Source organism: Pseudophryne corroboree, chromosome 5, assembly GCF_028390025.1.
Source record: "Pseudophryne corroboree isolate aPseCor3 chromosome 5, aPseCor3.hap2, whole genome shotgun sequence".
Lineage (NCBI taxonomy): Eukaryota > Metazoa > Chordata > Amphibia > Anura > Myobatrachidae > Pseudophryne > Pseudophryne corroboree.
The window spans coordinates 669,253,048-669,520,293 of record NC_086448.1 but is presented as its reverse complement, the minus strand read 5'-3'; the positions used below and the strand labels follow the sequence as shown (position 1 = coordinate 669,520,293).

The 267,246-nt window shown below is 47.1% G+C and overlaps 1 protein-coding gene and 1 pseudogene across 2 annotated transcripts; both read left to right on the top strand.

Annotated features, from left to right (window-relative positions):
- The first annotated feature begins 53,670 nt into the window (after positions 1 to 53,670).
- On the top strand, positions 53,671 to 201,372 carry TCEA1 (transcription elongation factor A1). 2 transcript variants are annotated; one of them, XM_063923726.1, is made up of 10 exons: positions 53,671 to 53,964; positions 56,543 to 56,605; positions 116,536 to 116,641; positions 117,001 to 117,088; positions 123,982 to 124,127; positions 178,757 to 178,813; positions 186,150 to 186,304; positions 187,536 to 187,682; positions 188,523 to 188,594; positions 200,693 to 201,372. In XM_063923726.1, exons 1-10 carry the CDS (start codon positions 53,731 to 53,733, stop codon positions 200,699 to 200,701), a joined length of 1,077 nt encoding a protein of 358 aa, XP_063779796.1. In that variant the 5' UTR covers positions 53,671 to 53,730; the 3' UTR covers positions 200,702 to 201,372. The 2 variants fall into 2 exon arrangements, with proteins under 2 accessions (XP_063779796.1, XP_063779795.1); XM_063923725.1 differs by having other exon boundaries at positions 53,674 to 53,964; positions 123,979 to 124,127.
- Positions 201,373 to 259,659: 58,287 nt separating this feature from the next.
- LOC134930426 (5S ribosomal RNA) lies at positions 259,660 to 259,777 on the top strand (annotated as a pseudogene).
- The last annotated feature ends 7,469 nt before the right edge of the window (positions 259,778 to 267,246 follow it).

Genomic DNA, 267,246 nt, shown 5'->3' with positions numbered 1-267,246 from the left:
GGAAACGTCTCTTCACATAAACATTCTGGAACTAAGAGCAATATACAATGCTCTAAACCAGGCAGAACCTCTGCTTCAGGGAAAACCGGTATTGATCCAGTCGGACAACATCACGGCAGTCGCCCATGTGAACAGACAGGGCGGCACAAGAAGCAGGAGGGCAATGGCAGAAGCTGCAAGGATTCTTCGCTGGGCAGAGAATCATGTGATAGCACTGTCAGCAGTGTTCATCCCGGGAGTGGACAACTGGGAAGCAGACTTCCTCAGCAGACACGATCTTCACCCGGGAGAGTGGGGACTTCATCCAGAAGTCTTCCACATGCTGGTAACCCGTTGGGAAAGACCAATGGTGGACATGATGGCGTCTCGCCTCAACAAAAAACTGGACAGGTATTGCGCCAGGTCAAGAGATCCGCAGGCAATAGCTGTGGACGCGCTGGTAACGCCTTGGGTGTACCAGTCGGTGTATGTGTTTCCTCCTCTGCCTCTCATACCAAAAGTATTGAGAATTATACGGCAAAGAGGAGTAAGAACGATACTAGTGGTTCCGGATTGGCCAAGGAGGACTTGGTACCCGGAACTTCAAGAGATGATCACGGAAGATCCGTGGCCTCTACCTCTAAGGAGGGACTTGCTTCAGCAGGGTCCCTGTCTGTTTCAAGACTTACCGCGGCTGCGTTTGACGGCATGGCGGTTGAACGCCGGATCCTAAAGGAAAGAGGCATGCCGGAAGAAGTCATTCCTACTTTGATTAAAGCAAGGAAGGAAGTAACCGTGCAACATTATCACCGAATTTGGCGAAAATATGTTGCGTGGTGCGAAGATCGGAGTGCTCCGACGGAGGAATTTCAACTGGGTCGATTCCTACATTTCCTGCAATCAGGATTGTCAATGGGTCTCAAATTGGGATCTATTAAGGTTCAAATTTCGGCCCTGTCGATTTTCTTTCAAAAAGAATTGGCTTCAGTCCCTGAAGTCCAGACCTTTGTTAAGGGAGTGCTGCATATACAGCCTCCTGTGGTGCCTCCAGTGGCACCGTGGGATCTAAATGTGGTTTTGGACTTCCTAAAATCTCATTGGTTTGAACCACTAAAAAAGGTGGATTTGAAATATCTCACATGGAAAGTGACCATGCTTCTAGCCCTGGCTTCTGCCAGGAGAGTGTCAGAATTGGCAGCTTTATCTTACAAAAGCCCATATCTGATTTTCCATTCGGACAGGGCAGAACTGCGGACTCGTCCGCATTTTCTCCCTAAGGTGGTGTCAGCATTTCATCTGAACCAGCCTATTGTAGTGCCTGCGGCTACAAGTGACTTGGAGGACTCCAAGTTACTGGACGTTGTCAGAGCATTAAAAATATATATTGCAAGGACAGCTGGAGTCAGAAAATCTGACTCGTTGTTTATATTGTATGCACCCAACAAGATGGGTGCTCCTGCGTCTAAACAGACGATTGCTCGTTGGATCTGTAGCACAATCCAACTTGCACATTCTGTGGCAGGCTTGCCACAGCCTAAATCTGTAAAGGCCCACTCCACAAGGAAGGTGGGCTCATCTTGGGCGGCTGCCCGAGGGGTCTCGGCATTACAACTTTGCCGAGCAGCTACGTGGTCAGGGGAGAACACGTTTGTAAAATTTTACAAATTTGATACTCTGGCTAAGGAGGACCTGGAGTTCTCTCATTCGGTGCTGCAGAGTCATCCGCACTCTCCCGCCCGTTTGGGAGCTTTGGTATAATCCCCATGGTCCTTTCAGGAACCCCAGCATCCACTAGGACGATAGAGAAAATAAGATTTTACTTACCGATAAATCTATTTCTCGGAGTCCGTAGTGGATGCTGGGCGCCCATCCCAAGTGCGGATTATCTGCATAAGTTGTACATAGTTATTGTTAACTAATTCGGGTTATTGTTGAAGGAAGCCATCTTTCAGAGGCTCCGCTGTTATCATACTGTTAACTGGGTTTAGATCACAAGTTGTACGGTGTGATTGGTGTGGCTGGTATGAGTCTTACCCGGGATTCAAAATCCTCCCTTATTGTGTACGCTCGTCCGGGCACAGTACCTAACTGGAGTCTGGAGGAGGGTCATAGGGGGAGGAGCCAGTGCACACCACCTGATCGGAAAAGCTTTACTTTTTGTGCCCTGTCTCCTGCGGAGCCGCTATTCCCCATGGTCCTTTCAGGAACCCCAGCATCCACTACGGACTCCGAGAAATAGATTTATCGGTAAGTAAAATCTTATTATAATGTTACATCAATGCTGATTGGTTGTCATGAGCAACTTCTCCACTGGCTCACCTCTCCATCTTTTCACTGCTTTATAGTGATGTTGGACTTGACGTAAAACATGTTTTTAGAGATAGCAGTAAAAGTTCTGTATGCCTCTATTTTTATGTTTCGTCCTTGTTAATGAAAGTAGTTTAGCATTTATTTACCATAATTTATTAGTGCTATCCTTCTCTTAACTAAAACACCATTTTGGATATTGATTTAGGGCTAATGAACCTTTACCCAATAGTCTCATTTTTGTTTATTACTGTTTTCTCTCTCTTTCTGAATGTAAACCACCCTCCTTATGATTTACATATTTAAGGTGCAGGCCAGTCTATATGCAAGCTTTTTTTTTTTTTTCAGAGGAACTGCAACCGCATGTATTTCATTTCTTGGAAACTGCATTAGATATCAATATGTAAAGACTAGAATTTTTCTGATTAAGCCATAAGTTTTTAATGCTAATATTACATATTTCAAGTGTAGTATCCAAATGATTTCCAATTCTATGTGTTTTATTCTTTTAATGTGAGAGAAGACTGTTCATATTCTCTATCAGAATGCCGTTGAGTTATTTATGGTAGAAAAAGGACTTTATTTGTATGAGCATTTTTTTCCTAAGGGAAGATGGGATACTTTTTTATGGTAAAATACATTTGATACAGTGAGGAGGAACCGGACATGTATTAGAATGGATGCTACTTTAATACTAGCCAATTAAAGATCATGTTAATAAAATATGCCTAAAATAGCAATCCTGTTTTCTAAGAAAAATAATGTGAACTAGCTTTTATCCTAAGGCTTTTTTATGATCGGCTTAATTGTCAGAGAATAAAAACAACCCTTTAAAGCTCCCTTTTCTTGTCTTAATTTCTAATGTATTTACAATGTAATGCTAATTAATCTTCGGTCATTGAAACATAGTGAGGCTAAGTGAAATTACTTCAGGAAAAAGTTATGTACTGGAACAATTTGCAATATTATTTAACTGAGACATCCCTGGCAAAGGAACCAGAGCATCCAACCAACACACCTCTGTGCACCCCACCACACCAAGAAAATACAGATGTGTACATTTACACCTAGCCTCCTGGCTCTTTCTTTATAACAGCCTGTCTAGTCATGCCGTGGCGTGATTCAGTAGCGCAGAGCGTCTTTTCGTGCACATTTCTCTAACGTCCTAGTGGATGCTGGGGACTCCGAAAGGACCATGGGGAATAGCGGCTCCGCAGGAGACTGGGCACAAAAGTAAAAAGCTTTAGGACTACCTGGTGTGCACTGGCTCCTCCCCCTATGACCCTCCTCCAAGCCTCAGTTAGATTTTTGTGCCCGAACGAGATGGGTGCAGGCTAAGGGGCTCTCCTGAGCTGCTTAGTGTAAAAGTTTAAAGTAGGTTTTTTATTTTCAGTGAGACCTGCTGGCAACAGGCTCACTGCACCGAGGGACTAAGGGGAGAAGAAGCGAACTCACCTGCGTGCAGAGTGGATTGGGCTTCTTAGGCTACTGGACATTAGCTCCAGAGGGACGATCACAGGCCCAGCCATGGATGGGTCCCAGAGCCGCGCCGCCGGCCCCCTTACAGAGCCAGAAGAATGAATGAAGGTCCGGAAAATCGGCGGCAGAAGACGTCCTGTCTTCAATAAGGTAGCGCACAGCACTGCAGCTGTGCGCCATTGCTCTCAGCACACTTCACACTCCGGTCACTGAGGGTGCAGGGCGCTGGGGGGGGGCGCCCTGAGACGCAATAAAAACACCTTTTTTGGCAAAAAATACATCACATATAGCTCCTGGGCTATATGGATGCATTTAACCCCTGCCAATTTTTACATAAAAAAGCGTGAGAAAGGCCGCCGATAAGGGGGCGGAGCCTATCTCCTCAGCACACTGGCGCCATTTTTTCCTCACAGCTCCGTTGGAGGAAGGCTCCCTGACTCTCCCCTGCAGTCCTGCACTACAGAAACAGGGTAAAACAAGAGAGTGGGGGCACTAAATTGGCATATAAATATATACTGCAGCTATATTAGGGAAAAACACTTATATAAGGTTATCCCTGTATATATATATATATATATATATATATAGCGCTCTGGTGTGTGCTGGCAAACTCTCCCTCTGTCTCCCCAAAGGGCTAGTGGGGTCCTGTCCTCTATCAGAGCATTCCCTGTGTGTGTGCTGTGTGTCGGTACGTTGTGTCGACATGTATGAGGAGGAAAATGGTGTGGAGGCGGAGCAATTGCCTGTGTTAGTGATGTCACCCCCTAGGGAGTCGACACCTGACTGGATGGTCTTATGGAAAGAATTACGTGATAGTGTCAGCACTTTACAAAAGACTGTTGACGACATGAGACAGCCGGCAAATCAGTTAATACCTGTACAGGCGTCTCAAACACCGTCAGGGGCTCTAAAGCGCCCGTTACCTCAGGTCGATACAGACACGGACACTGACTCCAGTGTCGACGGTGAGGAAACAAACGTATTTTCCAGTAGGGCCACACGTTACATGATCACGGCAATGAAGGAGGTTTTGAACATTTCTGATACTACAAGTACCACAAAAAAGGGTATTATGTGGGGTGTGAAAAAACTACCCGTAGTTTTTCCCGAATCAGATGAATTAAATGAGGTGTGTGATGAAGCGTGGGTTTCCCCCGATAAAAAACTGCTAATTTCTAAAAAGTTATTGGCATTATACCCTTTCCCGCCAGAGGTTAGGGCGCGTTGGGAAACACCCCCTAGGTTAGATAAGGCGCTCACACGCTTATCAAAACAAGTGGCGTTACCGTCTCCTGATACGGCCGCCCTCAAGGAACCAGCTGATAGGAAGCTGGAAAATATCCTTAAAAGTATATACACACATACTGGTATTATACTGCGACCAGCAATCGCCTCAGCCTGGATGTGCAGTGCTGGGGTGGCTTGGTCGGATTCCCTGACTGAAAATATTGATACCCTGGACAGGGACAATATATTATTGACTATAGAGCATTTAAAGGATGCATTTCTATATATGCGAGATGCACAGAGGGATATTTGCACTCTGGCATCAAGAGTAAGTGCGATGTCCATTTCTGCCAGAAGAGGATTATGGACACGACAGTGGTCAGGGGATGCGGATTCCAAACGGCATATGGAAGTATTGCCGTATAAAGGGGAGGAGTTATTTGGGGTCGGTCTATCGGACCTGGTGGCCACGGCAACGGCTGGGAAATCCACCTTTTTACCCCAAGTCACCTCGCAGCAGAAAAAGATACCGTCTTTTCAGGCTCAGTCCTTTCGTCCCCATAAGGGCAAGCGGGCAAAAGGCCACTCATATCTGCCCCGGGGCAGAGGAAGGGGAAAAAGACTGCAGCAGACAAACTCTTCCCACGAACAGAAGCCCTCCCCCGCTTCTGCCAAGTCCTCAGCATGACGCTGGGGCCTTACAAGCGGACTCAGGCACGGTGGGGGCCCGTCTCAAGATTTTCAGCGCGCAGTGGGCTCACTCGCAAGTGGACCCCTGGATCCTGCAGGTAGTATCTCGGGTACAAATTGGAATTTGAGACGTCTCCCCCTCGCCGGTTCCTGAAGTCTGCTTTACCAACGTCTCCCCCCGACAGGGAGGCGGTATTGGAAGCCATTCACAAGCTGTATTCCCAGCAGGTGATAATCAAGGTACCCCTCCTACAACAGGGAAAGGGGTATTATTCCACGCTGTTTGTGGTACCGAAGCCGGACGGCTCGGTGAGACCCATTTTAAATCTGAAATCCTTGAACACTTACATAAAAAGGTTCAAGTTCAAGATGGAGTCACTCAGAGCAGTGATAGCGAACCTGGAAGAAGGGGACTATATGGTGTCGCTGGACATCAAAGATGCTTACCTCCATGTCCCAATTTGCCCTTCTCACCAAGGGTACCTCAGGTTTGTGGTACAGAACTGTCACTATCAGTTTCAGACGCTGCCGTTTGGATTGTCCACGGCACCCCGGGTCTTTACCAAGGTAATGGCCGAAATGATGATTCTTCTTCGAAGAAAAGGCGTCTTAATTATCCCTTACTTGGACGATCTCCTGATAAGGGCAAGGTCCAGAGAACAGTTAGAGGTCGGAGTAGCACTATCTCAAGTAGTACTACGACAGCACGGATGGATTCTAAATATTCCAAAATCGCAGCTGATTCTGACGACACGTCTGCTGTTCCTAGGGATGATTCTGGACACAGTACAGAAAAAGGTGTTTCTCCCGGAAGAGAAAGCCAGGGAGTTATCCGACCTAGTCAGGAACCTCCTAAGACCAGGCCAAGTGTCAGTACATCAATGCACAAGGGTCCTGGGAAAGATGGTGGCTTCTTACGAAGCAATTCCATTCGGCAGATTCCACGCAAGAACTTTTCAGTGGGATCTGCTGGACAAATGGTCCGGATCGCATCTTCAAATGCATCAGCGGATAACCCTGTCTCCAAGGACAAGGGTGTCTCTCCTGTGGTGGTTACAGAGTGCTCATCTCCTAGAGGGCCGCAGATTCGGCATTCAGGATTGGGTCCTGGTGACCACGGATGCCAGCCTGAGAGGCTGGGGAGCAGTCACACAGGGAAGAAATTTCCAGGGCTTGTGGTCAAGCATGGAAACGTCACTTCACATAAATATCCTGGAACTAAGGGCCATTTACAATGCCCTAAGTCAGGCAAGACCTCTGCTTCAGGGTCAGCCGGTGTTGATCCAGTCGGACAACATCACGGCAGTCGCCCACGTAAACAGACAGGGCGGCACAAGAAGCAGGAGGGCAATGATGGAAGTGGCAAGGATTCTTCGCTGGGCGGAAAATCATGTGATAGCACTGTCAGCAGTGTTCATTCCGGGAGTGGACAACTGGGAAGCAGACTTCCTCAGCAGACACGATCTTCACCCGGGGGAGTGGGGACTTCACCCAGAAGTCTTCCACATGATTGTGAACCGTTGGGAAAAACCAAAGGTGGACATGATGGCGTCCCGCCTCAACAAAAAACTGGTCAGATATTGCGCCAGGTCAAGGGACCTTCAGGCAATAGCTGTGGACGCTCTGGTAACACCGTGGGTGTACCAGTCAGTGTATGTGTTCCCTCCTCTTCCTCTCATACCAAAAGTACTGAGAATCATAAGAAGGAGAGGAGTAAAGACTATACTCGTGGCTCCGGATTGGCCAAGAAGGACTTGGTACCCGGAAATTCAAGAGATGCTCACGGAAGACCCGTGGCCTCTACCTCTAAGAAAGGACCTGCTCCAGCAGGGACCATGTCTGTTCCAAGACTTACCGCGGCTGCGTTTGACGGCATGGCGGTTGAACGCCGGATCCTGAAGGAAAAAGGCATTCCGGATGAAGTCATCCCTACCCTGATCAAAGCCAGGAAGGATGTAACCGTACAACATTATCACCGTATTTGGCGTAAATATGTTGCGTGGTGCGAGGCCAGGAAGGCCCCTACAGAGGAATTTCAACTGGGTCGATTCCTACATTTCCTGCAAACAGGACTGTCTATGGGCCTCAAATTAGGGTCCATTAAGGTTCAAATTTCGGCCCTGTCAATATTCTTCCAAAAAGAACTAGCTTCTGTTCCTGAAGTTCAGACGTTTGTCAAGGGAGTACTGCATATACAGCCTCCTTTTGTGCCTCCAGTGGCACCTTGGGATCTCAATGTAGTTTTGGGATTCCTAAAATCACATTGGTTTGAACCACTCACCACTGTGGACTTAAAAGATCTCACATGGAAAGTGGTAATGCTGTTAGCCCTGGCTTCAGCCAGGCGTGTCTCAGAATTGGCGGCTTTATCCTATAAAAGCCCTTACCTAATTTTTCATACGGACAGGGCAGAATTGAGGACTCGTCCTCAATTTCTCCCTAAGGTGGTTTCAGCATTTCACTTAAACCAGCCTATTGTGGTGCCTGCGGCTACTAGGGACTTGGAGGTGATAAAGCTAAATATTTATCTTATATAATACCCTTTATGAAGTCTAAGAACACTGTACGCTATCTACGTATGAAGTACCGTAAGGGTACGCTCGTTGCATAACAATCGCTTAGCCGTAGTCGAGACGCTCAAGCGTCACGTTCGCTCACGGCCAAGAGATCACAGGCAGGCACGCTATTGGCTGCTGACTAACGTAATGATTCGCTATAGCGTAGCGGACGCTCGGGACCACGAGGAGATCACCAGCGGCGCTGACGCTCACTATGTTAAACCTTTGTATCTAAACCATAAACAGTGTATTGTGCAGTAAAACCTTAGTGTAATGATAGAGTGTAAATGCAACACAGTATAACCTTATTACTTTTCTCTAACGTCCTAGTGGATGCTGGGGACTCCGTCAGGACCATGGGGAATAGCGGCTCCGCAGGAGACAGGGCACAAAAGCAAGCTTTTAGGATCACATGGTGTGTACTGGCTCCTCCCCCTATGACCCTCCTCCAAGCCTCAGTTAGGTTTTTGTGCCCGTCCGAGAGGGTGCAATCTAGGTGGCTCTCTTAAAGAGCTGTTTAGAAAAGTTTTTTTTTAGGTTTCAATCTCAGTGATTCCTGCTGGCAACAGGATCACTGCATCGAGGGACTTAGGGGAGAGATTTCCAACTCACCTGCGTGCAGGATGGATTGGAGTCTTAGGCTACTGGACACTTAGCTCCAGAGGGAGTCGGAACACAGGTCAGCCTGGGGTTCGTCCCGGAGCCGCGCCGCCGATCCCCCTTACAGACGCTGAAGAGACGGCAGAACGGAGGTCCGGAAAACAGGCGGCAGAAGACTCCACAGTCTTCATGAAGGTAGCGCACAGCACTGCAGCTGTGCGCCATTGTTGTCACACGGCTCACTGACTCAGTCACGGAGGGTGCAGGGCGCTGCTGGGGGCGCCCTGGGCAGCAATATAATTACCTTTAGTGGCAAAATAAATACATCACATATAGCCATTAAGGCTATATGTATGTATTTTAACCCAGGCCAGTTTATTAAAAACCGGGAGAAGAAGCCCGCCGGAAAAGGGGCGGAGCTTATTCTCCTCAGCACTCAGCGCCATTTTCCTGCTCAGCTCCGCTGGTGAGGAAGGCTCCCAGGACTCTCCCCTGCACTGCACTACAGAAACAGGGTAACAAAGAGAAGGGGGGCATAAATTGGCGATATTTATATATTAAGAGCGCATATATAGTAAACAACACCTTCTAGGGTTGTTTATATACATTTATAGCGCTTTTGGTGTGTGCTGGCAAACTCTCCCTCTGTCTCCCCAAAGGGCTAGTGGGTCCTGTCCTCTATCAGAGCATCCCCTATGTGTGTGCTGTATGTCGGTACGTGTGTGTCGACATGTATGAGGAAAATATTGGTGAGGAGGCGGAGCAAATTGCCTGTAATGGTGATGTCACTCTCTAGGGAGTCGACACCGGAATGGATGGCTTATTTATGGAAATTACGTGACAATGTCAACACGCTGCAAGCCGGTTGACGACATGAGAGGGCCGGCGAACAAATTAGTATCTGTCCAGGCGTCTCAAACACCGTCAGGGGCTGTAAAATGCCCATTTACCTCAGTCGGTCGACACAGACCCAGACACGGACACTGATTTCAGTGTCGACGGTGAAGAAACAAACGTATTTTCTTTTAGGGCCACACGTTAAGGGCAATGAAGGAGGTGTTACATATTTCTGATACTCCAAGTACCACAAAAAAGGGTATTATGTGTGAGGTGAAAAAAACTACCTGTAGTTTTTCCTGAATCAGATAAATTAAATGAAGTGTGTGATGATGCGTGGGTTTCCCCCGATAGAAAATTATTGGCGGTATACCCTTTCCCGCCAGAAGTTAAGGCGCGGTGGGAAACACCCCTCAGGGTGGATAAGGCGCTCACACGCTTATCAGAACAAGTGGCGGTACCATCTACGGATAGGGCCGTACTTAAGGAGCCAGCTGATAGGAGGCTGAAAAATATCCTAAAAAGTATACACACACATGCTGGTGTTATACTGCGACCAGCGATCGCCTCAGCCTGGATGTGCAGAGCTGAGGTGGCTTGGTCGGATTCCCTGACTAAAAATATTGATACCTTTGACAGGGACAGTATTTTATTGACTATAGAGCATTTAAAGGATGCATTTCTATATATGCGAGATGCGCAGAGGGATATTTGCACTCTGGCATCAAGAGTAAATGCGATGTCCATATCTGCAAGAAGATGTTTATGGACACGACAGTGGTCAGGTGATGCAGATTCCAAACGGCACAAAGATGTATGGCCGTATAAAGGGGAGGAGTTATTTGGGGTCGGTCCATGGGACCTGGTGGCCAGGGCAACTGCTGGAAAATCCACCGTTTTTTACCCTAAGTCACATCTCTGCAGAAAAAGACACCGTCTTTTCAGCCTCAGTCCTTTCGTCCCTATAAGAGTCATATCTGCCCAGGGATAGAGGAAAGGGAAGAAGACTGCAGCAGGCAGCCCATTCCCAGGAACAGAAGCCCTCCACCGCTTCTACCAAGTTCTCAGCATGACGCTGGGACCGTACAGGACCCCTGGATCCTACAAGTAGTATCCAAGGGGTACAGATTGGAATGTCGAGAGGTTTCCCCCCTCGCAGGTTCCTGTAGTCTGCTGTACCAATGTCTCCCTCCGACAGGGAGGCAGTATTGAAAACAATTCACAAGCTGTATTCCCAGCAGGTGATAATAAAATTACCCCTCCGACAACAAGGAAAGGGGTATTACTCCACACTATATGGTGGTACTGAAGGCTAGGTGAGACCTATTCTAAATCTGAAAAATTTGAACACTTACAAGGGTTCAAATCCAGATAGAGTCACTCAGAGCAGTGATAGCAAAGAACAAGGGGACTATATGGTGTCCCGGGACATCAGGGATGCTTACCTCCATGTCCCAAAATTTGCCTTTTCTCACCAAGGGTACCTCAAGTTCGTGGTACAGAACTGTCACTATCAGTTTCAAGATGATGCCGTTGGATTGTCCAAGGCACCCCGGGGTCCTTACCAAGGTAATGACCGAAAGGAGGATTCGTCTTCAAAGAAAATGGACGACCTCCTGATAAGAACAAGGTCCAGAGAACAGTTGGAGGTCGGAGTAGCACTATCTCAAGTAGTTCTACGACAGCACGGGTGGATTCTAAATATTCCAAAACCGCAGTTGTTCCGACGACACGTCTGCTGGTCCTAGGGATGATTTTGGACACAGTCCAGGAAAAGGTGTTTCTCCCAGAGGAGAAAGCCAGGGAGTTATCCGAGCTAATCGGGATCCTCCTAAAACCAGGAAAAGTGTCAGTGCATCATTGCACAAGAGTCCTGGTAAAAAATGGTGGCTTATTACGAAGCGCTTCCATTCGGCAGATTTCACGCAAGAACTCTTCAGTGGGATCTGCTGGACAAATGGTCCGGATCGCATCTTCAGATGCATCAGCGGATAACCCTATATCCAAGGACAAGGGTGTCTCTCCTGTGGTGATTACAGAGTGCTCATCTTCTAGAGGGCCGCAGATTCGGCATTCAGGATTGGATGCTCGTGACCACGGAGGCCAGCCTGAGAGGCTGGGGAGCAGTCACACAAGGAGTGTGATCAAGTCTGGAGAATTCTCTCCACATAAATATACTGGAGCTAAGAGCAAATTTATAATGCTCTAAGCTTAGCAAGACCTCTGCTTCAAGGTCAGCCGGTATTGATCCAGTGGGATAACATCACGGCAGTCGCCCACGTAAACAGAAAGGGCGGCACAAGAAGCAGGAGGGCAGTGGCAAAACTGCAAGGATTTTTCGCTAGGCGGAAAATCATGTGATAGCACTGTCAGCAGTGTTCATTCCGGGAGTGGAGGACTGGGAAGCAGACTTCCTCAGCAGGCACGACCTCCACCCGGGAGAGTGGGAACTTCATCGGGAAGTTTTTCCGCATGATTGGGAACCGTTGGGAAAGACCAAAGGTGGACATGATGGCGTCCCGCCCGAACAAAAAATGGGACAGGTATTGCGCCAGGTCACGAGACCTTCAGGCGATAGCTGTGGACGTCCTGGTAACACCGTGGGTGTAACAGTCGGTGTATGTGTTCCCTCCTCTGCTTCTCATAACCAAGGTATTGAGAATTAAAAGACATAGAGGAGTAAGAACTATACTCGTGGCTCCGGATTGGCCAAGAGGGACTTGGTAACCGGAACTTCAAGAGATGCTCACAGAGGACTAATGGCCTCGGGAGCTAAGAAGGGATTTGCTTTCAGCAAGTACCATGTCTGTTCCAAGAGGAACCGTGGCATCGGCCTTTAAGAAAGGACCTGCTCCAGCAGGGACCTTGTCTGTTCCAAGACTTACCGCGACTGCGTTTGACGGCATGGCGGTTTGAACGCCGGATCCTAAGGGAAAAGGCATTCCGGAAGAGGTCATACCTACCCTGGTCAAAGCCAGGAAGGAGGTGACCGCACAACGTTATCACCACATGTGGTAAAAATATGTTGCGTGGGTGAGGCCAGGAAGGCCCCACGAAAAAAATTTCAACTAGGTCGATTTCTGCACTTCCTGCAAACAGGAGTGTCTATGAGCCTCAAATTGGGGTCCATTAAGGTTCAAGTTTCGGCCCTATAGATTTTCTTCCAAAAAGAATTGGCTTCAGTTCCTGAAGTCCAGACGTTTGTCAAGGGAGTATTGCATATACAGCCCTTGTGTGCCTCCAGTGGCACCGTGGGATCTCAACGTAGTGTTGGGATTCCTCAAATCATATTGGTTTGAACCACTCAAATCTGTGGATTTGAAATATCTCACATGGAAAGTGACCATGCTGTTGGCCCTGGCCTCGGCCAGGCGATTGTCAAAATTGGCGGCTTTGTCTTACAAAAGCCCATATTTGATTTTCCATTCGGACAGGGCAGAACTGCGGACTCGTCCCCAGTTTCATCCTAAGGTGGTGTCAGCGTTTCACCTGAAACAACCTATTATGGTGCCTGCGGCTACTAGGGACTTGGAGGACTCCAAGTTGCTAGACGTTGTCAGGGCCCTAAAAATATATATATATATATAATTCCAGGACGGCTGGAGTCAGAAAGTCTGACTTGCTGTTTATATTGTAGGCACCCAAAAAGCTGGGTGCTCCTGCTTCTAATCAGACTATTGCTCGTTGGATTTGTAGTACAATTCAGCTTGCACATTCTGTGGCAGGCCTGCCACAGCCAAAATATGTAAATGCCCATTCCACAAGGAAGGTGGGCTCATCTTGGGCGGCTGCCCGAGGGGTCTCGGCTTTACAACTTTGCCGAGCAGCTACTTGGTCAGGGGCAAACACGTTTGCTAAATTCTACAAATTTGATACCCTGGCTGAGGAGGACCTGGAGTTCTCTCATTCAGTGCTGCAGAGTCATCCGCACTCTCCCGCCCGTTTGGGAGCTTTGGTATAATCCCCATGGTCCTGACGGAGTCCCCAGCATCCACTAGGACGTTAGAGAAAATAAGATTTTACTTACCGATAAATCTATTTCTCATAGTCCGTAGTGGATGCTGGGCGCCCATCCCAAGTGCGGATTGTCTGCATTACTTGTACATAGTTATTGTTACAAAAAAATCGGGTTATTATTGTTGTGAGCCATCTTTTTTAGAGGCTACTTCATTGTTATCATACTGTTAACTGGGTTCAAATCACAAGTTGTACGGTGTGATTGGTGTGGCTGGTATGAGTCTTACCCGGGATTCAAGATCCTTCCTTATTGTGTACGCTCGTCCGGGCACAGTACCTAACTGAGGCTTGGAGGAGGGTCATAGGGGGAGGAGCCAGTACACACCATGTGATCCTAAAAGCTTGCTTTTGTGCCCTGTCTCCTGCGGAGCCGCTATTCCCCATGGTCCTGACGGAGTCCCCAGCATCCACTACGGACTATGAGAAATAGATTTATCGGTAAGTAAAATCTTATTTTAAAGCTGTTCTAGCGTCACCGACGCTCTGAGAATACTTAACACTATAAGAAATACACAGATACCTGGGCTTAGGGTCCAACGCCTAATATATATATATATTATGAATGATATACTTGCAAAAGAATTAATACAAATACAAATCATACACTACAATATAACATAGACTACCTAACCAGATAACTACACAGGAAATATAATACAATTACTATTTAAGAGAAAATAAGAGAGAAAGAGGAGAAGAGAGAGAGAGAGAGAGAGAGAGAAATTGGCCCACAATAACAAGAAGATCAATATAGTTGCGGAGAAACACTTACGCACAAGGGGAAACGATCGCATGCGCCTCGATATCCAGCTCCCGATTATCAGCAATGAGAACCGTTGAAGAGAGTGAACTGGATATGGTCGGCCTGCCTATTTATGCCCCACACACACAATACAATCCAATGGTCCCTACAATCTCATTGTTCATTGGACACAGGAATTCGGCTTCGCATTATAACAAAAGGTCATAGGTTGATTCATACAGGTGGGCTGTGACTGCTTCCAACTGTTCAGGTGGGTGGGATACTGGGTTTCCCGCCGCATGACTAAATAAGAACAAATAATAGTAAATGGACATAAACTTCTTATGTCCATAACTATTCGCACGAGCGATTAATCCGCTCCAAACCAACACCGGAATATTGCTATTTAAATACTCTTCCGATGGGTACCAAACACCACTGTATGACCCCTGTTAGACCCTTCGTACAATACAAAGAGGGATCTCTCTGTTCAGGAACATGCTATGTTAACTAAACTTTCAGAATCTATCAAAGGGACCATGATCTACAAAATACATTATATAGTGAAAATATGTAATGATTGAGTCGCACGCTACGATCACATAAACTCTACCGTAAATACGCATACCGTGCGCCTGCGGGTGCCCGCGACTGTGAGTATGCGCACGTACGGGAGAGCGTACGCATGCGCAGCACGGACCTGTGAGGTGCAAATATGGTAGTGTGCATAGAGATATTTTTCTGACTTTGACAGTCCACCCTTTGGCAGTCAACAATAACTGCCACCTTCTAAAACATTTCAAAAGGAGAAAAATATATGTCAGGGGTTAATACATTTACATTGTTGGGTAGGGGAGGAGAGGAGAAGGTAGGAAAAGGGTATGACCTAGTGAGATAGCAGAAGCATGTGTGTATGAATCCGTGCTTGGGGGTCATGTATCATCGTGCCGTACGTGTTTTAAATCAAGCTTCGAGGTATTGCGAAGTATACATTTGAATTCCTTCTTATCCCGTGGTACGGGTCTGTGGATGGGCTGTCAAACTTTACCGAGCTCTTTTCGGCTTTGGTTGTAACAAAATGGGGGAGCACATTTTAGTTGATGATACATGAATGGGGGAGATATGTGATTGCTGATATCTGTGCCTGTATTCCCTATCGACTATGTGTGTCATTACCTGAGGGTTGTAGAAATGAAGAAAAGACATAATTACGGTAAATGCGGTGGTATTCTATGTCAGGTAAATGTACATTCGTCGATTGAGGTCTTGTTTGGTGTCTGTTGAATGCAGTCTTCTTTGTGCTTTTGCCCATAAGGTGCGAGCAAAAGCTGTCAATGTCCATAGATTTATAAAAAGTGTTGGGCTAGCGTAATTTTAAAATTTCTAGGGAAACTGGGGATCCATGGCATAGTTCATCAAAAATCTGTGTATCAGGTTGTCAAAACTTCTTCTTTAATCCCTCTGTTGTCTGTATATCGGCTCATCAAATTCCTCGTCCAAGTGGGTCTTTTTACCTTGGAGGAAACGGAAAAACAGGTGAAAGAAACGGACCGTAGAAATCGCATTTTCATCACATCATTGTTTCTACATTTGGGTCATAAATCAAGTCCATTGGAATTACAGTTTCCTCACTCCTTAAACTCATTACCCTAGTACGACGATTGCACCTCATTAAAGCCTTACCGCATCTAAATATCAAACCAATCGTTATGATAACACCTAAGATACATAGGAGAAACTTCCCAACATCCATTATGACTCCTTGAGCCCAGTCTCCTAAACCAGAGAACCAATTTCGCGGGTTCAACCATGACACCCAACCAGTCAGCTCATTACCTACAGCAGCAAGAGTGAGATTGTGTCTCCTGCGAAATTCCCACTTCAGTTGGAGAATATCGTCCATCTTTTGGTCTATGACCTCGACCGGATCCTCGGTGCTATTCGTAATATATGTGCAACATTTCACGCCGTATTGTGTTGCCAGTGTGACACAATATCCGCCTGTCACTGCTGTGAGGTAATTAAGAACCATTCTATGCTGTACTAGTTCTGTTTTATAAGCTTGAAGTTCTCTTCCAGTATACCTAAACGTGTCATCATACATTTCAGTGATATTATCTAACAAATTGGCGAGCGCAGATATGTATTTATAATTCAACACTCCTCTGGCGGTGCGAGTGATGTCTAACGCGATTAGAAACTGAATCCCGGTGGATTCATGGATCATGTCAGAGGCCGGATGCTCTGTTCTTTCTATCAGGTGCCGTTTAACTACGTGCTCGTAATGGGTGTGAGTATAAGGAGTTTGGGCAACACGGTGTATGTCTTTCATTTTGTCATGTGATACAGTCATTACTTCAGGCAGTACTTTTCCAATATAACACAATCCTTCAGAGTTTGGGGCAAGCCACTTATACGCCTTTCTCCCGCATATGAAATATGCATCATCGGGGAGAACATATGGGACGGAGTAGGACATAACCATGTTACACACCTTCCATGTGAAATCTCCTAACCCTAATTCTTCCATCTGCTTAGTACACGTATCAGGTTGTACGATATGTGCACAGTATCCTGGTGATACCTCTCCAACTCTCGTAATCCTATTTCCTAAGGTATACCTATACCGGAAAGATTTTCCTCTACTGGCTATGTGGCGTATAAGCTCTGTATCTGTAGGCATTCTATCTGCTCTATGCGAAAAGGTCATGGTTTGATTACTCCATGACACTTCCCAATTTCCCGGCTTTCGGGGATTGGAGATGTTAAAACATAATAGGGACCTATCCACATGGTATTGGTGGAGCTTCAAACTAGGAGGGCTGGAGATATTAAACCTCCTGTCCACCGGTCTCCCACCACTTAACTCAAGTACCTCCCCTAACGTTAAAGGAAATGGTACTAGCCCTGATTTGCTATGACCTTGAGGTACTTGAGAGCATACCCAACAATCTGTTTTATTTAACACACTACCCACTAAGGAGTGATAGTCACTCAATGGATGCCGGTCCATATGGATATTAAAACTGGATTGGCATTTCTTTATGCACCCATCCTCAATGACATTGTTACAGAGCCGACAGATACAGTTTTCTTCAGCTAACAATCCTTCACAATTCCTTCTATGGTCAATGCTATCGGATCGTTTTCTGATACTCGCCTTTACTTGTTGGTTAAGTTGTTCTTGGAAAACTACGCCTCCATCTTTATCATCAGAACCCATTCCAGAACCTCTCTCGACCTCCATGGTACTCTCGCCGGAACAGACTGCTCTGGTCAACATCATGGTCAACAGGAAAATCCGGATCACAGTCTCTTGGGGCAAGTCCATCTTGTAGGAGGAAACGGAGAAGAATGAGAAGGGGGAAAAAATAATTTGAGGGAGAGGGGATGGGAAGTTGGAGAAAAACAATAAAAGGGAACAGGGGATCGACAACTGCTTTTGGTCTTGTGATTTTCAATGCTCAGGTGCCGCCTCAATCTTCCTGGAACAGACACTCCAGTGATACAACCTCTACCGTCTGTTCCTTATCACGGGACCTCGCTGGATCAGCAACCTTTCTACAGTGGGACGAATGAACCCAAGTCTCTCTCTCAGCAACCTTCAATGCTGTAGTGCTAGTCAATAAGACCTGGTATGGTCCTTCCCATCTGTCAATAAGGCAACCTGAGCGTAGAAAATTCCGTATCATTACATAATCCCCAGGTTCAATGTCATGACAATTACTATCTGGTAAATCAGGAATCACTAACTTCAGATTATCATTTTGATTCCTTAACTGTTTACTCATGTTAATCAAGTATTTTACAGTCACTTCATTGTTACACTTCAAATCATCCTGAGGGTTAATCATAACATGCGGTTGTCGACCAAACAAGATTTCAAAGGGAGACAGATTAAGAGGGGACCTGGGAGTGGTTCTGATGCTGTACAGTACAATGGGTAAAGCTTCTGGCCATGTCAATCCTGTCTCTGCCACCACTTTACTCAGTTTATTTTTAATAGTGCTGTTCACTCTTTCCACTTTCGCACTCGCCTGTGGACGGTATGGAGTGTGCAGCTTGCTATCAATTCCCATCAATTTACACATTCCTTGAAAGACATCACCTGTAAAATGGGTACCCCTATCACTTTCGATAATTCTAGGGATACCATATCTACATACAAATTCCTGCACAATTTTCTTAGCAGTAAACATAGCGGTATTTGTGGCCGCTGGAAATGCTTCGACCCAATTTGAGAAAACATCTATACAAACAAGTACATATTTCAAATTTCGACAAGGGGGTAATTGAATAAAGTCAATCTGTATTACCTGGAAAGGGCCGCCGGCAGGTGGGATATGAGATGGTTCTGTAGGTATTGCCTTTCCGATGTTCTTTCTCAGACAGGTAAGGCATGACATTGCCCTTTTACTCGCATGAGATGAAAATCCTGGGGCACACCAATATGCTCTTACCGACTTGCACATCCCTTCCTTGCCCAGATGAGTCAGCCCGTGAGCTGCCTCAGCTAAACATGGAAGGTATGCTCTGGGGGCCACTGGTTTACCGTGTCCATCCGTCCAGAGTCCTGAGGACTCCTGACCATATCCTTTTGCCTTCCAGACTGCCTTTTCCTGTGTGGAACACAAATTTTGCATCTCGCACAACTTCTGTGTGTTGATGGTATTAAATACCATCAGTTGTGTGGTGTCTGTCTGTCTGGGGGTAGCAGCTGCTAATTTAGCAGCTTCGTCTGCTCGGCTGTTACCAAGTGATACTGGGTCTTGGCTATATGTGTGTGCTTTACATTTGATAACAGCCACTCTGTCGGGTTCCTGTATCGCTGTTAGAAGCCTTTTTATATGAGCTGCATGCGCTACCGGTGTACCAGCTGCCGTCATGAAATTTCTGAGGCGCAATAGGGCTCCGAAATCATGGACTACCCCGAATGCGTATCTAGAATCGGTGTAGATATTGGCTGATTTGCCCTTAGCCAATTCACATGCTCTGGTTAGGGCGACCAGTTCAGCAACCTGGGCTGAGTGAGGTGGGCCTAGCGGTTCCGCTTCTATGGTGCCTTGGTCATCTACGACTGCGTATCCAGTACACAAGTCTCCCGAGTCTGACTGTCTATGACAACTACCGTCCGTGTAGAACGTAAGTTCTACATCTTCCAGTGGGTTGTCACTGATGTCAGGCCTTGCGGTAAAATTTTGGGTCAAATATTCCATACAATCATGTGTGTCTTCCTTTGTGTTAAATTCTCCTTCCCCACCACTCTCATCCTCCACCCTTTGTGCCTGTCCAGGCACACCTGGGAGATATGTTGCAGGATTTAATGCACTGCATCTCCTTATGGTGATGTTTACGGGGGCCATTAGTGCCAATTCCCATCTTGTAAACCGCGCTGATGAGACGTGCCTGGTTTGGGCAGAATTTAACAAGGCTGACACTGCATGTGGTGTATGAATTGTGAGGTTGTGACCTAGCACGACGTCTTCGCTTTTCGTTACTAGCAATGCTATCGCAGCAACGCTTCGCAAGCATGTGGGGAGGGATCGCGCTACCGTATCTAGCTGAGCGCTGTAATATGCTACCGGCCTGCTGGCATCACCGTGCTTTTGGGTTAGTACGCCTGCCGCGCAACCAGCACTTTCTGTTCCGTATAGTTCAAAGGGTTTCCCATAGTCTGGCATACCCAATGCTGGTGCCTGCGTTAGGCACTGTTTAAGTCTCTCAAATGCTGTCTCAGACTCGTCTGTATGCGAAATCCGATCAGGTTTGTTTGAGGAGACCATCTCCTGCAAGGGTAACGCTAGAATGGAAAACCCTGGGATCCAGTTACGGCAATACCCACACATTCCTAAAAATGTTCTGATCTGTTGCTGGGTTTGTGGCAGAGTCATGTCTCTAATTGCTTGAATTCTATCAGCGGTCAGGTGTCTCAGTCCTTGTGTTAGACAGTGTCCCAAATATTTTACCTTAGTTTGGCATAATTGCAACTTGTCTTTGGAAACCTTGTGTCCTGTGTCTGAAAGATGAAACAGGAGCTGTTTCGTATCCTTCAGGGATGCTTCCAATGAATCAGAACACAGTAGTAGATCATCCACGTACTGTATTAATACTGATCCACTCACTGGTTGGAAAGACTGTAAACAATCATGCAAAGCCTGAGAAAATATACTTGGACTATCTATGAATCCTTGTGGTAATCGAGTCCATGTGTATTGGACTCCTCTGTATGTAAATGCAAACAAATATTGACTGTCAGGGTGCAGAGGTACCGAAAAGAAAGCGGAGCAGAGGTCAATAACAGTGAAAAATTTCGCAGTGGGAGGGATTTGCATTAGGATGACAGCTGGATTTGGCACTACGGGGAACTGACTCTCAACTATTTTGTTAATCCCCCTTAGATCCTGCACTAGCCGGTAACCCCTCCCCCCACTCTTTTTAACAGGGAAGATGGGACTATTGGCAGTGCTGGACGTTCTTACCAGAATGCCCTGTTGTAGCAAGCGCTCTATTACGGGATACACTCCTAACTCCACCTCTGGCTTCAGAGGGTACTGTGGGATTTTTGGAGCTATCCTACCATCTTTTACTTGTACAACTACCGGAGCTACGTTTGCCATTAATCCAGTGTCCTGTCCATCTTTAGTCCAAAGTGACTCTGGTATCTGAGATGTCATTTCTTCTACTTGGGAGGGAGTCCTATTTGTCATAATGGTATGTGACATTAATTTTGACGGGGAGTCTAACATGTCTCGCACTTCCTGAGCGTGATTCTCAGGTATGTCCAAGAATACACCTTCAGGAGTACAATAAATGACGCACCCCATTTTACACAGTAAGTCTCTTCCCAGGAGATTAGTCGGTGCCGATGCAGCCAGCAAAAAGGAATGCTTAGTATGTAAAGGCCCTACTGTAATCTCTGCTGGTTTGCTAACAGGGTAGTGCTGGACTACTCCCGTTACCCCTATGGCTGGAATTGTCTTACCAGTGGTTCTCATGCCCACTGTCGAATTTATCACTGATTTGGCCGCCCCTGTGTCTACAAGAAAGTTTAATGATTTACCAGCTACATTGATTGCAATTTCTGGTTCACTTCCAAGGCTTGCAATCAATTTTACTGGCTGCAGATTACAGGTATGGCCACACCCCTATTGGGTATGGTGACCTCCCTGAATCCCGCTGGCAGCAACTACTTGTGATGGAGTTAATTGGGAGCTACCAGAGGCTTGCCAGTCTCTGTTCGGGGGATATCTTTGTTTCCCCTGCATGTGGCTCATAACTCCGTTTCTGCGGACCCTGATCCCAATGTCGTGTGTCGTGTCGTTGTCTAGGGGGTTGGTATGAGTTTCGTGAATTCTTCACTCTACAATCTCGTGCCATGTGTCCCTGTTTATGACAAGAATAACAAGTAACCACATTTGACTTACCCACAGGGTTTGGTGATATAAACAAAGGCTGCCTTGTGGTCAGGGCCTGTATACTTACTGCCATTAACTTATCACCTTGTTGTTCCCTGTGTCTGGTGATGTTCCTATCGTGATCAATAGCAGCCTCTCTCAAAGTAGCCACAGACAGACCTCGCCAACATGGTTGTGTGGTCTGTACCCTAGTCTTCAATGACTCTTTTAAACCATCCATCAGTACCGATACTGCTACTTCTCGATGGTTTATGTTTGTTTTAATGTCCTCTATGCCTGTGTATTTTGCCATTTCTGATAATGCTCTGTGAAAATACTCTGCAGCTGTTTCTGACTCCTTCTGTTTAATGGAGAATATTTTGTTCCATTTAACTACGGCTGGGAAATACTCCTTTAACTGTAAACGTATTCTTTTTACATTGTCTTTGTTGTATACTTCTGTAAGAGGTACATCCTGATCTAATCCACAGTCAGCTAAAAATTGAGCTGCGTCGACATTGGAGGGTAAACATGCTCTCAGCAATATCTGCCAGTCTTTATTGTTGGGCTCTACAGTGTTACCTAGGTCTCTGATGTATTTTTGGCTGGCAACTAAGTCTTTTCTAGGGTCAGGGAATTCAGACACTATGGTCCTTAATTCCATTCGGGAAAATGGGCTGTACATGGCAATGTTCCTAACAGGAGTGACTCCTGAAGTGTCTGTTTTCCCATTTGGAACTACTATTACCTTAACAGGATTAACTCTAACAACCTCATTCTGTGTAGATTCTACAGGCTGTGGTGAAATAGTTTCAGCATAGTGTATGGTGCCGTACTTACCCGTTGATACGACCTCACCTATCCCTCCGCTAGGGGCCTTTGTTACTAATCTCGGGGGTGGAGCTGTGCCTACTGTGGTCTCTGCTATGGTGGCTGCTAGAGAGAGCGCTGAAATTGTTGCCGATTCGTCCTCTTGATCACACTCCTGAGGAAAGTTCAAAACAGGGTACAACTTGCACGGGTTAATACTTGCATTGGTTAATTGGTTAACATTATCTTTCTCTAACGTCCTAAGTGGATGCTGGGGACTCCATCAGGACCATGGGGAATAGCGGCTCCGCAGGAGACAGGGCACAAAAATAAAGCTTTAGGATTAGGTGGTGTGTACTGGCTCCTCCCCCTATGACCCTCCTCCAAGCCTCAGTAAGGTTTTTGTGCCCGTCCGAGCAGGGTGCAATCTAGGTGGCTCTCTTAAAGAGCTGCTTAGAAAAGTTTTTTAGGTTTTTTATTTTCAGTGAGTCCTGCTGGCAACAGGCTCACTGCATCGAGGGACTTAGGGGAGAGAATTTCAACTCACCTGCGTGCAGGATGGATTGGATTCTTAGGCTACTGGACACCATTAGCTCCAGAGGGAGTCGGAACACAGGTCTCACCCTGGGGTTCGTCCTGGAGCCGCGCCGCCGACCCCCCTTACAGATGCTGAAGATTGAAGGTCCGGAAACAGGCGGCAGAAGGCTCTTCAGTCTTCATGAAGGTAGCGCACAGCACTGCAGCTGTGCGCCATTGTTGTCACACACTTCACACCAAGCGGTCACGGAGGGTGCAGGGCGCTGCTGGGGGCGCCCTGGGCAGCAATATTTTAATACCTTATGGCAAAAGAATACATCACATATAGCCATTAAGGCTATATGTATGTATTTAACCCATGCCAGTCATCTAAATCTACGGGAGGAAAGCCCGCCGAAATAGGGGGCGGGGCTTATTCTCCTCAGCACACAGCGCCATTTTCCTGCTCAGCTCCGCTGTGAGGAAGGCTCCCAGGACTCTCCCCTGCACTGCACTACAGAAACAGGGTAAAACAGAGAGGGGGGGCATTTTTTGGCGATATATTGGATATATTTAAGCTGCTATAAGGAACAACACTTATAAAGGTTGTTCCCATATATATTATAGCGCTTGGGTGTGTGCTGGCAAACTCTCCCTCTGTCTCCCCAAAGGGCTAGTGGGGTCCTGTCTTCGATAAGAGCATTCCCTGTGTGTCTGCTGTGTGTCGGTACGTGTGTGTCGACATGTATGAGGACGATGTTGGCGTGGAGGCAGAGCAATTGCCGATAATGGTGATGTCACCCCCCAGGGAGTCGACACCGGAATGGATGGCTTTGTTTATGGAATTACGTGATAATGTCAGCACATTACAAAAATCAGTTGACGACATGAGACGGCCGGCAAACCAGTTAGTACCTGCCCAGGCATCTCAGACACCGTCAGGGGCTGTAAAACGCCCTTTACCTCAGTCGGTCGACACAGACACAGACACTGAATCTAGTGTCGACGGTGATGAAACAAACGTATTTTCAAGTAGGGCCACACGTTATATGATCACGGCAATGAAGGTGGCTTTGCATATCTCTGATACTGCAAGTACCACAAAAAGGGGTATTATGTGGGGGGTGAAAAAACTACCTGTAGTTTTTCCTGAATCAGAGGAATTAAATGATGTATGTGATGAAGCGTGGGTTAACCCAGATAGAAAAATGCTAATTTCAAAAAAGTTATTAGCATTATACCCTTTCCCGCCAGAGGTTAGGGCGCGCTGGGAAACACCCCCTAGGGTGGATAAGGCGCTCACACGCTTATCAAAACAAGTGGCGTTACCGTCTCCTGATACGGCCGCCCTCAAGGATCCAGCGGATAGGAGACTGGAAACTACCCTAAAAAGTATATACACACATACTGGTGTTATACTGCGACCAGCCATCGCCTCAGCCTGGATGTGCAGTGCTGGGGTCGTCTGGTTGGATTCCCTGACTGAAAATATTGATACCCTGGATAGGGACAGTATTTTATTGACTATAGAGCAATTAAAGGATGCTTTCCTTTATATGCGAGATGCGCAGAGAGATATTTGCACTCTGGCATCGAGAGTAAATGCGATGTCCATATCTGCCAGAAGGAGTTTATGGACGCGACAGTGGTCAGGTGATGCGGATTCCAAACGACATATGGAAGTATTGCCGTATAAAGGGGAGGAATTATTTGGCGTCGGTCTATCGGATCTGGTGGCCACGGCAACTGCCGGAAAATCCACTTTTTTACCTCAGACTCCCTCCCAACAGAAAAAGACACCGTCTTTTCAGCCGCAGTCCTTTCGGTCCTATAAGAACAAGCGGACAAAAGGACAGTCATATCTGCCTCGGGGCAGAGGAAGGGGTAAGAGAGGGCAGCAAGCAGCCCCTGCCCAGGAACAGAAGCCCTCCCAGGGTTCTGCAAAGCCCTCAGCATGACGCTGGGGCCTTACAAGCGGACTCAGGAGCGGTGGGGGGTCGACTCAAGAATTTCAGCGCACAGTGGGCTTGCTCACAGGTGGACCCCTGGATTCTGCAGGTAGTATCTCAGGGTTACAGGTTGGAATTCGAGAAGTCTCCCCCTCGCCGGTTCCTAAAGTCTGCTTTGCCAACGTCTCCCTCAGACAGGGCGACGGTATTGGAAGCCATTCACAAGCTGTTTTCTCAGCAGGTGATAGTCAAGGTACCCCTCCTACAACAGGGAAAGGGGTATTACTCCACGCTATTTGTGGTACCGAAGCCGGACGGCTCGGTAAGACCTATTCTAAATCTGAAATCTTTGAACCTGTACATACAAAAATTCAAGTTCAAGATGGAGTCACTCAGAGCAGTGATAGCGAATCTGGAAGAAGGGGACTTTATGGTGTCCCTGGACATAAAGGATGCTTACCTGCATGTCCCAATTTGCCCTTCACATCAAGGGTACCTCAGGTTCGTGGTGCAAAACTGTCATTATCAGTTTCAGACGCTGCCGTTTGGATTGTCCACGGCACCTCGGGTCTTTACCAAGGTAATGGCCGAAATGATGATCCTTCTACGAAGAAGAGGCGTATTAATTATCCCTTACTTGGACGATCTCCTGATAAGGGCAAGGTCCAGAGAACAGCTGGAAGACGGAGTAGCACTAACCCAACTAGTGCTGCAACAACACGGGTGGATTCTGAATTTTCCAAAATCTCAGTTGACCCCGACGACACGTCTGCTGTTCCTGGGAATGATTCTGGACACGGTTCAGAAAAAGGTGTTTCTTCCGGAGGAGAAAGCCAGGGAGTTATCCGAACTTGTCAGGAACCTCCTAAAACCAGGGACAGTGTCTGTGCATCAATGCACAAGAGTCCTGGGAAAGATGGTGGCTTCTTACGAAGCGATTCCATTCGGCAGATTCCACGCACGAACTTTTCAGTGGGATCTGCTGGACAAATGGTCCGGATCGCATCTGCAGATGCATCAGCGGATAACCTTATCGCCACGGACAAGGGTGTCTCTTCTGTGGTGGTTGCAGAGTGCTCATCTGTTAGAGGGCCGCAGATTCGGCATACAGGACTGGGTCCTGGTGACCACGGATGCCAGTCTGAGAGGCTGGGGAGCGGTCACACAAGGAAGAAACTTCCAGGGAGTATGGTCAAGCCTGGAGATGTCTCTTCACATAAATATACTAGAGCAAAGAGCGATTTACAATGCTCTTAGTCTGGCAAAACCCCTGCTTCAGGGTCAGCCGGTGTTGATCCAGTCGGACAACATCACGGCAGTCGCCCACGTAAACAGACAGGGCGGCACAAGAAGCAGGACAGCAATGGCAGAAGCTGCAAGGATTCTTCGCTGGGCGGAAGATCATGTGATAGCACTGTCAGCAGTATTCATTCCGGGAGTGGACAACTGGGAAGCAGACTTCCTCAGCAGACACGATCTACACCCGGGAGAGTGGGGACTTCATCCAGAAGTCTTCCACATGATTGTGAACCGTTGGGAAAAACCAATGGTGGATATGATGGCGTCCCGCCTCAACAAAAAACTGGACAGGTATTGCGCCAGGTCAAGAGATCCTCAGGCAATAGCTGTGGACGCTCTGGTAACACCGTGGGTGTTCCAGTCAGTGTATGTGTTCCCTCCTCTGCCTCTCATACCAAAAGTACTGAGAATTATACGGCAAAAGGGAGTAAGAACGATACTAGTGGCTCCGGATTGGCCAAGAAGAACTTGGTACCCGGAACTTCAAGAGATGCTCACGGAGGATCCGTGGCCTCTACCTCTAAGACGGGACCTGCTTCAGCAGGGACCGTGTCTATTCCAAGACTTACCGCGGCTGCGTTTGACGGCATGGCGGTTGAACGCCGAATTCTAAAGGAAAAAGGCATTCCGGAAGAGGTCATTCCTACACTGGTAAAAGCCAGGAAGGAGGTGACTGCACAACATTATCACCGCATTTGGAGAAAATATGTTGCGTGGTGTGAGGCCAGGAAGGCCCCCACGGAGGAATTTCAACTGGGTCGATTCCTACATTTCCTGCAAACAGGATTGTCTATGGGCCTCAAATTGGGGTCCATTAAGGTTCAAATTTCGGCCCTGTCGATTTTCTTCCAGAAAGAATTGGCTTCAGTTCCTGAAGTCCAGACTTTTGTAAAAGGAGTACTACATATACAGCCCCCGGTTGTGGCACCGTGGGATCTTAATGTAGTCTTGGATTTTCTCAAATCCCATTGGTTTGAGCCGCTCAAATCGGTGGAGCTGAAGTATCTTACATGGAAAGTAACCATGCTACTGGCCCTGGCTTCAGCCAGGAGAGTATCAGAATTGGCGGCTTTATCATATAAGAGCCCATATCTGATTTTCCATACGGACAGGGCAGAACTGCGGACACGTCCTCATTTTCTGCCTAAGGTGGTGTCAGCGTTTCACCTGAACCAGCCTATTGTGGTGCCTGCGGCTACTAACGAGTTGGAGGATTCCAAGTTGTTGGACGTGGTCCGGGCATTGAAAATATATATTTCAAGAACGGCGGGAGTCAGAAAGTCTGACTCACTGCTTATATTGTATGCACCCAACAAGATGGGTGCTCCTGCTTCTAAGCAGACGATTGCTCGTTGGATTTGTAGCACAATTCAACTTGCACATTCTGTGGCAGGCTTGCCACAACCTAAATCTGTCAAGGCCCATTCCACAAGGAAAGTGGGCTCATCCTGGGCGGCTGCCCGGGGAGTCTCGGCATTACAACTCTGCCGAGCTGCTACTTGGTCAGGGGCAAATACGTTTGCAAAATTCTACAAATTTGATACCCTGGCTGAGGAGGACCTTGAGTTCTCTCATTCGGTGCTGCAGAGTCATCCGCACTCTCCCGCCCGTTTGGGAGCTTTGGTATAATCCCCATGGTCCTGACGGAGTCCCCAGCATCCACTTAGGACGTTAGAGAAAATAAGAATTTACTTACCGATAATTCTATTTCTCTTAGTCCGTAGTGGATGCTGGGCGCCCATCCCAAGTGCGGATTGTCTGCAATACTTGTACATAGTTATTGTTACAAAAAAATCGGGTTGTTATTTGTTGTGAGCCGTCTGTTCAGAGGCTCCTACGTTTGTCATACTGTTAACTGGGTTCAGATCACAAGTTATACGGTGTGATTGGTGTGGCTGGTATGAGTCTTACCCGGGGTTCAATATCCTTCCTTATTGTGTACGCTCGTCCGGGCACAGTATCCTAACTGAGGCTTGGAGGAGGGTCATAGGGGGAGGAGCCAGTACACACCACCTAATCCTAAAGCTTTATTTTTGTGCCCTGTCTCCTGCGGAGCCGCTATTCCCCATGGTCCCGACGGAGTCCCCAGCATCCACTACGGACTACGAGAAATAGAATTATCGGTAAGTAAATTCTTATTTTAACATTTACACAGTTGCTAAGTGTTTGTGTGTTACACCTTAGTGCGTCATTCTCCGCAACCAATTTTTCTCCCGGTATATATGGTGGCGGTGGGGCCGTGGCTATCAGTTTTCTGATCGAGCCAGATCCCGCCGCCTGAGCCAATCCTCTCTGTATGTCACCCTCCTGTTGCCACAACTGTAAATAATCATAATGCTTGATTCGTCTCTTGGCTGATTTAATGAGACATATCCTTCTCCTTAAATTCGTTAACACTTCTGTGCTGAAGCTACCTACTCTTGGGAATTTCTCCCCGTCATGTACCGTCATTCTCTCCCATTCATCACATAAAGCTTCTGTGTGACTTCCGTATTTCTCACACATTACGTACCTTGCCGACCCGACTGGTCGGTTCACTGAATCAACCCGAACCGAGGTTGATCGCCCCCTACCTGAACAAGTGGCCCCCATAGTTCGAAGGTGTTGCTTTATTCAGCCAACCCTTACGCAAACCAAAATGTTCAAAATAGGCTGACGGTGGCGGTTTACCGAGTACCCCACTCACTCGCCCACGCCGACCAATACGACCTGATCACACTGATATAGTGCTGGCGTACTCGACCCAGGGCCCCTGCGACCTGAACCTCTATTTACTGGAACCTGCGAGGGTGATCCGAAGAACACTTACTCTTTCCAGTAACTATTGGTTGTTGGATAGTTCCTGAGTGAGCAGCGAACCTCCCTTAAAATAAAAAAAATTACACAAATCACGTTAGAATGTACAAATAGCGTTTATGACCTTCGTACACAAATAGTACCGGTCAGGTTTACTAATGCACACAATTACGTGCGGTACAATCGTTCAGCACATAAGCAACTAATCTTATGTACGGAGCGACCAGTGGAATCGAAAATTACGGCTGCGAATTCCTTCAGCCAGAGCTTGTATGGCCTATATGGGTGTTGCACCAACCCTTTTAGGTGTTGTGCCTGTGGACTGTATAGCGGACTTCCTTGTCTGCTGTACCTGAACCTGCTGGTCTGCTATGACCTCCTGGTCTGTTACAGTATGACCTCCTGGTCTGCTACACTCTAATGCTCAAATTGTATGTTTTAACCAGGGATGCCTCCCTAGCCACCATGTACGTCACTTACACGCATGTACCTCACGAGAACTCGACTTTTCTTGTGCTTCAACCTCAAAAATTGTAAAAACAAACACTCACTCACCACATATACACTTTTGTTTCTATTTCTATTTCTGCGCAGAAATTTCTCTTTAGACCAGATGTGTTACAAATTAGGAGAAGGATCTATTAATTTAAATTTCGAATGTTAAAATAGATTTGCGCGATTTATCGCCTTGCGTTATTTACAGCGTTGCGCTATTTATCGCGTTGAAAAAAAATTAACACTTGTGATTTGAGTTACGTGGGCGTACCCGTACGCTCCGTTGCGTAATATACGCTGCGTGCGTCGGCCCTTGGGTTGCGTACGCAAGTCTCAGTCCTTTGTTAGAGACACGTGTACGCAAAGCAAAGATCCACCGTAACACAATTTATACGTTTATCAATGTAGATGATCCTTTATCATCTACCGCGCACCACACTGACTTCGCCTTGTCTCCCAGGCAAAACTGTGTGTTTGTCTATACTTTAACTATGTTACCTTTACTCTTAAACTATGAAATAGCGGCAAATCTCTCTTAGCACGTTTATCAACTATAAAACTGGCAAACAGGAGAGTGATATACGAAAATACACAAATGAAAAAAAAGAAATGCAGATATATATGTGTGCGTGCGTGTGTACGCAAGACCGAAAAATAAACAGTTTTAAAAGAGACTAGCGTGTTGTTCTTACCTCCGGTTCCCGGATTCCTTCAGCACCCTTTACTAAGAGAAGCAGACGCTTATCCAAACAGCACTACGAGGAATATGATCTCCCGCCCTTTGCTGCTGGATAATGTCTGCTGAAATTACCTAGTGCAGATTTGTGAAGGACAGGACGAGCCCGCAATTGATAAAGCTAAATATTTATCTTATATAATACCCTTTATGAAGTCTAAGAACACTGTACGCTATCTACGTATGAAGTACCGTAAGGGTACGCTCGTTGCGTAACAATCGCTTAGCCGTAGTCGAGACGCTCAAGCGTCACGTTCGCTCACGGCCAAGAGATCACAGGCAGGCACGCTATTGGCTGCTGACTAACGTAATGATTCGCTATAGCGTAGCGGACGCTCGGGACCACGAGGAGATCACCAGCGGCGCTGACGCTCACTATGTTAAACCTTTGTATCTAAACCATAAACAGTGTATTGTGCAGTAAAACCTTAGTGTAATGATAGAGTGTAAATGCAACACAGTATAACCTTATTACTTTTAAAGCTGTTCTAGCGTCACCGACGCTCTGAGAATACTTAACACTATAAGAAATACACAGATACCTGGGCTTAGGGTCCAACGCCTAATATATATATATTATGAATGATATACTTGCAAAAGAATTAATACAAATACAAATCATACACTACAATATAACATAGACTACCTAACCAGATAACTACACAGGAAATATAATACAATTACTATTTAAGAGAAAATAAGAGAGAAAGAGGAGAAGAGAGAGAGAGAGAGAAATTGGCCCACAATAACAAGAAGATCAATATAGTTGCGGAGAAACACTTACGCACAAGGGGAAACGATCGCATGCGCCTCGATATCCAGCTCCCGATTATCAGCAATGAGAACCGTTGAAGAGAGTGAACTGGATATGGTCGGCCTGCCTATTTATGCCCCACACACAATACAATCCAATGGTCCCTACAATCTCATTGTTCATTGGACACAGGAATTCGGCTTCGCATTATAACAAAAGGTCATAGGTTGATTCATACAGGTGGGCTGTGACTGCTTCCAACTGTTCAGGTGGGTGGGATACTGGGTTTCCCGCCGCATGACTAAATAAGAACAAATAATAGTAAATGGACATAAACTTCTTATGTCCATAACTATTCGCACGAGCGATTAATCCGCTCCAAACCAACACCGGAATATTGCTATTTAAATACTCTTCCGATGGGTACCAAACACCACTGTATGACCCCTGTTAGACCCTTCGTACAATACAAAGAGGGATCTCTCTGTTCAGGAACATGCTATGTTAACTAAACTTTCAGAATCTATCAAAGGGACCATGATCTACAAAATACATTATATGGTGAAAATATGTAATGATTGAGTCGCACGCTACGATCACATAAACTCTACCGTAAATACGCATACCGTGCGCCTGCGGGTGCCCGCGACTGTGAGTATGCGCACGTACGGGAGAGCGTACGCATGCGCAGCACGGACCTGTGTGAGGTGCAAATATGGTAGTGTGCATAGAGATATTTTTCTGACTTTGACAGAGGATTCCAAGTTGCTGGACGTAGTCAGGGCCCTGAAAATATATGTTTCCAGGACGGCTGGAGTCAGAAAATCTGATTCGCTGTTTATCCTGTATGCACCCAACAAGCTGGGTGCTTCTGCTTCTAAGCAGACGATTGCTCGTTGGATTTGTAGTACAATTCAGCTTGCACATTCTGTGGCAGGCCTGCCACAGCCAAAATCTGTAAAAGCCCATTCCACACGGAAAGTGGGCTCATCTTGGGCGGCTGCCCGAGGGGTCTCGGCTTTACAACTTTGCCGAGCAGCTACTTGGTCAGGGGCAAACACGTTTGCTAAAGCCACACAAGCAGTTCTTGCTCATAAAAATATGTGGCTTGCCTATATTCTGTGTGCACAACAGCTGTATCTGTATATGAAATGCTACATGGCAGTGGCTGTTTTCCTAGCAAAAACTGTAATCCTCTATATAGAACAGAAGGTTTTATGTACATGTGTGAAACACATGGCATTGGTTAATATATTAGTATCACTGATCTAATGTACTGTATTTCATTTAAATATATTTTTTTTTTTTTTTTGCGGTGTTGGCATGTTTTATTCAAATACCAACAGATTGTGATGGGGCAATGTTTTAGGTCCCAAGGCAAATCCCCTGCCTTGTACACCCTACTAAATAAAAAAATTGCCCTGTGAGTAATGCGCAAGATGCTCTCTAAAAAGAGAGATATGGGTGTAGTGATGTCATGAGCCGATTCACAGAATTGACCCTTGTACAAAGTTAGGTGGTCTTCTGAAAACCTGCTCCAGCTGTCATTACCATGCTTAAAGCAGAAAACAAGTCTGGAAAGGAGAGACCAACCATTCTGCAATCCAGAATGCTCAGCAGGGGGTGGGTACGGCCTGGCAATATCTTTTGCTGATTTGCAGGTGTGTACAAGCAATATATCTGTGAAAGACGTCTTTAGGTGCCCATACACTAGACAACCTGTAAATCATGATTTCTCTGACGTCCTAGTGGATGCTGGGGACTCCGTAAGGACCATGGGAATAGACGGGCTCCGCAGGAGACTGGGCACTCTAAAAGAAAGATTAGGTACTATCTGGTGTGCACTGGCTCCTCCCTCTATGCCCCTCCTCCAGACCTCAGAATCTGTGCCCGGCCAGAGCTGGGTGCTCCTAGTGGGCTCTCCTGAGCCTGCTAGTTAAAGAAAGTATTTGTTAGGTTTCTCTGACGTCCTAAGTGGATGCTGGGACTCCGTCAGGACCATGGGGAATAGCGGCTCCGCAGGAGACTGGGCACAACTAAAGAAAGCTTTAGGACTACCTGGTGTGCACTGGCTCCTCCCTCTATGACCCTCCTCCAGACCTCAGTTAGAATCTTGTGCCCGGCTGAGCTGGATGCACACTAGGGGCTCTCCTGAGCTCCTAGAAAAATAAAGTTTATTTTAGTTTTTTTTTTATTTTCAGTGAGATCTGCTGGCAACAGACTCACTGCTACGAGGGACTAAGGGGAGAAGAAGCGAACCTACCTGCTTGCAGCTAGCTTGGGCTTCTTAGGCTACTGGACACCATTAGCTCCAGAGGGATCGAACACAGGCCCAGCCTCGGTCGTCCGGTCCCGGAGCCGTGCCGCCGTCCCCCTTACAGAGCCAGAAGCAAGAAGTTGGTCCTGGAAATCGGCGGCAGAAGACTTCGATCTTCAACAAGGTAGCGCACAGCACTGCAGCTGTGCGCCATTGCTCCTCATGCACACCTCACACTCCGGTCACTGATGGGTGCAGGGCGCTGGGGGGGGCGCCCTGAGCAGCAATATAAAACACCTTGCTGGCATAAAAATCACATAATATAGTCCTAGAGGCTATATATGTGAAAAATACCCCTGCCAGATATCCATAAAAAAGCGGGAGAAGTCCGCCGAAAAAGGGGCGGGGCTATCTCCCTCAGCACACTGGCGCCATTTTTCCCTCACAGCTCCGCTGGAAGGATCGCTCCCAGGCTCTCCCCTGCAGTTTCAAGACTACAAAGGGTAAAAAAGAGAGGGGGGGGCACTAAATTTAGGCGCAGTAGTATACATATAAGCAGCTATAGGGGAAAATCACTCAGTTATAGTGTTAATCCCTGTGTTATATAGCGCTCTGGTGTGTGCTGGCATACTCTCTCTCTGTCTCCCCAAAGGGCTTTGTGGGGTCCTGTCCTCAGTCAGAGCATTCCCTGTGTGTGTGCGGTGTGTCGGTACGGCTGTGTCGACATGTTTGATGAGGCTTATGTGGAGGCGGAGCAGATGCCGATAAATGTGATGTCAGCCCCTGCGGGGCAGACACCTGAGTGGATGGATTTGTGGAAGGAATTACGTGAAAGTGTCAACTCCTTACATAAAAGGTTTGACGACATAGCAGATGTGGGACAGCCGGCTTCTCAGCTCGTGCCTGCCCAGCTGTCTCAAAAGCCATCAGGGGCTCTAAAACGCCCGCTACCTCAGATGGCAGACACAGATGTCGACACGGATACTGACTCCAGTGTCGACGACGATGAGACTAATGTAACTTCCAATAGGGCCACACGTTACATGATTGAGGCAATGAAAAATGTGTTGCACATTTCTGATGTTACCCAAGGTACCACAAAAAAGGGTATTATGTTTGGGGAGAAAAAACTACCAGTGGTTTTTCCCCCATCTGAGGAATTAAATGAAGTGTGTGAAGAAGCGTGGGCTTCCCCCGATAAGAAACTGGTAATTTCTAAAAAGTTACTAATGGCGTACCCTTTCCCGCCAGAGGATAGGTCACGTTGGGAAACATCCCCTAGGGTGGATAAAGCGCTCACACGCCTGTCAAAAAAGGTGGCACTACCGTCTCCGGATACGGCCGCCCTAAAGGAGCCTGCTGATAGGAAGCAGGAGGCTATCCTGAAGTCTGTATATACACACACAGGCATTATACTAAGACCAGCTATTGCTTCAGCATGGATGTGCAGTGCTGCAGCTGCGTGGTCATATTCCCTGTCGGAAAATGTAGATACCCTTGACAGGGATACTGTATTGCTAACCATAGAGCATATTAAAGACGCAGTCTTATACATGAGAGATGCACAGAGGGATATTTGCCGGCTGGCATCTAAAATAAGTGCAGTGTCCATTTCTGCCAGGAGAGGGTTATGGACTCGGCAGTGGACAGGGGATGCAGATTCTAAAAGGCACATGGAAGTTTTGCCTTATAAAGGTGAGGAGTTGTTTGGGGATGGTCTCTCGGACCTTGTTTCCACAGCGACAGCTGGGAAGTCAGCGTTTTTACCCCATGTTCCCTCACAGCCAAAGAAAGCACCGTATTATCAGGTACAGTCCTTTCGGCCCCAAAAAGGCAAGCGGGTTAAAGGCGCGTCCTTTCTGCCCAGAGGCAGAGGTAGAGGGAATAAGCTGCAGCATACAGCCAGTTCCCAGGAACAAAAGTCCTCCCCCGCTTCCTTAAGTCCACCGCATGACGCCGGGGCTCCACAGGCGGAGCCAGGTACGGTGGGGGCCCGTCTCAAAAACTTCAGCAATCAGTGGGCTCGCTCACAGGTGGATCCCTGGATTCTTCAAGTGGTATCTCAGGGGTACAAGCTGGAATTCGAGACGTCTCCCCCTCGCCGTTTCCTCAAATCTGCCTTGCCAACAACTCCCTCAGACAGGGAGGCTGTGCTAGAGGCAATTCACAAGCTGTATTCCCAGCAGGTGATAGTCAAGGTGCCCCTCTTTCAACAAGGACGGGGTTATTATTCCATAATGTTTGTGGTACCGAAACCGGACGGTTCGGTGAGACCCATTTTAAATTTGAAATCCTTGAACACTTATATAAAAAAATTCAAGTTCAAGATGGAATCGCTCAGGGCGGTTATTTCAAGCCTGGACGAGGGGGATTACATGGTATCACTGGACATCAAGGATGCTTACCTGCATGTCCCCATTTACCATCCTCACCAGGAGTACCTCAGATTTGTGGTACAGGATTGTCATTACCAATTCCAGACGTTGCCGTTTGGTCTGTCCACTGCACCGAGGGTATTTACCAAGGTAATGGCCGAAATGATGATACTCCTTCGAAAAAGGGGAGTTTTAATTATCCCGTACTTGGACGATCTCCTGATAAAGGCGAGGTCCAGGGAGCAGTTGTTGGTCGGGGTAGCACTATCTTGGGAGGTGCTACAACAGCACGGTTGGATTCTAAATATTCCAAAGTCACAGCTGGTCCCTACGACACGCCTACTGTTGCTGGGGATGGTTCTGGACACAGAACAGAAAAAAAGTGTTTCTCCCGGAGGAGAAAGTCAGGGAGCTGTCATCTCTAGTCAGAGGCCTCCTAAAACCAAAACAGGTGTCGGTGCATCACTGCACGCGAGTCCTGGGAAAAATGGTAGCTTCCTACGAAGCAATTACATTCGGCAGGTTCCATGCGAAGGACCTTTCAGTGGGATCTGTTGGACAAGTGGTCCGGATCGCATCTTCAGATGCATCGGCTGATAACCCTGTCTCCAAGGACCAGGGTGTCTCTGCTGTGGTGGCTGCAGAGTGCTCATCTTCAAGAGGGCCGCAGATTCGGTATACAGGACTGGGTCCTGGTAACCACGGATGCCAGCCTTCGAGGCTGGGGGGCAGTCACACAGGGAAGAAATTTCCAAGGACTATGGTCAAGTCAGGAGACTTCCCTGCACATAAATATTCTGGAACTGAGGTCCATTTACAATGCCCTAAGTCAGGCAAGACCCCTGCTTCAAAACCAGCCGGTACTGATCCAGTCAGACAACATCACGGTAGTCACCCATGTAAATCGACAGGGCGGCACAAGAAGCAGGATGGCGATGGCAGAAGCCACAAGGATTCTCCGATGGGCGGAAAATCACGTGTTAGCACTGTCAGCAGTGTTCATTCCGGGAGTGGACAACTGGGAAGCAGACTTCCTCAGCAGACACGACCTCCACCCGGGAGAGTGGGGACTTCATCCAGAAGTCTTCCAACTGATTGTAAACCGTTGGGAAAGGCCACAGGTGGATATGATGGCGTCCCGCCTAAACAAAAAGCTAGAAAGATATTGCGCCAGGTCGAGAGACCCTCAGGCGATAGCTGTGGACGCTCTAGTGACACCGTGGGTGTACCAGTCGGTTTATGTGTTCCCTCCTCTTCCTCTCATACCCAAGGTACTGAGGATAATAAGGAAAAGAGGAGTAAGAACTATACTCATTGTTCCGGATTGGCCAAGAAGAGCTTGGTACCCGGAACTTCAAGAAATGATCTCAGAGGACCCATGGCCTCTGCCGCTCAGACAGGACCTGCTGCAGCAGGGGCCCTGTCTGTTCCAAGACTTACCGCGGCTGCGTTTGACGGCATGGCGGTTGAACGCCGGATCCTGAAGGAAAAGGGCATTCCGGAGGAAGTCATTCCTACGCTGATAAAAGCTAGGAAAGAAGTGACCGCGAACCATTATCAGCGCATATGGCGAAAATATGTTGCGTGGTGTGAGGCCAAGAAGGCCCCAATGGAAGAATTTCAGCTGGGCCGATTTCTGCACTTCCTACAGTCAGGGGTGACTATGGGCCTAAAATTGGGTTCCATTAAGGTCCAAATTTCGGCTCTATCGATTTTCTTCCAGAAAGAACTGGCTTCCCTACCTGAAGTTCAGACTTTTGTTAAGGGAGTGCTGCATATTCAGCCCCCTTTTGTGCCTCCAGTGGCACCTTGGGATCTCAACGTGGTGTTGGATTTCCTGAAATCACATTGGTTTGAGCCACTAAAAACCGTGGAATTAAAATATCTCACGTGGAAAGTGGTCATGCTGTTGGCCTTGGCTTCGGCCAGGCGTGTGTCAGAATTGGCGGCTTTGTCATGTAAAAGCCCTTATCTGATTTTCCATATGGATAGGGCAGAATTGAGGACTCGTCCCCAATTTCTCCCTAAGGTGGTATCAGCTTTTCACTTGAACCAACCTATTGTGGTGCCTGCGGCTACTAAAGACTTGGAGGATTCCAAGTTGTTGGACGTGGTCAGGGCCCTGAAATTTATGTTTCCAGGACAGCTAGTGTCAGGAAAACTGACTCGCTGTTTATCCTGTATGCACCCAACAAGCTGGGTGCTCCTGCTTCAAAGCAGACTATTGCCCGCTGGATCTGTAGTACGATTCAGCTTGCACATTCTGCGGCTGGACTGCCGCATCCTAGATCAGTAAAAGCCCATTCCACAAGGAAGGTGGGCTCTTCTTGGGCGGCTGCCCGAGGGGTCTCGGCTTTACAACTTTGCCGAGCAGCTACTTGGTCGAGGTCAAACACATTTGCTAAATTCTACAAGTTTGACACCCTGGCTGAGGAGGACCTAGAGTTTGCTCATTCGGTGCTGCAGAGTCATCCGCACTCTCCCGCCCGTTTGGGAGCTTTGGTATAATCCCCATGGTCCTGACGGAGTCCCAGCATCCACTTAGGACGTCAGAGAAAATAAGATTTTACTCACCGGTAAATCTATTTCTCGTAGTCCGTAGTGGATGCTGGGCGCCCATCCCAAGTGCGGATTGTCTGCAATACTTGTATATAGTTATTGCAAAGGGTTATTGTTGAGCCATCTGTTGAGAGGCTCAGTTATTGTTCATACTGTTAACTGGGTATAGTATCACGAGTTATACGGTGTGATTGGTGTGGCTGGGCAGCAATTAGAGTACCTTTGGCAAAATCTACACAAAATACAGTCTGGTACTGTATTTGTAAAAAATCCCCCGCCATTTTCCTGTCACAGACAGCGGGAGAAGCCCGCCGCTGAGGGGGCGGGGCCTTCTTCCTCAGCACACCAGCGCCATTTTTCTTCACAGCTCCACTGGAAGGACGCTCCCCAGGCTCTCCCCTGCAGTCTCCTGGAAGCTAAAAGGGTAAAAAGAGAGGGGGGGCACATAAATTTAGGCACAAAAGGTGTTTATTAAGCAGCTATTGGGAAATCACTTCTTGTGGTGTATATCCCTGAGTTATATAGCGCTGTGGTGTGTGCTGGCATACTCTTTCTCTGTCTCCCCAAAGACCTTGTGGGGTCCTGTCCTCAGTCTGAGCATTCCCTGTGTGTGTGTGCTGTGTGTCGGTACGGCTGTGTCGACATGTTTGATGAGGAGGGTTACGTGGAGGCGGAGCAAGGGCAGATAGATGTGGTGTCGGTGCCGAGTCCTGATTGGATGGTTATGTGGAAGGTCTTAAATGACAATGTAAACTCATTACACAAAAGGTTTGATGATGTTGCTGCCGGGGGACAGCCGGGCACTCAACCCGGGCCTGCCCAGGCGCCTCAGAGGCCGGCAGGGTCTCAAACGCCCACTATCTCAGTTGGTTGACACGGATGCCGACACGGAGGCCGACTCCAGTGTCGACGATGATGTGGCACAATTACAGCCTAAAATGACCAAGGCCATCCGATACATGATTATTGCAATGAAAAATGTATTACACATTTCAGAGGTTGTCCCTGACGAGGGTAAATATGTTTGGGGAGAAAAAGCAGCCAGTGACTTTTCCCCCGTCACATGAATTAAATGAGTTATGTGAAGAAGCGTGGTCTTCCCCTGATAAGAAAGTGGTGATTCCCAAAAGAATACTAATGGCGTACCCTTTCCCGCCAACGGATAGGTTACGTTGGGAATCCTCCCCTAGGGTAGACAAGGCCCTGACGCGCTTATCTAAGAGGGTGGCCTTGCCGTCTCAGGATACGGCCGCCTTAAAAGAGCCTGCGGATAGGAAGCAGAAAGGTATCATAAAGTCAGTGTATACACACTCTGGTACTCTACTGAGACCGGCTATTGCTTCAGCCTGGATGTGCAGTGCTGTAGCAGCATGGACAGATACTCTGTCGGAGGGGTTAGATACCCTGGACAGGGATACCGTATTGCTAACCCTTGGCCATATTAAAGACGTTGTCTTGTATATGCGGGATGCCCAGAGGGACATTTGCCTGCTGGGCCCTAGAATAAATGCAATGTCCATTTCTGCCAGGCGGGTCTTATGGACTCGGCAATGGACAGGGGATGCCGACTCTAAAAAAACACATGGAGGTTTTGCCTTATAAGGGTGAGGAGTTGTTTGGGGACGGTCTCTCGGACCTCGTATCCACAGCAACAGCTGGAAAGTCAACTTTCTTGCCACAGGTTTCCTCACAGCCTAAGAAAGCACCGTATTACCAAATGCAGTCCTTTCGTTCTCAAAAAAGCAAGAAAGTCAGAGGGGCGTCCTTTCTTGCTAGAGGCAGGGGTAGAGGAAAGAAACTGCACCATGCAGCCAGTTCCCAGGAACAAAAGTCCTCCCCGGCTTCCACTAAGTCCACCGCATGACGCTGGGGCTCCACAGGCGGAGCCAGGAGCGGTGGGGGCGCGTCTCCGACACTTCAGCATTCAGTGGGTTCGCTCACAGGTGGATCCTTGGGCTATACAGATTGTATCGCAGGGATACAAGCTGGAGTTCGAGGTGACCCCCCTCACCATTACCTAAAATCTGCCTTGCCAGCTTCTCCCACGGAGAGGGAGGTAGTCCTGGCGGCAATTCACAAGCTGTACTTCCAGCAAGTGATAATACTGGTACCCCCCCCCCCCTTCAGCAGGGAAAGGGTTACTATTCCACACTGTTAGTGGTACCGAAACCGGACGGTTCGGTAAGACCCATTCTAAATTTAAAATCCTTTAACATTTACATGAAAAAGTTCAAGTTCAAGATGGAATCGCTCAGAGCGGTCATTGCGAGCCTGGAAGAGGGGGATTTTATGGTATCTCTGGACATCAAGGATGCGTACTTGCATGTCCCCATTTATCCACCTCACCAGGAGTACCTCAGGTTTGTGGTACAGGACTGTCATTTCCAATTCCAGACGTTGCCGTTTGGTCTGTCCACGGCACCGAGAGTTTTTACCAAGGTAATGGCGGAAATGATGGTACTCCTTCGGAAGCAAGGAGTTAGTTATCCCATATTTGGACGATCTCCTCATAAAGGCGAGGTCCAGGGAGCAGTTGTTGATCAGCGTAGCATGCTCTCAGGAAGTGTTGCTACGGCACAGCTGGATTCTGAATATTCCAAAGTCACAGCTGTGTCCTACGACGCGTCTGGCATTCCTGGGTATGATTCTGGACACAGAACAGAAGAAGGTGTTTCTCCCGGAGGAAAAGGCTCAGGAGTTAGTGACTCTGGTCAGAGACCTCCCGAAACCAAAACAGGTATCGGTGCACCACTGCACGCGAGTACTGGGAAAGATGGTAGCTTCTTACGAAGCAATTCCCTTCGGCAGATTCCATGCAAGGATCTTTTAGTGGGATCTGTTAGACAAGTGGTCCGGATCGCATCTCCAGATGCATCGGTTGATCACCCTGTCCCCGAGGGCCAGGGTGTGTCTGCTGTGGTGGCTGCAGAGTGCTCATCTGCTCGAAGGCCGCAGATTCGGCATACAGGACTGGGTCCTGGTGACCACGGATGCAAGCCTCCGAGGTTGGGGGGCAGTCACCCAGGGAAGAAACTTCCAAGGACAATGGTCGAGTCAGGAAACTTCCCTACACATAAATATTCTGGAACTAAGGGCCATTTACAACGCCCTGAGTCAAGCAGAATCCCTGCTTCAAAACCAACCAGTTCTGATTCAGTCAGACAACATCACGGCAGTCGCCCATGTAAATCGACAGGGCGGCACAAGAAGCAGGATGGCAATGGCAGAAGCCACAAGGATTCTTCGATGGGCGGAGAATCACGTGCTAGCACTGTCAGCAGTGTTCATTCCGGGAGTGGACAACTGGGAAGCAGACTTCCTCAGCAGACACGACCCCCACCCGGGAGAGTGGGGACTTCATCCAGAAGTCTTCAAGCTCATTGTAAATCGCTGGGAACGGCCACAGGTGGACATGATGGCGTCCCGCCTCAACAAAAAGCTAAAAAGATATTGTGCCAGGTCAAGGGACCCTCAGGCGATAGCTGTGGACGCTCTAGTGACACTGTGGGTGTACCAGTCGGTGTATGTGTTCCCTCCTCTTCCTCTCATACCCAAGGTACTGAGGATAATAAGAAAAAGGGGAGTAAGAACTATACTCATTGTTCCGGATTGGCCAAGAAGAACTTGGTACCCAGAACTTCAGGAAAACGCCGGATCCTAAAGGAAAAGGGCATTCCGGATGAAGTCATTCCTACGCTGATAAAAGCTAGGAAGGATGTGACAGCAAAACATTATCACCGCATATGGCGAAAATATGTTGCTTGGTGTGAGGCCAAGAAGGCCCCAAAGGAGGAATTTCAGCTGGGTCGATTTCTGCACTTCCTACAGTCAGGAGTGACTATGGGCCTTAAATTGGGTTCCATAAAAGTCCAGATTTCGGCGCTGTCTATTTTCTTTCAAAAAGAACTGGCTTCACTGCCTGAAGTTCAAACGTTTGTTAAGGGAGTGCTCCATATTTAGCCCCCTTTTGTGCCTCCAGTGGCACCTTGGGATCTCAACGTTGTGTTGGATTTCCTAAAATCACATTGGTTTGAGCCACTTAAAACCGTGGAGCTAAAATATCTCACGTGGAAAGTGGTCATGCTATTGGCCTTGGCTTCGGCCAGGCGTGTGTCAGAATTGGCAGCTTTGTCGTGTAAAAGCCCATATCTGATTTTCCATATGGACAGGGCAGAATTGAGGACTCGTCCCCAATTTCTCCCAAAGGTGGTATCGGCTTTTCATTTGAACCAACCTATTGTGGTGCCTGCGGCTACTCGTGACTTGGAGGATTCCAAGTTGCTGGACGTAGTCCGGGCCCTAAAAATATGTTTCCAGGACAGCTGGAGTCAGAAAAACTGACTCGCTATTTATCCTGCATGCACCCAACAAGCTGGGTGCTCCTGCTTCAAAGCAGACTATTGCTCGCTGGATCTGTAACACGATTCAACTTGCACATTCTGCGGCTGGACTGCCGCATCCTAAATCAGTAAAAGCCCATTCCACGAGGAAAGTGGGCTCTTCTTGGGCGGCTGCCCGAGGGGTCTCGGCTTTACAACTTTGCCGAGCTGCTACTTGGTCGGGTTCAAACACATTTGCAAAATTCTACAAGTTTGATACCCTGGCTGAGGAGGACATTGAGTTTGCTCATTCGGTGCTGCAGAGTCATCCGCACTCTCCCGCCCGTTTGGGAGCTTTGATATAATCCCCATGGTCTTTACGGAGTACCCAGCATCCACTAGGACGTCAGAGAAAATAAGATTTTACTTACCGATAAATCTATTTCTCGTAGTCCGTAGTGGATGCTGGGGACTCCGTCAGGACCATGGGGATTAGCGGCTCCGCAGGAGACAGGGCACAAAACTAAAGCTTTAGGATCAGGTGGTGTGTACTGGCTCCTCCCCCTATGACCCTCCTCCAAGCCTCAGTTAGGATACTGTGCCCGGACGAGCGTACACAATAAGGAAGGATATTGAATCCCGGGTAAGACTCATACCAGCCACACCAATCACACCGTATAACTTGTGATCTAAACCCAGTTAACAGTATGACAAACGTAGGAGCCTCTGAACAGACGGCTCACAACAATAACAACCCGATTTTTTTGTAACAATAACTATGTACAAGTATTGCAGACAATCCGCACTTGGGATGGGCGCCCAGCATCCACTACAGACTACGAGAAATAGATTTATCGGTAAGTAAAATCTTATTTTCTCTGACGTCCTAAGTGGATGCTGGGGACTCCGTCAGGACCATGGGGATTATACCAAAGCTCCCAAACGGGCGGGAGAGTGCGGATGACTCTGCAGCACCGAGTGAGAGAACTCCAGGTCCTCCTCAGCCAGGGTGTGCCCCTGACCAAGTAGCAGCTCGGCAAAGTTGTAAAGCCGAGACCCCTCGGGCAGTCGCCCAAGATGAGCCCACCTTCCTTGTGGAATGGGCATTTATATATTTTGGCTGTGGCAGTCCTGCCACAGAATGTGCAAGCTGAATTGTACTACACATTCAACTAGCAATCGTCTGCTTAGAAGCAAGAGCACCCAGTTTTTTGGGTGCATACAGGATAACAGCAAGTCAGTTTTCCTGACTCCAGCCGTCCTGGAATCTATATTTTCAGGGCCCTGACAACATCTAGCAACTTGGAGTCCTCCAAGTCTCTAGTAGCCGCAGGTACCACAATAAGCTGGTTCAGATGAAACGCTGACACCACCTTAGGGAGAAACTGGGGACGAGTCCGCAGCTCTGCCCTGTCCGAATGGACAATCAGATATGGGCTTTTGTGAGACAAAGCCGCCAATTCTGACACTCGCCTGGTCGAGGCCAGGGCCAACATCATGGTCACTTTCCATGTGAGATATTTCAAATCCACAGATTTGAGCGGTTTAAACCAACGTGATTTGAGGAATCCCAGGACTACGTTGAGATCCCACAGTGCCACTGGAGGCACAAAAGGGGGTTGTATATGCAGTACTCCCTTGTCAAATTTCTGGACTTCAGGAACTGAAGCCAATTCTTTCTGGAAGAAAATCGACAGGGCCGAAATTTAAACCTTAATGGACCCCAATTTGAGGCCCATAGACACTCCTGTTTGCAGGAAATGCAGGAATCGACCGAGTTGAAATTTCTTCGTGGGGCCTTCCTGGCCTCACACCACGCAACATATTTTCGCCACATGTGGTGATAATGTTGTGCGGTCACCTCCTTCCTGGCTTTGACCAGGGTAGGAATGACCTCTTCCGGAATGCCTTTTTCCCTTAGGATCCGGCATTCAACCGCCATGCCGTCAAACGCAGCCGCGGTAAGTCTTGGAACAGACATGGTACTTGCTGAAGCAAGTCCCTTCTTATCGGCAGAGGCCCTGAGTCCTCTGTGAGCATCTCTTGAAGTTCCGGGTACCAAGTCCTTTTTGGCCCATCCGGAGCCACGAGTATAGTTCTTACTCCTCTACGTCTTATAATTCTCAGTACCTTTGGTATGAGAAGCAGAGGAGGGAACACATACACCGACTGGTACACCCATGGTGTTACCAGAACGTCCACAGCTATTGCCTGAGGGTCTCTTGACCTGGCGCAATACCTGTCCAGTTTTTTGTTCAGGCGGGACGCCATCATGTCCACCTTTGGTCTTTCCCAACGGTGCACAATCATGTGGAAAAAACTTCTCGATGAAGTCCCCACTCTCCCTGGTGGAGGTCGTGCTGAGGAAGTCTGCTTCCCAGTTGTCCACTCCCGGAATGAAAAACTGCTGACAGTGCTATCACATGATTTTCCGCCCAGCGAAGAATCCTTGCAGTTTCTGCCATTGTCCTCCTGCTTCTTGTGCCGCCCTGTCTGTTTACGTGGGCGACTGCCGTGATGTTGTCCCACTGGATCAATACCGGCTGACCTTGAAGCAGAGGTCTTGCTAAGCTTAGAGCATTGTAAATTGCTCTTAGCTCCAGTATATTTATGCGGAGAGAAGTCCCCAGACTTGATCACACTCCCTGGAAATTTTTTCCCTGTGTGACAGCTCCCCAGCCTTTCAAGCTGGAATCCGTGGTCACCAGGACCCAGTCCTGAATGCATAACTGTGGCCCTTTAGTAGATGAGCACTCTGCAGCCACCACAGAAGAGACACCCTTGTCTTTGGAGACAGGGTTATCCGCTGATGCATCTGAAGATGTGATCCGGACCATTTGTCCAGCAGATCCCACTGAAAAGTTCTTGCGTGAAATCTGCCGAATGGAATCGCTTCGTAAGAAGCCACCATTTTTCCCAGGACCCTTGTGCAATGATGCACTGACACTTTTCCTGGTTTTTGGAGGTTCCTGACTAGCTCGGATAACTCCCTGGCTTTCTCCTCCGGGAGAAACACCTTTTTCTGGACTGTGTCCAGAATCATCCCTAGGGACAGCAGACGTGTCGTCGGAGACAGCTGCGATTTTGGAATATTTAGAATCCACCCGTGCTGTCGTAGAACTACTTGAGATAGTGCTACTCAGACCTCCAACTGTTCTCTGGACCTTGCCCTTATCAGGAGATCGTCCAAGTAAGGGATAATTAAGACGCCTTTTCTTTGAAGAAGAATCATCATTTCGGCCATTACCTTGGTAAAGACCCGGGGTGCCGTGGACAATCCAAACGGCAGCGTCTGAAACTGATAGTGACAGTTTTGTACCACGAACCTGAGGTACCCTTTGTGAGAAGGGCAAATTTGGACATGGAGGTAAGCATCCTTGATGTCCAGGGACACCATATAGTCCCCTTCTTCCTGGTTCGCTATCACTGCTCTGAGTGACTCCATTTAGAATAGGTCTCACCTAGCCGTCTGGCTTCAGTACCACAATATAGTGTGGAATAATACCCCTTTACTTGTTGTAGGAGGGGTACTTTGATTATCACCTGCTGGGAATACAGCTTGTGAATTGTTTCCAATACTGCCTCCCTGTCGGAGGTAGACGTTGGTAAAGCAAACTTCAGGAACCTGCGAGGGGGAGACGTCTCGAATTTCCAATCTGTACCCCTGGGATACTACTTGTAGGATCCAGGGGTCCACTTGCGAGTGAGCCCACTGCGTGCTGAAACTCTTGAGACGACCCCCCACCGCACCTGTTTGTACGTCCCCAGCGTCATGCTGAGGACTTGGCAGAAGCGGTGGAAGGCTTCTGTTCCTGGGAATGGGCTGCCTGCTGCAGTCTTCTTCCCTTACCTCTATCCCTGGGCAGATATTATGGGGACGAAAGGACTGAGGCTGAAAAGACTATGTCTTTTTCTGCTGAGATGTGACTTGGGGTAAAAAAGGTGGATTTTCTAGCTGTTGCCGTGGCCACCAGGTCCGATGGACCGACCCCAAATAACTCCTCCCCTTTATACGGCAATACTTCCATGTGCCGTTTGGAATCTGCATCACCTGACCACTGTCGTGTCCATAAACATCGTCTGGCAGATATGGACATCGCACTTACTCTTGATGCCAGAGTTTCACATATATAGAAATGCATCTTTTAAATGCTCTATAGTCAATAAAATACTGTCCCTGTCAAGGGTATCAATATTTCCAGTCAGGGAATCCGACCAAGCCACCCCAGCGCTGCCCATCCAGGCTGAGGCGATCGCTGGTCGCAGTATAACACCAGTATGTGTGTATATACTTTTTAGGATATTTTCCAACCTCCTATCAGTTGGCTCCTTGAGGGCGTCCGTATCTGGAGACGGTAACGCCACTTGTTTTTATAAGCGTGTGAGCGCCTTATCCACCCTAAGGTGTGTTTCCCAACGCGCCATAACTTCTGGCGGGAAAGGGTATACTGCCAATAATTTTCTATCGGGGGAAACCCACACATCATCACACACTTCATTTAATTTATCTGATTCAGGAAAAACCACATGTAGTTTTTTCACACTCCACATAATACCCTTTTTTGTGGTACTTGTAGTATCAGAAATATGTAACATCTCCTTCATTGCCCTTAACAAGTAACGTGTGGCCCTAAAGGAAAATACTTTGTTTCTTCACCGTCGACACTGGAGTCAGTGTCCGTGTCTGTGTCGACCGACTGAGGTAAAAGGACGTTTTAACGCCCCTGACGGTGTTTTAGACGCCTGGACAGGTACTAATTGGTTTGCCGGCCGTCTCATGTCGTCAACCGACCTTGCAGCGTGTTGACATTATCACGTAATTCCTTAAATAAGCCATCCATTCCGGTGTCGACTCCCTAGAGAGTGACATCACCATTACCGGCAATTGCTCCGCCTCCTCACCAACATCGTCCTCATACATGTCGACACACAAGTACCGACACACAGCACACACACAGGGAATGCTCTGATAGAGGACAGGACCCCACTAGCCCTTTGGGGAGACAGAGGGAGAGTTTGCAGCACACACCAAAAACGCTATATTATACAGGGACAACCTTTATATAAGTGTTTTTCCCTTATAGCATTTTAATATATATATATATATCGCCAAATAAGTGCCCCCCCTCTCTGTTTTAACCCTGTTTCTGTAGTGCAGTGCAGGGGAGAGCCTGGGAGCCTTCCCACCAGCATTTCTGTGAGGGAAAATGGCGCTGTGTGCTGAGGAGAATAGGCCCCGCCCCCTTTTCGGCGGGCTTCTTCTCCCGTTTTTCTGAGACCTGGCAGGGGTTAAATACATCCATATAGCCTCCAGGGGCTATATGTGATGTATTTTTAGCCAGAATAAGGTATTATACATTGCTGCCCAGGGCGCCCCCAGCAACGCCCTGCACCCTCCGTGACCGTTGGTGTGAAGTGTGTGACAACAATGGCGCACAGCTGCAGTGCTGTGCGCTACCTTCATGAAGACTGAAAAGCCTTCTGCCGCCGGTTTCTGGACCTTCAATCTTCAGCATCTGCAAGGGGGGTCGGCGGCGCGGCTCCGGGACGAACCCCAGGGTGAGACCTGTGTTCCGACTCCCTCTGGAGCTAATGGTGTCCAGTAGCCTAAGAAGCCAATCCATCCTGCACGCAGGTGAGTTGAACTTCTCTCCCCTAAGTCCCTCGATGCAGTGAGCCTGTTGCCAGCAGGACTCACTGAAAATAAGAAACCTAAAAACTTTTTCTAAGCAGCTCCTTAAGAGAGCCACCTAGATTGCACCCTGCTCGGACGGCACAAAAACCTAACTGAGGCTTGGAGGAGGGTCATAGGGGGAGGAGCCAGTACACACCACCTGATCCTAAAGCTTTAGTTTTGTGCCCTGTCTCCTGCGGAGCCGCTAATCCCCATGGTCCTGACGGAGTCCCCAGCATCCACTTAGGACGTCAGAGAAAATAAGAATTTACTCACCGGTAATTCTATTTCTCGTAGTCCGTAGTGGATGCTGGGAGCCCGTCCCAAGTGTGGACTCTCTGCAATACGTGTATATAGTTATTGCTTAACTAAAGGGTTTTGTTATGAGCCATCTGTTAATGAGGCTCATTTGTTATTCATACTGTTAACTGGGTATAGTTATCACAAGTTGTACGGTGTGATTGGTGTGGCTGGTATGAGTCTTACCCTGGATTCCAAATCCTTTCCTAGTAATGTCAGCTCTTCCGGGCACAGTTTCCCTAACTGAGGTCTGGAGGAGGGGCATAGAGGGAGGAGCCAGTGCACACCAGATATAGTACCTAATATTTATTTTAAGAGTGCCCAGTCTCCTGCGGAGCCCGTCTATACCCATGGTCCTTACGGAGTACCCAGCATCCACTACGGACTACGAGAAATAGAATTACCGGTGAGTAAATTCTTATTTTTGCTCTGTGCATGTCTCATGTCAATGGGGTCATCTGTGATATGCAAAACATCTTTTATTGCAACAATCATATAATGAATACTTTTGGCCACCCGTGGGTGTAACCTTGCATCATCGTAGTCGACACTAAAGTCAGAATCCGTGTCGGTATCAGTGTCTGCTATTTGGGATAGAGAACGTTTTTGAGACCCTGAAGGGCCTTGTGACATAGTCAAAGCCATGGATTGACTCCCTGGTTTTTCCCTGGACTCTGCTTTGTCCAATCTCTTATGTAATAAGGTCACATTTGCATTCAAAACATTCCACATGTCCAACCAATCAGGTGTCTGCGTTGCCGACGGAGACACCACAATCATCTGCTCCACCTCCTCCTTAGAAGAGCCTTCCGCTTCAGACATGTCGACACACTCGTACCGACACCCCCACACACACAGGGATATATTTATATGGAGACAGTTCCCCAATAAGGCCCTTTGGAGAGACAGAGTATGCCAGCACACCCCCCAGCACCAACTGACACTGGAAACAAATTCCCAGATAATATAGCGCTTTTATATATAATTATCTGTATAATACACTCACTGCGCCTTACAAATGCCCCCCCCCCCCTCTTTTCTGCCCTGTGTCACCGTGTTCAGCAGGGGAGAGTCCGGGGAGCCAGCTTCTCTGCAGTGCTCTGTGGAGAAAATGGCGCTGTTTAGTGCTGTGGAATCAAGCTCTGCCCCCTTCAGCGGCGGGCTTCGGTCCCGCTCAATTTTGTAATACTGGCGGGGGATTTTTATATCTACTGCCTCCGCAGCCTATATATATGTATTTGCCAGTCCTAGAGGTTTATATTGCTGCCCAGGGCGCCCCCCCCCCCCCTGCACCCATCAGTGCCTGCAGTGTGTGTTGTGTGTGGGAGCAATGGCGCGCAGCGGCTTACCTAAGGTCTGGAGGAGGGGCATAGAGGGAGGAGCCAGTGCACACCCATTCTAAAGTTCTTTATAGTGCCCATGTCTCCTGCGGAGCCCGTCTATACCCCATGGCCCTTACGGAGTCCCCAGCATCCTCTAGGACATAAGAGAAATGGGGGTTTACAGCATTTTCCCTTTAGTACAACCCACCTGCATTCCACAGTTTGTAGATCCTACTATAACCGGCGCCCCCCTTTCCCTCCCACTTTCACTAACGGACTTCTCCCCTTCAGCTCAACCTCCCTCACCCTGACCCTTTTGCTCTGTGCATGTCTCATGTCAATGTTACACCCCTTTTTTTTTATCTAGTAGCCCAGTTATGCTTAAAAAAATAAAAATACAGAAATCCTTCACACAAAATTTTTTATTATGGAGTGGATTGTGTGCTGCCAGATTAAAGTTAAAGGCACACCAGGCATTATATATAGCTTATTCTGGCACCACTAAATTGCTGACTCTGCAAACATTACACTGGAGACCTACTTACAAGTGAAAAATAAATGCTTTAACCCAGAACACCTATGAGGGGGGTGAAGCACTGAACTTTTTGAGACCACTGATCACCGCACACTGCTGCAGAGCTGCAGTAAAGATGGCCACCGTAATGATCCTCCCTGGTGTCTCCTTTTATAGATTCATACACACAGGAGGGTTGGGTTTGTCTCGGCAGTAGAGGCAACCCCAGCCCTCCTGTCTCACCAGATCATCAGCTGACCAGCCTATAGTCTGCACGCAGAGGACGGGAAGAGAGCTGTCAGTCAGCGTGTAGCGCGGCTGACAGTAACGGGCGGGGAGTGTCACTGCGGCGGGGTGCAGCAGTCTGTGGTGGAGTGTCGGCGCGGTGGGGTGCGGCGATCAGTAATAAACAGGCAGGGTGCACACAAACGGGCAGGGCGGAATTTGGATCTGTAAAAAGGGGCAGGGCGCAGTGCCCTGTGAAAGACGCCTAGCTTCTGGCTGCACAGAGGCTGCGCCCAGTGGAAATGTGAGCACGGGCCGCAATTGGCCCCTGGGCCAGACTTTGGCCATTCCTGTTGTAGGGTATAGAGGGGTCGGTGATGTAGTGTAGGGTATTGAGGGGTCGTGATGTAGTGTAGGGTATAGAGGGGTCAGGAATGTAGTGTAGAGTATAGAGGGGTCAGTGATATAGCGTAGGGTATAGAGGTGTCAGTGATGTAGCGTAGGGTATAGAAGGGTCAGTGATATAGCGTAGGGTATAGAGGGGTAAGTAATGTAGCGTAGGGTATAGAGGGGTCAGTAACATAGTGTAGGGTATAGAGGTGTCAGTAATGTAGCGTAGGGTATAGAAGGGTCAGTGATATAGTGTAGGGTATAGAGGGGTCAGTAATATAGCATAGGGTATAGAGGGGTCAGTAATATAGCGTAGGGTATAGAGGGGTCAGTGATGTAGGGTAAGTAATGTAGCGTAGGGTATAGAGGAGTCAGTAATGTAGCGTAGGGTATAGAAGGGTCAGTGATATAGTGTAGGGTATAGAGGGGTCAGTAATATAGCATAGGGTATAGAGGGGTCAGTAATATAGCGTAGGGTATAGAGGGGTCAGTGATGTAGGGTAAGTAATGTAGCGTAGGGTATAGAGGGGTCAGTAACATAGTGTAGGGTATAGAGGGGTTAGTGATGTAGTGTAGGATATAGAGGGGTCAGTGATACAGTGTAGATTATTGAGGGCTCCGTGATCTAGCGTAGGGAATAGAGGGGTCCGTGATGGAGCGTAGGGCATAGAGGAGTCAGGGATGTACAGTAGGGTATAGAGGGGTCCGTGATGGAGTGTAGGGTATAGAGGGGTCCGTGATGGAGCGTAGGGCATAGAGGAGTCAGGGATGTACAGTAGGGTATAGAGGGGTCCGTGATGGAGTGTAGGGTATAGAGGGGTCCGTGATGGAGCGTTGGGCTTAGAGGAGTCAGGGATGTACAGTAGGGTATAGAGGGGTCCGTGATGGAGCGTAGGGCATAGAGGAGTCAGGGATGTACAGTAGGGTATAGAGGGGTCCGTGATGGAGCGTAGGGCATAGAGGAGTCAGATGTACAGTAGGGTATAGAGGGGTCCGTGATGGAGCGTAGGGCATAGAGGAATCATGGATGTACAGTAGGGTATAGAGGGGTCAGTGGTGGAGTGTAGGGTATAGAGGAGTCAGTGATGTAGTGTAGGGTATAGAGGGGTCCGTGATGTAGCGTAGGTTACAGAGGGGTCAGTGATCTAGCGTAGGGTATAGCAGGGCCGTAACTAGGGGGGGGGGGGGGGGCTAAGGGGGCATGCGCCCCGGGTGCAGGATTTTGAGGGGGCACCAAGGAGTTACAGAGGAACAGGGTTTTTTTTTATGTTTTTTTTTTTTACCGGCAGTGCTGTGCTGCTCCGGTGGGGCACCAGACAGCAACCTTGGCAGTGTCTCTGACCCACCTGTCTGCCCACAGCTGGCTCCAATGCTGTGCAGGTGAGCTCCAGTACCTGGGATCTCTTCTATGCCGGCTACTGTCTTGAACTCTCTTCTTTGCCACGCAGTGCTGCGACTAGCGTGCAGTGCACTGTACAAGCTATAGAAGCGCACTGTGCTCTCAGTTAGCAGTATCAAGCTCCGCTTTGCCTCCCAGATGGGGGGATTTGGTGTAGCTTATAGGGGATGTAGTGTACCATATAGCGTATGTAGTGTAGTAATGTATTGCAGTAAATAGGGGCATGTAGTACACTGATGTGGTGTAGCATATAAGGGGATGTAGTGTAGTGATGTAGTGTACCATATAGGGTATTTAGTGTAGTAATGTATTGCAGTATTTAGGGGCATGTAGTGCACTGATATGGTGTAGCATATAAAAGGATGTAGTGTAGCATATAGGGTATGTAGTGCAGAGCATAGGGGCATGTAGTGTAGTGATGTAGTTCAGCGTGTAGGGGATGTAGTATAGTGATGTAGTGCAGTGGATAGGAGAATGTAGTGCAGTGACAGAGTGTTATGATATAGTGCAATGTATGGGGACACACAGTGGATCATGTAGTAGAACACGCTGGCAGGGCATGTGACGCATACTGTAGGGCATTTGATGCACATAGGGGAATATTGTCTAATAGTATCTCCTTTTTCAAATTTCCTGATGATCTGATATATTGCCTTGCCCCGGGTGACGAAAATCCTAGTTTCGGCCCAGGGTATAGAGCGGTCCGTAACGTAGCATAGGGTATAAAGGGGTCCGTGATGGAGCGTAGGGTATAGGGGTCAGTGATGTAGGGGTCAGTAAAAATACTAATACCAAGTGCACTATTATTAAATAATTACACGCCTCTTCAATGATGCACCACCCTGTGCACGGCCCATTCTGCTGCTAACTATAGTCTCCCTTAAACTAGTTTTCAGAAGTTGGCATGTATGGACATAAACTATATCGTGCTTATTCCATTTTGTGCTCTCTGTACATGTAGCACATCATACGTGCATTGCATTTCCCATAAACCAGCAGCAGAGCATGTCCTCACACTACCTCGACCTAGATTATCGTATAAACTGGCTGGAGAAGCGTGCGGCTGCCTGTGTGTGGTTAGCGCAGGAGCGAGCAGGGCAGGAGGGAACAACGCGGATAATGATGCAGAGAATCAATGTAGTGCCCACGTTCTGCCGCAGGGTGGCGCACATCAGACACAGGACGCAGCAGGAAGGGGCAGAGCGTCGCGTATGGTGACAGCACAACGGCGTCCTCGCCATCTGCTACTGTCGTGCGGAGCTTCCGGAGTGTGTGCAGCGGAGGACGCCCATAGCGGGAATTCTCACCGGCGCTGTAACCGCGCGTCCTCTCCCTGTGCATGTGAGAGCGGCGAGCGGGCAGCAGCAGAGATGAGCGCCGCCGGCGGGGAGGAGATTATCCGCATCGCTAAGAAGATGGAGCGGATGGTGCAGAAGAAGAACACGGTGAGTGTCGCTGCGTACCGGAGGCTGCTGGTAGCCCGGAGTGCTGCCTCCGTGCAGCCGCCCACTATGTGCATTGTATTACACGTGCTCCAGCTCCCCCCTTGTTATGGAATCATCGTTCCCTCCAGTGGTGCGCGCTCCCGACACGGGTGAAACACTGGGGGCGAGCTCCCTACAGGGACACACACCAGGTGCGCGCTCTCGTGTGGTAAATAAAGGGAGGGGGTATAATTCAGGATCCCTCACTCTCCTGCATTATAGCCACAGCAGCGGTGTGTGCAGAGCATCTATGTACATTGGCTGCCTACAAACTGCTCATTTTGAGATCTCCGTTTATTTAATACACCTGAAGCCCATTAGTAATAACCTACAGTAATATGATTATATATCCTGCAGGCTCCCAACAGCCATGCTACAGGCTGTGTATGAAAAGTGACAGGAACTGGTTGGCTGGTACTTTATCTCCATCCACTGTATCTCTCCCCAACCCCTTTAATACCCCTTTTACACTCTCACAGCCGAGTCACTCCCGGGATGCATTCCCGGAACTGACCCCTTTCACACTGCACTAAGACCTGGGATCGACCCGGGATAGCCCCATTTACACTGATCCCGGGATATCCCTGCAAATGCATATGTATGTCATTAGAAATGGCCTTTTTCTGGCTCACATAGATGTAAATAAAAGATATAACATTATGTAAGAGCGGGGTTGTACAGGCAGGACAAATACCTGTGGAATGCAGATCTGCCATATTCCAGAATGTCTTCCCTAATGCCTGGAAACTCATACATGGTATCATAGACTGGCGTAAGGTGTGTGAGATAGCCGCGCCCCCATACATGCCCCCTAACTCGGGCCACTCAGCTCTTCTAGGAACAGTCTAATGACATGGCAGCGCTGGATTGGGGCATCCGCAGATGTCACAGGCCTGTCCCCGGGTGTACAGGCAGGATCTGGTATGCCAACCCTAGTATAGTCACTGATTATTCATCTCATGCTGGCACGCTTCCAGGATGCTCCCCTGGGCTCTGAAAGATGACATCATCTTTTCTGAGCCCAAGAAAGTTCCAATCCGAGGCCTTTTAACAGTCTCGGGTAGTGAATCCCGGGACGGGCCCTTTCACACTACACAGCTTCCCGGGACGGTCCCGGAATCAACCCTGGTCGAGACCTGGGATGAAATCCCGAGATGCTCGTCCCGGGAAATTGTCCCTGTACCCTTTCACACTGAGAAAAATCCCGGGATGATGCACATTCATGTGCAATATTCCAGGATATGTTTGCGAGTGTAAAAGGGGTATTGACCCCCCTCCACGCAGTACATCTGCTGTGTGCTGGGACGGGACATGGGAGGCTGCCATTTCTCAATGGCAGCAACCTCCCCGGGCCCTTCCAAGCCCAGAACACCGCAGCAGCGGTCTCTCCCTGCCTAATGTGCTGCTGTACGGTGGGCGGGAGAGAAGTGTTATGAGAGAGCGATTGCCCGTCCCGCCTGCACTGACTATGTCACCTGTCAGGGCATTGTTGCAGTCTCCACCCACATTGGTCAATTTAGTGATGTAGATGTGTGGGTGGCCCCTATGCGTTAGGGCCCCCTGGTGACTGACCTGTGCTTAATCCAGTGCTGCATCCATGACTACATGAAGTGCTCCTGAACTGTAGGGTGCAGGTAAAATGGGCAGTTCAGTCTAATGACCTGCATGCACAAACGACGGGGCACAACGATGAACGAGCACGGGTTCGCTCATCGTTGGTGCCTCCACGCTGAACGATATGAACGATCGGCCTGTGTGTTAACTGTGATTCTTATGTACAACCCCAGGCTCTCTCCATTGTAGACAACAAATGCTGTATCTAATGGTCCTTATGGCATTGGATACAGGACAATTGTTGGCCATATCCTTTGTATGAGTGTATTAATCTGCTGGCTGTACTGAGTATTTTTCTACCCTATAGCTGTAATAGACCATCTTACAGGCTCTTGTTTTGCAGTGCTTCATTGTAGAGAAACATCTTTCTAAAGGCAGGTACACACTAGACGATTTTGTCCCAATAAAGATAAAGTTTTCCCTTGAAATTTCCCTATTTACAGAATAAAAGATAAAGTGCATACACACTGAACGATATAGTGAACGATATCGATCAGTGACGTCACTCCTCCTCTTCCTGAACATGCAGTCATAAAAGATACAGCCTAAATTGGATTGCATGTTCAGTTCATCAAGATAAACGATGAAGACCTGCGGGAGTGCGCATCTTTATCTTGCATACACACTTGACAATATGCGCGATAATATCTTTATCGTGCATATCGTCCACTTAAATAGTCTAGTGTGTATGCACCTTAAGCCACAGTTGAAGGAGATAATGAGCAGGCTGCACGCTGGCAGTTATTTATTTCCATTATATGTAGATCACTAATGAATAGGATTTATTTTGTTTTTCGAGAATGCTATCCATTTGTCACAATGCATAAAGTCTGACATGAACACTGATTTGTGGGTCTTTGAAATGTTTATATGTGTTTGACATTTGCCATATTTTCTTTCCCCATGTTTTATTTTTTTTATGCAGGCCGGGGCTTTAGATTTATTAAAAGAGCTTAAAAATCTCCCTATGACCCTGGAGCTTCTTCAGGTACGTCTCTGAACACCACCCTGCGTTACATACCTACATTGAAGATTCCAGCTTTTACCTTCTCTATACTCTTGTATCAGATTCGTTTTTTACACCAATTTTGGAGCATGATGCTGTTGAAAAAAGTGACAGTTGCATTCATAAGGACGACTTGTAATATACTCCAGTGTGCTTCCAACGTCTGGGACTCGGCTGCTGTATATTTAGTGCAATTGTTTAAACATACAAAATAATACAGATAGATCATGGGTGTAGCATGTTTCCTGTGTGCTCTCAGCACTTGTTAAAATGACTAAAGCTAGTTACACACTATACAATTATTGAGCCGATTTGCCAATAATTAGAAGAACGACCAAAATTATTGTATAGTGTGTACGAACGATTGTGTCGGCATTTCGACAATAATTCGGGAAAATCTTGCCCACACACATGAACGATCAATTTTCCAGTTTATCGTCCGAAACCAAAAACATCTGCCACAATATCCCGATATCTAGCAGTGTGTGTGCATTCTCAATAATCTGCCCATATTTCCTGTGTTTTCCTCTCACTATGTCATCCACCTTGTGGGTGGATATATGCAAATGCAGTGTGATGTGGCAGAAAATTGGTAACTGAAGAAAAAAAAAAGTTTCAAGTGTGTAGCTCCGATATTGGTGCATACCATTTCCAGATAAATTGTCTGATTGTCAGGCAGACCAAAAAAAATCTGCCATTGTGTACCTAGCTTAAAAGTAATGAAGTTGAACTTGCCGTATTGGTCAGCTGCAGGGTGTATTGCACACTAATTACCATACAGTGAGTGAAGCACAGAGGGTACATTATTGTTAAAACCTGGACATGTACAGCTTAGCTGTGATGCGTTAGTAAACTCCACTAAATCTTAGGTATAATAACGTTCTTTGAAATAAGTGGTTTTCTGGAAAAAGGGGACACAGCTTGATGAAAGAAGACTGAAGAGGAACATAAGGAAAACCTTTTTTCTTTTTTTTTTTCTCTAACAGACAGGTTCATACATGGACTTGTCTCTACTACAGAAAAAATATATATAAATATATATATATATATATATATATATATATATATATATATATATGTGTATATGTGTGTGTCCTCCCAAAAGCCACACAAAAGGGGAGCCTAGGTCAGTGTTACTTGAACAAGGTCCTCATGGAATCCTAAACAAGGTCCTCGTGGAATCCTAACAGTGCATGTTTTCCAGATCAGTAAGCTGGAGCACAGGTGCTAGTAATTATTCCCTGAGGATACATTGAACACACACATTGTTAGGGTTCCATGATGACTAAAGGGCCCTACACATTGATCGAGCTGCCCGATGGCGGATACTGCCGCCGGGCGACCCGGCGGGGGGGCAGTGACGGGGGGAGTGAAGTTTATTCACTCCCCCCATCACCCGGCTCCATAGCAGTGCAGGCAAATATGGACGAGATATTCCATATTGGCCTGCATGCACAGGCGACGGGTCACCAGCGATGAACGAGCGCGGGGCCGCGCATCGATCATCGCTGGTGCCTCCACACTCAAAGATATGAACGGTATCTTGTTCATTAATGAACGAGATCGTTCATATCTTTGAATATTATCGCCCAGTGTGTAGGGCCTATTAGTTTGAGAAACATTGGCCTAGATCAGAGGTTCCCAGTTATGGTCCTCAAGGCACCCCAATGGTCCAGGTCTTAAGTATATCCATGCTTGGCCACAGCTGACTTAATTAGTACCTCAGTCATTTTAATTTAACCACCAGTGTTGAGCCATGAATATGTGTTTGAGAACCTTTGGCCTAAATGGACCTATCTGTTCCTTGTTTGTCTGGGCAATGAGTCAGTGCTCAACCACTTGCCACACATTTGCTGTTTGAGATGCATTAAAAGACCCATATCATGTTAACTACATGTTAATTACATGTAAATAACAAAGATTACATTTTATACTGTTAGCGCTCTAGGCTCCCAGGTCATATCACCAGGCCCGCCATCAGGGAAGTGCTGCGGGCACAGTAGTCCCGGGCCCGGCCTCTCTTACAGAGAGGAGAGGGCCCGGGTCACTCATGCTGCCTGCCGCTCTGCTCCGCCCCCTTCTCATGCACGAGATCTGACTCTGTCACAGGATGGGGAGAGGACACTGCAAGCATCAGTTGTAAGCGTCCCTCCCAAAATGGCCGCCGCCTAATAGTAGACAGTTATTAAAGATACCAGAGGAGGCTCCTCTAGTATGTTTAATAACGGTCTCCTCTGAGGGGGCGGCCATTTTAGGAGGGATGTTTTCAATTGAAGCTTGCAGTGTCCTCTCCCCCCTCCTGTGACAGTGTCGGCACTCAAGTATGAAAAGGGGACGGAGCTACCAGAATGAAGGGGGCGGGGCTACGCGGGACCAGGGTGGCTGCTACTACAGGAGAATCTGCAACAGCTCCTGTCAGCCTGTGATGGGTAAGATGAGGGAGAGTAAGAGAGAAAATGTGTGTATCTGTGTGTTGTCATTATGTGTAAGCGGCGCTACTATTGGAGGCATGTATAAGCGGCATCGCTATAGGGGTCAATTTGTGTTTAAGCTCCACCGCTACTGGGGGCAGTTTGTGCCCCCAGTAGCGGCACCACTATTGGGGGTCATTATGTGTATAAGCAGCACCACTACTGAGGGCATTGATATGGTGCAGGGGGCATTAATATAGTATTGCTCCGTATGTGCACAGGATTTATTTATTTTTTAAATATATTTTTGTACTTTTTATATTCATTTAAAAAAAAAAGTTTTTACATATTTTTTTATTTTTTTTGGAGGGGGGGCTGCCTATTTTGTCAGCCCAGGCCCCACAATTTCTGATGGCAGCCCTGCATATCACTGTTATCAGTCATATGATGGGGGTGCTGCGGACAAGACCTCCTGAAAGTATGTTACTGGAAGAAGGAGCACTCCAGTAGTTTACAATGTCTTTAATTACCGCATTTATTTTAGCTGTCCCAGCTTACCAGCCTGGTTTAGCACGTATGGTCATTGAAACTTCACGGCTTCTCAACGGGGCAGAATGAGTCTCCGGACACAGTGCACAACTGCGTCTCTGTACACTGTACGCAGGGGGTCATTCCGAGTTGATCGTAGCTATGCTAAATTTAGCACAGCTACGATCATGTTCCCAGACATGCGGGGGGACGCCCAGCACAGGGCTAGTCCGCCCCGCATGTCAGTCCGGCCCAGACAAATGGATCTCCAAAGCTACTGTGGCAAGTCTACGTATCTTCCTTCCGCAGCCCCCCGACCAAAAAGGCTTATTCAGCTTCTAAGTTGCAGTCCTTTCAGACGGCCAAGTTCAAGGGCAAATCCAGAGGTGCTTCTATGTCCTCCAGCGACGCAAGAGGTAAACCGCACAAACCAGCAACTGCAGGCGCTCGGGAACAGAGCTCAGGCTTTACTTCCTCAAAGAATTCCTCATGACGGTGGACAGCAATGCCCGGAAGGCTGTCAGGTGGGAGCCCGACTACGATTCTTCAGTCAGATCTGGTCAAGTTCGTGCCAGGATATCTTATTTTCCAGGGCTACAGGCTGGAGGTCCAAGAGCTCCCACCTCACAGATTCTTAAAATCAAGCATACCAGTTTCACAAGAGTTAAGTATAACTTTACAGCATGCCATCAAAATCTGGTACAGACTCAGGTCATTGTTCCAGTTCCACCTCATCTGAAAAACAAAGGGTATTATTGCGACCTGTTTGTAGTACGGAAGCCGGACAGTTCGGTAAGGCCGATTCTGAACCTCAAGTCGTTGAACCCGTACTTACGAGTGTTCAAATTCAAGATGGAGTCTCTGAGAGCGGTAATCTCAGGTCTGGAGGAGGGGGAATTCCTAGTGTCTCTGGATATCAAGGATGCACATTCCGATCTGGTCGCCTCATCAGGCATATCTACGGTTTGCACTGCAGGACTCTCACTACCAGTTCCAGGCCCTGCCATTTGGTCTCTCCATGGCACCGAGGGTGTTCACCAAGGTGATGGCAAAGATTATGTTTCTACTCCGCAAACAGGGAGTGAACATAATTCCGTACCTGTACGATCTCCTGATAAAAGCACCGTCCAGGGAAAGGTTGCTGGACAGCATTGGTCTCAACCAAACTCCTCCAGGATCACAGGTGGATTCTGAACCTTCCGAAAGCTCACCTGGTGCCAACACGGAGGCTTCCATTCCTGGGAATGATGCTGGACACGGAGTTGCAGAAAGTGTTCCTTCCGTTGGAAAAGGCATTGGTAATCCAGTCGATGGTTCGGGATGTCCTGAAGCCAACCCGGATATCGGTGCATCTAAGCATTCGCCTTCTGGCTTCAATACGGAAGGTTTCTTGCAAGACTCTTCCAGTTCAATCTGTTGGACAAATCGTCCGGATCGCATCTTCACATGCACCAGAGGATCCGTCTGTCACCAAAAGCCAGGATCTCCCTTCTGTGATGGCTACAGACTTCTCACCTCGTCGAGGGTCACAGGTTCGGAATTCAGAACTGGATTCTGTTAACCACAGACGCAAGCCTCAGAGGTTGGGGAGAAGTCGCCCAGGGGGTGCAGTTTCAGGGAAGATGGTCAAGTCAGGAAGTCATCCTTCTAATCAACATTCTGGAACTCAGAGTCATATACAACGCCCTTCTGCAGGCCTCGCATCTTTTTCAAGATCAGGGCCATTCAGGTCCAGTCAGACAATGTGAGGGTGGTGACGTACATAAACTGACAGGGCGGAATGAAAAGCAGAGCAGCAATGTCGGAGGTGTCAAGAATTCTCCTCTGGGCAAAAACAAAGAAGCTGTGGTGTTGTCAGCGGCCTTCATTCCGGGAGTAGACAACTGGTAAGCAGACTTCCTCAGCAGACACGACCTGCACCTGGGGAAGTGGGGCCTTCAGCCGGAAGTGTTCAGGTGCTTGACAAGTCGATGGGGATATCCACAGATCCACATGATGGCCTCTCGTCTCAACAAGAAGCTCAGGCGGTATTGTTCCAGGTTGAGAGACACTCATGGTGTATGTGTTTCCTCCTCTTCCTCTGAAGAATTCAAAAACGAATAAAATAAGATTTTAAACCTACCGTTAAATCTATTTCTCCTAGTCCGTAGAGGATGCTGGGGACTCCGTAAGGACCATGGGGTATAGACGGGCTCTGCAGGAGATAGGGCACCTAAAAAGAACTTTGACTATGGGTGTGCACTGGCTCCTCCCTCTATGCCCCTCCTCCAGACCTCAGAGAACTGTGCCCAGAGGAGATGGACAATACAAGGCAGGATTTAGCAATCCAAGGGCAAGATTCATACCAGCCCACACCAATCATACCATGTAACCTGGAACATACATAACCAGTTAACAGTATGAACAACACCAACAGTAACGGTCCTAGACCGATGTCAACTGTAACATAACCCTTATGTAAGCAACAACTATATACAAGTCTTGCAGAGTTTCCGCACTGGGACGGGCGCCCAGCATCCTCTACGGACTAGGAGAAATAAATTTACCGGTAGGTTTAAAATCTTATTTTCTCTTACGTCCTAGAGGATGCTGGGGACTCCGTAAGGACCATGGGGTTTATACCAAAGCATCCAATCGGGCGGGAGAGTGCGTATGACTCTGCAGCACCGACTGAGCAAACGCTAGGTCCTCATCAGCCAGGGTATCAAACTTGTAGAATTTAGCAAAAGTGTTTGACCCCGACCAAGTCGCCGCTCGGCAAAGTTGTAAAGCCGAGACGCCTCGGGCAGCCTAGTGGAATGGGCCTTAACCGAATTTGGTACCGGCAATCCAGCTGTAGAGTGAGCCTGCTGAATCGTATTACAGATCCAGCGAGCAATAGTCTGCTTCGAAGCACGAGCGCCAATCTTATTGGCCGCATACAGGACAAACAGAGCCTCTGTTTTCCTAATTCTAGCCGTCCTGGCTACATAAATCTTTAAGGCCCTGACTACGTCTAGGGATCTGGAATCCTCCAGGTCACCGGTAGCCACAGGCACCACAATAGGTTGATTCATATGGAACGAAGAAACCACTTTAGACAAAAATTGCGGACGTGTCCTCAATTCAGCTCGATCCACATGAAAAATCAAGTAGGGGCTCTTGTGTGAGAGAGCCGCCAATTCTGACACTCGCCTTGCTGATGCTAAGGCCAACAACATGACCACCTTCCAAGTAAGAAATTTCAACTCAACCTTGTTAAGCGGTTCAAACCAGTGTGATTTTAGGAACTGCAACACCACGTTCAGGTCCCATGGTGCCACTGGAGGCACAAAAGGGGGCTGGATGTGCAGCACTCCCTTTACAAACGTCTGGACTTCTGGAAGAGAAGCCAATTCCTTCTGAAAGAAAATCGAGAGGGCCGAAATCTGTACCTTAACCGAGCCTAATTTCAGGCCTATATCCACTCCTGTCTGTAGGAAGTGGAGAAAACGACCCAGATGAAAATCTTCCGTAGGTGCATTCTTGGTCTCACACCAAGACACATACTTTCGCCAGACACGGTGATAATGTTTTATCGTCACCTCCTTCCTAGCCTTTATTTCTCTGACGTCCTAGTGGATGCTGGGAACTCCGTAAGGACCATGGGGAATAGCGGGCTCCGAAGGAGGCTGGGCACTCTAGAAAGATTTATGACTACCTGGTGTGCACTGGCTCCTCCCACTATGACCCTCCTCCAAGCCTCAGTTAGATTTTGTGCCCGGCCGAGGTTGGATGCACACTAGGGGCTCTCCTGAGCCTTTAGAAAGAAAGTATAGAAATTAGGTTTTTTATTTTCAGTGAGACCTGCTGGCAACAGGCTCACTGCAGCGAGGGACTAAGGGGAGAAGAAGCGAACCTGCCTGCTTGCAGCCAGCTTGGGCTTCTTAGGCTACTGGACACCATTAGCTCCAGAGGGATCGACCGCAGGCCCAGTCCTTGGTGTTCGGTCCCGGAGCCGCGCCGCCGTCCCCCTTACAGAGCCAGAAGCAAGAAGAGGTCCGGAAAATCGGCGGCAGAAGACATCAGTCTTCACCAAGGTAGCGCACAGCACTGCAGCTGTGCGCCATTGCTCCTCACACACACTTCACACTCCGGTCACTGAGGGTGCAGGGCGCTGGGGGGGGCGCCCTGAGAAGCAATAATAACACCTTGGCTGGCAAAAATACCACAATATATAGCCCCAGAGGCTATATATGTGGAAAATACCCCTGCCAGAATATAGAAAAAAGCGGGAGAATAGGCCGCGAAGGGGCGGAGCTATCTCCTTCAGCACACTGGCGCCATTTTTCCCTCACAGCTCCGCTGGAAGGAAGCTCCCTGGCTCTCCCCTGCAGTCTACACTACAGAAAAGGGTAAAAAAGAGAGGGGGGGCACTAAATTTAGGCGCAGTATACATTTATATAAAAAAAGCAGCTATAGGGGACATAACTCAGTTGGTCCCTGCATTATATAGCGCTCTGGTGTGTGCTGGCATACTCTCACTCTGTCCCCCCAAAGGGCTTTTGTGGGTCCTGTCCTCTGTTAGAGCATTCCCTGTGTGGTGCGGTGTGTCGGTACGGCTGTGTCGACATGTTTGATGAGGATAATGATGTGGAGACGGAGCAAATGCCTTTAGGAGGGATGTCACCCCCTGCGGGGCAGACACCTGAGTGGATGTGCTTATGGAAAGAAATGAGTGCACGTATAGACTCTTTACATAAGAAATTTGACGACATGCCAAATGTGGGACAGCCGGCTTCTCAGCTTGTGCCTATCCAGGCGTCTCAAAGGTCATCAGGGGCTCTGAAACGCCTCAGACCGCAGACGCAGATGTCGACACTGATACTGACACCAGTGTCGACGACGATGAGTCTAACCTGATGCCCACTAAGGCCATTCACTGCATGATTGAGGCAATGAAAGAGGTGTTACACATTTCTGATGTGAATACAGGTACCACTAAAAAGGGTATTATGTTTGGGGAGAAAAAACTACCCGTAGTTTTTCCCCCATCAGATGAATTAAATGAAGTGTGTGAAGAAGCGTGGGCTTTCCCTGATAAAAAAAATTGGTAATTCCTAAGAAGGTACTAATGGCGTTCCCTTTCCCGCCAGAGGATAGGTCACGTTGGGAAACACCTCCTAGGGTGGATAAAGCGCTCACACGTTTGTCTAAAAAGGTGGCACTACCGTCTCCGGATACGGCCGCCCTCAAGGAACCTGCTGATAGAAAGCAGGAGGCGATCCTGAAGTCTGTATATACACACTCAGGCATTATGCTTAGGCCAGCTATTGCGTCAGCATGGATGTGCAGTGCTGCCGCTGCCTGGTCAGATAAACTGTCAGAAAATATTGACACACTAGACAGAGACACGATTCTGCTAACCATAGACCATATCAAAGACTCACTAGGGTATTCAATTATCCGCAAATTCGCGGCAATTTTTCGACCGAAAATTTTTCGCGGCAATCGGCCGAAAATTGCCGCGAAAACGCTCCATTTTTCGACCTATTCAATTCCGACCGGGTTTCACGTGAAAATTCTTGCAGTGAAAAGTGCAGGTGAAAATGGGGAAATCAGCCTGTACCCCAAAAAATGCTAAACTAACATAGGAAAACAGAAGAGAAGTGTGTTAGAGATCACATTAGAGAGTTTTTGGGGACTTAAATTGTGTAAAAATGGCGGTTATATGCATTTTTTTTAAATGCAAAAAAATGATAGAAAGCAAGTTTTTTTTTTTAGCAAAATAAATGCTCTCATTAAATTTGGGGTACATGAAAATGGGTATAAGTATATATTTGGGTCATTTTAGGGTAATTTTAAAAAAAGTGGAAACAGACCGATTACTCCCATCTGCAAGCCTAAAAAACACCTGTCCCACTCATAAAGCACCCCAATATACCTGTCCCATACCTTGAACCCCAATTTCCATCACTTTTTACTTTTTCACCCCAAAAATGACGTCATTATTGGCCAATTAAAAATAATTAAAAACTTCAACGTGCCTAATTAGTCATAAAGGGGGGTGTCCCAGGAGTTCTGTACCATATCCAAACATTTTTACCTTAAAATAGTGGCTTTTCCCAACTTTTCACCTGCTTCAGAGAAGGTGAAGTGAAATCAGTGAAAACATGATCACCGATAAATTTTCCAGGTTAATTGAATAGGCTGTAATTGCATTTCACGTGAAAAGTCCGGTTTTTCACCCGAAAACCGGACTTTTCACGTGAAAAGTCAGTTATCACTGCTAATTGAATATGGCCCTCAGTCTTATATATGAGAGATGCACAGAGGGAAATCTGCCGACTGGCATCTAAAGTAAGTGCATTGTCCATTTCTGCTAGGAGAGGCTTATGGACTCGCCAGTGGACAGGAGATGCAGATTCTAAAAGGCACATGAAAGTTTTGCCTTATAAGGGTGAGGAATTATTTGGGGATGGTCTTTCGGACCTAGTTTCCATAGCAACGTCTGGGAAGTCAGCATTTTTACCCCATGTCCCCTCACAGCCTAAGAAGGCGCCGTTTTATCAGGTTCAGTCCTTTCGGACCCAGAAAAACAAGCGTGGAAAAGGCGGGTCTTTTCTGTCCAGAGGCAGAGGTAGGGGAAAAAGGCTGCAACAAACAGCAGGTTCCCAGGAGCAAAAGTCCTCCCCCGCTTCTTCTTCCAAGTCCGCCGCATGACGGTGGGGCTCCACAGGCGGAGCCAGGTACGGTGGGGGGCCGCCTCAAGAATTTCAGCGATCAGTGGGCTCGCTCACAGGTGGATCCCTGGATCCTTCAAATAGTATCTCAGGGGTACAAACTGGAATTCGAGGCGTCTCCACCCCACCGGTTCCTAAAATCTGCCTTGCCGATTGCTCCCTCAGACAGGGAGGCGGTGCTAGCGGCAATTCACAAGCTGTATTCCCAGCAGGTGATAATCAAGGTACCCCTACTTCAACAAGGCCGGGGTTACTATTCCACACTATTTGTGGTGCCGAAACCGGACGGTTCGGTGAGACCCATTTTAAATTTGAAATCCTTGAACACATACATAAAAAAATTCAAGTTCAAGATGGAATCGCTCAGGGCGGTTATTGCAAGCCTGGACGAGGGGGATTACATGGTATCCCTGGACATCAAGGATGCTTACTTGCATGTCCCCATTTACCATCCTCACCAGGAGTACCTCAGATTTGTGGTACAGGATTGCCATTACCAATTCCAGACGCTGCCGTTTGGACTGTCCACGGCACCGAGGGTATTTACCAAGGTTATGGCGGAAATGATGATACTCCTTCGAAAAAAGGGAGTTTTAATTATCCCGTACTTGGACGATCTCCTAATAAAGGCGAGGTCCAAGGAACAGTTGTTGGTGGGAGTAGCACTATCTCAGGAAGTGCTGCACCAGCACGGCTGGATTCTGAATATCCCAAAGTCACAGCTGGTTCCGACGACACGTCTACTGTTCCTGGGTATGATTCTGGATACAGTTCAGAAAAAAGTGTTTCTCCCGGAGGAGAAAGCCAGGGAGTTGTCATCTCTAGTCAGAGACCTCCTGAAACCAAAACAGGTATCGGTGCATCACTGCACGCGGGTCCTGGGAAAGATGGTAGCTTCTTACGAAGCAATTCCTTTCGGCAGGTTCCATGCCAGAATCTTTCAGTGGGACCTGTTGGACAAATGGTGCGGATCGCATCTTCAGATGCATCGCTTAATAACCCTGTCTCCAAGAACCAGGGTGTCTCTACTGTGGTGGCTGCAGAGTGCCCATCTTCTAGAGGGCCGCAGGTTCGGCATACAGGACTGGGTCCTGGTGACCACGGATGCCAGCCTTCGAGGCTGGGGGGCAGTCACACGGGGAAGAAACTTCCAAGGACTATGGTCGAGTCAGGAGACTTCCCTTCACATAAATATTCTGGAACTAAGGGCCATTTACAATACCCTAAGTCAAGCAAAATCCCTGCTCCTACACCAGCCTGTGCTGATCCAGTCAGACAACATCACGGCAGTCGCCCATGTAAATCGACAGGGCGGCACAAGAAGCAGGATGGCGATGGCAGAAGCCACAAGAATTCTCCGATGGGCGGAGAATCATGTACTAGCACTGTCAGCAGTGTTCATTCCGGGAGTGGACAACTGGGAAGCAGACTTCCTCAGCAGACACGACCTCCACCCGGGAGAGTGGGGACTTCATCCAGAAGTCTTCCAGATGCTGGTAACCCGTTGGGAAAAACCACAGGTGGACATGATGGCGTCCCGCCTCAACAAAAAGTTAAAAAAATATTGCGCCAGGTCAAGGGACCCTCAGGCGATAGCTGTGGACGCTCTAGTGACACCGTGGGTGTACCAGTCGGTTTATGTGTTCCCTCCTCTGCCTCTCATACCAAAGGTATTGAGAATAATAAGAAAGCAAGGAGTAAACACAATTCTCGTGGTTCCGGATTGGCCAAGACGAGCGTGGTACCCGGAATTTCAAGAGATGATCTCAGAGGACCCGTGGCCTCTGCCGCTCAGACAAGACCTGCTACAGCAGGGGCCCTGTCTGTTCCAAGACTTACCGCGGCTGCGTTTGACGGCATGGCGGTTGAACGCCGGATCCTGAAGGAAAAGGGCATTCCGGAGGAAGTCATTCCTACACTTATTATAGCCAGGAAAGATGTTACGGCAAATCATTATCACCGCATATGGCGGAAATATGTTGCATGGTGCGAGGCCGAAAAGGCCCCAACAGAGGAATTTCAACTAGGTCGATTTCTGCATTTCCTGCAAGCAGGAGTGAATATGGGCCTAAAACTAGGCTCCATTAAAGTACAGATCTCGGCTCTGTCGATTTTTCTTTCAAAAGGAACTAGCTTCAGTACCTGAAGTTAAGACATTTGTGAAAGGAGTGCTGCATATTCAGCCCCCGTTTGTGCCTCCTGTGGCACCTTGGGATCTCAACATGGTGTTGAGTTTCTTAAAATCACATTGGTTTGAGCCACTAAAAACCGTGGATCTGAAATATCTCGCGTGGAAAGTGGTCATGTTATTGGCCTTGGCTTCAGCCAGGCGAGTGTCAGAATTGGCGGCTTTATATTGTAAAAGCCCTTATCTGATTTTCCATATGGATAGGGCAGAATTGAGGACTCGTCCCCAGTTTCTCCCTAAGGTGGTGTCAGCGTTTCACCTGAACCAGCCTATTGTGGTGCCTGCGGCTACTAGGGACTTGGAGGACTCCAAGTTGCTAGACGTTGTCAGGGCCCTGAAAATATATGTTTCCAGGACGGCTGGAGTCAGAAAATCTGACTCGCTGTTTATCCTGTATGCACCCAACAAGCTGGGTGCTCCTGCTTCTAAGCAAACTATTGCTCGCTGGATTTGTAGTACAATTCAGCTTGCACATTCTGTGGCAGGCCTGCCACAGCCAAAATCTGTAAATGCCCATTCCACAAGGAAGGTGGGCTCATCTTGGGCGGCTGCCCGAGGGGTCTCGGCTTTACAACTTTGCCGAGCAGCTACTTGGTCAGGGGCAAACACGTTTGCAAAATTCTACAAATTTGATACCCTGGCTGAGGAGGACTTGGAGTTCTCTCATTCGGTGCTGCAGAGTCATCCGCACTCTCCCGCCCGTTTGGGAGCTTTGGTATAATCCCCATGGTCCTTACGGAGTTCCCAGCATCCACTAGGACGTCAGAGAAAATAAGAATTTACTCACCGGTAATTCTATTTCTCGTAGTCCGTAGTGGATGCTGGGCGCCCATCCCAAGTGCGGATTGTCTGCAATACTTGTAAATAGTTATTGCTAACTAAAGGGTTATTGTTGAGCCATCTGTTGAGAGGCTCACTTGTTTTCATACTGTCAAACTGGATATAGTATCACGAGTTGTACGGTGTGGCTGGTATGAGTCTTACCCGGGATTCAAAATCCTTCCTTATTATGTCAGCTCGTCCGGGCACAGTGTCCTAACTGAGGCTTGGAGGAGGGTCATAGTGGGAGGAGCCAGTGCACACCAGGTAGTCATAAATCTTTCTAGAGTGCCCAGCCTCCTTCGGAGCCCGCTATTCCCCATGGTCCTTACGGAGTTCCCAGCATCCACTACGGACTACGAGAAATAGAATTACCGGTGAGTAAATTCTTATTTAAAGTAGGGATGACCTCTTCCGGAATCCCCTTTTTCTCTAACGTCCTAGTGGATGCTGGGGACTCCGTAAGGACCATGGGGAATAGACGGGCTCCGCAGGAGACTGGGCACTCTAAGAAAGATTTAGTACTACTGGTGTGCACTGGCTCCTCCCTCTATGCCCCTCCTCCAGACCTCGGTTAGAATCTGTGCCCGGCCAGAGCTGGGTGCTTTTAGTGAGCTCTCCTGAGCTTGCTAATCAGAAGGTATTTTAGTTAGGTTTTTTATTTTCAGAGAGCTTCTGCTGGCAACCGACTCTCTGCTACGTGGGACTGAGGGGAGAGAAGCAAACCTACTAACTGCGGCTAGGTTGCGCTTCTTAGGCTACTGGACACCATTAGCTCCAGAGGGATCGAACACAGGACCTGACCTTGTCGTCCGTTCCCGGAGCCGCGCAGCCGTCCCCCTCGCAGAGCCACAAGACAGAAGCCGGCGGGTTGAAGCAAGAAGACGTCAAAATCGGCGGCAGAAGACTCCTGTCTTCATATGAGGTAGCGCACAGCACTGCAGCTGTGCGCCATTGCGCCCACACTAACCCACACACTCCGGTCACTGTAGGGTGCAGGGCGCAGGGGGGGCGCCCTGGGCAGCAATTGATTACCTCCTGGCAAAAAGCAGCATATATACAGTTGGACACTGTTATATGCATGAGCCCCCGCCATTAATTTTACACAAAATCGCGGGAGAAGCCCACCGCTGAGGGGGCGGGGCATTCTTCCTCAGCACTCACCAGCGCCATTTTCTCTCCACAGCTCCGCTGAGAGGAAGCTCCCCAGGCTCTATCCTGCACGATAGGGAGGGTGAAAAAGAGAGGGGGGGCACATAAATTTGGCGTAAAAACATTATATACAGCAGCTACTGGGTTAACACTAAGTTACTGTGTGATTCCTGGGTCATATAGCGCTGGGGTGTGTGCTGGCATACTCTCTCTCTGTCTCTCCAAAGGGCCTTGTGGGGGAACTGTCTTCAAATAGAGCATCCCCTGTGTGTGTGGTGTGTCGGTACGCGTGTGTCGACATGTCTGAGGTAAAAGGCTCCCCTAAGGAGGAGATAGAGCAACTATGTGTGTGAGAGGGTGTCTCCGTCGACAACGCCGACACCTGTTTGGATATGTGTAAGTGCTGAGGTGAATTTATTGCACAAAAGATTAGAGAACAGACAGCAGATCTACCCATGTCTGTCCCCATGTCACAGAGACCTTCAGAGTCTCACAATGCTCACTATCCAAAATAATAAACACTGATATCGACACGGAGTTTGACTCCAGTGTCGACTACGATAATGCAAAGTTACAGCCAAAATGGCTGAAAGGTATTCAATATACGATTATTGTAATAAAAGATGATTTGCATATCACTGATGACTCATTTGTCCCTGACACAAGGGTACACATGTTAAGGGGAAGAAAGCTGAGGTAAATTTCCCTCCTCTCATGAGGAAAAAGAGCGGGAATCTCCAGACAAGAGACTGCAGCTTCCCACAAAAAATTCTCAGGCAGTATCCTTTCTCCACTAGGGCCAGGATGTGATGGGAATCTTCCCCTATGGTGTCACGTTTGCACAGAAGGTAGCACTAGCTATTCTCAGGGATCCTGCAGATAGCATGCACATTCTAGCACACTACTCAGATCGGCGATTGTGTCGGCATGGGTTTATAGCGCTGTGGCAGCGTGGACAGGTACTTTATCAGCAGAGAGAGAGATATATATATATATATATATAGAGAGAGATATATATATACAGGTTGAGTCTCCCTTATCCAAAATGCTTGGGACCAGAGGTATTTTGGATATGGGATTTTTCCGTATTTTGGAATAATTGCATACCATAATGAGATATCATGGTGATGGGACCCAAGTCTAAGCACAGAATGCATTTATGTTACATATACACCTTATACACACAGCCTGAAGGTCATTTTAGCCAATATTTTTTATACATTTGTGCATTAAACAAAGTGTGTGTACATTCACACAATTCATTTATGTTTCATATACACCTTATACACACAGCCTGCAGGTCATTTAATACAATATTTTTAACAACTTTGTGTATTAAACAAAGTTTGTGTACATTGAGCCATCAAAAAACAAAGGTTTCACTATCTCACTCTCACTCAAAAAATTCCGTATTTCGGAATATTTGGATATGGGATATTCAACCTGTATATAGATATATATATAGATATATATATATATATATATATATATATATATATATATGTGTATATATATATATATATATATATATATATATATATATATATATATATATATATATATATATATATATATATATATATATATATATATATATATATATATATATATATATATATAGATATAGATATATATATATACATACATACATACATACATACATACATACATACGGTGCGGCACTCCAGTCAGAAAGGATTTCATATACAAGCAAGTGGATTGCAACGTTTCAATGCCTTTATTGTGGCATTTTCATCAGGCTTAATACACACAAAAACCATAAACTCTTACCTTATATCCCCACCCATCAGTGAATGGCGCCACTCCGGTAACGGGACCACGCACCCGACCCGGCGGCTCCCAATGATGACGTCATCACGTCATGCGCACACCACGGCTCACCCGTTGACTCACCACTCTGTTGGCATAGCAACTGTAAAACATATACATTCAAACAGTATAATGTGATGGCGTGATAATATACAAAGCTAAAACACCATTTAAGGCTATAAAATCTAACCTATGCAAGCATTAAAGGTCAATTACCAACTCAAAGCCACAAATCCCCACTATATGTATCTCAACATACAAGTAATCCAATACTATAGTGGCTGCTCATCGCATCTATGTTATACATTAAATACTGCACTAGGATGCATCTTATCAATTACTGCAAGGTGAACTAATATACACGCTGGGTAAGTACAGGATAATCATGCCGTCAGGCCTATTACTATTACGTACTCACAACGAAATCTATAGATAGAAGCACTTCTCTTCACCAATATACATACATAAATAAATATAGGCTCCCTAATCTAGAGCCTTGACAGCACACAGCAACATTATACCTGTTATTGCAAGAAATTATTAGGGCCCAAATGCTCGTTAAGGCCTCTAAGTGTGAGTGTACCCATTCGATGGATCCATCGGGATTCCATTTGCAACAATTTTAAACCTCTGTTACCCCCCCCCCCCCGTATACTCGGGGGTACATGGTCTATCATCCTATAACGGATGGATGTTAAGTTATGTCTGGCTGTTATAAAGTGTCTTGCCACAGGTTGTTCGCTGTTGCCAGTAGCGAGTGCCTTCCTAATGGCAGATCTATGCGCAGTCATCCTTTCTTTAAAGCTGCGTTCTGTTTTCCCGATATAGGACTTCCCACACGGGCAGATAATTTGGTAAACCGTAAATTTCGTGTTACACGTAAGTTGGTAACGAATATAATATTTTTTGCCGGATAACGGATGGTTAAATGTCTCACCTACCAACATAAATTGGCAGGTGGTGCAAGTGCAGCGAATGCATCCTAATTTCTGTCGTGCCCCACTATGCCCATCTGGTCCCTGTATCCTTGTGATGTCAGCTTTAACTAATATATCACGAAGGTTTCTACCCCTAGTGTGACCAGGCATAATTCTAGTATTAGCCAGTGGCAATTCAGGGTCAGTTTGTATAATTGGCCATAGTTTTTTTACTTTTTTGGTGATAATAGGGCTGGCTTGATTAAACCTATTTACCCAAGGTAGTATGTTATCTGGCTCCCGGTCTTTTGCTGTTACCTGCTCTGGGCGCTCCAGTACTTTTTGCTTAGCTTCCAATAATATATTAAGTTGGTACCCCCTTGCTAGAAATTTATCAATTAAGGCGTTAATTTGTTGTTCTGCTAACTTAGTATCTGTTGTGATGCATTTAATCCGCAGCATTTGTGAATAGGGTAATCCTCTCACTAGTGCTCTAGGATGAGCGCTATTATAATGCAGTAAGTTATTCCTGTCGGTATCCTTAGTGTATAAACTCGTGTGAACGATACCCTCACAGATCCTAATAGAAACATCCAGGAAGTTCACACACTCATCAGAGATATTAAATGTGAACTTTACTGGACAATCGCACAAATTATGATTCTCCAACAGGTTAATTAACTCTTGCTTCTGCCCTTTCCAGACTATCAACAAATAGTCTATAAACCGCGTATAGAATACAATCTGACTGGCAACCTGTGGGCATGAAAAAAATACATCCTGCTCAACATTAAACATGAACATATTGGCGTACGATGGGGCCACACTCGACCCCATCGCACAACCAATACGCTGCAGATAGAACTTATTATCATAAATGAAGAAATTGGAAATGAGTATAAGTCGGAGTAAATCCATTACAAGACCTAAATCAGGTCCTGTGTAGTTCTCATTATTTCTCAAAAACCTGTATGTGAATTGTAGCCCCATCTCGTGCGGAATTACACTATACAGGCTTTTTACATCAATACTACATAACCAAATTTCTCCTTGTAGTTTAGGCAATTCCTTCAATTTTAACAGAAGAGATGGAGTATCCAATAAATATCGAGGGTGCGCCCTAATCGCCGGCTGAAATAAAAGATATATATATATATATATATATATATATATAGAGAGAGAGAGAGAGCTATAGAGAGAGATATACAGAGAGATATATAGAGATATATATATTAAAGATGCTGTCTTAAGTGATGGGTCTATATATAAAACATGCCCAAAGAGACATGGGTATACTGGGTCCTAGAGTCAAAGCTATGTCGATTTCTGCTTGACGTGTCCTGTAGAATATGCAATGGACAGATGATGCCGACTTAAGAGGCATATGGAAGGCTGAGGATTGTGTGGAGAAGGGTTCTCGGACCTGGTCTCCACAGCTATAGCTGGTAATTCTGATATTTTGCCTTATATTCCTGAACAGCCTAGGAAAGCACGACGTTATTAAATGCAGCCTTTCGAATAAAGAAACAAGAAAGTCCGAGGTGCGTCCTTTCTTGCCAGAGGCGGGGGCAGAGGAAAGAAGCTGCACAACACAGCTAGTTCCCAGGAACAGAAGTCCTCTCCGGCCTCTACACAAATCCACCGCATGTCGCTGGGGCTCCACAGGCGGAGCTAGGCCCGGTGGTGGCACGCCTTCGTAAGTTCAGCCACAAGTGGGTTCACTCCCTGTTAGATCCCTGGGCAATAGATATTGTGTCTCAGGGATACAAGCTGGACTTTGAGAAGATGCCCCCTCACCGACGGCCCTGCCGGCTTCCCCCCACGAGAGGGAAACAGTGTTAACTGCAATTCACAAATTGTATCTTCAACAGGTGGTGGTCAAGTTTCCCCTCCTTCAACAAGGAGGGGGTTATTATTCGACCATGTTGTAGTCCCGAAACCAGACTGTTCGGTCGGACCCATATTGAATTTAAAATCCCTGAACCTGGAAGGGTTCAAGTTCAAGATGGAATCGCTAAGAGCGGTTATTGCAAGCCTGAAAGGGGGAGATTTTATGGTGACTCGGGACATAAAGGATGCATACCTTCATGTCCCCATTTATCCACCTAATCAGGCGTACCTCAGAATTGCGGTACGGGATTGTCATTACCAATTTCAGACGTTGCCGTTTGGTCTCTCCACGGCCTTGAGAATATTCACCAAGGTAATGGCGGAAATGATGGTGCTCCTGCGGAAGCAAGGTGTCACTATTATCACGTACTTGGACGATCTCCTCATAAAAGCGAGATCAAGAGAGCAGTTGCTGAACAGCGTATCACTTTCTCTGGAAGGGTAACTGCAACACGGCTGGATTCTATATATTCCAAAGTCGCAGTTGGTTCTTACAGCTCATCTGCCTCTCCTAGGCATGATCCTAGACACAGACCAGAAAAGGGTTTATCTCCCGATAGAGAGAGCTCAGGAGCTCGTGACACTGGTCAGGAATCTATTAAAACCAAAACAGGTGTCCGTGCATCACTGCACTCGAGTCCTGGGAAGGAGGGTGGCATCATACGAGGCCATTCCCTTCGGCAGGTTCCATACGAGGACCTTCCAATGGGACTTACTGGACAAGTGGTCCGGATCACATCTTCAGATGCATCGGTTAATCACCCTATTCCCCAGAGCCAGGGTGTCTCTCCTGTGGTGACTGCAGAGTGCTCACCGTATCGAAGTCGCAGATGCGGCATTCAGGACTGGGTCCTGGTGACCACGGATGCAAGCCTCCGAGGGTGGGGGGCAGTCACACAGGGAAGAAATTTCCAAGGGCTGTGGTCAAGGCAGGAGACTTGCCTTCACATCAATATCCTGGAACTAAGGGCCATATACAATGCCCTAAGTCAAGCGGAGACCCTGCTTCGCGACCAACCGGTTCTGATTCAGTCAGACAATATCACCGCAGTGGCTCATGTAAACCGCCAAGGCGGCACAAGGAGCAGGGTGGCGATGGTAGAAGCCACCAGAATTCTTCGCTGGGCGGAGAATCACGCAAGCGCACTGTCATTAGTGTTCATTCCGGGAGTGGACAACTGGGAAGCAGGCTTCCTCAGCAGGCACGACCTCCACCCGGGAGAGTGGGGACTTCATCAAGAAGTCTTCGCGCAGATTGTAGGTCGGTGGGAACTGCCACTGGTGGACATGATGGCATCCCGCCTCAACAAAAAGCTACAGAGGTATTGCGCCAGGTCAAGAGACTCTCAGGCGATAGCTGTAGACGCACTGGTGACACCGTGGATGTTCCAGTCGGATTATGTGTTTCCTCCTTTTCCTCTCTTACCCAAGGTGCTGAGAATCATAAGGAAAAGAGGAGTGAGAACAATACTCATTGTTCCGGATTGGCCAAGAAGGACTTGGTATCCAGAGCTGCAAGAAATGCTCACAGAGGACCCATGGCCTCTGCCTCTAGGGCAGGATCTGTTGCAGCAGGGACCTTGTATGTTCCAAGACTTACCGCAGCTGCGTTTGACGGCATGGCGGTTGGAAGCCGGATCCTAGTAGAAAAATAAGAATTTACTTACCGATAATTCTATTTCTCGGAGTCCGTAGTGGATGCTGGGGTTCCTGAAAGGACCATGGGGAATAGCGGCTCCGCAGGAGACAGGGCACAAAAAGTAAAGCTTTTCCAGATCAGGTGGTGTGCACTGGCTCCTCCCCCTATGACCCTCCTCCAGACTCCAGTTAGGTACTGTGCCCGGACGAGCGTACACAATAAGGGAGGATTTTGAATCCCGGGTAAGACTCATACCAGCCACACCAATCACACCGTACAACTTGTGATCTAAACCCAGTTAACAGTATGATAACAGAGGAGCCTCTGAAAGATGGCTCCCTAAACAATAACCCGAATTAGTTAACAATAACTATGTACAAGTATTGCAGATAATCCGCACTTGGGATGGGCGCCCAGCATCCACTACGGACTCCGAGAAATAGAATTATCGGTAAGTAAATTCTTATTTTCTCTATCGTCCTAGTGGATGCTGGGGTTCCTGAAAGGACCATGGGGATTATACCAAAGCTCCCAAACGGGCGGGAGAGTGCGGATGACTCTGCAGCACCGAAAGAGAGAACTCCAGGTCCTCTTTTGCCAGGGTATCAAATTTGTAGAATTTTACAAACGTGTTCTCCCCTGACCACGTAGCTGCTCGGCAGAGTTGAAATGCCGAGACCCCTCGGGCAGCCGCCCAAGATGAGCCCACCTTCCTTGTGGAATGGGCCTTAACAGATTTAGGCTGTGGCAGGCCTGCCACAGAATGTGCAAGTTGAATTGTGTTACAAATCCAACGAGCAATCGACTGCTTAGAAGCAGGCGCACCCAACTTGTTGGGTGCATACAGTATAAACAGCGAGTCAGATTTTCTGACTCCAGCCCTCCTTGAAATGTATATTTTTAAAGCTCTGACAACGTCCAACAACTTGGAGTCCTCCAAGTCGCTTGTAGCCGCAGGCACTACAATAGGCTGGTTCAGGTGAAACGCTGATACCACCTTAGGGAGAAAATGCGGACGCGTCCGCAGCTCTGCCCTATCCGAATGGAAAATTAAATAAGGGCTTTTATAAGATAAAGCCGCCAATTCAGATACTCTCCTGGCGGAAGCCAGGGCCAGTAACATAGTCACTTTCCATGTGAGATATTTCAAATCCACATTTTTTAGTGGTTCAAACCAATGGGATTTGAGGAAATCTAAAACTACATTTAGATCCCACGGTGCCACCGGAGGCACCACAGGAGGCTGTATATGCAGTACTCCTTTGACAAAAGTCTGGACCTCAGGGACTGAGGCCAATTCTTTTTGGAAGAATATTGACAGGGCCGAAATTTGAACCTTAATAGATCCCAACTTGAGACCCATAGACAATCCTGATTGCAGGAAATGTAGGAAACGACCCAGTTGAAATTCCTCCGTCGGAGCACTCCGATCCTCGCACCACGCAACATATTTCCGCCAAATGCGGTGATAATGCTTCGCGGTGACTTCCTTTCTTGCCTTAATCAAGGTAGGAATGACTTCTTCTGGAATGCCTTTTCCTTTTAGGATCTGGCGTTCAACCGCCATGCCGTCAAACGCAGCCGCGGTAAGTCTTGAAAGAGGCAGGGACCCTGTTGAAGCAGGTCCCTTCTCAGAGGTAGAGGCCACGGATCGTCCGTGACCATCTCTTGAAGTTCCGGGTACCAAGACCTTCTTGGCCAATCCGGAGCCACTAGTATCGTTCTTACTCCGCTTTGCCGTATGATTCTCAATACCTTTGGTATGAGAGGCAGAGGAGGAAACACATACACCGACTGGTACACCCAAGGTGTTACCAGCGCGTCCACAGCTATTGCCTGCGGATCTCTTGACCTGGCGCAATACCTGTCCAGTTTTTTGTTGAGGCGAGACGCCATCATGTCCACCATTGGTCTTTCCCAACGGTTTATTAGCATGTGGAAAACTTCCGATTGAAGTCCCCACTCTCCCGGGTGAAGATCGTGTCTGCTGAGGAAGTCTGCTTCCCAGTTGTCCACGCCCGGGATGAATACTGCTGACAGTTCTATCACGTGATTCTCCGCCCAGCGAAGGATCCTGGCAGCTTCTGCCATTGCACTCCTGCTTCTTGTGCCGCCCTGTCTGTTTACATGGGCGACTGCCGTGATGTTGTCCGACTGGATCAACACCGGTCTTCCTTGAAGCAGAGGTTCCGCCTGGCTTAGAGCATTGTAGATTGCTCTTAGTTCCAGAATGTTTATGTGAAGAGACTTTTCCAGGCTCGACCACTCTCCCTGGAAGTTTCTTCCTTGTGTGACTGCTCCCCAGCCTCTCAGGCTGGCGTCTGTGGTCACCAGGATCCAATCCTGTATGCCGAATCTGCGGCCCTCCAATAGATGAGCCCTCTGCAACCACCACAGAAGAGATACCCTTGTCCTTGGAGACAGGGTTATCCGCAGGTGCATCTGAAGATGCGACCCTGACCATTTGTCCAACAGATCCCTTTGGAAAATTCTTGCATGGAATCTGCCGAATGGAATTGCTTCGTAAGAAGCCACCATTTTTCCCAGGACTCTTGTGCATTGATGTACCGACACCTTTCCTGGTATTAGGAGGTTCCTGACCAGGTCGGATAACTCCTTGGCTTTTTCCTCGGGAAGAAAAACCTTTTTCTGAACCGTGTCCAGAATCATCCCTAGGAACAGCAGACGAGTTGTCGGCATTAATTGGGATTTTGGAATATTCAGAATCCATCCGTGCTGCTTTAGCACCTCTTGAGATAGTGCTAATCCCATCTCTAGCTGTTCTCTGGACCTTGCCCTTATTAGGAGATCGTCCAAGTATGGGATAATTAATACGCCTTTTCTTCGAAGAAGAATCATCATCTCGGCCATTACCTTTGTAAAGACCCGAGGTGCCGTGGACAAACCAAACGGCAGCGTCTGAAACTGATAGTGACAGTTTTGTACAACGAACCTGAGGTACCCCTGGTGTGAGGGGTAAATTGGAACGTGGAGATACGCATCCTTGATGTCCAAGGATACCATAAAGTCCCCTTCTTCCAGGTTCGCTATCACTGCTCTGAGTGACTCCATCTTGAACTTGAACTTCTTTATCTACAGGTTCAAGGACTTCAGATTTAGAATAGGCCTTACCGAGCCATCCGGCTTCGGTACCACAAATAGAGTGGAATAATACCCCTTCCCTTGTTGTAGAAGAGGTACCTTGACTATCACCTGCTGAGAGTACAGCTTGTGAATGGCTTCCAAAACCGTCTCCCTTTCGGAGGGGGACGTTGGTAAAGCAGACTTCAGGAAACGGCGAGGTGGATCTGTCTCTAATTCTAACCTGTACCCCTGAGATATTATCTGCAGGATCCAGGGATCTACCTGCGAGTGAGCCCACTGCGCGCTGTAATTTTTGAGACGACCGCCCACCGTCCCCGAGTCCGCTTGAGAAGCCCCAGCGTCATGCTGAGGCTTTTGTAGAAGCCGGGGAGGGCTTCTGTTCCTGGGAAGGAGCTGCCTGTTGCTGTCTCTTCCCTCGACCTCTGCCTCGTGGCAGATATGAATAGCCCTTTGCTCTCTTATTTTTAAAGGAACGAAAGGGCTGCGGTTGAAAAGTCGGTGCCTTTTTCTGTTGGGGAGTGACTTGAGGTAGAAAGGTGGATTTCCCGGCTGTAGCCGTGGCCACCAAATCTGATAGACCGACTCCAAATAACTCCTCCCCTTTATACGGCAAAACTTCCATATGCCGTTTTGAATCCGCATCGCCTGTCCACTGTCGCGTCCATAAAGCTCTTCTGGCCGAAATGGACATAGCACTTACCCGTGATGCCAGTGTGCAGATATCCCTCTGTGCATCACGCATATAAAGAAATGCATCCTTTATTTGTTCTAACGACAGTAAAATATTGTCCCTGTCCAGGGTATCAATATTTTCAATCAGGGACTCTGACCAAACTACCCCAGCACTGCACATCCAGGCAGTCGCTATAGCTGGTCGTAGTATAACACCTGCATGTGTGTATATACTTTTTTGGATATTTTCCATCCTCCTATCTGATGGATCTTTAAGTGCGGCCGTCTCAGGAGAGGGTAACGCCACTTGTTTAGATAAGCGTGTTAGCGCCTTGTCCACCCTAGGAGGTGTTTCCCAGCGCTCCCTAACCTCTGGCGGGAAAGGGTATAATGCCAATAATTTCTTTGAAATTATCAGCTTTTTATCAGGGGCAACCCACGCTTCATCACACACGTCATTTAATTCTTCTGATTCAGGAAAAACTATAGGTAGTTTTTTCACACCCCACATAATACCCTGTTTAGTGGTACCTGTAGTATCAGCTAAATGTAACGCCTCCTTCATTGCCAAAATCATATAACGTGTGGCCCTACTGGAAAATACGGTTGATTCGTCACCGTCACCACTGGAATCAGTGCCTGTGTCTGGGTCTGTGTCGACCGACTGAGGCAAAGGGCGTTTCACAGCCCCTGACGGTGGTTGAGGCGCCTGGACAGGCACTAATTGATTGTCCGGCCGCCTCATGTCGTCAAACGACTGCTTAAGCGAGTTGACGCTATCCCGTAATTCCACAAATAAAGGCATCCATTCTGGTGTCGACCCCCTAGGAGGTGACATCCCCATATTTGGCAATTGCTCCGCCTCCACACCAATATCGTCCTCATACATGTCGACACACACGTACCGACACACAGCAGACACACAGGGAATGCTCTACACGAAGACAGGACCCACTAGCCCTTTGGGGAGACAGAGGGAGAGTCTGCCAGCACACACCAAAAAAGCGCTATATATGACAGGGATAGCCTTATAATAAGTGCTCCCTTATAGCTGCTTTATATATATATCAAAATATTGCCATTAAATTTGCCCCCCCTCTCTGTTTTACCCTGTTTCTGTAGTGCAGTGCAGGGGAGAGACCTGGGAGCCGTCCTGACCAGCGGAGCTGTGAGAGGAAATGGCGCCGTGTGCTGAGGAGATAGGCCCCGCCCCTTTTCCGGCGGGCTCGTCTCCCGCTATTTTGTGAATCCAGGCAGGGGTTAAATATCTCCATATAGCCTCTGGGGGCTATATGTGAGGTATTTTTAGCCTTTTAATAGGTTTTCATTTGCCTCCCAGGGCGCCCCCCCCCAGCGCCCTGCACCCTCAGTGACTGCGTGTGAAGTGTGCTGAGAGGAAAATGGCGCACAGCTGCAGTGCTGTGCGCTACCTTTAGAAGACTGCAGGAGTCTTCAGCCGCCGATTCTGGACCTCTTCTTACTTCAGCATCTGCAAGGGGGCCGGCGGCGCGGCTCCGGTGACCATCCAGGCTGTACCTGTGATCGTCCCTCTGGAGCTGATGTCCAGTAGCCAAGAAGCCAATCCATCCTGCACGCAGGTGAGTTCACTTCTTCTCCCCTCAGTCCCTCGTTGCAGTGATCCTGTTGCCAGCAGGAATCACTGTAAAATAAAAAACCTAAGCTAAACTTTCTCTAGGCAGCTCTTTATGAGAGCCACCTAGAATTGCACCCTTCTCGGCCGGGCACAAAAATCTAACTGGAGTCTGGAGGAGGGTCATAGGGGGAGGAGCCAGTGCACACCACCTGATCTGGAAAAGCTTTACTTTTTGTGCCCTGTCTCCTGCGGAGCCGCTATTCCCCATGGTCCTTTCAGGAACCCCAGCATCCACTAGGACGATAGAGAAAGAGGGATTCCGGATGAGGTTATTCCTACGCTGATAAGGGCTAGGAAGGACGTGACGGCTAAACATTATCACCGTATACGGCGAAAATATGTTGCTGGGTGTGAGGCCAGGAATGCCTCTGCAGAGGAAGTCCAGCGGGGCCGTTTCCTTCACTTCCTACAGTCGGGAGTGACTTTGGGCCTAGAATTGGGGTCCATTAAGGTCCAGATTTCGGCCCGATCCATTTTCTTTCATACAAAACCCAGCTTCTCTACCTGAAGTTCAGACGTTTGTAAAGGGAGTGCTGCATATTCAGCCCCTTTTTTGTGCCACCAGTGGCACCTTGGGATCTTAACGTGGTGTTGAGTTTCCTGAAATCTCTCTGGTTTGAGCCGCTTAAGACCGTGGAATTAAAATATCTCACGTGGAAAGTGGTCAAAAATTGGCGGCTTTGTCATGTAAAAGCCCCTATCTGGTTTTCCATATGGACAAGGCAGAATTACGGACTCGTCCGCAATTTCTGCCAAAGGTGGTGTCATCTTTTCATGTGAACCAACCTATTGTGGTGCCTGCGGCTACTCGTGACTTTGAGGATTCCAAGTTACTAGATGTAGTCAGGGCTTTGAAGATTTATGTAGCCAGATCGGCTGGAGTCAGGAAACCTGACTCGCTGTTTAACCGGTATGCAGCCATCAAGCTGGATGCTCCTGCTTCAAAGCAAACTATTGCTCGCTGGATCTGTAACACGATTCAGCAGGCTCATTCTGCGGCTGGCTTGCCACCTCCAAAATCAGTAAAAGCCCATTCCACAAGGAAGGTGGGCTCTTCTTGGGCGGCTGCCCGAGGGGTCTCGGCATTACAGCTTTGCCGAGCAGCTACTTGGTCGGGTTCAAACACTTTTGCAAAGTTCTACAAGTTTGATACCCTGGCTGAGGAGGACCTTGTGTTTGCTCATTCGGTGCTGCAGAGTCATCTGCACTCTCCCGCCCGTTTGGGAGCTTTGTTATAATAACCATGGTCCTTCCGGAGTCCCCAGCATCCACTAGGACGTTAGAGAAAATAAGATTTTACTCACCGGTAAATCTATTTCTCGTAGTCCGTAGTGGATGCTGGGCGCCCGTCCCAAGTGCGGACTTCTTCTGCAATACTTGTATATAGTTATTGCTTAAATAAGGGTTATGTTATGGTTGCATCAGGTTTGTCTGATGCTCTGTTGTTGTTCATACTGTTGACTGGGTATGTTATCACAAGTTATACGGTGTGATTGGTGTGGCTGGTATGAGTCTTACCCTGGATTCCAAAATCCTTTCCTTGTAATGTCAGCTCTTCCGGGCACAGATTCCTTAACTGAGGTCTGGAGGAGGGGCATAGAGGGAGGAGCCAGTGCACACCAGTAGTACTAAATCTTTCTTAGAGTGCCCAGTCTCCTGCGGAGCCCGTCTATTCCCCATGGTCCTTACGGAGTCCCCAGCATCCACTACGGACTACGAGAAATAGATTTACCGGTGAGTAAAATCTTATTTTTTTCTAGGATTCGGCGTTCAACCGCCATGCCGTCAAACGTAACCGCGGTAAGTCTTGAAATACACATGGCCCCTGCTGCCACAGGTCTTCCCTCAGAGGAAGAGGCCAGGGGTCTCCTGTGAGCATCTCTTGTAGATCCGAGTACCAGGCCCTTCGAGGCCAGTCTGGGACAACGAGTATCGTCTGTACTTTTCTTCGTGTTATGATCCTCAACACTTTTGTGATGAGAGGAAGAGGAGGAAACACGTAGACCGATTTGAACACCCACGCTGTTACCAGTGCGTCTACTGCTACTGCCTGAGGGTCCCGAGACCTTGCGCAATACCTCCGAAGTTTTTTGTTGAGGCGTGACGCCATCATGTCTATTTGAGGGGTTCCCCAAAGACGTGTTACGTCTGCAAAGACTTCTTGATGAAGACCCCACTCTCCTGGATGGAGATCGTGTCTGCTGAGGAAGTCTGCTTCCCAGTTGTCTACTCCCGGAATGAAGATAGCCGACAGAGCGCTTACCAGATTTTCCGCCCAGCGAACAATCCTTGTGGCTTCCGCCATCGCGACTCTGCTTCTTGTCCCGCCTTGGCGGTTCACATGAGCCACTGCTGTGACATTGTCTGATTGAATCAGAACCGGTAGGTTTCGAAGAAAACTTTCCGCTTGTCGAAGGCCGTTGTAAATGGCCCTGAGTTCCAACACATTGATGTGTAGACAGGACTCCTGGTCTGACCAAAGACCCTGAAAAGTCTTTCCCTGTGTGACCGCTCCCCATCCTCGGAGGCTCGTGTCCGTGGTAACCAGGATCCAGTCCTGAATCCCGAACCGGCGACCCTCCAGTAGGTGAGCACTTTGCAACCACCACAGGAGGGACACTCTGGTTCCTGGGGACAGAGTTATTTTCCGATGTAAGTGCAGATGGGACCCTGACCACTTGTCCAGAAGGTCCCATTGAAAAGTCTGTGCATGGAACCTTCCGAAGGGAATGGCCTCGTAGGCCGCCACCATTTTTCCCAGAACTCGAGTGCATTGGTGAACTGACACCCTTTTCGGTTTTAGCAGTTCTCTGACCATGTTCTGGATGTCTTGGGCCTTCTCTATTGGGAGAAAGACCTTTATTTGTTCCGTATCCAGTATCATACCTAGGAACGGTAGTCGAGTTGTCGGAATCAACTGTGACTTTGGTAGATTTAGAATCCAACCGTGTTGCTGGAGCACTCTCAGAGAGAGCGCCACACTGCTCAGCAATTTCACCCTTGATCTCGCTTTTATCAGGAGATCGTCCAAGTATGGGATAATTGTGACTCCATGCTTGCGCAGGACCACCATCATTTCCGCCATTATTTTGGTGAAAATCCTCGGGGCCGTGGAAAGTCCAAACGGCAACGTCTGAAATTGGTAATGACAATCCTGTACAGCAAATCTCAGGTATTCCTGATGGGGAGCATATATGGGGACATGAAGGTACGCATCCTTTATGTCCAGAGACACCATAAACTCCCCCTCCTCCATGTTGGCTATTATCGCTCTGAGTGATTCCATTTTGAATTTGAATCTTTTTATGTACAGGTTTAGGGATTTCAGATTCAAAATCGGTCTTACTGAACCGTCCGGTTTCGGGACCACAAATAGGGTTGAGTAGTAACCTCTTCCCTGCTGGTGCAGGGGAACCTTGATTATCATTTGCTGTATACACAGCGTTTGAATTGCAGCTAACACTATATCCCTTTCTGATGTGGAAGCTGGTAGGGCCGATTTGAAAAATTGGCGCGGGGGCACCTCCTCGAATTCCAGTTTGTAACCCTGGGAAACTATTTCCAACACCCAGGGATTCAGGTCCGAATTGACCCAGGCCTGACTGAAAAGTCGAAGACGTGCCCCCACCGGTGCGGACTCCCTCAGGGGAGTCCCAGCGTCATGCTGTGGGTTTTGGAGCAGCCGGGGAAGACTTTTGTTCCTTGGCACCTGCTGCAGCAGGTGCTCTCTTACCTCTGGCGAGGAAAGAGGATCCCCGACCTCTTTTTGGACTTGTGCGACCGAAAGGACTGCATCTGATAGGGTGTTACTTTCTTTTGCTGTTGGGGAATATATGGTAAAAAATTTGATTTACCTGCTGTAGCTGTGGAAACCAGGTCCGTCAGCCCATCCCCAAACAATACATCCCCCTTATAGGGTAGTACTTCCATATGTTTCTTGGAATCCGCATCACTCGTCCATTGGCGAGTCCATAAGGATCTTCTTGCTGAGATAGCCATGGCATTGGCCCTAGAAGCTAGCAATCCAATGTCCCTTTGAGCATCCCTCATAAATAAGGCTGCGTCTTTTATGTGGGCTAGAGTTAGGAATATAGTATCCTTATCCATAGTATCAAATTGATCTGTCAGCTCATCTGTCCAAGCTGCAATTGTGCTACACACCCATGCCGACGCAATCGTCGGTCTTAGCACAGCACCCGTATGAGAATAAATACCCTTTAAGGTAGCTTCTTGCCAGCGATCTGCTGGGTCTTTAAGGGCCGCTGTGTCAGGAGACGGTAGCGCCACTTTCTTGGATAAGCGCGTCAGAGCCTTGTCCACAGTGGGGGGTAATTCCCAAATCTCCCTGTCCTGCTTAGGGAAAGGGTATGCCATAAAAATTCTTTTGGGGATCTGCGGTCTCTTATCTGGAGTCTCCCAAGCTTTTCCAAAGAACTCATTTAATTCATGAGATGTGGGAAAATTAATAATCTGTTTCTTTTCCTTAAACATGTGTACCCTTGTGTCGGGGACTGAGGGTTCATCCACAATATGCAACACATCCCTTATTGCCACAATTATACACTGAATAGTTTTAGTCACCCTAGGGTACAATTTTACTTCGTCATAGTCGACACTGGAGTCAGAATCTGTGTCGGTAGTAGTGTCTTGTGTTAAGGGACGCTTTTGAGACCCCGACGGGCCCTGTGAGTCGGTCCAATTTGAGGATTGACCGCCTGATGTCCCCCCTAAACCAGCCTTATCAAGCCTTTTATGTAAAGATGCCACATGTCCATCCAATCAGGAGTCGGCACAACCGACGGGGACACACCACTCATTTGCTCCACCTCCTCCTTGGAGAAGCCTTCCGCCTCAGACATGTCGACACACACGTACCGACACCCCACACACACACAGGGATTTACCTATAAGGGGACAAAACTCCAACCAGGCCCTTAGGAGAGATAGAGTATGCCAGCACACACCCAGCGCTTAAAAACACTGGAATATACAACCAGATAGCGCTTTTATATGTTTATAATCGTAATCTCCACTCACTGCGTCGCTAAAGTGCCCCCCCCTCCTTTTTCCAACCTGTGAAGCTCAGCAGGGGAGAGAACTGGGAGCCAGCGTTTTCTCATGCAGCCTCTGTGGAGAAAATGGCGCTGGTTAGTGCTGAGGATCAAGCCCCGCCCACCCGACGGCGGGCTTCGGTCCCTTCATCATATATTAATAAAATGGCGGGGGTCTGCGGATTTACTGTCCCCCAGCCTAATCCACTTTATTTATGGCCAAAACAAGGTTTATTGCTGCCCAGGGAGCCCCCCCCCTGCGCCCTGCACCCTTCAGTGCCTTCTTTGTGTGTGTGACTGGGAGCAATGGTGTGCAGCTTACCGCTGCGCGCTTACCTCATGAAGATCTGATGTCTTCTGCCACCTGAAGTCTTTTCCTCAATACTCACCCGGCTTCTATCTTCGGCATCTGTGAGGAGGACGGTGGCGGCGCGGCTCCGGGACGAACCCCAGGTGAGACCTGTGTTCCGACTCCCTCTGGAGCTAGTGGTGTCCAGTAGCTTAGAAGCAGTGCCCAACTTTACAAGCCAGCTCTGCTTCTCTCTCCTCGGTCCCACGATGCAGGGAGCCTGTTGCCAACAGGACTCCCTGAAAATAAAAAACCTAACAAAATTCTTTTTCCACAGAAAACTCTGGAGAGCTCTCTGCAGTGCACCCATTCTCCTCTGGGCACAAGATCTAACTGAGGTCTGGAGGAGGGGCATAGAGGGAGGAGCCAGTGCACACCCATAGTCAAAGTTCTTTTTAGGTGCCCTATCTCCTGCGGAGCCCGTCTATACCCCATGGTCCTTACGGAGTCCCCAGCATCCTCTAGGACGTAAGAGAAAAAGGGAAAAGGTTCAAGCAATACTCATTGGTCCGGACTGGCCAAGAAGGGCCTGGTATGTGGACCTTCTGGAGATGCTCATCGAAGATCCGTGGCTTCTACCTCTTCGCGAGGATCTTCTGCAACAGGGCCCATTCATCTATCAGGACTTACCATGGCTACGTTTGACGGCATGGAAGTTGAACGGCTGATTTTAGCCAGGAAAGGGATCCCTAACAAGGTTATCCAGATTATGATCCATGCCAGGAAGGGGGTAACGTCTAAGCATTACCATCGCATTTGGAAGAAATACGTCTCTTGGTGTGAAAGCAGAAATTATTCTGCGGTGGAATTTCATCTGGGATATTTTCTGCTTTTTTTGCAGGCGGGTGTAGACGTGGGCCTACGTCTGGGCTCCATAAAAGTCCAGATTTCGGCCTTGTCCATTTTCTTTCAAAGACAATTGGCTTCTCTCCCTGAGGTCCAGACTTTCTTGAAAGGTATTCTGCACATCCAACCTTCCTTAGTGCCTCCCACGGCACTTTGGGATCTCAATGTGGTGCTGCAGTTCCTCCAGTCGGACTGGTTTGAAACGATACAGGAGGTAGACGTAAAAAGTCTTGCGTGGAAGACTGTCACACTGTTGGCCTTGGCTTCAGCAAGACGTGTGTCGGAGCTGGGGGCTTTATCTCACAAAAGTCCCTATTTAATTTTCCATGAGGATAGAGCTGAACTCTGAACTCGTCAGCAATTCTTCCTAAAGTGGTGTCTGCGTTTCACATCAACCAACCTTTTGTGGTTCCGTTAGTTACCAACACCTCTGCTACTTCAAAGTCTTTGGATGTTTTGAGGGCTTTGAAGGTGTTTGTAAAACGAACAGCTCGTCACAGAAAATCGGACTCGTTTGTTCTTTAGGATCCCAATAAAATTGGGTGTCCTGCTTCACAGCAGACAATTGCACGCTGGATCAGGCTTACTATCCAGCATGCTTATTCCACGGCAGGTTTGCCATGTTTAAAATCTGTACAGGCCCACTCTACTAGGTCAGTGGGTTCTTCCAGGGCGGCTGCCCGGGTTGTCTCTGCTTCACAGCTCTGCCGAGCAGCTACTTGGTCTGGTTCGAACATGTTTGCTAAGTTCTACAAGTTCGATACTTTGGCCTCTGAGGACCTTCAGTTTGGTCAATCAGTTCTGCAGGAACCTCAGCACTCTCCCACCCGGTTTGGGAGCTTTGGTACATCCCCATGTTACTAAATGGAACCCCAGTATCCTCTAGGACATAAGAGAAAATAGGATTTTAATTACCTACCGGTAAATCCTTTTCTCGTAGTCTGTAGAGAATACTGGGCGCCCACCCGGTGCTACGGTTTTCCTGCACTGTTACTTAGTTAAGTAATGTTGGTTCAGCTGTCGCTGTTCCAAGTTTGATTAGCTTGGTTTTCCTCTTGTGGTGTGTGTGTGTGTGTGTGTGTGTGTGTGTGTGTGTGTGTGTGTGTGTGCGTGCGTGCTGGTTCGGAACCTCACCACTATCCTTATCTATCCTTCTCTCAAAGTATGTCCGTCTCCTCGGGCACAGTTTCCTAGACTAAGTCTGGTAGAAGGGGCATAGAGGGAGAAGCCAGCCCACACTATCAAATTCTTAAAGTGCTCATGGCTCCTACTGGACCAGTCTATACCCCATGGTACTAAATGGAACCCCAGTATCCTCTACGTACTACGAGAAAAGGATTTACCGGTAGGTAATTAAAATCCTATTTCTCTAACGTCCTAAGTGGATGCTGGGGACTCCGTAAGGACCATGGGGAATAGCGGCTCCGCAGGAGACTGGGCACATCTAAAGAAAGCTTTAGGACTATCTGGTGTGCACTGGCTCCTCCCCCCATGACCCTCCTCGAAGCCTCAGTTAGATCTCTGTGCCCGAACGAGAAGGGTGCACACTAGGGGCTCTCCTGAGCTTCTTAGTGAAAGTTTTAGTTTAGGTTTTTTATTTTCAGTGAGACCTGCTGGCAACAGGCTCACTGCATCGAGGGACTAAGGGGAGAAGAAGCGAACTCACCTGCGTGCAGAGTGGATTGGGCTTCTTAGGCTACTGGACATTAGCTCCAGAGGGACGATCACAGGCCCAGCTTGGATGGGTCCCAGAGCCGCGCCGCCGGCCCCCTTACAGAGCCAGAAGGCAGAAGAGGTCCGGAAAATCGGCGGCAGAAGACGTCCCGTCTTCAACAAGGTAGCGCACAGCACTGCAGCTGTGCGCCATTGCTCTCAGCACACTTCACACTCCGGTCACTGAGGGTGCAGGGCGCTGGGGGGGGGCGCCCTGAGACGCAATAAAAACACCTTGGATGGCAAAAAAATGCATCACATATAGCTCCTGGGCTATATGGATGCATTTAACCCCTGCCAGAATACATAGAAAAACGGGAGATAAGGCCGCCGATAAGGGGGCGGAGCCTATCTCCTCAGCACACTGGCGCCATTTTCCCTCACAGCTCCGTTGGAGGGAAGCTCCCTGGCTCTCCCCTGCAGTCACTACACTACAGAAAGGGTTAAAAAAAGAGAGGGGGGCACTAATTAGGCGCAGTATTAACTATACAGCAGCTATAAGGGGAAAAACACTTATATAAGGTTATCCCTGTGTATATATATATAGCGCTCTGGTGTGTGCTGGCAAACTCTCCCTCTGTCTCCCCAAAGGGCTAGTGGGGTCCTGTCCTCTATCAGAGCATTCCCTGTGTGTGTGCTGTATGTCGGTACTTTTGTGTCGACATGTATGAGGAGAAAAATGATGTGGAGACGGAGCAGATTGCCTGTAATAGTGATGTCACCCCCTAGGGGGTCGACACCTGAGTGGATGAACTGTTGGAAGAAATTACGTGACAGTGTCAGCTCTGTATAAAAGACAGTGGTTGACATGAGACAGCCGGCTACTCAGCTTGTGCCTGTCCAGACGTCTCATAGGCCGTCAGGGGCTCTAAAGCGCCCGTTACCTCAGATGGCAGATATAGACGCCGACACGGATACTGACTCCAGTGTCGACGGTGAAGAGACAAATGTGACTTCCAGTAGGGCCACACGTTACATGATTGAGGCAATGAAAAATGTTTTACACATTTCTGATAATACGAGTACCACCAAAAAGGGGTATTATGTTCGGTGAGGAGAAACTACCTGTAGTTTTCCTGAATCTGAGAAATTAAATGAGGTGTGTGATGATGCGTGGGTTTCCCCCGATAACAACTGATAATTTCTAAAATGTTATTGGCATTATATCCTTTCCCGCCAGAGGTTAGGGTGCGTTGGGAAACACCCACTAGGGTGGATAAAGCGCTCACACGCTTGTAAGGGCTCTACCCTCTCCTGAGATGGCCGCCCTTAAGGATCCTGCTGATAGAAAGCAGGAGGGTATCCTAAAATGTATTTACACACATACTGGTGTTATACTGTGACCAGCAATCGCCTCAGCCTGGATGTGCAGTGCTGGGTTGGCGTGGTCGGATTCCCTGACTGAAAATATTGATACCCTAGATAGGGACAGTATATTTTTGCCTATAGAGCATTTAAAAGATGCATTTCTATATATGCGTGATGCACAGCGGAATATTTGCCGACTGGCATCAAGTCTAAGTGCGTTGTCCATTTCTACCAGTAGAGGGTTATGGACACGTCAGTGGTCAGGTGATGCGTATTCCAAACGGCATTTGGAAGTATTGCCTTATTAAGGGGAGGTGTTATTTGGGGTCGGTCTTTCAGACCTGGTGGCCACGGCAACAGCTGGGAAATCCACGTTTGTACCCCAGGTCGCCTCTCAACATGAGAAGACGCCGTATTATCAGGCGCAGTCTTTTCGTGGACAAGCGGGCAAAAGGTTCCTCATTTCTGCCCCGTGACAGAGGGAGAGGAAAAAGGCTGCAGAAATCAGCCAGTTCCCAGGAACAGAAACCCTCTCCCGCCTCTGCCAAGCCCTCAGTATACGCTGGGGCTTTACAAGCAGAATCGGGCACGGTGGGGGCCCGTCTCAATGAATTTCAGCGCGCAGTGGGCTCACTCGCAAGTGGACCCCTGGATCCTTCAGGTGATATCTCAGGGGTACAAATTAGAATTCGAGACGTCTCCCCCTCGCCGTTTCCTAAAGTCGGCTTTACCGATGTCTCCTTCTGACAGGGAGACAGTTTTGGAAGCCATTCACAAGCTGTATTCCCAGCAGGTGATAATCAAGATACCCCTCCTGCAACAGGGAACGGGGTATTATTCCACACTGTTGTCCGGTCTCACCGGACTGTCGTCGAGACCGGACTGTCGTCCGGTCTCACCGGACGGCTCGGTGAGACCGATTCTAAATCTAAAATCTTTGAACACTTACATACAGAGGTTCAAATTCAAGATTGAGTCACTCAGAGCAGTGATTGCGAACCTGGAAGAAGGGGACTACATGATGTCTCGGGACATCAAGGATGCTTACCTTCATGTCAAAATTTACCCTTCTCACCAAGGGTACCTCAGGTTTATGGTACAGAACTGTCACTATCAGTTCAGACGCTGCCGTATGGATGGTCCACGGCACCCCGGGTCTTTACCAAGGTAATGGCCGAAATGATGATATTCCTTCGAAGGAAGGGAATTTTAGTTATCCCTTACTTGGACAATTCCCTAATAAGGGTAAGATCCAGGGAACAGTTGGAGGTCGGTGTAGCACTATCTCAGGTAGTGTTGCGGCAGCACGATTGGATTCTCAATATTCCAAAATCGCAGCTGGTTCCGACGACTTGTCTTCTGTTCCTAGGGATGATCCTGGACACAGTCCAGAAAAAGGTGTTTCTCCCGGAGGAGAAAGCCAGGGAGTTATCCGAGCTAGTCAGGAACCTCCTAAAACCGAGCCAAGTCTCAGTGCATCAATGCACAAGGGTTCTGGGTAAAATGGTGGCTTCCTACGAAGCAATCCCATTCGGCAGATTCCACGCAAGAACTTTCCAGTGGGACCTGCTGGACAAATGGTCCGGGTCGCATCGTCGGATGCATCAGCGGATAACCCTGTCACCAAGGACAAGGGTGTCCCTCCTGTGGTGGTTGCAGAGTGCTCATCTTCTAGAGGGCCGCAGATTCGGCATTCAGGACTGGGTCCTGGTGACCACGGATGCCAGCCTGCGAGGCTGGGGAGCAGTCACACAGGGAAGGAATATCCAGGGCTTATGGTCAAGCCTGGAGACATCACTTCACATAAATATCCTGAAGCTAAGGGACATTTACAATGCTCTAAGCTTAGCAAGACCTCTGCTTCAAGGTCAGCCGGTGTTGATCCAGTCGGACAACATCACGGCAGTCACCCACGTAAACAGACAGGGTGGCACAAGAAGCAGGAGGGCAATGGCAGAAGCTGCAAGGATTCTTCGCTGGGCGGAAAATCATGTGATAGCACTGTCGGCAGTATTCATTCCGGGAGTGGACAACTGGGAAGCAGACTTCCTCAGCACGACCTCCACCCGGGAGAGTGGGGACTTCACCCAGAAGTCTTCCACATGATTATAAACCGTTGGGAAAAACTCGACAGGTATTGCGCCAGGTCCAGGGACCCTCAGGCAATAGCTGTAGACGCTCTGGTAACACCGTGGGTGTACCAGTCAGGGTATGTGTTCCCTCCTCTGCCTCTCATACCCAAGGTACTGAGATTGATAAGATGGAGAGGAGTAAGCACTATATTCGTGGCTCCGGATTGGCCAAGAAGGACTTGGTAACCGGAACTTCAAGAGATGCTCACGGAGGATCCGTGGCCTCTACCTCTAAGAAGGGACCTGCTCCAACAAGGACCCTGTCTGTTCCAAGACTTACCGCGGCTGCGTTTGACGGCATGGCGGTTGAACGCCGGATCCTGAAGGAAAAAAGGCATTCCGGATGAAGTCATCCCTATCCTGATCAAAGCCAGGAAGGATGTAACCGCAAAAACATTATCACCGCAATTGGCGAAAATATGTTGCGTGGTGCGAGGCCAGTAAGGCCCGATGGAGGAAATTCAACTGGGTCGATTCCTACATTTCCTGTAAACAGGAGTGTCTATGGGCCTGAAATTGGGGTCCATTAGGGTTCAAATTTCGGCCCTGTCAATTTTCTTCCAAAAAGAACTAGCTTCAGTCCCTGAAGTTCAGACGTTTGTAAAAGGGGTACTGCATATACAGCCTCCTTTTGTGCCCCCAGTGGCACTTTGGGATCTCAATGTAGTTTTGGGTTCCAAAAGTCACATTGGTTTGAACCACTTAAATCTGTGGAGTTAGAATATCTCACACGGAAAGTGGTCATGCTGTTGGCCCTGGCCTGGGCCAGGCGCGTGTCAGAATTGGCGGCTTTATCCTGAAAAAGCCCTTATCTGATTTTCCATTCGGACAGGGCGGAATTGAGGACTCGTCCTCAGTTTCTCCCTAAGGTGGTTTCAGCGTTTCACCTGAACCAACCTATTTGTGGTGCCTGCGGCTACTAGGGACTTGGAGGACTCCAAGTTGCTAGACGTTGTCAGGGCCCTGAAAATATATGTTTCAGGACGGCTGGAGTCAGGAAATCTGACTCGCTGTTTATCCTGTATGCACCCAACAAGCTGGGTGCTCCTGCTTCTAAGCAGACTATTGCTCGTTGGATTTGTAGTACAATTCAGCTTGCACATTCTGTGGCAGGCCTGCCACAGCCAAAAATCTGTAAATGCCCACTCCACAAGGAAGGTGGGCTCATCTTGGGCGGCTGCCCGAGGGGTCTCGGCTTTACAACTTTGCCGAGCAGCTACTTGGTCAGGAGCAAATACGTTTGTAAAATTCTACAAAATTGATATCCTGGCTGAGGAGGACCTGGAGTTCTCTCATTGGTGCTGCAGAGTCATCCGCACTCTCCCGCCCGTTTGGGAGCTTTGGTATAATCTCCATGGTCCTTACGGAGTCCCCAGCATCCACTTAGGACGTTAGAGAAAATAAGAATTTACTTACCGATAATTCTATTTCTCATAGTCCGTAGTGGATGCTGGGCGCCCATCCCAAGTGCGGATTGTCTGCAATACTGGTACATAGTTATTGTTACCAAAAAATCGGGTTATTGCTGTAGTGAGCCATCTTTTCTAGAGGCTCCTCTGTTATCATGCTGTTAACTGGGTTCAGATCACAAGTTGTACGGTGTGATTGGTGTGGCTGGTATGAGTCTTACCCGGGATTCAAAATCCTTCCTTATTGTGTACGCTCATCCGGGCACAGTATCCTAACTGAGGCTTGGAGGAGGGTCATGGGGGGAGGAGCCAGTGCACACCAGTTAGTCCTAAAGCTTTCTTTAGATGTGCCCAGTCTCCTGCGGAGCCGCTATTCCCCATGGTCCTTACGGAGTCCCCAGCATCCACTACGGACTATGAGAAATAGAATTATCGGTAAGTAAATTCTTATTTTTTACATCTTTTTGTCAGATTTTTTTTATGATGTACTGAAGTAAAATAACAAGTATTTCAAGTGTCAAAGGCTTTTATTGACAATTACATTAAGTTTATGCAAAGAGTCAGTATTTGCAGTGTTGACCCTTCTTTTTCAAGACCTCTGCAATTCTCCCTGGCATGCTGTCAATCAACTTCTGGACCACATACTGATTGATGGCCACCCATTCTTGGCTAATCAATGCTTGAAGTTTGTCAGAATTTGTGGGATTTTGTTTGTCTACCCGCCTCTTGAGAATTGACCACAAGTTCTCAATGGTATAAGGTTTGGGGAGTTTCCTGGCCATGGACGCAAAATTTCAATGTTTTGTTCCCCAAGCCACTTGGTTATTACTTTTTCCTTATGGCAAGGTGCTCCATCATGCTGGAAAAGGCATTGTTAATCACCAGACTGTTCTTGGATAGTTGGGAGAAGTTGCTCTTGGAGGATGTTTTGGTACCATTCTTTATTCATGGCTGTTGTCTTGTGCAGTCTTGTGCAAAATTGTGAGTGAGCCCACTCCCTTGGCTGTGAAGCAGCCAACACATGAATGGTCTCAGGATGCTTTACTGTTGACATGACACAGGACTGATGGTAACGCTCACCTTTCCTCCTTCGGCCAAGCATTTTTCCAGATGCCCCAAGCAATCTGTAATGGGATTCATCAGAGAAAATGACTTTACCACAGTCCTCAGCAGTCCAGTCCCTGTACCTTTTGCAGAATATCAGTCTGTCCCTGGTGTGTTTTTTTTGGAGAGAAGTGGCTTCTTTGCTGCCCTTCTTGACACCAGGCCATCCTCCAATAGTCTTCGCCTCCGTGTGCGTACAGATGCACTCACACCTGCCTGCTGCCATTCCTGAGCAAGCTCTGCACTGGGGGTGCCCCGATTCTGCAGCTGAATCAACTTTAGGAGACTGTCCCTGCGCTTACTGGACGTTTTTGGGCGCCCTGAAGCCTTCTTCACAACTATTGAACCACTCTCCTTGTAGTTCTTGATGATCCGATAAATGGTTGACTCAGGTGCACTCTTACTAGCAGCAATATCTGTGCTTGTAAAGACCTTTTTGTGCAAAGCAATGATGACTGCACGTGTTTCCTTGCAGGTAACCATGGTTAACGGGAAGAAAAAAGCAAATTATACTTACCGATAATTTCATTTCTCCGAGGTACTTCATGGCAGCCCTTACTCTTGGGATTGTATCCCATTCCTAGACTTAGACAGGGAATCCTCTCAACACTTTAGGACCACCCACCTTGGGTATATAGCCCTGCTCCTCCCCTTCCTCCATTAGTCTTTTGAGTGTCTCCTGTGACCAGACTATATTTAAACTTCACTAAGGGAGGGTATATTGTAGGCTGCCATGAAGTACCTCGGAGAAATGAAATTATCGGTAAGTATAATTTGCTTTTTTCTCCTACACTACTTCATGGCAGCCCTTACTCTTGGGATATACCAACACTCAATATAGGGAGGGCAATAAAAAAAAAAAATACCACAGACATCTTGTCAATGCTGAAAACTATAATTTGTTTAATTCAATGCTGCATCAAAGACACGTTTTCCAAAGTGTGCCTCCATAACATCCACCGCATAATGACTGGAGAATGTATGCATAGAAGACCATGTGGCTGCTGCACATATATCCTTCGCCGAAAGCCTTGCCTTCTTAGCCCAGGAAGCTGCCATGGCCCTGGTAGAGTGTGCCTTTAGCTGCTCCGGAACCTCTTGACCATTCTGTTTGTAAATAAACGCCAGGAGTTCTGTGATCCATCTGGAGATGGTCTGTTTCGTAGGTTTCTCACCCTTCCTTGCACCTGAATATAGCACAAACAGGTGTTTCGTCTTACGGAACTCCTTCACTCTGTCCAGATATACTGAAATTGCTCTGATTAGATCCAAACTATGCATTCTCTTCTCCTCCTCATTCTGCGGCTGTGGGTAGAATGATGGTAACACGATGTCTTGATTCAAATGGAAATCTGACACCACCTTAGGCAAAAATTCTGGATTCGTCCTTAAAACAAGTCTACCCGGAAGGAAATTAAGGTAGGGCTCCTCTGACCACAGGGCCTGTAGCTCTCCAACTCTTCTGGCTGACGTAATGGCTACCAGGAACACTACTTTCCAAGTTAGAAATTTAACTGAGACGTCCTGCAATGGCTCAAACGGAGACAACATTAATGAATTTAAAACTAAATTCAGATCCCACGGAGCGACCACCGACCTGAAGCGAGGTCTTATCCTTTTAATTGCCTGACAGAACTTCCTCACTAAGCTCTCATCAGATAATCTTCTCTCCAATAGGACACTCAGTGCTGCTATCTGGACCTTGATGGTAGATACCGCCAGCCCCTTCTCAAATCCATCAAACAAGAATTGAAGGACCTGCGATGTCTCTGCTTCCTGCGGGTTAAATCTTGAGCCCGACCAGGAAATGAAAGTTTTCCAGACTCTATAGTAGATCTTAGAGGATACCTTCTTTCTCGACTGAATCAACAAATTAACCACTTGCTCAGACAACCCTTTATCTCTCAATAATTGCCGTTCAATTTCCATGCCGTCAAATGCAGTTGTCGCAAATTCGGGTGCAGCAATGGACCCTGATGCAACAGATCCGTTATTAGCGGCAACGTCAAAGGTTCCCCTGCCGCCATCCTCAGTACTGAAGGAAACCACGCTCTCTTTGGCCAATATGGAAGAACTATTATGACCTGCGCCCTCTCTTCTCTGATCTTCCTTAGGATACGTGCAATCATTGGAAACGGAGGGAAAACATATGCTAGTCTGAACCCCCATGGGAGAGAGAAGACATCCACCCCGCTTGATCCTGGGAGATGATATCGGGAGAAGAACAGAGGAACTTTCGTATTGACGTGTGTGGCCATCAGATCCACCTGTGGCTGGCCGAACCTTTGTACAATCTGATTGAACACTGCGTCGTTCAATTCCCACTCTCCCGGTAACACCTCTTGTCTGCTGAGGAAATCTGCCACGTAATTGTCTACTCCGGGAACATGTAGTGCTGATAGGGATTCTAGATGACGTTCCGCCCAATGAAGTATGTTTGACACCTCTTCCATTAATACATGACTTCTGGTGCCTCCTTGCCGATTGAGATAGGCTACCACTGCTACATTGTCTGAAAATATCCTGAGATGTTTCCCCTGTAACTGCTTCTGGAAATATTTCATCGCCTTCCACACAGCTCTCATTTCCCTGTGGTTTGAGGATAATCTTCTCTCCTGGTGGTTCCACCTTCCTTGGCAGTTCTGTTGCAACAAGTGTGCCCCCCAACCGACTGCACTTGCATCTGTTGTTAGAATGAGGAAGTGACGATCCGACAGAGTCGTCTTCCTGTCGACCAGTTCTGTTTCCATCCACCAGTCTAGAGAACGTTTTGCCCCTTGACTTAACCCTATGCGATGATTCAGGGAATAACGTCTCCGACAATAGCCTAGTATCTCTAGCTGAAGGTCCCTCATCCGCCATCTTGCACACGGGACCACGTCTATGGAGGAGGCCATCATACCCAAAAGACTCATCCCCTGACGCAGAGTCACACTGTTGCATTCCCTTAGCAAAGAAGCCAGACTCCGAATCTTCTGACAGACCTATTGTATAATTGGCAGTATCCACCTGTACTCCGAGAAACTGAATTTCTTGTCTTGGTTCTAGTTGACTTTTCTTCCAATTTATTAACCAACCATGTTCTTGTAGGATCTGCAGCGTCACTTCTAACGCCATCTTTACTTCCTGTTTTGACTCTCCGCACACTAGTAGATCGTCTAGATATGCCCAAATTGCAATTCTTTGACCTCTTATTACGGTTACCAGTGCCGACAGTACCTTGGTAAATATCCTTGGAGACGATTTCAGACCGAAAGGGAGGCACGTAAACTGAAAATGCTTGCCCATGACCGAAAACCTCAGGTATCTTCTGTGCCGTGTGTGTACCGGCACATGAAAGTAAGCATCCTCTAGGTCTATGGACGCTAGGAAATCCTCCTTCCTTACCCCTGACAGAATGGATTTCATCGTCTCCATACGAAATTTTATCGTCTTTACATAATCGTTGAGCTGTCTGAGATCTAGTATCGTTCTGAAATCTCCCGACGCCTTTCTTATCAGAAAAATTCTGGAATAAAATCCCCTCTTTCTTTCTGAAGGAGGAACAGGCTCTACCGCATTCACCTGGATCAGTTTTTCCAAACTGTCTTCCAGAGCCTTTAGTTCCAGACTCGCAGCTGGGCTTCTTGAACTCACAAATTTGTCCCTCTTTGGAACTTCGGAAAACTCTATCCGGTATCCCTGAGATATCACATCCAGTACCCAAGTGTCCTGAATTGAATACTGCCAGAGACTGGCAAACTTCTGAAGCCTGGCTCCCACCGGAAAGGATACCAGAACTCCGCGACAGTCATTGTCTCCGTCCACCTCTCCTATAGGCCTGGCGAAAGGACTGCCTATTCGTCCCCGAGGAATACCTTCCCATATAAGCTCGCCCCGGCCTATAACTTCTCGCTTCCTTAAATTGTTGTTTAGAAGAAGGAAACGGAAATTTATTCCTCTTGTCCTGAGGCAGCCTCGCTGACTTACCCCCTGACATCTTTTGTATAATAGCCTCAAGCTTATTTCCAAATAATAGGGAACCCTCATACGGTAATGACACCAACCGGTTCTTGGAATGCATATCCGCCGACCGTGATCTAAGCCACAAAGCTCTTCTAGCCATAACACCTGCCGCCATGGATTTTGCTGCGAAATCTAACACATCCAAAGAAGCTTCGCACAGATACTCTATGCCCTTGAGCATAATACCCAGGCTTCTCTGCAAATATTGCCTTGAGATTTTCTCTTCAATATCTGTGGACAACACTGATCCCCAAACTCTCAAAGCTCTGGAGACAGATGCAACCGCCACACCGGACCTTAAGGATACTGCCGAGGACATATGTAATTTTTTTAGCGCACTCTCCATACGCTTATCCATGCCATCCTTAAGGACAGCTCCGTCCTCTAACAGAATCGTAGTTTTAGACACCATTTCTGCCACTGCCGCATCAATCTTAGGCACTGTGCACCAGCCCAGAAATTGCTCATCTTCTACTGGAAACATCCGATCCACTCGTTTAATACTTCCAAGTCTCTTATCTATGTTTTGCCACTCCTTAGACACTACATCCTTCAGTGCTCTGTGAACCGGAAAGTATCTGCTCCTTTTGGACTTATCTCCAAACAAGACATCCTTATCTTCATCTCCTTTATCCTTTTGCCTATAGTTCATGGTCTTAAATATATTCTTTAAGAGACTGTCAACGAGATCCAAATTGAACTCTCTAACTTCCTCCTTCTCTTCTGACCCAGAACTAGAGGAAACCTGATAATCAGCATACAAAGAGGCTGACTCGTCCTGAGAGTCAATACTAGCCAGGGATCTAGACCTCTTATTTCCCTGCAAATCAGCCAGCTGTTCTCTCGTAACAAAAGACCTCTTCATCCAGTCCTTCAATTGCTGAATCTGACTGGTTTGACTGGCCTGCTGAATGTCACTCTGTATACAGTCCTCACAGAACTTCACATTCTCAGTAGAAGAAAAGATCTTATCGCATGCTGCACACTGTATATCCATATGCCTCTTCTTGCACAGCCTCTTCTTAGGAGGAGACACACTCTTCCGGGCACTCATCGGCTTATGGGGAGAAGGCTCTCTATCCATCCTGCTGGTAAGCATACACCTGCCCAGCTCATAGGAGACTCTCACTCCTAGTGTGCAGCGCCATATTTAAGCTCCAAATCAATCATAGAGAGCGGCGCTGAGCAGACCGTCCCAGCTACAGGACTGCCGCCCCAGCACTTCCGCCCGCCAACCGCCGCACGCTGTCTCTCACAGCGCTTCCGCCCGCCAGCCGCACTTCCCCTTCGCCCCGCTGCCCTTCCGGCCACCCGCACTTCCGGTCTCGCCGGAGTGACAATGCTAAATTCCTTTGTCGTATAAACAACCCTTTATGAAGTCTAAGAACACTGTACGCTGTTTGCTTAAGAAGTACCGTAATGGTACGCTAGTTGCGTAACGATCGCTCAGCCGTAGGCGAGACGCTCAAGCGTCACGTTCGCTCACGGCCCAGTGATCACAGGACACGTTATTGGCTATGACTAGAGTAATGATTCGCTATGGCGTGGCTTACGCTCAAGACCACGAGGTCACCAGCGGCGCAGACGCTCACAATGCTATACCTTTATGTCTAAACCTTATACCAATGAAATACTCAGAATACCTTAATGTGAATACAGGGTGTACGTGCAACCTTGTGTAACCTGACTAACTACAAAGCTGCTTGAGCGTCACCGACGCTCAAGTGAACACTTAACACTATTGAAAATACACAGATACTGGTTTAGGGTCCGAAGCCTATTAACTGTATTATATCTAATATACTTGTAAAAAGGGGATAACAGTACAAATGATACACTACAATATAACAAAGACTTCCTAACCACAGAACTAAACAATAAATACAAAAAGACAATACTACACTGACCTAAATGCAATACAATACAATGCTATAATACTATGAGAGATATAAGAGAAAGGAGGAGAGAGAGAGAGAGACGGAGAGAGATGAGAGAAATTGGCTCACAGAAAGACATTGATTACGGAGAGAAAACTTACGCACAAAGGGTATGATCGCATGCGCCTCGATATCCAGCTCCCGGCTATCAGCAGATAACCGTTGATGAGAGAGTGAAGTTGGATATGGTCGGCCTGCCTATTTATGCCCCACACACAATGCAATCTCATAGTCCCTACAATCCCATTGTCCATTGGCCGAAGGAATTCGGCCCTGCATCATAACAAAAGGTCATAGGGTGATTCATACAGGTGGGCTGTGACGATTTCCAACAGCTCAGGTGGGTGGGAAACTAGGTTTCCCGCCGCATACCTGAGTATGAGTAAATAATAGAAATGGACATAAACTTCTTATGTCCATAACTATTCGCACGAGCGATTAATACGCTCCAAACCAACACCGGAATATTACTAATTAACTACTCTTCCGATGGGTACCAAACACTGCTGTATGATTCCTGTTAGACCCTTCGTACAATACAAAGAGGGATTCCTTTAAACAGGGACCTTCTATATTAACCAAACTTTCAGAAACTATCAAAGGGATCATGATCTATAAACTACATTAATTGTGAAAATAGGTAACGAATGAGTCGCACGCTACGACTACATAAACTCTACCGTAAATACGCATACCGCGCCTGCGAGTGCACGCTATTGCGGGTATGCGCCTTCACGGGAGAGCGTACGCATGCGCAGCGCGGACCAGTGTGCGGTGCAAATATGGCAACGTGCATAGAGACATTTTTCTGACTTTGACAGTCCACCCTTTGGCAGTCAATAATAACTGCCACCTTCTAAAATATTTAAGGAGAAAAATGTAAGTCAGGGGTTAATTGATTTCCATGGTGGGGTAAGGAAGAAGAGAGGAGTAGGTGTGAAAAGGGTATGACCTAGTGAGAAAGTAGAAGCATGTGTGTATGAGTCCATGTTTGGAGGGTCATGTATCATCGTGCCGTACGTGTGGTAAATCAAGCTTCGAGGTATTGCGAAGTATACATTTGAATTCCTTCTTATCCTGTGGTACAGGTCTGTGGATGGGCTGTCAAACTCTACCGAGCTCATTTCGGCTGTGGTTGTAACAAAATGGGGATGCACATTTTAGTTGATGATACATGAATGGGGGAGGTATGTGGTTGCTGCTATCTGTGCCTGTATTCCCTATCGTCTATGTGTGTCGTTACCTGGGGGTTGTAGAGATGAAGATAAAGAACACTTACGAAAAATGCAATGATATTCTATGTCAGGGAAATGTACATCTGTTGTTGAAGTTGTGTTCGGTATCTGTTGAGAGTCGTCTTCTTTGCGCTGTATTGCTCCTTGGGCATGAGCAACAAGCTTTGTCAGTGCCATCAGATTTACAAAAAAAATGTTGGGCTAGCGTGAGTTTAAAAGTACTAGGGAAACTGGGGATCCATGGCAAAGTTCATCAAGTGTCCATATCATAGGTTGTCAAAACTTCATCTTTGGTGCTTGTCTGTTGTCTGTATACATCTCGTCTCGTCAGCTTCCTCGTCCAAGGGGGCCTTTGTATCTTGGAGAAAAACAGAAAAACAGGTGAAAGAAACGGACCGTATAATCGTATTTTCATCACATCCTGGTTTCTATCATTGGGTCATAAATCAAATCCAGGTTAATTACAGTTTCCTCGCTCCTCAAGCTCATCACTTTTGTACTTTGTTTGCACCTCATTAAAGCCTGCCCGCATCTAAATATCAATCCAATCGATATAATGACACCCAAGATACATAGTAGGAACTTTCCAACATCCATTATGACTCCTTGAGCCCAGTCTCCCAAACCGGAGAACCAATTTCGCGGGTTCAACCATGACACCCAACCAGTCAGCTCATTACCTACAGCAGCAAGGGTGAGATTGTGTTTTCGACGAAATTCCCACTTCAATTGGAGAATATCGTCCATCTTTTGGTCTATGACCTCTACCGGATCCTCGGTGCTATTTGTGATATACGTGCAACACTTTATGCCGTACTGTGTTGCCAATGTAACACAATATCCGCCTGTTACTGCTGTAAGATAATTAAGAACCATCCTATGCTGAACTAGTTCTGTTTTGTAGGCTTGAAGTTCTCTTCCAGTGTATCTAAACGTGTCATCATACATTTCAGTGATATTATCTAACAAATTGGCGAGTGCGGAAATGTATCTATAATTCATCACTCATCGAGCGGTACGAGTGAAATCTAACGCTACCAGAACCTGAATCCCGGTGGATTCATGGATAAGATCAGAGGCCGGATGCTCTAACCTTTCTGACAGCTGTCTTTTAACTCGGTGCTCGTAATGAGTGTGAGTATAAGGAGCTTGGGCACCACGGTGTATGTCCTTCATTTTGTCATGTGTAACAGTCATCACTTCAGGCAATACTTTTCCAATATAACACAATCCTTCAGAGTTTGGGGCAAGCCACTTGTACGCCTTTCTCCCGCATATGAAATATGCATCATCGGGGAGAACATAAGGGACGGAGAAGGACATGACCATGTTACAAACCTTCCAGGTGAAATCTCCTGACCCTAATTCTTCCATCTGCTTAATGCACGTATCAGTTTGTACGATATGTGCACAGTATCCTGGTGATACCTCTCCAACTCTAGTAATCCTATTTCCTAAGGTATATCGATACCGAAAAGATTTTCCTCTACTGGCTATATGGCGTACGAGCTCTGTATCTGTAGGCATTCTATCTGCTCTGTGTGAAAAGGTCATGGTAAGGTTGCTCCATGACACTTCCCAATTTCCCGGTTTTCTGGGATTGGAGATGTTGAAACATAAGAGGGACCTATCCACATGGTATTGGTGGAGCTTCAAACTAGGAGGGCTGGAGATGTTAAACCTCCGGTCCACCGGTCTCCCACCACTTAGCTCAAGTACCTCCCCTAACGTTAAAGGAAATGGTACTAGCCCTGATTTGCTGTGACCCTGAGGTACTTGAGAGCATACCCAACAATCTGTTTGGTTTAACACGTTACCCACTAAGGAGTGATAGTCACTCAATGGATGCCGGTCCATATGGATATTAAAACTGGACTGGCATTTCTTTATGCATCCATCTTCAACCAGATTATCACAGAGCCTACAGATACAATTTTCTTCAGCTAACAATCCATCACAATTTCTTCTATCGGATCGTTTTCTGATACTCGCCTTTGCTTGTTGGTTTGGTTGATCTTGGAAAACTACGCCTCCATCATCATAATCGGAACCCATTCCAGAACCTCTCTCGACCTCTATGGTACTCTCGCCGGAACAGACTGCTCTGGTCAACATCATGGTTAACATCAAAATCCGGGTCACAGTCTCTTGGGGCAAGTCCATCTTTGAGGAGGAAATAGAGAAGAATGAGAAGGGGGAAAAAGAAATTTTAAGGGAGAGGGGCTGGGAAGTGGAGAAAAACAATAAAAGGGAGAAGGGAGTCGACAACTGCTTTCGGTCTTCAAGGCTCAGGTGCCGCCTCAGTCCTCCTGGAACAGACACTCCAGTGATACAACCTCTACCGTCTGTTCCTTATCACGGGACTTCTCTGGATCGGCAACCTTTTTGCAGTGGGATGAATGGACCCAAGTCTCTCTCTCAGCAACCTTCAATGCTGTGGTGCTAGTCAATAAGACCTGGTATGGTCCTTCCCATCTATCAATAAGACAACCTGAGCGTAGAAAATTTCGTATCATTACATAATCCCCAGGTTCAATGTCATGACAATTACTACCTGGTAAATCAGGAATCACCAACTTCAGATTATCATTTTGACTCCTCAACTGCTTACTCATGTTAATCAAGTACTTTACAGTTACTTCATTGTTACATTTCAAATCATCCTGAGGGTTAATCATGACATGCGGTTGTCGACCAAACAAGATTTCTAAAGGAGACAGATTAAGGGGGGACCTGGGAGTGGTTCTGATGCTATACAAAACAATGGGTAAAGCTTCTGGCCACGTCAATCCTGTCTCTGTCATTACTTTACTCAATTTATTTTTAATAGTGCTGTTCACTCTTTCGACCTTCGCACTCGCCTGTGGACGGTACGGAGTGTGCAGCTTACTATCAATTCCCATCAACTTACACATTCCTTGAAAGACATCACCTGTAAAATGGGTACCCCTATCACTTTCAATGATTCTAGGGATACCATATCTACATACAAATTCCTGCACAATTTTCTTAGCTGTAAACATAGCGGTATTTGTAGCTGCTGGAAAAGCTTCGACCCAATTCGAGAAAACATCTATACAAACAAGTACATATTTCAAATTTCGACATGGGGGTAATTGAATGAAGTCAATTTGTATTACCTGGAAAGGGCCGCCGGCAGGTGGGATATGGGATGGTTCTGTAGGTATTGCTTTTCCAACATTCTTTCTCAGACAGGTAAGGCATGACATTGCTCTTTTACTCGCATGAGAGGAGAATCCTGGGGCGCACCAGTATGCTCTTACCAATTTGCACATCCCCTCCTTGCCTAGATGAGTCAGCCCGTGAGCTGCTTCAGCCAGACATGGAAGGTATGCCCTGGGGGCCACTGGTTTACCATGTCCATCCGTCCAGAGCCCTGAGGACTCCTGGCCATATCCCTTTGCCTTCCAGACTGCTCTTTCCTGTGTGGAACACAAATTCTGCATCTCACACAACTTCTGTGTGTTGATGGTATTAAATACCATCAGTTGTGTGGTGTCTGTCTGTATGGGGGTAGCAGCTGCAAGCTTTGCGGCTTCGTCTGCTCGGCTGTTACCAAGGGATACTGGGTCTTGGCTATATGTATGTGCTTTACATTTGATAACAGCCACTCTGTCGGGTTCCTGTATCGCTGTTAGAAGCCTTTTTATATGAGCTGCATGCGCTATCGGTGTGCCAGCTGCCGTCATGAAATTTCTGAGCCGCCATAGGGCTCCGAAATCATGGACTACCCCGAACGCGTATCTGGAATCGGTGTAGATATTGGCAGACTTACCCTTAGCCAATTCACATGCTCTGGTTAGGGCGACCAGTTCAGCAACCTGGGCTGAGTGAGGTGGGCCTAGCGGTTCCGCTTCTATGGTGCCTTGGTCATCTACGACTGCGTATCCAGTACACAAGTCTCCCGAGTCTGACTGTCTGTGACAACTACCGTCCGTGTAGAACGTGAGTTCTGCATCTTCCAGTGGATTGTCACTGATGTCAGGCCTTGCGGTAAAATTTTGGGTCAAATATTCCATACAATCATGTGTATCTTCCTTTGCATTAAATCCTCCTTCCCCATCACTCTCACCTTCCACCCTTTGTGCCTGACCAGGCACACCTGGGAGAAATGTTGCAGGATTTAATGCACTGCATCTCCTTATGGTGATGTTTACTGGGGCCATTAATGCCAATTCCCATCTTGTAAACCTTGCTGATGAGACGTGTCTGGTTTGGGCAGAATTCAATAAGGCAGATACCGCATGCGGTGTATGGATTGTGAGGTTGTGGCCTAGCACGACATCTTCGCTTTTCGTCACTAGCAATGCTATCGCCGCAACGCTACGCAAGCATGTGGGGAGGGATCGCGCTACCGTGTCTAGCTGGGCGCTGTAGTATGCAATTGGCCTGCTGGCGTCACCGTGTTTTTGTGTTAGTACACCTGCTGCGCACCCAGCACTTTCTGTTCCGTATAGTTCAAAGGGTTTCCCATAGTCTGGCATACCTAGTGCTGGTGCCTGCGTTAGGCATTGCTTGAGTCTCTCAAATGCTGTTTCAGATTCGTCTGTATGCGAAATCCGATCAGGTTTGTTTGAAGAGACCATTTCCTGCAAAGGTAGCGCCAATATGGAAAACCCTGGGATCCAATTACGGCAATACCCACACATTCCTAGAAACGTCCTGATCTGTTGCTGGGTTTGTGGCAGTGTCATGTCTCTAATGGCTTGGATTCTATCAGCGGTCAGGTGTCTCAGTCCTTGTGTTAGACAGTGTCCCAAATATTTTACCTTAGTTTGGCATAATTGTAACTTGTCTTTGGAAACCTTGTGACCTGTGTCTGAAAGATGAAACAGGAGCTGTTTCGTATCCTTCAGGGATGCCTCCAATGAATCAGAACACAGTAGTAGATCATCCACGTACTGTATCAACACTGATCCACTCTCCGGTTGGAAAGACTGTAAACAATCATGCAAAGCCTGAGAAAATATACTTGGACTATCTATGAAACCTTGGGGTAACCGAGTCCATGTGTATTGGACTCCTCTGTATGTGAATGCAAACAAATATTGGCTGTCAGGGTGCAGAGGTACCGAAAAGAAAGCGGAGCAGAGGTCAACAACAGTGAAAAATTTGGCAGTGGGAGGAATTTGCATTAGGATGACAGCTGGATTAGGCACTACGGGGAACTGACTCTCAACTATTTTGTTAATCCCCCTTAGATCCTGCACTAGCCTGTAACCCCTCCCCCCACTCTTTTTAACAGGGAAGATGGGACTATTTGCTGTGCTGGACGTTCTTACTAGAATGCCCTGTTGTAGCAAGCGCTCTATTACTGGGAAAACTCCTAACTCCACCTCTGGCTTCAGAGGATACTGTGGGATTTTTGGAGCTATCCTACCATCTTTTACTTGTACAACTACTGGAGCTACGTTTGCCATTAATCCAGTGTCCTGTCCATCTTTTGTCCAAAGTGACTCTGGTATCTGAGATGTCATCTCTTCTACTTGGGATGGGTTCCTATTTGTCATAATGGAATGTGACATTAATTTTGATGGGGAGTCTAACATGTCTCGTACTTCCTGAGCGTGATTCTCAGGGATGTCCAAGAATACACCTTCAGGAGTACAATAAATGACGCAACCCATTTTACATAGTAAGTCTCTTCCCAGGAGATTAGTTGGTGCCGATGCAGCCAGCAAAAAGGAATGCTTGGTATGCAAAGGCCCTATTGTAATCTCGGCTGGTTTGCTAACAGGGTAGTGCTGGACTACTCCTGTTACTCCCATGGCTGGAATTGTCCTACCAGTGGTTCTCATGCCCACTGTCGAATTTATCACTGACTTGGCCGCCCCTGTGTCTACAAGAAAGTTTAAAGTTTTACCAGCTACATTGATTGCAATCTCTGGTTCGCTTCCAAGACTAGCAATCAACTTAACTGGGTGCAGATTACAGGTATGGCCACACCCCTATTGGGTATGCTGACCTCCCTGAATCCTGCTGGCAGCGACTACTTGTGCGGGGGTTAGCTGGGAACTACCAGAGGCATGCCAATCTCTGTTCGGGGGATATCTTTTTGTTTCCCCTGTATGTGGCTCAAAACTCCGCCTCTGTGGACCCTGCTCCCAATGTCGTGTGTCGTGTCGTTGTCTAGGGGGTTGAAAAGATCTTTGTACACTCTTTGTTCTACATTCTCGTGCATAGTGTCCCGGTCTGTTACAAGAAAAACATGTTATTACACTTGCCTTACCCACAGGATTCGGTGGTACATACGCAGGCTGCCTTGTGGTCGGCGCCTGTATACTTACTGACATCAACTTATCACTTTGCGACTCCCTGTGCCTAGTGATATTTCTGTCGTGATCAATAGCAGCCTCTCTCAATGTGGACACTGACAGACCTCGCCAGCATGGTTGCGTGGTCTGTACCCTAGCTTTTAATGTTTCTTTCAAACCATCCATCAGTACAGATACTGCTACTTCTCGATGGTTTGGGTTGGTCTTAATGTCTTCTATACCAGTGTACTTTGCCATTTCTAATAGTGCCCGGTGAAAATATTCTGTTGCCGTTTCGGACTCCTTTTGCTTAATGGAAAATATCTTGTTCCATTTAACAACGGCTGGGAAATACTCCTTTAGCTGTAAATTTATCCTTTTTACATTATCCTTGTTGTACACGTCTGTAAGCGGTACATCTTTATCCAATGCACAGTCAGCTAAAAATTGAGTTGCGTCAACATTGGAAGGTAAACAAGCTCTTAGCAGTATCTGCCAATCCTTGTTGTTGGGTTCTACAGTGTTACCTAGATCCCTGATGTATTTTTGGCTAGCAACTAAGTCCTTTCTGGGGTCAGGAAATTCGGACACTATTGTTCTTAATTCCATTCTGGAAAATGGAGTGTACATGGCAATGTTCCTTATGGGAGTGGCTCCAGACACATCTGTTTTTCCATTGGGAACTGCTATTACCCTTACAGGAGCAATTCTAACAGCCTCTTCCTGTGTAGATTCTACTGCTTGTTGTGGTACAATTGTTTCAGTGTAGTGCATGGTGCCGTACTTACCCGTTGACACGACCTCACCTATCCCTCCGCTAGGGGCTTTCACTAATCTCGTGGGTGTCGCTGTGCCTACTGTGGTCTCTGTTATGGTGGCTGCAAGAGAGAGAGCTGAAATTGTTGCTGAATCGTCTTCTTGATCACACTCCTGAGGAAGGTTCAAAACAGGGTACATCTTGCACGGGTTAATACTTGCATGAGTTATTTGGTTAACATCATTAACATTTACAAGGTTACTAAGAGTTTTTGTTTTATAACCCAGTGCGTTTCTCTCCGCAATCAACTTCTCTCCTGCAATGTATGGTGGAGGAGGAGCTGTGGCTATCAGCTTCCTGACTGCCCCAGATCCTGCCGCCAGAGCCAAACCTCTCTGTATCTCACCTTCCTGGTGCCATAACTGTAAATAATCATGATGTTGAATTCGTCTCTTTGCTGATTTTACGAGACATATCCTCCTCCTTAAATTTTGTAACACTTCTGGACTAAAGCTACCTATTCTTGGGAATTTGTCCCTGTCTTGTACAGTCATTCTTTCCCATTCATCACATAAAGATTCGGTGTGACTTCCATATTTTTCACACATTACATATCGTGCCGACCCAACTGGTCGGTTCACAGAATCAACCTGAACCAAGGTTGATCGCCCCCTACCTGAGCAACTGGCCCCCATAGTCTGCAGGTGTTGCTTAGTCCTCCTTGGATTTCTGTATCAAGGTTTTCAGCAAGCCTTTACAGACAACCAAATTACTCCACAGTAGGCCGGCGGTGGCGGTTTACCGAGTACCCCACTCACTCGCCCACCTCGACCAATACGACCTGATCACACCGACGTGGTGCTGGCGTACTCGATACAGGGCCCTACCAAAAACCTTCTGTTTACTGGAACATATGAGGGTTACCCGCAGGACACTTACTCTTTCCAGTAAAGGTGGGGTTGTTAGATAGTTCCTGAGTGACCAGCGAACTTCCCTTTAAAAATAAAAAATTACACAAATCACGTCAGAATGTACAAATAGCGTTTGTGACCCCTTTTTTCTCTAATGGTATTAGGTCAGATTACTAACTACTGCACACAATTACGTGCGGTCCAATCGTTCAGTACATAAGCACTACCTGTTATGTACTGAGAGATTTAATGGAATCGATGTTTCCGGCCGCGATTCCTTCAGCAAGAGCTTGTGGCCTATATGGGTTCTGCACCAACACCCCAGGCGTTGTGCCTCTTGTACCTTTATAGCGGACCTTTTAGTACCTTGTGACCTCCTGGTCTTGTTACCTTATGACCTCCTGGTCTTGTTACCTTATGGTCCGCTATACTCTAATGCTCAAATATTATTTAACCAGGGATGCCTCCCTAGCCACCGTATATGTCACTTACACGTATGTCCCTTGACGAGTACCCGACTTTCCTTTTGGTTCCACCTTAAAGTTGTATAAACTTATGTATAAAAAAACACACTCACTCAACACATGTACACTTTTGTTTCTATATCTATTTCTGCGCAGAAATTGTCTTCAGTCCAACAGTGTTACCAATTAGGAGCAAGATCTGTTAAACTAAATTTCAGATTTTTCCAAAAATAGATTTGCGTTATTTACCGCTTCGCGTTATCTACCGCTGTGCGTTACTTATCGCCTTTGCGCTAATTCTCGCTTTGCGCTAATTCAACTTTTCGTGACTTGAGCTACGTGGGCGTAACCGGACGCTACGTTGCGTAGTGAACGCTGCGTGCGTCTGCCTTTGGATTGCGTACGCTAGTCTTTGTTAGCGACACGTGTACGCAATGCAAAGATCCACCGTAACACAATATATACTTTTATCAATGTAAATGATCCCTGATCATCTACCGCAATCCACACTGACTGCCTTGTATCTCAGACAAATCGTGTGTTGTTCTATACTTTAACTATTACCTCTACTATGAAATAACAGCAAATCTCTTTTAGCACTTTCTATCAACTATAAAAATTGGCAAACAGGAATAGTGATATACGAAATTGAAAAAGAAATGCAGATAAATGTATGCGTGCGTGTATACGCAAGACAGAAGAGAAATAAAACAGTTTTAAAAGACACAAGCGTTTTGTTCTTACTTCCGGTTCCCGGATTCCTTCAGCACTCTTTATCTAAGCGAAGCAGACGCTTATCCCGTCAGCACTGGGAGACAACCTCCCACCCTTTGCTGGGGGGATAATGTCTGCTGATCTACCTAGTGCAGATATGAGAAGGATAGGACGAGTCCCCAATTGACAATGCTAAATTCCTTTGTCGTATAAACAACCCTTTATGAAGTCTAAGAACACTGTACGCTGTTTGCTTAAGAAGTACCGTAATGGTACGCTAGTTGCGTAACGATCGCTCAGCCGTAGGCGAGACGCTCAAGCGTCACGTTCGCTCACGGCCCAGTGATCACAGGACACGTTATTGGCTATGACTAGAGTAATGATTCGCTATGGCGTGGCTTACGCTCAAGACCACGAGGTCACCAGCGGCGCAGACGCTCACAATGCTATACCTTTATGTCTAAACCTTATACCAATGAAATACTCAGAATACCTTAATGTGAATACAGGGTGTACGTGCAACCTTGTGTAACCTGACTAACTACAAAGCTGCTTGAGCGTCACCGACGCTCAAGTGAACACTTAACACTATTGAAAATACACAGATACTGGTTTAGGGTCCGAAGCCTATTAACTGTATTATATCTAATATACTTGTAAAAAGGGGATAACAGTACAAATGATACACTACAATATAACAAAGACTTCCTAACCACAGAACTAAACAATAAATACAAAAAGACAATACTACACTGACCTAAATGCAATACAATACAATGCTATAATACTATGAGAGATATAAGAGAAAGGAGGAGAGAGAGAGAGAGACGGAGAGAGATGAGAGAAATTGGCTCACAGAAAGACATTGATTACGGAGAGAAAACTTACGCACAAAGGGTATGATCGCATGCGCCTCGATATCCAGCTCCCGGCTATCAGCAGATAACCGTTGATGAGAGAGTGAAGTTGGATATGGTCGGCCTGCCTATTTATGCCCCACACACAATGCAATCTCATAGTCCCTACAATCCCATTGTCCATTGGCCGAAGGAATTCGGCCCTGCATCATAACAAAAGGTCATAGGGTGATTCATACAGGTGGGCTGTGACGATTTCCAACAGCTCAGGTGGGTGGGAAACTAGGTTTCCCGCCGCATACCTGAGTATGAGTAAATAATAGAAATGGACATAAACTTCTTATGTCCATAACTATTCGCACGAGCGATTAATACGCTCCAAACCAACACCGGAATATTACTAATTAACTACTCTTCCGATGGGTACCAAACACTGCTGTATGATTCCTGTTAGACCCTTCGTACAATACAAAGAGGGATTCCTTTAAACAGGGACCTTCTATATTAACCAAACTTTCAGAAACTATCAAAGGGATCATGATCTATAAACTACATTAATTGTGAAAATAGGTAACGAATGAGTCGCACGCTACGACTACATAAACTCTACCGTAAATACGCATACCGCGCCTGCGAGTGCACGCTATTGCGGGTATGCGCCTTCACGGGAGAGCGTACGCATGCGCAGCGCGGACCAGTGTGCGGTGCAAATATGGCAACGTGCATAGAGACATTTTTCTGACTTTGACAGGAGATACAGGCGCTGCGGCTAGCGGAGCAAAGCACCCGGGGAAACGGCTTCAGACAGCGGCACTAGGGAGAGGGACCAGCAGCAAAACAGCGGGCGGACACCTTAAGCTGAACAGCGGGGACTTACAATCGCCCCAAGCACACTCTGCCTTCTCCAGGGAGCCACCCTCTTCCAGTACGGCTACACAGAGGCGTATTACTGGGAATAGAGGTAAAAACGTTTCTCAAAAATCAAACACATAATCCCCTGTCAAGCTAGGAGACAGGAAAAAAGACTAATGGAGGAAGGGGAGGAGCAGGGCTATATACCCAAGGTGGGTGGTCCTAAAGTGTTGAGAGGATTCCCTGTCTAAGTCTAGGAATGGGATACAATCCCAAGAGTAAGGGCTGCCATGAAGTAGTGTAGGAGAAAAATGATTTCAAACATCCCCCACCTTTTTTTTAAAGCATCCTGTCTGCTGTTCTAACTCAATCGGCATGACAGAGTGATCTCCAGCCTTGTTCTCATCAACACTCTCGCCTGTGTTAATGAGAGAATCACTGACATGTCATCTGGTCCTTTTGTGACATGGCTGAAATGCAGTGGAAATGTTGTTTTTGGTATTGAGGGGCAGATGTATTAAGCCTGGAGAAGTGGAAGAGGATAACACACTAGCCAATCAGCTCCTAACTTTCATTTTTCAAACCCATATTGATTGGCTGGTGCATTATCACTTTCCACTTATCACTGCTTTATTACTTCTCCAGGCTTGATACGTCTGCCCCTAAGTTCTTTGTCATAGCAAAGAGGGACTTTGTAATTAATTGCAATTCATCTGATTACTCTTCATAACATTCCGGAGTATGTGCAAATTGCCATCATAAAAACTGAGGCAGCAGACTGTGAAAATTAATATGTGTGTCATTTTCAAAACTTTAGGTCATGGCTGTACACATACTGTATCAAATTCTAGGTTGCAATGACTTGTCTGGTGCTTAACCACTTTCATGTTCAGGTGACATATTGTTTTAAAGGGTCATCAAACCTACACATGCCACAACATAGTTCTGTTCCCATACCGTGACCAAGTTGACACTTGTAATTATGTATTAACTTTGGGTGTCTTCATATACAGTAATCATTTGAAAAGCTTTGGGTAAGCTGGAGCAAAGCCATTGCGTTACATAATCCAGTAACACACTTCTTTGTGACTTAATGTTTTTACTAATTGAGCATTCCCCACAACTAACTACAGCAAGCAAAGTAGCTATACCGGTCTAATAGATAAAGCAGTCACTCCTTAGGAAAATCAGCCCAAGGTGCCCTCCAGAATTTCTGGCACACTGATGTATAAGTGAACCACTCAGAGTAAAACTTACATACTGTAGCTGACTGCTGATATTTGGAAGGAGATAATAGATACAATGTAATGTGGTTCAGCAAAGAATGTATAATTCACAAACTGCTAACAAAACTGTGCATGGGACATGAGTGCTGCCAGGCTGCAAAATGGGAAAGGGATGGGTTGTGGGAATGGATACAGGATGAGACTGCTCATGAGTGTTTACTATCTAAAGAATTTATAATCTATTAAGCATTCATGTTTACTTTATGGGGGGATTTCAGTTAGCTGCGGTAAATTACTGTGACTAATTGATCCCCCTACTGGTTATTCAATAGTGCCGGCTTTTGGGGACAATCAGGTATTTTTTTCACCTGCCCGGAGGCAGGTGAAACAAAATCTTTAAGTGCCTCTTTTTCGCGTCCGCAATCGCAAAAATCCCATGGAGTCAGGAATTTATCCTGGATCCTGTGTGTTTTCCAGAAAACTGGATTATTATTATTTTTTAGGCGGAAAAAAAAACCCGACTGAGGTTGAATTGCCAGAGAAAACCATATTGACAGGCAGAGGAGGAAGGGTGCATGGCAATGGCATTAGAATGCCGTTTGGGGGGAGCACGGTTCGGACAACGCAGGTGTGTCCGGACCGTTGCAGCGGTGGCTGCGTGATGTCACACGCAGCTGCTGCGACCCAGAACATGGTGGGTAGCCGCCTGCCAGTGCATCTAGGCTGTGCAGGCAGAGAGCTACTTGGCAGGTGCGAAAGCATCGCCACCGAGCAATGCTTTTGCAGCTGTGCGGGTGGTAGGGCCTGATATGCGGGGCGCACTAGCCCTGTGCTGGGTGTCCCCCCACATGTCAGAGAATATGATCGTAGGTGTGCTAAATTTAGCACATCTACGATCAGGTCTGAATCACCCCCACAGTTCCTACCTAGTAGCACTTGCTGCCTAATCCACCATGAGACCAAGTGACCTTATTGTGACTAACTGACTCTAGCTCTTGAACCGGAATATGCCGTAAATCTTTGTGTGTTTGTTAAGAATTGAAGTTATCCACTTGGTTACTCCTTCTCCGTTCTTAGTCCTTTAGAATTTAAAAAAAAAATAAACCATGCAAAAAAAGAAGTTTGCTTATATTTACATTGGCACATTTGCACATTTGTATTTTCTGAAGCTGAATGTTCTTTCTATCGGCTTTAGAAACTTTGCATGTGACTCTACAGATCATTTGCTTTTATTTTTCAAATGAATTTTCTGTGTTTACAGTCCACCCGAATCGGAATGTCTGTGAACGCCATCCGTAAACAAAGTGCAAACGAAGATGTGACTTCTCTAGCCAAATCGCTCATCAAATCCTGGAAGAAGCTGCTAGGTAACCGGGGAACCCTGCCTTTCAGATCTCTGTAGTAGCAACATGTTTTCTAGCAGAGAAATTTGCCAAAATTAGTTTTCTGTAAAATCCATTAGAAAGTGTGGAGGACTATGGTTTGTTTCCCAACTAAATACCCCCCCCTCTTTTTTTTTTTTTATATTAAAATGAACGTAAATGGGCGGTGTAAATTGATTTAAAATGGATCACACATTGAAGCAATCTGTAGTGCAGCTTCTGTGTGTTATTGTAGGGGGAACAAGAGTTACAATAGTTGTATATTTCACACCTCAAACAGTTTCCCTATAAAAAGTTTTACATACTGTATAATCAATATATGGCATAATTTGACTTCCTTGTAGATGGCCCTTCATTAGACAAAGATCCAGAGGAGAAGAAGAAAGAGCAAGCGTCTCCTGCCCAGAACAGTCCAGAGGCCAGGGAAGAGAGGTATACTGTCATCACCTTGTGTCCTCTGTCATACTGCAATATGAAGAGTAGTATTAGCATTTCTCTAACGTCCTAGTGGATGCTGGGACTCCGTCAGGACCATGGGGAATAGCGGGCTCCGCAGGAGACAGGGCACATCTAAAAAAGCTTTTAGGTCACATGGTGCGTACTGGCTCCTCCCCCTATGACCCTCCTCCAAGCCTCTGTTAGGTTTTTGTGCCCGTCCGAGAGGGTGCAATCTAGGTGGCTCTCCTAAAGAGCTGTTTAGAAAAGTTTTTTTTTAGGTTTCAATCTCAGTGATTCCTGCTGGCAACAGGATCACTGCATCGAGGGACTTAGGGGAGAGATTTCCAACTCACCTGCGTGCAGGATGGATTGGAGTCTTAGGCTACTGGACACTTAGCTCCAGAGGGAGTCGGAACACAGGTCAGCCTGGGGTTCGTCCCGGAGCCGCGCCGCCGATCCCCCTTACAGACGCTGAAGAGACGGCAGAACGGAGGTCCGGAAAGCAGGCGGCAGAAGACTCCTCAGTCTTCTTGAAGGTAGCGCACAGCACGGCAGCTGTGCGCCATTGTTGTCACACGGCTCACTGACTCAGTCACGGAGGGTGCAGGGCGCTGCTGGGGGCGCCCTGGGCAGCAATATAATTACCTTTAGTGGCAAAATAAATACATCACATATAGCCATTAAGGCTATATGTATGTATTTTAACCCAGGCCAGTTTCTTAAAAACCGGGGAAAAGCCCGCCGAAAAAGGGGCGGAGCTTATTCTCCTCAGCACTCAGCGCCATTTTCCTGCTCAGCTCCGCTGGTGAGGAAGGCTCCCAGGTCTCTCCCCTGCACTGCACTACAGAAACAGGGTAACAAAGAGAAGGGGGGCATAAATTGGCGATATTTATATATTAAGAGCGCATATATAGTAAACAACACCTTCTAGAGTTGTTTATATACATTTATAGCGCTTTTGGTGTGTGCTGGCAAACTCTCCCTCTGTCTCCCCAAAGGGCTAGGGGGTCCTGTCTTCGATTAGAGCATTCCCTGTGTGGCTGCTGTGTGTCGGTACGTGTGTGTCGACATGTATGAGGACGATGTTGGTGTGGAGGCAGAGCAATTGCCGATGATGGTAATGTCACCCCCTAGGGAGTCGACACCGGAATGGATGGCTTTAGTTATGGAATTACGTGATAATGTCAGCACATTACAAAAGTCAGTTGACGAAATAAGACGCCCGGCAAACCAGTTAGTACCGGTTCAGGCGTCTCAGACACCGTCAGGGGCTGTAAAACGTCCTTTACCTCAGTCAGTCGACACGGGTACCGACACAGATGAATCTAGTGTCGACGGTGAAGAAACAAACGTATTTTCCAATAGGGCCACACGTTATATGATCACGGCAATGAAGGAGGCTTTGCAGATCTCTGATACTGCTGGTACCTCAAAAAGGGGTATTATGTGGGGGGTGAAAAAACTACCTGTATTTTTTCCAGAATCAGAGGAATTGAATGACGTGTGTGATGAAGCGTGGGTTAACCCCGATAGAAAACTGCTAATTTCCAAGAAGTTATTGGCATTATACCCTTTCCCACCAGAGGTTAGGGCGCGCTGGGAAACACCCCCTAGGGTGGATAAGGCGCTCACACGTTTATCAAAGCAAGTGGCGTTGCAGTCTCCTGATACGGCCGCCCTCAAGGATCCAGCAGATAGGAGGCTGGAAACTACACTGAAGAGTATATACACACATACTGGTGTTATACTGCGACCGGCAATAGCCTCAGCCTGGATGTGCAGTGCTGGGGTAGTGTGGTTGGATTCTCTGACTGAAAATATTGATACCCTGGATAGGGACAGTATTTTATTGACTCTAGAGCAATTAAAGGATGCTTTCCTTTATATGCGAGATGCTCAGAGGGATGTTTGTACTCTAGCATCAAGAGTAAGCGCGATGTCCATATCTGCCAGAAGAAGTTTATGGACGCGACAGTGGTCAGGTGATGCGGATTCCAAGAGGCATATGGAAGTATTGCCATATAAAGGAGAGGAATTGTTTGGGGTCGGTCTTTCGGACCTGGTGGCCACGGCAACTGCCGGCAAATCCACTTTTTTACCTCAGACCCCCTCCCAACAGAAAAAGACACCGTCTTTTCAGCCGCAGTCCTTTCGCTCCTATAAAAAGCGACCAAAAGGACAGTCTTATCTGCCGCGAGGCAGAGGAAAGGGTAAGAAAGGGCAGCAAGCAGCCCCTGCCCAGGAACAGAAGCCCGCCCCGGCTTCTACAAAGCCATCAGCATGACGCTGGGGCTTTACAAGCGGACTCAGGAACGGTGGGGGGTCGACTCAAGATTTTCAGCAATCAATGGGTTCACTCACAAGTGGACCCGTGGGTCCTGCAGATAGTATCTCAGGGTTACATGCTGGAGTTCGAAAGGTCTCCCCCTCGCCGGTTCCTAAAGTCTGCTTTACCAACGTCTCCCTCAGAAAGGACGTCGGTTTTGGAAGCCATTCACAAGCTGTATTCTCAGCAGGTGATAGTCAAGGTACCCCTCCTACAACAGGGAAAGGGGTATTATTCCACACTATTTGTGGTACCGAAACCGGACGGTTCGGTAAGGCCTATTCTAAATCTGAAATCCTTGAACCTGTACATAAAGAAATTCAAGTTCAAGATGGAGTCACTCAGAGCAGTGATAGCGAATCTGGAAGAAGGAGACTTCATGGTGTCCTTGGACATAAAAGATGGTTATCTACATGTCCCGATTTACCCCTCACACCAAGGGTATCTCAGGTTCGTGATACAAGACTGTCATTATCAGTTTCAAACGCTGCCGTTTGGGTTGTCCACGGCCCCTCGGGTCTTTACCAAGGTAATGACCGAAATGATGGTTCTTCTACGAAGAAAAGGCGTATTAATTATCCCTTACTTGGACGATCTCCTGATAAGGGCAAAGTCCAGAGAACAGCTGGAAGTCGGTGTAGCGCTAACACAAGTAGTGCTTCAGCAACACGGGTGGATTCTAAATCTTCCAAAATCTCAATTGACCCCGACAACACATCTGCTGTTCCTGGGCATGATTCTGGACACGGTTCAGAAAAAGGTATTTCTCCCGGAAGAGAAAGCAAGGGAGTTATCCGAACTTGTCAAGAACCTCCTAAAACCAGGAACTGTGTCAGTACATCAGTGCACAAGAGTCCTGGGAAAGATGGTGGCTTCGTACGAAGCGATTCCATTCGGCAGATTCCATGCACGAACATTTCAGTGGGATCTGCTGGACAAATGGTCCGGATCGCATCTGCACATGCATCAGCGGATAACACTGTCACCGAGAACAAGGTTGTCTCTCCTGTGGTGGTTGCAGACTGCCCATCTGTTAGTGGGCCGCAGATTCGGCATACAGGACTGGGTCCTGGTGACTACGGATGCCAGCCTACGAGGTTGGGGAGCAGTCACAAAGGGAAGAAACTTCCAGGGCGTGTGGTCAAACCTGGAGACGTCTCTTCACATAAATATACTGGAGCTAAGAGCGATCTACAATGCTCTAAGCCTGGCAAAATCGCTGCTTCAGGGTCAGCCGGTGTTGATCCAGTCCGACAACATCACGGCAGTCGCCCACGTAAACCGACAAGGCGGCACGAGAAGCAGGAGTGCAATGGCAGAAGCTGCAAGGATTCTGCGCTGGGCGGAGAATCATGTCGTAGCACTGTCAGCAGTGTTCATCCCGGGAGTGGACAACTGGGAAGCAGATTTCCTCAGCAGACACGACCTTCACCCGGGAGAGTGGGGACTTCATCCAGAAGTTTTCCACATGATTGTGAACCGTTGGGAAAAACCAAAGGTGGACATGATGGCGTCTCGCCTCAACAAAAAATTGGACAGGTATTGTGCCAGGTCAAGAGACCCTCAGGCAATAGCTGTGGACGCTCTGGTAACACCGTGGGTGTACCAGTCAGTGTATGTGTTCCCTCCTCTGCCTCTCATACCAAAGGTACTGAGAATTATACGGAAAAGAGGAGTAAGAACAATACTGGTAGCTCCGGACTGGCCAAGAAGAACTTGGTATCCGGAACTTCAAGAGATGCTCACGGAGGATCCGTGGCCTCTACCTCTAAGAAGGGATCTGCTTCAGCAGGGACCTTGTATGTTCCAAGACTTACCGCGGCTGCGTTTGACGGCATGGCGGTTGAACGCCGGATTCTAAAAGAGAAGGGCATTCCTGAGGAAGTTATTCCTACTTTAATTAAAGCCAGGAAAGAAGTGACCGCACAACATTATCACCGCATTTGGAGAAAATATGTTGCGTGGTGTGAGGCCAAGAAGGCTCCAACGGAAGAATTTCAATTGGGTCGATTCTTACATTTCCTGCAAGCAGGATTGTCTATGGGCCTCAAATTGGGGTCCATTAAAGTTCAAATTTCGGCCTTATCAATTTTCTTCCAGAAGGAATTGGCGTCAGTGCCTGAAGTACAAACTTTTGTCAAAGGTGTACTACATATACAACCCCCAATAGTGCCTCCAGTGGCACCGTGGGATTTGAACGTGGTTCTAAATTTTCTCAAATCTCATTGGTTTGAGCCTTTAAAATCGGTAGATTTAAAATACCTTACATGGAAGGTAACCATGCTGTTGGCCCTGGCTTCAGCCAGGAGAGTTTCGGAGTTGGCAGTTTTGTCATACAAAAGCCCATATCTGATATTCCATTCGGACAGGGCAGAATTGTGGACACGTCCTCAATTTCTCCCTAAGGTGGTTTCGGCATTTCACTTGAACCAGCCTATTGTGGTGCCTGCGGCTACTAGCGACTTGGAGGACTCCAAGTTACTGGACGTTGTCAGAGCATTAAAAATATATATTTCAAGGACAGCTGGAGTCAGAAAATCTGACTCGTTGTTTACATTGTATGCACCCAACAAGTTGGGTGCTCCTGCGTCTAAACAGACGATTGCACGTTGGATATGTAGTACAATCCAACTTGCACATTCTGTGGCAGGCCTGCCACAGCCTAAATCTGTAAAGGCCCATTCCACAAGGAAAGTGGGCTCATCCTGGGCGGCTGCCCGAGGAGTCTCGGCATTACAACTTTGCCGAGCAGCTACGTGGTCAGGGGAGAACACGTTTGTAAAATTTTACAAATTTGATACTCTGGCTAAAGAGGACCTGGAGTTCTCTCATTCGGTGCTGCAGAGTCATCCGCACTCTCCCGCCCGTTTGGGAGCTTTGGTATAATCCCCATGGTCCTGACGGAGTCCCAGCATCCACTAGGACGTTAGAGAAAATAAGAATTTACTTACCGATAATTCTATTTCTCATAGTCCGTAGTGGATGCTGGGCGCCCATCCCAAGTGCGGATTGTCTGCAATGCTTGTACATAGTTATTGTTACAAAAATCGGGTTATTACTGTTGTTGTGAGCCATCTTTTCAGAGGCTACTTCGTTTGTGTTATCATACTGTTAACTGGGTTCAGATCACAAGTTGTACGGTGTGATTGGTGTGGCTGGTATGAGTCTTACCCGGGATTCAAGATCCTTCCTTATTGTGTACGCTCGTCCGGGCACAGTACCTAACTGAGGCTTGGAGGAGGGTCATAGGGGGAGGAGCCAGTACGCACCATGTGACCTAAAAGCTTTTTTAGATGTGCCCTGTCTCCTGCGGAGCCCGCTATTCCCCATGGTCCTGACGGAGTCCCAGCATCCACTACGGACTATGAGAAATAGAATTATCGGTAAGTAAATTCTTATTTTTTCTTTTATGGCTAAATCCATCCAATCTGAAAGTCCTGCTTCGAGTGGAAGTAACCATGAATGTAAAATATTACCTGCCATTTGGTGACCCGGCGAGTGCTTGTACGTCTGATGTTTTAAGGAGGCTGTTCATAATTGTGCTGGCATCATGGGACTGCATGTTTCCTCAGTGTGGGCTAGGCACTCTTGTTGCTACTTTTTTTCCTTCCAAATAGTGTTTTGTCCGTGGACAACATAACCTGCTGCTGGCATGAGCAATGGTGGTCTCTTCTGAATCTGGTATATTTTTGGAAACCGTTGGGTTTGATAATATTATTTTACAGGTACTTGTAAATTATATGGCCCCAGTTGAGACTGTCCGCCTGCCATACCAGGGACCAGATAGGCTGAATTCCCTGTACACTCATGAGAGCTCGGTCACGACAAGTGTCTGTACTGAACAAACAGACAGATTATGAAGGGAATAGAAATCTGGGAGGAGGCGGGGGCAGGCTGTGTCTCTGGGATCAGCAAGTGTGGCAGAGCGATCTGACAGTGTGGGTCAGAGGGACAAAGCCTGGACCAGGTGGTATGTAGATGGTAATGATAACTGCAGTGATTGGTAGTAGAAGTCATGTGCCACTTGTATAATAATGAGTAAATACCAATTTACCTCTGTGTTCAGCTTTACTCAAGCCACAGCTATCTTTTCAGTTTTAGGCTGCTTTCCCTACATGCCAGCAATAGATAGAAGCAGACATTTTTTTTTTATGAAATAAAATATTGATGATTATATTGTTTCCTCACCTCATATCACTACAAATGGGTATAAAGGGCATTTTGTGGCCTTAGTTCTTAGTGAAGCAATGAACTGCATTTTTTCAGGAATGCTGGTTCAACACACAGCTGCATTTGTATGTGACAGGTACACTGCATGAGTTTCCACATCATGTTCTCCGTTCTCCTAGTGCTGGAGGCTGTAGTGCTGCTTTGTTTGCTCCATTGAAGTGCCAGCACTGTGACTGTGTATGGTTAATGATGGATTATGAACATGCGTGTTCTGAAGGATTTCCCATCCAACATTTCATTGAATGTCCCATCCCCACAAATAATAGAACGGTGAAGGTCACATGCTTGGTAAACTGGATAAATAAATATTACACTTTTCTTCTTCCAGCAGTTCTAGTAGTAATTTTGGCATTCGGAATGAAGAGTGTGCAGCCCCATCTGACAGCTTCATTACTTCCTTTCCTCGAGCTCCCAGCACATCAGACCATGTCAGGATTAAATGCAGAGAGCTCCTTGCTACAGCCCTTAAAACAGGAGGTGAGTGTTGGCACCATCACTACAAAGTCCTACAGAAAACGAAAGTATTTCAGATGTACATTTCTTGTGTTCTGCAGACTGCTTTAGCGTGTTACCAGGACATAGGCTTGTCACTCCTTTTCCTATGTTAGTAGCTGTCCAGCCCTTCTCTCTACATCCCAGTTCATGTTCAATACACCGCTCACGCTATTTTCATATTATCTTAAAGCAATGAAGCTGTACACATCTACCCCAATGTGTCTGAGTAACTAAAGCCTATGGCATTATCAACGCATTGAGGAAAGTGAAGGTATACAGTAATGTGAGCTTGCCTCCCCCTTTTTTGAACTTTTATCATTAAGCACATTGGCCTCATCCACAAAGCACATAATTGGAGCACTGCTCATTGTATTGGGCTTCTGTGAATCAGTGATCATGTTTGCTTTCTTATGGGGAAAAATGTCCATATTGGTTTTGTAAGACAAGAAACTAGTTGGGCTTATCAGAGATGGTGGATGGATTACAGATCAATTGATGTAGAAACTGCTCCATAATCCTGGTAAATCCATTTTTTATCAAGTCACTTTCTGTAGCTCATATTTCTCTATCGTCCTAGTGGATGCTGGGGTTCCTGAAAGGACCATGGGGAATAGCGGCTCCGCAGGAGACAGGGCACAAAAAGTAAAGCTTTCCGATCAGGTGGTGTGCACTGGCTCCTCCCCCTATGACCCTCCTCCAAGCCTCAGTTAGATTTTTGTGCCCGGCCGAGAAGGGTGCAATCTAGGTGGCTCTCCTAAAGAGCTGCTTAGAAAAGTTTAGCTTAGGTTTTTTATTTTACAGTGAGTCCTGCTGGCAACAGGATCACTGCAACGAGGGACTTAGGGGAGAAGAAGTGAACTCGCCTGCGTGCAGGATGGATTGGCTTCTTGGCTACTGGACATCAGCTCCAGAGGGACGATCACAGGTACAGCCTGGATGGTCACCGGAGCCTCGCCGCCGGCCCCCTTGCAGATGCTGAAACAAGAAGAGGTCCAGAATCGGCGGCAGAAGACTCCTCAGTCTTCTAAAGGTAGCGCACAGCACTGCAGCTGTGCGCCATTTTCCTCTCAGCACACTTCACACGGCAGTCACTGAGGGTGCAGGGCGCTGGGAGGGGAGCGCCCTGGGAGGCAAATGAAAACCTATTTGGCTAAAAAATACCTCACATATAGCCTCCGGGGGCTATATGGAGATATTTAACCCCTGCCAGAATCCACTAAAGAGCGGGAGACGAGCCCGCCGTAAAAGGGGCGGGGCCTATCTCCTCAGCACACAGCGCCATTTTCCTTACACAGCTCCGCTGGTCAGGACGGCTCCCAGGTCTCTCCCCTGCACTGCACTACAGAAACAGGGTAAAACAAGAGAGGGGGGGCAAAATAGTGGCAAAAATTATATTATAAAAGCAGCTATACAGGGAGCACTTATTATAAGGCTATCCCTGTCATATATATATAGCGCTTTGGTGTGTGCTGGCAGACTCTCCCTCTGTCTCCCCAAAGGGCTAGTCGGGTCCTGTCTTCGTTAAGAGCATTCCCTGTGTGTCTGCTGTGTGTCGGTACGTGTGTGTCGACATGTATGAGGACGATATTGGTGTGGAGGCGGAGCAATTGCCAAATATGGGGATGTCACCTCCTAGGGGGTCGACACCAGAATGGATGCCTTTATTTATGGAATTACGGGATAGTGTCAACACGCTAAAGCAGTCGTTTGACGACATGAGACGGCCGGACAATCAATTAGTGCCTGTCCAGGCGCCTCAAACACCGTCAGGGGCTGTAAAACGCCCTTTGCCTCAGTCGGTCGACACAGACACAGGCACTGATTCCAGTGGCGACGGTGACGAATCAACCGTATTTTCCAGTAGGGCCACACGTTATATGATTTTGGCAATGAAGGAGGCGTTACATTTAGCTGATACTACAGGTACCACTAAACAGGGTATTATGTGGGGTGTGAAAAAACTATCTATAATTTTTCCTGAATCAGAAGAACTAAATGAGGTGTGTGATGAAGCGTGGGTTGCCCCCGATAAAAAGATGCTAATTTCAAAGAAGTTATTGGCTTTATACCCTTTCCCGCCAGAGGTTAGGGCGCGCTGGGAAACACCTCCTAGGGTGGACAAGGCGCTCACACGCTTATCTAAACAAGTGGCGTTACCCTCTCCTGAGACGGCCGCACTTAAAGATCCAGTAGATAGGAGGATGGAAAATATCCAAAAAAGTATATACACACATACAGGTGTTATACTACGACCAGCTATAGCGACAGCCTGGATGTGCAGTGCTGGAGTAGCTTGGTCAGAGTCCCTGATTAAAAATATTGATACCCTGGATAGGGACAATGTTTTACTGTCTTTAGAGCAAATAAAGGATGCATTTCTTTATATGCGTGATGCACAGAGGGATATCTGCACACTGGCATCACGGGTAAGTGCTATGTCCATTTCGGCCAGAAGAAGTTTATGGACGCGACAGTGGTCAGGCGATGCGGACTCAAAACGGCATATGGAAGTTTTGCCGTATAAAGGGGAGGAGTTATTTGGAGTTGGTCTATCAGATTTGGTGGCCACGGCTACAGCCGGGAAATCCACCTTTTTACCTCAAGTTACTCCCCAACAGAAAAAGACACCGACTTTTCAACCGCAGCCCTTTCGTTCCTTTAAAAACAAGAGAGCAAAGGGATATTCATATCTGCCACGAGGCAGAGGAAGGGGGAAGAGACAGCAACAGGCAGCTCCTTCCCAGGAACAGAAGCCCTCCCCCGCTTCTACAAAAGCCTCAGCATGACGCTGGGGCTTCTCAAGCGGACTCGGCGGTGGGCGGTCGTCTCAAGAATTTCAGCGCGCAGTGGGCTCACTCGCAGGTAGATCCCTGGATCCTGCAGATAATATCTCAGGGATACAGGTTGGAACTAGAGACAGATCCACCTCGCCGTTTCCTGAAGTCTGCTTTACCAACGTCCCCCTCCGAAAGGGAGACGGTCTTGGAAGCCATTCACAAGCTGTACTCTCAGCAGGTGATAGTCAAGGTACCTCTTCTACAACAAGGAAAGGGGTATTATTCCACTCTATTTGTGGTACCGAAGCCGGATGGCTCGGTAAGACCTATTCTAAATCTGAAGTCATTGAACCTGTACATAAAGAAGTTCAAGTTCAAGATGGAGTCACTCAGAGCAGTGATAGCGAACCTGGAAGAAGGGGACTTTATGGTATCCTTGGACATCAAGGATGCGTACCTCCACGTTCCAATTTACCCCTCACACCAGGGGTACCTCAGGTTCGTCGTACAAAACTGTCACTATCAGTTTCAGACGCTGCCGTTCGGATTGTCCACGGCACCTCGGGTCTTTACAAAGGTAATGGCCGAGATGATGATTCTTCTTCGAAGAAAAGGCGTATTAAGTATCCCATACTTGGACGATCTCCTGATAAGGGCAAGGTCCAGAGAACAGCTAGAGATGGGATTAGCACTGTCTCAAGAAGTGCTAAAACAGCACGGGTGGATTCTGAATATTCCAAAATCCCAGTTAATGCCAACAACTCGTCTGCTGTTCCTAGGGATGATTCTGGACACGGTTCAGAAAAAGGTTTTTCTCCCGGAGGAAAAAGCCAAGGAGTTATCCGAGCTTGTCAGGAACCTCCTAAAACCAGGAAAGGTGTCTGTACATCAATGCACAAGAGTCCTGGGAAAAAATGGTAGCTTCTTACGAAGCAATTCCATTCGGCAGATTCCACGCAAGAATTTTCCAGAGGGATCTGTTGGACAAATGGTCAGGGTCGCATCTTCAGATGCACCAGCGGATAACCCTGTCTCCAAGGACAAGGGTATCTCTTCTGTGGTGGTTGCAGAGTGCTCATCTATTGGAGGGCCGCAGATTCGGCATACAGGATTGGATCCTGGTGACCACGGACGCCAGCCTGAGAGGCTGGGGAGCAGTCACACAAGGAAGAAACTTCCAGGGAGTGTGGACGAGCCTGGAAACGTCTCTTCACATAAACATTCTGGAACGAAGAGCAATCTACAATGCTCTAAGCCAGGCAGAACCTCTGCTTCAGGGAAAACCGGTGTTGATCCAGTCGGACAACATCACGGCAGTCGCCCATGTGAACAAACAGGGCGGCACAAGAAGCAGGAGTGCAATGGCAGAAGCTGCAAGGATTCTTCGCTGGGCAGAGAATCATGTGATAGCACTGTCGGCAGTGTTCATCCCGGGAGTGGACAACTGGGAAGCAGACTTCCTCAGCAGACACGACCTTCACCCGGGAGAGTGGGGACTTCATCCAGAAGTCTTCCACATGCTGGTAACCCGTTGGGAAAGACCAATGGTGGACATGATGGCGTCTCGCCTCAACAAAAAACTGGACAGGTATTGCGCCAGGTCAAGAGATCCGCAGGCAATAGCTGTGGACGCGCTGGTAACGCCTTGGGTGTACCAGTCGGTGTATGTGTTTCCTCCTCTGCCTCTCATACCAAAAGTATTGAGAATTATACGGCAAAGAGGCGTAAGAACGATACTAGTGGTTCCGGATTGGCCAAGAAGGACTTGGTACCCGGAACTTCAAGAGATGATCACGGAAGATCCGTGGCCTCTACCTCTAAGGAGGGACTTGCTTCAGCAGGGTCCCTGTCTGTTTCAAGACTTACCGCGGCTGCGTTTGACGGCATGGCGGTTGAACGCCGGATCCTAAAGGAAAAAGGCATGCCGGAAGAAGTCATTCCTACTTTGATTAAAGCAAGGAAGGAAGTAACCGTGCAACATTATCACCGCATTTGGCGAAAATATGTTGCGTGGTGCGAGGATCGGAGTGCTCCGACGGAGGAATTTCATCTGGGTCGATTCCTACATTTCCTGCAAGCAGGATTGTCTATGGGTCTCAAATTGGGATCTATTAAGGTTCAAATTTCGGCCCTGTCGATTTTCTTCCAGAAAGAATTGGCTTCAGTCCCTGAAGTCCAGACTTTCGTTAAGGGAGTGCTGCATATACAGCCTCCTGTGGTGCCTCCAGTGGCACCGTGGGATCTCAATGTGGTTTTGGACTTTCTAAAATCTCATTGGTTTGAACCACTAAAAAATGTGGATTTGAAATATCTCACATGGAAAGTGACCATGCTACTAGCCCTGGCTTCGGCCAGGAGAGTGTCGAACTGGCAGCTTTATCTTACAAAAGCCCATATCTGATTTTCCATTCGGACAGGGCGGAACTGCGGACTCGTCCGCATTTTCTCCCTAAGGTGGTGTCAGCATTTCATCTGAACCAGCCTATTGTAGTGCCTGCGGCTACAAGTGACTTGGAGGACTCCAAGTTACTGGACGTTGTCAGAGCATTGAAAATATATATTGCAAGGACAGCTGGAGTCAGAAAATCTGACTCGTTGTGTATATTGTATGCACCCAACAAGATGGGTGCTCCTGCGTCTAAGCAGACGATTGCTCGTTGGATCTGTAGCACAATCCAACTTGCACATTCTGTGGCAGGCCTGCCACAGCCTAAATCTGTAAAGGCCCACTCCACAAGGAAGGTGGGCTCATCTTGGGCGGCTGCCCGAGGGGTCTCGGCATTACAACTTTGCCGAGCAGCTACGTGGTCAGGGGAGAACACGTTTGTAAAATTTTACAAATTTGATACTCTGGCTAAGGAGGACCTGGAGTTCCCTCATTCGGTGCTGCAGAGTCATCCGCACTCTCCCGCCCGTTTGGGAGCTTTGGTATAATCCCCATGGTCCTTTCAGGAACCCCAGCATCCACTAGGACGATAGAGAAAATAAGAATTTACTTACCGATAATTCTATTTCTCGGAGTCCGTAGTGGATGCTGGGCGCCCATCCCAAGTGCGGATTATCTGCAATAATTGTACATAGTTATTGTTAACTAATTCGGGTTATTGTTGTAGGGAGCCATCTTTCAGAGGCTCCTCTGTTATCATACTGTTAACTGGGTTTAGATCACAAGTTGTACGGTGTGATTGGTGTGGCTGGTATGAGTCTTACCCGGGATTCAAAATTCCTCCCTTATTGTGTACGCTCGTCCGGGCACAGTACCTAACTGAGGCTTGGAGGAGGGTCATAGGGGGAGGAGCCAGTGCACACCACCTGATCGGAAAGCTTTACTTTTTGTGCCCTGTCTCCTGCGGAGCCGCTATTCCCCATGGTCCTTTCAGGAACCCCAGCATCCACTACGGACTCCGAGAAATAGAATTATCGGTAAGTAAATTCTTATTTTCCTATCTACCAGTATGGAAACTCCCAGAGGTGAATCCTGGAGGAAAAGACTTTAATCATGACAGCTACTTCATCAAAACAGTGTTACATTCCTTCTTTCTGACTGCTAAGTGTAGATCTTTTCTTTATGTATAGTTGGGAGATACTCTTGCCTTATACAGAAATAAACTACATGGTCAAAAATATGTGGACATCACACCCATATGTGCTTTTTGAACATCATTCCAAAACCATAGGCATTTATATGGAGATGGTCTTCCCCTTTGCTGCTGTAACGACCTCCACTCTCATTGGAAGGCTTTCCACTAGATTACACGGCTGTGCAGCTTCACATCTATTCAGCCTCAAGACCATTGGTGAGGTTGAGACTGTTGTTGGAGGAATCAGCCTTTCAGTTCATCCCAATGGTGTTTGATACCAGTTCTCTGTGCAGGCTAGTTAAGTTTTTCCACACCAAATGCTGCAAACCATTTTGTGATGAACATCGTTTTTGTACATGGGGGCATTATTCCTATTCCACCAAACCTTATAGTTGGCAATACGTGTTCCTGCCAGAATTGTTCTGGCAACCGCCAAACTTTATATTCAGCCATCATACTGACAGATGGTGACTTGTGCTTAGTCCCTTCTGAGAACACATTTCCACTGTCCCGAGTCCAGTGATTACACCACTCCAACCAAGGTTTGGCATTGCGCATGGTGAGCTGTCACTTGTGCAGGACTACTCTACTATGGAAACCTAAATCCATGATACACTCAACAAACTATTTTTGCGCTGACGTTGCTTTGGAACTAGGTAGTGCATGTTGCAACTGAGGACAGGCCTTTTTACATGCTATGCACTTCTGAACTCGTTGGCACCTTCTGTGGCCTACTGCTTTGCTGATGAGCTGTTTCTGCTTCACAAGAACAACACTTAAGTTGACTAGGATAATCTCTAGCAGGGGAGAAGTGGAGTGACCTGACTTGTTAGGTGGCATCCTGTAACAGTGTCATGTTGAAGTTCTATAGTACAACCCATTCTACCGCTGAAGGTTGGCTATGGATTGCATGGCTGTGTGTTTGTTTTGTTTTTTTTCTATGCTTGTTAGCAATGAGTGAGGCTGAAATGAGGAAGCACACTATATTTAGAAGTGGTGTCCGCATAGTTTTGGCCATGTAGTGTATGTGACACTCTCATCACACTATATTGTACACAGGAAACAGTGGTCAGTGGTATATTTGGCAAGAAATCTTTTGAATTTCTTTTCAGACGAGTAAACGTCCAGTAACAGCATAGGATGCAGTGCGATCAGTGTGGTCGGAGCAGTTTCTCTATCCAGTACTGGGACCTGGTGATGTCCTCATTTAGTTCAGCTGCTGGAGGGAGAACCCCAAGACCAGCTTTTTCAAATAGGCTACAATGTGAAAGTATGTCTTGTTATGTACCATAAGGGGTTTAACATTATGTGTTAACATACATGGCACTAGCAAAAATTGTGGAAAGGAGTGTGGGTGTTGTACAAAAATATATGGCTAACCCCTTTATCCCACCCTCCACACAGGCGTATACAGTATATAAGCACCGTCTCTGAAAAATATTTTAATATTGATAGACTATCACATTTTTTTAATAGACTATTTGTAGTAAAATTGACTTGTTAAAACAAACAAAAATGCGTGGATAACCTTTTTACTTAGTGTTCCAGTTTTTACTGTTGTAGGGTAATTCACAATGCATTGTTTTCATTTATCTAGTACTCTTTGAACTTGCTGAATATGTATAAGACAATACAGGGTACATTTACTAAGGTGTGAGGGTTTTTTTTTTTTTTAGAGGTGGAGATGTTGCCTAAATCAACCAATCAGATTCCACTTAACATTTCTCTAGCTGCTTCTAGAAGATAATAGCTAGAATCTGGTTGCTATGGGCAACATCTCCACTTCTAAAAAAAAAAAAACCTTGCACCTTAGTAAATATACCCCTACAACTCTTTAGCCTTGTTCTTAGTTACAGTGTTATGTACAGTTGCAGATGCATCTGCTGTCATCTTACCCACAAACAGGTCGCATGGGTGAGTGTGACCCATTTGCGGGAGCGATAAGCAGAGAGCTGACTTCCTCTGCAGGAAGCCAGCTCCCTGCCTCGTCAGCCCTAGCCGGCCTCTGTGGACTGCAGCCCATAGAAGCCATGGTTTTGCGCAAGCATAGTTAAGCTGCCGCTTGTGCTCATGCACCGGTCTTGGCTACTGTCAGCTTCATTATGCAGATGCTGGGACCCGGTCAGCGGCGGCTACAACAGGGGATGTCTTCCTCCTCCGGTGGACCTGGCAGCGGCAGCCCTTCTCCACATAGGTAGGAGCTGCCGCTGGACATGTCTGTCGATATTCAGAACATGCTGACATGATGGTGTGAATATAATGAAAGTTGACATCCTTCATGTCGACTTATCATACCATACCCGAAGACAACCTGAAAAAATTTAATGTAAAGGCTAGTTAATGTGTTTTCTCTATCGTCCTAAGTGGATGCTGGGGTTCCTGAAAGGACCATGGGGAATAGCGGCTCCGCAGGAGACAGGGCACAAAAAAGTAAAGCTTTTACCAGATCAGGTGGTGTGCACTGGCTCCTCCCCCTATGACCCTCCTCCAGACTCCAGTTAGATTTTGTGCCCGAACGAGAAGGGTGCAATCTAGGTGGCTCTCCTAAAGAGCTGCTTAGAGAAAGTTTAGCTTAGGTTTTTTACTTTACAGTGAGTCCTGCTGGCAACAGGATCACTGCAACGAGGGACTTAGGGGAGAAGTAGTGAACTCACCTGCGTGCAGAGTGGATTTGCTGCTTGGCTACTGGACACTAGCTCCAGAGGGACGATCACAGGTACAGCCTGGATGGTCACCGGAGCCGCGCCGCCGGCCCCCTTGCAGACGCTGAAGAGAGAAGAGGTCCAAAATCGGCGGCTGAAGACTCCTGAGTCTTCATAAAGGTAGCGCACAGCACTGCAGCTGTGCGCCATTTTCCTCTCAGCACACTTCACACAACAGTCACTGAGGGTGCAGAGCGCTGGGGGGGGCGCTCTGAGAGGCAAATAAAAACCTTATTAGAGGCAAAAAATACCTCACATATAGCCCACAGAGGCTATATGGAGATATTTAACCCCTGCCTAACTTCAAAAATAGCGGGAGACGAGCCCGCCGTAAAAGGGGCGGGGCCTATCTCCTCAGCACACAGCGCCATTTTCTCTCACAGAAAAGCTGGAGAGAAGGCTCCCAGGCTCTCCCCTGCACTGCACTACAGAAACAGGGTTAAAACAGAGAGGGGGGGCACTGATTTTGGCGATATTGTATATATATAAAAGATGCTATAAGGGAGAAACACTTATATAAGGTTGTCCCTATATAATTATAGCGTTTTTGGTGTGTGCTGGCAGACTCTCCCTCTGTCTCCCCAAAGGGCTAGTGGGTCCTGTCCTCTGTCAGAGCATTCCCGGTGTGTGTGCTGTGTGTCGGTACGTGTGTGTCGACATGTATGAGGACGATGTTGGTGAGGAGGCGGAGAAATTGCCTGTAATGGTGATGTCACTCTCTAGGGAGTCGACACCGGAATGGATGGCTTATTTAGAGAATTACGTGAGAATGTCAACACGCTGCAAGGTCGGTTGACGACATGAGACGGCCGACAATCTATTAGGACCGGTCCAGGCGTCTCAGAAACACCGTCAGGGGTTTTAAAAACGCCCATTTACCTCAGTCGGTCGACACAGACACAGACACGGACACTGAATACAGTGTCGACGGTGAATAAACAAACGTATTTCTCATTAGGGCCACACGTTAAGGGCAATGAAGGAGGTGTTACGTGTTTCTGATACTACAAGTACCACAAGAAAGGGTATTATGTGGGAGTGGAAAAAACTACCTGTAGTTTTTCCTGAATCAGATAAAATAAAATGAAGTGTGTGATGATGCGTAGGGTTACCCCGATAGCAAATATTGGCGTTATACCCTTTCCCGCCAGAAATTAGGGTACGTTGGGAAACACCCCTTAGGGTGATAAGGCGCTCACACGCTTATCAAGTGGCGTTACCGTCTCCAGATACGGCCGCCCTCAAGGAGCCAGCTGATAGGAAGCTGGAAAAATATCCTAAAAAGTATATACACACATACGGTGGTTATACTGCGACCAGCGATCGCCATCAGCCTGGAGATGCAGTGCTGGGTTGGCTTGGTCGGATTCCCTGACTGAAAATATTTTATTCATGTAGAGCATTTAATAGGATGCATTCTATATATATGTATGTGAGATGCACAGAGGGATATTTGCTCTCTGGCATCAAGATAAGTGCGTTGTCCATATCTCCCAGAAGATGTCAGGGACACGACAGTGGTCAGGTGATACAGATCCCATACGGCAGATGGAAGTATTGCTGTATAAAGGGAAGGAGTTATTTGGGGGTCGGTCCATCGGACCTGGGGACCACAGCAACAGCTGGGAAATCCAACCTTTTTTACCCCAAGTTACATCTCAGCTAAAAAAGACACCGTCTTTTCAGCCTCAATCTTTCCTTTCCCATGAGGGCATGCAGGCAAAAGGCCAGTCATATCTGCCCAGACATAGAGGTAAGGGAAGTAGACTGCAGCAGGCAGCCCTTTCCCAGGAAAAGAAGCCCTCCACCGCGTCTGCCAAGTCCTCAGCATGACGCTGGGGCCGTGCAAGCGGACTCAAGGTGGGGGGGTAGTCTCAAGAGTCTCAGGGCGCAGTGGGATCACTCGCAAGTTGACCCCTAGATCGTACGAGTATTATCCCAGGGGTAAAGATTGGAGAGTCGAGACATCTTCTCCTCGCAGGTTCCTGAAGTCTGCTTTACCAACGGCTCCCTCCGACAGGGAGGCAGCATTGGAAACAATTCACAAGCTGTATATCCAGCAGGTGATAATCAAAGTACCCCTCCTACGACAAGGAAAAGGGTATTATTTTTCCACACTATATTGTGGTACTGAAGCCAGACGGCTTGGTGACACATAGTCTAAATCTAAAATGTTTTGAACACTTACATAAAAGGTTCAAATCGAGATAAAGTCACTCAGAGCAGTGATAGCGAACCGGAAAAAAGGGGACTATATGGTGTCCCTGGACATCAAGGATTACCTCCATGTCCAAATTTTGTCCTTCTCATCAAGGGTACCTCTGGTTCGTGGTACAGAACTGTCAATATCAGTTTCAGACGATGCCGTTTGAATTATCCACGGCACCCCGGGCCTTTTTACCAAGGTAATGGCCGAAAAGATGTTTCTTCAAAGAAAAAAGGCATCTAAATTATCCCTTACTTGCACGACCTAAAAAGGGCAAGTTCCAGAGAACAGTTGGAGGTCGGAAGAGCACTATCTAAAGTAGTTCTTCGACGGCACGACTGGATTCTAAATATTCCAAGAATCGCAGCTGTTTTCCGACGATACGTCTGCTGTTCCTAGGGATGATTCTGGACACGGTTCAGAAAAAGGTTTTTCTTCCCGAGGAAAAAGCCAAGGAGTTATCCGACCTGTCAGGAACCTCCTAAAACCAGGAAAGGTGTCTGTACATCAATGCACAAGAGTCCTGGGAAAAATGGTGGCTTTTTACGAAGCAATTCCATTCGGCAGATTCCATGCAAGAATTTTCCAAAGGGATCTGTTGGACAAATGGTCAGGGTCGCATCCTCAGATGCACCTGCGAATAACCCTGTCGCCAAGGACAAGGGTATATCTTCTGTGGTGGTTGCAAAAGGCTCATCTATTGGAGGGCCGCAGATTCGGCATACAGGATTTGATCCTGGTGACCACGGACGCCAGCCTGAGAGGTTGGGGAGCAGTCACACAAGGAAGAAACTTCCAGGGGGTATGGACGAACCTGGAAAAGTCTCTTCACATAAACATTCTGGTACTAAGAGCAATCTAAAATGCTCTAAGCCAGGCGGAACCACTCCTGCAAGGAAAACCGGTGTGGATTCAGTCGGACAACATCACGGCGGTCGCCCATGTAAACAGACAGGGCGGCACAAGAAGCAGGAGTGCAATGGCAGAAGCTGCCAAGATTCTTCGCTGGGCGGAGAATCACGTAATAGCACTGTCAGCAGTGTTCTTCCCGGGCGTGGACAACTGGGAAGCAGACTTCCTCAGCAGACACGATATTCACCCGGGAGAGGGGGGTCTTCATCCAGAAGTCTTCCACATGCTAATAAACTGTTGGGAAAGACCAATGGTAGACATGATGGCGTCTCGCCTCAACAAGAAACTGGACAAGTATTGCGCCAGGTCAAGAGATCCACAGGCAATAGCTGTGGACGCACTGGTAACACCTTGGGTGTACAGATCAGTATATGTGTTTCCTCCTCTGCCTCTCATACCAAAGGTATTGAAGATTATACGGTGAGGAGGAGTAAGAACAATACTAGTGGCTCCGGATTGGCCAAGAAGGACTTGGTACCCGGAACTTCAAGAGTTGGTCACGGACGACCCGTGCCCTCTACTTCTGAGAAGGGACCTGCTACAACAGGGTCCCTGTCTCTTTCAAGACTTACCGCGGCTGCGTTTGACGGCATGGCGGTTGAACGCCAGATCCTAAAAGGGAAAGGCATTCCAGAAGAAGTCATTCCTACCTTGATTAAGGCAAGGAAGGAAGTCACCGCGAAACATTATCACCGCATTTGGCGAAAATATGTCGCGTGGTGCGAGGATCGGAGTGTTCCGACGGAGGAATTTCAACTGGGTCGTTTCCTACATTTCCTACAATCAGGATTGTCTATGGGTCTCAAATTGAGATCTATTAAGGTTCAAATTTCGGCCCTGTCAATATTCTTCCAAAAAGAATTGGCCTCAGTTCCTGAGGTACAGACTTTTGTTAAAGGAGTACTGCATATACAGCCTCCTGTGGTGCCTCCGGTGGCACCGTGGGATCTAAATGTAGTTTTAGATTTCCTCAAATCCCATTGGTTTGAACCATTGAAAAAGGTGGATTTTAAATATCTCACATGGAAAGTGACTATGTTACTGGCCCTGGCTTCCGCCAGGAGAGTATCTGAATTGGCGGCTTTATCTTATAAAAGCCCTTATCTAATCTTCCATTCGGATAGGGCAGAACTGAGGACTCGTCCGCATTTTCTCCCTAAGGTGGTATCAGCGTTTCACCTGAACCAACCTATTGTGGTGCCTGCGGCCACTGGCGACTTGGAGGACTCCAAGTTGTTGGACGTTGTCAGAGCCTTAAAAATATACATTTCAAGGACGGCTGAAGTCAGAAAATCTGACTCGCTGTTGATACTATATGCACCCAACAAGTTGGGTGCCCCTGCTTCTAAGCAGACGATTGCTCGTTGGATTTGTAACACAATTCAACTTGCTCATTCTGTGGCAGGCCTGCCACAGCCTAAATCTGTTAAGGCCCATTCCACAAGGAAGGTGGGCTCATCTTGGGCGGCTGCCCGAGGGGTCTCGGCATTACAATTCTGTCGAGCAGCTACGTGGTCGGGGGAAAACACGTTTGTAAAATTCTACAAATTTGATACCCTGGCAAAAGAGGACTTGGAATTCTCTCATTCGGTGCTGCAGAGTCATCCGCACTCTCCCGCCCGTTTGGGAGCTTTGGTATAATCCCCATGGTCCTTTCAGGAACCCCAGCATCCACTTAGGACGATAGAGAAAATAAGAATTTACTTACCGATAATTCTATTTCTCGGAGTCCGTAGTGGATGCTGGGCGCCCATCCCAAGTGCGGATTATCTGCAATACTGTACATAGTTATTGTTAACAAATTCGGGTTATATTGTTAAGGAGCCATCTTTAAGAGGCTCTTTCTGTTATCATACTGTTAACTGGGTTTAGATCACAAGTTGTACGGTGTGATTGGTGTGGCTGGTATGAGTCTTACCCGGGATTCAAATTGCCTCCCTTATTGTGTACGCTCGTCCGGGCACAGTACCTAACTGGAGTCTGGAGGAGGGTCATAGGGGGAGGAGCCAGTGCACACCACCTGATCTGGTAAAAGCTTTACTTTTTTGTGCCCTGTCTCCTGCGGAGCCGCTATTCCCCATGGTCCTTTCAGGAACCCCAGCATCCACTACGGACTCCGAGAAATAGAATTATCGGTAAGTAAATTCTTATTTTCTTCTGATTGCTATTGTATGCTGACAAATGTTTGTTCGTCATAACACTGGGCGATATTCAATTGTTATATCATGCCCAAAGTGACGGGAGCTAGCGGGGCGATATTAATTGATCCCTGTTATCACGCATACCGTGCCAATAGCAATCTGGTTTATCCACGTAAAGCAGTAGATCCTGACTAAACAAATGGGAGCGAAAAGTGCTGTTTGGGTGCCAGAATGGGAGGGGCGGGGTGCGCACTGAAATGCAGATGCTGGCAGCCTTTGTGCCTGAACGGGGCTACAACTGAATAGCTCTGTTTAAGCGCCATCTAGTGGTGGCCAGCGGATAAACATTTAAATTCCGCCCTCTGACTGTAAAAAATTGATAGAACTTTGTTTGCAACATTTTATCTATTTATGGCTCAGTATCTTTCGGTGGAACTGCTGACTGGATGTCTGCTATGCATATAAAAATGTTAATGCCAAAGATATTTGACACAGTTGTGATTGTGAGGGGACATTCGATCCTGAAATCTTTACATATTTGTCATCTTTATTAAAAAGCACTTTTTATTAACAAAACTATTTTTCTCTTGCGTCCTAGAGGATGCTGGGGACTCCGTAAGGACCATGGGGAATAGACGGGCTCCGCAGGAGACATGGGCACTATAAAACTTTAGAATGGGTGTGCACTGGCTACTCCCTCTATGCCAGAGGTTCTCAAACTCTGTCCTCGGGGGCACACACAGTGCATGTTTTGCAGGTCTCCTCACAGAATCGCAAGTGAAATAATTAGCTCCACCTGTGGACCTTTTTAAAATGTGTCAGTGAGTAATTAATACACCTGTGCACCTGCTGGGTTACCTGCAAAACATGCACTGTGTGTGCCCCCGAGGACCGAGTTTGAGAACCTCTGCTCTATGCCCCTCCTCCAGACCTCAGTTAGATCCTTTGCCCAGAGGAGACTGGGTGCTTTCAGGGGAGCTCTCCTGAGCTTCTCTGTAAAAAAGAATTTTGTTAGGTTTTTTATTTTCAGGGAGTCCTGCTGGCAACAGGCTCCCTGCGTCGTGGGACTGAGGAGAGAGAAGCAGACCTACTTCAGTGTTAAGCTCTGCTTCTTAGGCTACTGGACACCATTAGCTCCAGAGGGATTGGAACGCAGGTCTCACCCTAGCCGTTCGTCCCAGAGCCGCGCCGCCGTCCTCCTTGCAGAGCCGGAAGATAGAAGCCGGGTGAGTATACGAAGAAAGAAGACTTCACAGGCGGCAGAATACTTCGGATCTTCACTGAGGTAATGCGCAGCGGTAACGCTGTGCGCCATTGCTCCCACACAGACACACGATACAGGCACGGCTGGGGGCGCGCCCTGGGCATCAATAATCCTCTTGGCTGGCATAAATAATTGTATATTAAGCTGTGGCATTATTATATACAATCTCCCGCCAGGTTTTTTGTATTTTGAGCGGGACCGAAGCCTGCCGCTGAGGGGGCGGAGCTTGATCCCACAGCACTAACCAGCACCATTTTCTCCACAGCACGCTGCTGAGAAGTTGGCTCCCCGGACTCTCCCCTGCTGAACAAGGTGACAGAGGGCTTTGAAGGAGGGGGGGCACATAATTTTGGCGCTATATATATATCTGGGAATTGTGTTTCCAGGGTCATTGGCGCTGGGTGTGTGCTGGCATACTCTCTCTCTCTGTCTCTCCAAAGGGCCTTGTTGGGGACCTGTCTCCAGATTAGAGATTTCCCTGAGTGTGTGGGGTGTCGGTACGTGTGTGTCGGCATGTCTGAAGCGGAAGGCTCTTCTAGGGAGGAGGTGGAGCAAATGAGTGTGGTGTCTCCGTCGGCAACGCTGACACCTGATTGGGTGGATATGTGGAATGTTTTAAATGCAAATGTGAATTTATTACACAAAAGGTTGGACAAAGCGGAGTCCAGGGAAAGTACAGGGAGTCAATCCCTGCCTTTCACTATGTCACAGGGCCCTTCTGGGTCTCGGAAGTGCCCACTATCCCAGGTAGTAGACACTGATACCGACACGGATTCTGACTCCAGCGTCGACTAAGATGATGCAAGGTTGCAGCCAAAATTGGCGAAAAGTATTCATTATATGATTATTGCAATAAAAGATGTGTTGCATATCACAGACGACCCCTCTGTCCCTGACACGAGGGTCCACATGTTTAAACCTGAGGTTACTTTCCCCCCCTTCACATGAGCTAAATGAGTTGTTTGAAAGGGCTTTGGAAACTCCAGACAAGAAACTGCAGATTCCCAAAAGGATTCATATGGCGTATGCTTTCCCGGCTAAGGACAGGATACGGTGGGAATCCTCCCCCAAAAAGGTGGCGCTGCCATCTCAAGATACCGCAACCCTCAAGGATCCTGCTGATCGCAGGCAGGAGACTACCTTGAAGTCGATTTACACGCATACTGGTATATTACTCAGACCGGCGATAGCGTCGGCTTGGGTTTGTAGCGCTGTAGCAGCGTGGACAGATACCTTGTCTGCTGAAATTTGAGACACTGGATAAGGATACCATTTTATTGACCTTGGGTCATATTAAGGATGCTGTCCTATATATGAGAGATGCTCAGAGAGACGTTGGCCTACTGGGTTCCAGAGCCAACGCCATGGCGATTTCTGCTAGGCGAGCCCTGTGGACCCGCCAATGGACGGGTGATGCCGACTCAAAGAGGCATATGGAGGTTTTGCCTTACAAGGGTGAGGACTTATTTGGGGAAGGTCTCACGGACATGGTTTCTACAGCTACTGCAGGTAAATCCACCTTTTTACCTTGTTTCCTCACAGCCAAAGAAAATGCCACATTATCAGATGCAGTCCTTTCGGTCGCATAAATCCAGAAGAGTACGGGGATCTTCCTTTCTTGCCAGAGGTAAGGGCAGAGGGAAAAAGCTGCAAACTACAGCTAGTTCCCAGGAGCAGAAGTCCTCCCGGCTTCTACAAAATCCACTGCATGACGCTGGGGCTCCGCTGAGGGAGTCCGCCCCAGTGGGGGCACGTCTTCGAATTTTCAGCCACGTCTTCGAATTTTCAGCCACGTCTGGGTTCAATCACAGGTGGATCCCTGGGCAATAGGCATTGTTTCCCAGGGTTACAAGCTGGAATTCGAAGAGGTGCCTCCTCGCCGGTTTTTCAAATCGGCCCTACCAGCTTCTTCCCCAGAGAGGGAGGTAGTTTTAAATGCAATTCAAACACTGTGTCTTCCAACAAGTGGTGGTCAAAGTTCCCCTGCTTCAACAGGGGACGGGGTACTACTCAACCGGACGGTTCGGTCAGACCCATTCTGAATTTAAAATCCTTAAATACTTGAAAAGGTTCAAATTCAAGATGGAATCGCTCAGAGCGGTCATCGCCAGCCTGGAGGGGGGGATTATATGGTGTCCCTGGACATAAAAGATGCATACCTTCATGTCCCCATATAGCCTCCTCATCAGGCGTTCCTGAGATTTGCTGTACAGGACTTTCATTACCAATTTCAGACGTTGCTGTTTGGGCTTTCCACGGCCCCGAGGATTTTCACCAAGGTAATGGCAGAAATGATGGTGCTCCTGCGCAAGCAGGGAGTCACAATTATCCCGTACTTGGACGATCTCCTGATAAAAGCGAGATCGAGAGAACAGTTGCTGAAGAGCATATCACTCTCCCTGAGGGTGTTGCCGCAGCACGGCTGGATTCTCAATCTACCAAAGTCACAGTTGGTTCCAACGACCCGATTGCCTTTCTTAGGCATGATTCTGGACACGGAACAAAAAAGGGTTTTTCTCCCGTTTGAAAAGGCCCAGGAACTCCAGAACTTGGTGAGGGACCTGTTAAAGCCAAAAAGGGTGTCGGTCCATCAATGCACTCGAGTTCTGGGTAAGATGGTGGCGTCTTACGAGGCCATTCCCCACGGCAGGTTCCATGCGAGGACCTTTCAGTGGGACCTTCTGGACAAGTGGTCCGGGTCACATCTACATATTCATCAGATGATCAGCCTGTCCCCCAGGGCCAGGGTATCTCTCTTGTGGTGGCTGCAGAGTGCTCACCTTCTAGAGGGTCACAAGTTCGGCATTCAAGACTGGGTTCTGGTGACCACGGACGCGAGCCTCCGAGGATGGGGAGCTGTCACACAGGGAAGACACTTCCAGGGACTGTGGTCAAGCTAGGAGGCTTGTCTACACATCAACGTACTGGAATTGAGGGCCATATACAACGGCCTGCGTCAAGCGGAGAATGTTCTTCGCAACCTACCGGTTCTGATTCAGTCAGACAACGTCACAGCAGTGGCTCATTTAAACCGCCAAGGCGGAACAAAGAGCAGAGTGGCAATGGCAGAAGCCACCAGAATTCTTTGCTGGGCGGAAAATCATGTAAGCGCTCTGACAGCAGTCTTCATTCCGGGAGTGGACAACTGGGAAGCAGACTTCCTCAGCAGACACTATCTCCATCCAGGAGAGTGGGGACTTCATCAGGAAGTCTTTACAGAGATTGCAAGTCAGTGGGGACTTCCTCAAATAGACATGATGGCGTCATGCCTCAACAAGAAGCTTCCGAGGTATTGTGCAAGGTCAAGGGACCCTCAGGCGGTAGCTGTGGACGCCCTGGTGACACCGTGGGTGTTTCAGTCGGTCTATGTGTTCCCTCCTCTTCCTCTCATCTCAAAAATATTGAGAATCATCAGACGAAAAGGAGTACAGACAATTCTCATTGTTCCAGATTGGCCTCGAAGGGCCTGGTATCCGGATCTGCAGGAAATGCTCACAGAAGATCCGTGGCCTCTTCCTCTCAGAGAAGACCTGTTGCAACAGGGGCCCTGTCTGTTCCAAGACTTACCGCGGCTGCGTTTGACGGCATGGCGGTTGAACGCCGGATCCTAGCTGGAAAGGGCATTCCGGATGAGGTCATTCCTATGATAAAGGCTAGGAAGGAGGTGACAGCGAAACATTATCACCGTATCTGGAGGAAGTATGTGTCTTGGTGTGAGACCAAGAATGCTCCTCCGGAAGAATTCCATCTGGGCCGTTTTCTCCACTTCCTACAGACTGGAGTGAATTTGGGCCTAAAATTAGGCTCCATTAAGGTACAGATTTCAGCCTTGTCCATTTTCTTTCAGATGGAATTGGCTTCTCTCCCAGAAGTCCAGTTTTTTGTGAAGGGAGTGCTACATATCCAGCCTCCTTTTGTGCCCCCAGTGGCACCATGGGACCTTAACGTGGTGTTACAGTTCCTTCAGTCTCACTGGTTTGAGCCTCTTAAAACCGTGGAATTAAAGTATCTCACTTGGAAAGTGGTTATGTTGTTGGCCTTGGCATCTGCAAGGGGAGTGTCATTACAGCTTTGCCGAGCGGCGACTTGGTCGGGTTCAAACACTTTTGCTAAATTCTACAAGTTTGATACCCTGGCTGATGAGGACCTCATGTTTGCTCAATCGGTGCTGCAGAGTCATCCGCACACTCCCGCCTGTTTTGGATCTTTGGTATAATCCCCATGGTCCTTACGGAGTCCCCAGCATCCTCTAGGACGTAAGAGAAAATAAGATTTTAAACCTACCGGTAAATCTTTTTCTCCTAGTCCGTAGAGGATGCTGGGCGCCCGTCCCAGTGCGGACGACATTCTGCAAGACTTGTATATAATTATTGCTTGCATAAGGGTTATGTTACAGGTTTGTTCAGTCTTTGACTGATGCGGTTCTGTTTCATACTGTTGACTGGTTCGTATATTCCAGGTTATACGGTGTGGATTGTGTGGGCTGGTGTGAATCTTGCCCTTGGATTAACAAAATCTTTCCTTGTACTGTCCGTCTCCTCTGGGCACAGTTTCTCTAACTGAGGTCTGGAGGAGGGGCATAGAGGGAGGAGCCAGTGCACACCCATTCTAAAGTTTCTTTATAGTGCCCATGTCTCCTGCGGATCCCGTCTATTCCCCATGGTCCTTACGGAGTCCCCAGCATCCTCTACGGACTAGGAGAAAAAGATCTTATTTCTCTGACGTCCTAGTGGATGCTGGGTACTCCGTAAGGACCATGGGAAATAGACGGGCTCCGCAGGAGACTGGGCACTCTAAAGAAAAGATTAGGTACTACATCTGGTGTGCACTGGCTCCTCCCTCTATGCCCCTCCTCCAGACCTCGGTTAGAATCTGTGCCCGGCCAGAGCTGGATGCACTTTAGGGGCTCACCCGAGCTTCCTAGAAAGAAAAGTATTTCTTAGGTTTTTTATTTTCAGTGAGATCTGCTGGCAATAGACTCACTGCTACGTGGGACTTAGGGGAGAGAAGCAAACCTACCTGCTTGCAGCTAGCATGTGCTTCTAGGCTACTGGACACCATTAGCTCCAGAGGGATCGAACACAGGGCCCGACCTCGATCGTCCATTCCCGGAGCCGCGCCGCCGTCCCCCTTGCAGAGCCAGAAGACGGAAGAAACCGGAGGAAATCGGCGGCTGAAGACTTCGGTCTTCATTAAGGTAGCGCACAGCACTGCAGCTGTGCGCCATTGCTCCCTATGCACACCACACACTCCGGTCACTGATGGGTGCAGGGCGCTGGGGGGGGGGGGGGCTCCCTGGGCAGCAATTAGAGTACCTAACATGGCTAATTGACACATAATACAGTTTTTAAGCTGTATATGTGCATAATCCCCCGCCATTATACATATAAAAAAGCTGGAGAAGCCCGCAGAGAAGGGGGCGGGGCTATCTTCCTCAGCACACCGGCGCCATTTTCTCTTCACAGCTCCGCTGGGAGACAGCTCCCCAGGCTCTCCCCTGCAGTTTCCAGACATCAAGGGTAAAAAAAAGAGGGGGGGCACTAAATTTAGGCGCAAAACTATATATTAAAGCAGCTATAGGGAAAGTCGCTTTTGTTAGTGTAAATCCCTGATTATATAGCGCTGTGGTGTGTGCTGGCATACTCTCTCTCTGTCTCCCCAAAGGACTTTGTGGGGTCCTGTCCTCAGTCAGAGCATTCCCTGTGTGTGTGTGTGTGCGGTGTGTCGGTACGGCTGTGTCGACATGTTTGATGAGGACGCTTACGTGGAGGCGGAGCAGGTGCCGATAAGTGTGATGTCGCCCCCTGCGGGGCCGACACCTGAGTGGATGGATATGTGGAAGGTATTAACCGACAGTGTCAACTCCTTACATAAAAGGTTCGATGACGCAGCTTTGGGACAGCCGGCATCTCAGCCCGCGCCTGCCCAGGCATCTCAGAGGCCGTCAGGGGCTCAAAAACGCCCGCTACCTCAGATGGCAGACACAGATGTCGACACGGAGTCTGACTCCAGTGTTGACGAGGATGAGACAAATATACAATCCACTAGGGCCATCCGATGCATGATTACGGCAATGAAAAATGTGTTGCACATTTCTGACATTAACCCGGTTACCACAAAAAAGGGTATTATGTTTGGGGAGAAAAAGCAGCCAGTGACTTTTCCCCCATCTGATGAGTTAAATGAATTTTGTGTGAAGAAGCGTGGGGTTCCCCAGATAAGAAACTAGTAATTTCTAAGCGGTTACTAATGGCGTACCCTTTCCCGCCAACGGATAGGTTACGCTGGGAGACATCCCCTAAGGTGGACAAGGCGCTCACACGCTTATCAAAAAAGGTGGCACTGCCGTCTCAGGATACGGCCGCCTTAAAGGAGCCTGCAGACAGAAAGCAGGAGGCTATCCTGAAGTCTGTGTATACACACTCAGGTACTATACTGAGACCTGCTATTGCTTCAGCATGGATGTGTAGTGCTGCAGCAGCGTGGTCTGATTCCCTGTCTGATAACATTGATTCCCTTGACAGGGACACTATATTGCTAACCATAGAGCATATTAAAGACGTAGTCTTATATATGAGAGATGCACAGAGGGACATTTGCCGGCTGGCATCTAGAATTAATGCGATGTCCATTTCTGCCAGGAGAGTATTATGGACTCGGCAGTGGACGGGTGATGCAGATTCTAAAAGGCACATGGAAATTTTGCCTTATAAGGGTGAGGAATTGTTTGGGGACGGTCTTTCGGACCTCGTATCCACAGCAACAGCTGGGAAGCCGACTTTTTTACCTCAGGTTCCCTCACAGCCTAAGAAAGCACCGTATTATCTTGTACAGTCCTTTCGGCCTCAGAAAGGCAAGCGGGTTAGAGGCGCGTCCTTTCTGCCCAGAGGCAGGGGTAGAGGGAAAAAGCTGCACCATACAGCCAGTTCCCAAGAACAAAAATTCTCCCCTGCTCCCACTAGGTCCACCGCATGACGCTGGGGCTCCACATGTGGAGCCAGGTGCGGTGGGGGCCCGTCTCCGGAACTTCAGCGACCAGTGGGTTCGCTCACAGGTGGATCTCTGGGTTCTACAAGTGGTATCTCAGGGATACAAGCTGGAATTCGAGACGTCTCCCCCTCGCCGTTACCTCAAATCAGCCTTGCCAGCTACTCCCCAGGACAGGGAGGTAGTACTGGCGGCAATTCACAAGCTGTACCTCCAGCAGGTGATAATAAAAGTTGCTCCTTCAACAGGGACGGGGTTACTATTCCACAATGTTTGTGGTTCCGAAACCAGACGGTTCGGTGAGACCCATTCTAAATTTGAAATCCTTGAACACTTATATAAGGAAGTTCAAGTTCAAAATGGAATCGCTCAGGGCGGTTATTGCAAGCCTGGAAGAGGGGGATTACATGGTATCACTGGACATCAAGGATGCTTACCTACATGTCCCCATTTACCCACCTCACCAGGTTTACCTCCGTTTTGTGGTACAGGACTGCCATTACCAATTCCAGACGTTGCCGTTTGGTCTGTCCACGGCACCGAGGGTATTTACCAAAGTAATGGCCGAAATGATGATACTCCTTCGAAAGAAGGGAGTTATAATTATCCCGTACTTGGACGATCTCCTTATAAAGGCGAGGTCCAGGGAGCAGTTGTTGGTCGGAGTAGCACTATCTCAGGAAGTACTACAACAGCACGGCTGGATTCTGCATATCCCGAAGTCGCAGCTGGTTCCTACGACGCGTCTGCTGTTCCTGGGTATGATTCTGGACACAGAACAGAAGAAGGTGTTTCTCCCGGAGAAGGCCAAGGAGTTGTCATCTCTGGTCAGAGACCTCCTAAAACCAAAACAGGTGTCGGTGCATCACTGCAGGCGAGTTCTGGGAAAGATGGTAGCTTCTTACGAGGCAATTCCATGCACGGATCTTTCAGTGGGATCTGTTAGACAAGTGGTCCGGATCGCATCTTCAGATGCATCGGCTGATCACCCTGTCCCCGTGGGCCAGGGTGTCTCTGCTGTGGTGGCTGCAGAGTGCTCATCTACTCGAGGGCCGCAGATTCGGCATACAGGACTGGGTCCTGGTGACCACGGATGCAAGCCTCCGAGGTTGGGGGGCAGTCACTCAGGGAAGAAACTTCCAAGGACAATGGTCGAGTCAGGAAGCTTCCCTACACATAAACATTCTAGAACTAAGGGCCATTTACAATGCCCTAAGTCAGGCAAAACCCCTGCTTCAAAACCAGCCGGTGCTTATTCAGTCAGACAACATCACGGCGGTCGCCCATGTAAACCGACAGGGCGGCGATGGCAGACGCCACAAGGATTCTCCGATGGGCGGAAAATCACGTGATAGCACTGTCAGCAGTGTTCATTCCGGGAGTGGACAACTGGGAAGCAGACTTCCTCAGCAGGCACGACCTCCACCCGGGAGAGTGGGGACTTCATCCAGAAGTTTTCCAGCTGATTGTAAATCGTTGGGAAAGGCCACAGGTGGACATGATGGCGTCCCGCCTCAACAAAAAGCTAAAAAGATATTGCGCCAGGTCAAGGGACCCTCAGGCGATAGCTGTGGACGCTCTAGTGACACCGTGGGTGTACCAGTCGGTTTATGTGTTCCCTCCTCTTCCTCTCATACCAAAGGTACTGAGGATAATAAGAAAGAGAGGAGTAAGAACTAGACTCATCGTTCCGGATTGGCCAAGAAGGACTTGGTACCCGGAACTACAAGAAATGATCTCAGAGGACCCTTGGCCTCTGCCTCTCAGACAGGACCTGCTACAGCAGGGGCCCTGTCTGTTCCAAGACTTACCGCGGCTGCGTTTGACGGCATGGTGGTTGAACGCCGGATCCTGATGGAAAAGGGCATTCCGGTTGAAGTAATTCCTACGCTGATAAAAGCTAGGAAGGATGTGACCGCAAAACATTATCACCGCATATGGCGAAAATATGTTGCTTGGTGTGAGGCTATGAAGGCCCCAACAGAAGAATTTCAGCTGGGTCGTTTTCTGTACTTCCTACAGTCAGGAGTGACTATGGGCCTAAAATTGGGATCCATAAAAGTCCAGATTTCTGCCCTGTCTATTTTCTTTCAAAAAGAACTGGCTTCACTGCCTGAAGTTCAGACGTTTGTTAAGGGAGTGCTGCATATTCAGCCCCCTTTTGTGCCCCCAGTGGCACCTTGGGATCTCGACGTTGTGTTGGATTTCCTAAAATCACATTGGTTTCAGCGTTCCATTTGAACCAACCTATTGTGGTGCCTGCGGCTACTCGGGACTTGGAGGACTCCAAGTTGCTGGACGTAGTCCGGGCCCTGAAAATCTATGTTTCCAGGATGGCTAGAGTCAGAAAAACTGACTCGCTGTTTATCCTGCATGCACCCAACAAGCTGGGTGCTCCTGCATCAAAGCAGACTATTGCTCGCTGGATCTGTTGCACGATTCAACTTGCACATTCTGCGGCTGGACTGCCGCATCCTAAATCAGTGAAAGCCCATTCCACGAGGAAGGTGGGCTCTTCTTGGGCGGCTGCCCGAGGGGTCTCGGCTTTACAACTTTGCCGAGCTGCTACCTGGTCGGGATCAAACACGTTTGCAAAATTCTACAAGTTTGATACCCTGGCTGAGGAGGACCTTGAGTTTGCTCATTCGGTGCTGCAGAGTCATCCGCACTCTCCCGCCCGTTTGGGAGCTTTGGTATAATCCCCATGGTCCTTACGGAGTACCCAGCATCCACTAGGACGTCAGAGAAAATAAGATTTTACTCACCGGTAATTCTATTTCTCGTAGTCCGTAGTGGATGCTGGGAGCCCCGTCCCAAGTGCGGAATTCTGCAATACTTGTATATAGGTATTGCTTAACTAGGGTTTTTTGTTCTGAGCCATCAGTTTAATGAGGCTCAGTTGTTGTTCATACTGTTAACTGGGTATAATTATCACAAGTTGTCCGGTGTGATTGGTGTGGCTGGTATGAGTCTTACCCTGGATTCCAAATCCTTTCCTAGTAATGTCAGCTCTTCCGGGCACAGTTTCCCTAACTGAGGTCTGGAGGAGGGGCATAGAGGGAGGAGCCAGTGCACACCAGATGTAGTACCTAATCTTTTCTTTAGAGTGCCCAGTCTCCTGTGGAGCCCGTCAATTCCCCATGGTCCTTACGGAGTACCCAGCATCCACTACGGACTACGAGAAATAGATTTACCGGTGAGTAAAATCTTATTTTTTTGTATAGAACAAAAATACAAGAATGCCCAGTCATGTGATAGTCATGAGGCCTTAGCATTTATAATATTACTATACAGTGCCTTGCTAAAGTATTCACCTTTCTCTTACGTCCTAGAGAATGCTGGGGACTCCAAAAGGACCATGGGGTATAGACGGGATCCGCAGGAGACATGGGCACACTATAAGACTTTTAATGGGTGTGAACTGGCTCCTCCCGCTATGCCCCTCCTCCAGACTTCAGTTAGATTCTATGCCCAGAGAGACTGGACACACACTAGGGGAGCTCCCCTGAGTTTCTCTGAAAAGACTTTGTTAGGTTTTTTATTTTCAGGGAGACCTGCTGGCTACATGCTCCCTGCTTCGTGCGACTGAGGGGAGAGAAGTCAGACCTACTTCTTCTGAGTTAAGGGCTCTGCTTCTTAGGCTACTGGACACCATTAGCTCCAGAGGGTTCGATCACTTGGTGCGCCTAGCTGCTTGTTCCCGGAGCCACGCCGTCAACCCCCCTCACAGAAGCCAGAAGAAAGAAACCGGGTGGGTATAGAGAAGATCAGAAGACTTCAGTGACGGCAGAAGACTTCAGTAACGAGGTACCGCGCTACGCTCCATGCTCCCACACACACTTCCAACGCCACTTGCAGGGCGCAGGGGGGGCGCCCTGGGCAGCATGTTACTGGAGGTTAACTGGCATAAGCATATATATTATAAGTGCCTAGGCACTAAATTATAACCCCCGCCAGTATAAATATTAAGATTTTGAGCGGGACTACAGAGTGGAGGTCCAGGCCAGCGGCAGAGAACGCTGGCCTGGACCTCCACTCTCCTGAACAAGTAACAGGGAGCAAAACGGGGGGGGGGGCACAGAAATTTGGTGCTATTAACCCTTTTTCTCTATCGTCCTAGTGGATGCTGGGGTTCCTGAAAGGACCATGGGGAATAGCGGCTCCTGGGCACAAAAAGTAAAGCTTTATGATCAGGTGGTGTGTACTGGCTCCTCCCCCTATGACCCTCCTCCAAGCCTCAGTTAGGTTTTTGTGCCCGGCCGAGAAGGGTGCAATCTAGGTGGCTCTCCTAAAGAGCTGCTTAGAAAAGTTTAGCTTAGGTTTTTTATTTTACAGTGAGTCCTGCTGGCAACAGGATCACTGCATCGAGGGACTTAGGGGAGAAGAAGTGAACTCACCTGCGTGCAGGATGGATTGGCTTCTTTGGCTACTGGACATTAGCTCCAGAGGGACGATCACAGGTACAGCCTGGATGGGTCACCGGAGCCTCGCCGCCGGCCCCCTTGCAGATGCTGAAAAGAGAAGAAGGTCCAGAATCGGCGGCAGAAGACTCCTCAGTCTTCTTAAGGTAGCGCACAGCACTGCAGCTGTGTGCCATTGCTCTCAGCACACTTCACACGGCAGTCACTGAGGGTGCAGGGCGCTGGGGGGGGGCGCCCTGGGCAGCAATGGAAACCTGTTATTTGGCAAAAAATACCTCACATATAGCCTCCGGGGGCTATATGGAGATATTTAACCCCTGCCAGAATCCGTTGAAGAGCGGGAGACGAGCCCGCCGAAAAAGGGGCGGGGCCTATCTCCTCAGCACACAGCGCCATTTTCCCTCACAGAAAGGCTGGAGGGAAGGCTCCCAGTCTCTCCCCTGCACTGCACTACAGAAACAGGGTTAAAACAGAGAGGGGGGGCACTAATTTGGCGTTAGAAATATATATAAAGATGCTATAAGGGAAAACACTTATATAAGGTTGTCCCTATATAATTATAGCGTTTTTGGTGTGTGCTGGCAAACTCTCCCTCTGTCTCTCCAAAGGGCTAGTGGGTCCTGTCCTCTATCAGAGCATTCCCTGTGTGTGTGCTGGTGTGTCGGTACGTGTGTGTCGACATGTATGAGGACGATGTTGGTGAGGAGGCGGAGCAAATTGCCTGTAATGGTGATGTCACTCTCTAGGGAGTCGACACCGGAATGGATGGCTTATTTAGGGAATTACGTGATAATGTCAACACGCTGCAAGGTCGGTTGACGACATGAGACGGCCGACAAACAATTAGTACCGGTCCAGACGTCTCAAGAACACCGTCAGGGGTTTAAAACGCCCGTTTACCTTAGTCGGTCGACACAGACACTGACACGGACACTGAATCCAGTGTCGACGGTGAATAAACAAACGTATTCCTCATTAGGGCCACACGTTAAGGGCAATGAAGGAGGTGTTACATATTTCTGATACTACAAGTACCACAAAGATGGGTATTATGTGGGAGTGAAAAAACTACCGTAGTTTTTCCTAAATCAGATAAAATAAAATGAAGTGTGTGATGAGGCGTGGGTTTACCCCGATAGCAAATATTGGCGTTATACCTTTTCCCGCCAGAAGTTAGGGCGAGTTGGGAAAAACCCCTTAGGGTGGATAAGGCGCTCACACGCTTATCATGTGGCGTTACCGTCTTCAGATACGGCCGCCCTCAAGGAGCCAGCTGATATGAAGCTGGAGTAATATCCTAAAAAGTATATACACACATACGGTGGTTATACTGCGACCAGCGATCGCCTCAGCCTGGAAATGCAGTGCTGGTTTGGCTTGGTCGGATTCCCTGACTGAAAATATTTTAGTGATATAGAGCATTTAATAGGATGCAGTCTATATATATATATATATATATATATATATATATATATATATATATGCGAGATGCACAGAGGGATATTTGCACTCTGGCATCAAAATAAGTGCGTTGTCCATATCTGCCAGAAGATGTTATGGACACGACAGTGGTCAGGTGATGCAGATCCCATACGGCACATGAAAGTATGGTCGTATAAAGGAGAGGAGGTACTTGGGGTCGGTCCATCGGACCTGGGGGCCACGGCAACAGCTGGGAAATCCAACCTTTTTACCCCAAGTCACATCTCAGCAGAAAGAGACACTGTCTTTTCAGCCTCAATCCTTCCGTTCCCATAAGGGCATGCGGGCAAAAGGCCAGTCATATCTGCCCAGACATAGAGGAAAGGGAAGTAGACTGCAGAAGGCAGCCCCTTTCCAGGAACAGAAGCCCTCCACCGAGTCTGCCAAGTCCTCAGCAGGACGCTGGGGCCGTGCAAGCTGACTCAGGTGAGGTGGGGGGTCGTCTCAAGAGTCTCAGCGTGCAGTGGGATCACTCGCAAGTTGACCCCTAGATCGTACAAAGTATTATCCCAGGGGTACAGTTTGGAGATTCGAGACATCTTTTCCTCGCAGGTTCCTGAAGTCTGCTTTACCAAAGGCTCCCTCCGACAGGGAGGCAGTATTGGAAAAAAATCACAAGCTGTATTTCCAGCAGGTGATAATCAAAGTACCCCTTCTACAATCAAGGAAAAGGGTATTAGTCTTCCACACTATATTGTGTTACTGAAGCCAGACGGCTTGGTGAGACATATTCTAAATCTGAAATCTTTGAACACTTACATACAAAGGTTCAAATCAAGATGGAGTCACTCAGAACAGTGATAGCGAACCGGAAAAAAGGGGACTATATGGTGTCCCTGGACATCAAGGATTACCTCCATGTCCAAATTTGCCCTTCTCAACAAGGGTACCTATGGTTCGTGGTACAGAACTGTCAATATCAGTTTCTGACGCTGCCGTTGAATTATCCACGGCACCCCGGGCCTTTACCAAGGTAATGGCCGAAAAGATGATTCTCTTCAAAGAAAAGGGCATCTTAATTATCCCTTACTTGGACGATATCCTGAAAAGGGAAAGGTCCAGAGAACAGTTGGAGGTCGGAATAGCACTATCTAAAGTAGTTCTACGACAGCACGAGTGGATTCTAATATTCCAAAAATCGCAGCGTTTTTCCGACGATACGTCTGCTGTTCCTAGGAATGATTCTGGGCATAGTCCAGAAAAAGGTGTTTCTCCCGGAGGAGAAAGCCGAGGAGCTATCCGAACTAGTCTGAAACCTCCTAAAACCAGGCCAAGTATCAGTGCATCAATGCACAGGAGTCTTGGGAAAAATGGTGGCTTCTTACGAAGCAATTCCATTCGGCAGATCTCACGAAAACGAATGGTCCGGATCGCATCTTCAGATGCATCAGCAGATAATCCTGTCTCCAAGGACAAGGGTGTCTCTTATGTGGGGGCTGCAGAGTGCTCATCTTCTAGAGGACAGCACATTCAGCATTCAGGACTGTGTTCTGGTGACCACGGATGCCAGCCTGAGAGGCTGGGAAGCAGTCACACAGGGAAGAAATTTCCAAGGAGTGTGGTCAAGTCTGGAGATTTTTCTCCACATGAATATACTGGAGCTAAGAGCAATTTACAATGCTCTGAGCCTAGGAAGACCTCTGCTTCAAAGTCAGTCGGTGCTGATCTGGTCGGACATCATCATGGCAGTCGCCCACGTAAACAGACGGGGCGGCACAAGAAGCAGGAGGGCAATGACAGCAAGAACTTTTCGCTGAGCGAAAAATCATGTGATAACACTGTCAGCAGTGTTCATTCCGGGAGTGGAAAACTGAATTTCCTCAGCAGGAATGAATTCCACTCGGAAAAGTGGGAACTTCATCTGGAAGTTTCCACATGATTGTAAACCGTTGGGAAAGACCAAAGGTGGTCATAAGATGGCGTCCCACCTGAAGCGCCAGGTCAAGAGACCCTCAGGCAATAGCTGGGTCGCTCTGGTAACACCGTGGGTGTACCAGTCGGGTATGTGTTCCCTCCTCTGCCTCTCATACCCAGGGTATTGAGAATTATAGGAAGGAGAGGAGTAAGAATTATACTCGTGGCTCCGGTTTGGCCAAGAAAGACTTGGTAACCGGAACTTCAAGAGATAAGAAGGGTCTTGATTCAGCAAGAATCATGTCTGTTCCAAGACTTACCGCAGCTGCGTTGACGCAGGGGCGGGTGAACGCCGGATCCTAAGGGAAAAAGGCATTCCGGAAGAGGTCATCCCTACCCTGGTCAGAGCCAGGAAGGAGGTGACCGCACAAAATTATCACAGTTTAGGTGAAAATATGTTCCATGGTGTGAGGCCAGGAAGGCTCCACGGAAGAATTTCAACTAGGTTAATTCCTATATTTCCTGCAAACAGGAGTGTCTATGGGCCTCAAATTGGGGTCCATTAAGGTTCAAATTTCGGCCTGTCGATTTTCTTCCAGAAAGAATTGGCTTCAGTTCCTGAAGTCCAGAAGTTTGTCAAGGGAGTACTGCATATACAACCCCTTTTGATGTCTCCAGTGGCACTGGGGGATCTCAACGTAGTTTTGGGGATTCCAAAAATCACATTGGTTTAAACCACTCAAATCTGTGGATTTGATATATCTCACATGAAAAGTGAACATGCGGTTGGTCCTGGCCTCGGCCAGGCGAGTGTCAAAATTGGCGGCTTTGTCTCACAAAGCCATATCTGATTGTCCATTCGGACAGAGCAAAGCTGCGGACTCGTCCCCAGTTTATCTCTAAGGTGGTGTCAGCGTTTCACCTGAACCAGCTTATTGTGGTACCTGCGGCTACTAGGGACTTGGAGGACTCCAAGTTGCTGGATGTTGTCAGGGCCCTGAAAATATAGTTTTCCATGTCGGCTGGAGTCAGGAAATCTGACTTGCTGTTTTATCCTGTATGCACCCAACAAGCTGGGTGCCCCTGCTTCTAAGCAGACTATTGCTCGTTGGATTTGTAGTACAATTCAGCTTGCACATTCTGTGGCAGGCTTGCCACAGCCAAAAATATGTAAATGCCCATTCCACAAGGAAGGTGGGCTCATCTTGGGCGGCTGCCCGAGGGGTCTCGGCTTTACAACTTTGCCGAGCGGCTACGTGGTCGGGGGAGAACACGTTTGTAAAATCCTACAAATTTGATACCCTGGCTAAGGAGGACCTGGAGTTCTCTCATTCGGTGCTGCAGAGTCATCCGCACTCTCCCGCCCGTTTGGGAGCTTTGGTATAATCCCCATGGTCCTTTCAGGAACCCCAGCATCCACTAGGACGATAGAGAAAATAAGAATTTACTTACCGATAATTCTATTTCTCGGAGTCCGTAGTGGATGCTGGGCGCCCATCCCAAGTGCGGATTATCTGCAATACTTGTACATAGTTATTGTTAACTAAATCGGGTTATTGTTGTAGTGAGCCATCTTTCAGAGGCTCCTCTGTTCTCATACTGTTAACTGGGTTCAGATCACAGGTTGTACAGTATGATTGGTGTGGCTGGTATGAGTCTTACCCGGGATTCAAAATCCTTCCTTATTGTGTACGCTCGTCCGGGCACAGTATCCTAACTGAGGCTTGGAGGAGGGTCATAGGGGGAGGAGCCAGTACACACCACCTGATCATAAAGCTTTACTTTTTGTGCCCTGTCTCCTGCGGAGCCGCTATTCCCCATGGTCCTTTCAGGAACCCCAGCATCCACTACGGACTCCGAGAAATAGAATTATCGGTAAGTAAATTCTTATTTTATGAACAGTGCAGACATCTGAGATTTGATTTCAGCACTGAAATAGGCGCTGGGGTGTGAGCTGGTAAACTCCCTCTGTGTTTCTCTAACAGGCTTCCCTGTGGGTCTGTCCCCTATAGCCAGTGTGTTTGTGCGTGTCGGAACGTGTGTGTCGACATGTCTGAGGCTGAGTGCTCCTCCCCGGAGGAAGTTGCTGGGGGCGCAGATAAGGAGTTGGGAGTGACTGTCGGCACCGCCGACTGCTGATTGGGTGAATGTGTTGAGTACATTGAATGCAAATGTGGCATTGTTGGCTAAAAGACTGGATAAATCCGATTCTCAGACACAAACGTGGAGAAAATCCATGGAGGACGCTTTGTCTCAGGTACAGGCTCCCTCAGGGTCACAAAAGCGTTAATTTACCCAGATGGCGGATACAGATACAGACACTGACTCTGATTCCAGTGTCGACTATAGTGAGGCCAGTTTACATCCGAAATTGGTGAAGAGTATTCAGTACATGATTGTGGCAATTAAAGATGTTTTACATATTTCTGAAGTGCCTGCTGTTCCGGATACAAGGGTTTGTTTGTATAAGGGAAAGAAACCTGAGGTGACGTTTCCCCCCTCTCATGAACTGAACGCTCTTTGTGAAAAAGCTTGGTAATCTCCTGATAAAAGATGGCAGATTCCCAAGAGAATTCTAATGGCTTACCCTTTCCCCTCTGATGATAGGGAGAAGTGGGAGTCATCTCCCAATGTGGATAAGGCTCTATCACGGCTGTCCAAGAAGGTGGCGCTTCCGTCTCCCGACATAGCTGCCCTTAAGGACCCTGCGGATTGTATGCAGGAAACGACCTTAAAGTCCATTTATGTCACCACGGGTGCACTGCTCAGACCTGCCGTGGCGTCGGCATGGGTGAGTAGTGCTATTGGTAAGTGGGCTGATAATTTGGCATCTGACATGGATTCCCTGGATAGGGATAACATTCTTTTGACTCTTGGTTATATCAGGGACGCTGCAGCATACCTAAAGGATGCAGCGAGGGATATTGGCCTCTTGGGATCAAGGGCTAATGCCATGGCAGTTTCGGCCAGGAGAGCGCTGTGGATTCATCAATGGAATGCTGATGCCTCGCTGACCTGGTGTCTACGGCTACAGCGGGTAAGTCATCCTTTCTTCCTTATGTTCCTGCACAACAGAAAAAGTCACCCCATTATCAGATGCAGTCCTTTCGGCCTAATAAATACAAAAAAGGAGGAGGGTCGTACTTCCTTGCCTCTAAAGGTAGAGGAAGGGGGAAAAAGGGTCGCCTGCAGTGCCAGGCTCCCAGGACCAGAAGTCCTCCCCGGCTCTGCCAAGTCCACCGCATGACGCTGGGGCTCCCCTACGGGAGTCCGTACCGGTAGGGACGCGTCTCCGACTCTTCAGTCAGGTCTGGTTTCAGTCGGGCCTAGATCCTTGGGTATTAGACATAGTGTCCCAAGGATACAAACTGGAGTTTCAGGAGGTGCCCCCCCCCCACCGATTTTTAAAATCAGCCTTGCCAGTTTCTATCCCAGAAAGAGAAGTAGTGAGTGCTGCGATACAAAAGCTGTGTCAACAGCGTGTCGTTGTCTCGGTACCCCCGTCTCAACGGGGAGAAGGGTTTTATTCGAGCCTCTTTTTCGTACCAAAGCCGGACGGCTCAGTCAGACTGATCCTGAACCTAAAATCCCTCAATCTGTATTTGAAAACTTTCAAGTTCAAAATGGAATCTCTTCAAGCAGTGATCTCCAGTCTAGAAGGGGGGGATTTTATGGCGTCAGTCGACGTAAAAGATGCCTACTTACATGTCCCAATATATCCTCCACATCAAGCTTTCCTGAGGTTTGCGGTGCAGGATTGTCATTACCAATTTCAGACGTTGCCGTTTGGTCTTTCCACGGCCCCGAGGGTCTTCACCAAAGTAATGGCGGAAATGATGGTACTACTACGCAAGCAGGGTGTCACAATTATCCTGTACTTGGACGATCTCCTGATAAAGGCGAGATCAAGGGAGTAGTTGCTAAGAAACGTGGCACTCTCCCTGATGATTCTGCAACAACATGGTTGAATTCTAAATTTGCCAAAATCGCTGTTGATTCCGACAACTCTGCTGTCTTTCCTGGGCATGATTCTGGACACGGAACTGCAGAAAGTATTTCTTCCAGCGGAAAAGGCTCTGGAAATCCAGACTATGGTCAAGGAGATTCTGAAACCGGCAAGGGTTTCGATTCATCAATGCACTCGGGTGCTGGGCAAGATGGTGGCAGCTTACGAAGCTATTCCATTTGGCAGGTTTCATGCCCGGGTATTTCAGTGGGACCTGTTGGACAAGTGGTCCGGGTCTCACCTGCACATGCACCGGAAAATAAGTCTATCTTCCAGGACCAGAATATCTCTCCTGTGGTGGCTTCAAAGTTCTCACCTCCTAGAGGGACGCAGGTTCGGGATCCAGGAACCTGCTGACCACGGATGCAAGTCTCCGAGGCTGGGGAGCAGTCACACAAGGAAGAAGTTTCAAGGGTAAATGGTCAAGCCAGGAAGCTTGTGTACACATAAACGTTCTGGAATTAAGAGCCATTTACAAATGCCTTCTGCAAGTGGAACACTTTCTTCAAGGTCTACCGGTCCTGATTGTCGGACAACGTAACGGCGGTGGTATACATAAACCGCCAGGGCGGAACAAAGAGCAGAGCGGCGATGGCGGAGGCCACAAAAGTTATCCGCTGGGCGGAAAAGCACGTGAGCGCTCTGTCAGCGGTCTTCCTTCCGGGCGTGGACAACTGGGAAGCAGACTTCCTCAGCAGACACGATCTCCATCCAGGAGAGTGGAGTCTTCATCAAGAGGTCTTTACAGAAGTGACAAGTCGTTGGGAAATTTCTCAAATAGACATGATAGAAGCTTCTGAGGTATTGTTACAGGTCAAGGGACCCCCAAGACAGTGCAGTGGACACCCTGGATACTCCGTGGGTGTTTCAGTCGGTATATGTGTTCCCTCCACTTCCACTCTTTCCAAAGGTGTTGAGGATCATAAGAAGAACAAGGGTTCAGACGGTACTCATCGTTCCAGATTGGCCGCGGAGGGCCTGGTATCCGGATCTTCAGGAATTGCTCATAGAAGATCTTTGGCCTCTTCCTCTCAGAGAGGATCTGTTACTACAGGGGCCATGTGTCTTCCAGGACTTACCGCGGCTGCGTTTGTCGGCGTGGAGGTTGAACGCCAAATCCTAGCTAGAAAGGGTATTCCCGGGGAAGTCATCCCCACTCTCCTTAAGGCTAGAAAGGAGGTCACGGCGAAGCATTATCACCGTATTTGGAGAAAGTATGTGTCTTGGTGTGAAGCCAAGAAAGCTCCTACAGAGGAGTTTCAGCTGGGTCGTTTCTTCCATTTTTTGCAGGCAGGCGTGGATGCAGGCCTGAAATTAGGTTCCATTAAAGTGCAGATTTCGGCCTTATCTATTTTCTTTCAAAAAGAATTGGCCGCCCTTCCAGAGGTTCAGACGTTTGTGAAGGGAGTGTTGCACATCCAACCTCCGTTTGTGCCACCCGTGGGATCTTGACGTGGTATTACAATTTCTTTTGTCTCACTGGTTTGAACCTTTGCGAAAGGTTGAGTTGAAATTTCTCACTTGGAAAGTGGTCATGCTTTTGGCCTTGGCGTCCGCACATCGGGTGTCGGAATTGGCGGCTTTGTCTTACAGGTGCCCCTATTTGATTTTCCATGTGGATAGAGCGGAATTGAGGACTCGTCAACAATTTCTGACGAAGGTGGTTTCTTCGTTTCACATAAATCAACCTATTGTGGTGCTGTGGCTACGGATGCCGTGGCAATGCCATAATCTCTCGATGTCGTAAGAGCTTTGAAAATTTGTCGCAAGAACGGCTCAAATTAGGAAAGGCTCTGTTTGTCCTATATGCTCCCAACAAAATTGGGGCTCCTGCTTTCAAGCAGACTATTGCACGCTGGATCTGTAATACGATTCAGCATGCCCATTCTACGGCTGGATTGCCGTTGCCGAAGTCAGTGAAGGTGGGGCTCATCTTGGGTGGCTGCCCGAGGTGTCTCGGCGCTTCATCTTTGCCGAGCGGCTACGTGGTTGGGTTCAAACACTTTTGCCAAGTTCTACAAGTTTGATACCCTGGCTGATGAGGACCTCATGTTTGCTCAATCGGTGCTGCAGAGTCATCCGCACTCTCCCGCCCGGTCTGGAGCTTTGGTATAATCCCCATGGTCCTTACGGAGTCCCCAGCATCCTCTAGGACGTAAGAGAAAATAAGATTTTAAACCTACCGGTAAATCTTTTTCTCCTAGTCCGTAGAGGATGCTGGGCGCCCGTCCCAGTGCGGACTGTTACTTGCAGTTGTATTAATAGTTGTTGTTTTCGGTTACACGAAGGTTGTGTATCGATTATATTCAGCTTGGTGCTGTTTTTAATTCATACTGTTAACTGGTATTGCTTGTAATCCATGTTATATGGTGTTTGGTGGTGTGAGCTGGTGGGTTAATAAATATCCTTTTCTTCGAAATGTCCGTCTCCCTGGGCACAGTTCCTATAACTGAGGTCTGGAGGAGGTGCATAGAGGGAGGAGCCAGTTTACACCCATTCAAAGTCTTATAGTGTGTCCATGTCTCCTGCGGATCCCGTCTATACCCCATGGTCCTTTTGGAGTCCCCAGCATCCTCTACGGCAGAGGTTCTCAAACTCGGTCCTCGGGGGCACACACAGTGCATGTTTTGCAGGTCTCCTCACAGAATCGCAAGTGAAATAATTAGCTCCACCTGTGGACCTTTTAAAATGTGTCAGTGAGTAATTAATACACCTGTGCACCTGCTGGGTTACCTGCAAAACATGCACTGTGTGTGCCCCCGAGGACCGATTTTGAGAACCTCTGCTCTACGGACTAGGAGAAAAGGATTTACTGGTAGGTATTAAAATCCTATTCCCCCCCCCCCCCCCCCTCTTGGCTTTTTACCTATTTTTTTACATTACAAAATGTAATTTACTTATTTTTTTAATCTGAAATTTATGTGATGGATATGCACAAAATAGTCTAAGTTGGTGAAGTGAAATGAGAAAAATTTATATAAAATTTTGATAAATGGCAAGTATTCACCCCCTTTGCTATGAAGCTCCTCAAAAGTTCTGGTGCAACCAATTACCTTCAGAAGTCACATAATTAGTGAAATTAAGTCCACCTGTGTGCAGTCTAAGTGTTACATGATTTGTCAGTATAAACACACCTTTTCTGAAAGGCCCCAGAGGCTGCAACACCACTAAGCAAGAGGCATCACACCATGAAGACCAAGGAGCTCTCCAAACAAGTTGGGGTCAAAGTTGTTCAGAAGAACAAGTCAGGGTTGGGTTATAAAAAAAATAAATAAAAAAAATAAAATTTTTGATGATCCTCCAGAGCACCATCAAATCCATCATCTTCAAATGGAAAGAACATGGTACCACAACAAACATGCTAAGAGAGGGCCGGCCACCAAAACTCACAGACCTGGCAAGGAGAGCATTAATCAGAGAGGCAGCACGGAGACCAAAGGTAACCCTGAAGGAGCTGCAGAGTTCCACAGCAGAGACTGGTGTATCTGCGCATGTGACCACAATAAGCCGTACACACCATAGAGCTGGGCTTTACTTAGTGTTAAAAATAAGAAGGCACGTTTTGAGTTTGCCAAAAGGCATGTGGACGACTCCCCAAATGTATGGAGGAAGTTGCTCTGGTCAGATGACACTAAAATTTAACTTTTCGGCCACCAAGGAAAACGATATATCTGGCGCAAAATCCCCACCCCCACAGTGAAACATTGTGGTGGCAGCATCATACTGTGGGGATGTTTTTCAGCAGCAGGGACTGGGAAACTTTCGAGTCGAGGAAAAGATGGATGGTGCTAAATACAGGGATATTCTTGAGCAAAACCAGTTTCAGTCTGCCTGTGATTTGAGACTGGTACGGAGGTTCACCTTCTAGCAGGACAATGACCCGAAGCATACTGCTAAAGCGACACTCGAGTGGTTTAAGGAGAAACATTTAAATGTGTTGGAATAGCGTAGTCAAAGCCCAGATCTCCGTCCAATTGAGAATCTGTGGTCAGACTTGAAGATTGCTGTTCACAAGCGGAAACCATCCAACATGAAGGAGCTGGAGCAGTTTTGCCTTGAGGAGTGGGCAAAAATCCAAGTGGCTAGATGTGGCAAGCTCAGAGACTTATCCAAAGTGACTTGCAGCTGTAATTGCCGCAAAAGGTGGCTCTGCAAAGTACTGACATTAGGGGGGTGAATAGTTATGCACGCTGAAGTTTTCTGTTATTTTGTCCTATTTGTTTGCTTCACAATAATAATTAAAAAAAAATCTTCAAAGTTGTAGCCATGTTCTGTGTGTGAAATGATGCAAACTTTCAAACAATCCATTTTAATTCCAGGTTGTGAGACAACAAAACAATGCAAAATGCAAAGGGGGGTCAATACTTTAGCAAGGCACTGTAATCATATGAATTTGGCTTACTTCCAAAACAATACAGATCATTGCCCTCAGGGCGCCAGGTGAGATGTGTAACCAAGGTTGAACAAATAACAAAGTAGAAAGTATAAAACATAACTTTAATCAAAACCAAAACACAATCAAGTGAGGAAGTGCAGCTTTTCCAACTTAAAATAAATAAGTTATGCAGTCATAAGTTGAAGATGAGCATCCAGAAGCAGACCGCTCTTTCTGGGTGGGAGAGTGGCAGCACAGCCAGACAAGGTAAACGGGTGTCAGCTTCTTAAAGAAGCTTTTTTATATAACTCCACGTGTGATGAAGCTTTACTGGCCCTTCTAACTGGACATTGGTCTTGTATGGGTCACTCATTTCAGCCTGTCTTTGTATACATTCTACAAATGTCTGTATCTCTGTTGTAGGATTTGGCATTATTCACCTTCACTTCTACTACTACTACTACTACTACTAGTAGTACTACTGTTTTATTATCAGTACTTCAAAAAACAGTTTTATTACATGCACGTCCCACACGTTCAATATGTGGTGACCTTGACATACACTAATCAGCTGTAATATTAAGACCACTGACAGGTGAAATGAATATCAGATTATCTCATTACAATGGCACCTGTCAAAGGGTGGGATACACCGTGTGTTGGAAGCAGGAAAAATGGGCAAAAGTAAGTGTCTGAGTGACACTGACAAGAGCCAAATTGTGATGGCTAGATGACTAGGTCAGAGCATCCCCAACATGGCAGGTCTTGGGGGTGTTCCCGTTATGTGGTTGTTAGTACCTACAAAAAGTGGTCCAATGAAGGACAACCGGTCAATCGATAGGACCATGGGTGCCAAAGGCTCATTGATGTGGTGTAAAGCCTAGCCGTCTGATTTGATTCCACAGAAAAGCTACTGTAGCACAAATTGCAGAAAAATTATGGTGGCTATGATTGGTATTGATAAAGCTAAATATTTATCGTATATAAAACCCTTTATGAGGTCTAAGAACAATGTACGCTATTTACGTATGTAGTACCGTAAGGGTACGCTAGTTGCGTATCGATCGCTTAGCCGTGATCTAGACGCTCAAGCGTCACGTTCACTCACGGCCAAGAGATCACAGGCAGACACGTTATTGGCTGTTGACTATCGTAATGATTCGCTATAGCGTAGCGGCGCTCGGGACCACGAGGAGATCACCAGCGATGCAGACGCTCACAACGTTAAACCTTTATATCTATACCCTTAACAATGAAATACACAGTAAACCTTAATGTAGAGACAAAGTGTAAGTGCAACCTTGTGTAACCTGATTAACTACAAAGCTGTTTGAGCGTAACAGACGCTCAGAGAATACTTAATACTATAAAGAATACACAGATACCTGGGCTTAGGGTCCGAAACCTATTATGTGTATTATGACTATTATTCTTGCAAAAGGAATCACAGTACAAATGATACACTACAATATAACATAAACCAACTAACCAGATAAACTACACAGGAAATACAATACAATACAATTAAAGGAAAATACGAGAGAAAGAGTAGAGAGAGAGAGGGAGAGAGAGAGAAATGGCTCACAGTAAGACAATATGATTACGGAGAAAACTTACGCACAAGGGGAACGATCGCATGCGCCTCGATATCCAGCTCCCGATTATCAGCAATGAGAACCGTTGAAGAGAGTGAAGTTGGATATGGTCGGCCCGCTATTTATGCCCCACACACAATACAATTCAATGGTCCCTACAATCTCATTGTTCATTGGACACAGGAATTCGGCTTCGTATTATAACAAAAGGTCATAGGTTGATTCATACAGGTGGGCTGTGACTATTTCCAACTGCTCAGGTGGGAGGGAAACTGGGTTTCCCGCCGCATGGGTAATAAAGTGCAAATAAAGTAAATGTTCATAAACTTCTTATGTCCATAACTATTCGCACGAGCGATTGATCTGTTTCAAACCAACACCGGAATATTTCTAATTAAATATTCTTCCGATGGATACTAAACACCACTGTATTACTCCTATCTGACCCTTCGTATCAAACAAAGAGGGATTCCTCTGTTCATAAACATTCTATATTAACCAAACTTTCAGAATCTATCAAAGGGACCATGATCTACAAAATACATTATTACTGAAAATATGTTACGATTGAGTCGCACGCTACAACCACATAAACTCTACCGTAAATACGCATACCATGCGCCTGCGGGTGCCCGCGACTGTGAGTATGCGCACGTACGGGAGAGCGTACGCATGCGCAGCACGGACCTGTGTGAGGTGCAAATATGGTAGTGTGCATAGAGATATTTTTCTGACTTTGACAGTCCACCCTTTGGCAGTCAATAATAACTGCCACTTCCTGAAAACATTTCAAAAGGAGAAAAATATATGTCAGGGGTTAATTCATTTCCATGGTTGGGTGAGGGAGGAGAGAGGAGTAGGTGTGAAGAGGGTATGACCTAGTGAGATAGCAGAAGCATGTGTGTATGAGTCCATGTTTGGGGGGTCATGTATCATCGTGCCGTACGTGTTGTAAATCAAGCTTCGAGGTATTGCGAAGTATACATTTGAATTCCTTCTTATCCTGTGGTACAGGTCTGTGGATGGGCTGTCAAACTTTACCGAGCTCTTTTCGGATTTTGAACAAAATGGGGAGCACATTTTAGTTGATGATACATGAATGGGGGAATATGTGATTGCTGATATCTGTGCCTGTATTCCCTATACTATGTGTGTCATTACCTGAGGGTTGTAGAAATGAAGAAAAGACATAATTACGGTAAATGCGGTGGTATTCTATGTCAGGTTAATGTACATCTGTCGGTTGAAGTTTTGTTCGGTATCAGTTGATAGTCGTCTTCTTTGCGCTGTTTTGCTCATTAAGCGTGAGCAATAAGCTTTGTCAATGCCATTAGATTTACAAAAAATGTTGGGCTAGCGTAATTTTAAGAATTCTAGGGAAACTGGGGATCCATGGCAAAGTTCATCAAGTGTCCATATCTCAAGTGGTCAAAACTTCTTCTTTGGTCTATCCGTTGTCTGTATAGCGTCTCATCAACTTCCTCGTCCAAGGGGGTCTTGTTATCTTGGAGAAAAACCAGAAAAACAGGTGAAAGAAACGGACCGTAGAAATCGCATTTTCATCACATCATTGTTTCTATCGTTGGGTCGTAAATCAAATCCAGGTTAATTACAGTTTCCTCACTCCTCAAACTCATCACTCTTGTACTTTGTTTGCACCTCATTAAAGCCTGCCCGCATCTAAATATCAATCCAATAGATATAACAACACCTAAAATACATAGGAGAAACTTTCCAACATCCATTATGACTCCTTGAGCCCAGTCTCCCAAACCGGAGAACCAATTTCGCGGGTTCAACCATGACACCCAACCAGTCGGCTCATTACCTACAGCAGCAAGAGTGAGATTGTGTTTTCGGCGAAATTCCCACTTTAATTGGAGAATATCGTCCATCTTTTGGTCTATGACCTCTACCGGATCCTCGGTGCTATTCGTGATATACGTGCAACACTTCACGCCGTACTGTGTTGCCAATGTAACACAATATCCGCCTGTCACTGCTGTGAGGTAATTAAGAACCATTCTATGCTGTACCAGTTCTGTTTTATAAGCTTGAAGTTCTCTTCCAGTGTATCTAAACGTGTCATCATACATTTCAGTGATATTATCTAACAAATTGGCGAGTGCGGAAATGTATCTATAATTCATCACTCCTCGAGCGGTGCGAGTGAAATCTAACGCCACCAGAACCTGAATCCCGGTGGATTCATGGATCAGATCAGAGGCCGGATGCTCTAACCTGTCTGACAGTTGTCTTTTAACGAGGTGCTCGTAATGAGTGTGAGTATAAGGAGCTTGGGCACCACGGTGTATGTCTTTCATTTTATCATGAGTTACAGTCATTACTTCAGGCAATACTCTTCCAATATAACACAATCCTTCAGAGTTTGGGGCAAGCCACTTGTACGCCTTTCTCCCGCATATGAAATATGCATCATCGGGGAGAACATATGGGACGGAGAAAGACATTACCATATTACACACCTTCCAGGTGAAATCTCCTAGCCCTAATTCTTCCATCTGCTTAATGCACGTATCAGGTTGTACGATATGTGCACAGTATCCTGGTGATACTTCTCCAACTCTAGTAATCCTATTTCCTAAGGTGTATCTATACCGGAAAGATTTTCCTCTACTGGCTATGTGGCGTACAAGCTCTGTATCTGTAGGCATTCTATCTGCTCTGTGTGAAAAGGTCATGGTGTGGTCGCTCCATGATACTTCCCAATTTCCCGGCTTTCTGGAATTGGAGATGTTAAAACATAATAGGGACCTATCCACGTGGTATTGGTGGAGCTTCAAACTAGGAGGGCTGGAGATATTAAACCTCCGGTCCACCGGTCTCCCACCATTTAACTCAAGTACCTCCCCTATCGTTAAAGGAAATGGTACTAGCCCTGATTTGCTATGACCCTGAGGTACTTGAGAGCATACCCAACAATCTGTTTTGTTTAATACGTTACCCACTAAGGAGTGATAGTCACTCAATGGATGCCGGTCCATATGGATATTAAAACTGGATTGGCATTTCTTAATGCACCCATCCTCAATGACATTGTTACAGAGCCTACAGATACAGTTTTCTTCAGCTAACAATCCGTCACAATTTCTTCTATGATCAATGCTATCGGATCGTTTTCTGATACTCGCCTTTGCTTGTTGGTTAGGTTGATCTTGGAAAACTACGCCTCCATCTTTATCATCAGAACCCATTCCAGAACCTCTATCGACCTCCATGGTACTCTCGCCGGAACAGACTGCTCTGGTTAACATCATGGTCAACAGGAAAATCCGGATCACAGTCTCTTGGGGCAAGTCCATCTTTGAGGAGGAGACGAAGAAGAATGAGAAGGAGGAAAAAGAAATTTGAGGGAGAGGGGATGGGAAGTGGAGGAAAATAATAAAAGGGAGTGGGGAGTCGACAACAGCTCTCGGTCTTCAAGGCTCAGGTGCCGCCTCAGTCCTCCTGGAACAGACACTCCAGTGATACAACCTCTACCGTCTGTTCCTTATCACGGGACTTCTCTGGATCAGCAACCTTCTTGCAGTGGGATGAATGGACCCAAGTCTCTCTCTCAGCAACCTTCAATGCTGTAGTGCTAGTCAATAAGACCTGGTATGGTCCTTCCCATCTGTCAATAAGGCAACCTAAGCGTAGAAAATTTCGTATCATTACATAATCCCCAGGTTCAATGTCATGACAATTACTATCAGGTAGATCAGGAATCACCAACTTCAGATTATCATTTTGATTCCTTAACTGTTTACTCATGTTAATCAAGTACTTTACAGTCACTTCATTGTTACATTTCAAATCATCCTGAGGGTTAATCATGACATGCGGTTGTCGACCAAACAAGATTTCGAAAGGGGACAGATTAAGAGGGGACCTGGGAGTGGTTCTGATACTGTACAATACAATGGGCAAAGCTTCTGGCCATGTCAATCCTGTCTCTGCCATCACTTTACTCAATTTATTTTTAATAGTGCTGTTCACTCTTTCGACCTTCGCACTCGCCTGTGGACGGTACGGAGTGTGCAGCTTGCTATCAATTCCCATCAACTTACACATTCCTTGAAAGACATCACCTGTAAAATGGGTACCCCTATCACTTTCGATTATTCTAGGGATACCATATCTACATACAAATTCCTGCACAATTTTCTTAGCTGTAAACATAGCGGTATTTGTAGCTGCAGGAAATGCTTCGACCCAATTCGAGAAAACATCTATACAAACAAGTACATATTTCAAATTCCGACAAGGGGGTAATTGTATGAAGTCAATTTGTATTACCTGGAAAGGGCCGCCGGCAGGTGGGATATGGGATGGTTCTGTAGGTATTGCCTTTCCAATATTCTTTCTCAGACAGGTAAGGCATGACATTGCTCTTTTACTCGCATGAGAGGAGAATCCTGGGGTGCACCAATAGGCTCTTACCAATTTGCACATCCCTTCCTTGCCTAGATGAGTCAGCCCGTGAGCTGCTTCAGCCAGACATGGAAGATATGCTCTGGGGGCCACTGGTTTACCATGTCCATCCGTCCAGAGTCCTGAGGACTCTTGGCCACATCCCTTTGCCTTCCAGACTGCCTTTTCCTGTGTGGAACACAAATTTTGCATTTCACACAACTTCTGTGTGTTAATGGTATTAAATACCATCAGTTGTGTGGTGTCTGTCTGTATGGGGGTAGCAGCTGCTAACTTAGCAGCTTCGTCTGCTCGGCTGTTACCAAGTGATACCGGGTCTTGGCTATATGTGTGTGCTTTACATTTGATAACAGCCACTCTGTCGGGTTCCTGTATCGCTGTTAGAAGCCTTTTTATGTGAGCTGCATGCGCTACCGGTGTACCAGCTGCCGTCATGAAATTTCTGAGGCGCCATAGGGCTCCGAAATCATGGACTACCCCGAATGCGTATCTAGAATCGGTGTAGATATTGGCTGACTTACCCTTAGCCAATTCACATGCTCTGGTTAGGGCGACCAGTTCAGCAACCTGGGCTGAGTGAGGTGGGCCTAGCGGTTCCGCTTCTATGGTGTCTTGGTCATCTACGACTGCGTATCCAGTACACAAGTCTCCCGAGTCTGACTGTCTGTGACAACTACCGTCCGTGTAGAACGTGAGTTCTGCATCTTCCAGTGGGTTGTCACTGATGTCAGGCCTTGCGGTAAAATTTTGGGTCAAATATTCCATACAATCATGTGTATCTTCCTTTGTATTAAATCCTCCTTCCTCAGCACTCTCACCTTCCACCCTTTGTGCCTGACCAGGCACACCTGGGAGATATGTTGCAGGATTTAATGCACTGCATCTCCTTATGGTGATGTTTACGGGGGCCATTAGTGCCAATTCCCATCTTGTAAATCTCGCTGATGAGACGTGTCTGGTTTGGGCAGAATTCAATAAGGCTGATACTGCATGTGGCGTATGGATTGTGAGGTTGTGGCCTAGCACGACGTCTTCGCTTTTTGTCACTAGCAATGCTATCGCAGCAACGCTTCGCAAGCATGTGGGGAGGGATCGCGCTACCGTGTCTAGCTGAGCGCTGTAGTATGCAACTGGCCTGCTGGCATCACCGTGTTTTTGGGTTAGTACACCTGCCGCGCAACCAGCACTTTCTGTTCCGTATAGTTCAAAGGGTTTCCCATAGTCTGGCATACCTAGTGCTGGTGCCTGCGTTAGGCACTGTTTGAGTCTCTCAAATGCTGTTTCGGACTCGTCTGTATGCGAAATCCTATCAGGTTTGTTTGAGGAGACCATTTCCTGCAAAGGTAACGCTAAAATGGAAAACCCTGGGATCCAATTACGGCAATACCCACACATTCCTAAAAATGTTCTGATCTGTTGCTGGGTTTGTGGTAGAGTCATGTCTCTAATTGCTTGGATTCTATCAGCGGTCAGGTGTCTCAGTCCTTGTGTTAGACAGTGTCCCAAATATTTTACCTTAGTTTGGCATAATTGCAACTTGTCTTTGGACACCTTGTGTCCGGTGTCTGAAAGATGAAACAGGAGCTGTTTCGTATCCTTCAGAGATGCTTCCAGTGAATCTGAACACAGTAATAAATCGTCCACATACTGTATCAATACTGATCCACTGTCTGGTTGAAAAGACTGTAAACAATCATGCAAAGCCTGAGAAAATATACTTGGACTATCTATGAAACCTTGGGGTAATCGAGTCCACGTGTATTGGACTCCTCTGTATGTGAATGCAAACAAATATTGGCTGTCAGGGTGCAGAGGTACCGAAAAGAAAGCGGAGCAGAGGTCAATAACAGTGAAAAATTTGGCAGTGGGAGGGATTTGCATTAGGATGACAGCTGGATTTGGCACTACGGGGAACTGACTCTCAACTATTTTGTTAATCCCCCTTAGATCCTGCACTAGCCTGTAACCCCTCCCCCCACTCTTCTTAACAGGGAAGATGGGACTATTGGCAGTGCTGGACGTTCTTACCAGAATGCCCTGTTGTAGCAAGCGCTCTATTACTGGGTAAACTCCTAACTCCACCTCTGGCTTCAGAGGATACTGTGGGATTTTTGGAGCTATCCTACCATCTTTTACTTGTACAACTACTGGAGCTACGTTTGCCATTAATCCAGTGTCTTGTCCGTCTTTTGTCCAAAGTGACTCTGGTATCTGAGATGTCATCTCTTCTATTTGGGATGGATTCCTATTTGTCATAATGGTATGTGACATTAATTTTGATGGGGAGTCTAACATGTCTCGCACTTCCTGAGCGTGATTCTCAGGTATGTCCAAGAATACACCTTCAGGAGTACAATAAATGACGCACCCCATTTTACACAGTAAGTCTCTTCCCAGGAGATTGGTTGGTGCCGATGCAGCCAGCAAAAAGGAATGCTTGGTATGCAAAGGCCCTATTGTAATCTCGGCTGGTTTGCTAACAGGGTAGTGCTGGACTACTCCTGTTACTCCCATGGCTGGAATTGTCCTACCAGTGGTTCTCATGCCCACTGTCGAATTTATCACTGACTTGGCCGCCCCTGTGTCTACAAGAAAGTTTAAAGTTTTACCAGCTACATTAATTGCGACCTCGGGTTCACTTCCAAGATTGGCAATTAATTTTACTGGCTGCAGATTACAGGTATGGCCACACCCCTATTGGGTATGGTGACCTCCCTGAATCCCGCTGGCAGCAACTACTTGTGAGGGAGATAATTGGGAACTACCAGAGGCATGCCAGTCTCTGTTTGGGGGATATCTTTTTGTTTCCCCTGTATGTGGCTCATAACTCCGTTTCTGCGGACCTTGCTCCCAATGTCGTGTGTCGTGTCGTTGTCTAGGGGGTTGGTATGATCTTTGCGAATTTTTCGCTCTACAGTCTCGTGCATAGTGCCCCTGTCTTTGACAAGAATAACATGTTATCATAGTTGACTTACCCACAGGGTTGGATGGTACATACGCAGGCTGCTTTGTGGTCAGAGCCTGTATACTTACTGACATTAATTTGTCACCTTGTTGTTCCCTGTGTCTGGTGATGTTTCTGTCGTGATCAATAGCAGCCTCTCTCAAAGTAGCCACAGACAGACCTCGCCAACACGGTTGCGTGGTCTGTACCCTAGTCTTCAATGACTCTTTTAAACCATCCATCAGTACCGATACTGCTACTTCCCGATGGTTTGTGTCTGTTTTAATGTCCTCTATACCTGTGTATTTTGCCATTTCTAATAATGCTCTGTGAAAATACTCTGCAGCTGTCTCTGACTCCTTCTGTTTAATGGAGAATATCTTATTCCATTTAGCTACTGCTGGGAAATACTCTTTTAACTGCAAGTTTATTCTTTTCACATTATCTTGGTTGTACACATCTGTAAGAGGTACATCATGACCTAGTCCGCAATCAGCTAAAAATTGAGTTGCGTCGACATTTGAGGGTAAACATGCTCTCAGCAATATCTGCCAGTCTTTATTGTTGGGCTCTACAGTGTTACCTAAGTCTCTGATGTATTTTTGACTGGCAACTAAGTCTTTTCTAGGGTCAGGAAATTCAGACACTATGGTCCTTAATTCCATTCGGGAAAATGGAGTGTACATGGCAATGTTCCTAATGGGAGTGGCTCCTGATGCGTCTGTTTTCCCATTTGGCACTGCTATTACTCTAACAGGTGTAATTCTAACAACCTCATTTTGTGTAGATTCTACAGGCTGTGGTGAAATAGTTTCAGCATAATGCATGGTGCCGTACTTACCAGTTGATACGACCTCACCTATCCCTCCGCTAGGGGCCTTTACTAATCTCGTGGGTGGAGCTGTGCCTACTGTGGTCTCTGCTATGGTGGCTGCTAGAGAGAGCGCTGAAATCGTTGCCGATTCGTCCTCTTGATCACACTCCTGAGGAAAGTTCAAAACAGGGTACAACTTGCACGGGTTAATACTTGCATGGGTTAATGGGTTAACATTATCATTAACATTTACACAGTTACTAAGTGACTTTGTGTTACACCTTAGTGCGTCTTTCTCCGTAATCAACTTCTCTCCTGATATATATGGTGGCGGCGGGGCCGTGGCAATTAGTTTTCTGTTAGAGCCAGATCCTGCCGCCTGAGCCAAACCTCTCTGTATCTCACCTTCCTGTTGCCATAACTGTAAATAATCATAATGCTGAATTCGTCTCTTTGTTGATTTTATGAGACATATCCTCCTCCTTAAATTTTGTAACACTTCTGAGCTGAAGCTCCCTATTCTTGGGAATTTCTCCCCGTCATGCACAGTCATTCTCTCCCATTCATCACATAAAGTTTCTGTGTGACTTCCATATTTCTCACACATTATATACCTGGCCGACCCAATTGGTCGGACCACTGAATCAACCCGAACCGAGGTTGATCGCCCCCTACCTGAACAAGTGGCCCCCATAGTTCGAAAGTGTTGCTTTATTTAGCCAACCCTTTACGAAAAACCAAATGCCAACAATAGGCTGACGGTGGCGGTTTACCGAGTACCCCACTCACTCGCCCACGCCGACCTATACGACCTGATCACACCGATATGGTGCTGGCGTACTCGACCTAGGGCCCCTGCGACCTGAACCTCTATTTACTGGAACCTGTGAGGGTTATCCGAAGAACACTTACTCTTTCCAGTAACTATTGGTTGCTGGATAGTTCCTGAGTGAGCAGCGAACTTCCCTTAAAATAAAAAAATTACACAAATCACGTTAGAGTGTACAGATAGCGTTTGTGACCCCTTTACTCTAATGGTACTAGGTCAGATTACTAACTACTGTACACAATTACGTGCGGTCCAGTCGTTCAGTACACAAACAACTAAACTTGTGTACAGAAAGACCAATGGAATCGAAACTTACGACTGCGAATTCCTTCAGCCAGAGCTTGTACGGCCTATATGGGTCTTGCACCAACCCTTCTCGGTGTTGTGCCTCTGAACTGTATAGCGGACTTCCCTGTTTACTGTACCTGGACCTCCTGGTCTTGTTCTGTACGACCTCCTGGTCTTGTTCTATACTGGTCCGCTATACTCTAATGCTCAAATATTATGTTTAACCAAGGATGCCTCCCTAGCCACCGTGCACGTCACTTACACGCGTGTACCTCACGAGTACTCGACTTTTCTTGTGGTTCAACCTTTAAAAATTGTAAAAACACTCACTCATCACATGTACACTTTTGTTTCTATTTCTATTTCTGCGCAGAAATTTTTTTTCTTTAGCCCAGTTGTGTTACCAATTAGGAGCAGGATCTGTTAATTTAAATTTTGGATTTCCAAAAATAGACTTGCGTTATTTATCGCCTGTGGCGCTATTTACCGCTTTGCGTTACTTATCGCGTTGCGTTAAAAATCAACTTATCGTGACTTGAGCTACGTGGGCGTAACCGGACGCTCCGTTGCGTAATGTACGCTGCGTGCGTCCGCCTTTGGATTGCGTACACAAGTCTTTTGTTAGGGACACGTGTACGCAAAACAAAGATCCACCGTAACACAATTTATATTTTTATCAATGTAGATGATCCCTGGTCATCTACCACACAACACACTGACTTCGCCTTATCTCCCAGGCAAAACTGTGTGTTTGTCTATCTTTTAACTATATTACCTTTACTCTTAAACTATGAAATAACGGCAAATCTTTTTTTAGCACTTCTATCGACTATAAAACTGGCAGACAGGAGAGTGATATACGAAAATGAAAAGAAAAGAAATGCAGATATATGTGTGCGTGCGTGTGTACGCAAGACAGAAAAATACAGTTTTAAAAGACACTAGCGTTTTGTTCTTACCTCCGGTTCCCGGATTCCTTCAGCACTCTTTTATCTAAGCGAAGCAGACGCTTATCCCGTCAGCACTACGAGACAACCTCCCGCCCTTTGCTGAGGGATAATGTCTGCTGATCTACCTAGTGCAGATATGTGAAGGACAGGACGAGCCGCCAATTGATAAAGCTAAATATTTATCGTATATAAAACCCTTTATGAGGTCTAAGAACAATGTACGCTATTTACGTATGTAGTACCGTAAGGGTACGCTAGTTGCGTATCGATCGCTTAGCCGTGATCTAGACGCTCAAGCGTCACGTTCACTCACGGCCAAGAGATCACAGGCAGACACGTTATTGGCTGTTGACTATCGTAATGATTCGCTATAGCGTAGCGGCGCTCGGGACCACGAGGAGATCACCAGCGATGCAGACGCTCACAACGTTAAACCTTTATATCTATACCCTTAACAATGAAATACACAGTAAACCTTAATGTAGAGACAAAGTGTAAGTGCAACCTTGTGTAACCTGATTAACTACAAAGCTGTTTGAGCGTAACAGACGCTCAGAGAATACTTAATACTATAAAGAATACACAGATACCTGGGCTTAGGGTCCGAAACCTATTATGTGTATTATGACTATTATTCTTGCAAAAGGAATCACAGTACAAATGATACACTACAATATAACATAAACCAACTAACCAGATAAACTACACAGGAAATACAATACAATACAATTAAAGGAAAATACGAGAGAAAGAGTAGAGAGAGAGAGGGAGAGAGAGAGAAATGGCTCACAGTAAGACAATATGATTACGGAGAAAACTTACGCACAAGGGGAACGATCGCATGCGCCTCGATATCCAGCTCCCGATTATCAGCAATGAGAACCGTTGAAGAGAGTGAAGTTGGATATGGTCGGCCCGCTATTTATGCCCCACACACAATACAATTCAATGGTCCCTACAATCTCATTGTTCATTGGACACAGGAATTCGGCTTCGTATTATAACAAAAGGTCATAGGTTGATTCATACAGGTGGGCTGTGACTATTTCCAACTGCTCAGGTGGGAGGGAAACTGGGTTTCCCGCCGCATGGGTAATAAAGTGCAAATAAAGTAAATGTTCATAAACTTCTTATGTCCATAACTATTCGCACGAGCGATTGATCTGCTTCAAACCAACACCGGAATATTTCTAATTAAATATTCTTCCGATGGATACTAAACACCACTGTATTACTCCTATCTGACCCTTCGTATCAAACAAAGAGGGATTTCTCTGTTCATAAACATTCTATATTAACCAAACTTTCAGAATCTATCAAAGGGACCATGATCTACAAAATACATTATTACTGAAAATATGTTACGATTGAGTCGCACGCTACAACCACATAAACTCTACCGTAAATACGCATACCATGCGCCTGCGGGTGCCCGCGACTGTGAGTATGCGCACGTACGGGAGAGCGTACGCATGCGCAGCACGGACCTGTGTGAGGTGCAAATATGGTAGTGTGCATAGAGATATTTTTCTGACTTTGACAGTATCATAACATACTGTGCACTGCAGGTTGCTGCGTAGCTGCAAACTGGTCAGAGTCCCCATACTGACCCCTGTTCACTGCCGAAAGCGCCTGTAGGGGGCACGTGATAGTCAGAACTGGGCCACGGAAGAAATTGACCCTGATCTGATGAATCACGTTTTCATTTACATCTTGTAGATGGCTGAATATGTGCGTCCAATTTTTCTGGAAAAGAGATGCATCCAGGATGCACTATGAGAAGAAGGCAAGTCGACTGAGACTGTGATGATCTGGAAAACCTTGGGTTCTGGCATTTGTGGGAATGTTATTTTGAAATGCCCCACCTACCTAAACATTTTTGTAGACCAAGTAGACCCCTTTATGACAGTGGTTTTCCCTGGTGGCAGTGATCTCTTTCAGCAGGATCATTTGCCCCGCCATACCTTTAAATTTTTTAGGAATACAGGTTGAGTATCCCATATCCAAATATTCCGAAATACGGAATATTCCGAAATACAGACTTTTTTGAGTGAGAGTGAGATAGTGAAACCTTTGTTTTTTGATGGCTCAATGTACACAAACTTTGTTTAATGCACAAAGTTATTAAACATATTGTATTAAATGACCTTCAGGCTGTGTGTATAAGGTGTATATGAAACCTAAATGAATTGTGTGAATGTAGACACACTTTGTTTAATGTACAAAGTTATAAAAAATATTGGCTAAAATTTACTTCAGGCTGTGTGTATAAGGTGTATATGTAACATAAATGCATTCTGTGCTTAGATTTAGGTCCCATCACCATGATATCTCATTATGGTATGCAATTATTCCAAAATACGGAAAAATCCCATATCCAAAATACCTCTGGTCCCAAGCATTTTGGATAAGGGATACTCAACCTGTAGTTTGTGGAACATGACAAAGACTTCAGAGTGATTTGGCCTCCAGATTTCCCAGATCGCAATCTGATCAATCATTTGTGGGATGTGCTGGAAAAACAAGTCTGAGCCATGGAGGCACACATCGCAACTTACAGGACTTAAAGGATCTGCTGCCAACATCTTGCTGCCAAATACCACAGCACATCTTCAGAGGTCTTCTAGAGCCTGGACACATCAGAGCTGTTGTGGCGGAACATGTGGGACCTACACCAGGTTGTTTGAATGTTATGGCTGAAGGGTATTTATGGGTATGTAAAAAAAGAAAAAAAACCATTTTAGACATTTGTCGCTTATGTTTTGTTCATGAGGGCATTGTCTACTTCACCATTGGATGAATAGCCGGAGAGAATAACAGTACTGGCATTTCTTTTCCTTTAATGGGGTGAGTGAAATCTAAAATATACTAAGTAAATGCATCCTACATAATAGAATTGCTATGACCCATTAGCACTGGAAGTAAGCAATTAAGTAGTGTATACTTGCGGGTAAACAGGTGAAATTTAGCTCATTTCATAGACTGTAGAACGCCGTTCTGTGCACCTCTTGACTCTCCTTTCTAGGTGTAATTTAGTATTTATTATGAAGCATTTTTACGTGACTGACTGTCAGGGAATTATCTCAGGAAGGACTTCCATGTATACTTTGTAGCTCTCATTCTGTCATTATGGACTCTAATAACGTTCCACTCACACTGCACTTACATTTTTCTATTTTCCCAATTCACTTACTGCCATATTTATTTGAAATGACCTGCTCGGGCAGCCAAAGCGAAAATGGGCTGTCACAAGTTGCTGGGCCAAAAAGGCGAGGGAGGTTGCTGTCATACAGGGATCCTTGAGTGGTAGCTGGCTGTGTGCCTGGCTGCTGCTGCAGGAAGGGGTGGGCAGACACAGAGCTACCGCTGTAATGTGGGTAAGGGAGGGGGTGGGGTCTGCCGCCGTGATCAAGGGGGAGGTATTCTCCTAACTCAGCTGATGGGAAGAAGCAGGTCTGGAAATGTATGATGGAAAATACATGAGGAAGGGATGAGACCCTGGCCAGCTAACAGCTAGTTACTGAAGGGGGATAGTATACATAACGCCATCTAGAGATGGCGTTATGTCTAAAAAATACGGAGATAAACATCTCTTCACCAGTTCATATGAATATTGTCTGGGGGAAGCTCCCATCAGATTCTATGGGGGAAGCAGTGTGTTCAGGAAACAGTGAAAATCTGTGATTTCGCCAAACTTTTCACTGCACTTAAATATGGAGAAATCATAATTATCACATTTCAAACTACTGTATTATGCTGAAAAAATAAGAACATTATGTTAAGTAAATAGGCCTTCTATGCCATTGAAAGGTAAAATGCATAGCTTGTCTTCAGTTTATTCTTATGGAAAAATACCGTCTAATTTCTTCCTTTTAAAGTGTGCTTATCCAAAGTAAGGTGGAGACCCATCTGTGTAGCAGTCATTATAAAAGGTTAGAGTACCCGCGGCCACTGCACAAAGCACTGCAGCATCTGTGCCTAACGTCTGGTATCTTTTGTTATAAATCTTCTGTTTTGTAACTTGTACTTTTTCTCTCTTTCTGCTGTAGATGACTACATTACCATTGGAGCAGATGATGAGGAGCTGGGGGCCCAAATTGAGGAAGATATCCTTTTGTTTTTGTTGTCAATGAATGTGGAATGTCTTTATTTTTTTTCAAAGGTAGTCTTCTATCCATACTTACAGGCCCCAGTGACACCACAACAGGGCCACCTGGTCAGCCGGAGCAACAAACCGCATTACCTACCACATCTGTGTGGCCAAATTGTACTCTACTCGTAGCATTTGGTTTCTGTGGCTGTAATTTACCAATGGCAATCTTTAGTCAGACATTGAAAAGCTTGTTCACATTCAGTGGTCCCATGCCCATGGTACATTGGTAGTGTTCCAACAGATTCCCACCTTTTATATATAACAGCCTTTTTGCCATAAATAGCCATTGGTGCCATTAGTCTGGGAGGGTTTTGAAACCTGAGAATGTTACATAAAGTGTAACAGGAAAGCTGTGCACTGCTAGTTATGTTGTAGCTGCAGCTCTTATTATCCACTGACAAGCAGCACTTTGCTTCCGTTCCTTTTTATACATTGTACATTGCCTAACCAGACTGGTTAGGTCTACATATTAAATTATTATTTTCTCTATCGTCCTAGTGGATGCTGGGGTTCCTGAAAGGACCATGGGGAATAGCGGCTCCGCAGGAGACAGGGCACAAAAAGTAAAGCTTTTCCAGATCAGGTGGTGTGCACTGGCTCCTCCCCCCATGACCCTCCTCCAGACTCCAGTTAGATTTTTGTGCCCGGCCGAGAAGGGTGCAATCTAGGTGGCTCTCCTAAAGAGCTGCTTAGAAAAAGTTTAGCTAGGTTTTTTATTTTACAGTGATTCCTGCTGGCAACAGGATCACTGCAGCGAGGGACTGAGGGGAGAAGGAGTCAACTCACCTGCGTGCAGGATGGATTGGCTTCTTGGCTACTGGACATCAAGCTCCAGAGGAACGATCACAGGTACAGCCTGGATGGTCACCGGAGCCGCGCCGCCGGCCCCCTTGCAGATGCTGAAGTCAGAAGAGGTCCAGAATCGGCGGCTGAAGACTCCTGCAGTCTTCTAAAGGTAGCGCACAGCACTGCAGCTGTGCGCCATTTTCCTCTCAGCACACTTCACACGGCAGTCACTGAGGGTGCAGGGCGCTGGGAGGGGGGCGCCCTGGGAGGCAAATGTAACCTATATAAAGGCTAAAAATACCTCACATATAGCCCCCAGAGGCTATATGGAGATATTTAACCCCTGCCTGATTTCTCTAAATAGCGGGAGACGAGCCCGCCAGAAAAGGGGCGGGGCCTATCTCCTCAGCACACGGCGCCATTTCCTCTCACAGCTCCGCTGGTCAGGACGGCTCCCAAGTCTCTCCCCTGCACTGCACTACAGAAACAGGGTAAAACAGAGAGGGGGGGCAAATTTATGGCGATATTTTGATATAACAAAGCAGCTATAAGGGAGCACTTATTATAAGGCTATCCCTGATATATATATATATATATAGCGCTTTTGGTGTGTGCTGGCAAACTCTCCCTCTGTCTCCCCAAAGGGCTAGTGGGTCCTGTCTTCGTTAGGAGCATTCCCTGTGTGTCTGCTGTGTGTCGGTACGTGTGTGTCGACATGTATGAGGACGATATTGGCGTGGAGGCGGAGCAATTGCCAAATATGAGGATGTCACCCCCTAGGGAGTCGACACCAGAATGGATGCCTTTATTTATGGAACTACGGGATAGTGTCAACACGCTAAAGCAGTCGTTTGACGACATGAGACGGCCGGACAATCAATTAGTGCCTGTCCAGGCGACTCAAACACCGTCAGGGGCTGTGAAACGCCCTTTGCCTCAGTCGGTCGACACAGACCCAGACACAGGCGATGACTCCAGTGGTGACTGTGACGAATCAACCGTATTTTCCAGTAGGGCCACACGTTATATGATTTTGGCAATGAAGGAGGCGTTACATTTAGCTGATACTACAGGTACCACTAAACAGGGTATTATGTGGGGTGTGAAAAAACTACCTATAGTTTTTCCTGAATCAGAAGAACTAAATGACGTGTGTAATGAAGCGTGGGTTGCCCCTGATAAAAAGCTGATAATTTCAAAGAAATTACTGGCATTATACCCTTTCCCGCCAGAGGTTAGGGAGCGCTGGGAAACACCTCCTAGGGTGGACAAGGCGCTAACACGCTTATCTAAACAAGTGGCGTTACCCTCTCCTGAGACGGCCACACTTAAAGATCCATCAGATAGGAGGATGGAAAATATCCAAAAAAGTATATACACACATGCAGGTGTTATACTACGACCAGCTATAGCGACTGCCTGGATGTGCAGTGCTGGGGTAGTTTGGTCAGAGTCCCTGATTGAAAATATTGATACCCTGGACAGGGACAATATTTTACTGTCGTTAGAACAAATAAAGGATGCATTTCTTTATATGCGTGATGCACAGAGGGATATCTGCACACTGGCATCACGGGTAAGTGCTATGTCCATTTCGGCCAGAAGAGCTTTATGGACGCGACAGTGGACAGGCGATGCGGATTCAAAACGGCATATGGAAGTTTTGCAGTATAAAGGGGAGGAGTTATTTGGAGTCGGTCTATCAGATTTGGTGGCCACGGCTACAGCCGGGAAATCCACCTTTCTACCTCAAGTCACTCCCCAACAGAAAAAGGCACCGACCTTTCAACCGCAGCCCTTTCGTTCCTTTAAAAATAAGAGAGCAAAGGGCTATTCATATCTGCCACGAGGCAGAGGTCGAGGGAAGAGACAGCAACAGGCAGCTCCTTCCCAGGATCAGAAGCCCTCCCCGGCTTCTACAAAAGCCTCAGCATGACGCTGGGGCTTCTCAAGCGGATTTGGGGACGGTGGGGGGTCGTCTCAAAAATTACAGCGCGCAGTGGGCTCACTCGCAAGTAGATCCCTGGATCCTGCAGATAATATCTCAGGGGTACAGGTTGGAATTAGAGACAGATCCACCTCGCCGTTTCCTGAAGTCTGCTTTACCAACGTCCCCCTCCGAAAGGGAGACGGTTTTGGAAGCCATTCACAAGCTGTACTCTCAGCAGGTGATAGTCAAGGTACCTCTTCTGCAACAAGGGAAGGGGTATTATTCCACTCTTTTTGTGGTACCGAAGCCGGATGGCTCGGTAAGGCCTATTCTAAATCTGAAGTCCTTGAACCTGTACATAAAGAAGTTCAAGATGGAGTCACTCAGAGCAGTGATAGCGAACCTGGAAGAGGGGGACTTTATGGTATCCTTGGACATCAAGGATGCGTATCTCCACGTTCCAATTTACCCCTCACACCAGGGGTACCTCAGGTTCGTTGTACAAAACTGTCACTATCAGTTTCAGACGCTGCCGTTCGGATTGTCCACGGCACCTCGGGTCTTTACAAAGGTAATGGCCGAGATGATGATTCTTCTTCGAAGAAAAGGCGTATTAATTATCCCATACTTGGACGATCTCCTAATAAGGGCAAGGTCCAGAGAACAGCTAGAGATGGGATTAGCACTGTCTCAAGAAGTGCTAAAACAGCACGGGTGGATTCTGAATATTCCAAAATCCCAGTTAATGCCGACAACTCGTCTGCTGTTCCTAGGGATGATTCTGGACACGGTTCAGAAAAAGGTTTTTCTCCCGGAGGAAAAAGCCAAGGAGTTATCCGAGCTTGTCAGGAACCTCCTAAAACCAGGAAAGGTGTCTGTACATCAATGCACAAGAGTCCTGGGAAAAATGGTGGCTTCTTACGAAGCAATTCCATTCGGCAGATTCCACGCAAGAATTTTCCAAAGGGATCTGTTGGACAAATGGTCAGGGTCGCATCTTCAGATGCACCTACGGATAACCCTGTCTCCAAGGACAAGGGTGTCTCTTCTGTGGTGGTTGCAGAGTCCTCATCTATTGGAGGGCCGCAGATTCGGCATACAGGATTGGATCCTGGTGACCACGGACGCCAGCCTGAGAGGCTGGGGAGCAGTCACACAAGGAAGAAACTTCCAGGGAGTATGGACGAGCCTGGAAACGTCTCTTCACATAAACATTCTGGAACTAAGAGCAATATACAATGCTCTAAGCCAGGCAGAACCTCTGCTTCAAGGAAAACCGGTGTTGATCCAGTCGGACAACATCACGGCAGTCGCCCATGTGAACAGACAGGGCGGCACAAGAAGCAGGAGTGCAATGGCAGAAGCTGCAAGGATTCTTCGCTGGGCAGAGAATCATGTGATAGCACTGTCAGCAGTGTTCATCCCGGGAGTGGACAACTGGGAAGCAGACTTCCTCAGCAGACACGATCTTCACCCGGGAGAGTGGGGACTTCATCCAGAAGTCTTCCACAGGCTGGTAACCCGTTGGGAAAGACCAATGGTGGACATGATGGCGTCTCGCCTCAACAAAAAACTGGACAGGTATTGCGCCAGGTCAAGAGATCCGCAGGCAATAGCTGTGGACGCGCTGGTAACGCCTTGGGTGTACCAGTCGGTGTATGTGTTTCCTCCTCTGCCTCTCATACCAAAAGTATTGAGAATTATACGGCAAAGAGGCGTGAGAACGATACTAGTGGTTCCGGATTGGCCAAGAAGGACTTGGTACCCGGAACTTCAAGAGATGATCACGGAAGATCCGTGGCCTCTACCTCTAAGGAGGGACTTGCTTCAGCAGGGTCCCTGTCTGTTTCAAGACTTACCGCGGCTGCGTTTGACGGCATGGCGGTTGAACGCCGGATCCTAAAGGAAAAAGGCATGCCGGAAGAAGTCATTCCTACTTTGATTAAAGCAAGGAAGGAAGTAACCGTGCAACATTATCACCGAATTTGGCGAAAATATGTTGCGTGGTGCGAAGATCGGAGTGCTCCGACGGAGGAATTTCAACTGGGTCGATTCCTACATTTCCTGCAATCAGGATTGTCTATGGGTCTCAAATTGGGATCTATTAAGGTTCAAATTTCGGCCCTGTCGATTTTCTTTCAAAAAGAATTGTCTTCAGTCCCTGAAGTCCAGACCTTTGTTAAGGGAGTGCTGCATATACAGCCTCCTGTGGTGCCTCCAGTGGCACCGTGGGATCTCAATGTGGTTTTGGACTTCCTAAAATCTCATTGGTTTGAACCACTAAAAAAGGTGGATTTGAAATATCTCACATGGAAAGTGACCATGCTTCTAGCCCTGGCTTCGGCCAGGAGAGTGTCAGAACTGGCAGCTTTATCTTACAAAAGCCCATATCTGATTTTCCATTCGGACAGGGCAGAACTGCGGACTCGTCCGCATTTTCTCCCTAAGGTGGTGTCAGCATTTCATCTGAACCAGCCTATTGTAGTGCCTGCGGCTACAAGTGACTTGGAGGACTCCAAGTTACTGGACGTTGTCAGAGCATTAAAAATATATATTGCAAGGACAGCTGGAGTCAGAAAATCTGACTCGTTGTTTATATTGTATGCACCCAACAAGATGGGTGCTCCTGCGTCTAAGCAGACGATTGCTCGTTGGATCTGTAGCACAATCCAACTTGCACATTCTGTGGCAGGCCTGCCACAGCCTAAATCTGTAAAGGCCCACTCCACAAGGAAGGTGGGCTCATCTTGGGCGGCTGCCCGAGGGGTCTCGGCATTACAACTCTGCCGAGCAGCTACGTGGTCAGGGGAGAACACGTTTGTAAAATTTTACAAATTTGATACTCTGGCTAAGGAGGACCTGGAGTTCTCTTATTCGGTGCTGCAGAGTCATCCGCACTCTCCCGCCCGTTTGGGAGCTTTGGTATAATCCCCATGGTCCTTTCAGGAACCCCAGCATCCACTAGGACGATAGAGAAAATAAGATTTTACTTACCGATAAATCTATTTCTCGGAGTCCGTAGTGGATGCTGGGCGCTCATCCCAAGTGCGGATTATCTGCAATAATTGTACATAGTTATTGTTAACTAATTCGGGTTATTGTTGAAGGAAGCCATCTTTCAGAGGCTCCGCTGTTATCATACTGTTAACTGGGTTTAGATCACAGGTTGTACGGTGTGATTGGTGTGGCTGGTATGAGTCTTACCCGGGATTCAAAATCCTCCCTTATTGTGTACGCTCGTCCGGGCACAGTACCTAACTGGAGTCTGGAGGAGGGTCATGGGGGGAGGAGCCAGTGCACACCACCTGATCTGGAAAAGCTTTACTTTTTGTGCCCTGTCTCCTGCGGAGCCGCTATTCCCCATGGTCCTTTCAGGAACCCCAGCATCCACTACGGACTCCGAGAAATAGATTTATCGGTAAGTAAAATCTTATTTTTATAGTGTAAAGCTGCTATTTTTATGGAGTATTTCTATCCAAACAGGAGTCTGACATTATATCGGTAATTAAACTATGACGTTATGTCAGTAATTGGCTGTGTTTCAAAGTATGGCAGCATCTTACAACAAATACACATTATGTGTTCTGTAAAATAAAAGGCTAACGCTGCTCTTCATATCTACGTGGTGAATTCAAGTGTGTTGTGTGCATGCGGCCACTAGATGGTGCCTAGTGGAGCAATTCAAGTGTTGCTCCGTTTGGGCACGCACAGCCACCGGTGCTGACATTACTGTTAAGTTCTGTCCTTTTGACGGGCTGGTAACTAGTATATAAATAAAAACTTACCTAATTTACCAGAATTCAGCAGTGTGAACTCTATGCAGTAATGATGCTGTGTTAACACCATACAACTAGTGTTATTTGACCACACTATTCTGCATGCAATGCCGAATCCTTCTATTTTAATTTTTCTATAAATATAAGTAGAACAGAACCTAGAAGAAGACCCAGTGAGTCGACAGATGTACAATTACCCAGTAAAGGTATTACTATGAAGTTACCTTCATTTCCTTAGGCTGGGTACACACTCTGGGGCAGATGTATTAACCTGGAGGAGAAGGTATAAGGAAGTGATAAACCAGTGATAAATGCAAGGTGATATACGCACCAGCCAATCGGCTCCAATATGTAAATTAACACTTAGGAGGTGATTGGCTGGTGCGTGCATCACCTTGCATTTAACACTTCTTTATCACTTCCTTATGCCATCTCCAGGTTAATACATCTGCCCCTTTAACGGCAGACCTGCTGACAAAGGGCGATTTGGTAAACTATACCCACTTACCAATCTGTCGCTCTATGTCTTGCCAGACATCACAGCTGGTGTGCAGTTTTGATATTGTCAGTTGTACGAACAATATATGGCATAGTGTGTACCCAGCCTTAGTCTTGCATGTAGGGCCTTTCTTTTGTGGGGGTTTCTGAAGTGGATTTAGAGTTGAGATTCAGAGGATGCACCAGCTTCAGTGTTTTTTTCCTAGTGTGGCCTATCCCGCCAATTCCAAGTGTGCTCTCCATCTCCTAATGTCTGTCTTTCCATTCTGTGAACCATTATTCCTTAATAATTCCTTCACCTGTGTTCCAAGAATTTAAAAACACTGATGCAAAATACAAGAACAGAGTGCGGAGCAGAATTGCCAACTTAAAGGATGCAAAAAACCCCAACTTGAGGCGAAACGTCCTTTGTGGTAACATTGGTCCAGATCTATTTGCCAGGATGTCAGCAGAGGTGAGTATATTGGCCCTCTGAAAAATCAATTGCAATCAGAGGAAGGTGACAGTATGCTTGTTATCGGTTACTAAGTGACAGTGGAATCGTGTCACTTGGGTCCCTTAGTAGTTGTAGCGCACAGAACATTGTTCTCCCTTGAGTCACCTGCCACCTCCGTTTTCTGTGGGGACTGGATTTAAATGTACAAGTCATGTTAAGCATATTAATTGGTAAACTCCTGTGTGCACACTTCTGTCCCATAATGTTTATTTCTCTCCCTGTTAACGTTTTCTATTAAAGGAGAACGCATCCTGCAATGTGGTATTAGGGATGTTCTCTAACACTGCAGCTTATTTTTCTACTAACAAAAGTTGCACAGTGATTTGGCTCTGGGTAGGATGGCCAATTCCGGGATTGGGATTAGTGGGATCCCGGGATTTAGTCTTAAAATTGTCTGGGAATCAATCCCGGAATTGGAGCTTCCAATACCGGGGATTTCGGGATTAGAAAGCCCCCATGTTTTTTTAATGCCGGGCAGCGTTAAGCGACGCTGCCCAGCTCCCTTCTCCCAGCTCCCCCTGTCCCCGGCTGTGCGCACTGCACGCTGCGCAGTCTGGTGCCAGCCTCCCACGTTGCCCAGACCATACCTTGCCACCCACCGCCTGCAGGAAGTGAACCTGCCCACACTCCCAGAGGGTGTTGAGTAGTCCGCTGGGCTGGGCTGCGCAGGTCCATCCAGGAAGGGGGGGGGGGGGGCACTGAAGATTTTAATTTTAAAATCTTCAACCCAATCCCGGGAATCCTGGGATTGATCATTTTTCAATCCTGATACCCGGGATTGAAAAAAAAGCCTGGGATTGGCCTCACTAGCTGTGGGTACAACCGCTGTACATTTGTAGTTACTGACCTAAAAGTGTAATTCTCTTCCAGTCTGCTCTGAGATAGTCAGCTTGTTCCTAGGTTTGTGTTAATGGATAAGTGCTATCATTTTACATATAAAGTTACGGTCCGCTCTGTGCTTTGGCTACCTTGTTGTACATGTATGTAAGAAGACTGCTCTCTGGAAACACTCTTAACAGTGACCCAATTGAGCATTGATAAGGAATCTGGCTACTTAAACTAGATTCAGGGATGCAGTTTGGAAGCATTATTTTGCACAGATTTCAGTAAATTGGGGGGACAGCAGATATTCCAGCATAGAAGATGGCATTTCTAAACAAAAACATGGTCTTCTCTTGATTGTGTCCAGGACATGGCAAGTGATGAACTTAAAGAGATGCGGAAAAACCTGACAAAGGAGGCTATCCGAGAGCATCAGATGGCCAAGACAGGCGGCACAGAGACTGACCTCTTCTCCTGTGGCAAATGCAAGAAGAAAAGTTGTACTTACACACAGGTAATGTTTACACAGCGCTTTCTGAGACCAGTCTGTATGCTTCTCTGTAGTTGTGATATAATAATAGGAATGTTATTATCCTTTAGTAAACTCAATGTATTTATTACAACAGAAGCTCACTGTTAGACTAGAACAGGCTTGCTGCATTCTTATATTAAGTATCTTTAGTTTGCCATAATTAAACCTACATCCACTGAGCAGTAATACCATTTTTTGTCTTTTTTTCGAGCGTTGGCACTGAAATGTAAATGTATTGATTATTATTCAGCTGTTTGGATGGTGGATCACTGTTTCCTCGCCTTATTGGTGGTAGTGGGATGGGCTGAATTAGTCTTTATCACAAACTGCACCACATGAAAATAATACTTATGTTCTTTAACATAACGTTAAGAAAAAACAAATGTGTTAATATGTAAAATAAATTTGTATATAATAAAAAACTTGTCAAAGAGCAAAATGTAAATGTATTGCTTTACGTTAAGAACAGAAATGTAATATTTTACATAATAACCAGTTAAAGTTTATAAGGACTTATTTAGCACTTTAATTATAACATATATAAAATATAGGTAATACGGTGTTTACTACACTACAATTGTAAGACTGCCATAACACTAAGGACTGCACTAATTTGTAGCCTAGACATAGCTTAGGTCGTAATGGGTGCTCCTCTTTACTGGCTGCTAATGCTGTCTGACTGGTATCGAATTGCTTCATAATTGTGTTTACTGTTGCACTTTTGCATTTGTCTGTCATTTCTGTTTCATTTACTCCACTTTTACTATTACGCCTGTGGAATATTTCTACTTTCTGCAATTGACACTTGTTTCTATTTATTAGGTTCAGACCCGTAGCGCTGATGAACCTATGACAACATTTGTTTTCTGTAATAATTGTGGAAATCGGTGGAAGGTAAGATGTATTTTGTGTACTCATTTGTCACAGTTTTAGGATTATCTGATAATAAATAGTTTTATTAAATAGTCCATAAATAGTTTTCAGCGTATTTTCAAATCCCCGTTAAAAAGTATCTGTTTTTACATGGGTGCAAATGCACATTGACCCGTTACGGTCTTAGTTATTTTGACCAGGCATGTTTGTACAGGTTGAGTATCCCTTATCCAAAATGCTTGGGACCAGAGGTATTTTGGATATCGGATTTTTCCGTATTTTGGAATAATTGCATACCATAATGAGATATCATGGTGATGAGACCCAAGTCTAAGCACAGAATGCATTTATGTTACATATACATCTTATACACACAGCCTGAAGATAATTTTAGCCAATATTTTTAATAACTTTGTGCACTAAAAAAGGTGTGTGTACATTCACACAATTCATTTGTTTCATATACACCGTATACACACAGTCTGAAGTTCATTTAATACAATATTTTTAATAACTTTGTGTATTAAAGTTTGAGTACATTGAGACACAGAAAACAAAGATTTCACTATCTTACTCTCACTCAAAAAAGTCCGTATTTCGGAATATTCCGTATTTCGGAATATTTGGATATGGGATACTCAACCTGTATTGTGCTCTTTAGATAAATGGCTATTTCTCTGTCATCCATCTGGGGGACGCTGCGCCGTTACTTGTGGGTTAGAGGTGTGTGGTAGTGGAGTTTGGCACAGAATCTATCAAACAAACTGCCTCCTAACCCCTCCCATCTCCTTCCTGCCCAGCTTCAGTTTTAGTTTTGTGCCTGTGGAGTACAGACAGTGTTTCTTTCTCCTTAGATTTTTTTTTTTTGGGGGGGGGGGGGGGGGATTTTTGTTCTCAAAAGTACCTAGTCCCTGTTTACAGGTGACAGGTACTACTGGAGTGGGTTTAGTGTTCCCACTTTGAACTGCCACTGGAGGCCACCACACTTTGGTCACTGGGGCCCCATTTCTCTCTGCAGGATGCGGCAGGGATAAGGTACAGGACAGCCACAATCTGTCACTGACAGTATTGGGCTGTCCCCTCTACTGTTAGTTTGTTTTTACCTTATTGTGCTTGTGTGATTATGACCCCCCGCCAGCCAGCCAGCTGCCCGCCCGCATCGAACCCCCCCCCCCCCCCCCCCCCCCACACCACCCATGCAGTGAGGGTTAGCGGTCGTGTTGTGGGGACATACAATTGCTGCAGAATACTGAGCGGGGTCCGGGAGAGTGATGTGCACTCCCTGGGACCAACACACGTTTGTAGTTCTGACCGCGACAGCCACTGTGTGTAGCGGCGCGCGGGAGACCCGAACTTCCGGTTCCAGTAATCTCCCAGGGAGCAGCCGCGGCGGTTACGTCATGCTTGCAGGGACTGTTTCCCGCCCTGCTCTGCCCGTGCGCGCTGTTCTGCAGCTTCCTGAGGGCTCCGGGGCGCCATCTTCTCCGGCTGCATACTGGGGGACGCTGTGCTACTCAAGCACACACGGATACCGCTATTTTCTGGGGTACGTTTTCATTAGAAACACACAACTAACTGCAAGTATATTGTGGACTAGCCCTAGTGGGGGATAGCAGTCAGCGTTCTTGGTGTCACTAAAATCGTGGGATACTTGCTAGGTCACCTTTCTAGGGGATTTATAGTGCATGTTTAGTGCTCTTAAATATCGAAAATAAATAACTAAAAATAGAATAGAATATGGCCAGTAAACCGGACAAAGCTACAAAGGGCAAGACGGCCTCGGTAGTTTCTTTTTCCTGTTCACAGTGTGGCTCAAAGCTGGCTAAGGGTAGTGCTGACGCGGGTGCCCTCTGTACTTTGTGCTCTGGTGCATCAGTGGCGGATCAGCAGGGAGGTTCCACAGATCAGTCTATGCCCCCATGGGGCAAGAACATGGTGGATGCCATTTCGGATTTGCGTCAGTCTAGATCGGAGGCTGAATCTGCTCAAACTCCGTGTCTTACTGATTTAACTCATTCTTTAAATAAGTTTGTAAACTCTGCCAGCAGTTCCACTGCTACTAAACGATCACAACCGTTACCCGCTATAACATTTCCGGGGGAGGAGTTGGATTCTCTGACATCTCCATTGGAGGAGGGGGAGGTAGATCCTGAATGGGACGAAGTTTCGGCTTGGGAAGACGAGGAGCTATCTACTAGCTCAGGTGTTAGATTGCTGATAGAAGCCATTCGTCAGACTCTTAATATTCAGGATGCGGCAGTGGCGGAGACGTCCTCTGCCTTTTTCAAACGACAGAAAAGACCGGTTACTGCCTTCCCTTCTTACTCTCACTTTGCGGATATTTTAAAGGAACCCTGGCTTAAACCGGATTCTCGTTTCCAGGCTCCTAAGAAATTAAAATTTCTCTGACGTCCTAGTGGATGCTGGGAACTCCGTAAGGACCATGGGGAATAGCGGGCTCCGAAGGAGGCTGGGCACTCTAGAAAGATTTATGACTGCCTGGTGTGCACTGGCTCCTCCCACTATGACCCTCCTCCAAGCCTCAGTTAGATCTTGTGCCCGGCCGAGGTTGGATGCACACTAGGGGCTCTCCTGAGCCCTTAGAAAGAAAGTATAGATTTAGGTTTTTTATTTTCAGTGAGACCTGCTGGCAACAGGCTCACTGCAGCGAGGGACTAAGGGGAGAAGAAGCAAACTCGCCTGCTTGCAGCCGGATTGGGCTTCTTAGGCTACTGGACACCATTAGCTCCAGAGGGATCGACCGCAGGCCCAGTCCTTGGTGTTCAGTCCCGGAGCCGCGCCGTCGTCCCCCTTACAGAGCCAGAAGCAAGAAGAGGTCCGGAAAATCGGCGGCAGAAGACATCAGTCTTCACCAAGGTAGCGCACAGCACTGCAGCTGTGCGCCATTGCTCCTCATACACACTTCACACTCCGGTCACTGAGGGTGCAGGGCGCTGGGGGGGGGGCGCCCTGAGAAGCAATAATAACACCTTGGCTGGCAAAAATACCACAATATATAGCCCCAGAGGCTATATATGTGGAAAATACCCCTGCCAGAATCCAGAAAAAAGCGGGAGAATAGTCCGCGGAAAAGGGGCGGAGCTATATCCCACAGCACACTGGCGCCATTTCTCCTTCACAGATCCGCTGGAAGGAAGCTCCCTGGCTCTCCCCTGCAGTCTACACTACAGAACAGGGTTAAAACAGAGAGGGGGGCACTAAATTTAGGCGCAGTATAAATAAAAGCAGCTATAGGGGACATAACTCAGTTAGTCCCTGCATTATATAGCGCTCTGGTGTGTGCTGGCATACTCTCACTCTGTCCCCCCAAAGGGCTTTTGTGGGTCCTGTCCTCATTGGAGCATTCCTTGTGTGTGTGCGGTGTCGGTACGGCTGTGTCGACATGTTTGATGAGGAGACTTATGTGGAGGCGGAGCAGATGCCGATAAATGAGATGTCTCCCCTGTGGGCCGACACCAGAGTGGATGGATAGGTGGAAGGTATTAACCGACAGTGTCAACTCCTTACATAAAAGGCTGGATGACGTAACAGCTATGGGACAGCCGGCTTCTCAGCCTGCGCCTGCCCAGACGTCTCATAGGCCATCAACGCTCCCTCAGATGACAGACACAGATGTCGACACGGAGTCTGACTCCAGTGTCGACGAGGTTGAGACATATACACAATCCACTAGGAACATCCGTTACATGATCCCGGCAATATAAAATGTGTTACACATTTCTGACATTAACCCAAGTACCACTAAAAACAAAGGGTTTTATATGTGGGGAGAAAAAGCAGGCAGTGTTTTGTTCCCCCATCAAATGAGTGAATGAAGTGTGAAAAAGCGTGGGTTTCCCCGATAAGAAACTGGTAATTTCTAACAAGTTACTGATGGCGTACCCTTTCCCGCCAGAGGATAAGTTACGCTGGGAGATATCCCCTAGGGTGGATAAGGCGTTCACACGTTTGTCAAGGTGGCACTGCCGTCTTAGGATACGGCCACTTTGAAGGTACCTGCTGATAAATAGCAGGAGGCTATCCTGAAGTCTGTATTTACACACTCAGGTACTAGACTGAGACCTGCAGTCTGCTGCAGCGTGGTCTGTACCCCTTTCAAACAGGGATACTATTTTGCGAACATAAGACGTCGTCTTATATATGAGGGATGCACAGAGGAATATTTTGCCGGCTGGCATCCTGAATTATTGCAATGTCCATTCTGTCAGGAGGGTATTGGAGACCCGACACTGGACAGGTGATGCTGACCTTAAAAGGCACATAGAGCCTTATAAGGGTGAGGAATTGGTTGGGGATGGTCTCTGGGACCTTGTATCCACAGCAACAGCTGGGATGAAAATATTTTACCTCAGGTTTCCTCACAGCCTAAGAAAAGCACTGTATTATCAGGTACAGTCCTTTCGGCTTCAAAAAAAACGAGGGAAGAAGAAAAAAAGCTGCACCAGCAGCCAGTTCCCAGAATCAAAATTCTTCCCCTGCTTCCTCTGAGTACACCGCATGACGCGGGGGCTCCACAGGCGTAGCCAGGTACGGTGGGGGGCCGCCTCAAAAATTTCAGCGATCAGTGGGCTCGCTCACAGGTGGATCCCTGGATCCTTCAAGTAATATCTCAGGGGTACAAGCTGGAAGTCGAGGAGACTCCCCCCCGCCGTTTACTCAAATCTGCCTTGCCGACAACTCCCTCAGGCAGGGAGGCTGTGCTAGAGGCAATTCACAAGCTGTATTCCCAGCAGGTGATAGTCAAGGTGCCCCTACTTCAACAAGGACGGGGTTACTATTCCACACTGTTTGTGGTACCGAAACCAGCCGGTTCGGTGAGACCCATTTTAAAATGGAAATCCTTGAACACTTACATAACAAAGTTCAAGATGGAATCGCTCAGGGCGGTTATTGCAAGCCTGGACGAGGGGGATTACATGGTATCCCTGGACATCAAGGATGCTTACCTGCATGTCCCTATTTACCTTCCTCACCAGGAGTACCTCAGATTGTGGTACAGGATTGCCATTACCAATTCCAGACACTACCGTTTGGACTGTCCACGGCACCGAGGGTGTTTACCAAGGTAATGGCAGAAATGATGATACTCCTTCAAAAAAAGGGAGTTTTTATTTATCCCATACTTGGACGATCTCCTTATAAAGGCAAGGTCCAGGGAGCAGTTACTGGTCGGAGTAGCACTATCTCAGGAGGTGCTACAACAGCATGGCTGGATTCTGAACATTCCTAAGTCACAGCTGGTTCCTTCCACTCGCTTACTGTTCCTGGGGATGATTTTGGACACAGAACAGAAAAAAGTGTTTCTCCCGCAGGAGAAAGCCAAGGAGCTGTCATCTCTAGTCAGAGACCTCCTAAAACCAAAAAGGGTATCGGTGCATCGTTGCACACGAGTCCTGGGAAAAATGGTGGCTTCATACGAAGCAATTCCATTCGGCAGGTTCCATGCGAGGACCTTCCAGTGGGACCTCTTGGATAAGTGGTCGGGATCGCATCTTCAAATGCATCAAATGATAACCCTGTCTCCAAGGACCAGGGTGTCTCTACTGTGGTGGCTGCAGGGTGCTCATCTTCTAGAGGGCCGCAGTTTAAGCATACAGGACTGGGTCCTGGTGACCACGGATGCCAGCCTTCGAGGCTGGGGAGCAGTCACACAGGGAAGAAACTTACAGGGCCTATGGTCAAGTCAGGAGACTTCCCTACATATAAATTCTGGAACTGAGGGCCATTTACAATGCCCTAAGTCAGGCAAGACCCCTGCTTCAAAATCAGCCGGTACTGATACAGTCAGACAACCTCACGGCAGTCGCCCATGTGAACCGACAGGGCGGCACAAGAAGCAGGATGGCAATGGCAGAAGCCACAAGGATTCTCCGATGGGCGGAAAATCACGTACTAGCACTGTCAGCAGTGTTCATTCCGGGAGTGGACAACTGGGAAGCAGACTTCCTCAGCAGACACGACCTACACCCGGGAGAGTGGGGACTTCATCCAGAAGTCTTCCTGCTGTTGGTAAACCGTTGGGAAAGGCCACAGGTGGACATGATGGCGTCCCGCCTCAACAAAAAGCTAAAGAGATTTTGCGCCAGGTCAAGGGACCCTCAGGCGATAGCTGTGGACGCTCTAGTGACACCGTGGGTGTACTAGTCGGTTTATGTGTTCCCTCCTCTGCCTCTCATACCAAAGGTACTGAGAATAATAAGATGGCGAGGGGTAAGAACGATACTCGTGGTTCCGGATTGGCCAAGAAGGGCTTGGTACCCGGAACTTCAGAAAATGATATCAGAGGACCCATGGCCTCTGCCGCTCAGACAGGACCTGCGTCAGCAGGGGCCCTGTCTGTTCCAAGACTTACCGCGGCTGCGTTTGACGGCATGGCGATTGAACGCCGGATCCTGAAGGAAAAGGGTATTCCGGAAGAAGTCATTCCTACGCTTATTAAAGCCAGGAAAGATGTTACGGCAAAGCATTATCACCGCATATGGCGGAAATATGTTGCATGGTGCGAGGCCAAAAAGGCCCCAACAGAGGAATTTCCTCTAGGTCGATTTTTACATTTCCTGCAAGCAGGAGTGAATATGGGCCTAAATCTAGGCTCCATTAAAGTAAAGATCTCGGCTCTGTCGATTTTCTTTCAAAAAGAACTAGCTTCAGTACCTGAAGTTCAGACATTGTGAAAGGAGTGCTGCATATTCAGCCCCCGTTTGTGCCCCCTGTGGCACATTGGGATCTCAACGTGGTGTTGAGTTTTTCTTAAAATCACATTGGTTTGAGCCACTGAAAACCGTGGATCTAAAATATCTCACGTGGAAAGTGGTCATGTTGTTGGCATTGGCTTCGGCCAGGCGAGTGTCAGAATTGGCGGCTTTATCATGTAAAAGCCCTTATCTGATTTTCCATATGGATAGGGCAGAATTGAGGACTCGTCCCCAATTTCTCCCTAAGGTGGTGTCAGCGTTTCACCTGAACCAGCCTATTGTGGTGCCGGCGGCTACTAGTGAATTGGAGGACTCCAAGTTGCTAGACGTTGTAAGGGCCATGAAAATATATGTTTCCAGGACGGCTGGAGTCAGAAACTCTGACTCGCTGTTTATCCTGTATGCACCCAACAAGCTGGGTGCTCCTGCTTCTAAGCAGTCTATTGCTCGCTGGATTTGTAGTACAATTCAGCTTGCACATTCTGTGGCAGGCATACCACAGCCATAATCTGTAAATGCCCATTCCTCAAGGAAGGTGGGCTCATCTTGGGCGGCTGCCCGAGGGGTCTCGGCTTTACAACTTTGCCGAGCAGATACTTGGTCAGGGGCAAACACGTTTGCAAAATTCTACAAATTTGATACCCTGGCTGAGGAGGACCTGGAGTTCTCTCATTCGGTGCTACAGAGTCATCCGCACTCTCCCGCCCGTTTGGGAGCTTTGGTATAATCCCCATGGTCCTTACGGCGTTCCCAGCATCCACTATGACGTCAGAGAAAATAAGAATTTACTCACCGGTAATTCTATTTCTCGTAGTCCGTAGTGGATGCTGGGCGCCCATCCCAAGTGCGGATTGTCTGCAATACTTGAAAATAGTTATTGTTAACTAAAGGGTTATTGTTGAGCCATCTGTTGAGAGGCTCAGTTGTTTTCATACTGTCAAACTGGATATAGTATCACGAGTTGTACGGTGTGATTGGTGTGGCTGGTAAGAGTCTTACCCGGGATTCTAAATCCTTCCCTATTATGTCAGCTCGTCCGGGCACAGTGTCCTAACTGAGGCTTGGAGGAGGGTCATAGTGGGAGGAGCCAGTGCACACCAGGTAGTCATAAATCTTTCTAGAGTGCCCAGCCTCCTTCGGAGCCCCATGGTCCTTACGGAGTTCCCAGCATCCATTACGGACTACGAGACATAGAATTACCGGTGAGTAAATTCTTATTTTCTATATCCTTTTACGGAGGAAGATACAAAATTTTGGGAAACAGCCCCAAAGGTAGACGCTCCTATTTCACATTTGGCAAAAGCTACGGTTATTCCTTCTGTACAGTCCGTGACTTTAAAAGACCCTACAGATAGGAAGATAGAAGCAATACTAAAATCTATGTTTTCTTTATCAGGTGTCTCTCTACGTCCAGTTCTTGCGGGAGCCTGGGTCCTTAAGGCCGTGGATGAATGGCTAGCACAGGTCGTATCTGGAATGCAATCGGACGATCCGTCGGAAGTCATTCAGTTAGCAGAACAGATTTCGGAGGCTCTTACTTATGTGGGTGAGGCCTTGTTAGATTCTGTTGCGCTACAGTCCCGTGTTTCTGCCTTGACAGTGTCAGCAAGACGGTCTCTTTGGCTTAGGGTTTGGAATGCTGATTCGGACTCAAAGCAGACCTTGTCGGCAGTTCCCTTTTGAAGGGGAGTTTCTTTTTGGGTCGGAGTTAAAGAAGATTATTTCAGATACTACAGGAGGAAAGAGCCCCTTTCTTCCATCTGCGCCTCACAAACCGAAACCTATGAGGTTTCGGTCCTTTCGTACGCAGGGCAGAGGTAGTTTCCATTCCTTTCGTGCTTTCTCTAGATTTCCACGAAGAGGGTCATTCAGAGGTAGAGTATCTCAGGCTACTCGCAGACCTGCCAGTAAGCCTACTGACAAGCCTGATGCATGACGTTTCAGGTATTCCGGAGGGATCGATGAAGGTTGGGGCTCAGTTACTTCAGTTCAGGGAAGTGTGGCTCCTGTCGAAACCAGATCGGTGGGTAATGGGGGTCATATCCAGAGGATATATGTTGGATCTCGAAGAAACCGCTCCATACCGGCTGTTCGTCACCCCTCTCCCAGACGATCCCTCCAGATGTCAAGCTCTTCTTCAGGCAACAGCAACCCTCTTACAAAATGGAGTAATCCTTCCGGTTCCCTCTGAACAGAGGGGTTGGGGTTTTTACTCGGGTCTTTTTCTCGTGGACAAACCGGATGGTTCGTTTCGACCCATTCTGAATCTCAAACCCCTCAACCCGTATCTCTCAACCCAAAAATTCAAAATGGAATCCATTCGCTCAATTATCGCCGCCATGGAGCCAGGGGAATATTTGGCTTCAATAGACATAAAAGACGCCTACCCTACATGTCCCTATTTAGATAGGTCATCAATCTCTTCTGAGATTTGCAGTCGGGCCGTGGCATTTTCAGTTTCAGGCTCTTCCCTTTGGTCTATCCACGGCTCCTCGGGTGTTTACAAAAGTCATGGGTCATGTCGTCGCTGTTCTCCGTTGTCAGGGGGTTAACATCACTCCATACTTGGACGATCTGTTGGTCAAGGCCCCGTCAGAGGCGATTCTCTATCAGATCCTGCGTCTAACGATAGAGACTCTGCAGTCATTCGGATGGATAATAAACTTTCCAAAGTCGTCTTTACTCCCTTCCCAGAAAATGATTTTTCTGGGACTTTTATTCGACACCAGCAGCCAGAAGGTGTTTCTTCCTTCGGACAAGATTCAGGATCTGCAGTCCAGAATCCTCAGATGCATGCAGGTGTTAGGCAAGATGGTGTCTTCCTTCGAGGCAGTCCCATACGCCTGATTTCATGCCCGACCTCTTCAGGCTCAGATTCTCAGCTGTTGGACTCGGATGGAACCGCGTCTTGAATTGCAGTTGATCCGCTTGTCGGTAAAGACTCGTCAATCACTTCACTGGTGGCTTCACAGTCACAATTTGAGAAAAGGAGCGCAGTTCACGATTTGGTCTAGGATGATGGTCCCCACGGACGCAAGCATCAGCAGTTGGGGAGCAGTGTTCCAGACTCATCACTTCCAAGGGCGCTGGAACAGTCAGGAGTCGAAATTACAGATCAACATTCTGGAGTTTAGGGCAATCCGGTATGCACTCCTTCAGATTCAAACCATGGTACAGGGTCATCCAGTTCGTGTGCAGTCCGACAATGCCACAGCAGTGGCTTACATCAACAAACAGGGAGGAACTCGAAGCTGGTCCGCCATGAGAGAAGTCGCTCAGATTCTCACGTGGACGGAACGTTGGTTTCCAGTAATATCCGCAATTCACATTCCAGGAGTCGAGAACTGGGAAGCGGATTTTTTGAGTCGTCACACGATTCATCCGGGAGAATGGGAACTTCACCAGGAAGTGTTTCTCTCTCTCTAGTGGCCCGCTGGGGAATGCCCGACGTAGACCTAATGGCGTCTCGTCTCAACAAGAAGCTTCCTCACTACGGCTCGCGGACTCAGGATCCTCAAACATTTCTGATCGATGCTCTAACAGCCCTGTGGCAGTTTCAACTGGGTTACGTGTTTCCGCCAATTCCACTGATTCCACGTCTACTTCAACGCATTCGGCGAGAAGGTCTCGCAATAATTCTGGTGGCTCCAGATTGGCCGCGCCGACAGTGGTACACACTTCTGCGCAGCATGGTCGTCGGAGACCCCTTTCGTCTCCCCCTGCGACCAGATCTTCTTCTTCAAGGACCTTGTCACCACCCAGATTTAAGTCGGCTGGCTTTGACGGCTTGGTTCTTGAATCCAACATTTTAAGAGCTAAAGGTCTTTCTCGTTCTGTTGTACAGACGATGATTCAGGCTAGGAAACCGGTGACTTCTGGCATTTATCATAAGGTATGGCGTATTTACATTGCTTGGTGCGAAAAGCGGGGCTTGACTCCGCATTTGTTTAAACTTCCTCGCCTACTAGCTTTCCTTCAGGAGGGTCTCGATAAGGGTCTGAGGCTTTCTTCACTAAAGGGTCAGGTTTCAGCCTTGTCTGTTCTTTTTCAAAAGAAACTAGCGATCATTCCAGAGGTTCAGACATTCCTTCAGGGAGTACTTCGGATTCGACCACCTTTTGTTCCTCCGGTTCCTCCCTGGGATTTAAACTTGGTCCTTACGGCCCTTCAAAAATCTCCATTTGAGCCTTTGGAATCCGTAGAACTACGTTATCTAACACTGAAAGTTGTTTTTCTTTTGGCTATTGCATCAGCTAGACGAGTGTCTGAGTTGGCGGCTCTTTCTTGCAGGCCACCCTTGTAAGTTTTTCATGATAACCGGGTGGTTCTGCGGACTAAGCCTTCTTTCCTTCCAAAGGTTGTTTCGGCCTTCCATTTAAATCAGGACATTGTCCTTCCAGCATTTGCTCCGTCGTCTTCTTCCGGGGAGAACTCCCATTTGGCCCTCCTGGATGTTGTTCGGGCCTTACGTATTTATTTGTCTCGCACAGAGTCTTTCCGTCGTACGGATACCTTGTTGGTATTGATTGATGCTCCCAAACGAGGTTGGCCGGCTTCCAAGAACACTGTGGCACGTTGGGTTACTTCGGCCATCAGACAGGCGTACGTATCTTCAAATGTTTCGGTTCCTGACTCAATTAGAGCTCATTCGACTAGAGCTGTTGGAGTCTCTTGGGCTGTTCGCGGTGGTGCATCTATTGAGCAGCTGTGCAGGGCGGCTACCTGGTCGTCAGTCCATACTTTCACAAAGTTTTACAGTTTTCAGACTTTTGGTTTAGAGACTGCCTCTGTTGGGCGTCGTCTTTTACAGACTGCTATGCCGTCAACGTCTCCCTCCTCTCATTAGCTTGCTTTGGGAAATCCCACAAGTAACGGCGCAGCGTCCCCCAGATGGATGACAGAGAAATAGGGATTTTTGTTTACTTACCGTAAAATCTCTTTCTCCGAGTCCATCTGGGGGATGCTGCAATCCTTCCCGTAGGTTTGTCTGGTTTATTTGGTTGTTTTTTTGTTCTGGTCTATCTCCTTTGGCTTGGCTAAACGTTAACTGAATTGATGGCTGGGCAGGAAGGAGATGGGAGGGGTTAGAGGGGGGAGGAGGCAGTTTGTTTGATAGATTCTGTGCCAAACTCCATTACCACATACCTCTAACCCACAAGTAACGGCGCAGCGTCCCCCAGATGGACTCAGAGAGAGATTTTACGGTAAGTAAACAAAAATCCTTATTTTTTTAGGTTATCAGAGTGCAACATATATTTATTTTTTATGGCCTTTTATTTTTTAATGGTATCTATGTGCGTAGATCTATCTATCTCTTCTGTGTTCTTTCTACAAATTCCTTTTTAATAGGGTAAACAGACTAAACCAAATTATTTATCAGCTTTCTTGTCTGTCTTGTTTCAGTTTTGCTAAAAGAAAATGTATTTAGAGAACAAACAGAGGAAGAAACTCTTTTTACAATCAAGCAATTCAAATAGGACCTGTTTTTCTTTAGCTGGATTCAATTCACAAGATCCATGGATTTTTAAGACCAAATTTGTGAAATTTCCTCTTTGATGTGTAAAGGAGGCCCCAATTTTATGGTGCAAGTGTAAAAATATTAACTTTTTTTTTTTTTTTATAACTGAGTCAACATTAAACTTTTATCAATACAACCATGGCATCTTGTTTTCTGTATGAACATTTGCAAATCTGTTTTACTTAAGAAAACATCCATATTGTATTGTGTGCTATAAATCTTGCTTAATCTCAAACTTTAAATCTGTAGATCTGATTGTGAAACAAATCTAATATTCCTCTCATGTATTCAATGTTAGCAATGTCCTCCTAATCATTACGTGAAAAATACTGATAATTGAGGCATCAATACTAGTTATTTTGTTAAATGGTTGAATTGAATTTCATTCCCATCAAACTTTGTGCTTTATCATTTTAGATAGATTTTCATTAAACTGAGAATGTTTTGTAAATTGTGCATTGATATGACATTTCATCAACTTTTGTAAATTGTTTCGACTTCTTTCACCTGATGAATGAGATTGAAATGGTGATAGAACCTATTAAAAAAAAATGCTCATAATTAATTTTGCTTTGGTGTTCTCCACATTTGTGTAGTGTGCCTATTGTGTGGGTTGTCTTTCCCCATCCTCCACATTTGTGCACAGAATAGATTACGTATGGTACATGCCACAAGCACGTACAAGTTATAGCGTGAGCAGCACTACATTAAACATCTGAATTAGCAATGTTAAAATGTGGTTGTGAAATTAAGCCAAATGGCTCAAACATTTTCTAATTTAATTGGGCATCATCTGCTTCCATAGATTTACTCTAGAATGAGTATTTATGAACAAATTTGTTAGCACCCTTTCATAAAACAAGAGCCCACGTTTAATAGAAATCAAACTTTGCATTAGATTTTTGATTCAACAGTATTTTAAACGATGAAAGAAATGAAAGTTATTGCAAAAAATTATGGTACCCTTAACCCAATGTTTGGTTGATTTTTATAGACTTACTATGTTTTTTTCGAGCGACTTCTAACCATCTTAAACGCATACTGGAAAGAGTCGCTCCGACAACTCCCCACCGGGTCGCAACAACGCTTACCTTCGCTGTAATAGTGCTGTCTCGACGGGCGTCTGTGTCGAATGTTCTAGCAGGTCCAGCAGACGTAACCAGAGCCGGAGCATGGGGGGACGGTAAGTCTATGGATTTCCTCTTACTAGGGGGGTCCGGACACAGCTACACTGATTTGGTGGAGACTACAAGCAGTGTGTCAATGCGATGAACATCTCGAGTACGACAGCGCTACGCTCTAGGGATCATAGGCGCCAGGACTAGGTAGAGGCCGCGATCCTTAGGGTTTAAGTCAACAGGGGGATTCAGACGCTCTCCTGGCCGCCCCTCCTCCGAGTTCATGACTAGTTTCCGTGCGTTTCCCGTCCATGAACTAAATGACCTCACTTCCGTCTCAGACGCTACCACGAGGGTACTCGGTCGCAGCTTAGACGCTGCGGTTGTGTACACTAGAGATCCCGCCTAGACCGAGTCGCAGGCCTTAGCGTCTGCATACACGTGGAAGTCGCTGAGCGTCCGTGTCCGCAAGGAGCGACTGTGTCCGTTATCAGTTATACAAGAGCTGTAGTGTACATCAGTAGCGTCTGAATTCACTCAGCGTCTCACGAGCGCATTTGCTTGGATATGGAAGTGTGGTGAGTCTCCCTGTATCCCGCTCTACAGAGGAAGGGTATACAGTACTAAAAATTCTCTCTACTTGTTAGTATGAATTGTTAATTTTTAGTACATATTGCATATGAGATCTGTATATTACTGTGTTTTCTCTTACGTCCTAGAGGATGCTGGCGACTCCCTAAGGACCATGGGGTATAGACGGGCTCCGCAGGAGACATGGGCACTCTAAAGACTTTAGGATAGAATGGGTGTGTACTGGCTTCTCCCTCTATGCCCCTCCTCCAGACCTCAGTTAGATCGTGTGCCCAGAGGCGACTGGATGCACTGCAGGGGAGCTCTCCTGAGTTTCTCTGAAAAAGACTTTTGTTAGGTTTTTTATTTTCAGGGAGCACTGCTGGCAACAGGCTCCCTGCATCGTGGGACTGAGGGGAGAGAAGCAGACCTATTTAAATGATAGGCTCTGCTTCTTAGGCTACTGGACACCATTAGCTCCAGAGGGAGTCGGAACGCAGGTCTCGCCGTTTGTCCCGGAGCCGCGCCACCGTCCTCACAGAGCCGGAAGATGGAAACCGGGTGAGTATGAGAAGAAAGAAGACTTCAAAGGCGGCAGAAGACTTCATGATCTTCACTGAGGTAATGCTCCCACACAGATCACACACAACAGGCACTGTATGGGTGCAGGGCACAGGGGGGGGCGCCCTGGGCAGCATTATTAACCTGAAGGGACACTGGCATACAATAGATACTGCAGAGGCAGTATATTAATAAACCCGCCAGTATAAATAATTTGAGCGGGACCGAAGCCCGCCGGTGAGGGGGCGGGGCTTGATCCTTCCAGCACTAACCAGCGCCATTTTCTCCACAGCACACTGCAGAAGCTGGCTCCCCAGACTCTCAATCTGCCCAATACTTGGAAGAAGCAGCAATTGATATGGGTACAGTTGCTTCTAGAGCTTCAGCCTTGACAATAGCCGCTCGCAGAGCAGTTTGGCTACGTACCTGGAAGGCAGATGCGGAATCCAAGAAGGAATTGGAAGCATTGCCTTTCATGGGTAATAGTTTGGGAAACCATTATCTGATATCCTAGAATCAGAAGCTGAATCAAAGGTGGTCAGATTTCCGGCTACTTATAACCCTAAGTCTAAGGGTTCAAAGTTTCACTCATTTCGTTGGCAAAGCGAAAGCTAAAGAGGAGCCTAAGCAACGCCAGTTCAAAACCAGGGGTAGGAAGCAGTGGGCGAGCAAAAAGCCAGCTTCCAAGCCTGAACAGAAACCATCAGCCTGAAGAGACGGGCCTCCGCCTGGAGGATTCCAGGGTTAGGGGCCGACTCCTTCATTTTGCACACATATGGCAGCAGTCAACAACAGATTCTTGGGTGCAGAAGGTGGTATCTCAGGGGTATGGGTTCCCATTCAGGAGGCAGCCTCCTCAAATATTTTTTTGCACCAGCCCGTCTCGTATAGAGTCGAAGGCCAATGCCCTGCAAGAAGCAGTCCAAAAATTACTGCAGTCAGGTGTGATTGTCCCAGTACCTCCATCACAAAGGGGACAGGGGTTTTACTCCAATCTATTTCTGATCCAGAAGCTAAATGGGTCATTTCGACCAATTCTCAATCTGAAAATGTTAAACAAATACAGTTGGATCCTTAAGTGCCACATGGAGACGTTACGCTCCATAATGTTGGCTATGGAACCAGGAGATTATATGGTATCTCTGGATGTACGGGATGCTTACCTGCATGTGCCTATAGCACTGTCTCATCAGTGTTACCTCAGGTTTGCCATCCTCCAGGAACATTTTCAGTTCCAAGCTCTGCCCTTCGGGCTAGCAACAGCACCCAGAGTGTTTACCAAAATGATGGTGGTTATGGCAGCTTGTCTGCGCAAACAGGGGATAAGAATATTCCCATACCTCGGCGACCTGTTAATCTTAGCACATTCGCAAGATTTACTTTGAGCCATCTTCAACAGACGATAGTTTGTTTACAGAGACATGGGTGGCTCATAAATTGGGAAAAGTCGTCTCTGAATCCGTCACAGCGGATGGTTCATTTGGGGGCCATATTGGATTCAGACCTACAGAAAGTTCTCTTACCAGAGAAAAAGATAGTCAAGGTGCAGGTTATGGCTCAGGAAGCGTTGCACGCCCAGACAATGTCAGTCCATGCAGTAATGCGACTGTTGGGCCTGATGGTTTTAACCTTCGACATGGTGGAACATGCGCAATTCCACTCCAGACCATTGCAGCACCTTATTCTGACCAAATGGAACAGAAATCATCAGACGATAAAAAAGCAGATGATAGTTTCCAGTAAAGGTAAAAAGGTCTCTAGCGTAGTGGCTACAGACAGACCATTTAAACAAGGGGAGACCGTTTTGGATAAAAGATTGGCAAGTCCCGACAACAGATGCCAGCCTGCAAGGCTGGGGTGCGGTACTCGAAAGCCTGTGGTTCCAGGGAAAATGGACCGCAAGGGAAAGTCGCCTGCCAATAAATCTGTTGGAAATAAGGGCCATTTACATGGCTCTAGTTCAGGCAAAGGACAGTCTGCAAGGAAGACCGGTCCAGATCCGCTCAGACAATGCGACAACAGTAGCGTACCTCAATCATCAAGGAGGAACTCGCAGCAAAAGATTGATGGAGGAAGTAACTCCCATTCTAAGATGGGCAGAGCTCCATCTCCCAGCATTGTCAGCAGTGTTTGTCCCAGGTGTTCTGAACTGGGAAGCAGATTTTCTCAGTCGACACACCATTCAGGAAACCGAATGGGCATTACACCCAGAAGTGTTTCAGACACTACTGAACAGATGGGGTCTACCAGAGATAGACCTCATGGCGTCTCGTCTAAACAACAAAGTTCCAAGGTATGGATTGAGAACAAGGGACCCAGGAGCGGTCCTTGTAGACGCACTGTCAGTAGAATGGAAATTTCATCTGGCATGTCTGTTCCCTCCAATATCTCTGTTACCCAGAGTTGTGAGAAAAATAAAGCAAGCAAAGGGAGCGATAATTCTAATAGCTCCAGCTTGGCCAAGAAGGCATTGGTACACAGATCTGCTAAGAATGTCCGTGGCAGCACCGATACTGCTCCCTCAACGTCCAGATCTGCTAATGCAGGGTCCTTGTTGCCACAGTCATCTGGATCGCCTGTCTTTGACGGCGTGGCTGTTGAAACCTCTAGCTTAAAAGCTAGGGGATTTTCGGAACAAGTAATCCAAACTATGCTTAGAGCGAGAAAGCCTTCTTCAGCTCGTGTGTATCATAGAATATGGCAAGCCTATATTCATTGGTGTACTGGAAAAAGTTTGAATCCAAGATCTTTTAAGTATCCAGGATTTTGGATTTCCTTCAAGCAGGATTGGATAAAGGTTTGAAAGTGGCTTCCTTGAGAGTTCAAGTGTCAGCATTGACTGTATGGTTTCAGCGAAAAATTGCTGAATTACAGGATGTTCGTACTTTCTTTCAGGGAGTTGTACATATTCAACCTCCATTTGTTCCTCCTGCAGCTCCTTGGGATTTGAATTTAGTTCTTAAATTCCTCCAGGGTCCTCCGTTTGAACCACTTAAGAGAGCAGATCTTAAATGGTTAACGGCTAAAGTACTTTTTCTACTGGCAATGGCGTCAGCCAGAAGAGTGTCAGATTTAGGAGCGTTATCGTGTAAGTCTTCTTTCCTAAGTTTTTTTCCAGACAGAGCAGTTCTCAGAACGAGATCTGGTTATCTTCCGAAGGTGGTTTCAAAGTTTCACCTGAATGAAGAGATTGTAGTCCCAGCTTTTCAGGTATCGGGACTATCTGCGGGAGAAGCGTCGTTGGACATAGTCCGAGCCTTAAGAATCTACATAGATCGTACTAGTGCCATCAGGAAAACAGATTCTCTCTTCATCCTCTGCAGATTTCATAGAAGAGGATGGCCTGCTAGTAAACAGACGCTGGCGAGATGGCTCCGAATGGTAATATCAGAAGCTTATTTTCATGCAGATCTCCCTACTCCGGCTAATGTCTCTGCACACTCTACACGTAAGGTATGTCCTTCATGGGCGGCACAACAGGGTGCTTCAGCAGAACAGATATGTAAGGCAGCCACATGGTCTTCCATAAACACATACATCAGACATTATGCCTTGGATCCTTTTGCCTCTCATATGACAGACTTCGGGCGAAAGGTCCTCCTGGGTAATCAGGAGCGTCCCCACCACTAAAATTGGCTTTGGGAATCCCAATGTTATCCTGTGGACCCAGCCAGAGAAATAGACGTTATGGTAAGAACTTACCGTTGATAACGTGATTTCTTTTATGTCCACAGGGATCCCACCCTGACGCACCTGATTTGAGGATCTTGACCATCACTAAACCTCTTCCCTCTTGTATGGAAGGGTGTGCATGTGTGTTCTTATCACCTAAATAGGTTTCTACCTGATGCTCCTGCCTAAATCGCTGTGGAAAGAACTGATCTGACTGAGTCAATGGGTGGGATTATATGGGGAAGCCCCGATGCATCCTGGGAGGCCAGAAAGTTCGTGACCGTGTTGGTGCCATTTCCGCTGTCGCTCAACCATATCCCAATGTTATCCTGTGGATACCTGTGGATATAAGAGAAATTACGTTATCAACGGTAAGTTCTTACCATAATGTCTATTTCTTATCCATTCTTTGGTGCTTTTAGCTGTGTGTTTTGGGTCATTATCCTGTTGGAGGACTTGTAACTGAGAGAGAACTCTCGGACACTGGTCAGTAGGTTTTCACTCCAAAATCCCTTAATATATTTAATTTTGTCCTGCACAGATTTAATGCACCCCAAGCCTCCTTCATGTTTCACTGAAGGTATGGTGTTCTTTTCTTTAACAGCTTAATTTTTTCATCTCTACACACAGAGCTAATGTAACTTGTCAACTAACTGCAGTTTTGACTCTCTTATTCAAATTACATTCTCCCAGAAACAGGTTTGGAAACGTTATTTTTCTTACGTCCTAGAGGATACTGGGAATCCGCCATGGGCATTTTAAGAATTTGATAGTGTGTGCTGGCTCTTCCCTCTATGCCCCTCCTACCAGACTCAGTTTAGAAAATGTGCCCGGAGGAGCCAGTCACGCTTATGGAAGCTCCTGAAGAGTTTTCTGCATTAGTTTTATGTGTGTTATTTTCAGGCAAGACTGGAACGAAATTTCAAATCCCTAAGAGGTTACTCTCATCTTTTCCTCCTGAGGATAGGAAAAAATGGGAAAATCCACTGATAGTGGCTGCATCAGTATCCAAGCTGTCACGAAAAATAGTACTGCCTGTCCCGGGTGCAGCCTCCCTGAAAGACACAGCTGATCGTAGAATTGAGACCACACTCAAATCCTTGTATACACTGCAGGGGTGGCCCAGAGGCCCCACTATAGCATGTAGGTGGATTACTAAAGCTATTGCTAAATGGTCGGGTAACCTAATTGAAGGGTTGGATTCCTTATCTCGGGGGAAGATTGTTTTACTCCTGAAACATATACATGACTCTGCAAACTTTATGGTGGAAGCCATAAAAGAAATGGGCTTGCCTAATGCACGCACTGCATGTCCGTTTCAGCACGCAGGGGCTTATGGCTACACCAGTGGACTGCTGACGTGGACTCCAGGAAAGGCGTGGAATGCCTACCATTCACAGGAGAGGCCTTATTTGGGGATGAACTAGACATCTGGTTCTCCAAAGCTACTGCGGGTAAGTCCACATATCTACCTTCTGCAGCTTCCTCAGCCAGGAAGGCTTACTCAGCTTCCAATTTGCAGTCCTTTCGGATGGCCAAGTTTAGGGGCAAAACCAGATGTTCTTATACAGCCACAGCGTTAGAGGTAAACCATGCAAACCAGCAACTGCCGGTCCTCAGGAACAGAGCTCAAGCTCTGCTTTCTCAAAGCCTTCAGCATGATGGTGGACCGCGATGCCTGGAAGACTGGCGGATGGGAGCCCGGCCAAAATTCTTCAGTCACATCTGTACAAATTCGTGCCAGGATCCCTGGGTCGTAGATCTTATTTCTCCTTCGTTGTAGAGGATGCTGGGGACTCCAAAAGGACCATGGGTTATAGACGGATCCGCAGGAGACATGGGCACTTCAAGACTTTAAATGGGTGTGAACTGGCTCCTCCCTCCTCCAGACCTTAGTTAGATTCTGTGCCCAGAGAGACTGGACACACTAGGGGAGCTCTACAGAGTTTCTCTAGAAAAGACTTTGTTAGGTTTACTATTTTCAGGGAGCACTGCTGGCAACAGGCTCCCTGCTTCGTGGGACGGAGGGGAGAGAAGCAGACCTACTTATTTGAGTTAAAGGCTCTGCTTCTTAGGCTACTGGACACCATTAGCTCCAGAGAGTCTGATCACTTGGTATAGCCTAGCTGCTCGTTCCTGGAGCCGCGCTGCTGTCCCACTCACAGAGCCAGAAGAGAGAAGCCGGGTGAGTAACCGAAGCAAAGAAGACTTCAGTGAAGGCGGCAGAAGACATCAGTCTCGGAGGTACCGCGCAGCGCGCCATTGCTCCCACACACCAACGGCACTACTTGGGTGCAGGGCGCAGGGGGGGACGCCCCGGGCAGCAATAAGACCTCAAATCAGCCTGGCAAAAGTACATACAGTGCATAGGCACTGTATACTACCCCCGCCAGTATAAAAAAAATAGCGGGACATAAGCGCGCCGTTATGGAGGCGGGGCTTGGTCCTCCCAGCTCTGATCAGCGCCATTTTATCTCCACAGTGAAGCTGCATGAGACGCTGGCCCTGACCTCCTCCACTTCTGTGACAAGTAACGGTGCTAAACGGGGGGGGGGGGGGGGGGCACAGCAAAATTGGTGTTTATTATCATTAAAAGCGCTGTCAGGTCGGGGGCATTATATATAATGTGCTTTCAGACTGGGATAGGCGCTGGGTGTGAGCTGGCAAACTCCCTCTGTGTTTCTCTAATAGGCCTTATTGTGGATCTGTTCCCTATATCCCAGTGTGATAGTGGTGTCGGTACGAGTGTGGTGACATGTCTGAGGCTGAAGGCTCTTCCCAGGAGGAGGCTGGAGTAGAGACAGACCAGTGTGAGGGAGTGAATCTGTCGGTACCGCCGACTGCTGATTGGGTAAATATGTTGAGTGCCTTGAATGCAAATGTGGCTTCATTAAATAAGAGATTGGATAAATCTGAGGCTCAAAACCAAACATGGAGACAATCCATGGAAGATGCTTTATCCCAAACGCAGGCTCCCTCAGAGTCACAGAAACGGCCGTTTACCCAAATAGCAGACACTGATAACGACTCGGATTCCAGTGTCGACTATGGTGATGCCAGGTTGAATCCTAAACTGGCTAAGAGCATTCAGTACATGATTGTGGCAATAAAAGAAGTGTTGCATATATCGGAACACCCTGCTGTTCCTGAGACAAGGGTCTGTATGTTTAAGGGAAAGAAAGCTCCGGTAACGTTTCCTCCCTCTCATGAACTGAGCACTCTTTTTGAAAAGGCTTGGGAAGTTCCTGACAAAAAGTTGCTGATTCCCAAGAGAATTATTATGGCATACCAGTTTCCCTCTGAGGATAGGTTAAGGTGGGAGTCGACCCCCAATGTGGACAAGGCTTTAGCAATGCTGTCCAAAAAGCTGGCGCTTCCGTCCCCTGACACGGCGGCCCTAAAAGATCCTGCGGATCGTAAGCAGGAAACTACTTTGAAATCTATTTATGTCACTACGGGTACACTGCTCAGACCTGCAGTGGCATCGGCATGGGTGAGTAGTGCAATTGAGAAGTGGGCAGATAACTTATCATCTGACTTGGACACTCTGGATAGGGATAGCGTTCTTTTGACCCTGGGTCATATCAGGGACGCTGCAGTCTATCTAAGGGAGGCTGCGAGAGATATTGGGATCAAGGGCCAATGCCATGGCAATCTCGGCTAGGAGAGCATTATGGACTCATCAATGGAATGGGGATGCTGACTCTAAGAGGGCTATGGAGGCGCTGCCGTATAAAGGTGGTGTTTTGTTTGGTGAGGGCCTTGCGGCCCTGGTATCTACAGCTACCACGGGTAAGTCGTCTTTTCTACTTTTTGTCCCTCCACAGCAAAAGAAAACGCCTCAGTATCAGATGCAGTCCTTTCGATCTAATAAATTCAAAAAAGGACTAGGGTCCTCCTTCCTTGCTGCTAGAGGTAAGGGAAGAGGAAAAAGATCACCGGCTGTGGCAAGCTCGCAGGAGCAGAAGTCCTCATGGGCTTCTGCCAAGTCCACCGCATGACGCTGGGGCTCCGCTGCGGGAGTCCACTCCGGTGGGGGCTCGTCTTCAACTCTTCAGTCGGGTCTGGGCTCACCCAGGCCTGGATCCTTGGGTGCTGGAAATTGTGGCCCAAGGATACAAACTGGAGTTTCAAGACGTGGCCCCCCACCGATTTTTCAAATCGGCCTTGCCAGCTTCTCTTCCGGAAAGGGAAGTGGTGTGCGCTGCAATACAAAAGCTGTGTCAACAACAAGTCATTGTCGCGGTACCCCGTCACATCGGGGAGAGGGGTTTTATTCAAGCCTGTTCGTGGTCCCGAAGCCGGATGGCTCGGTCAGACCGATTCTGAATTTAAAATCCCTCAATCTATATTTGAAAAGATTCAAATTCAAGATGGAATCTCTCCGAGCAGTGATTTCCAGTCTGGAAGGGGGGAAGTTTATGGTGTCAGTCGACATAAAGGATGCTTACCTACATGTCCCCATATATCCTCCACATCAGGCTTACCTGAGGTTTGCGGTTCAGGATTGTCATTACCAATTTCAGACGTTGCCGTTTGGTCTTTCCACGGCCCCGAGGATTTTCACAAAGGTAATGGCGGAAATGATGGTGCTCCTGCGCAAGCAGGGTGTCACAATTATCCCGTACTTGGATGATCTCCTGATAAAGGCGAGATCAAAGGAGCAGTTATTAAAAAACGTTGCGCTCTCCCTGACAGTTCTGCTACATGGTTGGCTCCTAAATTTGCCAAAGTCACAGTTGATTCCGACAACACGGCTGTTGTTCTTGGGCATGGTTGTGGACACGAAACTGCAGAGAATTTTTCTCCCGATGGAAAAAGCTCTGGAAATACAAAACATGGTCAAGGGGATTCTGAAACCGGCAAGAGTGTTGATTCATCAATGCACTCGGGTGCTGGGGAAGATGGTGGCGGCCTACGAGGCCATCCCGTTTGGCAGGTTCCATGCCAGGGTTTTTCAGTGGGACCTGTTGAACAAGTGGTCCGGGTCTCACCTACACATGCACCGGAAGATAAGCCTGTCTCCCAGGGCCAGGATTTCTCTCCTGTGGTGGCTCCAAAGTTCTCACCTTCTAGAGGGATGCAGGTTCGGGATCCAGGATTGGATCCTGGTGACCACGGATGCAAGTCTCCGAGGCTGGGGAGCAGTCACACGGGGAAAATTTCCAGGGAAAATGGTCAAGCCAAGAAACTTGTCTACACATAAACATTCTGGAATTAAGGGCCATTTACAACGGCCTTGTACAAGCTGAACAACTGCTTCGCGGCCTACCCGTCCTGATTCAGTCGGACAACATAACAGCGGTGGCGCACATAAACTGCCAAGGCGGAATAAGGAGCAGAGCGGCGATGGCGGAGGCCACAAGGATTCTTCGCTGGGCGGAAAAACATGCAAGCGCTCTGTCAGCCGTCTTCATTCAAGGCGTGGACAACTGGAAAGCAGACTTCCTCAGCAGACACGATCTCCATCCAGGAGAGTGGGGTCTTCATCAAGAGGTCTTTGCAGAAGTGACGAGTCGTTGGGGACTTCCTCAAATAGACACGATGGCGTCTCGCCTCAACAAGAAGCTTCAGACATATTGTTCCAGGTCGAGGGACCCTCAAGCAGTGGACGCACTAGTGACACCGTGGGTGTTTCAGTCGGTCTATGTATCCCTCCACTTCCACTCATCCCAAAGGTGATAAGGATCATAAGAAGAACAGGAGTTCAGGTGATACTCGTTGTTCCAGATTGGCCACGGAGGGCCTTGTATCTGGATCTTCAGGAATTACTCATAGGAGATCCCTGGCCTCTTCCTCTAAGAGAGGATCTGTTACAGCAGGGGCCGTGCGTGTTTCAAGACTTACCGCGGTTGCGTTTGACGGTGTGGCAGTTGACCGCAAAATCCTAGCGCAAAAGGGTATTCCCGGTGAGGTCATCCCCACTCTACTGAAAGCTAGAAAGGAGGTAACGGCGAAGCATTACCACCGTATTTGGAGAAAATGTGTGTCTTGGTGTGAATCCAAGAAGGCTCCTACAGAAGAATTTCAGCTGGGTCGGTTTCTCCATTTTTTACAAGCAGGTGTGGATGCGGGCCTGAAGTTAGGCTCCATTAAAGTGCAGATTTCGGCCTTATCAATTTTCTTTCAAAGGGAATTGGCCTCGCTTCCAGAAGTACAGACTTTTGTGAAAGGCGTGCTGCACATCCAACCTCCATTTGTGCTCCCGGTGGCACCATGGGACTTTAACGTGGTGTTACAGTTCCTTATGTAACATTGGTTTGAACCTTTACAAATGGTTGAGTTGAAATTTCTCACTTGGAAAGTGGTCATGCTATTGGCCTTGGTGTCCGCAAGGCGGGTGTCTGAATTGGCAGCTTTGTCTCACAAAAGCCCCTATTTGATTTTCCACAAGGATAGATCAGAGTTAAGAACTCGTCAACAATTTCTACCAAAGGTGGTTTCTTCGTTTTCACATGAACCAACCTATTGTGGTACCTGTGGCTACTGGCGCTTTGGCTGATTCAAAGTCTCTCGATGTGGTCAGAGCTTTGAAAATTTATGTAGCCAGAACGGCTCGTATTAGGAAAATGGAGGCTCTGTTTGTCCTGTATGCTTCCAACAAGATTGGGGCTCCTGCTTCTAAGCAGACTATTGCACGCTGGATCTGTAATGCGATTCAGCATGCTCATTCTACGGCTGGATTGCCGTTACCAAAATCAGTGAAGGCCCATTCTACCAGGAAGGTGGGCTCATCTTGGGCGGCTGCCCGGGGAGTCTCGGCGCTACAACTTTGCCGAGCAGCTACTTGGTCGGGTTCAAACACTTTTGCAAAATTCTACAAGTTTGATACCCTGGCTGATGAGGACCTCATGTTTGCTCAATCGGTGCTGCAGAGTCAACCGCACTCTCCCGCCCGGTCTGGAGCTTTGGTATAAACCCTATGGTCCTTTTGGAGTCCCCAGCATCCTCTAGGACGAAGGAGAAAATAGGATTTTAATACCTACCGGTAAATCCTTTTCTCTTAGTCCGTAGATGATGCTGGGCGCCCGTCCCAGTGCGGACTCTATCTGCAGTACTTGTTCATAGTTATTGCTTTTGTTACACAAAGGTTGTGTTTTTGGTTTCGATCAGCCTGTTGCTGATTTTTTGGTTCATGCTGTTAACTGGTTTTAGTTAAATGCCATGTTGTACGGTGTGTTGTGGTGTGAGCTGGTATGTATTTCACCCTTGGTTAACAAAAATCCTTTCTCTTACGTCCTAGAGGATGCTGGGCACTCCGTACGGACCATGTGGTATAGACGGGCTCTGCAGGAGACATGGGCACTCTAAAGACTTTAGATGGGTGTGCACTGGCTCCTCCCTCTATGCCCCTCCTTCTTTGCCCCTCCTCCAGACCTCCGTTAGATCCTGTGCCCAGAGGAGACTGGATGCACTGCAGGGGAGCTCTACTCAGTTTCTCTGAAAAAGAGTTTTGTTAGGTTTTTTATTTTCAGGGAGCACTGCTGGCAACAGGCTCCCTGCATCGTGGGATTGAGGGAAGAGAAGCAGACCTACTTAAATGATAGGGTCTGCTTCTTAGGCTACTGGACACCATTAGCTCCAGAGGGTTGGAACGCAGGTCTCATCCTCGCTGTTCGTCCCGGAGCCGCGCCGCCGTCCTCCTCACAGAGCCGGAAGATAGAAGCCAGGTGAGTATAAGAAGAAAGAAGACTTCAAAGGCGGCAAAAGACTTCAGATCTTCACTGAGGTACCGCGCAGCGGTAACGCTGCGTGCCATTGCTCCCACATTCACACACTGACGGCACTGTATGGGTGCAGGGCGCCCTGGGCAGCAATAATAAACCTCAAGAGACACTGGCTGACATATATATACTGCGGAGGCAGTATATTAAATAAACCCCCGCCAGTATAAAGAATTTGAGCGGGACCGAAGCCCGCCGTTGAGGGGGCGGAGCTTGATCCTCCAGCACTAAACCGCCATTTTCTCCACAGCACGCTGCAGAGAAGCTGCTCCCCGAACTCTATCCCTGCTGAACACAAGTACAGAGGGCAAAAAGGAGGGGGGGGCGGGCACATTTATTTGGCGCAGTGAGTGTATTATTGATATATAAAAGCGCTGTACAGACTAGGATTTTGTCCCAGTGTCCAGTGGCGCTGGGTGTGTGCTGGCATACTCTCTCTCTCTCTCCAAAGGGCCTTATTGGGGGGGACTGTCTCCATATATATATATATATATCCCAGTGTGTGTGGGGTGTCGGTACGTGTGTGTCGGCATGTCTGAAGCAGAAGGCTCGTCTAAGGAGGAGGTAGAGCAGATGATTGTGGTGTCTCCGTCGGCACAGTCGACACCTGATTGGATGGATATGTGGAATGTTTTAAATGCAAATGTGTCTATTACATAAAAGATTGGACAAAGCAGAGTCCAGAGAAAAAGCAGGGAGTCAATCCATGGCTTTGACTGTGTCACAAGGCCCTTCAGGGTCTCAGAAACGTCCCCTGTCCCAGGTAGCAGACACTGATACCGACACGGATTCTGACTCCAGTGTCGACTACGATGATGCGAGGTTACACCCAAGGGTGGCCAAAAGTATTAATTATATGATTATGGCAATAAAAGATGTTTTGCATATCACAGAGGACCCCTCGGTGCCTGACACGAGGGTATGCATGTTTAAGGAGAAGAAACCTGAGGTAACCTTTCCCCATCTCATGAGCTGAACGCTTTATTTGAAAAAACTTGGGAAACTCCAGACAAGAAACTGCAGATTCCCAAGAGAATTCTTATGGCGTATCCTTTCCCCTCACAGGACAGGATACGGTGGGAATCCTCGCCCAGGGTGGACAAGGCTTTGACGCGCTTGTCCAAAATGGTGGCGCTACCGTCTCCAGACACGGCAGCCCTCAAGGATCCTGCTGATCGCAGACAGGAGACTACCTTAAAATCAATTTATACACATACGGGGGCCTTACTCAGACCGGCAGTAGCATCGGCATGGGTATGTAGCGCAATAGCAGCATGGGCAGATAACTTGTCATCTGACATTGACACTCTAGATAAGGATAGCATTTTATTGACCTTGGGTCATATAAAAGACGCAGCGTTATATATGAGAGACGCTGCGAGAGACGTTGGTCGGTTGGGTTCAAGAGCCAATGCCATGGCAATTTCTGCTAGGCGAGCCCTGTGGACCTGCCAATGGACAGGTGATGCCGATTCAAAGAGACATATGGAAACTTTGCCTTACAAGGGTGAGGTTTTATTTGGGGAGGGCCTCGCGGACCTGGTTTCCACAGCTACCGTGGGTAAATCTTTTTTGCCTTATGTTCCCCCACAGCAAAAGAAAAATAAGAATTTACTTACCGATAATTCTATTTATCATAGTCCGCAGTGGATGCTGGGGACTCCGAAAGGACCATGGGGAATAGCGGCTCCGCAGGAGACTGGGCACAAAAGTAAAAAGCTTTAGGACTACCTGGTGTGCACTGGCTCCTCCCCCTATGACCCTCCTCCAAGCCTCAGTTAGGATACTGTGCCCGGACGAGCGTACACAATAAGGAAGGATTTTGAATCCCGGGTAAGACTCATACCAGCCACACCAATCACACCGTACAACTTGTGATCTGAACCCAGTTAACAGCATGATAACAGAAGGAGCTTCTGAAAAGATGGCTCACAACAACAAAAACCCGATTTTTGTAACAATAACTATGTACAAGTAATGCAGACAATCCGCACTTGGGATGGGCGCCCAGCATCCACTACGGACTATGAGAAATAGAATTATCGGTAAGTAAATTCTTATTTTCTCTAACGTCCTAGTGGATGCTGGGGACTCCGAAAGGACCATGGGGATTATACCAAAGCTCCCAAACGGGCGGGAGAGTGCGGATGACTCTGCAGCACCAAATGAGAGAACTCCAGGTCCTCCTCAGCCAGGGTATCAAATTTGTAGAATTTAGCAAACGTGTTTGCCCCTGACCAAGTAGCTGCTCGGCAAAGTTGTACAGCCGAGACCCCTCGGGCAGCCGCCCAAGATGAGCCCACTTTCCGTGTGGAATGGGCTTTTACAGATTTTGGCTGTGGCAGGCCTGCCACAGAATGTGCAAGCTGAATTGTACTACAAATCCAACGAGCAATCATCTGCTTAGAAGCAGGAGCACCCAGCTTGTTGGGTGCATACAGGATAAACAGCGAGTCAGATTTTCTGACTCCAGCCGTCCTGGAAACATATTTTCAGGGCCCTGACTACGTCCAGCAACTTGGAATCCTCCAAGTCCCTAGTAGCCGCAGGCACCACAATAGGCTGGTTTAAGTGAAATGCTGAAACCACCTTAGGGAGAAATTGAGGACGAGTCCTCAATTCTGCCCTGTCCGTATGAAAAATTAGGTAAGGGCTTTTATAGGATAAAGCCGCCAATTCTGAGACACGCCTGGCTGAAGCCAGGGCCAACAGCATTACCACTTTCCATGTGAGATATTTTAAGTCCACAGTGGTGAGTGGTTCAAACCAATGAGATTTTAGGAATCCCAAAACTACATTGAGATCCCAAGGTGCCACTGGAGGCACAAAAGGAGGCTGTATATGCAGTACTCCCTTGACAAACGTCTGAACTTCAGGAACAGAAGCTAGTTCTTTTTGGAAGAATATTGACAGGGCCGAAATTTGAACCTTAATGGACCCTAATTTGAGGCCCATAGACAGTCCTGTTTGCAGGAATCGACCCAGTTGAAATTCCTCTGTAGGGGCCTTCCTGGCCTCGCACCACGCAACATATTTACGCCAAATACGGTGATAATGTTGTACGGTTACATCCTTCCTGGCTTTGATCAGGGTAGGGATGACTTCATCCGGAATGCCTTTTTCCTTCAGGATCCGGCGTTCAACCGCCATGCCGTCAAACGAAGCCGCGGTAAGTCTTGGAACAGACATGGTCCCTGCTGGAGCAGGTCCTTTCTTAGAGGTAGAGGCCACGGGTCTTCCGTGAGCATCTCTTGAATTTCCGGGTACCAAGTCCTTCTTGGCCAATCCGGAGCCACGAGTATAGTCTTTACTCCTCTCCTTCTTATGATTCTCAGTACTTTTGGTATGAGAGGAAGAGGAGGGAACACATACACTGACTGGTACACCCACGGTGTTACCAGAGCGTCCACAGCTATTGCCTGAGGGTCCCTTGACCTGGCGCAATGTCTGTCCAGTTTTTTGTTGAGGCGGGACGCCATCATGTCCACCTTTTGGTTTTTCCCAACGGTTCACAATCATGTGGAAGACTTCTGGGTGAAGTCCCCACTCCCCCGGGTGAAGATCGTGTCTGCTGAGGAAGTCTGCTTCCCAGTTGTCCACTCCCGGAATGAACACTGCTGACAGTGCTATCACATGATTTTCCGCCCAGCGAAGAATCCTTGCCACTTCCGTCATTGCCCTCCTGCTTCTTGTGCCGCCCTGTCTGTTTACGTGGGCGACTGCCGTGATGTTGTCCGACTGGATCAACACCGGCTGACCCTGAAGCAGAGGTCTTGCCTGACTTAGGGCATTGTAAATGGCCCTTAGTTCCAGGATATTTATGTGAAGTGACGTTTCCATGCTTGACCACAAGCCCTGGAAATTTCTTCCCTGTGTGACTGCTCCCCAGCCTCTCAGGCTGGCATCCGTGGTCACCAGGACCCAATCCTGAATGCCGAATCTGCGGCCCTCTAGGAGATGAGCACTCTGTAACCACCACAGGAGAGACACCCTTGTCCTTGGAGACAGGGTTATCCGCTGATGCATTTGAAGATGCGATCCGGACCATTTGTCCAGCAGATCCCACTGAAAAGTTCTTGCGTGGAATCTGCCGAATGGAATCGCTTCGTAAGAAGCCACCATCTTTCCCAGGACCCTTGTGCATTGATGTACTGACACTTGGCCTGGTCTTAGGAGGTTCCTGACTAGGTCGGATAACTCCCTGGCTTTCTCTTCCGGGAGAAACACCTTTTTCTGTACTGTGTCCAGAATCATTCCTAGGAACAGCAGACGTGTCGTCGGAATCAGCTGCGATTTTGGAATATTTAGAATCCATCCGTGCTGTCGTAGTACTACTTGAGATAGTGCTACTCCGACCTCTAACTGTTCTCTGGACCTTGCCCTTATCAGGAGATCGTCCCAGTAAGGGATAATTAAGACGCCTTTTCTTCGAAGAAGAATCATCATTTCGGCCATTACCTTGGTAAAGACCCGGGGTGCCGTGGACAATCCAAACGGCAGCGTCTGAAACTGATAGTGACAGTTCTGTACCACAAACCTGAGGTACCCTTGGTGAGAAGGGCAAATTGGGACATGGAGGTAAGCATCCTTGATGTCCAGAGACACCATATAGTCCCCTTCTTCCAGGTTCGCTATCACTGCTCTGAGTGACTCCATCTTGAACTTGAACCTTTTTATGTAAGTGTTCAAGGATTTCAGATTTAAAATGGGTCTCACCGAGCCGTCCGGCTTCGGTACCACAAACAGCGTGGAATAATACCCCTTTCCCTGTTGTAGGAGGGGTACCTTGATTATCACTTGCTGGGAATACAGCTTGTGAATGGCTTCCAATACCGCCTCCCTGTCGGGGGGAGACGTTGGTAAAGCAGACTTCAGGAACCGGCGAGGGGGAGACGTCTCGAATTCCAATTTGTACCCCTGAGATACTACCTGCAGGATCCAGGGGTCCACTTGCGAGTGAGCCCACTGCGCGCTGAAATTCTTGAGCCGGGCCCCCACCGTGCCTGAGTCCGCTTGTAAGGCCCCAGCGTCATGCTGAGGACTTGGCAGAAGCGGGGGAGGGCTTCTGTTCGTGGGAAGAGGCTGTCTGCTGCAGTCTTTTTCCCCTTCCTCTGCCCCGGGGCAGATATGAGTGGCCTTTTGCCCGCTTGCCCTTATGGGGACGAAAGGACTGAGCCTGAAAAGACGGTATCTTTTTCTGCTGTGAGGTGACTTGGGGTAAAAAGGTGGATTTCCCAGCCGTTGCCGTGGCCACCAGGTCCGATAGACCGACCCCAAATAACTCCTCCCCTTTATACGGCAATACTTCCATATGCCGTTTGGAATCCGCATCACCTGACCACTGTCGCGTCCATAACCCTCTTCTGGCAGAAATGGACATCGCACTTACTCTTGATGCCAGGGTGCAAATATCCCTCTGTGCATCACGCATATATAGAAATGCATCCTTTAAATGCTCTATAGTCAATAATATATTGTCCCTGTCCAGGGTATCAATATTTTCAGTCAGGGAATCCGACCAAGCCACCCCAGCACTGCATATCCAGGCTGAGGCGATTGCTGGTCGCAGTATAATACCAGTATGTGTGTATATACTTTTTAGGATATTTTCCAGCTTCCCATCAGCTGGTTCCTTGAGGGCGGCCGTATCAAGAGACGGTAACGCCACTTGTTTTGATAAGCGTGTGAGCGCCTTATCCACTCTAGGGGGTGTTTCCCAACGCGCCCTAACCTCTGGCGGGAAAGGGTATAATGCCAATAATTTTTTAGAAATTAGCAGTTTTTTATCGGGGGAAACCCACGCTTCATCACACACCTCATTTAATTCATCTGATTCAGGAAAAACTACGGGTAGTTTTTTCACACCCCACATAATACCCTTTTTTGTGGTACTTGTAGTATCAGAAATGTTCAAAACCTCCTTCATTGCCGTGATCATGTAACGTGTGGCCCTACTGGAAAATACGTTTGTTTCCTCACCGTCGACACTGGAGTCAGTGTCCGTGTCAGTGTCTGTATCGACCTGAGGTAACGGGCGTTTTATAGCCCCTGACGGTGTTTGAGACGCCTGTACAGGTATTAACTGATTTGCCAGCTGTCTCATGTCGTCAACAGTCTTCTGTAAAGTGCCGACACTATCACGTAATTCTTTCCATAAGACCATCCAGTCAGGTGTCGACTCCCTAGGGGGTGACATCACTAACACAGGCAATTGCTCCGCCTCCACATCATTTTCCTCCTCATACATGTCGACACAGCGTACCGACACACAGCACACACACAGGGAATGCTCTGATAGAGGACAGGACCCCACTAGCCCTTTGGGGAGACAGAGGGAGAGTTTGCCAGCACACACCAGAGCGCCATATATATACAGGGATAACCTTATATAAGTGTTTTTTCCCTAATATAGCTGCTGTATATATTAATATGCCAATTTAGTGCCCCCCCTCTCTTGTTTTACCCTGTTTCTGTAGTGCAGGACTGCAGGGGAGAGTCAGGGAGCCTTCCTCCAACGGAGCTGTGAGGAAAGAATGGCGCCAGTGTGCTGAGGAGATAGGCTCCGCCCCTTTCTCGGCGGCCTTTCTCCCGCTTTTTAATGGAAAAATTTGCAGGGGTTAAATGCATCCATATAGCCCAGGAGCTATATGTGATGTATTTTTTGCCAAAAAAAGGTTTTTTATTGCGTCTCAGGGCGCCCCCCCCAGCGCCCTGCACCCTCAGTGACCGGAGTGTGAAGTGTGCTGAGAGCAATGGCGCACAGCTGCGGTGCTGTGCGCTACCTTATTGAAGACAGGACGTCTTCTGCCGCCGATTTTCCGGACCTCTTCACTCTTCTGGCTCTGTAAGGGGGCCGGCGGCGCGGCTCCGGGACCCATCCATGGCTGGGCCTGTGATCGTCCCTCTGGAGCTAATGTCCAGTAGCCTAAGAAGCCCAATCCACTCTGCACGCAGGTGAGTTCGCTTCTTCTCCCCTTAGTCCCTCGGTGCAGTGAGCCTGTTGCCAGCAGGTCTCACTGAAAATAAAAAACCTACTTTAAACTTTTACACTAAGCAGCTCAGGAGAGCCCCTTAGCCTGCACCCGTCTCGTTCGGGCACAAAAATCTAACTGAGGCTTGGAGGAGGGTCATAGGGGGAGGAGCCAGTGCACACCAGGTAGTCCTAAAGCTTTTTACTTTTGTGCCCAGTCTCCTGCGGAGCCGCTATTCCCCATGGTCCTTTCGGAGTCCCCAGCATCCACTAGGACGTTAGAGAAACACCTCAATACCAGATGCAGTCCTTTCGGTCGCATAAGTCCAGAAGCGGCCGGGGCTCTTCCTTCCTCGCCAGAGGTAAGGGTAGAGGGAAAAGAATGCCTGCTATGGCTATTTCCCAGGAACAGAAGTCCTCCCCGGCTTCTACAAAATCCACCGCATGACGCTGGGGCTCCACTGCGGGAGTCCGCGCTGGTGGGGGCACTTCTTCGACTCTTCAGCCAGATCTGGGTTCTGTCAGATTTGGATCCTTGGGCGATAGAAATTGTATCCCAAGGCTACAAACTGGAGTTCGAAGAAGTGCCTCCTCGCCGATTTTTCAAGCCGGCTTTGCCAGCCTCTCCCCCAGAGAGGGAAATAGTTTTAGCTGCGATACAAAAGCTGTGTCAACAGCAAGTGATTATCAAGGTTCCCCTAGTGCAACAGGGGAAGGGGTACTATTCAACTCTATTTGTGGTCCCGAAACCGGATGGCTCGGTCAGACCCATTCTGAATCTAAAATCCTTAAACCTGTATCTAAAAAAGTTCAAATTCAAGATGGAATCTCTCCGGGCAGTGATCTCCAGCCTGGAAGGGGGGGATTTTATGGTGTCACTAGACATAAAGGATGCATACCTTCATGTCCCCATTTATCCTCATCAGGCGTACCTGAGATTCGCTGTACAGGACTGTCATTACCAGTTTCAGACGTTGCCGTTTGGGCTGTCCACGGCCCCGAGGATTTTCACCAGGTAATGGCGGAAATGATGGTGCTCCTACGCAGGCAAGGAGTCACAATTATCCCATACTTGGACGATCTCCTGATAAAAGCGAGATCGAGAGATCAGTTGCTGAAAAGCGTGTCACTCTCCCTGAGAGTGCTGCAGCAACACGGCTGGATCCTAAATCTGCCAAAATCGCAGTTGATTCCAACGACTCGGCTATCATTTTTAGGCATGATTCTGGACATGGAAAAGAAGAGGGTTTTTCTCCCAACGGAAAAAGCCCAGGAACTCCAGAGCATGATCAGAGACCTGTTAAAGCCAAAAAGAGTGTCAGTTCATCAATGCACTCGAGTACTGGGAAAAATGGTGGCGGCCTATGAGGCCATACCCTTCAGGAGGTTCCATGCGAGGACATTTCAGTGGGACCTTCTGGACAAATGGTCGGGGTCCCATCTACAAATACATCAGAAAATAAGCCTGTCCCCCAGGGCCACGGTGTCTCTCCTGTGGTGGCTGCAGATTGCTCACCTTCTAGAGGGTCGCAGGTTCGGCATTCAAGACTGGGTTCTGGTGACCACGGACGCGAGCCTCCGAGGATGGGGAGCAGTCGCACAAGGAAGAAATTTTCAGGTACTGTGGTCGAGCCAGGAGGCTTGTCTACACATCAACGTGCTGGAATTTAGGGCCATATACAATGGCCTACGACAAGCGGAGACTCTTCTTCGCGACCTACCTGTTCTGATTCAATCAGACAACGTCACAGCAGTGGCTCATGTAAACCGCCAAGGCGGGACAAGGAGAGAGTGGCAATGGCGGAAGCCACCAGTATTCTTCGCTGGGCGGAAAATCACGTAAGCGCGCTGTCAGCAGTCTTCATTCCGGGAGTGGACAACTGGGAAGCAGACTTCCTCAGCAGACACGACCTCCATCCAGGAGAGTGGGGTCTTCATCAAGAAGTTTTTGCAGAGATAACAAGTCGTTGGGGGCTTCCTCAAATAGACATGATGGCGTCACGCCTCAACAAGAAACTTCGGAGGTATTGTTCAAGGTCAAGGGACCCTCAGGCGGTAGCGGTAGACGCCCTGGTGATACCATGGATGTTTCAGTCGGTCTATGTCTTCCCTCCTCTTCCACTCATCTCAAAAATACTGAGAATCATAAGACGAAAAGGAGTCCAGACAATACTCATTGTTCCGGATTGGCCTCGGAGGGCCTGGTATTCAGATCTTCAGGAAATGCTCACAGAAGATCCGTGGCCTCTTCCTTCCAGGGAGGACCTGTTGCAGCAGGGGCCCTGCGTGTTCCAAGACTTACCGCGGTTACGTTTGATGGCATGGCGGTTGAACGCCAAATCCTAGCTAGGAAGGGTATTCCAGGGGAGGTGATCCCTACTCTGATAAAAGCTAGGAGGAGGTGACGGCGAAACATCACCGTATCTGGAGGAAATATGTATCTTGGTGTGAAGCCAAGAATGCTCCTACTGAAGATTTTCACCTAGGCCTTTTTCTCCACTTTCTGCAGACAGGAATGGATATGGGCCTAAAGTTAGGCTCTATTAAGGTACAAATTTCGGCCCTGTCAATATTCTTTCAGAAGGAATTGGCTTCTCTCCCTGAAGTCCAGACTTTTGTAAATAGAGTGCTGCACATCCAGCCTCCTTTTGTGCCCCCAGTGGTACCATGGGACCTTAAGTCACACTGGTTTGAACCTCTTCAAACAGTTGAGTTGAAATTTCTCACTTGGAAAGTGGTCATGTTGTTAGCCTTGGCATCTGCGAGGAGGGTGTCTGAATTGGCGGCTTTGTCTCACAAAAGCCCCTTTCTGATTTTCCATGTGGATAGAGCGGAGTTGAGGACTCGTCCTCAATTTCTGCCTAAGGTGGTTTCATCGTTTCATATGAACCAGCCTATTGTGGTGCCTGTGGCTACGGGGGACTTGGAGGATTCCAGGTCTCTTGATGTAGTCATGGCCTTGAAGGTTTATGTAGCCAGGACGGCTCGGGTTAGGAAAACAGAGGCACTGTTTGTCCTGTATGCAGCCAACAAGGTTGGCGCCCCTGTTTCTAAGCAGACTATTGCCCGCTGTATCTCTAACACGATTCAGCAGGCTCATTCTATGGCTGGATTGCCGGTACCAAATTCGGTAAAGTCCCATTCCACTAGGAAGGTGGGCTCTTCTTGGGCGGCTGCCCGAGGTGTCTCGGCATTGCAACTTTGCCGAGCGGCTACTTGGTCGGGTTCAATCACTTTTGCTAAATTCTACAAGTTTGATACCTTGACTGAGGAGGACCTCATGTTTGCTCAATTGGTGCTGCAGAGTCTCCCACTCGGTCTGGAGCTTTGGTATAATCCCCATGGTCCTTACGGAGTCCCCAGCATCCTCTAGGACGTAAGAGAAAATAAGATTTTAAACCTACCGGTAAATCTTTTTCTCCTAGTCCGTAGAGGATGCTGGGTGCCCTTCCCAGTGCGGACTAAATTCTGCAAGACTTGTATATAGTTATTGCTTACATAAGGGTTATGTTACAGTTTTGATCAGTCTCTGGCTGATGCTGTTTTGTTTCATACTGTTAACTGGTTCGTATGTTCCAAGTTGTACGGTGTGGATGGTGTGGGCTGGTATGTATCTTGCCCTTAGATTAACAAAAATCCTTTCCTTGTACTGTCCGTCTCCTCTGGGCACAGTTCTTTAGCTGAGGTCTGGAGGAGGGGCATAGAGGGAGGAGCCAGTGCACACCCATCTAAAGTCTTTAGAGTGCCCATGTCTCCTGCGGAGCCCGTCTATACCTCATGGTCCTTACGGAGTCCCCATCATCCTCTACAGACTAGGAGAAAAAGATTTACCGGTAGGTTTAAAATCTTATTTTTCCTCGAAATGTCCGTCTCCCTGTGCACAGTTCCTATAACTGTGGTCTGGAGGAGGGTCATAGAGGGAGGAGCCAGTTCACACCCATTTAAAGTCTTGAAGTGCCCATGTCTCCTGCGGATCCCGTCTATACCCCATGGTCCTTTTGGAGTCCCTAGCATCCTCTACGGAGTAAGAGAAAAGGATTTACCGGTAGGTATTAAAATCCTATTTTCCCAGGGCTGCAGACAGGAGCTTCCACCTCACAAATTCTTTAAATAAGGCTTACCAGTTTCACAAGATGCAAGTATAACTTTACAAGACGCCATTTAAAAACTGGTACAGACTCAGGTCATTGTTCCAGTTCCACTTTATCTGCAAAACAAGGGGTATTATTCCAACCGAACGGTTCGGTAAGACCGATTTTGAACCTCAAGTCGTTGAACCCATTCTTACGAGTCTTCAAATTCAAGATGGAGTCTCTGAGAGCAGTGATCTCAGGTCTGGAGGAGGGGGAATTCCTAGTGTGTCTGGATATCAAGGATGCGTACCTTCACATTCCGATCTGGTCGCCTCATCAGGCATATATACAGTTTGCACTGCAGGACTGTCACTACCAGTTCCAGACCCTGCCATTTGGTCTCTCCACGGCACCAAGAGTGTTCACCAAAGTGATGGCAGAGATGATGTTTCTACTCCGCAAACAGGGAGTGAACATAATTTCGTACCTGGACGATCTTCTGATCAAGGCACTGTCCAGGGAGTGGTTGTTGGACAGCATTCGCCTCTTAACAGGATTGCTTCTGGATCACGGGTGGATTCTGAACTTACCAAAATCTCACCTGGAACCGACGCAGAGGCTTCCTTTCCTGGGAATGATACTCTACACAGAGTCTCAGAGAGTGTTTCTTCCCTTGGAAAAGGCAATGGTAATCCAATCAATGGTTCGGGCTGTCCTGAAGCCAACCCGGATATCGGTGCATCTGTGCATTCGTCTTCTGGGGAAAATGGTGGCCTCTTACGAGGCAATTCAGTACAGAAGGTTTCATGCAAAGCCCTTCCAGCTGGATCTGTTAGACAAATGGTCCGGATCGCATCTTCACATGCATCAGAGGATCCGTCTGTCGTCAAAGGCCAGGATCTCCCTTCTGTGGTGGCTACAGATCTCTCACCTAGTCGTGGGTCGAAGGTTCGGGTTTCAGAATTGGATTCTGCTAACCACGGATGCAAGCCTCAGAGGTTGGGGAGCAGTCACCCAGGGGGTGCAGCTTCAGGGAAGATGGTCAAGTCAGGAGGTCATCTTTCCAATCAACATCCTGGAACTCAGGGCTATATACAACGCCCTTCTGCAGGCCTTTACATCTTCAGAATCTGGCCATTCAGGTCCAGTCAGACAATGTGAGGGTGGTGACGTACATAAACTGACAGGGTGGAATGAAAATCAGAGCCACGATGTCAAAGGTGTCAAGAATTCTCCTCTGGGCGGAAAAACATGCTGTGGCATTGTCGACGGTCTTCATTCCGGGAGTAGACAACTGGGAAGCAGACTTCCTCAGCAGACACGACCTGTATCCCGGGGAGTGGAGCCTTCACCCAGAAGTGTTCAGGTGCTTGACACGTCGGTGGGGATATCCACGAATCGACATGATGGCCTCTCGTCTCAACAAGAAGCTCAAGCGGTATTGTTCCAGGTCGAGAGACCCACAGGCAGTGGCGGTAGACGCTCTCATAACTCCATGGGTCTATCAGATGGTGTACGTGTTTCCTCCACTTCCTCTGATCCCAAGAATTCTAAAAAGAATAAGAAGGGAAAAGGTTCAAGCAATACTCATTGCTCCAGACTGGCCAAGAAGGGCCTGGTGCACGGACCATCTGAAGATGCTCCTCGAAGATCCCGTGGCCTCTGCCTCTTTGCGAGGATCTTCTGCAGCAGGGCCCATTTGTCTATCAAGACTTACTGCAGCTACGTTTAACGGCATGGAGTTTGAACGGCTGATTTTAGCCAGGTGAGGGATTCCTAACAAGGTCATCCCGACTATGATCCAAGCCAGGAAAGGTGTAACGTCTAAACATTACCACCGTATATGGAAGAAGTTTGTCTCTTGGTGTGAGAGCAGACAATATTCTGCGGTGGAATTTCATCTGGGACGTCTCCTGCTTTTTCTGAAGGCGGGAGTGGTTGTGCGCCTACGCCTAGGATCCATTAAAGTCCAGATTTCAGTCTTGTCTATTTTTTCCCCAGAAACAATTGGCTTCTCTCCCTGAGGTCCAGAAGTTCTTGAAAGGTGTTCTGCACATCCAGCCTCCCTTTGTGCCTCCCACAGCACCTTGGGATCTCAATTTGGTGCTGCAGTTCCTCCAATCGGACTGGTTTTAACCATTAAAGGAGGTTGACGTAAAGTACCTTACGTAGAAGACCGTCACACTGTTGGCCTTGGCTTCAGCAAGACGTGTGTCGGCGCTAGGGGCTTTGTCTCACAAGAGTCCCTACTTAATTTTCCATGAGGACAGAGCTTAGCTCAGAACTCGTCAGCAATTTCTTCCTAAGGTGGTATCCGCTTTTCACATCAACCAACCTATTGTGGTTCTGGCTGTGACGTACACCTCTGCTACTTCAAAGTCTTTGGATGTTGTGAGGGCTTTGAAGGTGTATGGAAAGAGAACAGCTCGTCACAGAAAATCCGACTCGCTGTTCGTTCTCTATAATCCCAATAAAATTGGGTGTCCTGCTTCAAAGCAGTCTATTGCACGCTGGATCAGGCTCACTATCCAGCATGCTTATTCCATGGCAGGATTGCCGGTTCCAAAATCTGTACAGGCTCACTCTACTAGGTTAGTGGGTTCTTCTTGGGCGGCTGCCCGGTGTGTCTCTGCTTTACAGCTCTGCCGAGCAGCTACTTGGTCAGGTTCGAACACGTTTGCAAAGTTTTACAATTTTGATACTCTGGCCTCTGAGGACCTTCAGTTTGGTCAATCAGTTCTGCAGGAACCTCAACACTCTCGCACCCGGTTTGAAAGCTTTGGTACTTCCCCATGGTACTAAATAGATTCCCAGTATCCTCTAGGACGCAAGAGAAAATAGGATCTTAATTACCTACCGGTAAATCCTTCGTCCGTAGAGGACACTGGGCGCCCGCCCGGTGCTTCGTTCTTCCTGTACTGTTACTTGGTTAAGTATGGTTATTTGGTTCAGCTGTTGCTGTTCCTGTTTTCAAGTTTGGTTAGCTTGGCTTTCCTCTTGTATTGTGTGGGCTGGTTCGGAATCTCATCATTGTCCTTTTACAGCCTTCTCTCAAAGTATGTCCGTCACCTCGGGCACAGTTTCCTAGACTGAGTCTGGTAGGAGGGGCATAGAGGGAAGAGTCAGCGCACACTATCAATTTCTTAAAGTGCCCATGGCTCCTAGTGGACCCGTCTACACCCCATGGTACTAATTGGATTCCCAGTAACCTCTACGGACTACGATAAAATAATTTACCGGTAGGTAATTAAAATCCTATTTCTGCTGCGGGGTACACTGGGCTCCACAAGGAAAGACATAGGGGTGTAGAGTAGGATCTTGATCCGAGGCACCAACAGGCTCAAAAGCTTTGACTATTCCCAGAAAGCATAGCGCCGCCTCCTCTATAACCCCACCTCCCTGCACAGGAGCTCAGTTTTGTAGTTGGTGCCGCAGATAGCAGGCACATAACAGAGGGGCTGCTCTGGGCAGCCCTAAGAAGAGCTTTTTTGAGAAGAAAAGTGAAGACTTCAAGGGCTGCAGCTGTGTGTACATGTCTAGTGACATTCACTGCTGCAGCTCCATCTCTCTCCAGCGGCGCTGTACACTCCCGAGCCCTGGTTGCCGGGTAACTACAGCAGGAGGCTCCGGTTTTCTTCTGAGTCAGGCACACACAATGGGGGCTCTCCGGGATCACGTGGCCACGCTTTGGGAGGGGGTGAGCGGGTCCCGCTCGTGGGACCCATGCTTTATCGCGATCCGGTGCGGTCGGTGGGAGGCGGGCTGCGTGCGCTGGCGGTGGACACTGTGGCAGTACAGGCGATCCCACTAGATCACCAGGGCATGGGTGCAGGTCAGGTTTTCTCTTAAAACCTTTTTTGTGTGTAGCCCGCAGTACCTGGTGGTTTTGCCAGCAGAGGGGATAAGGGATAGACCTGGAGCCCCTCCCCCAGCCCCAGGGCGCCATTTCCAGAAAATGTTCCCGCCCTGGAGCTGCATATCTGTCTCTCCCTCACTCCCTGTCAGTGTTTGGGCGCCATTTCTCTCAGCTACACTGTTCCTGGGACTGCTTGGGCAAATCCTCCTTTGTAAAGCCGCCTGGTTGACAGCGCTATGCCTTTACATGACACTTAAGTATGCTACATGTCAATTAGACAGTGTTAGTTAAGAAAGAGTGCATTTAGTCAGGGTTCTCTGGTACAAGTACCCTGTGATATACATCCAGTTCTTACTGTGCAGTGTTATATCTATTGACTACTTAACTATATATATAAGCTGGTCCAGTGCAGTATTATTGTTAGTAATAACCTCTGCATTGTATAACTGTGACTATATTTGTGTGCATAAGCTTGCTGAGTGGTTTCCATTTCGTGTCTCTCACTCAACTTGCTATCCCTATATTCTATAACCTGAGGGAGCTTGGTGCGTCAGATTTTATAATTATATAGGATTTCACAAGATATACTTTAATACGTATTTTTCTCTGTGATTTTAGTCACCATATCTCTCCTATATCTCTGCTTGTGCTGACTACACTGCGCAGGGGTTTGGGCAAGAGGTATTGTGCTGCTGACAATTGTACTGTGTTACCTGATACTGCAAATTACAGTATATCATGTCTGCTTCTGAAGGTAACGGTTCTGGGGCTGAACACACTGCCGGTGTTGCTGAAGCCACAGATCCCTATGAGGAGACCATAGCAGCTGTAGGCTCTGGTTCTGGGGGCTCCTTGCTAACATCCCCTATGGGACCTCCTATGCCAGTGCAACCGTATGTGGTTCCTGCAGCTAACCCGCCGTGGGAGGATAATTTGTCTGCTCAATTGAAGAAGTTGAACCAGTCCTTGACTACTAAAAAGTCTGACCCTCGCTCACCTAAGACCAAGGGGTCCTCTAAGCGAGCTCTTATCTCCTCACAATCCACTGCTGTCACTGACACCTCGTCGGATGAAGATGGCGCTTACACTGACCCCACAGATTCTGACACAGATACTGCTGAGGGGGAGGGTAGTTCACATGTGGATGTTCCTGATCTTTTGGAGGCTATTAAGTTAATTTTACAGCTTGCGTATGATCCCGAGCCATCCGCCCCTCCTAAGAAACCAGATAGGTTCAAGCGTCAGAAGGTGGTTAAACAAGTTTTACCTCACTCTGACCACCTAGTCGATATACGTCAGGAACCCTGGGGAAACCCGGGAAAGAAGTTTGTGCCTCAAAAGAAGATGCTGGCTCGCTATCCCCTCGCACCAGAGCTCTCTAAAAATTGGGTAACGCCTCCTCCAGTAGACTCACATGTGGCTAGGATGGTGGTTTCCTCAGCTCTACCTGTCACTACCGTCATGTCTCTAAAAGAGCCTACGGATAAACGTGTGGAGGGTTGTCTAAAAGCGATTTACACACTCACGGGTGCTGCACAAAGGCCCACTATTGCAGCAACATGGGCTGCAGAGGCTATTGAAGCATGGGCCCTAGAGTTAGAAGCTGAAATCTCTTCTGACCATGCTAGACAATGCTTGTCATATATTGTCACAGCTTCAAACTATATTAAAGAAGCGGCTTCTGATGCCGGTATCCTAGCAGCCAAGGCCTCTACTACATCAGTCCTGGCTCGCCGGATATTGTGGCTGAGATCGTGGTCTGTGGATCTGGATTCTAGAAAAACCCTGGAGGTACTCCCTTTCAAGGGAGATATTCTGTTTGGGGAGGACTTAAATAAGATAGTGGCTGACTTGGCTACTGCCAAAACTGCCTGTCTGCCAAGTACCGCTCCTTCTGTGTCGAAGGCTAAAGTTACGTCCTTTCGCCCCTTTCGTCCTTCAGGTAAAGCAAAAGGTCAGGCGTACAACAAGCAGGCCCGCACTTCCAAACCTGGTAAGCCGAAGCCCAAAAGAGCCTGGGCTGCCCGTCAGCCAGCTTCCAAGACCGATAAGCCTGCCGCATGATGGGGCGGGCCTCCCCCTGGGGGATCCCAGGGTGAGGGGCCGGCTTCTAGGGTATACCCAGGAATGATACCCACTTCAGATGCCTGGGTACGGGAAGTCGTTACTCGAGGTTACGCCATAGCCTTCAAAAAACGCCCCCCCTCATCGATTTTGCCGGACAGACGTCCCGTTGGACCAGACAAAGGCAAACACTCTACATTCGGTGGTATAGACCCTCCTGGATACAGGAGTCGTAGTACAGGTGCCTCTTGCTCAGAGGGACCGGGGGTACTATTCTCCGCTGTTTCTGTTCCCGAAACTGAATTGGTCCTCCCAGCCCATTCTCAACCTCAAGGCATTGAACAGGTTTGTGAAAGTTTCCAAATTCCGTATGGAAACCCTTCGCTCTATAGTTCTGGCCTTGGAACCTGGGGACTACATGGTCTCCCTGGACATTCAGGATGCTTACCTGCATATTCCTATAGCAGTGTCACATCAGCAATACCTGAGGTTTGCGATTGGCAACCTCCATTACAGGTTGAGTATCCCATATCCAAATATTCCGAAATACGGAATATTCCGAAATACGGAATTTTTTGAGTGAGAGTGAAATAGTGAAACCTTTGTTTTCTGATGGCTCAATGTACACAAACTTTGTTTAATTCACAAAGTTATTAAAAATATTGTATTAAATGACCTTCAGGCTGTGTGTATAAGGTGTATATGAAACATAAATGAATTGTGTGAATGTAGACACACTTTGTTTAATGCACAAAGTTATTAAAAATATTGGCTAATATTACCTTCAGGCTGTGTGTATAAGGTGTATATGAAACATAAATGCATTCTGTGCTTAGACTTGGGTCCCATCACCATGATATCTCACTATGGTATGCAATTATTCCAAAATACGGAATAATCTGATATCCAAAATACTTCCAGTCCCAAGCATTTTGGATAAGGGATACTCAACCTGTACCAGTTTCGGGCGTTACCTTTTGGTTTAACTACGGCTCTGCAAGTCTTCACCAAAGTTATGGCGGTAATGATGGTGGTACTCCGCCGTCAAGGGGTCAGGATACTGCCGTATCTGGACGACTTGTTAATCCTGGCAAATTCCCCAGAACTTCTCCTACGTCATCTAGATATGACTGTCCGGTTTCTACAAGCCCACGGGTGGCTCATCAACTGGAAGAAATCCTCCCTGGGAGCGCTATAGGACACTCACAACCAGCGGTTGTTCTTGTCTCAGGAGAAAGTCCTGAAGCTTCAGGACAGGATCCGTTACTTCCTTTCTCGTCCGCAAGTGTCGATACATTCGGCGATGCAGGTGCTGGGCCTCATGGTATCAGCATTCGACATGGTGGAGTATGCTCAATTCCATTCTCGCCCCCTCCAGAGGCTGATTCTAGCCAAGTTGGACGGCCTACCTCACCGGATCAGGTCTCGCATGATCTCATTGACTCCGGTGGTCCGTCTGTCGCTGCACTGGTGGCTCCAGGACCAATGATTGTGCAGGGGCCGTCCCTTCTGGATATCGACGGTCCTGTTGACGACAGATGCCAGTCTCAGAGGTTGGGGAGTGGTGCTGGAGCAACACTCCCTTCAGGGTCGGTGGACCAAGGAGGAATCTCTCCTCTCGATCAACATTCTGGAATTGCGGCCGGTCTTCAATGCGTTGACCCTGGCCCAGCATTTAATTCAGAACCGTCCTGTTCAAGTACAGTCGGACAATGCCACCACAGTAGCTTACATAAACCATCAAGGCGGCACTCGAACCGTTTGGCAATGAAGGAAGTCTCACGGATTCTACATTGGGCGGAACGCCATCTACCGGCCATATCGGCAATATTCATTCCGGGAGTTCTGAATTGGGAAGCAGACTTTCTCAGTCGTCAGGACGTACACGCTGGAGAGTGGGGATTCCATCCAGAAGTGTTTCAAGTCCTAGTGAAAAAGTGGGGCCTTCCAGACGTGGATCTGATGGCGTCTCGACACAATCACAAGGTTCCGGTCTTCGGAGTAAGGACAAGGGATCCCCAAGCAGCATTCGTGGATGCGCTGGCGGTGCCGTGGAGGTTTCGGCTGCCGTACGTGTTCCCTCCAGTGTCACTCCTGCCCAGGGTAATTCGGAAGTTCAAGCAAGAAAAAGGAATTCTGCTTCTCATAGCTCCAGGGTGGCCCAGAAGGCACTAGTTCTCAGACCTGCAGGGCCTATCGTCAGAGCGTCCAATTCTACTTCCACAACGCCCAGACCTCCTCGTTCAGGGCCCCTGTGTCTACCAGGACCTAGCCCGGCTGTCTTTGACCGCGTGGCTCTTGAAGCTTCCGTCTTAAGGGCTAAAGAGTTTTCTGAGGCGGTCAATCAAACTATGTTGCGGGCCCGGAAACTGGCTTCTGCTCGGATTTACTATAGGGTCTGACATTCTTACTTTGTTTGGTGCGCATCTAACAATTATGACGCTTCCAAGTTTAGTATAGCCAAGTTGTTGGCCTTTCTTCAGCAGGGCCTGGACTTAGGCCTGCGTCTGGCCTCCCTCAAGGTTCAAGTATCTGTCTTGTCGGTGTGGTTTCAGAGGAAGATTGCGACCTTACTTGATGTGCATACCTTTACTCAGGGTTTGTTGCGTATCCAACCTCCCTATGTCCCGCCTGTGGCTCCTTGGGACTTGTCGGTGGTTTTGGAGTCGTTACAAGAGTCTCCGTTTGAACCTCTTGGTTCTGCTGATCTTAAGTGGCTTTCCCTTAAGGTGGTGTTTCTGCTGGCTATTGCTTCAGCTAGAAGAGTGTCGGATTTGGGTGCCTTGTCTTGTAGTTCCCCATATCTGATATTTCACCGTGACCGGGCGGTTCTTAGGACTCGTCCCGGATATTTGCCTAAGGTGGTTTCTTCGTTCCACCTTAACCAGGAGATTGTGGTTCCGGCACTTGTTTCTCCTGATCTGTCTCCCAAAGAGCGGTCTTTGGATGTGGTACGGGCTCTCCATATCTATGTGAAGAGAACTGCTTCTATTAGGTAATCTGATTCTCTCTTTGTGCTATTTGGATTTCACAAATGGGGCTGGCCTGCTCACAAGCAAACTTTGGCCAGATGGATTAGAATGGTGATTGCACATGCTTATGTGAGGGCTGGTCTATCAGCTCCTGCTCACATTACGGCCCATTCTACTCGGTCTGTTGGACCTTCTTGGGCGTCCCGCCGTGGTGCGACCCTTGAACAATTGTGCAAGGCGGCTATGTGGTCCTCAGTGAACACGTTCATAAGGTTCTATGCCTTCGATACTGCCGCTTCCCAGGATGCTTCCTTTGGACGCCGGGTTCTTGTGCCCGCTACAGTGCGTCCCCTCCCATAAGGAACTGCTTTAGGACATCCCGTATGTCTTTCCTTGTGGAGCCCAGTGTACCCCGCAGCAGAAAACGAGTTTTATGGTAAGAACTTACCTTTGTTAAAACTCTTTCTGCGAGGTACACTGGGCTCCACAAGGCGCCCACCCTGACGCACTTAGCTTCTTTGGGTTGGTATGTCATTAGCCGCTGACATTTCTCCTGTCGTGAGAGTGTGGTGTATGTGGCTACTAACCGTTGTCGTCTCTTTTCCTGCTACTGCATTGGGCTGGTTAACTAAAAACTGAGCTCCTGTGCTGGGAGGCGGGGTTATAGAGGAGGCGGCGCTGTGCATTCTGGGGACAGTCAAAGCTTTTGAGCCTGTTGGTGCCTCGGATCAAGATCCTACTCTACACCCCTATGTCTTTCCTTGTGGAGCCCAGTGTACCTCACAGAAAGAGTTTTAACAAAGGTAAGTTCTTACTATAAAACTCGTTTTTTTGTTTTTTTTTGCATTACATTTTTAATGAAAACAAATTTGAGTCTGTATTATATTAATACTGTGAAACATCGCTATGTATTATAAACATTGATCAACCATGTTTTCATGCTTTCTAACACTAACAATCCAAAGTTATTAGGCTTTGATGTGCTATATTTTACATCTTTCAATAAAACCAATTTGTTGCTGCTTATTCCTATTACATCTGAATATATGTAGATAGACTAAACATATTAAAACTAGAGATGTGCACTTGAAATTTTTCGGGTTTTGTGTTTTGGTTTTGGGTTCGGTTCCGCGGCCGTGTTTTGGGTTCGACCGCGTTTTGGCAAAACCTCACCGAATTTTTTTTGTCGGATTCGGGTGTGTTTTGGATTCGGGTGTTTTTTTTAAAAAAACAGCTTAAATCATAGAATTTGGGGGTCATTTTGATCCCAAAGTATTATTAACCTCAACAACCATAATTTCCACTCATTTTCAGTCTATTCTGAATACCTCACACCTCACAATATTATTTTTAGTCCTAAAATTTGCACCTAGGTCGCTGGATGACTAAGCTAAGCGACCCTAGTGGCCGACACAAACACCGTGCCCATCTAGGAGTGGCACTGCAGTGTCACGCAGGATGGCCCTTCCAAAAAACACTCCCCAAACAGCACATGACGCAAAGAAAAAAAGAGGCGCAATGAGGTAGCTGTGTGAGTAAGATAAGCGACCCTAGTGGCCGACACAAACACCGGGCCCATCTAGGAGTGGCACTGCAGTGTCACGCAGGATGGCCCTTCCAAAAAACCCTCCCCAAACAGCACATGACGCAAAGAAAAAAAGAGGCGCAATGAGGTAGCTGTGTGAGTAAGATAAGCGACCCTAGTGGCCGACACAAACACCGGGCCCATCTAGGAGTGGCACTGCAGTGTCACGCAGGATGGCCCTTCCAAAAAACCCTCCCCAAACAGCACATGACGCAAAGAAAAAAAGAGGCGCAATGAGGTAGCTGTGTGAGTAAGATAAGCGACCCTAGTGGCCGACACAAACACCGGGTCCATCTAGGAGTGGCACTGCAGTGTCACGCAGGATGGCCCTTCCAAAAAACATTCCACAAACAGCACATGACGCAAAGAAAAATTAAAGAAAAAAGAGGTGCAAGATGGAATTGTCCTTGGGCCCTCCCACCCACCCTTATGTTGTATAAACAGGACATGCACACTTTAACCAACCCATCATTTCAGTGACAAGGGTCTGCCACACGACTGTGACTGAAATGACGGGTTGGTTTGGACCCCCACCAAAAAAGAAGCAATTAATCTCTCCTTGCACAAACTGGCTCTACAGAGGCAAGATGTCCACCTCATCATCATCCTCCGATATATCACTGTGTACATCCCCCTCCTCACAGATTATCAATTCGTCCCCACTGGAATCCACCATCTCAGCTCCCTGTGTACTTTGTGGAGGCAATTGCTGCTGGTCAATGTCTCCACGGAGGAATTGATTATAATTCATTTTAATGAACATCATCTTCTCCACATTTTCTGGATGTAACCTCGTACGCCGATTGCTGACAAGGTGAGCGGCGGCACTAAACACTCTTTCGGAGTACACACTTGTGGGAGGGCAACTTAGGTAGAATAAAGCCAGTTTGTGCAAGGGCCTCCAAATTGCCTCTTTTTCCTGCCAGTATAAGTACGGACTGTGTGACGTGCCTACTTGGATGCGGTCACTCATATAATCCTCCACCATTCTTTCAATGGTGAGAGAATCATATGCAGTGACAGTAGACGACATGTCCGTAATCGTTGTCAGGTCCTTCAGTCCAGACCAGATGTCAGCATCAACAGTCGCTCCAGACTGCCCTGCATCACCGCCAGCGGGTGGGCTCGGAATTCTGAGCCTTTTCCTCGCACCCCCAGTTGCGGGAGAATGTGAAGGAGGAGATGTTGACAGGTCGCGTTCCGCTTGACTTGACAATTTTCTCACCAGCAGGTCTTTCAACCCCAGCAGACTTGTGTCTGCCGGAAAGAGAGATCCAAGGTAGGCTTTAAATCTAGGATCGAGCACGGTGGCCAAAATGTAGTGCTCTGATTTCAACAGATTGACCACCCGTGAATCCTTGTTAAGCGAAATAAGGGCTCCATCCACAAGTCCCACATGCCTAGCGGAATCGTTCCGTGTTAGCTCCTCCTTCAATGTCTCCAGCTTCTTCTGCAAAAGCCTGATGAGGGGAATGACCTGACTCAGGCTGGCAGTGTCTGAACTGACTTCACGTGTGGCAAGTTCAAAGGGCATCAGAACCTTGCACAACGTTGAAATCATTCTCCACTGCGCTTGAGACAGGTGCATTCCACCTCCTATATCGTGCTCAATTGTATAGGCTTGAATGGCCTTTTGCTGCTCCTCCAACCTCTGAAGCATATAGAGGGTTGAAATCCACCTCGTTACCACTTCTTGCTTCAGATGATGGCAGGGCAGGTTCAGTAGTTTTTGGTGGTGCTCCAGTCTTCTGTACGTGGTGCCTGTACGCCGAAAGTGTCCCGCAATTCTTCTGGCCACCGACAGCATATCTTGCACGCCCCTGTCGTTTTTTAAAAAATTCTGCACCACCAAATTCAAGGTATGTGCAAAACATGGGACGTGCTGGAATTTGCCCATATTTAATGCACACACAATATTGCTGGCGTTGTCCGATGCCACAAATCCACAGGAGAGTCCAATTGGGGTAAGCCATTCCGCGATGATCTTCCTCAATTGCCGTAAGAGGTTTTCAGCTGTGTGCGTATTCTGGAAAGCGGTGATACAAAGCGTAGCCTGCCTAGGAAAGAGTTGGCGTTTGCGAGATGCTGCTACTGGTGCCGCCGCTGCTGTTCTTGCGGCGGGAGTCCATACATCTACCCAGTGGGCTGTCACAGTCATATAGTCCTGACCCTGCCCTGCTCCACTTGTCCACATGTCCGTGGTTAAGTGGACATTGGGTACAGCTGCATTTTTTAGGACACTGGTGAGTCTTTTTCTGAGGTCTGTGTACATTTTCGGTATCGCCTGCCTAGAGAAGTGGAACCTAGATGGTATTTGGTAACGGGGGCACACTACCTCAAGAAATTGTGTAGTTCCCTGTGAACTAACGGCGGATACCGGACGCACGTCTAACACCAACATAGTTGTCAAGGCCTCAGTTATCCGCTTTGCAGCAGGATGACTGCTGTGATATTTCATCTTCCTCGCAAAGGACTGTTGGACAGTCAATTGCTTACTGGAAGTAGTACAAGTGGTCTTCCGACTTCCCCTCTGGGATGACCATCGACTCCCAGCAGCAACAACAGCAGCGCCAGCAGCAGTAGGCGTTACACGCAAGGATGCATCGGAGGAATCCCAGGCAGGAGAGGAATCGTCAGAATTGCCAGTGACATGGCCTGCAGGACTATTGGCATTCCTGGGGAAGGAGGAAATTGACACTGAGGGAGTTGGTGGGGTGGTTTGCGTGAGCTTGGTTACAAGAGGAAGGGATTTACTGGTCAGTGGACTGCTTCCGCTGTCACCCAAAGTTTTTGAACTTGTCACTGACTTATTATGAATGCGCTGCAGGTGACGTATAAGGGAGGATGTTCCGAGGTGGTTAACGTCCTTACCCCTACTTATTACAGCTTGACAAAGGCAACACACGGCTTGACACCTGTTGTCCGCTTTTCTGTTGAAATACCTCCACACTGAAGAGCTGATTTTTTTGGTATTTTCACCAGGCATGTCAACGGCCATATTCCTCCCACGGACAACAGGTGTCTCCCCGGGTGCCTGACCACCAAACCACCTCACCATCAGAATCCTCCTGGTCAATTTCCTCCCCAGCGCCAGCAACACCCATATCCTCCTCATCCTGGTGTACTTCAACACTGACATCTTCAATCTGACTATCAGGAACTGGACTGCGGGTGCTCCTTCCAGCACTTGCAGGGGGCGTGCAAATGGTGGAAGGCGCATGCTCTTCACGTCCAGTGTTGGGAAGGTCAGGCATCGCAACCGACACAATTGGACTCTCCTTGTGGATTTGGGATTTCGAAGAACGCACAGTTCTTTGCGGTGCTTTTGCCAGCTTGAGTCTTTTCAGTTTTCTAGCGAGAGGCTGAGTGCTTCCATCCTCATGTGAAGCTGAACCACTAGCCATGAACATAGGCCAGGGCTTCAGCCGTTCCTTGCCACTCCGTGTGGTAAATGGCATATTGGCAAGTTTACGCTTCTCCTCCGACAATTTTATTTTAGGTTTTGGAGTCCTTTTTTTACTGATATTTGGTGTTTTGGATTTGACATGCTCTGTACTATGACATTGGGCATCGGCCTTGGCAGACGACGTTGCTGGCATTTCATCGTCTCGGCCATGACTAGTGGCAGCAGCTTCAGCACGAGGTGGAAGTGGATCTTGATCTTTCCCTAATTTTGGAACCTCAACATTTTTGTTCTCCATATTTTAATAGGCACAACTAAAAGGCACCTCAGGTAAACAATGGAGATGGATGGATACTAGTATACTTATGGATGGACTGCCGAGTGCCGACACAGAGGTAGCTACAGCCGTGGACTACCGTACTGTGTCTGCTGCTAATATAGACTGGATGATAATGAGATGAAATCAATATATATATATGTATGTATATATAATATCACTAGTACTGCAGCCGGACAGTTATGATAATATATTTATTAGGTAATGATGACTGATGACGGACCTGCTGGACACTGTCAGCTCAGCAGCACCACAGACTGCTACAGTAAGCTACTATACTATAGTAGTATGTACAAAGAAGAAAGAAAAAAAAAAAAACACGGGTAGGTGGTATACAATTATGGATGGACTGCCGAGTGCCGACACAGAGGTAGCTACAGCCGTGGACTAACGTACTGTGTCTGCTGCTAATATAGACTGGATGATTGATAATGAGATGAAATCAATATATATATGTATGTATATATAATATCACTAGTACTGCAGCCGGACAGGTAGATAATATATTTATTAGGTAATGATGACTGATGACGGACCTGCTGGACACTGTCAGCTCAGCAGCACCGCAGACTGCTACAGTAAGCTACTATACTCTATAGTAGTATGTACAAAGAAGAAAGAAAAAGAAAAAACCACGGGTAGGTGGTATACAATTATGGATGGACTGCCGAGTGCCGACACAGCGGTAGCTACAGCCGTGGACTACCGTACTGTGTCTGCTGCTAATATAGACTGGATGATAATGAGATGAAATCAATATATATATATGTATGTATATATAATATCACTAGTACTGCAGCCGGACAGGTAGATAATATATTTATTAGGTAATGATGACTGATGACGGACCTGCTGGACACTGTCAGCTCAGCAGCACCGCAGACTGCTACAGTAAGCTACTATACTATAGTAGTATGTACAAAGAAGAAAGAAAAAAAAAACCACGGGTAGGTGGTATACAATTATGGATGGACTGCCGAGTGCCGACACAGAGGTAGCTACAGCCGTGGACTAACGTACTGTGTCTGCTGCTAATATAGACTGGATGATTGATAATGAGATGAAATCAATATATATATGTATGTATATATAATATCACTAGTACTGCAGCCGGACAGGTAGATAATATATTTATTAGGTAATGATGACTGATGACGGACCTGCTGGACACTGTCAGCTCAGCAGCACCGCAGACTGCTACAGTAAGCTACTATACTATAGTAGTATGTACAAAGAAGAAAGAAAAAAAAAACCCACGGGTAGGTGGTATACAATTATGGATGGACTGCCGAGTGCCGACACAGAGGTAGCTACAGCCGTGGACTAACGTACTGTGTCTGCTGCTAATATAGAGTCTAGACTGGATGATAAATTATTGATAATGAGATGAAATCAATATAATATCACTAGTACTGCAGCCGGACAGGTACTATATATATTTATTATGTAATGACTGATGACGGACCTGCTGGACACTGTCAGCTCAGCAGCACCACAGACTGCTACAGTAAGCTACTATACTATAGTAGTATGTACAAAGAAGAAAGAAAAAAAAAAAAACACGGGTAGGTGGTATACAATTATGGATGGACTGCCGAGTGCCGACACAGAGGTAGCTACAGCCGTGGACTAACGTACTGTGTCTGCTGCTAATATAGACTGGATGATTGATAATGAGATGAAATCAATATATATATGTATGTATATATAATATCACTAGTACTGCAGCCGGACAGGTAGATAATATATTTATTAGGTAATGATGACTGATGACGGACCTGCTGGACACTGTCAGCTCAGCAGCACCGCAGACTGCTACAGTAAGCTACTATACTCTATAGTAGTATGTACAAAGAAGAAAGAAAAAGAAAAAACCACGGGTAGGTGGTATACAATTATGGATGGACTGCCGAGTGCCGACACAGCGGTAGCTACAGCCGTGGACTACCGTACTGTGTCTGCTGCTAATATAGACTGGATGATAATGAGATGAAATCAATATATATATATGTATGTATATATAATATCACTAGTACTGCAGCCGGACAGGTAGATAATATATTTATTAGGTAATGATGACTGATGACGGACCTGCTGGACACTGTCAGCTCAGCAGCACCGCAGACTGCTACAGTAAGCTACTATACTATAGTAGTATGTACAAAGAAGAAAGAAAAAAAAACCACGGGTAGGTGGTATACAATTATGGATGGACTGCCGAGTGCCGACACAGAGGTAGCTACAGCCGTGGACTAACGTACTGTGTCTGCTGCTAATATAGACTGGATGATTGATAATGAGATGAAATCAATATATATATGTATGTATATATAATATCACTAGTACTGCAGCCGGACAGGTAGATAATATATTTATTAGGTAATGATGACTGATGACGGACCTGCTGGACACTGTCAGCTCAGCAGCACCGCAGACTGCTACAGTAAGCTACTATACTATAGTAGTATGTACAAAGAAGAAAGAAAAAAAAAACCCACGGGTAGGTGGTATACAATTATGGATGGACTGCCGAGTGCCGACACAGAGGTAGCTACAGCCGTGGACTAACGTACTGTGTCTGCTGCTAATATAGAGTCTAGACTGGATGATAAATTATTGATAATGAGATGAAATCAATATAATATCACTAGTACTGCAGCCGGACAGGTACTATATATATTTATTATGTAATGACTGATGACGGACCTGCTGGACACTGTCAGGTCAGCACAGCACCGCAGACTGCTACAGTAAGCTACTATAGTAGTATGTATAAAGAAGAATGAAAAAAAAAAACCACGGGTAGGTGGTATACAATATTATATATATATATATATATATATATATTATATACAATTATATATATATATATATATATATATATATATTAAACTGGTGGTGATTGATTATTAAACTGGTGATCACTTCAGGTCACGTTGCAACTTGCAACTAGTACTCCGAGGCCTAAGCAGACAATCACAAAATATATTATTATACTGGTGGTCAGTGTGGTCACAACAATGGCAGTGTGGCACTGACTCTGGCAGCAAAAGTGTGCACTGTACGTTATATGTACTCCTGAGTCCTGCTCTCAGACTCTAACTGCTCCCCACTGTCAGTGTCTCCCCCACAAGTCAGATAATACACTTACAGTCACACTATCTAATCTATAAATATCACTTCAGCAAGTAGTATAGTAGTATACAGTATAGTAGTACTCCTCCTAATAATGCTCCCCAAAATACTGTGTCTCTCTCTTCTCTAAACGGAGAGGACGCCAGCCACGTCCTCTCCCTATGACTCTCAATGCACGTGTGAAAATGGCGGCGACGCGCGGCTCCTTATATAGAATCCGAGTCTCGCGATAGAATCCGAGCCTCGCGAGAATCCGACAGCGTGATGATGACGTTCGGGCGCGCTCGGGTTAGCCGAGCAAGGCGGGAAGATCCGAGCCTGCTCGGACCCGTGTAAAAAAATCTGAAGTTCGGGCTGGTTCGGATTCAGAGGAACCGAACCCGCTCATCTCTAATTAAAACACACAAAGTTAGAAATGAAAAATAAGAATAAGAAGTTCATGTTAAGCGTTAGTTCTACTTACTACTTAGAATTAAATCTGAATGGTAATACAGAATGGAAAATGTGAAAGCAATGTTCTGAGAAACGCAGACAAAAAAGGAGTTAAGCATCATCACTGGGCAAGCTACTGGTATTAAAAAAAAAAGTGAATAAAAATACTAGTTTTTTGGTATTATCGACTTTTTTTTTTAAGACGTCACAGTGCTGTGCTTGTAGATACAGCATTGTAAAAAAAGGGTTTTTTTTTGTTCTTTTTTTTAAACCAATTGGTAAGGTGGTTTGAACCAGCCAACCCTGTCTAGAAGTATTTTGTCAATGTGCATTTTAGAATATTTCAGTTTGGATTTTTCAATATTGTTTTTCCTAAAGTGGCATCCTTCTATGTCATCTTCCATGGTGACCACTATTGCTCATAAAGTGTCAAATGATGTGATCAGCCACTGACCTACCTTGACGTTGGAATTTAGCTTTGGAAGTTTTCCTTTGCTCTATTTTTTTTCCCATTGTCTTACGGCTGTGTCCAGGGAGGTTGGCTACAGTCCCATGGACTTTAAGCTTCTTAATAATACTTGCAACTGCAGTCACAGGAGCATCAAGCGGCCTGGAGATGATATATATAGCCTTTACCTTTTAATGTTTGTCTAAAAATGTTCTTTCTGATTTCCTCTTTGGCTTTCTCTGGTCCATATTTAGTGTGGTGCGCATGAGTATACCAAGCAGCACAGTGACTAGTTTTCTCCATTTTAATAGGCTGAAAGACTCTGATTAGAAGATGATGTGTGGTACCAAATCACGCAAGCAATTTGTTTGAAATATCACTATAATCTAGTGGTTCTCAAGGTACCCCAGTGGTCCAGGTTTTAAGGATATCCGTTGCGGAGCACAAATGCTTAAATCAAAATGACTGAGGTACTAAGTAATTTACCTATGCTCAATAAAACCTGGACCATTGGGCTGCCCTGAGGACTGCGTTTGGGAACCATTGCTATAATCCAATTGTTTACTTTTCTAAGTGGTACCTACAAATCTGTCCAGTCCATTTTAGAATGTCTTTGGAGAAAAGGCAATAATTTCTCTAACGCCCTAGTGGATACTAGGAATAGAAGATTGCCATGGGGTATAGATCGGGTCCACTGGAGCCTGGCACTTTAAGAAATTAATAGTGTGTGCTGGCTCCTCCCCTCTATGCCCCTCCTAGCAGACTCAGTTTAGAAAAATGTGCCCAAGGAGCTAAGTGCATTCTGTTGCTCTCCAGAGACTTTTCTTCAGGAATCTATTTTAGTTTATTATTTTCAGGCAACACTGGTTGTCAACCAGTATGCCTGCGTCGTGGGACTTGGGGGGGACCGAACCAAGTTCCTTCAAGTTAATGGTTCGTATCCCCGCTGACAGGACACTGAGCTCCTCAGGTGATGTTCTCATACCCCTCGGGTACAGCTGAGTACCCACACTGGCGATTACATAAAAAAAGGGGTTCCACATGACAAAGCTGAATTTTTATCTTATATAATATCCTTTAAGAGGTCTAAGAACACTGTACGCTATCTACGTAAGAAGTACCGTAAGGGTACGCAAGTTGCGTAGCGATCGCTCAGCCGTAGTCGAGACGCTCAAGCGTCACGTTCGCTTACGGCTTAGTGATCACAGGCAGGCACGCTATTGGCTGCCGACTAACGTAATGATTAGCTATAGCGTAGCGGACGCTCGGGACCACGAGGAGATCACCAGCGATGCAGACGCTCACAACGTTAAACCTTTATATCTATACCAGGCCTGGCCAACCTGTGGCTCTCCAGCTGTTGTAAAACTACAAGTCCCATCATGCCTTGCCACAGTTTTGCTATTAGGGAATGCTAAAACTGTGGCAGGGCATGCTGGGATGTGTAGTTTCACAACATCTGGAGAGCCACAGGTTGGCCAGGACTGATCTATACCTTCAGCAATGAAATACACAGTAAACCTTAGTGTGGAGACAATGTGTAAGTGCAACCTTGTGTAACCTGATTACCTACAAAGCTGCTTGAGCGTCACCGACGCTCAGAGAATACTTAACACTATAAAGAATACACAGATACCTGGCTTAGGGTCCGAAACCTATTATATGTATTATGACTATTACTTGCAAAAAGAATCACAGTACAAAGCATACACTACAGTATAACATAAACCAACTAACCAGATAACTGCACAGGAAATATAATACAATACAATATACTTAAAGGAATATACGAGAGAGAGAGAGAGAGAAGAGAGAGAGAGAAGACGGCTCACAGTAAGACAATATGATTATGGAGAAAACTTACGCACAAGGGGAAGCGATCGCAAGCGCCTCTGGACATCCAGCTTCCCGATTATCAGCAATGAGAACCGTTTGAAGAGAAGTGTAAGCTGGATGCCACAGGCCCGTCTTTTATGCTCCACACACAATGCAATCTAATGGTCCCTACAATCTTATCGTCCATTGGACACAGGAATTCGGCTTCGCATTATAACAAAAGGTCATAGGTTGTTTCATACAGGTGGGCTGTGACTGTTTCCAACTGTTCAGGTGGGTGGGAAACTAGGTTTCCCGACGCATGATTAAGTAAGAACAAATAATAGTAAATGAACATAAACTTCTTATGTTCATAACTATTCGCACGAGCGATTGATCCGCTCCAAACCAACACCGGAATATTGCTATTTAAATACTCTTCCGATGGGTACCAAACACTGCCGTATGACTCCTGTTAGACCCTTCGTACAATGCAAAGAGGGATTCCTCCGTTCAGGGACATTCTATATTAACCAAACTTTCAGAATCTATCAAAGGGACCATGATCTATAAACTACATTAATTGTGAAAATATGTAACGATTGGGTCGCACGCTACGACTACATACTCTTTACCGTAAATACGCATACCGAGTGCGAGCGGGTGCACGCAACAACGGGTATGCGCTATCACGGGAAAGCGCACGCATGCGCTGCGCGGACCAGTGTGAGGTGCAAATATGGCAGCGTGTATAGGGATATTTTTCTGACTTTGACAGTCCACCCTTTGGCAGTCAATAATAACTGCCACCTTCTAAAACATTTCAAAAGGAGAAAAATATATGTCAGGGGTTAATTCATTTCCATGGTTGGGTAGGGGAGGAGAGAGGAGTAGGTGTGAGGAGGGTATGACCTAGTGAGATAGCAGAAGCATGTATGTATGAGTCCATGTTTGGGGGGTCATGTATCATCGTGCCGTACGTGTTGTAAATCAAGCTTCGAGGTATTGCGAAGTATACATTTGAATTCCTTCTTATCCCGTATCAAGGGTCTGTGGATGGGCTGTCCAACTCTACCGAGCTCATTTCGGCTTTCAGTTGTAACAAAATGGGGAAGCACATTTTAGTTGATGATACATGAATAGGGGAGGTATGTGGTTGCTGATATCTGTGCCTGTATTCCCTATCGACTATGTGTGTCATTACCTGAGGGTTGTAGAGATGAAGATAAAGAACACTTATGGAAAATGCAGTGGTATTCTATGTCAGGTTAATGTACATCTGTCGGTCGAAGTTTTGTTCGGTATCAGTTGAAAGTCGTCTTCTTTGCGCTGCTTTGCTCATTAGGCGTGAGCAATAAGCTTTGTCAATGCCATCAGATTTACAAAAAATGTTGGGCTAGCGTAAGTTTAAGAATTCTAGGGAAACTGGGGATCCATGGCAAAGTTCATCAAATGTCCGTTTCTCAAGTGGTCAAAACTTCTTCTTTGGTCAATCCGTTGTCTGTATAGCGTCTCGTCAACTTCCTCGTCCAAGGGGGTCTTTTTATCTTGGAGAAAAGCAGAAAAACAGGTGAAAGAAACGGACCGTATAATCGCATTTTCATCACATCATTGTTTCTATCGTTGGGTCGTAAATCAAATCCAGGTTAATTACAGTTTCCTCACTCCTCAAACTCATCACTCTGGTACTTTGTTTGCACCTCATTAAAGCCTGCCCGCATCTAAATATCAATCCAATCGATATAACGACACCTAAGATACATAGGAGAAACTTCCCAACATCCATTATGACTCCTTGAGCCCAGTCTCCTAAACCAGAGAACCAATTTCGCGGGTTCAACCATGACACCCAACCAGTCAGCTCATTACCCACAGCAGCAAGAGTGAGATTGTGTTTTCGGCGAAATTCCCACTTTAATTGGAGAATATCGTCCATCTTTTGGTCTATGACCTCTACCGGATCCTCTGTGCTATTCGTGATATACGTGCAACACTTCACGCCGTACTGTGTTGCCAATGTAACACAAAATCCGCCTGTCACTGCTGTGAGGTAATTAAGAACCATTCTATGCTGTACCAGTTCTGTTTTATAGGCTTGAAGTTCTCTTCCAGTGTATCTAAACGTGTCATCATACATTTCAGTGATATTATCTAACAAATTGGCGAGTGCGGAAATGTATCTATAATTCATCACTCCTCGAGCGGTGCGAGTGAAATCTAACGCCACCAGAACCTGAATCCCGGTGGATTCATGGATCAGATCAGAGGCCGGATGCTCTAACCTTTCTGACAGTTGTCTTTTAACAAGGTGCTCGTAATGAGTGTGAGTATAAGGAGCTTGGGCACCACGGTGTATGTCTTTCATTTTGTCATGTGTTACAGTCATCACTTCAGGCAATACTTTTCCAATATAACACAATCCTTCAGAGTTTGGGGCAAGCCACTTGTACGCCTTTCTCCCGCATATGAAATATGCATCATCGGGGAGAACATATGGGACGGAGAAGGACATTACCATATTACACACCTTCCAGGTGAAATCTCCTAACCCTAATTCTTCCATCTGCTTAATACACGTATCAGGTTGTACGATATGTGCACAGTATCCTGGTGATACTTCTCCAACTCTAGTAATCCTATTTCCTAAGGTATATCTATACCTGAATGATTTTCCTCTACTGGCTATGTGGCGTACAAGCTCTGTATCTGTAGGCATTCTATCTGCTCTATGTGAAAAGGTCATGGTGTGGTCACTCCATGACACTTCCCAATTTCCCGGCTTTCTGGGATTGGAGATGTTGAAACATAACAGGGACCTATCCACATGGTATTGGTGGAGCTTCAAACTAGGAGGGCTGGAGATATTAAACCTCCTGTCCACCGGTCTCCCACCCTTTAGCTCAAGTACCTCCCCTATTGTTAAAGGAAATGGTACTAGCCCTGATTTGCTATGACCCTGAGGTACTTGAGAGCATACCCAACAATCTGTTTTATTTAACACGCTACCCACTAAGGAGTGATAGTCACTCAATGGATGCTGGTCCATATGGTTATTAAAACTGGATTGGCATTATTGTTACAGAGCCTACAGATACGGTCTTTCTTCTTAAACTAACAATCCTTCAAAATGTTTACAAATAACAAGGTTGTTAGATCGTGCCCGGTACTCTCCTTTGCTTGGTGATTGGGTTGCTATTGGAAATTTACACCTCCGTCTCAGTCATTAGAACCTTTCTGGATCCTTCCTCGACCTCACTGGTACTCTCACCGAAACAGACTGCTCTGGTCAACATCAGGGTCGACAGGAAAATCCATATCACAGTCTCTTGGGGCAAGTCCATCTTACAGGAGGAGAAAAGAAGAAATTTGTAAAGGGGGGTATAAGAAAATCAGTTTGAGGGGGAGAGAACTTGTTACGATAATAAGTTCTCTCGTCTTGTTGTTCTTCTTGTTCTGCTGTCCTCTCGAAGGTGCTGTCTCTCAGTCTTCAAAATGAACATTCTGGTGATGCAATATTCCTTCCTAAGCAGCGATCTTTCTGTAAGGAGCAAAAATCTGGCATTACCATTGGTCCAACTGAGGGGTGACATACCATCTTCAAACCATGAAAACATGAGTGAGAAGAGAGAGAAAATAAAAACAAAAGAGACAGAGAACAATTCATGTGCATATATACATTACATAATTCGACAATAACCATCAATAAGAGAAGAGAAACAAAGCATTTTTAAACATTGTCAACATTAAGAAAACATTGTTAGCATTAGAAAAACATTGTCAGACTTATTAGGCTGTCATATCTACGTGTCTAATGGTCTCCTTGAGCAGTCCCTCCCCACCAGCACCTGCATTACTCCACTGTCTGTATCTGGCCAGAAATACATTGTGGCGGAGGTCATGCTGGGGTTTGGTAGACTTCTGCAAGGACCAAGTGGATATGCAATGTGTGAATTCTTACCAATACTCGTCAGAGATGGGGATAGAGAGAGAGAGAGAAAAAAAAAAAACATTTTTCTTCACAAATACATTTACAACGTTTCACCTGGTCATTCCTGTGTCTTCAGTGAATGGCCTCCCATTTTATTAACCGTTACCTCAGGCTTACCTCCAGTCTTAATGATCACCTTTCTTGACTACTTACCATGGGTGTGGCTCAAAATCCTCACTATATGATCCTTGATTATAATGGTGTGTGTTGTAATTTTTGCTCATTTCTTGGTCTAGGGGGTCTAACTTTATGTGAGTTATTACAGTTGCTGGCGTAATGCCCTTCTCTTCTACAATGGTAACAAACCCTTGGCTTTCTCCAAGTGTCAGTGAACTGGGGTCTTGGCTGATTTGATGCGTCTTCAAACGCTTGGATGCTCATCAGCCTCAACCGCTTTCCCTGTATCTCCCTGCTTCTTTGGGTATTATGGTTATGTTGTTGTCTAGGGGGTGCATATACCTTGTGTGTGCTTCTAGGCCTGCAATCTCTTGCATAATGACCTTCCTCCTGGCAGTTATAACACCTAGTCACCTTTGACTTACCCACAGGGACCTGAGGCTCCTTTGCTTCCCCGTGCTTGCTGATGTTCTGCTCATGATTAATGATGGCCTCTCTTAATGCGGCCACCGAGATATCTTTCCAGTCTGGGTTGGTGGTCTGTACCCTTGTTCTTAATTTATCATTTAAACCATTTATTAATGCTTTACCCACTATTCCTTTATATTGTGCATTTGTCTTGATGTCTGCGATCCCAGTGTTTCTAGCCATTATTTGCAGTGTTCGATTGAAATAATGAGAAATACTTTCCCCTTCCCTTTGTCTTATGGAGAAGATTATGTTCCACTCGCCAATGGTTGGAAAATATACTTCTAACTGTTGGTTGATCTGCTTAATACATTCCTGATTGTGTTCCTCCGTACAAGGTGCCTCCGTGTCTAATTTACAATCAGCAATAAATTTCGCAGGGTCAACACTGGAGGGCAAACATACCCTCAGCACTGTCCGCCAATCTTTGTTGGTGGGTTCTGTGGAGTTTCCTAGTTCTTTAACAAATCTCTGACATGCTGCTAGATTTTTTCCTAGGATCAGGAAATTCAGACATAATTGATCTCAATTCGGTCCGGGACCAGAGACAGCGCATTGTACTGTCCTTGACGGGAATGATTCTCTGATCGTCAGTCTTCCCATTGGGGACTGCAATCACCCTGACCGGATCAAACTCAGCTACATCATCTTGTGTTGGTCTTACAATATGTGGTACATCTGTAGGTGCGTGATATGAAACATTGTACGTACCTGTGGACACGACCTCACCTGACCCTCCGTTAGGGGGTTTGATTATTGCCTTTACCAATTTGGTCGCGTCCACCTGGATGTCTTGTGTGATGGTTGTTGGAAGGGGTGCCGACATCGTTCTGGACTCCCTTTCTTGTTGGTATTCCTGAGGGAAGTTTGACATGGGGTGCAACTTGCATAGGTTAATAGTTGTACATTCAACAGTATTACAATAATCATTGTTACATTTATTACACTTATTCTTATTATCTATACTACAGTTGCTAAGAGCGTTTTTATTGTTCACCCTTGTGCTTTTCTCCGCAACCACAATCCCCTCCATCGCCATGTCTCTCTTCTCAAGATAAGAGTCAGATAAGTCAATTAAATCTCTTTGTAATTCACCTTCCTGCTGCCATAACTGAAAATAATCATAATGTTTGCTTCGTCTCTTTGCTGGTTTTATGAGACATATCCTCCTCCTTAAATTTTGTAACACTTTTGGGCTAAAGCTGCCTATATTTGGGAACTTCTCCCCATCATGTACAGTCATTCTTTCCCATTCATCACATAAAACCTCTGTGTGACTTCCATATTTCTCACACATTACATACCTGGCCGATCCTACTGGACGGTTTACAGGGTCAACCCAAACCGAGGTTGATCGCCCCCTTCCTGAACAACTGGCCCCCATAACCTGCAGGCGTCCACTTGCTCTACCTCTGATCTCTATATCAGGGGCTTCAGCGAACCCTTACAGAAAACCAAATTATTCACGATAGGTAGGCGGTGAAGTTTACCGAGCACCTCACTCGCTCGCCCACGCCGACCAATGCGACCTGATCACACCGATATGGTGCTGGCGCACTCGACCCAGGGCACCTATAAAAACCTTTGTTTTACTGGAACATGCGAGGGTTATCCGAAGAACACTTACTCTTTCCAGTAAAGGTGGGGTTGTTGGATAATTCCTGAGTGACCAGCGAACTTCCCTTCTCAAAAATAAAAAATTACACAAATCACGTCAGAATGTACAAATAGCGTTTGTGACCCCTTTACTCTAATGGTACTAGGTCAGATTACTAACTACTGTACACAATTACGTGCGGTACAGTCGTTCAGCACACAAGCAACTAAACTTATGTACGGAAAGACCAATGGAATCGAAAATTGCGGCTGCGAATTCCTTCAGCGAGCTTGTATGGCCTATATGGGTGTTGCACCAACCCTTTTCGGTGTTGTGCCTGTGGACTGTATAGCGGACTTCCTTGTTTCTTGTACCTGGACCTGTTGGTCTACTATGACCTCCTGGTCTTGCTTTTATACGACCTCCTGGTCTGACCTCCTGGTCTTGTTCTATACTTGTCCGCTATACTCTAATGCTCAAATATTGTGTTTAACCAAGGATGCCTCCCTAGCCACCGTGCATGTCACTTACACGTATGTTCCTCACGAGTACTCGGTGATTTCTTTTGGTTCAACCTCCAAATTGTATAAATGTAAAAAAAAAAAAACACTCACTCATCACATGTACACTTTTGCTTCTATTTCTATTTCTATTTCTGCGCAGAAATTTTTCCTTTAGCCCAGCTGTGTTACCAATTAGGAGCAGGATCTGTTAATTAAATTTCGGACACCAAAAATAGACTTGCGTTATTTATCGCCTGTTGCGCTATTTACCGCTTTGCGTTACTTATCGCGTTGCGTTAAAAATCAACTTTATCGTGACTTGAGCTACGTGGGCGTAACCGGACGCTCCGTTGCGTAATGTACGCTGCGTGCGTCTGCCTTTGGATTGCGTACACAAGTCTTTTGTTAGGGACACGTGTACGTAAAGCAAAGATCCACCGTAACACAATTTATACTTTTATCAATGTAGATGATCCCTGATCATCTACCACACACCACACTGACTTCGCCCTATCTCCCAGGCAAAACTGTGTGTTTGTCTACACTTTAACTATGTTACCTCTATTCTTAAACTATGAAATAACAGCAAATCTCTTTTAGCACTTTTATCAACTATAAAACTGGCAGACAGGATAGTGATATACGAAAAATGAAAAAGAAATGCAGATATATATGTATGCGTGCGTGTATACGCAAGACAGAAGAAAAATAGACAGTTTAAAAAGACACTAGCGTTTTGTTCTTACCTCCGGTTCCCGGATTCCTTCAGCACTCGTTATCTAAGCGAAGCAGACGCTTATCCCGTCAGCACTACGAGACAACCTCCCGCCCTTTGCTGAGGGATAATGTCTGCTGATTCTACCTAGTGCAGATATGTGAAGGACTGGACGGCCCCCAATTGATAAAGCTGAATTTTTATCTTATATAATATCCTTTAAGAGGTCTAAGAACACTGTACGCTATCTACGTAAGAAGTACCGTAAGGGTACGCAAGTTGCGTAGCGATCGCTCAGCCGTAGTCGAGACGCTCAAGCGTCACGTTCGCTTACGGCTTAGTGATCACAGGCAGGCACGCTATTGGCTGCCGACTAACGTAATGATTAGCTATAGCGTAGCGGACGCTCGGGACCACGAGGAGATCACCAGCGATGCAGACGCTCACAACGTTAAACCTTTATATCTATACCTTCAGCAATGAAATACACAGTAAACCTTAGTGTGGAGACAATGTGTAAGTGCAACCTTGTGTAACCTGATTACCTACAAAGCTGCTTGAGCGTCACCGACGCTCAGAGAATACTTAACACTATAAAGAATACACAGATACCTGGCTTAGGGTCCGAAACCTATTATATGTATTATGACTATTACTTGCAAAAAGAATCACAGTACAAAGCATACACTACAGTATAACATAAACCAACTAACCAGATAACTGCACAGGAAATATAATACAATACAATATACTTAAAGGAATATACGAGAGAGAGAGAGAGAGAGAAGAGAGAGAGAGAAGACGGCTCACAGTAAGACAATATGATTACGGAGAAAACTTACGCACAAGGGGAAACGATCGCAAGCGCCTCTGGACATCCAGCTTCCCGATTATCAGCAATGAGAACCGTTTGAAGAGAAGTGTAAGCTGGATGCCACAGGCCCGTCTTTTATGCTCCACACACAATGCAATCTAATGGTCCCTACAATCTTATCGTCCATTGGACACAGGAATTCGGCTTCGCATTATAACAAAAGGTCATAGGTTGTTTCATACAGGTGGGCTGTGACTGTTTCCAACTGTTCAGGTGGGTGGGAAACTAGGTTTCCCGCCGCATGATTAAGTAAGAACAAATAATAGTAAATGAACATAAACTTCTTATGTTCATAACTATTCGCACGAGCGATTGATCCGCTCCAAACCAACACCGGAATATTGCTATTTAAATACTCTTCCGATGGGTACCAAACACTGCCGTATGACTCCTGTTAGACCCTTCGTACAATGCAAAGAGGGATTCCTCCGTTCAGGGACATTCTATATTAACCAAACTTTCAGAATCTATCAAAGGGACCATGATCTATAAACTACATTAATTGTGAAAATATGTAACGATTGGGTCGCACGCTACGACTACATACTCTTTACCGTAAATACGCATACCGAGTGCGAGCGGGTGCACGCAACAACGGGTATGCGCTATCACGGGAAAGCGCACGCATGCGCTGCGCGGACCAGTGTGAGGTGCAAATATGGCAGCGTGTATAGGGATATTTTTCTGACTTTGACACACAATTTTCTTTTTTATATTAAGGAGATGCCAGTATAAATAACTTACATGGACCGCGTGCCATTATGAGGGCGGCGTTTCCCAGAGAGCGGGACCAGAGGCTCTGAGGCAGCATTTCCTGCTGCATGTGGGCTGCTCCTCCACAGGACCCACTGTATCCCCAACGATAACTGGTACTAGGGGGTTATAGTTAAGGGGGAGCGCAGTATCAGCGGTTTCAACGCTGTGAGGTTAACCTTTTCCTGTGTGTGTGTGTGCTGTCACATTTATATTAGGTCAGGCAAAGAGTGTGTTTCTTGTACAGCGGAGTGTTCCTCTTCACCAGGGAGCTCACTACTGGGTACTCGGAGTTCACAAGCTAGCGAGGCTGAACCGGAGTGGGTTAATTCTCTCAAAGGAATGATTTCCACTCTTTCTACAAAATTGTCCCACAATGAGAAAGAGACGCAATACTTAAAACAAACTGGATGAGTTTCTGAACAGGGACTCAGTCCCCCAAAAAGTGTCTCAGTTCCCTCCCATTTGTCCGCAAAAGTGATCTCTGGCCCATATACTGCAATCTGACTCTGACGCTGATGTGTCAGACTTGGAGGAGGGTGAGGTAGACTTGGAGGGGGGGGGGGGGGGTGGCTCTGTCACAGGGAATATAGGCTCTTATAGAGGCTTTCAGAGATGTTCTGCATATTCCTGATAAGGGGTCAGAGGAAAGTGAGGAATCTTATTTTAATGTTAAGAAGTCCTCGGTTACTTTTCCTGTGTCAAGGGAATTGAATACTCTGTTTGAAGAACCATGGGTTAATCCTGATAAGAAGTTTCAGATCCCTAAAAGGTTGCTCTCATCTTTTCCTTTGGAGGATAGGAAAAAATGGGAAAATCCACCGATAGTGGACGCATCAGCCTCTAGGCTGTCATGTAAAATCGTATTGCCTGTTCCTGGTGCAGCCTCCCTAAAGACACAGCTGATCGTAAAATTGAGACTACACTCAAATCATTGTACACAGCAACTGGGGTGGCCCAAAGACCCACTATTGCATGTGCTTGGATCACTAAAGCCATTGCGAAATGGTCAGGTAACCTAATTGAGGGGTTAGATTCCTTATCTAGGGGGATGTTGTCTTACTCCTGCAGCATATACAGGACCCTGGAACTTTATGGTGGAAGCCATCAAGGAAATAGGCGTACTTAACGCACGCACCACCACTATGGCAGTGTCGGCACGCAGGGGCTTGTGGCTATGCCAGTGGACTGCTGACACAGACTCCAGGAAAGGCGTGGAAGGCCTACCATTCACTGGAGAGTCCTTGTTTGGAGATGAGCTAGACAAATGGATCTCCACAGCTACTGCGGGTAAGTCTACGTATCTTCCTTCCGCAGCCCCCCCAACCAAGAAGACTTATTCAGCTTCTAAGTTACAGGCCTTTTGGACGGCCAAGTTCAATGGCAAATCCAGAGGTGCTTCTACGTCCTCCAGCGGCGCAAAAGGTAAACCACGCAAACCAGCAACTGCAGCTGCTCAGAAAAAGAGCTCAGGCTCTGCTTCCTCAAAGACTTCAGCATGACGGTGGACCGCAATGCCTGGAGGGCTGTCAGGTGGGAGCCCGGCTACAATTCTTCAGTCAGATCTGGTCAAATTCGTGCCAGGATCGCTGGGTCATAGATCTTATTTCCCAGGGCTACAGACTGGAGTTCCAAGAGCTCCCACCTCACAGATTCTTCAAATCAGGCTTGCCAGTTTCACAAGAGGCAAGTATAACTTTACAGCATGCCATCCAAAAACTGGTACAGACTCAGGTCATTGTTCCAGTTCCACCTTATCTACTAAACAAGGGGTACTATTCCAACTTGTTCGTACTACCGAAGCCGGACGGTTCGGTAAGAACGATTCTGAACCTCATGTCTTTGAACCCGTACTTACGAGTGTTCAAATTCAAGATGGAGTCTCTGAGAGCAGTGATCTCAGGTCTGGAGGATGGGGAATACCTAGTGTCTCTGGATATCAAGGATGCGTTCCTTTATATTCCAATCTGGACGCCTCATTAGGCTTATCTACGGTTTGCACTGCAGGACTGTCACTACCAGTTCCGGGCCCTTGCCATTTGGTCTCTCCATGGTGATTGCAGAGATGATGTTTCTACTCCGCAAACAGGGAGTGAACATAATTCCGTACCTGGATGATCTGATAAAAGCGCCGTCCAGTGAGAGGTTGCTGGACAGCATTGCTCTCTCAACCAAACACCTCCAGGATCACGGGTAGATTCTGAACCTTCCGAAATCTCACCTAGAGCCAACATGGAGACTCCCATTCCTGGGCATGATACTGGACACAGAGTCACAAAAGGTGTTCCTTCCGTTGGAAAAGGCATTGGTAATTCAGTTGATGGTTCGGGATGTCCTGAAGCCAACCCGGGTGTCAATGCATCTGTGCATTCACCTTCTGGGGATAATGGTAGCCTCTTACGAGGCACTTCAATACTGAAGGTTTCACGCAAGACCCTTCCAGCTCGATCTGTTGGACAAATGATCTGGATTGCATCTTCACATGCACCAGAGGATCTGTCTGTTGCCAAAGGCCAGGATCTCCCTTCTGTGGTGGCTACAGTCTCCTCACCTCGTCACAGGACAAAGGTTCAGAATTCAGAACTGGATTCTGTTAACCACAGACACAAGCCTCAGAGGTTGGGGAGCAGTCACTCAGGGGGTGCAGTTTCAGGAAAGATGGTCAAGTCAGGAAGTCATCCTTCCAATCAACATTCTGGAACTCAGGGCCATATACAACGCCCTTCTGCAGGCCTTACATCTTCTTCAAGATCGGGTAATTCAGGTCCAGTCGGACAATGTGACGGCAGTAACGTACATAAACCAACAGGGCGGAACAAAAAGCAGAGCAGCAATGTCAGAGGTGTCAAGAATTCTCCTCTGGGCAGAAAGAAACGCTGTGGCATTTTCAGCGGTCTTCATTCCGGGAGTAGACAACTGGGAAGCAGACTTCCTCAGCAGACACGACCTGCACCCGGGGGAGTGGGGCCTTCACCCGAAAGTGTTCAGGTGCTTGACAAGTCGATGGGGATATCCACAGATCGACATGATGGCCTCTCGTCTCAACAAGAAGCTCAGGCGGTATTGTTCCAGGTCGAGAAACCCACAGGCAGTGGCGATTGTCGCCCTGACAACTTCATGGGTCTATCAGATGGTGTATGTGTTTCCTCCACTTCCTCTGATCCCAAGAATTATAAAACGAATAAAAAGGGAAAAGGTTCAAGCAATACTCATTGCTCCATACTAGCCAAGAAGGGCCTGGTACGCGGACTTTCTGGAGATGCTCCTCGAAGATCCGTGGCCTTTACCTCTTCGCGAGGATCTTCTGCAAGAGAGCCCGTTCGTCTATCAGGACTTACCGTGGCTACGTTTGACGGCATGGAAGTTGAACGGCTGATTCTAGCCAGGAGAGGGATCCCTAACAAGGTTTTCCCGACTATGGGGGTAATTCTGAGTTGATTGCAGCAGGAATTTTGTTAGCAATTGGGCAAAACCATGTGCACTGCAGGGAAGGTAGATATAACATGTGCAGAGAAAGTTAGATTTGGGTGGGTTATTTTGTTTCTGTGCAGGGTAAATACTGGCTGCTTTATTTTTACACTGCAATTTAGATTGCAGATTGAACACACCACACCCAAATCTAACTCTCTCTGCACATGTTATATCTGCCTCCCCTGCAGTGCACATGGTTTTGCCCAATTGCTAACAAAATTCCTGCTGCGGTCAGCTCAGAATTACCCCCTATGTTCCAAGCCAGTAAAGGGGTAACGTCTAAGCATTACCATCGTATTTGGAAGAAATACGTCTCTTGGTGTGAAAGCAGAAATTATTCTGTGGTAGAATTCCATCTGGGACATTTCCTGCTTTTTCTGCAGGCAGGCGTGGATGTGGGCCTACACCTGGGCTCCATAAAAGTCCAGATTTCGGCCTTGTCAATTATCTTTCAGAAACAATTGGCTTCTCTCCCTAAGGTCCAGACATTCTTGGAAGGTGTTCTGCACATCCAACCTCCCTTTGTTCCTCCCACGGCACCTTGTGATCTCAATGTGGTGCTGCAGTTCCTCCAATCAGACTGGTTTGAACCGTTACAGGAGGTGGACGTAAAATATCTTACGTGGAAGACCGTCACACTGTTGGCCTTGGCTTCAGCAAGATGTGTGTCAGAGCTGGGGGCTTTGTCTCACAAAAGTCCCTATTTAATTTTCCATGACGACAGAGCTGAACTCAGAACTCTGTGTGCTGCCCTGGGGTGGCTGGCCTGTGCCGGTTTGTGGGGTAGTTTGGTGTGCTGGGGGACACCGGGGGTTAATCCCCATCCTGTCTCTTGCTTAGAATTACCACTCCCTTTCAAGCACTGAAGTATATTGTCAAATTGATATGAGCAACTTGTATTCTGTTTTGCTAGTATGAGAGGCATAGATGGGATCAGTGTTTGGAGGGCATGCTGGTTCTTACAGTTCCATATGGAGATCCTAGGGGTGGCTCCAGGTAAGTTAGCTCTCAATTTGGATATATCTGTTAGGTGCCATTATCATGTGGCATTATATCATGTGACCCGGAAGGGCTATTATTATTATTGGTACCAAGAATGGTTCTGGGGTGCGGTTCCCCCTGGATTGGAGTGGCCGTGCTGCTGTAGGGTAGCACACTATAATATTTATTTAGCACCACCTTTAACACTTTTATTAATCCTTTAGGTCTTTTAATTACACAGTCACTAGTGTATCACTTTTTGAATATGGATTTTGCTCTCCCTTTAATTAACCCATACTAACACTTTACCCTCTCACATGTGTGCTGCCCGGGGGTGGCTGGCCTGTGCTGGTTTGTGGGGTTCTGCACCCCGGGCCCAGATATAGTATTAAGAATGGGATCACCAGCATCAGAGGAGCCTTGTCGAAGCCTGGTGGCTTTGTCATACGTATTTCTGCAGATATATGTAACTAAGACCTCTGGATTTCTATTATATATAGGTTTTCAAGTCATGTTACCAGTATAGTTTGGTGTGCTGGGGGGCATCGGGGGTTAATCCCCATCCTGTCTCTTTCCTACTTTTACCTGCATACCTCTTTGATCAGGTGATCTCTCATAAGTGATCCAGGAGTGGTTGGCGCATTAATTTTTTCTACTATCATTCCACTTTGTTGACGCCCGATACCGTCCAATCTCAGAAGCTAAGCATTGTGGGCTTGGTTAGTACTTGGATAGGAGACCACCTGGGAATACCAAGTTTAGTAGAGCAACATATTGACCGTAAACTCCATGCCTAACACTGAAAGCAGAATTACCACTTATCTTTCTTCTATCTGTGGGACACATTTGTAGTACTGCATCACATTCAACCGGTGCCTGAGCAACAGATACTCTATATCCCCATGTTCCTGTATATTGACCTTTTGATCCATACTCTATGTATTCTTAAGCAGACTGCAGCGGCCGAGGTCCCCAAAAGTTCAAGTATTGAACTTATCAATCAGAATTATATCTCAATTGGGTACCCAACATTAATATTAATTTTTAATAAATATTTGATATCAACTAAAAACTGTGTTCTTTTTGTCTTGTTTGTTCATCATTGTTGTGAATTCTGGCATTCCTGAACATTACTGTTTGGTGTGTTTGAGGATTTAATACACCAAATAAAGTCATTTTGTATCCATCTAATCCAAAAGGTTGTGCTCCCAACAAAATCACAAATAAATTGACAGATTGGTCATGTGTATGGGACCACGGTTGTTAGTCCTTTTGGACAACTGAGATTTATGTTGTCCAATTAATGTAATCTATGTCTTTAATGTGGTTTGTTTTGTTGGATACATGTATCCACTTTCAATACTTTGAATAAAACTATATTTGTATCCACTTATCTATCATTCCTTTTGATTAATCATAAGAGTGCACCCGCATAAGAGTCTTCTTTCTCTCTATTGTTGATCTGCAGAAATACTGACATGTGAAATGTTGATTTTTATCAATTTAAACTAGAAATGTGCGGCTGGCACTTTTCGTGTTTTGGTTCTAATTCCACTTTCTTGTTTTGGTTTTGGATCTGGATGATTTTTGGGGAAAAAAACATAAAAACGTCTAAAATAACAGAATTTGGGGGTAATTTTGATCCTATGGTATTATTAACCTCAATAACATTAATTTCCAGACTATTCTGAACTCCTCACAATATTATTTTTAGGCCAAAAGGTTGCACTGAGGTTGCTGGATGACTAAGCTAAGCGACACAAGTGGACAACACAAACACCTGGCACATCTAGGAGTGGCACTGCAGTGTCAGACAGGATGGCAGATATACAAAAAAAAGGCCCCAAACAGCACATCATGCAAAGATGTAGAAGAGGTACAATGAGGTAGCTTTATGACTAAGCCAAGTGACACAAACAATTGGCCCATCTAGGAGTGGCACTGCAGTGGCAGACAGAAGGACAGATATACAAAAAAAAAGGCCCCAAACAGCACCTCATGCAGAGATGTAGAAGAGGTGCAATGAGGTAGCTCTATGACTAAGCCAAGTGACAAAAACAATTGGCCCATCTAGGAGTGGCACTGCAGTGGCAGACAGGAGGGCACTTTTCAAAAACTAGGACCCAAACAGCACCTCATGCAAAGATGTAGAAGAGGTGCAATGAGGTGGCTGTATGACTAAGCCAAGCAACACAAACAATTCCTACTGGAATTATACAGCAATATCACTGGAATTATACGGCAATATCTCTGGAATTATATGGCAGTACCACTGGACATATACGGCAGTATCACTGGAATTATATGGCAGTACCACTGGACATATATGGAAGTGTCAGACAGGATGGCACTTTAAAAAACTAGTCCCCAAACAGCACATGATGCAAAAGAGAAAAAGAGGTACAAGATGGAATTGTCCTTGTGCCCTCCCACCCACCCTTATGTTGTATAAACAGGACATGCACACTTTAAAAAACCAATCATTTAAGCGACAGGGTCTGCCACACGACTGTGGCTGAAATGACTGGTTTGTTTGGGCCCCCACCAAAAAAGAAGCAATCAATCTCTCCTTGCACAAACTGGCTCTACAGAGGCAAGATGTCGACCTCATCCTCCCGATTCCTCATCCCTTTCACAGTGTACATCCCCTTCCTCACAGAACATTAATTTGTCCTCACTGGAATCCACCATAACAGGTCCCTGTGTACTTTCCGGAGACAATTGCTGGTCAAGGTCTTCCTGGAGGAATTTATAATTCATTTTGATGAACATAATCTCCACATTTTGTGGAAGTTACCTCCTACGCCGATCGCTGACAAGGTTACTGGCTGCACTTAGGTAAAATAAAGCCAGTTTGTGCAAGGGCATCCAAATTGCCTCTTTTTCCTGCCGGTATACATACGGACTGTCTAACATGCCTACTTGGATGCTGTCACTCGTATAATCCTCCACCATTCTTTCAATGGTGACAGATATGCACATATGCAGTGACAGTAGACATATCAGTAATGGCAGGTCCTTCAGTCCGGACCAGATGTCAGCTTTCACTCCTGATTGCCCTGCATCACCGCCAGCGGGTGGGCTAGGAAATCTTATCCTTTTCCTTGCAGCCCCTGTGGTGGGAGAAATTGAAGGAGGAGCTGTTGACGGGTCACATTCCGCTTTAGTTGACAATTTACTCACCAGCAGGTCTTTGCACCTCTGCACACTTGTGTCTGCCAGAAAGAGAGATACAACGTAGGCTTTAAACCTAGGATCGAGCACGGTGGCCAAAATGTAGTGCTCTGATTTCAACAGATTGACCACCCTTGAATCCTGGCAAAGCGAATGAAGGGCTCCATCCACAAGTCCCACATACTTAGCGGAATCGCTCCATATTAGCTCCTCCTTTAATTTCTCCAGCTGCCTCTACAAAAGCCTGATGAGGGGAATGACCTGACTCAAGCTGGCAGTGTCTGAACTGACTTCACGTGTGGCAAGATCAAAGGGTTGGAACCTTGCACAAGATGGAAATCATTCTCCACTGCACTTGAGTCAGGTGCATTCCCCCTCCTTTGCCTATATCGTAGGTGGATGTATAGGCTTTAATGGCCTTTTGCTGCTCCCTCATCCTCTGAAGCATATAGAGTGTTGAATTCCACCTCGTTACCACCTCTTGCTTCAGTTGATGGCAGGGCAGGTTCAGGAGTGTTTGCTGGTGCTCCAGTCTTTGGCACGCAGTCGCAGAATGTCGAAAGTGGCCCGCAATTTTCCGGGCCACCGACAGCATCTCCTGTACACCCGTCATTTTTCAAAAAATTCTGCACCACCAAATTAATTGTATGTGCAAAACATGGGACGCGCTGGAATTTGCCTAGTTGTAATGCACGCACAATATTGGTGGCGTTGTCCGATATCACAAATCCCTAGGAGAGTCTTATTTTTTAGGACACTGGCGACACTTTTTCTGACGTCTCTGTACATTCTCGGTATCGCCTGCCTAGTGAAGTGGTACCTAGATGGGATTTGGTACCGGGGACACAATACCTCCATCAGTTGTCTAAATCCCACTGCACTAATGGCAGATACCGGACGCACGTCTAACACCAACATAAGTGTCAAGGCATCAGTTATCTGCTTTGCAACAGGATGACTACTGTCATATTTCATCTTCCTCACAAAGGACTGTTGGACAGTCAATTGCTTTATTGAAGTAGTACAAGTGGTCTTCCGACTTCTGGGATGATGATCGACTCCCAGCAGCAGCAACAGCAGCGGCGGCGGCAGCAACAGCAGCAGTAGGCGCACCACTCAAGGATCCTCCCGAGGAATTCCGGTTAGGATTGGACTCGTCAGTCTTGCCAGGGACATGGCCTGCAGGACTACTGACGTTCATGGCTGAGGAGGAAGTTGACGTTGAGGGAGTTGGTGGTGTAGCTTGCAGGAGCTTGGGTACAAGAGGAAGAAGGGATTTAGGCATGCATGGCCAACCTGTGGCTCTCCAGCTGTGAAACTACACATCCCAGCATGCTCTGCCACAGTTTTAGCATTTCCTAATGGCAAAAGTGTAGACGGGCATGCTGGGACTTGTAGTTTTACAACAGCTGGTGAGCCACAGGTTGGCCAGGCCTGGATTTAGGTGTCAGTGGACTGCTTACGCTCTTACCCAAATTTTCACAACTTGACACTGACTTCTGATGAATGCGCTGGTCTGATGCAGGACAACACAGCAACACTGTATGGGGCTTATTATTATACAGCAGCACTGGACATATGACAGCAGTCACTGGAATGACTGATGGCTGATGCACAGGACACTACCACTGAACTGATGCAGCACAACACAGCACCCTATACAGCAGCACTGGACATATGGCAGCAGAGGACACCACCACTGTGACTGGACTGATGCAGCACAATACACCACCACTGAACTGATGCAGCACAACACAGCCCCCTATACAGCAGCACTGGACATATGACAGCAAGAGGACACAACCACTGTGACTGGACAGATGCAGCACAAGACACGGACACTGAGAGAACGGAGACACGTCCTCTCTCTACACTCTCCAATACCAGAGTGAAAATGGCGGCGACACACGGCTCCTTATATGGAATCCAAATCCCGCGAGAATCCGACAGCAGGATGATGACATTTTGCCTCTTTCTGGTTTCCGAGTCAGGCGGGAAAACCCAAGCCTGACTCGGATCCAGACTTGGGTAGGGAGGTTCGGTAGGGTTCGGATCTCAGGGATCCGAACCCGCTCATCTCTAATTTAAACCCAATCAAAATCGTTCTAAGTCAATGTTGTGTTTCCTTTGCTAAAAACACATTTACTGACTCTAGTCCCTGAAACCAAAAGTCAAGTTTCGATTTTCCTCAATATGATATTGATAAAAAGGAAAAATACTAGAGATGAGCGCCGGAAATTTTTCGGGTTTTGTGTTTTGGTTTTGGGTTCGGTTCCGCGGCCGTGTTTTGGGTTCGACCGCGTTTTGGCAAAACCTCACCGAATTTTTTTTGTCGGATTCGGGTGTGTTTTGGATTCGGGTGTTTTTTTCAAAAAACCCTAAAAAACAGCTTAAATCATAGAATTTGGGGGTAATTTTGATCCCAAAGTATTATTAACCTCAAAAAACATAATTTACACTCATTTTCAGCCTATTCTGAACACATCACACCTCACAATATTATTTTTAGTCCTAAAATTTGCACCGAGGTCGCTGTGTGAGTAAGATAAGCGACCCTAGTGGCCGACACAAACACCGGGCCCATCTAGGAGTGGCACTGCAGTGTCACGCAGGATGGCCCTTCCAAAAAACCCTCCCCAAACAGCACATGACGCAAAGAAAAAAAGAGGCGCAATGAGGTAGCTGACTGTGTGAGTAAGATTAGCGACCCTAGTGGCCGACACAAACACCGGGCCCATCTAGGAGTGGCACTGCAGTGGCACGCAGGATGTCCCTTCCAAAAAACCCTCCCCAAACAGCACATGACGCAAAGAAAAAAAGAGGCTTTTTACTGATATTTGGTGTTTTGGATTTGACATGCTCTGTACTATGACATTGGGCATCGGCCTTGGCAGACGACGTTGCTGGCATTTCATCGTCTCGGCCATGACTAGTGGCAGCAGCTTCAGCACGAGGTGGAAGTGGATCTTGATCTTTCCCTAATTTTGGAACCTCAACTTTTTTGTTCTCCATATTTTATAGGCAGAACTAAAAGGCACCTCAGGTAAACAATGGAGATGGATGGATTGGATACTAGTATACAATTATGGACGGACTGCCACGGTTAGGTGGTATAAAAAAACCACGGTTAGGTGGTATATATTATAATAATAATACAATTATGGATGGACGGACTGCCTGCCGACTGCCGACACAGAGGTAGCCACAGCCGTGAACTACCGCACTGTACACTGGTTGATAAAGAGATAGTAGTATACTCGTAACAACTAGTATGACACTATGACGACGGTATAAAGAATGAAAAAAAAACCACGGTTAGGTGGTATATATTATAATAATAATACAATTATGGATGGACGGACTGCCTGCCGTGTGCCGACACAGAGGTAGCCACAGCCGTGAACTACCGCACTGTACACTGGTTGATAAAGAGATAGTAGTATACTCGTAACAATTAGGATGACACTATGACGGTATAAAGAATGAAAAAAAAACCACGGTTAGGTGGTAGGTATATAATAATAAATAATACAATTCTGGTCGGACGGACTGCCTGCCGTGTGCCGACACAGAGGTAGCCACAGCCGTGAACTACCGCACTGTACACTGGTTGATAAAGAGATAGTAGTATACTCGTAACAATTAGGATGACACTATGACGGTATAAAGAATGAAAAAAAAACCACGGTTAGGTGGTAGGTATATAATAATAAATAATACAATTCTGGTCGGACGGACTGCCTGCCGTGTGCCGACACAGAGGTAGCCACAGCCGTGAACTACCGCACTGTACACTGGTTGATAAAGAGATAGTAGTATACTCGTAACAATTAGGATGACACTATGACGGTATAAAGAATGAAAAAAAAACCACGGTTAGGTGGTAGGTATATAATAATAAATAATACAATTCTGGTCGGACGGACTGCCTGCCGTGTGCCGACACAGAGGTAGCCACAGCCGTGAACTACCGCACTGTACACTGGTTGATAAAGAGATAGTAGTATACTCGTAACAATTAGGATGACACTATGACGGTATAAAGAATGAAAAAAAAACCACGGTTAGGTGGTAGGTATATAATAATAAATAATACAATTCTGGTCGGACGGACTGCCTGCCGTGTGCCGACACAGAGGTAGCCACAGCCGTGAACTACCGCACTGTACACTGGTTGATAAAGAGATAGTAGTATACTCGTAACAATTAGGATGACACTATGACGGTATAAAGAATGAAAAAAAAACCACGGTTAGGTGGTAGGTATATAATAATAAATAATACAATTCTGGTCGGACGGACTGCCTGCCGTGTGCCGACACAGAGGTAGCCACAGCCGTGAACTACCGCACTGTACACTGGTTGATAAAGAGATAGTAGTATACTCGTAACAATTAGGATGACACTATGACGGTATAAAGAATGAAAAAAAAACCACGGTTAGGTGGTAGGTATATAATAATAAATAATACAATTCTGGTCGGACGGACTGCCTGCCGTGTGCCGACACAGCCGTGAACTACCGCACTGTACACTGGTTGATAAAGAGATAGTAGTATACTCGTAACAATTAGGATGACACTATGACGGTATAAAGAATGAAAAAAAAACCACGGTTAGGTGGTAGGTATATAATAATAAATAATACAATTCTGGTCGGACGGACTGCCTGCCGTGTGCCGACACAGAGGTAGCCACAGCCGTGAACTACCGCACTGTACTGTGTCTGCTGCTAATATAGACTGGTTGATATTTAAAGAGATATTAGTAGTATACAACAATACTATACTGGTGGTCAGGCACTGGTCACCACTCCTGCAGCAAAAGTGTGCACTGTTAATTAATATAATTGTACTCCTGGCTCCTGCTAACAACCTGCAGTGCTCCCCAGTCTCCCCCACAATTAATTATAAGCTTTTAATTTATACATTGATGACTGTGCAGCACACTGGGCTGAGCTGAGTGCACACAGACTGAGTCACACTGTGTGACTGACTGTGCTGTGTATCGTTTTTTTTTTCAGGCAGAGAACGGATATAGCAGAGAGAAGTGAACGGATATTA

What these genes read in the sequence shown, in the direction of transcription:
- TCEA1 (XM_063923725.1), top strand. Translation starts at nt 53,731, where the DNA reads ATGGTGACAGCACAACGGCGTCCTCGCCATCTGCTACTGTCGTGCGGA. An exon ending in TTGCCAGGATGTCAGCAGAG is followed by an intron (nt 186,305 to 187,535) that starts GTGAGTATATTG and finishes GATTGTGTCCAG; the next exon opens with GACATGGCAAGTGATGAACT. An exon ending in AAAGTTGTACTTACACACAG is followed by an intron (nt 187,683 to 188,522) that starts GTAATGTTTACA and finishes TCTATTTATTAG; the next exon opens with GTTCAGACCCGTAGCGCTGA.